This window comes from Meles meles, chromosome 10 (genome assembly GCF_922984935.1).
Source record: "Meles meles chromosome 10, mMelMel3.1 paternal haplotype, whole genome shotgun sequence".
NCBI lineage: Eukaryota > Metazoa > Chordata > Mammalia > Carnivora > Mustelidae > Meles > Meles meles.
Window position 1 is genome coordinate 79,686,246 of NC_060075.1, and position 288,358 is coordinate 79,974,603.

A 288,358-nucleotide genomic window follows, 5' to 3' on the forward strand; every position below is an offset into this window, starting at 1 on the left:
AGTTACTATGCTCATTTAATTAATAACCTCTTACTTACTCTCCTTGATTCTGTACTTGCTTCTTATTTGCTACATAGCTGTTAGAGTCATGGTTCACCTAAGGGAGGATTTCTCCTTCTGGGAAGGTGGATAGACTTGTTTTTTCCTATTCTTCCCAGTAAGTACAACTAAAATTCCTGGATTAAGACAAACTTAAGAAGACTCTTAAAAGTGGAGAGAAGAAGGCAAACCAGCTAGAGATCTTTCAGGACGCAAGAAACAATATATTGGGAAGGTCCTTGGGGTTTTCTTTTTGCTCTATATATTCCAGACTGCATCCTTGGGACATAAGAAACCCAGAAACACCAACTGGTACATAAAAACTAACCAGCCCAAGTAAAACCTGTTTTCTCTGGCCAGTAGACTAGGAAAGGGGCAAATAATAATGAATCTGCTCCATCAGACATCAAAAGAAAAAAAAAATCTATGGAATGAACCACAGCCATGCCAGCCAAAGCAACATAGGGATACCAAGATGTTATTGGAGAAGGGAAGAGTGGTATCAGAGGGCTAAGTGGAAAGCCATGGCTTTTACTGCTGCTATGAAGTAATGAACCCACTACCCTTCCCCCCCCCAACACACACACTCTATGATATCAGTGAATGCTATATGGGGAGTATAGGCTTTCACCACTACCCAGTGGTAATGAAGCATCCTCCCCACTTCTCACTGGAATGCTGTCAGAAGAGACCTAAAGGAGGATCAGGACACTGACCACCATTCAGCAGTAACAACCTTATTCCCCCCTCCCCAGTACACACACAAACACAGTGTCAGTGGAGAGCACTTGGAGAGCCAGAAATTTAACCCCTACCTAGCAGTAATGAGAATACTCTCCCCCACCTCAAATGTCAGTGGAGGCTGAATTTGGAACCTGAACTTTCGCCCTCATCTGGCAGTAATGAAGCAGCAACCCCCTTCACAGACCAGACTAGTTTTAGAGAGTACTAAAACACAAGATTTAAGTTTTCTAAGTCCAGAGTCTTTTAATACCTAAACTACCTCGATTCCAATAGAAAATCATTTGCATAACAGGAACCAGGAAGATCACAAACTGAATGAGAAAAGATGACAAATGCCACTGAGATGGGATACATGTTAGCATCACCTGACAAGGATTTTAAAATACTCATCATAAAAATGCTTAAATGAACAATTGCTAGCAGGCTTGAATTAAATGAAAATAAAATTAGAAAGTTCCAACAACAAAAAAAAAGGGGGGGGTATAAAGGCAAGCCAAATGTAAATTTTAGAACTGAAAAAAAAAAGGCAATAACCAATTAAAAAAATAAAAACAAAATACCTCAGTGGACGGGTTCAAAAGGAAAATGTATAGAAAAGAGAAGGGTGTCAGTGAACTTGAAAATAGAACAATAGAAATATCTTGATTTGAACAATAGAGGAAAAAGCAAACAGAAGCTCAGGGACATGTGAGATTATGATCGAATATCTAACATCTGTGTCACTTTTATCACTGAAATAAAGGATGCAATATATCAATGGTAAAGTATTTAAAGAAATAATAGCTGAAATTTCCAAAATTTTGCAAAAATCCTAAAGCTACAGATTCAGGAAGCCCTCGTGAATCGCAAACAGGATAAGCCAAGTGGAATGCATGTCAAGAAACACAATAAAGGGGCCCCTGGGTGGCTCAGTGGGTTAAAGCCTCTGCTTTCAGCTCAGGTCATGATCCCAGGATCCTGGGATCAAGCCCCGCATCAGGCTCTCTGCTTCGCAGGGAGCCTGCTTCCCTTCCTCTCTCTCTGCCTGCCTCTCTGCCTCCTACTTGTGATCTCTTTCTGTCAAGTAAATAAATAAAATCTTTAAAAAAAAAAAAAAAAAGAAACACACTAAATATCTGAAGACTGACCAAGAACTTGAAAGTGGCCAGAGAGAAATGAAACCTCACGTATAGTGGAAATACAATTGAAATGACAGTAAATTATCTCCTCAGAAACCACAGGAGACAGAGAGCGGTGGTACTGTATTTTTTACACACTGAAAGAAAATTTTCAACTCGAAATTATGTATCCAATGAAAATATTCTTCAGGAGTGAAGGGGAAATCAAGACATTATCATATAAAAGAAAACAAAGAATTTGCTTCTAGCAGAGCTATTCTAAAGAATAACTTAGGGAAGTTCTCCAGATAGAATTAAAATAATAAAAGAAGAAATCTGGAAAGATCAGGAAAGAAGGAAGGAAGGAAAAATACAGAGCAAATATCTAACTACATGTAATAAACAAAAACTCTTCTATTGAGCTTTCCAATTTGTGTTTGATGGCTGGAGCAATAATTATATCCATCTAATGTGGTTCTGATTGTATACTGAGAAAATATTTATGACAAATATAAGCAGAGGGGTATATATAGGGAGACAAGGATTCCAAACTTGAACTAGTAAAATGTGTCACTAATGATAGGGGAAAACTGTGCTCTAAGATGGCTGACCAAATCAGCAAGGGAATTCCAGTCCCTGTCTCAAAGCCCTTCCGGGTTCTTTCCTACCCTGTTTCCCATGCGCGCCAGATATATCAAGTTTGCGGAAGGGGGAAGGGTATAAATCCCCCTCCCTGCTTGTACTCGGGGCTCAGGCGTTTGGAGAACAACCCTGTCTGAGCCCACGGGTTTTAAATAAACCTCCAATCCTCCAAAGTCTCCGAGTGCTGCTTGGTTCTTCCACCAGAATCCAGTCCAGGTTCCACAACATTAATAGACTTCGATAAGTTATAGGTATAAACACTATAATAGCTAAAGCAACTACTTAAAAAACTTGCAAAGAGATACACCCCAAAACACTGTATATGCATTACCATGGACTTCTAAAATGTGTTCATGTGACCTACAGTAAAAAGGAAAAAAAAAAAAGAAACCAGAAATAAAAACAGAAGACAAAACCAAAACCAAAAAATGACAGAATTGAGTTTACACTTAGCTGTGTTACTTTGAATTTAAATAGTTTAAATATACCAAGTGAAAGATTAGTAGAGTGGATTAAAAAATCCTGATGAACTGTATGCTGTCTCTAAGAAATTCACTCCAAATATAATTATATACATGTTTGAAAGTAAAAAGCTGAAAAAGTAAACCAGAAAACCTTAATCAAAAGAAAACAAGAGTAGCTATGTTAATATCATATAAAGTTGATGTTAGAACAAATAATATCACCAGGATAGAAAGGAACATTACATAATGATAAAAGGATTAATTCACCCAAAGGCTATAACAATCCTAAGTGTTTGCACCGAACACCAGAGCTGGAAAATAGTGTGAAGCAATACTGATAGAACTGAAAACAAATGGACAAATTCACAATTTGTGACTTGAAATTCAAAATTCACATCTTGAAACTAAACATTTCTAGTTAATCCAAGATCAAAAATAAAGTCTTGGGGTGCTTGGGTGGCTCAGATGGTTAAGTGTCCAACTTTTGGTTTCATCTCAGGTCATGATCTCAGGGTTATAAGATCCAAGTCTGTGTTGGACTCAGGCTCAGTGCAGAATCTGCTTGAGATTCTCTCCCCCTCCCTCCTCCTTGCCCCTTCTCCAGTCATGTGTGTATGAGCATGTTCTCTCTCAAATAAAATCTTTTAAAAAAAAGTCTCAAGGGAAATTTCATATATTGAACATAAATTTGTCCAAACTCACCTAACGTACAACACCAAGAGTGAACCCTAAGGTAAATTATGGACTTTTGGTAACTGTAATGTGTCAGTGCAGGTTTAGCCATGATAAAATTAGCACTGTTCTGGGTTGGAGACTATGCATGAAATATATGGGAAATCTCTGTACCTTCCTTTCAATTTTGTTGTAAACCTGAAACTGAGACTGCCCCCCCACCACAAAGTCTTTAAAGAATATATTTAACAGAATAAAAATAAAAATCTATAGGATACAGCTCAAATAGTGCTCAAAAGAAAACTTATAGCATTAAATGCTAGAATAGAAGAGAAAAAGTCCCAGACAATAGTTTCACCTCCCAAGAAACTAGAAACTAGAAAAGAAGAGCAAATAAATCCAATGCAAGCAGAAGGAAGGAAATAATGGAGAACAGAAATTAATGAAATTGAACCCCTGCCCCAAAAAAGAATAGAAAAAAAGAATGAATCAAAAACCTGATTCACTAAAAAGATTGATACAATTGACAAAACACTACCATGATGAACAAAGGAAAAAGAGAGAAGTCATCATTACTCACCTCGGGAATAAAATAGGGGGTATCATTACAGACACACTACAGATAACAAAGGGTAAGTGAATACTCTGAACAGCTCTACACACATAAATTGAATAACTTACATGAAATGAACCAGTTCCTCAAAAGTATAAACTACCACAGCTTATCTAATATGAAATGGGTGGTTTGAATAGCCCTATAATTACTGAGAGAATTTAATTTGCATATAAAAATCACCTAGGAAATAAATCTTCAAGCCCAAGTAGTTTCATGAGAGAATTCTACTTAATATTTAAAAATTATACCATTCTGCTCTAAATCCTCCTTGATATCCCATTTCACTCAGAGTGAAAGACAAATTTTTTCTATGAGTACCAGAGCAAACATGATAAGGCCCCCAATTACCTCTGTGAACTCACCCCCCACCACTCCACTTTTTGTTCCCCGACATCTGAGCACACATCTAATCAAATGGGTCTCTTTGTTCCACAAACACGGGCACAGCAGGCCCATTCCCACCACAGGAATGATGTATTACACTGCAAGTTTTTTGTTTTTTTTTTTAAGATTTCATTTATTTGAAAGAGAATGTGAGAGAGAACACGAGAGGGGGTGAGGGGCAGAGGGAGAAGCAGGCTCCTCGATGAGTAGGGAGTCCGGTGCAGGACTGGATCCCTGCACTCCAAGATCCTGACCTGAGCCAAAGGCAGTTGCTAAACAAACTGAGCCACCCAGGCGCCCTTACACTGCAAGTTCTGGTTAGTATCTATATTGGTCAGCTCAGGCTGTCATAAAAAGTATCACAGATGGAATGGCTTAAGAAACAGATTTTTTTCTCAGTTTGGAGGTAGGGAAGTCCTTATATAATCAAGTTGCCAGTTGACTTAGTTCCTGGTGAGAGCACTCTTCCTGGCTTTCAGATGGTCACCTCCTCATTGTGTCCTCCATTGCAGAGAGAACAAGTAAGCTTTCTGATAATTCTTTTTTTCTTTTTAATTTTTAAATTCTTTTATTTTTAAAGATTTTTATTTATTTATTGGACAGACAGAGATCACAAGTAGGCAGAGAGGCAGGCAGAGAGAGGAAGGAAAGCAGGCTTCCCTGCTGAGCAGAGAGCCAGATGGAGGGATCCATCCCAGGACCTTGAGATCATGACCTGAGCCGAAGGCAGACGCTTTAACCCACTGAGCCACCCAGGCACTGCTCTGATACCTTTTCTTATATAAGCTCTGATTTAATGGGACCAAAGCCTCAACTCATAACTCCCATCTAATTTCCTCTCAAAGGCCTCATTTCCAAATACCATTACTTTGGGGTTTGAGGCTTTAACATATAAATTTGTGGGGTCACAAAATTTCAGTCCACAATAATATCCATTTAATTTATTTCTTCACTTTTAGGTCTTGAATCAAATGTCACCTTTCGGGCTTTGTCATATAACTCTTCAATACCCATGCCTCTCTCAATGCTTTATATTTCTCTCCTGTGCTTAACTTTTTCTTTTATACTTGTCACATCTTATAAACCATAGAGTTGACTTATTTTTCTTCTGTTTTGTCTGACTCCTTCATTATAACATAAGCTATAGGTGGTAAGATATTTTTAATGTGTTTTTACTTTTTTCAACACTATCCTTACTTCTGGCACATGTTAGGCACTTGATAAAAATGTGTTAAGTAAGTGAATATCATTAATAATCATATTTCCAGATTCACCACTTAATCAGCCTAATTATTACATTTGGAAGAACAGCATAAAGTTGAAAGTAGTTGAACTTAGATTTAATTTTTTTTTTTAAATCTGAGGAGATAATTGTTAACAATGAGCCTTTTTTTGTTGTTATTTTTATTTATTTATTTTTTTAGAGGAGAGAGAGAAAGGGAGTGGAGGGAAGGGGTAGAAGGAGAGGGAGAGAAAGAATCTCTTTTCCCCTTTTTTAAATAAGATTTATTCATTTGAGAAATAGTTGGGGCGGGAGACGAGGAGAGGCAGAAAGAGAGAGAGATAAACAGACTCCCCACTGAGGGAGTAGGGCTCTATCCCATGACCTTGAGATCATGACCTGAGCCAAAGCTAAGAAGTCAAAAGTAGGATGCTTAACCAACTGAGCTAACCAGGTGCTCCAAGAGAGAGAATCTTAAGCAGGATCCACACCTAGCATGGAGCCCCACATAGGGTTCAACCCAGTACCCTGAGATCATGACCTGGGTTGAAACCAAGAGTCAGATCCTTAACTTACTGAGCCACGCATGTGCCCCAGTTAAATTTAGATTTTAAAATTATAAACAGTTTCTGAAAACTCGCCCTGTGAAATTTAAATATGAGAACCTACTTATTTCCACCATACCTGTGGCTTTTTTTTTTTTTTTTTTTTTTTTTTTTAAAGATTTTATTTATTTATTTATTTGATAGCGAGAGAGAGAGATCACAGGCAGGCAGAGAGAGAGAGAGAGAGGGAAGCAGGCTCCCTGCCGAGCAGAGAGCCCGACGCGGGACTCGATCCCAGGACCCTGAGATCATGACCTGAGCCGAAGGCAGCGGCTTAACCCACTGAGCCACCCAGGCGCCCCATACCTGTGGCTTTGACTAGTTTTCTCTTTCTCATTTTTTTTCTCTTTATCACTTTATAGTTTAATTTCCATCTTGTAATACATCTAATTTTTCTTTATTTAATTGCCATTTTCTACTATTTTATAGAGTCCTCATAAACTAGTCATCTTAACACTTATTAACATTTAAATCTTTGATTAAGAAAATAGGGTATAAATCCATTTTAATTATATATTCAGTAATATAATTTATGAATATATTTGTGTTCTCATTAAGTTCAAAGTAGGTGAATTATGCTTGAAGTTTTAAAAATTATATAATAGATAAGTATAATTTTAAAATTTTAGAATATTCATAAGTGTATTAGATTCTTATATCACCTATCAATTGCCAGAGCCAACATATAAAATTAAAAAAAAAACCATAATATTCATTTCCTCACTGAAAAGATTATTTTAACCTAAGATAATGACTGGAAATATATACCTAGGCATATTGATATAAGAAGATCTCTGTATATAATATGTAATAAAACTTACATAAAAGCAATAACTATAATTTTTCTAGATCTGTGTGAATGAGCCTAGATTAAATCAATTCAAATAACTGTATGATATCTTTATGTTGAGAACAATAAAATCTGCCAGTTTAGTGGACACTTGTATCCTGATTATTCATACTTTTACATTCTCTTGGAATCATGTTTGTGGAATTTATAACTGTCAAAATTATAATTTTCTTATTTAGATTCATGTAGTAAAACAATTTGAAAGCTGCCAATTTTGCATATTATTAAACAGCATGCATGCCAAACTCTGATTTTTTTATTTTCCTGATTATTTCTACTTTGGGAATTCCATTATAACAGTCAGCCAGCAGTCATTTGGGGTCTATTTTAAACTGCATATGGTACCAGCTATAATTAGTATTTGGAAAAGATCATAAAATAGTTCCATAGGGCTTTTTTTCCTTTTTATGAATTTTCTGAATCTATTTTACTGATAGCAAAAGAGGCAAATTAATTTTATTGGATTTCCTTTCACGTTATTGAGTATTTAGTGTTAACACTTTGATATTATAATAATATATAATTGTTGATATTCTACTATATTGTTTCCATACTTAGAATGATGTACCTGTATAATATAAATTATATAAAACAACATATATCAGATAAATGTTAACCCCTATTAATTACAAATGTGAATACTGTATAAAGTCTCCGCAATCTGGTTTCATGGAACCAGAATGCCAAGTTTTCACCTGCAGTTAGTTGGGGGGGGGGGGGGGATTGTTTTATTTTTAACTCCTAGTTCTTGGGTAAAACAGAATTTAGGCCTGAGGCAAGCAGCATAAATTTCATGTTTTTGACTACAGTGATTGACTTAGGAAAGGGAATATGGAATAGGAATAGGAAAGGGAAAAATTGTATTTTCTTCAGTACCTGGGGGGTAAAATAATGTCCTTTTTATTGAATATGAATGAAGGGGAATCCAGGTTTACCCCTAGAGTTGCTTGCAGTCATTTTGTGATCATGAGGTTACCCTGAAAATGGTACCTACACAGAGCTAAGAGATCAGAGAGGCAAGGCTTGGACACATCTTTTGAGTCCTCAGTTAAGTTGAACCCAAAGCCACCCCTGGACTATTCATATGCATAAGATATCACATTCCCTTTCTTCTTTAAATTGACACTACTGTTGATGTCATTGTATATTTACAACTAAATGATTTATAAAATTATACACACTGGATTGTACCCACTGGATTAACTGGTTCTCAATCCTCACAGTTAATTAAAACCACATATGAGATTTTTAAATAATAATGATGTCCAAGTCCTGCTCAATCAGTTTAAACCAGGATTTCTGGGGTTGTGTTATGGGCATGAGTGTTTTGTATTCTGTTTTCTTTTGTTTTATAAGAGCACCTCAGATAAGTGTTAATATATAAGAGGGTTTCAGAACTGATTTTGATAGAAACTATGTGTTACTAAATCCAGGAAAAAAGAGGAATTGGAAACAAGACATCACTGTTTCAGAACTGAGAAGGGATAAAAGAAATATGAGTTAGTCTTATTTTAATAAAAGAATGGTTAAGATACCATAAATTAGAATTTTTACCTAGTCAAATAATAAATGTTTAGTCTTTATTGAAGTAATAATTTCTAAGATAGACTCCTGAAAAGCTGTATATGAAAGATGATTAAATGAGACATCCATCTTTATTATTTTTATTTTGTAATACTCTACCAAATATGCTCAAATCTTTCATCTTTTGTAATGGCTTTATTTTTCAATTTCAGGGAATATTTTTTATAGAGAGTGCCTGTATATCTTGATAAATTTGTTCATAATGTCCATGTCTTTATGATCAAGAATTGATGTCTTCAAAAGTACATCTGACTTTAGGTATAGGTTGAGGCGTTGTCCTCCAATACTATGTTGGTGAATCGCATTATTGTATATCCATGCTCTTTGTCATATTATAACATACCTGTCCTCTTACTAAAGGCAGAATGTATTTTTCTGCTTCTTGACTTTAGGCTCAGCCATGTATTTTGCTTTAGCCAATGGAAAGTGAATAGTCATGATGTGAGGGCTTAAAAATCCCTTGTACAGTAGGGCATGTTCTTTCTTATAATTCTGCAGTTATCTTGAGGAGAATATGCTCTGGCCAGCCAGCTGGTATGAGGAAGAGAATACGAGACAGGTCGAATAGAACCAACTCAAAGATACACAGTGTCAAGAACAGTGTCATTACTCTAGCCTGAAACAGAGATTCTCTGCTGAGGATTGGGCAGACCCCAACTGATAGACTCTCGGACCTGGCAGAATAAATGATTGAGGAGTCATCAAGTTTTTTCAGGGGGATATTATACAGAATTATGGCAATGGCAATAAATTTAGTCTGCAGAATAAATCTTTCTCAAACTTTTTTATTCTGGCAGTAAAAGGCAGGAATATATATATATATATATATATATATATATATATATATATACATACATACATACATATATATATACACACATACATATATATATATACACATACATATATATATATTTATTTATTATTTATTTTAAGGAGCGATAGAGAGCATGGGAGCACCAGCAGAAGAGGGAGAGGGAGAGGGAAGAGAATCTCAAGTAGACTCCCTGCTGAGTGGAACCCAGACCTGAGTTCACAACCTGAGCTGAAACCAAGAGTGAGAACACTTAACTGTGCCACCCAGCTGCCCAAGACACAATCTTCAATTATACATTTAAAGTAAAACTTAAAATGACTATACTTTGGGAAACATTTGGCTTAAATAGTCTCTATAAGATTCCTTTAGAACAAATACTTTATTTGGAAGAGAGACGCTGAGATTGGTGTTTTTCTATTGATGCCTCTATATTGAAAATATAGAAAAAGCATGATTGTATAATTTTGCACAGAAAAGTACTTAATGATTTTGAAGCGCTTTTATTCTAGGGTTTTTCACTGATAATTACTCACCAAGTACTTTGAGTGTTTTCAGTTTATTTTTTTTTTACATTTCCAGATATAAAACTATTAACTTTTCACAGATCAGTAAGATATGTAATAATTTAAATTATCTCATTATACACTTTTTACATAGTAATTGTTGAGTTTGAGGGTTTTAGAAAAAGCATTATATTTATGATGATGATTATAAGTAAGTTTCATGAAGTTGTAATTTATGGTTTGGAAGAGAAGGCCAAAATTCCAAATGTGTTTCATAAGGTGTTGACTTTGTGATGCATCATTAAGAAGATGACATTTGTTACTTAGCTTGATATTTTTTTATTTCTGAGAGAAAAAGTTATTGCATACTTTATACAGAAATCACAGAATGATGACATTTCAGTGGAAAAATATAAGAGGATATGAATTCTGAGAATTAACATAAAAAATAATTTATCACATCACTGTGCACATTCCAAAAATACGTGGAGGACACAGTGAAATGAGTCCTCTCATTTCAAACATATTGTTTCCATTTGCATATAGCAGTTCTTCAATCTGACAAAGATGGGCACTGTGATAGGAACTAACTCAGAAATAAAGTCATAGTATTTCAATACCGGATTTTAAAAATCAATTTTATAAAAACACAAAGGAGATTCTATTGATATGAAAGAGATAAGAAATCTTCATCTCATAGCACGTGCATTTAAAGGCATAATTTTTAATAAGCCTTTATAAATTTGAAAAGTAAACCTTAGCATAGGACATGAAATATAAATACTTTTTGTAATATGTATGATATTACATGTATAATATTACATATTAATGTGTCTTTCCCTTACAAAATTTAATACTTTTGCATTTAAATAAAGGATTTCTTGCCTTTTTGGAAAGATTCTAGGCAATGCTTTTCAATTGAGAAGAAAAATATTTCAATGAAATGCATATAACTAGGTCTCGGATATTCAGAGAGAATATTAGAGAATATCAGAGAGAATATCAGAGAGATATTAGAGAGAAAAACATAAAACCAGTATCAACCATTGCATCTGACACAACTCTTGTTATCTGTCGCTACTCTTATTAATCACTGCTATCCCTGTTTCTCTGTGCAGACAAATGACAATACAATACAATGCTTGTGGAAGTCTGCCATTTTAGTTAAGTCTGAGAATGCAGTATTGAACAGAACAAATTTTTCTGTTTTAAATAGAGCAAAATTTAAGAGTTTAGTAGTTGGGAGCACTAGTTCAAGAAAGGTCATACTTAGAACATTCTATTCATTGTTGGTTATATGCTATGTGGAATAGTCCAAATGCATTAAAGCCAAGTTTTCCATTTTTTTCCTGCAAGTAAAAATTTGAGTGAGAAGTCCATTTTCATAATATACATTCTTTATGTTTTTTCAATTTGCGGACACATAAAAAACATGTTAGACTTCCCTCCAGCTGCCAGCCGAATAAGTTTCAACCACTCACTCACTATAGAGTTGAGAATAAGCAGTGAAAAACAGAACAAAACAAAACAAAACAAAAGTTGTATCAGAAAATATAAGTTTTTTTATTAGATATGTGATTTGCCTCCAGCAAATTTTGTGAGTTAAGAGGATTTTTGCATTGAGATCCGCATAACTTTTCTTATATAATAATTTGTATTTCACTTACTGTAAACTGGAGAAATTATTTCCCCATTCTTTCATGAAACAATTTATGTAATGAAATATTTTAGTGTGCAAACACATTAGACAGTCAACTTCTTGAGTTTTGCTACATTTCAGTGTTGGAGGACTAAATCTCTTCAGCTCCCTTCATGTAAATGCCCTATTTCAAAATTTTGTTCCAGCAGATTGGTATTAGAAATATCTAATTCAATGTCTTTATTGGTGTTCCATGATAAGTGAACTTTAATGACAGCTTTTTTTTTTTTTTAAGATTTATTTATTTATTTATTTGACAGACAGAGATCACAAGTAGGGAGAGAAAGAGATGGGAAGCAAGCTCCCTGCTGAGCAGAGAGCCTGTTGCAGGGCTGGATCCCTGGACCCTGAGACCATGATCTGAGTCAAAGGCAGAGGCTTAACCCACTGAGCCACCCAGGCACCCCTAATAACAGCTTTTTAATGTTTAAATATCTGTGCTCTTTTCTTAATACTAATTATATTTACTGGAAAATAATTCTGCCGTTTCATTACTAGAAAACCAAAATACGGGAACAGGTTAAAAAAATTTCCATGTAAGGTTTTTTTTTGTGTTTTTTTTTTTAAGATTTTATTTATTTATTTGACAGACAGAGATCCCAAGTAGGCAGAGTTGCATGTTTTAATTTAGTGATTTCTAGCTTAAAGAGTAGAAACATAATGGGGTGCCTGGGTGACTCAGGCAGAGAGAGAGGGAAGTAGGCTCCCCACTGAGCAGAGAGCCTGACACGGGGCTCCATCTCAGGATCCTGAGACCATGATCTGAGCCGAAGGCAGAGGCTTTAACCCACTGAGCAACCCAGGGCCTTCTAAGTATTTCTTTACAGATCCTAGCAAACAAAATAGCAGGTATTGTTCAAATAATTAACAAATGACAGCACACGTTAATGGAAATTAGTCAAGGCAGTTTCTTCACCAAACAGGGGCCATGCTGAAATTCTATGAATCTGCTGATGTGGAAGCCTGAAAAGTGATTTAGTAGCTCCTTAATGAAGTCGTTTTGTGATATGTATTTGACAGTAACAAAGAGAACAGTTCATGTTGAAATGTAAAATGTGTTTATTTTCCCATTTAGATTGATGTTTTGTGTAACGAAACCTATGGGGAGCATAAACTGACAAATCTTGCATAGCAGGAGTTAGGGAATGTGTATTCACTGCTTAAATGCACAATTATTTCCTCTTTCTCAACAGCAGTTCTCTAGTGCCTCAGTATCCCTCTGTAATAGAAGCACTCCTAACTGCAGAATATTTTGAGGACACAGAAGTCCTTCTCACAGATGCTTTCCTCTTCCTTTTAGTAATGCTCTAAGGGGTCCATGGCAGCTACCCCCTGGAGTATCAGTAGAGCACTAAACCAATGAATTTCAAACGCTAACCGTGGTTAACTGGTCATGTTTTAACCAGCAATAAGATAAATGTCTCCAACTAACAGACCTGAAGACAGAGCTAAATGATTAGAAAATGTCACAAAGGCAACAAATAGAAAATTTTATATAATATTTTAATACACGTTTTACATTTATATATGTATACGTCAGAATACTTAATATGATTTACTGTAATAAATGTGACATATAACATATGATTTATTATTTCTTTGTGTGTTACATAAATTGGTTCTCATAATTGCAGACATGCACCTCCTGATTTTTTGTGCTTGGTTTTGTTTTTTTTTTTTTTTCAATTAAGACATAGTCACTCTTTCATCTTTCTTCATGGCATTCTGTGATATACCAAGATGATGTGATTTAGTTTATATTAATTTTTTTTCTAGATGGATTCCTACTGTGCTTTCTCAGCAGCTTCCTTCTGCTTCATTTCCCAAACAATTCTGCAGAATCGGTATGTAGGCAATAAAGTCAATTGGTCTTGAAATGGTTCTAGTATAGTTCTTTTTTTCTCCCCTCCCTAGGATAGAAGATTGATAATAACTACTAAAGCTTCCAGGCAAAAGTAAGGACAGTCTTTTAGGAATAGATATCCTATTTCAAGCTCAGTGATTCTTAAAATACATAAAGGGATACCATGAAAAATATATATATATACATATATACACACACACACAGTATATACATGTATGTATATATACACATACACATATATCATATGATCACTTTCTCAAAAATTGTCCAAACAATAATAACAAAAAGCAACATTTAAAAAACAATAGTTAAGCCAATTTTTAACTGGCTTAAGCCAGAACATTATTAATGGAATATTATCAACCCCATATATTTTGTTTACATTGTATCAGTATAGTGTAATTTAATCTCTTCCAAATAATGGAAACTTATGTTTTAGAGATATATATTTTGAGGGTATGAGGAATGTTTCCAACATAAAAATAGGAGTTATTACACATGGTTTTTAAAAATAAAACTGCATATGTTTTTGGATTTGGATTCATGAACAAATAATTGCATCCTATGTTACTGAGTATTGTCTTTATTCAAGTGTATGTAATATTTACATTTATTTTTCTCTTTTGTGGCTGACACTTCATTACTAGAAGTCTGTGCCTTTTTATTCCTTGCCTCATAATTCAGATTCCTAGCACATAATATTGAATTTTATGGCTAAAACTAAAGTAAATCATGCACAGCTGTCTCTATTTTAGGTGTTCTATATGCTTATTCTGGCAGTGTTACTATTGTATAACTCAGTGTTATATAATGTTAGTGAATTGTTGGGTTTCCACAATTCTGGGCTAATTATGCAGACTTGTAACCATTTTCAATTTTTAGTCACTTTCATGAATGTTCTCTGAATGTGGTTGAAATTTGCAGATGGTATTACTCAAATCTTGGTTCAAAACCACAGTGGTATTAATAGCAATATACTCTAAAAGCATTTAGGTCAAAGGTCAACCAACTACCAGCCATGAGCCAAATCCAGCATAACCTGTTTTGATATAGCTTCCAAGCCAAGAAAGGTTTTTAATGTTTGTAAATGTTTGTTAAGGAAGGGGAAAAATGATATGACAGAGACTGTAAGTGGCTTACAAAGCCTAAAATATTTAGTATCTTGCCCTTTACAGTAAAATTCTGATAACCTGTTTTTAGGTTATCTCACCATAGTTATTCATTATTTTATAGTATCTTGTTCATAGTAGCAATTCAACAAAATATATTGAATAGGAGTGTTATTCATTTTAGGGTTTTTGTTAACTTTTAGATTCTAACCCAAAAAATATTACTGGAAATGGGCAATTAGTAAATATTAAATATTTATTAATAATGCCTATAGTAAATAAAAACTAAATGATGCCTATAATATATGTGTGTATATATATATATATATATATGAATTGCTTGTTTGAAAATAAAAGAAATTATCCTCAATATTATCCTAAGTAAGAAAATTATTTTTAACAGATGATACTTGAACATTATTAAATACATTCTCAACTCTGAAGGAACAATTGAATACATATACTAAAAAGGCTTTGTGAATAAATTATTTAATGATATAGAACTTTTTCAATGTGAACAAGCAAGTTATTTTATTATGACATAACTAATATATTTTTGATGTGAAAGAAATGTTCATGTAATTAAAAGCTGCAAATATAATATAAATTTTAAAAAATTACATTGTAGAGTATATCAGAAGTTGCATGTTTTAATTTAGTGATTTCTAGCTTAAAGAATAGAAACATAATGGGGTGCCTGGGTGGCTCAGTCAATTGAGCATCCAGCTCTTGGTTTTAGCTCTGGTCTTGATCAGGGAGTTGTGATATGGGGTTTGTGATCTTGGGGTTATGGGGTTGGGGTCTTGTCTGTATGAGGCTCTGTGCTCAGTGAGGAGTCTGCCTTCCCCTTTCCCCGCCCCTCCTCCTGTTCACACACTCTCTGTCTCTAAAATAATTAAAATCTTTAAAGAATAGAAACACAAGATACAACCAATTACTATATTGAAAGATGTTTATTAATAAGAGTCAGAAGAAGTTTGAGAACTTAATTTTATAAAATTCCTTACATACTCTTCAGGAAATTTCCCACTTTATGTCTCTATGACTGAATCTCATTTATAAGCTGACTCCAGTGTCTCTTAGCCAAAGTCATCCCCATTTTAATTACCATATTTATTTAATTTCAGTTTAAGGCAGCAGCATGCATTTTTGTCTATAATTATTAAAACTCAAAAGATGTAACAATCAGAAATAACCTACTCATGGATTTTAGATAAAACTATTGAAAAGGTGATTTAAAAAAAAAAAAGATCGTATTTATTTATTTGAGAGAGATATAGAGAAAACAGGAGCAGGGGCAGAGGGAGAGGGAGAAGCAGACTCCCTGCCGAGCAGAGAGCCCTGACCTGACCTCTGTCCCAGGACTCTGAGATAATGACCTGAAGGCAGGTGCTTAACCAACTGAGTCACCCTGGTGCCCCCCACCTTTTTTTTAAAGAGGTGATGTCTTTTTTAACTAAAATGACACACCAACTTGAAGAGATGAAATATAATATAACAACTTTTATTTAAGTCCTTCCTATATACTTATTACCTTCGGACGTTATTTCATTCAATTTACATAATAATTGTAGGAAGCAAGTACTGTTATCAGCCTTTTCTTATAGACTCAAACTTGGAAGACCATATTCAAGGTCAAACAACTAATAAGTCTGAATTCAAATTTAAACTCCTAACAGTGGATGGCAGATTTTATATTTGAATAATTATGCACCACTTTCCAACTTACCCATGGTATCATCCAGGCATATATAACACAATCTGTAGTAGTAGGCCGAATTTGGGGATCTAAGAAACATGAAAAAGTTAAGAGAGAGAGAGACAGAGAGATTAAGAGAGAAGCCATAATTATATTATAAATATCTTTTATATTTATAAAAGTTAAAATACTTGTATTTTAACTTTTATTTTATTATTTATTTATTTTATTTATTATTATTTATTTATTAATAACTATAAAATTTTATACATTTCATAGAAAAACAGTATATGGGAGGTGGCCTAAGACTGACAATCTTCACATCCTTAAATTGTGCAGAATGCAGGCGGCTGCTTGCTACCACTTGACATGGACATTGCTGGATTTTTCTCATTGTCGATTATTTTCAAACGTGGCTGCACACTGGAATCACCTGGGGTGCATGAGAATTTCTAATGCCTTGAGTTCTGCACCCAGAGGTTTCAATTTAATTAGTACTGGATGGGGCCTGAGTAGTGCCTGGGATGTTCAGAAGCTTCTCAGGTAATATATTAGGATTCTTGAGAACAACTTTGCTTAAACTACTTGCTGCTGTGGACAGTCCTCACCCGTTCACATCCTGTAGAACAGTTGATAACTAGAGATCTGCCGAATGAAGGTTAAGGGCAGAGGCCAAGGTTTGATACTATACCTTTGAGTTTCTGAAGAGTATTTCACAAGCTATGGTCCCCATGAGCATCACTTGGAAACTGGTTAGACATGCAAAGTATGCCATCTTTTCAGTTGGGAGTTAAAAGTAAAACAAAAACAAACTATATTACATATTCATTTCATAATTCATATTTTAAAGGAATATATAATTTATGTCTTCACAGCACATGCCATTTCCTGCAGACTCAAATTCATGGTAAGTTTTGATCAGTTTGTTTAATTCATCAGTCATGTTAATACAGGAACCATATAGGGGCCATATATGTTTGTGTATATTTGTATATATACGTTTGTATGTATGTATTATAGTATAATTTCTTTCAAGTGTGCTTTGGGTATGCTGGTGTAAATATATGAAGTACTGGGCATTTATTTTGTAGCAGCAATGCTTGGATTTATATGCAACAAATAGGCATCTAGTATAATCTGAGAATTTAATCTATAGAGAAATGCATAGTTTCAAATCCATCTTTAAGCATGTCTATAAATAAGGTAAGTGTGTCTATAATTTATATATGCTTATCTTTATATGTGAATATATAATGTATGTTATACAAACATATTACATATTGTATTTATTTTTATTGGCAGTGAACTTTATATAGCAGAGAAATTTTATATGGATATATACGCTCATTCAGTTGGATTTTAGAGGCAGGATATTTTAAGTGTATGGGCCTGGAGTCCTCTAGACCCTTGTTCATATGCAGCATTACTCATACTTATTAACTGTCATTTGAGCAATTACTTAAGCACTTCAGTTTTGGTTAAATTTTATTTCCTTTACATTCATTTCTTCAAGCATGAGACAGAGATGATAATATCTATTTCTCAGGTCTGCCATGAAGTATATGAGATAACATATGTAAGGCCCTAAACTCAGTGGCTCTTAGGTAACACTGAACAAATAGTAGCCATTCTCCTTCCTATTATATGTACAAATATTCATTTGTAAAACAGTAAACATTTTTTAAAGAATATATGCTTTCAACTATTTTGAAGTTATATGAAAATAATCTTACTTTGCTTTTCTAATATGTTAATATTTTCAACATTTACAGTAAAAGTGTTGTGGTGGAAAGTTTCCAAGCTTACAGCACTACTATGAGATCTAATAAAAGGATCTATATAGTGGGCTATTGTTCTTGGTAAATGCAGTAAAACCTTGATAAAATATGACCTGCTACAGCATGAAATTTAGTATAATCCTATTGATTGGTGCTTGTAACTGAAAGAACCAGAAGGTTCTTGTTATACTGCTTTATCTATATCTCAGTTGTTTGGCAAAGACCCAAAGAATCATGTTCTAATGAAGTCCATCTTGGAGAGAATAATGGAACAAAATACGATTCTTCTTCTTTATTATAAAGACAAAAATTGGGGGGCGCCTGGGTGGCTCAGTGGATTAAGCCGCTGCCTTCGGCTCAGGTCATGATCTCAGGGTCCTGGGATCGAGCCCCGCATCGGGCTCTCTACTCCGCAGGGAGCCTGCTTCCTCCTCTCTCTCTACCTGCCTCTCTGCCTACTTGTGATCTCTGTCTGTCAAATAAATAAACTCTTTAAAAAAAAAAAAAGACAAAAATTGGGAAGTTTTTGTCTTGAAAGAATTGAGAATGTAACACATCTGATAAGATTTGAATTATTGAAGTTGTTTGAAGTTAAAGTAGTCTATTGTTTCTCAAGACGATATGTTGTCTATAAAAGGATATAGAGGTTAGCTTGATGATTTTATAATTTAAATAAAATTCAAAGATTTTAGTAATCTAAGTCTTTCATTTGTGTATATCGCAAATTATTTTTAAAATTTTCTTGTATATATGCAGGGTTATAGAATGAGAACCACTGGAGATTAGATGCTATGTTTTCTCTGATTTGCATTTCAGATGCTAGCTTAGTGCTTGTTGGAAAGTTGATATTCAGTAAATGGTTTCTGAATGAAGAGAAAGATTAGCATTGTTCATGCCTTGATCCATCACTATGTCTATGATTGACTGCTACTCATGTTGCTTTTATTTGAGGAATTACTAATTTCTAGTCCTGGTGTTTTGTTCCATTTGGAGGAATATCAAGTAGGATAACCTTTCTAACTTCTCTCTACCCTCTTTTGTGCCTCACTGCTGAGTTCAATAGTAGGAGCTGGGTTTGCTTTGCTAGCCCCATCTTACCACTTTTGGGATCCATCTCTTGGTGCAGAGCAGGTGCTCAGGTCTGCCACTGGCCATGTGGTAAGCTTGGAAGTAAAAGCCTGCGGGGCAGGAACGGTGGTTCTCTAGACCTGCCTATGACTGTTTGGATGAGTGTCTAATACCAGGGTGCAGATGAGGACACTAACACCTAAGTATTGAGATGGTGCACACATCAGCCAATATCTGTATCTGCTTCATCAGTAACACAAAGCCAATATGTTTATTTCTTTTTTTCTTTTTCTCTATCTTATTTGTTTCAAAACCCAGGTATGGAGAAGTGGATGTTGTGAATTGATTCTCTCGAACCATAACAGACTTGTACATACATAAATTTTATGTTGGAATTGTTAGGACACAAAGGGCTGGAAAGGGTGGGGATGGGAGTGGAGGACATGCAAGCAGGTAACTACCACTCACCCGGCCAGAGCTCGTATCAGCATACCTGGAAGAACTTGCTGCTACAAAGACCAGTGTCGCATACTTGACAACTCTTAAAACAAGAGATGTAGAAATATCATGGTGCCAGCAAATGCTATTGATGTGATATTCATCTCTAGTTCCATGGCTACTGTTCAGCTTTGTTTCCTGAGTATTGTCACACCATGTACTATCATACAGTATAATAAGAGCTTGTTTTTCTGTCTTCTCCAAAGTGATACATATTTCTTAGCCACAGATACTCTTAAACTTGGTCCTATATTGGCAAAAATATTCTTCCTCGTGCAACAGCTGTTTGTATACCACTATCACATTAAAATTGGGAAAAAAAACTCATGTAGAACATTTTCCTTTATAGCTCTTATATCCCATTTTTAGTTAGAAGTTCAACTTTTTATCTCACATTAATATATTACTTTTATAGCACTCTATATTTACATGACTAGCAGCCTACTCTTCACATCTTCAGAAAACATGAAATAGGGTAAACATAACATCATACATTTCTGGTTGATACCTGTCTAAGAAGTGGGTTTTATTATTCAAAGCAAGTGGAGCTCAGTTGTAAAAATCTGTTATTTGGTATGGGATTTGTCATCAGAAAATGAAAATGTGTCTCTCTCCAGCTATATATAATAGTTATAATAAATAAACTATAATAATAAATAATAAAATAAGCTACATAATAATACATTATAATAATATATAGCTATATGATACATGCTATATAGCTGTTTCATCTATCTAATATATAAACTTAAAATTGTCCCTGTAGTTTGATCCTCCTAAATCACAATGTAAATCTATTGACCTTTATCGTGTTGTTCTTCCTCTATCCTATATGCCTTTATTTCTTTGTGCTTCTGTCTCTCCCCTGATCCACTCTCCTCTGCTTCTGCCTAGATTAAATTCCTCAAAGCACATTTGCCTCTTAAAGTTAAAACTCTCAGAACCCTGCATGCCACATAGTAGGTACTCTACAAACAGTTGTTGGATAAATGGATGAACTGGCTAATTAATGAAAGTGCAGTGGCTAAGTGCAGAGGAGTTAAGCTGAAATCCTAGCTCGATCAGTTTAGAGCTGAATGACTTGGGTTATAGTTTTAATCTCTCTGAACATCAGTTTTCTCCTCTGTATTGTGGGGATAATAAGTTTTCCTTTTTCAGAGTTGTGAGGATGAGAAGTAAGGTGAGTTAAGTGTTTGGGATGTATAGGTGCCCAGCAAAATATAACTAGATTGTTAATAAAAGTTTTTACATTATGAATAATTGAACATAAATAATAATTAAGAATATTAATCATCGATGCCTATCACTGATACATTATTGGCAATTTGTAATTATAATTAATAGTTAATAATACTGCATAAAAATAATGATGTACTATATGTTGGCTAATTGATCATAATAAAAAATAATTAATATATTATGAAAAATGAGGCCACATAGAAAAAAGAACTCTAATGAGTCATACAGTATTTTAAAGGTTTGGGAGCAGGAGGGAATGCAGATACCATCATCATGTGGATAGCTTTTTCCAGCCTACATGCTTGGGACTCTCCTGAGTTTAAAACTTTCTTCCATTTTTGGTAAGAACCATTACCCAGAAAATAGGCCTGTGTGGGACCTGAGACAATGACCTTCCCAGTGGGGCATCGATCTTCATAACGGATATTTCTGACATGAAGTCCCATTTTGACCCTGGCAACGAGGTTCTATGGTATGGTATGCTTTTTTCACATGCAGCTTTCCACTGTCCCCTATAGTAATGATCTAAGAAGCCTCTGAGCATTGTGTGTTTGTTCTAGTGGCAAGGGAGAAGGTTGAAGATTGTACAGTATTTTAGGTCTAGTTGGGACAGCAGGTTTTTGTGTCTTGTTCTGAAACCCAACCACCAAGACATCATGAATAGTATAGCTTCTGTAAGGAAATGCCTTCTGAGTTCTAAATAAATGATTTACAAAGAAATTTTAGAAACAAACCTTCACAATTGCAAATGACCTATATTTCAAAAGTTTCAAATGGCTCAGCATACAATTTACGTCCACTTCAGAGTTTCTGTTCATCTTTATTTCATGAAACATAATGATCATTTCTCAGTGGACGACTTTGATTTGGAGATAACTGGGTGCACTATTACCTATTTAGTTTTTCCATGTATTTTTCCCACACATTTTTTCCCTTAATGTGTACCTTACCATTATTACCACAGTTCTCACATCACTGTTTAAAAGTCCACATTTGAAAAACATAATGCATTTATTAAAGGCTGATTTGTATTTGGCTTTATAGAAAAATAAACTTGGGAAAAACTTCACTGAAACCTGAATATTAACCCTCAATGGGCCTTGCATTCAAGTGCGTGTAACTTTGCACCACTTCTGAGAAGTTGAGATTGTGGAGTTCTTTAACCTCTGCGTCAGGCCTTGAGGGAGACACTCTGAAATAGAGTAAGCCCATCTCCACCTCTTTCTCTTTTCTTCATGATGGATAATACTACCGTGTCTTTCTTAAAACATTTTAAGTTTCTGAGATGAAAGATAATAACAGTAAAGAAGAAAGGTATTGCTTTGTGATTAAAATGAAAACAGATAAATTTTTACTGAGTAATGAATGGCATTATCTCTGGCAAGACTGCAGTAGAATTTTTAGAATGTCATGGGATTTAGTTTGATATAACAATCTCAATCTGAAGAGGGATCAAGGACTGTCTTAATTTCAAACCTATTGAAGTTTTCTTAGCGCATTCGTGGTTATGATAAGATAAGAAGTTATAGCCATTTAGGCTTATTTGAAGTTTATGTAATGTGACCTATTTTTAATGTTTTATATAAACAGATTATGTACTCTCACAGCAAAAAACAAATTAATTTAAGCAACAATTTAAATACTAGTGTGATAATCAGTCTCTTCCTGAGTGTAGCATTTAATTGTTAAAACTATGTCATACAATTACCTTATTAAATATCTCTATAAATCATTTTACTTTTAATGTTGAAATCTTTCACATAAATATTGAACATAATAATTGATAGACCATCTCTTACTAAGCAACTAAATTGAGCACAAATTAATATTTTTCATATTTGCCTCAGAAAATTTTCTCCAGATTTTTGTTTTGAAAATTTTAAAGCTACGGAGAAGTTGAAAAAGTATACAATGACTAACCCTTATACCCTTATACCTTCCCTTGTATTCACTAATTTAAACATGCCGACACCTTTGCTTTATCTCATTATACACACATACATGTACACACACACATGCTCATATTTAGGTCTATATGTACTTTAAGTTAATTTTGTGGTGGCATTAGGAAAGGGACACATTAATCCTTTATGGATATGTACTTGTGTTAATACCATTTGTTGGAGACCAAAATTGTTCACCCAGTTGAATTATCTTTACACTTTCATTCAAAACAAACTGGCCACATATGTGTGGGTTCATTTCTGGATTTTCTGTTTTGTTTCATTTCTCTGTTTATTTTTATGTTGATAACATGCTTACTCTCATTTTAGAGTGAATCTTCAAATGAAATACTGATAGTCCTCTATTCTATCGTCTCTATTCTTTTTTTTTTTTTTTAAAGATTTTTTATTTATTTATTTGACAGAGAGAGATCACAAGTTGGCAGAGAGGCAGGCAGAGAGAGGAGGGAAGCAGGCTCCCCGCTGAGCAGAGAGCCCGATGCGGGGCTCGATCCCAGGACCCTGAGATCATGACCTGAGCCGAAGGCAGCGGCTTAATCCACTGAGCCACCCAGGCGCCCCCGTCTCTATTCTTTGATAGTCCTCTATTTCAAGTTGTATTAGTTGTTCTATATCCTTTATTTTTCCATATAAATTTTAGAGTTATTTTGTCAATTTCTTTAAACACACATACGGAGATTATCTTTGGAATCATGCAGAATCTATTAAGTCAATTTAGAAAGATTTTGTGACCTAATAGAACTTGGTCTACCAGTCCTTGAATAGTGATGCATATCTTCAAATACTTAAGGCATCTTTAATTTTGCCTGAAGTGTTTTGTAATTTTCATAGCATAGATCTTAGACATATTGTTGTAATTCTTGTTGCTTTTCATGATTTCAATAATATTATAAATACTGTTGTTTTTAAATTTCATTTTCCAAATGTTCTTTCTCATACTATGTTGAAAGTGTATTAAGTTCATTTATCTTTAGTAGCTTTTTGTTGATCACTTAGCTTTTAGTATGTAAATAATCATATTATCTTACAAGTATAGCTTTATTTTTTCCTAATCTTTGTGCTTTTTTATATATATATACACATATATACAAATATGTGTATATATATATATGTATGTATTTCTTTTGCTTTATTGTACCTACTAGGCCTTATTGCAGCTGCTAGAAATCCAAGAAAATGTTGAAATATGTGATGAGGGTGGACTCCTTACCTGTTTCAGATCTCAGGCAAAAAGCATTCAGTTATTCACCATAAATTATAGTAGATGTAGTCTTTCATAAAGATGCCTTTTATCAGGTTAAGAGAGTCCCCTTCTATTCCTGTTTTTTAAAGGATTTTGTCATAAATGAGTATTTAAGTCTCTCAATTTTTTATAGCTATGAAGATAATTATATATTTATTTTGTATTCATTTTTTTTATTCTATCAATATGTAGAATTACATGGATTGATTTTCAAATGTTAAACCAATTTCTATTTTGGGATTAACCTACTTGGTCAAAGACATAGAGATTACTAGCTTCATTTTACTGATACTCTGTTACAAAGTTAGTTTTACCCAAAAGGTACATGTAGAGAAGAGTTGTAACTTTTTCAGGTGGACAGGATTTCCTTTATTTTTGTATTTGGATGTTGGTTTGTTTGTTTTTTCTATAAAATGATTATCTTGTTTTTATTAGTTTTACCTCACAGAATGTTTGGTTTTCTAACATGGTCAGTTAAATATTTCATGTGAAATAGAGAATAAAGTCTATCTCTTATTATTGCAGGTTAAAATTTATGGGTTTTTTACTTGATTGTGCCATTTAGGATTTCTGTGTACTTATCTACCTGTTAACCACGGGGTCTGAATTGGACTAAAAATGATGTGTTAAATATCTATTTTTAGTGTGCTTCTATTTCTTCCGTAATTCCTATGGTTTCTACTCTACAGAAGTTTTGGGTGTGTTATTTGATAGATAGAACCTCATCATTCTCAATCCTAATGTTCAGCGTTTGAAACTTTTGTTGTTATACTTAATGCTTTGGGGTGTGAATTATGCTTTATCTAATAAGGTTTTCATCCATGCTTTTGCTTTATTATTGTTTTCAATGAATGAGTTAAATCTACTTATACTGACTAGAGTACCGTTAAACTTATCATGTTATTTTCTTTAATTTTGGCTTTTAAATAATTTACAGTATTTCTTTCTGTGCATTTCCTTTGTTCTTCTTACTTTGTATTTTTCTTTAAGTCAACTGCTGAGAAGGCAGGGGTAAATAAAACAGACCCCCCCTCCATTACCCTAGAGGAGATGCCCCTTTTGCAAAGGAGATACTGGCCAGCAGATAGCAAATATGATATGGCTGAAGTCAATACTTCATATGTGCAAAGTGCCAGGGCAAATATAGGGGTCAAAAATCAATTCTAGTTCAGAGTGTTGAAATACCTATTTACCAATAATTATTTTTTTTAAATCTTAAACTGTAATGACAATATTAAAGATATTTTGAAAGTAGTTAAGAACACTAGGAACCTAGACTTTCTCAGAACAAAGTAGTTTGCCTCAAATCATCGAAGTTTGTTACATACCTATTAAAAGATTTTCTTATTATAATCAATTGATCAATGACATGCTTAATAACAAATCCTTGAGAATGAAGCTCATTTTGTAAAAATCATGGGAATTCAAGCTGCATGTATTTTAATCACACATTGACAAACTCCTAGTGTATTACTTTGTACCTAACTTCTCTGTTTCTTAACAGTTGAAGAGCTGCCTTAAATGTATGTCTTAAAGGTATAGATGTAGTTTTGGGGTTTTTTTTCCCCCTACAGCTAACAAAGCAAAACAATAACAGTTATTTTAGGTAATACTTTATCTGAGTCAGCCTGGAAGAACCTTGATTTATGCATGTTGATTTGCCATGATTATTAGTATCCTCGTTTGCCCCAAAGTGTCCTTATTTAAAATTGAAGTTTTCCTTGTTTTTTAACTTGATAATGGAATGGTTATTCCTTTATATTTAATGTGAATTCATTTCAGTGAAAAACATCAACCAAGTCGTTCCTTTTAAGATTTTACCTCTGAGAAATAAAAGAATTACTCTCCATGAAAAAGGAACTCTAGACATCCATAAGGAAATGAGGAGTGTACAAGGATCATTAAGCTGTGTTCTTAGTTTTCCAGGGTCAAGTTTTCTGGAGCTGCTAGGGGTAAAGGGAAGCTCATGCCCCTTCCTCATTTTCTGTTCTTGGCTCAGCTTCAAAGCTAAATCTTCCTTTTAATGACTTGACTTTATCTGTTCTGTCACTTCCCTGGCCTGGCACTTGTCATATGCTGCTCTTTAGATCTATTAAGGAATTTTTAATAGACTACATTGCTGGAAACTATTTTCTCTCCTGTTGCCTCTAGATGTTTAAGATTATAGGAATTCTGTTTTATTAACTGAAATATCCATAGTATTTAGAACAATGGTGGTTCAAACATATTACTGATGCATTTCTAATTTTTTATAGTGTTCAGTCCTGCGCTAGTGAATGTAAGGGGAACCGGGAACAAAAGATCTGGTCCCACTTATCAGAGGTCTTGTAGAGGACAAAAGAGGCAATCATAAAAAGACAATTGTACTAAGACTTAAATTAGGCAGTATATAGTGTATTACTGTCATCAAGTTTTAGGAAACGAAATGTGGAATCAGGAAAGTCATGGAGGAGATTTGCCTGACTTTGACCTTACTGGGTAGATAAATTTGCTTATTTAGAGAACAGAAAAAATATATATATATATTTATATATATATACACAAACTGAAAGGGAAAAATCAACAAATTCTTTCAGATGAGAAAGCAGGGGTTATTTTGTGATATGGTAAGTATCAAAGAATAAAACAAAATGCAATGTGAAAATCACTCATTTGACACTTCTTCTCAGTTGGATGGGAAACTGCATTTACCCAAACCTAAGTACAATCATTTGTAATATATTTTGTAGTAATAAATAAATAGATGGATACACTATTATGACTATATAGTACTGTGAATAGAGTCTTATACTTCGTAGTCTAAAGTTCATACTTTATTCTTTTTCTTTAACTTGACTTACCCATTCTTCTAGTGATGAACACTGATGTTTCCCCCAAATTCCTATTGATTCAAATAGTAGTTCAGCAACCATTTTGTACCTAATACTATATGGATCTTGTACAAATTTTCTGGAATATCTATTCAAATGTAAGATCACTGAATCATTGCTCATAACCCTATATTTAATTTCACCTAGAGCTTCTGGAAATAGAGCACTTTCTAGATTGACCCCAAGGTTTAAAATCCTACCCATAGTGCACTATAGTCCCCCCATTTTCTCATTCTAACAGTTGTATTATCCACCTTTTTAATTTTGCTTTCTAATGGATATAAATTTGTATCTCCTTGTTCAAAGTAAACATTTTTGAAAGGATATATAACGTTTACTGTAAAAAAACTTTATTTTATTAAACTATTAATTTTTTATTTGCTACTGCTTGACAGCACACCTGCATTACTTTTCCTTAATCACTGTTGTTTGTTTGTGTAAAATATGTAATGCAAATGTTTTAGTTATGAAGGCACTGTAGTAGCATTGGAAATAGTAAAGACAAAGCAATTTAATTGAGCTAAGAAAAAGAGGCAATTTGATATATCATTTTTTGTATAAACAGTGACATCTAGAGCTGCCATTAGAATTCCCTAATATGTGACTAGGTTAAAAGTTATCATCTGTTGCAGATTTAATGAATTGCATTAGAATTACAGCAAGTGACCCTTGTAGGTTCTTTAAACTTGATCGATCACAATGTAATTGTCAAGGTAGAATAGCAATTAATTTTCATTAATCTAGAAGGTAATTAATACTTTTTAGGGGAAATGGCTATTAAGTTGTGATTTAAGAGGTTTAATAGTTTTTTTCCAATTTAAAACCTTTGCTTAATTCACTGATTTCCTATGGGCAAGGGAGCTATTATAAAGCTATTGGTCTCTCTCTATGTAAATTGATATATGACATACAACTAAAGGTAAAAGTAAGTTTATATGTTCATGTGTTGTATGCATTTGTGTGTGTGTGATTGGTAGCTAAAATGTAGCCTGTACAAAAAATATTTTAGAGTTAAAAAGAAGACTGAATTGTTACAAATATTTGTTAGACTGTTTTCAATTGCAGGTTATGTGTTTACCACTTTTTAAAAATTCACTTTTCACTTTTAAAATATGTTAGTACATCTCTGAACTTCTTAAAAATGTAGTAAAAAAAATCTTACCTAAGTTTTAAAAATTAGCCTAAACATTCATGAACTTAATATTGTCACTATCACTCGTGTATTTAATTAGAAAGAAAAAAGTACAATATATACTATCTCCAAATCTATGATCTTCATTGCCTACAGCAGAGGCTTTCAAATAATAGTGAATGTAAAATACAGAAAATCTTGTTAAAATGAGATTTGGTGGGCTTCAGCGTAAAATTAATTATTTAGCAAGTGTAGGTCAAGATTTAGGGCTACATTTTGAATGAGAGTAGTGGCAGTTGATTCTATGGATGTGTTTTTGACTGCATCACTACCTTAGATTTATTCATTTATACATTTTGTGTAAATAAACATAGTACTTGATTTTGTTTAGTATAAAATAAGCAAAATAATCTTTTTGTGGTTTGTAAGTATCTTTAAATGCAAAGGGAAATCCCAAATTGTAAATAAAACTTCGGTTCTCTAAGAATCTAAGAGATTCTCTCTTCAAGAGAGCTGTAAATTGCTCCCTTTTTTCTTCCTTTTGTTATTTAGATGAGCTGAAGGGACAGCGTTCTTTACATTTCATTAGTAAAAGTGAAAGGGTTTGAAGGTCTGGAGGAAAAGTGAACTTTTTTCCCATCATTTTCCTTTTCCAATATTATGCCTATGTTACTTATTGTAATTTTATATTTGTAAAATATCTTTATGATTTCTGTATAATGCCCACTTTAAAAATGAATGAACAGAACAAAGATGTTTGATAATTGACATAGTTAAAATTTTCATGAGTCAGGGATTTACTTCTGTATAGCAAAGGAAACCAACAACATAATGGAGAGTCAACCTATAGAAAAGGAGAATATATTTGCAGTCACAGGTTCAGTGAGAGGTTAATATCCAGAATACACAGGGTACTTGTGCAACTCAATAGCAAAAACCAATAAAAACTTAATTGAAAAATGAGCAAAGAGTCTGAATAAATATATTTCCCCCCAAAGAAGATCTGCAATTGGCCAGTAGATACTGTGAAAAAATGTTCAATATCCGTAGCCATCAGGCAAATGCAAATCAAAATGTTAAGTGAGATACCACCTCACACCTGGGAATTATTAAACCTTAAAAAAGAAGAAATCCTATTTGCGATGACATGGATGAACCTGGAGGTGTTATGCTAAGTGAAATAAACAAGACAGAGAAAGACCAGTACTTTATGGTATCACTTTTATGTGAGATCTTGAAAGAAAAATCAAACACAGAAACAGTAGAATGGTGGTTGCTGGGTACTGGGAGTGTGGAAAATAGGGAGAGGAGGGTAAAAGGCTAAACATATTTTCAGTTACAAGACGAGTAAGGTCTGAGTGAAGTGGGAAACAAAAGCCAAAGAAAAATTAAATTTCCTGACTACTTACAGCCCATTGACAAGTCCTTAAAACAGGCAGAGTGACATTCCTCTAGGAACTCAGCTGCCTGAATGTTGACACTTTGCTAAGGGCAAAAGGAAATCTTAGCCTGAGCGCACCCCCCCCCCCCCCCCCCCCCCGCCAGGATCCTGTAAGTCTACTTTAACATTTAAAAATTCCTTTGGAAATATCCTTTATCTCTAAACCCCCCAAGATACATCTTGGCACTCATGCCCCAGGCATATAACCCACCGATATACATCTGAAGGGTGTCATGACTAAGGTTTTATTAGACAGTAATAAATGACTTTTTCCTAGCAATAGCCAGCCACTGCAAGGTCCTGGAAACCTTGTTTCCAAAACTCCTTAGAGACTTAACACTATTCCTAACACCCTTCCACCCCATTGTAGCTCTTCCTGCCCAGGGGTCCTGTCCATGCTTTAATGAAACCACCTTTTAGCACCAAAAATATCTTAAGAATTCTTTCTTGGCCATTGGCTTTGAACCCTAACATCTTTTGGATCTAATGTGGAATATGGTGGCTGCAGTTGATTATACTGTGTTACATAATTGACATTTTCTAAGAGAGTAGAATCCTCCCAAAAAAGGGGGTTTCCTAAATTATACTCCAATATGTTTTTGGTTTTTGTTTTTTCTGGAAGCTGTTTGACTGTGTGAATTCAGAAGAACTATAATGATTACACCTATATGTGAATCTGATCTGTGATAACAAGGTAACTTTGATATCTGGGACATTTAACTATGAGGTTAGTTTAAAAAGTTCTTTTAACTCCATCATTAAAAACTATAAAACAAGGTTGAAAGGTACCACTGTGAATGAATAGAAATGAAGAATTATACTTTAAGCAAATTCATTTCTATTCGTTCACAGTGGTACCTTTCAACCTTTTCAAGCTAAAAGCTTTATTTTATTTTATTTCTATTTTAACCTTTTCAAGCTAAAAACTATTTTATCTGATTTGCAAATTGTGTCTTATTGCATTTGTAATAATTAGAACCTGTCATTTTAACATGTGTATTTCATTTCAATATGTGTATGTTAAAATGAGCAATTTATAACATTTAAAATCAAAGTTATGAGTAAGTGTTTTAGAAATTGATTTATTTTCACTTGTGATGAGCGTTGGGTATTTTGTGGAAGTGTTGAATCACCATATCATACACCTGAAGTTAACATTGCATTATATGTCAACTAACTGGAATTCAAATGGAAACTTAAAAAAAAAAAGAAATCCATTTTTTTATGATTAAGAAATGATGTGATTTATCATATATATATGTATAATAATGCTATATAAAATATATGGGAAATGCATATGAAAAGGAACTTAAACCCTCTGTCACTGAGGCTAATAAATATCTTAGCTTGGGTTTGTGATTAAATTCTGTTTGCTGGGGGGCACCTGGGTGGCTCAGTGGGTTAAAGCCTCTGCCTTCGGCTCAGGTCATGATCCCAGCATCCTGGGATTGCAGGGAGTCTGCTTCCTCCCCTCTCTCTGCCTACTTGTGATCTCTGTCTATCAAATAAATAGAATCTTTAAAAAAAAAAATTCTGTTTGCTGGTAACTGATCTCTGGCAGAGAGTATAAATTTCTCATTATTAAATGAATTGAAGCATTGTGTCATTAAGTTAAATTTATTTAATGTAATAAATTAAATAAAATTTATTTAGCTTATAAACTCATTAAAGGAAGATTATATAATATATCTATTTGTTTATATACCATTCTCTTCTTCTTCTTTATTCCACGTGCCCTCTCCCTGCCAATTCTCTGGCTATTAATGCCTTACAGGTAAAAAATTAGCTTTATTTAGCTATTTTGTATCACTGGTGCCTAAATACTATCTGGTTCCTGCTGGACGTCCAGTAATTGTTAGTTTAAATAAATCAGGAATGCTTTCAAAGCACATACAAAACATCGTTTTGGGGACTATTTTCTATATTAACTTTCAGTAAAACCTGAGAATATAACACTAAAATGTGGATTGTTGAAGGTGTTTTATGTGGCAAAGAGAGTTAATGAGTTCCAGGTACACAGCTTTCTGGTCATGTAACCTGGTGGTGAAATAGAATTTAGCATGCCTAGACAAATGAGATGATAGTTGTTCCAAGACAATATTTTCTTTAGATATTAATTCTTTAAATTAGAGTTTAAAAAGAGTCCTGACAGAAGCTGTGCAACATTAATGTTGGTGATGAAAACGTAAAGTGCATTTTATTGGCCATACTGTTTATGATAATCCATATGCTTTGAATATGAAAAAGTGAAAACAAAACTAAATGTTTATGAAGAAAAGTAAAGAAGGCAGTAAAAATGAATAAAAGTGTTTTTGAGTAGAATCAAAATTATATTTATAAAAGAACTTCACATTAAACTCCTATAGTAAAAGAATTTTGCTTAAGGCCATAGAGTACAACAAAATGAGCATTGTAGAAATAATTTCTATCATAGTTCTAAGTGTGAAGCAGCTTCTAGAACTTATACTCATGAATTGGAGAATGGATCAAAGTAGATATGCAAAAAAGCTGGCAAGATGCCTCTTGCCTCAGAACCATTTCTATTTCCAGAAAAAGGAACTGTCCCAAGTCAGGGTCAAGTAGCCCAAACAAGGGGCATTAGGGATTCAAACATTGGTGGGATGTGAGGGAAGGATTTTAGGTTTGTTGGTAGAAGAGCATCTCTGTGATACTAAGGAGAAAAAAATGTAAGAAGAAACTCAACCCTGGGGATTGGACAACAATGTAAATTGTATTCAAGGTCCATTTAAGAATATGCAGTCATCTGGGGCTCATTAAATCCCAAGGAGAATTGCTATGGAAACATTTTACAAATTGTGGCAGGAACTGATGGATGTCAACAAGGCAGAGGTATTTGCCTTACATTTATTTCTTTCAGAGGCTCTAGGAAAAATTGGGAGGGCCTGAACCTCTTGCTAGGGACACGAAAGAATGTTGGTTCAAGAAGCCAGAGGCAAAGATACAAGATAAAAAATACATTGCCAATTTTATATTGAAAATGCAGGAAAGAGTTCCTTGTTGTCTCATTTGACTATAAGAGACACCATATAGTTTCTGTGGGTTAACTTATTTGATCTACATTCTTCCTAATGGGCCTGTTAGGATGAGGTTTTTGAAATGTATTCCCAGGTAACTAGGTGAACTGACTCACAGCATAGTGTATTGCCAGGTCAAGCTGTGATTTTTATTATGAAACTGCTGGTGGTGGTGATGGAATATTATATATTGACTCATAATCGCAAAATTATGTTCTAGTTATTTAAGGAAGATAATTGACTTCTTTAAAGAATGTAATATTTTAAAAAATAAGGCATTGGACTTAGGGTAGAAAACTTTTTAAAAATATGCAGTGGAGAAAAAAATACAGAGTGTTATCAGTTTTTCCTTTCTGTTCCGCCCAAGAATCAGAAGAAATCAAAATGAGAAAGCAAAATTATATTTTATTGGAAAAAAATTAATAGATGAGACTAAGGTGGAAAAGAGACATAAGTCAAAGGGAGGGATGAGGAGGGGGAAGACAGAACCTTTGCCGTGACTGGAAAAAGTGTCTTTATTTTATTTTGTTTTGTTTTTAAGTTGGGAAAATTTTAGTAGTAGATTCAAGAAATGTAGAATAAGAAAGAGACAGGTAAAAACTTGATTATATGGACTTTCGCTATAAGCTGTTACTTACATCTCTATTACTACTCAAGAGACTTTAGTTGAAATTTAAAATACTTTAAAAATACTATTAATTTTCTCTTGACTGCTACAGTGAAACACATGCAGAGACTTTCATTTTGGACTCACTTTATCAGTCTGTTAGCATTTGTAGTTCTTTCCATTTGCAAAGTCTATAGGTCATTTATCCGGATTACATAAACACTTGTCAAGATATTTTTATATATTTGAAAGGACAAGACAAGACTCCTCTTTTGCAACTTTTTTTTTTTTTAAGATTTTATTTATTTATTTGACAGATAGAGATCACAAGCAGGCAGAGAGGCAGAGAGAGAGAGAGAGAGGAGGAAGCAGGCTCCCTGCTGAGCAGAGAGCCCGATGCGGGGCTCGATCCCAGGACCCCGGGATCATGACCTGAGCCGAAAGCAGAGGCTTTAACCCACTGAGCCACCCAGGCGCCCCATCCTCTTTTGCAACTCTTAAAACTGAATTTGTGGCAGTTCAGAAATGTCGTTATTCTCTGATTTTTATATTCTTAAAAATACTTAGATTTGGGAGAACAAAGAATTTCACAAAACACTCAGTAAATTGGGTCAGTTATGGACAGCTTGACCAATTTACCTGTCATTAAAGATAAATCCGTTCTGGTTTCAGCTTCATAATGTAAAAAGCACAGAAGTATCACTTCAGGGTGCCTGGTGGCTCAGTTGGTTAAGCGTCTGCCTTTGGCTTAGGTCATGATCTTGGGGTCCTGGGAACAAGCCCCATATCAAGCTCCCTGGTCAGTGGGGAGTCTGCTCTTCCCTCTCCCTCTGCCCACTCCTCTGCTTGTGCTCTTTTGTTCTCTCTCAAATATATAAAACCTTAAAAAAAAAAGTCACCTTAATTCTTAGAACAGGAAAAAGCTAAACAAATTGAATATGAATGATTTTTCTTTGATCTGTCAGAGGATTAAATTTGCAGGGCAGACTGCCACCCTCAAATCTGAAGAGACTGGTGAACAGAGGAGACTTAACCAGGTTCTGATTACTTGAGTCACTGAATTTAAAGTTAGGTCAATAGGAATTTTCCAAAATGATATTGGAAGAGAAAAAAAATGAATGAAATACAAAAGCAGAACAGAACATCAAAGAACTATGTGACAGTTTCCAAATGTGTAACACAGATAATTGGAATATCAACAGAAGAAATAAAGAAGCAGAAGAAATATTTTTTAAAATTAATAGAAAATTTCCATACTTAATGACAGATACGAAACTCTGGATCCTAAAATCTAAGAAAGCATGAAGCAGGATAAATAGATAAAGAAATTTACACCTAGGCATATCATATCTAAACTGCAGAAAACCAAAACTGAAGAGAAAATCTTAAAGTCTGAGGAATAACACACGTTACCTATAGTAGAAAAAAGAATAAGAATTATAATGAACTTTTTTTTTTCAGAAACCATGCAAGTAAGAAAAGACTGAAGTATTTCTCCCTTAACTCAGTGTTGAAAGAAAAAAATAAAAAAGCCCACCAACCAGTATTCTATACCCAGTAACAGTATCCTTTTAACAAGTAAAGGAGAAGAAGGCATTCTTAGACAAACAAAAATTGAAGGAATTTCTCCTGAGCATGAAGCAAACATGAAAAGGAGTACTTCAAGAAAAGAAAAATGTTATAGGTCAGATCCACATCATGAAAGGAATGATCTTGAAGAAGTAATAAATGAAGGTAAAATATTTTTATTATTAATTAAAAGGTAACAGTTGAAAGTAATATAACATATTGAAGTATTACAAAATATGGATAAGCAAGGTTAATAAGGGAAAAGAGGAAGAAATTAGTAATACTTCGTTAAAAAGTACATGTACTACCCTTGAAGTGGTATAATATTTACTGAAAGAGGACTTAGAGTAGCTAAAAATATTGTTGACCTTTTCTTTTTTTTTTTTTTTTTAAAGATTTTATTTATTTATTTGACAGAGAGAGATCACAAGTAGAGAGGCAGGCAGAGAGAGAGGAGGAAGCAGGCTCCCTGATGAGCAGAGAGCCTGATGCGGGACTCGATCCCAGGACCCTGAGATCATGACCTGAGCCGAAGGCAGCGGCTTAACCCACTGAACCACCCAGGCGCCCTGTTGACCTTTTCTAAGGAAAGCACTGAATTTTTTGAAAAAGAAGTATAATTGTTATGCTAAGAGAAGAGGTAAAAATGGAATCACATGAATTACTCAAAGTAAAAACAGAAAATGAAAGCAAAGAAAAATAAAAATAAAAAATAGAAATGAATAGCAAATAGTTGCAAATATGACAAATATTAATCCAAGTGTGTTAGTACTTTTATGTGAATGGTTAATACCTGAATTCATTGAGAGAATTGTCAGAGTGAATTTTAGAAAAGCAAACTTGTTCCAACTATTTATTTTCTATAAGAAACCCACTCTAAATGAAGTCTTTGATAAATTAAAAATAAAAGGGTGGAGAAAGACATACCATGATAACACTAGTCAAAAGAAAGCTAGAGTAGTTATGTTAATTTCAGACAAAACCAACTTCTTATCAAACTAAAACAACCAGGAGAATCCCACTCCACACTTCTCATCCTAGACTAAAATCCAAAAATCTAACAATACAAATGCTAGAGAAGACAAAGAACAATAGGAATTCTCAATGCTGATGGGAATGCAAAATGACACAGTCACTTGGCAAGACAGTGTGGCAATTTCTTACACAGCTAACCCTACTTCTGCCATCTAATCCAGAAATTGCATTCCTTGGTATTTACCCATATGGATTGAAAACTTGCATACATCAAAAACTGGTACCTGAATGTTTATAGCAACATTATTTATCATCACGAAAATGTGGAAGTAACTAAGAAGACCTTTAGGAGTGTTCAAAATAAAAAGAGAGAGAGAGAAAGAGGCAAACCACAAAAGAGATTCTTAGTTATAGAGAACAAACTGAGGGTTGGTGGAGGAGGTGTGCTGGGAAGATGGGCTGGATGGGTGATGTTGATTAAGGAGGAACTGATTGTGATAAGCACTGGGTAGCATATGTAAGTGATCAATCACTAAATTCTCCACCTGCAATTAATATTACAGTGTATGTTAACTAACTGGAATTTAAATAAAAAAGTTGAAACTGAAAAAAAGTATTCAGTTGTCCCTTGAACAGCAGAAGTTTGAACTGTGTGGGTCTACTTATTTGTAGATTCTTTTTTAATATAGTACAGTACTGTAAGTGTATTTTCTCTTTATGAGTTTCTTAATAACATTTTCTTTCCTCTAGCTTATTTTAAGAATTCAGTATATAGTACATGTCATATAAAAATTCATGTTAATTGACTGTTTATGTTACTGGTAAGGCTTTCAGTCAACAGTAGGCTATTAGTAGGTACATATTAGAGAGTCAAAAATTACACATGAATTTTCTACTGTGTAAGGGTTGGCACCCCTAAATCACATGTTGTTCAAGGGTCAACTGTATATCCATGCCATAGAATATTATTTAGATGTGATGTTACACTCTTTATAGAGTGGAGTACTTAATTCTTTGGTATGCCTATTCTTTTATTTGCTGCCATATTAAAAACATTTTCCTCTCTATGTATTCCTCTGCTGTCCTCAGACTATTTCATAAATTGTCATACATATGGTGCACCCATATTAATAATGAATATCAAGGCTTAAAGTGATAGTGTGGCTTATATGAGCAAAGTGAGCATGTGACTGTTTTTAGGATGAAGATAGTTAAAAAATATATATGTGGTAAAGATGTTGCAATTAGGTTTAACAAAATACCAAGCCAAGAGCCACACAGCTGATGAGAGGTAGATTTTATGCTATTTACCTGACCCATCTGATTTAGATTGAAATGTACTATAATTATAATCCATTGTGTGAAATAATGGCAGCTCTGAGTTTAACCTTAAAATTAGTTTGTCTTACAATTAATTTTTTATCATTTCTTGCTGTGAGCGTTTATTGAAATAATTGTTTTTACTTCATGCACATCTATGTTATTTGAAAGTGTTCAGATTTATTATTTCATGCAGTTTGTACTTACTTTACTAATATGTTTGTTTACATATATTGTTTATGTTCTGTAAAGAAGTCCACTCAAATTTAACTTATTTTGTTGCTTTTGACCACTTTTACTGATAAATTTAGTGTTTTTGCACTACCTTAGTTTTTATATAATTCGCTTCATAATTTGTTTTCCTTTTAGTGCCTGTATTTACTGTAAGTAATGCCAGTAATTATTTATAATACTACAGATAAGAGGAGAATTCAGTTGTAAGCATGCTGTTCTTGGTATTTACATATATATACGTGTGTGTGTGTATACATACATATATACACACACATTAATGGTATTTTGCTTTTATGCATGTGATGTTATAATTTTGCTTAGGATTACTAGATAATATCACATATCTAGAAATTATTTCTTGCATAAGAAATAATATAGCATATAATTCATTAACATAAGAAAAAAATGTTTCACATTTTAAAAAAACGCTCAAAATTGCTTTCAGTAATTATGTGATGAAATAATTTTCCCCCACACTAAATTAGTTAAAAAATGGGATTCACTCATACTGTGAAATGTTCTACATGTAGGCAAATATGACAAATTATGGAATACATTCATTGGTACCAACAATGTATTTTTATTTAATTTATTATAACAGTTTTAGATTTCTGTCTATATAACTCTGGTGTATAGATGTACTACAGTATCTTGACCACTTTTTTTTATCCAATGTATTCACAGTACTATTTTTCCTAAGTTCAGTTGATTTAAATGCTCATAAACCTTTTAAAAAAGAGGATGAGAAGAATCATTAGCCTCCTATTGAAACAGATGACTGACAAATACTGGAATCAGGTTAATGTGAGGGTGACGGCAAACACATGATTCCTCTCTCTGCAGATTCCTGTGTTAGATACCCAGGTAGCCCTAGGAAATACAGTTAAGATGCGCTATTGATACCATTAGCTTTGTAAGTTTGCCTATTTCCAGACTTTGAGATAAATCACAACAGCAGATTTTCTATCAGTTCATACATTTTGACTCTAAATGTTTGTGGTTTCCAAATAAAAGTTAGAGGATGAAAGTTGACAGTTTCATGCCAACTTTATATGGTATCCATTATTTGTACGGTAGTATATCACTGTAATCAAAAGGAGCTGTACATACGGTTTTGACCAAAAAAATTTTCTATTAAAATAAATTATTTTTATTTTTGCAAGATGACCTACTGCCATAACTCATATTTTACACTAGAAGAGCAACATAAGGCTATAGTGTTTATTTTCTCACTGAAATATTTGCTAACTAATGTAGTTCTTCTATATTTTTCTCATTAATTTCACATATTTGATTTTTAGTTATTTTCCTACATATATTTAACTATCTACAGAAACTAAATCATATCATACATTTTAATTCTTTGTAAGAACAACTTTATTTTCTTAGAATTTTTTATGTGGGTACAAGGCATTCTATAGAAAATCTAAGGTACTTTCATTTTTGTGGATCTTCAAATTAGTGGTTTTCTTTGTAAAAGTTTCCACTGTACTGGTGGTGTCACATCATAACATTTAGGAATGAAAAGTTATAAAATTGCAAAGCAGAATATAATAATAAATTTAAATAACATACAACATGTTGCCTTAAAGACCTATATAGTTATATTTTGACTTAATTACCATTTTCTTCCAATTAATACATTCTTTGTAACTTTATTCTTACTAATGAAATAAGAAAATATATTAGTTCATATTATTTAAACTCATTCTTAGCTATTTATTATTATGTATTGGAAATCAGCAAACCTTTCTGTAAGGGTTAGATAGCACATATTTTAGATTTTTGTATGGTCTGTAGTCTCTGTTGCAATTACTAAATTCATTGTAGCACAGAAACAGTCCTGGACAGTGAACAAATGAATGTGGCTGTGTTCCAGTCAAACATTATTTATGGACATTGAAATTTAAATTTTATGTAATTTTCACATGTCATGAAATATTCTTTTTAATTTTTTTCTGTCATCTAAAAATATGAAAACCATTCTTAGCTCACAGCCTGTACAAAAACAAACAGAAGGCTGGATTTGAGCTGTTGTTTGTCGATTTTGTTATACATTAGTAATAAGTAATTTGAAACTAGACCTTTAAAGAAAAAAAATAAAAATTTTGATTCAATATTTATAAAGATAATTGTTACTGAATTTTAATTATGAGTAACTTTTAAAAATAGACAGTAGTTTCTGTAAGAGAAAACATTCTTGCAGATTCTTTTTAAAAGATTTGAAAGAAAGAATATTACAATGGAAGGAACGCAGTCATTGGAACAAGACACTCAGTTTATTTATTTTTTTAAGTAATGTGGGGCTTGAACTTAAAACCCCAAGATCAGGAGTTGGTTGTTCAGGGCACTGTGGCAGGGTGGAGGGCCTCAGTCAGTTAAACACTGGACTGACTCTTGGTTTCAGCTCAGACTGTGAGATTAAGGCCCTGTCGGCCTCTGTGCAGCATGGAGTCCGCTTGAGGTTCTCTCTCTCCTTCCTCCTCCCTTGCTCTCTCTCACTTCCTCTAAAATAATCAACTTTTCTTTTAAGGGTTTAAGAAAAAAGATTTGCATGCTCTTCCGACAGCCAGCAACATGCCCCCAAATCACTCAGTTTAAATGTAAACCTCGTTTCTTACTGAACTTTGAAAGTTATGCTACCTCTCTGATCCTCTGTTTTGTTACCTAAAATATCAGGAAAATGTAGCTAAAATGTAAGATAACTGTGAGGATTGAAAAAAAATCTGTAAAGTGATTCAGTAGTTCATAGCTATCATAACAATCATATTTAATTTACTTTATAGTAAAAATCTATTAGAAGGCAAATTTTTATAGACCTGTTTCATGAAAAATTACTGATCTATAGTTAGCTGAGGAAATAATTTTGATTTATCAACTTCTGTTTCATTTTTTTGAGTGTTCTTCATAGATAAAAATAATCTGGAGGAATATAATGTTTAACAACCTGAATATTAAAAAAAAATTAATAGCCCACTAGTAATATACCTGTACCATGGTAATCATTTGGATTACCAACCATGGTAATTATTTGGATATTGCAAATTTTTTCACCTTATAAATTGAATCAATTCGTGTATCAATTATATATCTAAAAGTTTATAGTTATATACTCATATACTTAATTATTATTAAATATTAAAGCTTATAACTCATTGTAACTTGAGCCTTCCATGAAATATTACAGTGATGACAAGGTACATCTCTTTGTGATAACTCACAAGGTAGCAAAGAGGAAAGGAGACCGGTTTGGCTAGAAAACATCAAACTTCAGAAATATATTAAAGTCCTCTTTAATTCTGGATATGTACTTTGATACCACAGTTTTGGTTGTCTTCCAGAGTTTGTTTGTAAAATATATATCTGATTCAATAACATTTACATTCCCTAGCTATGAGCTATTCAAGGAAGTTAAATAAAGTCTTTATGAGATATTCTATTCATTAGTTAACCTGAGTTCAGTCTCAATTAAAAAATAAGTGCAATTTCTAACTAAATTACTGTTTTTATCTCTAAATCTCTATAGGATCTGATAGCAACAATGTTTTTATGCCGATATTCATCAAAACTTACGTCTTGACAATGGATTTATCTGATCCAGGGATTGTTCATCTTCATAATGTTGCCTTTTAATTGAGCTAAATTTTCAGCATGGAGTTCCTATATCAGAGTCACATAGAAGGACATCTTAACATTTTTCTAGAGAGTAATGCAATTGATAAATATTTATTAATTGTTTAGCTTATAAATGTCAACATAAATGCTTGAGTGTGGAACATTGAAGCCTAGAACAACCAGAAAAGAATTTAGACAACTGTCCACTTAAGATTTTGTTTACCTTGGACACTATATCCTGTTTTTAAAATGAAAAGATCAAAACAATTTACTGGGCAATCAAGTATTTTTTTTTCCCCAAACAACTTTTTGATGAGTTAAGTGTAAATGAATCAGAACCATATGGAAAGACTTTTTCTTACAACACACACTGCTTTAATGGGAAGAGTGTTTATGAGAATGCATTTTGGTTTTTAAAAATTTGAGAAATATTTTGAGAAATAGTTTAGCAATTCCAAATGTGGTTTGTTCATCTGTTCCGGGTACAATGCACATCAAAAGAAAGTCTTGGAAACAATAATAGCTCTAGGGCATGGTTAATCAGGGTGATATCTCTAAATCTGATGTTTATCAAGGCCTCCTCAACTAGAATAGGGTAATGTGCAAGGCAGAGAAAGAATTGGTTCTGGCAGTTTGAAAAAATTAAATGAAAATAATTTGTGATCATCACATAAGCTTTCATTATCATCAAGTCAGAGCTCAGTCCCTTTTCCATCAAGCGAATCCATAATTAACTTGTTTCTTAGAGCCCTTGAGGGGGCCAATAAATATCTCCTCTTCCCCACCTAATTTCTGAAATAATTAAGGAAATTTTTTAAAAAGGATAAAGAGGTGGAAAACTAAATTGGCACTACTATTGCTGGGAAAACACATCTGGACATTAGAGAAAAAGAGGTTTTCCATAATCTACTTTCCAATGGGGCCCCTGAAACAACTCCCTTAAAGGAAGCTGAATCTGTTGAGAGGGAAAATTAATCTCTGCCTCTAAGTGATCAGGTAAAAAGGAAAGGCACAAGAGACCAGATACACTTTGTGCAGAACTTTGTATAGTTATTTTCCACTAAAATGAAACTAGGTCAAGTGTATCAGGTTGCTAATGCTGTGGTAAAAAATGTACTGCAAACTGGGTGGCTTAAACAACAGAATTTTTTTCCCACAGATCTAGAGGCTAGAAGTCCTAGTTCAAGGTGTTGGTAGAACTGGTTATTTCTAAGGACCTTGAGAGAAGGATTTGTTGTAGGCCTCTCTGTTTAGCTTATAGATGGTGCTTTTTCTGTTTGCGTTTTTACACTGTCTTCTCTCTTTACTTGTCTGTATCCAGATTTCCTCTTCTTAAAAAGACAATAGTCAGTATTGGATTTTTTCCACCTTCTTTTAACTTGATCACCTCTGTAAAGAGACTGTATAGTCACAGTCTGAGGTACTGGGAGTTAGGACTTCAATATATGAACTTGGAGTTGGAGGAGCACAATTCATCCCAAAACAGGCTGTAATCCACTAATCAGGGTCTCATTTCACCTACAATCAGAATGCAGTCTGGGCTGTCTCTGATTCCACCAAGTGCACTTCCTTCAGGAGCTCAGAACTCATGTTTAACTCCAAAACTCTTTTGAGCCTTATTTTTTTTTATTTTAAAGATTTTATTTATTTATTTGACAGAGAGAGAGAGATCACAAGTAGGCAGAGAGGCAGGCAGAGAGAGAGGAGGAAGCAGGTACAAGATTATCACAGCACTGGCCTTACCCCTACCAAGCTTAGAAAACAAGACAGTCATGCTCTGAATAGCAGTTAGAGCAACATATAATTATGTTCTGTTTCCAGAAGGGTTACCAAACACCGTAGAAGTGTTACATGATCTCTGAATGAAGAAGTGCAGATACAGAATATATTCTTGTGTTTAGTCTCACCAGGATGTGTGGTTGTTTATGATGGTTGTCCAAAATCCACACAGAACCTAGGCTGAGTTGAGAAAAACTTGGCACTCTTCATTTAACGTATCTGGTGAAAATATCCATTTATGGAAAATATTCATAAATCTTCAGTGCTCAGGGAACAGCATTCGTTGTTTTCTTATGCAGTTTAGCAATTTACGTTAGTGGCAGCCACAGGCAGAAGATCTTTGATTTCTTTCTCTACCTCCAAAATTTTCAAATATCTTAATTACCATTTCCCCTTTGTCATGAAAAATTTAAATCTGGACCCTCCTTAGGGCTGTGAAGTGAATATTGAATTCACTTGTCTTGCAAATTTAAAGGCAGCAAAGAATGTTTCTCCTGATAACACCTAAAGGACATTTACAAATAAACTCCTTTTTCTCTAAAATCAAATTCTTGCCTCAGCTGTATCTGCTTGTGGTCTTTCAGGATGTGTCCTGGCCTGCTGCTGGCACACGCATGCTAGAAGTATTTTTGAAGGTCAAGGTGTGCTATTCTGTACTCTGAGCTTGCCTGCACCTGCTGAAATCATGTGTAAGGGTTAAACAAGATGATTTAAACAAATTTTTTTTTCCACGACCCATACCCCTTTAGGAATGATTTTACTTGGAAGTAAATAACCTAATAAACCTCCCTTTGTACTAAAGAAAACTCCTTCTTCAATTGTTTACATTTTTCATTTAGAAATTTTAAATTGCTTTATAATAACTGCTTTAAGCTCATTTATTGGATAGTATCAGAAAATCTATTTCAAGAGCTCTGTGAATGATTGTGATTTATGGCCCGAGATTGGTTTGCAATAACTCTGTAAGTATTATGGATCACAGAATGTAGATTTATTATACATAAATCGTGTGGAAAAACTGTTATAAAATTAAAGAAGGGAAGTTTCTGGGAAGATGTTTTCTGGGACACATCTGTTGCTGTGCCACTACCCCTAACTCAGTCTGTGCTTCTCTAGAGACAAGCTTCTGCTGGACCTGGGAGGTAGTTGAGTGGGAATAAAACCTTCAGTGTTCTTGGGGTCCTGGTAGGCTGGTCAGGAATTTTAGACATAGCATTCCATAGTCCTGAAGTGAAATCAGAATGTCATAGATTCATGGATGTTCATGGGAAAGGTTTGCATAAGTCTCCTGTGAGAAAGAGTGGTTTCCCTGGTACCCCATAAGCTAAAAAGGACCCCAATGGCAGGCCATTTGTTCTCTACTTTTGAGAATTAGGAAGGGATAATGATACAAGAGCGAAAGGTTTCTTGATGCCTCTGCAGATCAGTGCCATCTATACCATTTATCCTTTGGAACAAAGATACTTCTATCTTTGTTATCTTCTAACATTCAAGATAACAGAACTCCAAAACCAGAATTAGACCCAACAGGCAGAGAAAACAAATTCTAAGGCAGCTTGGTAGCCTTGAATGACTATCAACAGGTAACACAGATCACCTTCTAAATCAGGGTGTTCCATTGAAGGGTTATAGCTGTGAAGGAATCCTGGCTTCAGTTTGCCCTCAAAGCAGCTCCTTGTTCTTCTCAAACTCTTCTCTGTATTTCTGGGATTGATCTCTACAAACCATTTCCAGGGGAATCAATTACTAAAATATTTACAGAAGTGTATTGCTGTATAAAAAAATGTGAAGATACAGTTTTGTTCCCTATACCACTATAGTATAATAGTCCTATGCTAAAAATATTGCTCAGTTAAATGCAGCATATAAAGATTACCAAAATCAGGCCGTGAATCAGATAAGCAAATGGATTAAACATGTGTTTCAAAGAATATTGGGATTAAAACATCAGCAGAATTAGATTTTATAGAGATTTGGAGATGGACACATAGCAATTTAATCCAAAAGTATACTTACTTTATATTTAACTGAAACTTAGCTCACTTTTACTAGTGAATGGAGTATGTTATTAAGAACCTTATTGAGTGGTTGCCTGGGTGGCTCAGTGGGTTAAAGCCTCTGCCTTCAGCTTGGGTCATGATCCCAGGACCCTGGGATCAGCCCCACATGCTGCTCTCTGCTCATTGGGGAGACTCCTCAGCGGGGAGCCTGCTTCCCTTTCTCTCTCTGTCTGCCTCACTGCCTACTTGTGATTTCTGTCAAATAAATAAATTAAAAAAATATATATATATATATAAAAGAAACTTACTTAGCTCCCTTGAGTGACTCATAACTTGGGCATGTACATGTTTTTGAATAAAAAATATGGGCCTTTAAGGTAACAAGATATATTTATTATATTGTGTACTGGCTCACAGTTTTAGAACTTTTGACCCTCAAACATTATTTTGTGACATCAACACTGAATAACCATCAAATGCAATTAAATAGAAAAATATAAAAAGATATTTTCATCCTTCATGTGTAGATTTTATGTCTGTAGATATTTACAAGAAACAATAATGTATCTGATTATAAATAAAACTTGAATTTTATAAAATGATTAAATTAAAAAATTAGAGGCCATATAGTTTAGTGAAATTCAAATACTAGAAATAATTGATCATAAATATTAATTTCATGGCAATTATAAATTTACTTTCCTAGGTGACTGTTGGATTTAAGAGGAAAATTTATCAAAATATGTTAACGGCAGTTAGTGGTATGGAGTCATTTTTACATTCTTCCTATGTCTACATTTTTTTTACTGCTATTTATAAGCAGTAGTAAATTTAAAATATTTTATACTCTTAATTGTTTTTTGCTGATCTATGAACAATCAACTGTAATGTGTCCCAATAAGAGTAAGTCGTTTCCTCTAAATAGAATAGAAATGGAGTAAAAGAGGAGTTGGGAGTAGGATGAAATAGGCAAAGATAAGGACAATTCCTACCCTTTACAGAAGCATTAGTTTGAAATTTTGGCCTCTTGTTTAATCAATCCATCAAACAGGGAGTTAGCAGATTTCTCAAGTGAAAACTTATTCACTACTCAGCCAAGTAGGACTAGTTACATCTTTTAAACCCAAAGTTCTGCTTTATACGTCTGTAGTTGTTTCAGCTGCCATGTACATTTGTGGGTTGGCTTCCCTGAGGTAGGATGGATCACATTTTGACAGTAGCTCCCTTATTTTGAGTGATTGATAGGTAAGATGTGAAATCATTCCTATATAGTAATAATCAATAAAAGTAAAAGGCTTGACCTTTCATTAAGATTATAATTTTGGGGTACCTGAGTGGCGCATGGGTTAAGTGTCTGCCTTGGGCTCAGGTCCTGATCTGGGCAACTTGGGATCAAGCCCCACATCTGTCTCCCTGGTGAACATGGAGTGTGCCTGCTTTTCCCCACTGTTCATGGTCTCTCTCTCTCAAGTAAATAGATAAAATCTTTTAAAAAATTATAATTTTGACTTTGCATCCAGAGTCTTACTTAAAGTAATTTTTTGAGAGTTTACCCTACCTGAGTAGCTAAAGACAAGTCATATTACAAGAAAATGTATAGCTCATTTCCCTTTAAGCTAAATGCAGCAACAATTTGATTCACTCTGTTCTAACTGATTTGACTTGCTTTAAAAATTGTCTGCTGAGCAGGTATTCCAGATCATTTTACAGCAGTGACATTTCACAGTTATTAAGGTATTATGATTTTATAGAAAATGCTAAATCTGGAAAAATTGCTCATTATTTGAGTAAAAACCTTAGCCTTTATTGTCATTATTGCTTGCCAAACTGATTAGAGATAATTTTTACTTGTAATAGGCAAAGAAGACAAAAAGGGAGGTGTCTATCTTGTTATTTGTATTTGTGTATGTTCTCTAGAAAATACTCAGTGTTTATATCAATTTACCATTTTATTTTTAAATACATAGATTTCATATTTTTAAATTCTCATCATAGTGTTATTTATTAATAATTATTTAATTATTATTTAATCATTAACCATTTTACATTCACTTTATTTTTTGATGAAATTATAAAACAAAAAAATAAGCCCTGAAATTAAGTAAACTCAATGTTTCTGAAGGTCCTTCTAAGCATAAAGGCTTAGATAAGGTGTAAAATGATTATACTGGGTTCAAGGACAGCTTTCAAATTTGGTTGAATGTTTCTTTGCAGTTGATCAATATTATGAAGTTTCAAATTCAAATTCTTAAAATTATGCATGTCTACAATATATATTGCTGTCTTCACCACAGGGTTAGATAAAGTTGGGTTCGATAAAGTTGAGTTCTTTTCTCCTAAGAATTTCTTTTTAATTTGGAAAAATGCAAGTTAGACATTAGTAAATTTTTATTTAGAGTTAACTATAAGCTCTTAAGTCTATAATTGAAGAGGGAAAGTGTATTTATTTTGTTTGGCCATAATTTTCTTAAGATCTGTTAACAAGTCTGGCAATCCATTAAAAACGGAACTAAAATTGATGTAGACATGTACTGTGGTGTTACTTAGATGAGTCTATAGACTTACTAAAAACATGTGGATAAAACCTAAAGTTGCTGAAAACCATTTTTATAGTAATCAGATTGAAATCCTTGAGAGAGAGCTGGAAGGCTTTTTCCTTATTAAACGTATGAGCTTGTCATAATGCAATACATTTGGCATTTTACTAAGGGAAAACAATAAATAAATATATAGAACAAAAGTACAGTTGCATAATCTTTTAAGTAAGAAAGGTACAGTTCCAAAACATGAAATTATCTAGTGTGTTTCCCATGGCTATTTAGCATGCTTTGGATGGCAGTTACTAGGAAGTAAATACCATCCCTTTCAGATTACAGGCATCTCAGTGCTCAAGTTAAATTGGAGTCTCATATTTAACATTGTCGCATAAAGTTTGACCTATTTCTTTATGGTGTTACCTCTGCCTAGCTGCTGTCATCACCTACAAGCAGTGTCTTGTCTCTCACCCCTCACTCTGGCTTTCTGTGACTGTCACTGTCTTGTTTGTTTGTTTGTTTGTTTTTGTTTTTATGACTGTCACTGTTAAAGCAAGTATATTTTCAGTGCAGCTCAGTCTTAGCTTTTCATCAGAGCTTGAGTAGTTATAAGGTATTCAGAATTTAGAAGGAACCTAAGTATAACCAAACTGTTAAATAATGAATGAAAAGATGTTATAGGTTTGGTATTTCTGAGGAATATATGATACCTCTTCCTCATGCAAAATCACCCTGAGGGTTTCTACCTCTCTCTGTCCCCATCATTGATTCCTCTCACTTTTTATTCCCTATGTAGCATATAAATCTTAAAAACATTAAGTATGGTAAGTAGTTAAAGGAAACCAGAAGTAAGACTCATCTCTGTTCTTTTAATTTTGTTAAACACTCATCAAAATCTAATAAGTAAAAAAGTACCATCAATGTGTAGCTTTCTGACTTTTCATTACTGAATATATCCATGTAATAAGCAACTAAATGTAGAGATTTGTTTTACCTATTCATGTACTTCAAACAAATGGGATCATACCATTTGCATCGTTTTGTATACCATCTTTTATTCAATAATGCATTGTAAGCTTTATCTATATCATCACATGTAGATACAGATGATTCATCCTTATTGCTATAATGTATTCTTTGTGAACTTATAAAGTTGCTAGAGTCAATATCAATATACAAAATAGAAAATGTAATGAATAAACAATGTACTTCACATGGCATAAAAAATAATTCATTTAGGAATAAATCTAACAAAATATGCAAAAAAAAAAACCCTTCTGTACTAGAAACTACAAAACACTCTATTAAGAGAATTTATAGACAACCTAAAATCTTCTATGAAAATCTATGCTAATAGATTGGAAGACTGAATATTATATGGGTGTTAATCCTTTCCAAATTATTCTATAGATACAATGTAATTCTAGCAAAAAAGCTCAGTAGGATATTGTTGCACAAATGAATAAGCAAATGCTAAAGTAAATACAGAAATTTAAAAGGTGATGAGTTAAAGAGGAATTTTTTAAGAAGACGAGATGACAGGGGCGCCTGGGTGGCTCAGTGGATTAAGCCACTGCCTTCGGCTCAGGTCATGATCTCAGAGTCCTGGGATCGAGCCCCGCATCGGGCTCTCTGCTCCACAGGGAGCCTGCTTCCTCCTCTCTCTCTGCCTCTTTCTCTGCCTACTTGTGATCTCTCTCTCTGTCAAATAAATAAATAAAATCTTTAAAAAAAAAAAAAAAAAGAAGACGAGATGACAAAACAAAACAAAACAAGAAAACACTTGCAGTAATGTAAGGAGAGATGATAAAGGTCTAAATTTAAGATGGTGGCCGAAAGGGGAGGAAAGGTTTCAAATGACAAAGATAGAAAGGAATTGACCAGACTTAGCAAATTGCTATATGAGAAATAAAGGAGAAGTCATTGTAGATGATGACTTCACTGTTTCTGACTAAGGAAGTTGAGTAGATTGCAGATGCCTTTCATCAAGTAGGAGATCCTAGCCTCAGAACCTGTGGAGACAATGCAGTGAATACATTTAGGAATGACACTGTTGATGGCTGTAAGGAAGAGAGGACAATTTAAAGGAGATAAGTCTTTGAGGTGCTATTAGGGTCATGGTTGAAAATTCTATTTGGTAGCTATAGGAAGAGGTCAAAGGTCTTGAGTGAGATCTTGGCTAATGATTTCTATTTGAGAATCTGCATGGTCTCTCTCTGTGTCACTGGTTATACTGTTCCTACTCTGGCTCAAACTTACCCAGGTATTTATTAGTCCACTTCCACTCTATCTCCTCTAAACTCCAGTTCACCCTTTGTGCTACCATCAGGTCTGTCTTTCATTCAGAAAAAATATGTCACTGCTTCATAAATCACTTACTGTTACTGGTTGTATTGAAAATTACATTCACATTTCCTTGTTGTTAAGCTTCTGGCATCAAGACCTACCCTATCTTTTACCCTTCTTTCCCACTAATCCTATGGTTCTTCTCTATATTCTGTAGCCAAATGTAATCACTCCATGTTTGCTAAACACAGCTTGAATTCAACAATCTCCATGCCTTTTTCCATGCTGTTTCCTTTTCTGGAAATGCCTTCTTTCTCCTTTTCTGTAGGTGTAATCCATCCCACCTACAGCACCACTTCCTTAGCAAACCAATGCACACCTGTGAAAATACGTCTCTAATCCTAACAAATGAATCGAGTCATCCTTTTTATTCTTTGAAACCCCATCAGCTTTCATTTTTGCAGCATTTTAAAATTTATATTTGGCTATACAGAAAGTATTCCATTGATTCCACATAAAATGCCCCATTTTATGATTCAGTAAACAAAAATTCAAAGACCTCAGCCAATTTTCTGATCACAAAGCTTGGACTTCACAGTGATCTGGCTCCAGATCTCTAGCCTTTCCTTCAGTCCTCTTATAACACCTACATTCACTGGATAATTTGGACCTATTCATGAGCCATCATTGATGGTTGGTGATCTCAAACTTGAGTGGCCCTATTTGTAGATCAGTAATATTTTGGTGACCTAGTATACCTGTATAGTCACTGATTAGTCCGTGATTTCTCCACATGGAGAGTAAATATGTATTATGCTAATACTTCATTCATCAATGCCCTACACTTCCAATATAAAAGCTACTTTAGCAAGGTAAAACTTCTCATGTGCGCGCAACCATTTTCTCCAAAGCATACCCGCTTCTGCCTGCCCTATTGTCTTATGCTGGTACCTCTCTTCCCCCAACTAGTCAGGGCCAGTCTTGGCTATTTTCCAGTCTCACATATTGCTGACTGATAATTAACCACCTCTTTTGCCTTCCTGGGTCAACGCTGAGAGCAGAGGGAGTTTTTCCATGTTTCCTACTCCCACAGAGCACTGTATTTCCACTCTTAGATGTGCTACTTTCCCCTTTCCCAGCCCCACCCAAGAAGAAAACTCGCCTTTAAAATTACTGCTGATAAGTCATATGTACTATTGGGAATTTCCCAGAATATGAAAAAATTTCATATTTACAAGAATATCAAAACACTAATTCAAAAGGATATATGCACCCCTATGTTCACAGCAGCATGATTTACAACAGCCAAATTATGGAAGTAGTCCAAACGTCCAGAGATGAATGGATAAAGAAGAGGTGGTATATAATGGAATTTTTCAGCCATATTATTCAGCCATTAAAAAAGCATGAAATCTTGCCATTTGCAACAATCTGGATGGATCTAGAGAGTATAATGCTAAGTGAACTGAGGCAGAGAAAGACAAATACCATATGATTTCACTCATCTGTGAAATTTAAGAAACAAAACAAATGAATAAAGAGGGTGATAATGGAGACAAACCACAAAACAGACTTAACAATAGAGAACAAACTGATGGTTACCAGAGGGGAGGTGGGTGAAGGGATGGGGGAAATAAGTGGAAGGGATTAAAAATACACTTATCTCCCAACGCCTGGGTGGCTCAGTGGGTTAAAGCCTCTGCCTTTGGCTCAAGTCATGATCCCAGGGTCCTGGGATCCAGCCTTGCATTGGGCTCTCTGCTCAGCAAGGAGCCTGCTTCCTCCTCTCTCTGCCTGCCTCTCCACCTACTTGAGATATCTGTCTGTCAAATAAATAAAATCTTTAAAAAAAAGTACACTTCTCTTGAGCTGGAAAAAAATTATTGCAATATTAAAGCCCTAAAAAGAATTATTTTGTAACTCAGAGCTTTGATTCCTTAATATGGAAAAAAGTCCTCTAAAAAAAAAAAAGGGAAAGAAGAAGACCTCTATAAAAATTTTAAATAACCTCATGAACATTAGGATCAAATAATAAAAATAATAGAAAAGATATAAGCAAAATATAAGTGTTGGAGTTATTTTAAAGTGCTACCCAACTAAGTAATAACAAATTTAAGGCTGGGGGGGAAAAGATGTAAGTTGCTACAAAGACTTTCTACTTCAATGCATATGGCACTTTACATTAACCCTGAGTAGGATTATGTTGGTATACCTCCTGCTTTTATTACTGTAAATAAAGAAGTGGTAAGAAGAGGTAAATCGAGCAACAGAGCTCATCTCTGTAGAATTCTTTCCCTGTCTCCTGACTATGCTCAATAGTTGAATTAGATGTTTTTCTAATTAGCTCAGTTTCTCTGTAGAATTGATAATGATGGCAGTGCTCATGGCCATCTATCTCCCTAAAATACACTGACATAGAAATAGCAACTTTAAATTATGAAGTACTTATAAAATACCTGAAAATGATTTGCAGTTTCTTAGTGGTCACCTGATTACTCAAAATTCCAAAGTACTTTGAATTTAGGATTATCACTCATGCAACATTCTTTAATTTTTGCCTTTTGTGGTAAAAATCAGGAGGTTCCATCAAGGAATTTCATTTCCATGATGACAAGAAACTAAAAAAAAAGTCATGATCAAAGATTAAAATGGTCATAAGAGCGTGCAGATTTGCAAAGATGTGATTTCAGATAATTTTCTCCACTTTTACCTTGTGATATCAAATATGTTTAATGCAACAAAGAGTATTATGTATGCCTTGTGATATTTGAAAATGGCTTTATCACTTTTAAACTGGAAGCAAACTAGAATATCTTTTTTCAGTGTAAATAATGAAAAGCAAATAATGAGCTATTTATTTGAGGTTTCATTATGTATGTATATGAATTTCCTGGTCCAAAACGAATCCTCATCTGGCATCTAGTCTTGATTTCTAATAACACACCTCAATAAGAGGAACCAGTCCTTCTTGAATGAATATTTGTTTTAAGGGGAAGAAATCTACAAGATGAGTTTCATAGTTACTGATCAATCTATCAATCAACTTATTGATCTATATAGACACATACCTATACATATATTCACATAATGTATTACAGAAGGACATGGAAACTACCTTTAAGAATTCTCAATGACCAAAGCTAAAATGATTTTATCAACAAAATAAAAAGGTAGTCCGTTTATAAAGCAATGTTTAAATTAATATCCACATGTCCATACTGATATAAATAAATGATTTAATAAAAGAATAAATATGTAAAAATCTCCCACATAGAAGAGTTCCAAATAATTTGGAATTATTCTAAGAGTAAAGGTGGACATTCTACCTTTAGTTGCTAGAGCATCACATGTTATTCCTTAGGTATGGGCTGCATATGACTTTTTTCCAAAGAGTACAATATGGAAATTGAAGAAAAAGGGTAATTTCCAGAACAGAAATCTGACAAACACCACCTTAGCCACATGATCAATGTCAAAATCAATGAAAAGTCATGTTGAGAATTTGTATCCTTAATATGATTTGACGAGAATGGTGATTTACCCCTGTAGTCTTCCTGTACAAACCTAAAACCCCAGTCTAATCATGAGAAGAACATTACACAAATCCCAATTGAGTATCATTCTACAAAATACCTAACCAGTATCCCTCAAAAATATCAAAGTCATCAAAATCAGGAAAGGTCTGAGAAAATGTGACAGCTACGAGGAGTCTAAGAAGACATGGTAACTAAACCTGATAGATGTGGTATTATTGATCAGAGATCCTAGAACAGAAAAAAGGTATTAGCTTAGAAACGGAAAGATCTGAATAAAGCAAGAACTTTAGCTGGTAATAATGTATTAATTTTGGCTCATTAATTACAATGTGTTCTGTGCCAGTTTAAGATGTAACTAACAGCGAGACGGCACATGGCATACAGAGGAACTCTCTGCATTATCTTTGTCATTTTTTCTGTAAATCTAAACTATTCTAAAATGGGAAGTTTATTAAAAGTAGAAGGAAAAATAGAAAAGTAAAAAAAAGTCCAGTATATTAGATCAGATTCTACTTGCATACATACTTTCTTTTGTTTGAATATGTTTGTGTGAATCTTTCCCTGTCTGAGATTTAGTGTTGGAACTTATCAGCATTGCAGGGAAAGCATAAGAAAGAGCTTCTTAGTAGCTTGTTTTATTTCAACCAATTACCATATAGTTCAGAATTTATTTGAAAAGAAATTAGTGCATTATACTTTCACACTAGAGATAGTTAAGGATAAGGAATGAGTTGGTATATTTGAATCTCAACACAGTGTGCTTTGGTGCTTAGGGGTTAAAAGTAGAGTTTAATCTGGATGGGGCAGGAATGCTCTCCAGATGCTCACTTTCATTTCCACCTTGCATTAAAAAAAAACAAAAAAAACCCTGTATGGTATAAGCAAATGGAGAGGCTAACTACATAGGTCAGAGTGTTATTATTATTTTACCTAGAGATAATCTTTAGTGATTAGTGCCTCATGGATTTTACTATGTAATGAAAGCAGCTATTAAACACTAAAGTCACTAAGCAGTACATAGTTTCAAGACACTTGCATGGTTCTTGTACCTCCTATTTCTCGGGCATATATCTGTATCTCTATCTACACACACATGTATGCATACCTATGCTGTAAGCAGTTTATTTGCCTATGTGTCCATTAACTTAATTGCACTTTTACACTTTAGAGACAGGATTACGAAGAATTCTTCTACCATTTTAAAGACTGGAGAAATTCCCATTGTTTTATGTTTCTTTTAAAAGACTCCATTTGAGCCAGTCATTTGCTATTTAAAAAAAAAAAAAAAAAAAAAAGATGCTAAAACAGAAGTCTCTCCTAAATCAATTCCTCTAGTAGCCCCAGCTCTAGTGAAAACATCAAAGTATCTAAATGAGGCGAGAGGCCTGGATTTCTAGTGACAGTGGAGAGAGAAAATAGTCTTTCCACCTTTAAGCATAAGATATGCTGTAAGTTGAAGGAAAAAATGTCTCAAGTGGTATCCCTACACAGTGTCCTGTAATTAAACTCAGATGTAAGTTCGACCCTTGCACTCTTACTTCTCTCTAGACACTTGAAAGGACAGTGGATTAAAGACATCTAAAGGTTTAACCTGTGTTTGTTGCTTTGGAGGATGTGCCTTTTTTTTACCCAGAGGTGCCTGTATCCGTCTTTTCAGAGGAAGTTGTTTTCTTAGACACCTCAGGTTATTGATAGCATTCCAAGTATTGGTAACCTCGTTTTGTGAATATGTGAACACTATCAATATGTGAATACAAATATGTAGGTTAAGTGATACTGACAAGAAACTGATGTGTGGAATTGCAAAGAAGGTGGTTTAAATGGCATGAGCCAATTTGGTCAAATCTATTTTTTCCAGTTCCTGGTTTGTTATGAACCCTCAGTGTTTTTGATAGATCTATATAATAAGTTCAAAGGAAGAATTAACAGAATGTTTAAAATGTGTGGGTTCAACAGCCCGTCACATCCTCCTTCATGCACGTGATCACTTGGTATTAAAGTGCATAGGTTGGTTCTGTCTTTGGCCTAAACTTCTGAATCCCCACTTGTGTGTGTCTGCAAACTCACACCTGAGTATATGGGCATATGCAAACACTTTCAAAGTTTCGAATCAAAGGAAGCAGATGCTTTTTATGCAAAGTCCTGATTTTCACATTATGGATCACTGGGATTGACACTAACAGGAGTCATGTGTCTAATTCTTTGCATCAGCATGAGCAAAAAATATTTTCCACAATAGTAAATTATCTTAACTTCTCTCAGGAAATACGAGTGGCTTCACCGTGAGGGAGTGGCTGTGTGAGTCAAAAGCATAAAAATGCCAACCATAAATAAAGGTGAAAAACCCTCATCCCCACTGGGATAAAATAACTTTACATTCCTGAGGTGCGGACTAGGGACAATTTCTTTAGAGATTTGTTTGGTCCAAGAGTGGACAGAAAATAACTTTTAATAATTTATTGTTGCATTGCCCCAAATCACAACCTTGAACATAAAGGGAGAAAATCTACTTTCAAATCAACTTTGCATTGACAAGTGGGGAACTAAAACTTTGACAGGAAAAGTTATCTTTGGTAAGGTTTGTATCTCTGAAGAAAAATGCATATTATATTTTGGAGGTGATATATTTATCATATACATATGTATTTGCTCATAAGTTTAGTGTTAAGAAAAACAAACCAGAAGTCTTTTAGAAAGATTGTTCTTCAACCCAGTATAAATGATGAATACCATAAGGTGGAGGTGTAGATCTCATTGTATTTGTCTAAATACCAACTAGGACTTTTTTTTTTTAAGACCTTATGTATTTATTTATTTGAGAGAGAGAGAGTACATGAGCATGTGCAGGGGGAGAGGCACAGGGGGAGGGAGAGGGGAAGAGGGAAATAACCCCAAGCAGACTGTGCTGAGTGCAGATCCCAACGTTGGAGCTTGATCTCACAACACTGAGACCTTGCCCTGAACCAAGAGTCAGATGCTTAAGTGACAGTGGAACCCAGGCACCCCCCCCCCACCAACTATTACCTTTTTCAGTGGGACTTAAAGAACTATAATGCTTGCTTATTGATATGTATTTCCACACATTTAATCTAAAAGCAGATAATATTACTTCTCAGGAATTATAACACTAAAAATTTAAAACTTCACTTTACGGCTAGTCTTATACTAAAGACTTATACTAAAGACTAAAGACTTAAACTAAAGATCATTAACATACAATTTGCTCCTAACTCTGACTATGGAAATGAAGAATAATTAAAAATAAAATAAATAAGGGCAGGTCAATTGTTTGGTTGTTTTTACAGCAGGGAAATTACAGTTCTAGTACTCAAAGGAACTCCAGACTGCTGCTGGCTATGAAAAGACCACTTTTGCATGACTACTGTTTTCTTATCTGTCAAACACATTTAATCACACTCACCTTGTTCTACTGTATGTTGTCTGGCTTAACAAATTAATGGCTCTAAAGTGCTTTGAAAATATAAATCTCTATATAAATAATAAAACATTATTACAGCCTGGGGATAAGTCCGAGAGGGGTTAGAGTAATGACTTGTCCTCTAGGATTGTAAAGGATTCAAAGACTGGAGTTTTTTAACTGACTGTTTCTTATGTTGATATAAAATCTTCTCTGGGCTGCCTTAAAACAGTTATGTTGGGTAATTTAAGACTACATAAGCAGTTGTGATTGAAATTTGATGTTAAAAAACTATCCTTTTTTCCAATAATATTGATATAATTAAAGCAACAGCGCACTACCCAATCACTTTTACTAGTTGTATACTCATTCATGTATTATTTTGTATATGTGCACATTTTCAAACTAAGGCATGTTTGATGATATGGGGAATATGGGGGAAAAAGAAAACAGCTTAATAAACTTGGTTTCTGGCCTCAAGAAGCTCTCAACCTTATAAGGGAACTAAATATAAACAAATTTCCTTAGTATATATTTGGATGTGCTAAGTAATCTTTGGGATATGAAAAAGGAATTATTTTGGAATTGCAGAAGAAGGTGAGATAACTTCTGACACTGACATGCTAAAGGAAGATAGGGGTGTAGGAGAGTATAGGATCTGGGATGTTTTCATTAATGACCCAGCACTAGATCTAAGCGTTGACGCAGGTTAGACTTCGGAAATGCATAGACATCTTGGAAGACATAGGAGGAATAGCAGGAGCAAAGATAGGTAAGCCGAAAAACACCAAGCATATTAAGAAAGTAAATGACTTAAGAGTTTGGGTTGTGTCAAACTGGATAGTAGGAGATAAAGCTCCAAAGATAGGTTGGCGCCAAGTTGTATAGGCTCTTGAATGACAGGTTAAAATGTGTGGGCTTTATTTAGTGGGAGATTGTAAGCTCTTTCTTAAAGTCAAATAAACATAAGAGTTGTTTTAAATTGTCAGAAAGGGAGACGTTTTATTCAAGATGAGGTTATATGATTCATTTAGAAATGTTTTCCTTGCCTGTGGTTAGAAAAATAAATAGTCAATTTGATACTAGATTTCTGACAACACAGTGATGATGATTTTTAGACTAAGGCTGCGTGGGTATAAAAGGGCAAATGATTAAACTTCAGAGTTTAATGGAAGATTATTTTTAACTGAACAAGGACTCATTACTATATTTATAAAACAATAGTTAGATTTGTGCAAATTTCAGTCTAATTGATGACCACCACAGGTGTCCCTATGGATCTTAAATTTTAGATCATTTCTGAACCTGAGAAATGTTAGTATTTATTCTATTCAGGAAGCAATAGAATTTTAAAAGCAAGGATCTCAATTCCATGATTCATTGTGTATTCTTAAACCAGTCATAGTGGTACCAACTTTCTCTTTGGGAAATCCCTTTGGAAACAGTATTAAAATGAGTTGGGAGGTAGTTTAGAAAGGATTTGGCCCAGACTTCTAACTTGTAGAAGAAAAAAAAAATTAAGAGCCAGATATACAAAATAACATGCCCAAAGCCACACAGAAAAAAAAAAATCCTGACTACCAAATGTAGATCATTTTGTCTCTTAATTCAGTGGCTTTTCAATTATAACATGATGTTTTCAAAAGATATTTTAGACAATATTTTGAAGTATCAACTTCGTGTTAGGTCAAGTCAAACTCAGTATTTTCCTTTAGTTTTTGATTGCTTTGAAAATTGTCTTTAATAATGTTACAAATATTATTCACTTGTACTTTTGTGATTTCTATCATACACCTTCTCTAAAATAAAGCAGCAATTACTTTCGCGGTTCCCAAGAAATTATCCTAAAATGTATTTTTATTTATTAAGTTAAATTTATACTAATGATTTACTAGTTTTCTAAATTTATAACAAAATCACACCATGGGTTTACAAATATGATAAACCACATTTAAAACACTTTCTAGACTAGTTAATTTTAATATTCCATTTGAATTAGGGATTTTATCAAAGGAAGGCTAATGAGGAATCATCGTTTATTGTTAACTGAAATGATTTCAGTCTGACTTAGGATTTCAGATATCAAGAATGTTTCATGAAATAGCAAGATGGAGTTGGCTGTGAAGCTGTTTAACCCAATGAGCCACCCAGGCACCCCATCTATGAAGCTGTTTGATGATCTCTTGTTGTGTAATGTATAGTTACACAAATTTAAGGTTTAGTTTTCCTATTGATTTTATTTAGTTGTGATTGATCATTTTTATATCTTTTTTATTGATTTAAATTTTCTAATTATTTTTCTAGGATAATATTTATATCTATCCATCTAGATATTTATATCTATCTATCTATTTATATCTATCCATTATATCTATCTATCTAGAATAAATCTACTTTATTATTATTCAGTATTTTTATTTTCAGTATTTTTATTCAGTATTTCTCCTGGTTTTTTGGAGCATTTTAACTACATTCTATAATTCTAATGTCCAATAAAGATAGATTTAATGTTGAGAAATACATTTCACTTTCTTAACCCCATAAGGTATAAAGTGACCATGACTAAGCTATCCTGATTACTGGCTACATAAATTCTGATATAAAAATTTGGGATGGGAGAAGATTACTGTACAGAAAATTTTCTGAATGTGTTACAATATCTTTGCCTTTCTTCTCCCCATGGGTCTGCTTTCTCCTCCTTCTCTAGCTCCTCCTCCTCTTTCTAATATTTGTTTGTTGTTGTAACATGTTATTGTTCTTGTCTCTTTATGTGAATAGAGTATTTAAAGAACTATAAACAATAAAGGCTACAGCCAGGATTGACTATGTAATTTGTAGGGCTCAGTACAAAATGAAAATACAGGACACCTTATTAAAAAATTGTTAAGGATTTTAAGATGTGACAGCAGAGCATTAAAATAAGCATGGGGCCTTTCTAAGCATGTGGCTCTGTATGTCTCCATAGTCATGTGCTTTATGAAGCCAGCCTTGGCTACAGCTTGTGAAGAGAGAAACACAAATTTCCTGCTTCATCTTTTTCTTCTGAATTTCTGATAATTTCTTCACTGGCAAACTTTATCATAGAAACCCAAGTAGTGTGGGTGGCTTCATTTTCTCTACTTAGCTTATGCGTAGGAACTACTGAACGGAATGATTACTGTTTGTACTGGTTTCTCTTGGCTTCTGTAATCCATTACCACAAACTTAGTGATTTAGGGCAACACAACTGTGTTATCTTACTATCCTAGAGATCAGAAATTTGAAATGAGTTTTACTAGGAATCAAGCTGTCAATAGGGCTTTAGGGAAAAGTCTGTTTCTTTGCCTTTTCTAGCTTCTATGGGCTGCCTGTATTCATTGCCTCATGAACTTTTTCTCCATCATCCAAACCAGCATCATATCATCTTCAAATCGACATCAGTCACCTCACTCTGACACTCTATTTTCATCATCACATATCCTTCTCTACCCCTTTCAAGAATCCCATGATTACATTGGGCCACCTAGATAATATAGACTAATAAACCCATCTCCTCATCCTTCACTTAGTTATATCTGCAAAATCCTTTTTGTCATAAAAAGTAACATACACATGGATCCAAAGATTAGGGTTGGGCACGTCTTTGGGCAGCTCTTAGTCTACCTATCACAACATTTCTTCTTGTACAATTCATGGCCAATGTTATATATTCATCTCAAAATTTCCTGACTTAAAAATCATCTAAATCATTATTTTGCCCTGCATTTCTAGTCAATTGGAGGCTAAGAGTTATACCAAAATTGGTTTAAAATAAGGAAGACATTTAATTGTTTTCTGTAGGCAAGAGTAGCATTTTATTATTAGATACCATCTGTGGTATGGATGAAATCATGAAATCATCTAGGAAAAACCTAAAAGCTAATGTTTATGAAGCATGTATTCACAATATGAACAATCACTCTCATTGCAGACACAGACACACGTACATACGTGTTCACATAAGTTCACATTTTGTTACCTTCCCAAACAATGTCAAATTTTCCCTACCAACTTCATTTATTCAATTGCTTTGTTTTTATAGATTCAAATTTTCTTATCCTTTAGTGAATTGTAAAACTCAGTGCTTCTCACAAATAAAAGGTTAATGAATATTTAAAAGACCTGGGCTCAGCTATGTGTTCAGTGTTTATTGCACACATACCCTAATAATAGGAATTATAGGGAATAAATTGTATACATTAAAAGTTTCTGGGTGAAACTATGCAGATACCCAAGCAGCAAACATAAATTCAATAAAACAAGATATGCATCAACTTATGAGCAGGGTGGTCTGCGGGTTTGGTGTTTGGAAGGGCTCCTCGGAAAACTTGTGTTCTGAGGAAAACATTAATGGAACCTGAGGATTTGACTGGGTAAACGAAAGGAAGTAGTCCTCATAGTAACAAAATGAGGTAGGCAAGAACTTCAGGACTGCACACAGAGAACTAATGGATGGAAAGCAAACATGTACACTCAGCCAGCCAGTGTAGCTACAAAATAGAGATTCCTTTTTAACAGCAAACACAAGGAGGATCCATAAATCAGTGTTTGAGCAATTGTGTTTAATCTTCAAAGTAACATGATTATTTAATATAAATCTAGTGACTTTTCCATATTTGAACTATGAATTAGCTATGAAAATTTGAATAGGAAATTGCATTATTGGAGCCCAGTAAGCAACTTGGGTGAAAAGATTCAAAACAAGTATTGGCGGTGGGTGGGGGAGGTGGACACATAACAGTGTAGGAGATTAGACTGCTACAGCATTGCAGTATAATAGAGTATAATAGAGCTTAGATTTAGTGGTGGAAGAGAGAAATAGGCAAATCATGTTAATATTATACACACTGTACTCAAAACACAGCTGCATGAGGTACGTTTCATAGGTGGTGGTGGATTGAAAGTCATATCAAATATCTAAACATATGTAGCGGTAGTAGTAATGCTAGTTAGCTTTTACTCAATATTTGTAACATTCCAGTCACTGTCCTTGGGGGTTTTTCATTACTTTAATCCCCACAATAACAGTTTGATATCTCATAATCCCCATTTAGATATGAGGAAGTTATAATGGCATTTAAGTGATTTGCTAAAGTGACCAATAAATAGATACTAGAATTTAACTACAAATTTTCGAACTCCAAAACCTACACTCTCCAGCTTACCAAACTAAAGATGCTGGCATTTGGCCTAAAACATTCCCGTGGTAGCCCCAAGCCTCATTTGATGTTAGAATTATTAAATCTCAGTATTAAAAAAAAAAAAATCAAAGCTCTCATTTAACCCCAAATCCCATTCAATGTAGGAATGACCATGCAACCACTGTAGAAAACGGGCCTGAGCACTTTCAGTAATGGAGACTTTATCAATTCTAACTTAATTTTTTGCATGGTCCAATGGCTAGGAAGTTTGTCCTTGTTTTGAGTTGAAATCTGCCCTGTAACCTTCACTCTCCTGCTGTGACTCTGCCTTCTGGAATTACACACAGAAAAAAAAATCATGTTTCGCTTCCATGCTTGAAAATAGCCATTGCAAGTCTATTCCAAGTGAAGCATCCACATTTGTCTAAATCATTGAACAAAGTGCCCCAATCCGTCACCATCTCCGTGCATTTTTTTAAATTTTATTTTTCATCTCAGTGTATTCTTTATGCTACTCAGCATGGTATAGATAAATCAGTGTTACTCATCTGTTTAAGACAATCTGCCATCATTTCCCTTACATTTTTCCTGTGTTCAGAAGATGATCTATAAAGCATTTTGATCAACTCTCCAATTTCTTTCCATTAGCACTAATCAACAAAACTACTTTAGTCAATACCTTACACTCTCCACAATTAAAATAGACACCTGACTTGTGATAAAATGAGGCCTTAGTTCCAGCTGCGATATGAACACCTGTGAGGCTGGAAATCTGAGAATCGTGCAGGCACTTAATCATCGTTTACACTTCACATCTTTAGTGCTTAGCTGTGAAGGCCCAGCTTGTGACCTGCTGACGGCTTTTCCAGTAAAACAGAGGAGACATAAACCAGGGCAAATCAGATATGCTTAACAAGAGCCTTCTCTCCAGCTGTCAATGAGGCCCGCAGCACTGGAGATGCCCAGTAGGAGGCTCTCCTATCACTGACTTTTGACTAGTTGAGTGTTTGGTTAAACATTTTGAAAAGTGATAGGTGAGTGGGGTCTTTAGTTGAAGTTATGGGTCAAATTCCAGGCTTGCAGTAGCACACAGCAGACAGACAAAAATAAATTATGGGGCTTTCAGGTATATGTAGACATAAAATATCTCATGGTATGATGGAAAGCTGAGCACTATTTTTAAGTTAACATAAGTAAGAAATATTGCTAAAGGAAAGTTTAAAACTAATATTTGTTGTCAGTAAAATACTGGCAAAAGAAAATGATGGAGAGGTGTGTATCAACAGCATATCAAAGATAAAGAAGGAAGTGAACTTGAGGGAAACACATTCCCCTCTTACCTTAACCTTAATGCTTTGGAGGATGATGACTTACTTAACTTTGTCATCCCAGCCTCTTACTCATGATATGTTAAAGTTATTCAAAAGAAGGTAAGACACTTAAGAAAAGAAACACGTTTATTTGAAACACATTTTAGGATGAAATTTTGTAGGGAAGATCTTATCATATATATATGTAATCATATGTACATTTATAAAAATGTTTCTTATTTAGAAAGTATTTTTTATCATGTAGATGTGACTTCTTGGTCCTACTTGTGTCTGTTAATTTAAAATGGACATTATACACAGAGATATGTTTATTTGAAGTTATAAATATATTTTATATATATGTAAATATATATAAAAATATGTATCTTTCATATATATTTACATATATATGGAATGGAGTGATAGTTATTTTCATGTATTTATGCAGTTGTGTATGTAATGTATGTAATTGCACAATCTAGGTAGCATACTGATTTATGTGTACTATTAATTTAAATCAATGATGAATAATTTCATAATGCCTTGTATATTTGTTTCATGGCATATTTTAGACATTAGTAAAATTACAAAAAATACCATTATTAACTAGAAATTTATGTTTTCCTGCATTTTATATTTTTCATATTCTGTATTTCCAGTTCTGTATTGAACTTTGCTACATAAATCGTTTATAATAAGTTGCTCCATTAATAAAATGTCTTATATTAATATAATTTAAATATTTAAATTTTTTCACAAATATCATGTAATTGATCCTCTCCCTAATATTTGACCTGCAGATGGCTTATGGTTATCATTTTCCCTACTTTAGACTTTAAGATAGTGAATTATATGGTGGCTATATTACTAGTAAGTGGTAGAGAAAATATCAAAATTCAGTTTCTCTGACTTTCTACCATGATTTTTTTCTACTTTATACACACTTATTTGTCAAAAAACAAAAGCAGAAAGCTACTTTCACATGTTCAATTATGTATAAAATGTGGTCTTGAATTTGCTGTTGGTAAGTTTTTCAATAAAACTGTAAAATTATGGGCGCCTGGGTGGCTCAGTGGGTTAAGCCGCTGCCTTCGGCTCAGGTCATGATCTCAGGGTCCTGGGATTGAGTCCCGTATCGGGCTCTCTGCTCAGCAGGGGGCCTGCTTCCCCTCTCTCTCTGTCTGCCTCTCTGCCTACTTGTGATCTCTTTCCGTCAAGTAAATAAATAAAATCTTTAAAAAAAAAACTGTAAAATTAAGAATTAACTCATATCTTTCCAAATATCTAAGAGTCTTTGCATTAGCTGTTTTATCTGACATTAAAAAAAATTTTTTTTATTAATATGAGAGAGAAGAGTGAGGAGAAGACACATGAGCAGGGGAGGGGCAAAGGGAGAAGCAGAATCCCTGGTGAACAGGGAATCCTATGGGGGAGCTCAGTCCCAGAACCCTAGGATCATGACCTGAGCTAAGGCAAGCACTTAACCAACTGAGCCCCCCAGGTGCCCCTTTCTCTGACATTTTTATCCAAATATATTTTGTGTAATCTTGTGAAAAACTTAGAGGATGAGAAAACAAGAGCTCTTCCTGGAGAGTTTTTATTTTGAAACAAAAGAATTTCCTTTTGTATTTTTTTTTCAAAGATTTCATCTATTTATTTGACAGAGATCACAAGTGGGCAGAGAGGCAGGCAGAGAGAGAGAGGAGGAAGCAGGCTCCCCGATGAGCAGAGAGCTCGACACTGGGCTCGATCCCAGGACCCCGAGATCATGACCTGAGCCAAAGGCAGAGGCTTTAACTAAGCCACTGAGCCACCCAGAGGCCCCCCTTTTGTATTTTAACCAAAACTTTTTTTCTTTCTAGATTATTCATAGACTGGTGAGGAAAATAGGCCTGGTTGTTTTTGTTCTTGTTTTTTTGGCTCATCTTAAGACTCAAGAGAAATGATTCAGAGACTGTAACACACTCCATGTTCTTGGCTTTTTGAAGTGTGCTTAGTACTCCATTTGGGATTCTTAATTTGTACTTCTTGATCTGATTTGGATAACATTCAGTTTCCCTTCAGCCAGCTGACCTGGTGCAAACACACAATGGATTAATTCCATAATAAATTATGAGGGCAATAAACCTTTCTAGACCAGTTTGCCTCTTAAGTAACAATCTTTTATGTTGCCTTATAAAAGTGAACTTATGTTTTATTTGTAAGTCATTCTGGGCATAATAAATTGTTTGAATTTGGGGCACTTAGTTTTGGATCTGAGCACATTCTTTCTTGATGCATTGTTTTATGATGGTTCTGGAGCTACTTATTAGCCAAAGCACCTGAAAGTTCCTGGAGGATACTAACATCTAGTCGAAATAACGTCACACCTAAAGGTGCATGAAAATATAGACTTTGTATAACTCTGAACTCCAGCTGTTTTTCATTTATTTCTATATCTCTTTATTTTATGTCTAAAGAAAGTCCACCATTTGCCATCTGATGTTGTAATAAGATCACTGTGCTTCAGTTTTGTGTGAAGTTATATTGCATAAAATATGCACTTAGGCCCTTTATGAGACTGCTGTTAGGGTGGGAAAGCTCTCTCAGGCAAATAAACAATGATGTGGATTATTTGATCATGTCTTGATGAACACTGGGTGGCAGAGATACCCAGAATAGTAATTCTTGCCCCTCTTGGATAAATTGTTTGTTGTACTTTTAAAAACCCTTCTTGTTACCTAAATACCAGTAATAGGATTATCTTAACCATCCAAGGGAATTTTATTTTGCTTCTTTTTGATTTTACTTGGGTGCCCAAACCAGAGTTAATAATCTCTATTCTGGAAATTTAGAAAAGCAAATCAGAGTAAAAATTTAATTCTTCTTCTCTTTATATATTGAGGGTGAATTCTTTTAAAAGAAAGTTGGAGATACTGTGCTTGAATAGCTTTCTTAATGTATCCAAATTGGTGGACCTTTTCAACTTACATTGAATCAGTAAATTTAAAAGAATTTTTTTAATTACTGAGAAGAAGCTAGGGTGTTTTTGGTCCTGGGGAACTCATGGTAGAAATAGACTATTCTTTCATGGAAGACCACTTTTACTCCTAAATGCACTGTGGGAAGATGACCATAAAAAGGAGAATGAGATGTAGTCATATGGGCAAATTTCAAAATCTGTATCTACCACCTTAGGCTTGGTTTCTCTAATTGTACTTCCGTTTGGGAAATGGAGACACATTCAAAATAAAGGAAACATTTTCTGGGTGCATAATAATGTTTTTCATTGAAAATAGGGAGAAATATAAAACAACACTCCCATCTTTAAGGAATACACAGTCTACTTTTTTTAATGGCTTCTGTCTAGATCGCCTCACATGGTTCTTACAAAGATCAAATGAAAATATGTATCAGAATGCCTCAAAATCTGTGAAGCACTATGTAAATGGGAAGAATAAGGATACTACAATATTAAAAACTTCAGGTCAATTCAGTTCATTTCATTTAGATTTTAAATAGTCACTAAATTTATGACACTACAAGAGTGTACTAGTGATGACCGTGAACAGAAACAATCTAATGGCCCATTCACCTTACATCATCTCTAAGGACAAGGCGAGCAGCTATGACTGGTAAAGCATATAATACTAGTAAGTCCTGTTGCATGAAGAGGGAGCCTTTATGGGGCAAAGCTTGTGGCTTTTAAACGTTCACACTTGATTCCATGGATTAGTCTTTCCAAACTATCAGAGTATGTATTGTTTCCCAGGGCTGCCATTACAAACTACCACAGACTGGTGGTGTGCAGCAACAGACTTTATTCTCTCAAATTCTAGAGCCTAGAAGTCCAGGAAAAGGTATCGGCAGGCTTTGCACCCTTTTAAGGTTCTAGTGAAGAATCTTTCAGTGCCGCTTCTGGCTTCCGGTGATTATAGCAGTTTTCTTTGGTTTATTGCCTTCTAACTCAAATCTCTGCCTTCATCTTCACCTAGCTGTCTTTCTTCTGTGTATTTCGTTTGCTTGTGTCCAAACTATTCTCTTTTTACAAGGATACCAGGTGATCCATGTGACCTCATCTTAATTTGATTACATTTGAGAAAAACTCTTTCCAGATAAGGTCACGTTCACAGGTACCATGGTTCAGGACTTTAAAATATCTTTTTGGGAGACACAATTCAACATGTAAGGATGTCATAAGATCCCAAATTTGAATGTATTTTTAGATGGAAGCAGCGATATAGTCTATATGAAGAATCTGATCCTAGAATTGCACTTGGAGTGCATCTAGTATGGATGATAAATTTAATTTTATACTTAATTTAATTTCAATTAAAATAGCCACATATGGCTACTGGTTACCATACGAGACATAGTTCTATCAGCTTTGCATAAAATTACAGGGACAAATAATCTACTGTTTAGATCTCCAGATGTGTTTAATGGAGTGATGTTTGCAAATTGAAAGAAAGAAAGAAAGAAAGAAAGAAAGAAGAATGAGAGAAAAGAAAAAGAAAATTAGAAAAAAAAAAAAAAACCAGTTCATTCACATCTGTGTTAAACTTCTTTCTTGAACTAACAAAGTCTTAAATTGAATGGAATAAGAGGAAAAATGATGAATAATTTTACTATATAAAAAAATCATTAAGGAAGAAAATTTGTTCTGGCACAATTACTATGTACTTTATAGCTCATTTAACTAACTGCTCATTATCCCATGAAGTGGAAAAGCATCTTGGCGCTCAATTCCATCTGGTTAACTAAAGGTCACTGAAGACGCCTTGCAAAGCCAAGTGAAACTGATTATTTCTTAACAGATAAATGCTTACACCTAAAATTCTATTCATATATAAAGTATCAATTGCCACCATTTTTGGCAAATTCAGCAGAGAAATATTTAAAAGAAAATTAGTCCTTCAAATGAGAATTGCTCCTCTCTAGCCATAATGGAATTCTTTTATTAGTCCTATTTTTTGATATACAGTCAAGAGTATAAAAAATTGGAAATTTCTTGTTTTATTCCTGCCAAACCATATTCTCTTTAAAGAGAGGGACTGCATGATATTCATTTTTTAGTAAATATGTGTTTGCAATTTAATTGGGACTTTATGCATTTAAAGAAAATATGGCTAAATGAATTAAGGATAATTGTTTCAATTTTCTTTGTTTTCACATACCACAACACAGTAATAGCTGTTTGTATATTTATCTATAAAACTTTTAAATGTGTATCTCTCCATAGTTCTACATTTTATAAAACCTGCTTAATTCAGGAGTTTGCAGTTTTCTGGTATTTCTTTGTGTTGTATTTGTCTCTTAGAATGACTTCTTTAGGGGCACCTGGGTGGCTCAGTGGGTTAAAGCGTCTGCCTTAGGCTCAGGTCATGATCCCAGGGTCCTGGAATTGAGCCCCACATCCGGCTTCTCTGCTTAGCAGGGAGCCTGCTTCCCTTCCTCTCTCTCTGCCTGCCTCTCTGCCTACTTGTGATCTCTGTCTGTCAAATAAATTAAAAAAAAGAAAAAAAAAATTTTTTTAAAAGAATGACTTCTTTAAACTGCTTTGCAGATAGTCCTCATACTTCCTCATTTTTTGGCATCAGAAGATATAGGGCAAAATGGTCAGATGCTTTATGTTTGAGGTCAAATGTTTACTAGATTGAAAAATATCTTTTCTATGTAAATAAAAAGTAAGAGGTTATTTAAAACTAGAAAGAGAGGTAGTGTGCTCTCAATTCTCTCATGTAATTTAACACTTTTATTTCTAAATTTACACCTACTTTAGGATAGGCCTAAATCCTTCCTGGTTTAAGATTTCTTATGAAACAGCAGTCCTTCAGAGGGAACTCAGTAGGTCAGCTTTCAGGAAAGAAGGAAAAGCAAAGTATCTAATTACTGAAAATTCCAAGGATAGAAAATGTCTTATGCCAAGTCTAAAATATTTAAATTTTTCTCAAATTAATTTATAGCTGGGAAAATATGCCTTTCTAGTTCTCAAAAATAAACTAAAAGGCTTAAAAAGCCTACTTGAATGGAAGCAACATTTTGATCAGTTAAGTGTAAATGAATCAGAAACATATGGGTTAAGTCTCCTTGAAGTACTTAGAGCCATATATAGAAGAGAAAATGAAATAGTTGGCAAAAATGTTCTTTGGGTTAGCTGTTCAGTAATCATTTGAAAATTACTTGAGTTGTTCACCATCAGTGAACAGGTCTGACTTAGCCCTCCAGAATTACTTTGAATGTGGTAAAAATATCTGTGGAAAGTAATAGAACCCACTGAAAGAAATTCTTATTTCCCTCTGTCTGGATGCCTAGCTAAGATGTCAAATGGCCATCAACATTTAACTGTGAATGAGCCTAACAGTTACTGAGAAGGAAGTTATATTACTTTCTCTTGGTTATTTGGGACACTTATTTTAGTAATCATTGAGTTTTGTCTATAAAAATGTTGGCTAAATAGCATTTGGAATATAGAAGATTAGGTCAACAAGATTGGGGGTATATGCAGATTCTTCTTAAGTATAGAATAAATAAATTATAATTTTAGAAGTAAACTCGACTTTTTTTACTGTTAAGTATTTTGTACAATAGTATAAAGAGTCAACACTTTGTATTTTATTCATCTGTAGTATATTTATATTATAGTAAATAATTGTCTTTATTTTATTGAATCTATTTACATTTGAATGTTTAATGAATCCAGCACAGCACAGAATTATAGAGTGGTAGATGCTTAAATATTAAAAATAAAAGCATTTTTTAATTGAACATATTTCATCTGACACTGGAAAAAAACAGTTTTTTGGATTAGTCTGCTTCATAAGTACGAGTAGTAATTTTTTAAGTTAGTGTGAGTAGTAGTTTTCACCAAGCATTTGAGTATAAAAAGAGGCATAAAGGCAACACAGAGCTGCTGTCAGGGTGCATTTCCCTTTCTTTTCCTCAATATATAAAGGGTACAAGTATCCAGGCATTTTTAGGACATTAATTGGAAAGAGTAATAATAATAACAATAATAATAATAATACCATTATTAGTCACCTGCTTTTGACCAGGCACTATGTTGTATGCTTTATGTTTTGTTTTGTTTTCTAACTTCTTACTTCATTTAACCAATCTAGTATTCCTTTGTACTGTGAAGATAGACTGACAACAAATCATAAACATTTTTAGATTTAAAATTTTCATACAAATTTTGAGTGTTTCTTTTTTTTTTTTTAGATTATTTATTTATTTATTTATTTGACAGAGAGAGAGAGATCACAAGTAGAGAGGCAGGCAGAGAGAGAGAGAGAGGGAAGCAGGCTCTCCGCTGAGCAGAGAGCCTGATGCGGGACTCGATCCCAGGACCCTGAGATCATGACCTGAGCCGAAGGCAGCGGCTTAACCCACTGAGCCACCCAGGCGCCCATTTTGAGTGTTTCTTATTCAGTGGTTTCTGTTTAAATCTTTTCATGACCAAATTCTTGAGTTCAGTGTGTTTCCTGTGTAAACTGGCACTAGTTCTTATGTATCTATCTTCACACAGCTGTACTTTGATTTAGGTACCCGGCATCATGGAGTTTTTGTGGAATTTATTTTTCTGAATTACAAAATTTAGAAAAGGACAGTAGGCAAATTATTGGGGAAAAATGTGAAGTCATAAGCCTCAGAAACACAGTGGTGGTTAATTTCAGAATGTTCAGAGTCAAATCTCTCTATACTCTACACTGTAATCTCAATATGTTTGAAAACAATAATTCTGTAGATGTTTTCAGATAAATTATCTCTTTCAGTAGGATGACTTATCAATGCAGTTAATACATTCTTGGAATTGTGCTAAATTAACAGTTAGGAGTGAAGGGGTTGATACCCATCCATCTGCCCTTTTTCCAGGGAAAATTGAAAGTTGCTGATTCAGTAGTATTAAAGACTTTTTAAATTCTGGGTTTTTTCCAACTTCTACTGATTCAACAGCTATTGTATTTTATAGTCTTTCAAGTAAATGTGTGAGTTGATTCTGTTTAAAGGATAATCCATTTATCTATCATTTGAATCTTACTTGCTAAATGAAAGAACTAAGAAAACAAAAAAAGAAATAAAAGTAAATGTATTTTAGTAACTTCAAAATCACATAAGTGCACATCTGATATGGGACTGTTATCCAAAATAAACAAAGAACTTTTAAAACTCAGTAATAAAAAAAAAAAAACAAAATAAACAACCCAATTAAAAAATGGGCTGAAGACCTGAACAGATATTTTACCAAAGAAACTATACACAGGCAAGTAAACATATGAAAAGATGATCCGTATCATATGTCGTCAGGGAGATGCAAGTTAGAACAACGAGATACCAGTTCACATCTATTAGAATGGCTTAGGTCCAGAACATAACACTAAATGCTGCTGAGGATTTGAATCAACAGGAACTCTCATTCATTGCTGGCAGTAATGCAAAATGGTACAGCTGCTTTGGAAGACAGTCTGGTAATTTCTTACAAAACTAAATATATTCTTAACATTATGATCCAGCAATCACAGTACTTGGTATATAGCCAAAGGAGTTGAAAAGTTATATCCACACAAAAGCCTGTGTGCGGATGTTTACTGCAGCTTTATTGATAACTGGCAAAACTATGAAGCAAGCAAAATGTCCTTCCTTAGGTGAATAGGTTAATGGACTGGTACATCCGGACAGTGGAATATTATTCAGTGCTAAAGAGAAATGAGATATCAAGCCGTGAAAAGACACAGAAGAAACTTAAATGCAATTACTAAGACAAAGAAGCCAGTCTGAAAAGACTGCATATTGTATGATTCCAACTTTCCTACATTTTGCAAAAGGCAAAAATTTTTTTTCTATGGAGAAAATAAGAAGATTAGTGGTGGTGATTGACAGAGGTGTATGGGAGCTGAGAAGTGAAGAGATGAATCATTTTTAAGGCAGGAAAATTACTCTTTGGTATTATAATAATGGGTACATGTCATTATGCATTTGTCCAAACCCATGGAATGCACTAACTGTAGACTTTGGGTGATATATCAGTATAGGTTGATCTTTGGTAAAAATGCATGTGTTCAAGGGGTATAAGGGAAATCTCTGCACTTTCTCCTCATTTTGATGTAAGCTTAAAATTGCCTTGAAAAATAAAATCTTCATGAAAAATAAATTTAAAAGTCATAATGTTATGTTGGACAAGTTAGAAGTTAAGTGACTAATGAAAATTAAGTATTTTAGGGGCAACTGGGTGGCTCAGCTAGGTAAACATCCGCCCACAGCTCAGGTCATGATCCCAGGGCCCTGGGATCCAGTTTCATATCAAGGCTTCTTGCTCTGTGGAGAGCCTGCTTCTCCCTCTGCCTGCTGCTCCCCAGCTTGTGCACTCTGTCGCTCGCTCGCTCTCTCTGTCTCTGACAAATACATAAAATCTTTAAAAAAATAATTTATTTAGTAGGGTACATTTTACTTAGCTTTTTATTACACATGGGTGTGAGACTAATCTATAAGTTAGTCTTAGAAAAGTTTGCTTGATTTTGATGAGCCTGTTTCTTAGGTTTACTGATTGATGACTGCTTATAAAAGGAAAGATTAATACTTATGTCCTTTGTAATTTTGCTTCGATAGCAAAGATTCTATGTTTCATCAGAATAATTTTGGGTGATTTCTGTTGATTCCATTGTTTTCTTGATTATTTTTCTAAAAGACAAATTTTCCTCATTTTTGAAATAGCTTAATTTCCTTAATCCCATTAACTTTTATGTTTCTTCTTAGATGTTTTATTGTCACTTTGATCAAGGAGGTAACCAAGCCCTGCTTCTCAAGTACTTGTGATCTTATCTTCATCAAGAGTCCAAATATCTAACAACTTTTTAATTATGTCCTCCTCAAATTAGGTCCTAAATAATGAAAAAGTAATGTAAAAATTTCACAGTATTTTTTATCTAAAACAGGAAAATCACAATTCTTTTGTCTTCTAGAAAGAGATACTAGAAATAGATTTGTTTAATATGTTACCGTTGTAAGAGATGCATGGAAAGAATTTTCAAATCTAAAGATAGCCTGCTCTGGGTAAATTTGTATAGGTTAAATATTGTTAATATATATATCTCAGAACTTGTATGTCTTATAAGAAATCTCTTGAGATACAAGAATGCCTACACTGACCTTTATATGTTTTTATTTTCAGAGAACACATTGCCCAAAACCCAAGTCTAAGAAATAGTCTGTTGTTTTCCTGTCTTTGTGAGTGCTGCCATATTTTCTTTGATGATATTAGAAATGATAATATAGAGTTCTCAGTCACAATTTCAATTATTATATAAGATATTTACTTGTCCATGACCTGACTGCTTTAATTTGAAAGTAGTATTTTCTAGACCACGAGCTTTCAATTGAGGATGCACATCAGATTTACCATGGAGTATTATAAAAGTACAGATGTCTGGGGATACTTCCGTCTTGCTGAATCTCTTTCTGATATACTTGGGAATTAAAATAAAATTCTTTCAGGACTATTGTATATCTCAATATATTTTCCTCCATCAAAATTATAACCATCCATTTTTATAAATCAAATATAAAGTTAAGTGATGTCTTTGAGATTAAACTAGATCATTATCCTTAGAGATAATTTGTCTATTTTTTAATCATTTTATATAATCTTTGTTATGCATGCCACAGAAACAATAAAATTTGTTAGTTAAATCTTTCTTATTATGATTCTTCATCAGACTTTGATTTTTAGAAAATTATCAGTAATAAATTAACTATAACCATTCAATTTTGTCATGTGCAGATAGTTTTAGTTTTATTCTGATGGTTAACCAGATGTTGTTATTTGCAATGTGACCAAATTTCTGTTGTTCACACACACACACACAAAACCAAAACAACAACAACAAAAAACTCAGAGGCTCATGGAAAAAGACCTTACAAGGTCCTTTAAACTACTGACACTTCAAAGAACATACCCTTGGACATAGACTTCACTGAGACTCTGAGGATACAGGTTTCTGAACTTGTATCTCTTAGACAGCTTTCAGACTCTAAAAGTGGACTGAATCAGGATTTCCAAGATACTTTCTATCTAGAAACAGATGGTTTCCTGAAAGCAAGCTATTGAACCAAGATGTATCAGAACAAGAGTTAATTACAGAATGTTGAATTAACTTGAGCAGAATTTTATTGTTATTTGTTAGGCATAATGTTGATGTTGTTTTAATGCTTTATTTTCTGCTTCTATGAAGATAACTTTTCTCTCTTCTTCTGACACTTTTCTTACCAATTTATAAACTCTGCTTTCATGGAATAAAAGAAAACATTTTAAAGTAATAACAGATTCTTACTAGTTTCCCCAGAATTCAGAAAATCTTCCTAATCACTTTTCAGCCATTTGCATAGGTTAGTAAGCATCTGTCTTCCTTTATATCAGGATTTTTCCAGCAAATTGATGAGAATTTTACATTTGGGAACAGTGCTTCTTTAAAAATGTATGGCATGCTATTTTTATGGAACAAAAGTTAGTTTTATTTACAGAGTCAACGCTTACACCATCCTCTCAGGAAAACTGGTCTGTTAGACTTACCAGATCCCGGTTATATGGGCAATAATAGGTTCCTTTCTGGTAGTTCAGGAACCTAAGTAAATTTGAGAACCTTGTGAAGGGAGGAATTTACTCAAATGTTTAGGTACTGTAGGTGGGATCTAGTTGGAGAAACTTTGGGGCTTATTTTCACCTAGCCTCTGCATAATAGGCTTTTCAAAGTCCAATCTGAAAATTTTCATCAAAATTTATCTATATGGGGGCGCCTGGGTGGCTCAGCGGGTTAAAGCCTCTGCCTTCAGCTCAGGTCATGATCCCAGGGTCCTGGATCGAGCCCCGCATCGGGCTCTCCGCTTGGCTGGGAGCCTGCTTCCTCCTCTCTCTCTCTCTGCCTGCCTCTCTGCCTACTTGTAATCTCTATCTGTCAAATAAATAAATCTCAAAAAAAAAAAATTTATCTATATGTTATTAATCCTGTGACCTCAGTCATTCTAGTGCTGTATATATATATCTAGATTTGCAAAGCAGGCTGCGGGAGAGCTATATAGTAAATTAATGTTCTTGCAGCATGTACATAAGTAATCAGGCCAAATGTAATGATCAGGCCAAATAAATTGTGCAATTAAGAATAATCAATACATAAATCTAATGCCCTACCACACCAAAAGTGTCAGCATTGCAGAAATTTTATTTAACTTGAAAATCTACTGGGATTTGATGTTGATTCCTTTGGATTCTCCTTATCTTCCTTTGCCTCGGGGTTTAGATATTGGAAAGTAAATCATTGGGTTACTGAGAAAGAATTGTTTTTTTTGTTTGTGGTTTGGTGACTCTTAAGTTTATGTACAGGACTATCTATCACAGCATTATCTAGAATTACAAAAACTGGGAACAACTGTACAGGGGAAATGGTCAAATACATCCACATGGGGAACACTTTCAGCCATTAAAATATGTTTAAAGAATGTTTTAGCAACAACTTACAAACTAGATATTGTGCATGATCACAATTATGTAAATATATATGTACACACAAACCCCCGTTCCACCACAAACCTCAGCTTGCTTGATCTCCTTCTAATACTGCTAATAATCTTCTATATTCCTGATACTTGTGTTCCCTTGACCTGTCCCGTTTCTCCTTTCCATCAGGCTTTTGCTGTATTCACTGCACTATCAAGCTTGGATTCACTTTGTTCAAATATCTACTAAGGCATAACTAAATCCCATTTCCCCAAAACATTTGTTTTCTCCATGCCATCAGAACACACCTGGGGAAACTGAATAACCATCAGACTACATTAATGTACCACTTCATTATCAATCTTAACAGAATCCTCAACACTTACAAGACATCTTAATATTTTTCTAGCCACTTCTGTCTTCCAATTTCTGAGATGGCCCATCTGCCTCTCTCTTTCTCAGCTGATGATCTTAAATCATGGAGGAAATATCACTCCTCCTACCAGAGGTCCTTTTTCCAAGATCCCTGGGCATCATATCCTTCCCAGTTTCTCATTCTGTTATCCCTTTTTTTTCTCCTGAATTTTCTATTTCTTCTCTTCCACTGAAATCTTTTCTAACACATAATATTCACTCTTCTTTCATCTCCTAGTCTCTTTTCAAACCACTCCAGCTGTACTCCTTCCCCAAGCCCCAAATTTTCCTTTAAAACTGATCTTGATATGCTTACCAGTAATTTTTAATTTAATCTGACTGTTACCTTACTTGCCTCTCAACTGCCTCCAACGCCATTGACTATTCCCTTCATCTTGGAACATTGTCCTCCTTGCCTTCTCATATACTAAACTCCAATAGTTTTATTTCTACCTTTTTAAAAGTTTCTTCTCATTCTCCTTTGCTTTCAAGAGTTAGATTATTTATGTACAACCTTGGGGTTTAAGCTTACACCCTCTATTAATCACTTTCACTCTTTCCTTGTGTGTTTTAATTCACTTCAGTGACTTTTTTTTTTCCCTTTTTATTTATTTTTTTTTTCAGCGTAACAGTATTCATTCTTTTTGCACAACACCCAGTGCTCCATGCAAAACGTGCCCTCCCCATCACCCACCACCTGTTCCCCCAACCTCCCACCCCTGACCCTTCAAAACCCTCAGGTTGTTTTTCAGAGTCCATAGTCTCTTATGGTTCGCCTCCCCTCCCCAATGTCCATAGCCCGGGGGAGCGGGCTATGCACTTCAGTGACTTTAGTTGTCATCTACATGTTGATCACTCCCAAGTTTCTATCATCAGCCCACTCTTCTGTTCTGAGTTTCAGACTGTATATGTAACTGCCTAGGAACATCTCTACTTGGATGGTGTCTCACAATTAATGTGTTCAGAATTAATTCATGATGTAACCATTCTAACTGGCTCCTTCTCTAAAGTTTTATCAGAAATCTTTGTATCTTATGTTACACCTCCCTCTACCTAACCCCTACATGCATCAACCACCAAGTACTTACTAAATAGGTAGAATATAATTTTTCATAACATATATGCAAACATATAGCAAAGCAATGTAATTTTATAAGCTTCACCATCATATCAGATTACCAGAACATTTTGGGAGAAATGGTAATGTCCCTTAAAGGCATTTACAGATTGAAATTTATCATATGCTATAATTAGTTACTTGGTGAGATGGTGAAATTTCTTCAGTTGGAACTCTTTTAAAACAAGGTAGATTGCTATACATCCAAACTTATTTAGAAGAAGTTCTACTTTAAGGCAGGAAAGTAAAATAAATTACCTTCCAGCCTTCTTCTGAAGGCTATAATTTTTCAGATTTCAAGAAGCTTTTAATAGGCATTTCTGTTTGCAGTCTCCAAATTTCAACAATGTTCTCTCTTGTATATTTTTTCTATGCTTCCTACTTCCTTAGTAATACAATTTTGATGAGTATTCTCTCCAATCATGTTTTGTTTGTGTGTATGTTTGTTTTAATCTATGCAACTTGGTTTAAATAAGTCAGTGAACATATTGAGGTTTCCAAAGTATGCATTGGAATGAAATTCAAGGTTTAGGGAACTAAAGAGAAAAGAAATGGATAGAGATAAAATAAAAAGCAGAATTAGTTCCTGTTTAAAGAACACAATTTTCTCATTACTCCTAAAACACATTGGGTTGTTGATTATATAATTATTTCTTTCTGAGAAATTGCATTTTAGGTCTTATTCACCTCCAATTTTAATAGTTTTGGGTTCTCAATTCTGCCAAATCGAAGGATAGTTCAAGACCTGCTTGATATAGTTGTAGAAAAACAGTTGATAGCCATCTTACTGTGCTTCTAGTAGCTGGTAGATATTACACTAAATGGCTTACAAACTTGTTTTTTCCTTTAATCTCATTTTTAATCATGATTATCTTGCAAGATGATGTTGTGAGAAACCAAAGTTAATAAATTTATCAAGATTTTACCACTAAAGAATTGCAGAGCAATACTTGGAACACATGTCCCTGACTTCTAAATGTGAACAAAATGATATGGAAGTCCCCAAACATTTAAATTTTGTGTTTTTACTTTCACTTATACTTTTTTCCCTATGTTTTGGGCTATATAATATCTACTTTCTTCAAAAAATAAAGATCCTCTGTGTAAGGGAGTGTGTAATATAGGCTTATTTTATCCTAATAATGTTGAATAATTTCCAAAAAATCAATTGCATTGAGGTTTTGAAATTCAGCTTAAACTTAATTTCCCTTTTTTTTTTTTTTTTTTTGCATTCCCTAATATTAGAGTGAAGATGTGGAATAAACCACCCATCATTTTGTAAAAGACTTTTCTGTTTCATTTTGGCCTTGGGCAAATTGTTGTGTCATCACTACACTAGAAATTAAGCTGTGTCTGTGATGACAATTACTTGTGCAATTTCCTGAAACCCCAGACCAGAGCTGAGACCATGCCCATGATTAAAGACAGCACAATAGAAACATAGAGCTTTGTGAAATATGGAATACATCTATTGCAAAAATGATAGGGCTTTTTGAACAGAATAAAGAATTCTTAGAGAAGAACTATTAAATTTAAGAATGCCCGCCTATTGCCTAGAGATTAAATATCTTATTTTTCATAGTTTTTCATGTGCTTGGGTTGTATATAAGACTTTATATTCAGTCCAAGATCTCCTCCAAATAAAATATTATACCTTTAACTGTATTTCAGTTCTGTGTGTCTTGATTAGATTTTCTTTTTCATCAAAGTCCCGATTTTCACATTCGAAATATTAAAGCACTTTCACACTTGTTTCTCATTTCTCAATTCAAACAGGTGAAGAGGAAAAAAAATCTTTACAAGCTTTTCCTTTAGTCTGGTGGGGCTAATTTGCAAGATCTTGAATCTCTGGAAAACAGTTTGGTTTAACTATAAAAAGAAAATGAATCTTAGATGTTTTCTGATAACCTACAGATCACTGCCCTGATCAGCACATCTTTTTTCTAGAAAGACCAGACAACATCTGAATTACACAGACTGAGAGACAATTAACCTGATTTTCATTTAGCTTTTTCAAACAGTAAATATCAAATCTGGGGTATCAAAGCTTTAGGATCCCTTGCTCAAACTTTGGTGGTAGTAGTGTAGTTACTGTAATGAAAAGTTGCTTTTTTTTTTTCCCCTCTTCCAAATACAAATGCTACCATCCAGGCTGTAAAATGATCCTAATCTATTTCATTTGAGTTATCTTTTTGAAGGCAGTGAGAATATGGAGCTCCATACGGAAACAATCTTTATTTTCCATTGGATGCATATGTTGCATGTCTAATGAAATGCATTTCACATATTTATTTTAAGTATGTGATAGAATTACAACATTGACAACTTTCATGATCTTCAAAAAATGTGATGCATTTTAAACATATGGTGATGCCTATCTCTGTCATAGAAATACTTAAATAAAGAATATATAGTTCTGTAAATATAAATACATGGAATTAAATACATTTTATTTTTATATCTGTATATTTATATAAATGCCAAATATATTTGGTATTTAATAAACAAGCATAGTTTTGAGATACTTAGAATTTTTTTTTTATTTTGCGCATAGCAATTTTTGTAAATACTATAATAAAATGTCCCTGAAATTCTGCAGGTGAGACCACAGTTGGTTTTCAGTTTGGATTTGTCTGACAAGCAGACTGGTTGTGAAAGCTTTCTCTAAATTAAATCAGTAACGCAGTAATTGCCACCTATAGTTTGCTACACTCAATGTTTTCTCTCTCTTACTTTCCCTAAATTCTTTGTCATTAATTTTATTTCATAAAACTTGCATTTGTTACTTATTTCAATGCAACATGTGGTGTCTTGAAATTATAGCAACAATAATAACTACTATTACACTAAGAAGTTAGAAATTATTCTATTTGATGACTAATCCATTCCTGAGTACCAATTTTGAGCAGAAATCAGACTGCTTAGAAAAAGTAAAACTAAAATTTTCTCTTCTTTGATATTTATTTTCTTTGCTACCGTGGCACTGAAGATACACTTATACTTAAAGTTTTTCATTTGAAAGAAAGGAGAATGTTTATACAGATCCTTACAAACATTTTATATTTTTCATGTGGTTTCTAAGTAGATTCAACTTTCTGTTGTTAAGGCCTTAATGTACTCTTAGGCAGTCTGGATAATTTCTCTTTCGGGTGAAATTTACCTATAAAATAAAGCCAAATACTTAAAATATTTCCTAAGGAGATGGAAAAAGAAGTTACTATCAATTCTTCTTAAAGCTTTCTCCTTTGAGATGTAAAATGTGCCTAAAACTTTTCTGCTTTTAGGTCAATTGTTTTATGATTTCCTTTACATTCTACATCACCTACTTTATGAAGCGGAGTTCAAGATTAAAATAAATGTGAAGCATATCTTAGTCTTTTACTGCTTTGAGGAGAGAACGGCGTATTTGGACAGGTGTTCTTAATTTGGGCTCCATTGACACCTAGGGGTTCTGGGGAAAGGATTCAGGGGGTTCATGAACTCCCTGAAATTGAATGCAGGGTATCGTGTGATTGTGCATATATAAGTTTTTATAGAAAGAAGATCCATGACCATCATACATTCACAAAAAGTTAGGAACCACTACACTGTAGGTGTAGATCTTCATTTCTTCAACATTTCTTTCTGGAAGTCCTCAAGTTTGGTCTACATGATATTCATCACTTAATACACAAATGCTGAATTACTTGGAAGCAATGAACAGCAACAGTCTCTGTCTGGCTTTAGCAAGATGAGAGTTTTTTGTAGATATGTGAAACAGCTCAAAAAACTTGAATGGATGATGAGAAACCAAATTTGGAAGGAGTTGGAACTGGGGCAGAGTACAGGTTCCAAGGGGTGGAAGAAAATTAGTAGTTTTATCAGGTGGTAATTGATGAGAACATCCAGTAACCAAACTTTTTCCTCCTTTATTGAATATTCTAAAGATACATAATTCGAGGAAATAGTCCAGTTGTCCCATCCCTTGGTTAGCAGAGGTATGGCATCTTGATTAAAGTCCAATATGACTTCACAAATTTAGAGCGAGGCAATTTCCCTAAAGTATATGAAGAGGATGGCCTTAAAAGGAAATAGGGGAGGCATACAAACTAATACCAACTGCATGAAATACATGGAATGTAGATAAAATCCACTATTAAAAGTAGTTATTTCAAACCCAAATTTAGTCTAAATGTTTCACCTTTCTTTGTGCCTACATACAATTACTTGCTAACTCATAGAACTTACCATAGTCTATTCTAAGTGCCAGTATCCATTCTGGGTTACCTGTTTTGCCTGGAGCATTACAATTACCTTTCAGCATGTCTCCCTACATTTATGTTTTGTTTCTTCCAAATTTTCTCTTAGTAGGCAGAGTAATCTTAAAATTTGAAATTAATGATGCCAATCCATGAACATCTTTCAAGGACTATGCCTTATTTTTAGGACAAAATCCAAAGTGTTTAACAAGGCCTGCATTTTTACCTGATCAGGCTCTTTGCTCTCTATCTCCATCTCAAGCCATTTCTTCTTTTATTCTCCAGTGAAACTAGTATTCATTTCTTTGGCGCACCATGCTTCTTCATAGGACTTGCACTTGTATCTTCTGTACTGTACTTCTAAAATTGTTTCTGCCATCTTCTTCACTTAGTTAATGCCTATTTATTTTACCCCAGAGCTCCCACTATAAATGTAATTTTTCAAGAAATTCTTTCCTAAACCCTAATACCAAATTCCCCACTTTGTAATCTGGGTTTGTATCTGAATTTTCTATTATAGTCTGAAAATTTTGTGTTTAATTTCTGTCCATGAGAAAAAGAACCCCTTTTCTCTTTTGTTCACTACCCTATTCCCAGAAGAGCTTGAAATAAAATGATAAATACACAATCAATGAAACTAATTCTGCTGCTAGAAATCCCACTAATCAGATAATATTTTATTTCCCATTTTTATTCCTATTGTATAATGCAGAGTCTAACATAATAGTAACATGAGAGATATTTGTTGAATGACTAAAATAATCACCCTATATTAACAAAGCATTTGCTATATGCCACAAAACATTGGGTACAGAACTTAAGTTTTCATAATCCCCATAATTATGGATGTCCTTTATTATCATCATTAAATTCAAAAACAAGTGAGTGGCATAAATTCAGTCTTTTCTGAGGTCTGTCAGATTCCAAAGCTGTATCAAGTTATATCATGCTGACTGAAACAATTGCTTTTATAATTTAATAGCTGACTTTCCCTGCAAGTACTCAGTATCCACTATAAAAGTGGTTAGAGTTTTTTTTTTTTTTTAAACTTTTTTTTTTTTTTAAAGATTTTATTTATTTATTTGACAGAGAGAGAGATCACAAGTAGGCAGAGAGGCAGGCAGAGAGAGAGGAGGAAGCAGGCTCCCCGCAGAGCAGAGAGCCTGATGCGGGGCTCGATCCCAGGACCCTGAGATCATGACCTGAGCCGAAGGCAGCGGCTTAATCCACTGAGCCACCCAGGCGCCCCTGGTTAGAGTTTTTAAATGTAATCGGGGCTTTAAAAAGTATGTACATGGTGAAATTAGGTATATTTTTAGTTTAGTTTCTGGAAACAGAAATAACGTGTACTTAATTTGCTTTATATTTGTTAACTTTACATGCTTTCTCCTGACATGGTAAACGAAAATTTAATACATGTTATTGATGATGATACAGTTTTTATATTTATCAAAAAGCTGGCATTCCAGAGAAAAATCATTTTAACAAAGGATAACTTATAAGCTGAATCTACTGTCTTGCTTTTTTGAAATGTTCTAGTTAGTAGGATTCTATGTGAATCCTGCTAAAGAAATATCATTAAAAACATTAATAAGAAGCTAGTGGTCTTGAGGTAGGAGTAGGGAAAATGTGCTCTGGGATTTAGAAGCCTTGCTTCCACTTTCATTTCCATTACTGATAAAATTTCCATGATTGGCCAGGATGTTTTGATATTTTCAGATCTTCCTTCAGTTGATAGAGGGACAAGTTAGCATTTAAAAGCTCTCTGATTTTTCTTCAGAACTCTGGACACCTCAGGAATTAAAAGCAAAGGGGCTTTCGAAGATGGATTGCTATAAATGTCAGAAATAAAGACTGGTTGAAAATTCGAACAATGAGGATATAGACATCCAAATCTCACCTGTTGCCCAGGTCAGCCACAAAACTGCCCTTCCCCAATAGTCTGGAAATTTTCATTTAGGGACATCTAATCAGAAGAATCAGTCAATGGTGAGGGAAAAGCTGAGATGATGGAGTGAAGATAGAGGGATTGTCTGTATATAGTAAAGATAAGTCTGTATTTTACCAGTCTGCTCTTAGAATGTTTGGGAAGTGCGGGGCACCTGGATGGCTCAGTGGGTTGAAGCCTCTGCCTTCTGCTCGGGTCATGATTCCAGGGTCCTAGGATAGAGCCCTGAGTCAGGCTCTCTGCTCGGCAGAGGGAGCCTGCTTCCTTGTCTCTCTCTGCCTGCTTGTGGTCTCTGTCTGTCAAATAAATAAATAAAATCTAAAAAAAAAAAAAAACCTCAATAGACAAAAAAATAAATAAGAGATAAAGATATCGAAGAGATTGAAACAAAATACTAGGTACTCTCCTATAGGAAAGCTTCTGGTCAGCAAGCCTTGTCCAGGCAAATAAATGGTCAACTTAATTTGCACTGCCTCACTAAAAACAGCTATGGATAACAGGACATTTTACAGATGATTTTAAGTTGAAACTCAGGGATAAAGTATAATAAACCAAAATAAATAAGAAAGAAAACCATAGAAAACAAAACAAAAGCTTGAAAGGAAGAAGGTCTTGAAAAAATATTTTGCAAAAGACATGAAGCAAGAATAGCATAGTGGTGGAGTATCCAGAGAACAAAAAATGAGTCCTTGAAAAGCTAAAAAAATGTGAAAAGGAGACAGAAAATTAAGTAAGAAAAATTGACAACTAAAAAGTTAAAAAGAAAAAAGGAAAGAAATAGGTGTTTCACTATTGTATTAATATGAAATCTACAAAGGACAGAGACTAGAGACAGAGATGAAGAAATAGTTCCCATTACTGAATGCCATGATTTCATCTGAAGAGTCTCGCTGAATATCTAACACAATAAGTGAAAATGAAATTAACAATAAAAAGCTTACAGGTCATAGTGAAATTCCATAACCCAGGAACAAAAAAAAAAAAAAAAAGAAAGAAAAAAAGAAAGAAATAAACAAACAGATAGGGGAGAGGTGATTCCAAGCAAAAAAAATTCAGAACCAAGGAACATTTAAAAAAAAAAAAAAAAAAGAAAGGAAAAGAAAGAAAGAATCAAAAAAGAAGGAAAGAAGAAAAACAGGTGGTGGAGAGGTGGTTGGGAATATCAGAAGAAATTATGATTCCAAGCAAAAGATCTGGAAGCCAGAGAACAATGAAAAAGTATCATCAAAATTCTTGGGAAATGTAATTTCAATTTATAAGGTAATTCATTAATTGAGTGTGGAGGTAGAATTCAGACATGGAAATTATTCAATGCAAAATGCTGTGCCTGAATTACCAAGTTTTTTTTTTTTTTTTAATTTATTTATTTGACAGATAGAGATGACGAGCAGGCAGAGAGACAGGCAGAGAGAGAGGGGGAAGCAGGCTCCCTGCCGAGCATGGAGCCTAATGTGGGGCTCCATCCCAGGATCCTGGGATTATGACCTGAGCTGAAGGCAGAGGCTTTAACCCACTGAGCCACCCAGGCGCCCCTGAATTACCAAGTTTTAATCAAAAGATTCATTATGACTTATCAAGTTACTCAAACTCTGGGTCTGTCCTTCCAGCTGTAAAATAAAGGAAGCAAAAACATGGATCTCTACTTTAGAGAAATAATGTAAGATAGGATGAACTAAGTAATACATATATAAATTGAAGCCTATGAGCAACACAGGTGCTTTTTATTTTACTTGAAATTAACCTTTCACACACAATAACAGTCACTTATTACCTTTTCTTAAATAATCCATATTGATTGTGTAGTTCCCATTCTCTTCACCAAATCTGATTTACATTGAGAATTTGACATAAGGCTTAGTGTAATGCACGATTCTCTTCAGATTCACACTCTCTTAGAATAAAACTCTCTTGGATAGACCAACCAAGCCCCCTAAGTTCTCCAACCTCAAATACCAAATTAATTTTTGGTCTATGTAATCACTTTGAAGTGCATTTATTTCCTAAATTGTTTTTAATCAAGTTTTAATGAGACAAAATAGGAGACAGATAGGAACTAGTATAGAATTGATAATCCTGTTTTAGCTTTTGAATTGAATCACATACAAAACTAAGGTGCCTGGAACTCTGTTTAATGTTTTATTACTTTTTCTCAGAATGAATCATGCAATAAGATCTTGTGCAGATATTTCCTTTTAGAAGAAGAGTAAGTTAAGAAATGTCACTTTTTGAGGATTTTTTGCTCAAAACTGTTTACAATTAAATATATCAATTAAACAAATAAGTAAATGAAAAATAGACATGTACAAATGTTTGTTGTCTTACTGCCTGATATTTCCTCCCTCTAGCTAGGCTTATAGTTTCTCAAAGGCAAGGGCTCTTTCTTATTTGACTTAGTCTCTTCCTACTCAGAAATGTATTTTGATTTGTAGGTGCTAAAAGAGACCTGTGGAATGAGTAAATAAAATGCAGGAAAATACTGTTATTGTTTACTCCCCAACCAATCCTTTGCTTCCCCTTGAGATTTTAAACATAGTTTTTAATTTTAAACCTATTAAAAAATTTCATATGAAAATTTCTTAAAAATGAATACCTGAAAACATTATTTATTGCTAACCTTGTAATATCTTTTTGTTCTAAGATTGTAGCATTTTTTTCCAATTTTTTAAAAGATTGAGATTACCTCAGTATAAAATTGATGTAAAATTTAAAATTTATTTAAATTTCTGGGAACTATTTAGGCTAATATTGCCAGGTTCTGTATTATTCCATTGACTATCTCATAGTCCTTTAGAATGTAATCCTGACCATTTTAGGTCATGTGGATGATATCGTTTGCATTCTTAAATTTAATATATCAGGTTATGACAGTATCAGTTTCTGAATGGAATTTTCAATAATTACTACTATTAACTTAAAGGAGTATACTAATTTATTAAGTCTGACCTTCTGTTTTAGTAAAAGAATTTCTTCACGTCATTTGTTCTTCATTTCTCACAGCAATATTTCATTCATTTTAAGGTGATATTTGTTGCTGCATTCAGAATATTTTTGATTCTAGTGGTAACCTGGAGTGAATGTTCATTTTTCCTTATAATACTCAATATAATATAAATAGTATCTAATAGATGATGTAATGCCTCATGGCAAAATTCCTTCCTGATTTTGGGTCTTGTTTTTAGTAATAAGAATCTCAAATCTTTAAAATTTGTATGCTTAATGTTTATTTTGGGTTGAATTACTCAGGAACACATTAAATGAAATGCAAAACAAATTGTAAATTCAGTATTTGACAGTATATCACTTGTTGCAGGAGCTCGAACCCCTCTTTTCAGAATCCAACTGGTGAAGTGATCAAGTACAGGTGCATAGTCAAATAAATAAGAACAGAATCCATATTTAGCTTGCCATAATTTAGTATAAAATGACAGATTCAGCAATGAAAAATGTTTTTATAAGCACTTTAAAATTATTTACAAATTATGCTTTTTTAAAAAAGATTTTATTTATTTATTTGACAGAGATCACAAGTAGGCAGAGAGGCAGGCAGAGAGAGGAAAAGAAGCAGGCCCTCTGCTGAGCAGAAAGCCTGATGGGGGCTCAATCCCAGAACCCTGGGATCATGACCTGAGATGAAGGCAGAGGCTTTAATCCACTGAGCCACCCAGGTGCCCCTACAAATTATACTTTTACTATTTGTTGATAACTGAATTTATACTTAGATTCTGGAATGACTTACTTTTCACATTTTCTAATACCAACTACAAATAAATTAAGAGGATCTCCCCAAACTTTTCTTTTTACTTAGCTTAATCCATTCCTTCTTCCATACTGATGTATCTTTTAACTCATAGACATGAAATAATATTTAAATGGAATAAATAATTCAGGCTTTCATCAGGATTGTGGTAGGTGGGAAGTGATTTTATAATTAGTGAAGCATGGTTATATACACTGTCATTTGCATGGATCTAGAGCAAACATTTGTCAGATGGCTTCTATGCACTAGGCTCTTTGCTACACACTGGAGATACACCAGTGAAAGAGAACAGAAAATATCTACCCTTTTGGAGCTTATGGTCGTGTGAGGAATACAGACAAGTAATAAGGAAATTATTAGATTGTGTATTGAGAAACAATCATGGGAAGCAGAGGGAGCTGTGGGAACACATGAGAGAATTTTTAAAGATTTTATTTATTTATTTGAGAGACAGAGAGAGAATATGACGGGAGGGAGGGACAGACGGTGAGGGAGAAGATGACCCTCTCCTGAATAGGGAGCTTGATGCAGGGCTGATTACTCTGAAATCATGACCTGAGCGGAAGGCAGACATTTAATCAACTGAGGCAGCCCAGGCACACCGACATAAGAGAATTTTTAAATTTAGAATTGTGGACTTGAGGATTGATGAAGCCTTCCAGAGGAAAGAAATCTATAAGCTGAAATCAGAAAGAGAAAGATTAAAATTGAGTAGAAATTATCCATGTGAGGGATGGGTGGGAAGAAAGATGGGGTGGGAATGGAGAAGCTGTTCTAGGTTAGGAGGCTTAATGTGGAAAGGTGAGCAGAAACCCAGGATTGTGATAGTTATTTAATATGAGTAAAATTTTGGAGTAGGAGGTTGGATTAAAGGATGGTGAAAAACATGAAGCTGGAAAGATTATGGGCAGCCAAATCAGGAATGTCAAGTATCTTTTACTGAAGAATTTTGATTTTATATATTGAATGATGGGAAACCAATAGAGTATTTTATGAATAGTATAATTAAATTTGAATTTGTGAAAAAGAATTCTTAGTTTGCTGCACAGATTATTGTGAAGATAAAATAAGACAAGAAAAGTTCGAGGGATTTAGAAATAATCTAGGTGAAAGACAATATATGAAATAGAGTAGTGCCAATGGGGTAGAGTTAAGGAATGAAGGGATTAGTGGGAGATATAATGCATGTATTTAGTGACTGATAAAGAATGAAGAGGTTGGCCTAACACTTGTAATGAATAGAATTGTATATAGAACAAATAAGAGGAAGCCTTGTTTATGACAGAGGACAATATGCCCAAATTTGGAGATGATGACTTGTAGAACCCCTAGGAAAAATGTTAAATATTTGGACATACTGAGCTCAGAACATCCTTTGGAATATAGGTGAAAATATCATACAATATGTGAGATTGCTCAATCAGTGCAGTGTAGGAAAGGAAGAAGGAACACTGATGTATACCAATCTTTAAAAGAAAGATTTAAAAAAAGAAACATGAGTAGCTGAAAGAGAAGTAATAGTGAGCTATAATAGTCAAATGGGAGAGTCGGGAGATGATCAAACATATCAAATGTTGTGAGCTCAAGTAAAATAGGAATATTTTTAGAAATCCAATTGGTATAGCAATATCAATCTTATTAAAAACCATTGACTGGAATGGTGGAGGCAGAGAGAATTTTTGTTTTGAAGATGTCAAGTGAATGGAAGAAGAGGAAATAAAGACATAAGTTTGAAGTCTGGTTATGAAAAGCAGGCAAGAGAAGGCAGTGGCGGAGGGAGAATGTGGAGTTGGGAAGATATGTGTCTTTTCCCATTTTTTTTAACTTGAATTTTATTTCGTAATTTGATTTGTTAATTTCTTGGCTGTTTTTAGGAAGGAAGTATTTGAGATTATTTGAAAAGGAAATTGAAAATGTGAGAGGCATTCTGATTAATGAAACACAGAAACATGGTAAAACAATATGGGGGACCCAGTTGAGACTCCTACTTCCCTGTTACTTTTGGAGATTTTTGTAGGAAGTAGTAGTCAAGCTTAGTCCACTGCAATATTGAAACATCAGAGAAAGTTCTGCTGCTGAGTTGGTTCTCACAGTTCTTTTGTTAACAAGTTAACTATAGAGGTTTGAACTCCGGGGGTGCCTGGGTGGCTCAGTCAGTTGAGTGGCTGCCTCTTGCTTTTGGCTCAGATCATGATCTCAGGGTCATGAAATCAAACCCAGCTGTGGGCTTTGCACTCAGTGGGAATCCGCATAAGAATCTTCTCCTCTTCCTCTCATTCTGCCCTTCACCCTGCTCGTGCTCACTCTCTCTCAAATAAATATTTTTTAAAAATTTGAATCTAATATCTTGAGATCATGCCCATTGAGATCATATTTAGATGAGAAAAGTGATTTTCAGACTATAATCTGGTACACACCTACCTATTGCTACCATTTATTAATAACACTCACCTCAAATTAGCCTAACACTTTCATATATTTCATTTTCATTCTCTAAGGGAAACTAGAAATTCAGCTATTTCTGTGTCAGAAAACAATCCCATGTAGTGATCACATGTTCTTCAGAAGACAAAATACCTTGAGGTGAAAGAGGAAAAGAATCCAAGTAATCTGCCCATAAACCCGATTCTCTGAAAACACACAAATACACAGACATCATATTAAAGCATCATCTTTACAGACGATTTAGGAATAAAGACAAATTACATAAAAATTATCTCATGCTATACTTTATGTCTTTAGATTTTCTTCCAGAAATGCCAAATAAGAAGCCCCTTTGGGATGAAAGGTGCAGTATAGGGAATATAGTCAGTGGTACTGTAGGTGCACTTGTGGTGAGCATAGCAGAATATATAAACTTGTTGAATTATTGTCTTGTGCACCTGAAACTTATGTAACACTGTGTGTCAAACTACGCGCGCACGCACACACACACACACACACACACACACACACACACACACACACATATATACATATACATATATATATATATAGGATCCTATTCTTGATTCCGTCATTTTTTCACCTTGGCCAAGTCACTTAAACTTTCTGAATCTTGGTAGCTTCATCTGTATGAAATCTCTTCTAAGTAATTCTACATATATAAATACAACTAATTATATATAATAACTAATTATATATAATCCAACATAATTTAAACTTACATGAAAACTGTAGTTGAATAAATAATCCAACAACTTAATATATTAAATATTCCTAGAGGAAAGTTGTGTTACTGCATATAATATATGCTTAAGAAAGTCTGCTTCACTTAATTATGATGCTATTTGGAATTATTAGATAAAAAAATGGCTACAATAAATCCTTTATTTCATAGGAGCATATGTTTTGATATGCTTTAGAAGGAAAATGTTTTGTTAACTCAGTCTCAACTTTTACGGCTTTATAAAATATAAAACAATTGAACTTTTTTCTAATTAGATAGTTTCGAAGTAGGGTTTTTTTCTTTCCTTCTTTGTAGAACTTTATCACCAGAACACATCTAGCAGTTCCACACTGGGATCTGGTAAGTAGAAAGGATTTACAAATGCATTTCCTATTCCTTTAAATGGGAGCTATAACTGTTCATTGAGAGAACAAATGTCTCTGTAATATATATTCTTGATTTGATACAGATGCAGTTGTATAACATTTTCCAGTTTTGCCATTGGGTCATGCAAAAGATTCCACTGTTATTTAATCAAGGCTAAATGTTTATTAGCATCTTAATCACCCACTTTTTTGTATTACTGCTCCATTTTCATAAAAATATATTAGCTATAAGATATTTAAATTTCAATCACTTTATAATAATTGTACAAAAAAAAGAAATGATTCCAGACACTTGTTAAGATAGGAGCATTTAGACAAACTATAAAGACATTTGGTTTTTATCATAATTAATGCACTAACTCTCATAAGTAATAATACTTGGGACATTTTGAAATGTTGATAGTTTTATGTGATAAGCTTATTTACAATGAAACTAGTATACATAGATCTATAGACTATGGCCTACAAGTTTTCTTTTTATAATGAGATATGGAAATCTATTACTTTCTCTAGTTTTGCAGCCTATGTACATGGTCTATTTATAGAAATATGGAGACAAAAAGTACGGCAAACTCATCAGCATCAAATATATTGTACAATAACATTATTATAGTGATTCTCAACCATTGACAATTATAATTTTAATAGCCATTAATGCATATTGAATCCTTATTCTGTATTTATTTATTAATCTTTGTGTGTTCCTATAATTCGATACTACTTTTACCCAATTAACACTTAAGGAAGCTAACATTATTGGGGTGCCTGGGTGGCTCAGTCATTAAGCGTCTGCCTTCAGCTCAAGTCATGATCCCAGGGTCTTGGGATTGAAATCCCCGTCGGGCTCCCTGCTCAGTGGGAAGCCTGCTTCTCCCTCTCCCAGCCCCCCTGCTTGGGTTCCCTCTCTAGCTCTCTCTCTCTGTCAATTAAATAAATAAAATCTTAAAAAAAAAAAAAGGAAGCTAATATTATGAGAGCTCATGATCCCATAACTAACACGTGGCAAAGCCATAAATTAAGTTCAAAGACTAACCATTGTGCTGTCCTTTCTCTCAGTATCTGTAGGATAAACAATGGAGAGCTTCAGAATTGTGTCCTTTTAAGGTCCTGATGCATTCATTCTCTTTTATCATCTCTTGTTATGTTTGTAGTGACCTACCTTCCTTACAGGTTTCAGTATTACCAACTTTTGAATACACCTCTCTCTTCTATTCCTCATCCGTTGTTGCGCTCCAAGCCAGATCTCACATGTTAGTTTCAGACCCAGATGGCCAGATTAGTCCTGAAAGTTTCCACTCAATGATCATTAATACCTCAAAACTGAATTTTTCGGATTCATTTTCGGATCGGCCATTCCTGCCCACAACAGCTCAGTAAAAGGCCTTGATGTGTTCCCCTTCACTCGTCATACCCAATTACCAATTCTGACAACTTCATTTCCTGAATATTTTCTTAATTTATCTTCCTCTTTCTGTCATGACTTTATTTGCACTTCTGCCCAGACTCTTGTACTTTTATGGTGGATTATAGATAAAGCTACCTTACTTGTCTTCTTTTGATCTTGTCTTGTGCCTGTACAGTCCCTTGTCCCCTGAACTGTTAGAATGGTCCTTAATAAGTACACATCTTCTTCATTGTTTTTCTTCAGCATTTAATGTCTTTTAAGAGCTTCCAGTCATTTTAAGATTCATCCTGTATTCATCAGCATTCTTTCAGAGCAGCCAATAGGAAAGATACAGAATACAAAATTTATTACAGGGATTGGCTCTTAGACAATTGTGTGGGCTGCTTAAAGAGTTTATGTGTAGTTGTTGCATCTTTGTCAGGTCCTGAGTCTGAAGTCAGCATAGTAGGCAGCGTAAAACATATTACTGTCATGAAACTTCTGATAGTGTTATTAACTCTATGTCATCTTCATATGGGAGAATGAGGACTGCGTTTTAATCTTTGACTACTTGCCTTAGTGGATCAGGTGTATGGGTATATCATACGGTTTCAAGTTTGGGGTAGATGAAAATGGCTTTAGCTACAGTCAGTCCACTATTCACTTACTTCCTTCATATTGGTGAGAACATTGGGTTTTCATTTTTTAATGATAAAAAATTCCATCACTTCTGTCTTCTTTCCTGACAATCTTATACACAATGGCTGAATTGATTTTAACCTTGGCTGAATATAGCATCTTTGCATAGTTTAAATGATAAAGCGGAATTTTATGCATTTTTTTTTTACTCAATCAACTAGTCAGTGGCATCATTTTTCAACTTGTCTTAGTATTTATTACAATATCACAATTTTGTATATAAAACCAACACATGCTTAATTATTAAGCTCTTCCTAAACATCTTTATTGTTCCTTAATGAAATATCAATGTCAGAACTTACTTTCTATAAATATTCCCTGAAAGAAGATGCTAATGTTTCAGTAAATAAGGGATTAACCAATTAACCAATTAACTTTAGTAAGGTACATGAAAAAATTTTCTTGTTCCCTATGAAAGTAATAAATATTTGGAAATCATTGGCCAAACTGTTGGAATGTACAGTTCACCAAAAAGATAAGAAAGAAAAAAATAGTCTAGCAATGTTTTATGTTGAAGAATTTAAGTGTGTTACTTATTCATTCATTGACTGTAAAATATCTGTTATGAATGAAAAACAAATAAGTTATTAAGATCACAGGACTAGGTGTTGGGATAGAAGAGAAGAAGTGATAACAAGAGTAGCAGAATTAGATGTCAGAAAACCTAGTCCAGGTCTCAATTCTACAACTTGTGTACATGATCTTCTTTTTAATTATAAAATTAAGGCATGGGTCACATGATCCCTGAGGATTCTTTGAGAACACTAGTAGCACTCAAACTGAAATTCCTTAAATTGATAATGGTTTAATAGTTCTTATTAGATATGGAGAGAATAAGCAAAGATATAAGATATTTTAAATAAAAACTTGCCTGGGAGACAAAATAAATTAACATTTTAAAAAATGTTTCATTTAACTATAAGAAACTGTGCACCATGGAGAACTTAGTTTTGTGACAGGTCATCACACGGCACTGTTCTCTTGCCCCATGCTGGGTAATTGGTCCAGAACTGACTCAGAGGAAAGATCACCACCTACTCTATCACCCATATCACTTCCTGTAGCACCTGGGTTTTTCTTGGAATGTTTCCATCCACATGTAGATCATATCTGACCCTGATCTGTTTGCAGTGGCTGATAAGATCATAGCTGGAGGCACAGTGGCAGAGGGCCATGAAGATATAAAAGCATGTTGTTATTTTTTTCTGATAATTACATAAAGGGTGTTTTAATCACCAGACTAGTCACTAACATATACTCAAATGGGATTTCTTGAAACACAGAGTTTCCTTCATGGTTTCCTGGTTGTAAATGAACTCATCAGTTTCCCATTAGGATTGACTTTTGTCACAAGCCTTAACACTCAAGATCCTCATAAATTATTTCTTTAAATGTGCTGTGAAAAAGTGGAAAATTTACAAATTGCCCAAATTCTGTGTACAGGAAGTACCAGTAAAGGAAAGAAAAATGATGTCTAAGGCATAGGAAGTACATTAAACAGAATTCCGTAAGCTGTGCTATTCCTGTAATATTGCTGATGTTTTGAGAGGAAGAAGTGCAGATCTTGGAAAGAAACCTATAATTTTATGGAAGGTACTTTTAACATTGCATGTGTGTTTTAACTGTTTATATACTTAGCAATATTTTCTTTAGGCTTGACAAGATAAAGAGGCATATGCGTATTTTGTTGAGCGAAATTAACCAACATTTGACACACAACCTTCTTTAGAAAGATGTATTTAAATTGATTTGATATTTTAAATAAGTTTGAAGAGTTTTAATTATTTGTGTAAAATATACAAACTGTGTATAGTTTTTAAATATTCAGCATTCTCTTTTTACAGAAGAGTAAATTAAAAACTAAAAAGAAAAAAAATACTTATTTCCCAGTTTATCCTCTTAAATCAGGGTGCAGGATATCCTTCCCTTCGTTTTGATTACATGAGAGAACTCAAGCAAGACAGGACAGTCTCAACACCCATCAGTGCAAGACCACCAGGAACACAGCTATATAATTAGACACATTGAGTTTGTCACTCATTGCAACAGGGAGAATATCATGAGACAAAGTTCACACACATTACAAAGGGTACCTGTTTTGTTCAAAGTCTACTGATGTAAGTATTAATAATATCTTTTAAAAATATCTTTACAGTAATATCTGTAGAGTGGTGTTTGGCCAAACAACTGGGTACCTAGTCAAGTTGACATGTAAATTTAACCTTCAGAATGGGTAATCATGAGGTGTCTTAGGTGATATCAGAATCTTTTATAGAAATTTCGGGGCTTTTTGGGTGATTGGGGCAAGGGTTTAAGGAGGCACCATTGTCAAGGGTGTCCTATAAATTAGATGTTGGAAGAAAAGTGGGACAATTTTATTATTGGTAATTTAATATATTTTATTTGTAGGAAGAAGAAACTAGCATGAGAATGAAGCTATGATTGATAAAGAGTGAATAGTCACTCATTTTAGCTAAAAGTCGCTCATTTAACCATTTTAGTTACTCATTTGGCATTTTGTGATTGGCACGATGACCTCGTTTTTGTCTGAGCTTAGACACAGTAATAAAATGGCTTTGTTTTGTCCTACTTTATTATGGACTCAGAGTAACTTTGTCTGATATTGGTATTCTATGAGATTGTTCTTGGTCAGTAGGTGGATGGCATGACTTAGTGATAAGTGATAGGCCGTATTTTAGAGGTAAGAAGGCTGCCCCCCCTTTTTTTCTTTCTGAATGATAATTTGACTTTCTGCTTATTTCATGTTGCTAGGAGAAATTATTTTCTTTCCTTTTATTATTTTTTAAAGATTTTATTTATTTATTTGACAGACAGAGATCACAAGTAGACAGAGAGGCAGGCAGAGAGAGAGGGGGAAGCAGGCTCCTTGCTGAGCAGAGAGCCTGATGTGGGGCTCAAGCCCAGGACCCTGGCATCATGACCTGAGCCCAAAGCAGAGGCTTTAACCCACTGAGCCACCCAAGCACCCCTCTTTTTTTCTTTTTTTTTTTTTTTTCAGAGTTCAGTTTTTTATTGAGCAGCATATAAGAAATTGGTTTTTGTTGGTTTGATTTGGTATGGTTTGATTTTGATATACTATCAAAATTGACATTTAAAAGTGGGAACACTTTATGTGTTATGTGGAATCTGATATATGAGGGACATGTTTATAATCTCACCTTCACTCAGCTTTACTTAGTCTATCACTGCCCTCTAGGTGTATCCTGTCTTTGTGTATTCCCACCAATACCATTCCAAATAAATCCATAACCATAGGACCCAATTGAATAGATACAATTTTTTGTATCTATTATGGATTGTCTGTTGCTGACTCAGTTTCTAACATGCTTTTTAAGTTTCCCTTTGTCCTCAGGTAAGAATCCGTTTCCCTCTGTGGTCCTTAGCTGAAGTTAACCAATCAGTGGAGCACTGGTGCAAGGCCGAAGAGAATGATGCTAGAGAGTTATACTCTGGAGGTGGCTGCACATTCACAGAATATCCCCAGAATGTACTTGAGAACCACCTACTTCACTGCAGCACAATAAGAATTAGTGGGTTCTTTTCAGATCTTCTTGAGAATTAAAACAGTTTTTCTATAAGACTTTAAGAACTACCTACTTTTTTGCTTCAAGCTGAGATCTTCAGTGTCTTCTTTGCTGTCTTATCAGCTGCTATTACTGAACTTTTGCTCCCCTGGTTCTTCTAAAATTTCTTTGAACCCCAATTCCTAGGTTATATTTTCTGCTTTTCCAAATCCTCCAAGTGGTTCTGTTTTCTTGACTGAATCCAAGTTAGTACAATACCTACTGCATTCTTACTCTACTTTCAGATAGATTCATCATTCTGCCCTAATTTATGCAGTTCCCTCTACATAGTTTAGTATGTCGTGTATGGGCTGCTCGTACAGTATGTAAGTCATAGAATGGAGATATTTTCTAGTAACATCCAACCAAAGATGAACCAAAAATTGTCTTTCAGTTGTTAGTAAATGTATTGTCAATATTATTATGATTTTGACACCTTCAAGGATTAAAAATATGATAGAATATATAGTTTGACTCTGAAATGTTTACCACAAAATGGATAGCTGTAAAATATCAGGTAGTGTTGATTTGAATATACAAATTAATTTAGCTCTCTCATAAAATCCCTCTAACATGACATAAAGGTATAAATCCAGAAGGATAGAATGAGCATAAGACAGAATTATTTTATTTTCAAAAACTGGTATAACAGACTCTAGAAAGCTGAATCTTGAAGCAGCAGTGAGCAAGAAGAGGTGAAACCCAATCTGAACTGCAAAATCCCCCAAAGTTAGTTACTCTTCCTAGGATTTCTGGAACTGAGTCAGAGAGAGGGCATAGTCAGAGGAAAGATTGGTTAAAAGTCTATTATAAGGCATATAATTCCTCAAACATTTTATCCTACTATAAGTAGTCAAGTTGTAGTTCGATCCTGACAAAGAATAGAGGCATTTTCTATTGAACTGGTATATACCAGGTATAATAGAGTGTGAGGCTTTCACTAAATGTATGTATATTTATATAAAAGGCTGAGACAACCGCCCCCCCCCGCCCCCCCCAGCTGTCTTCCTTCCCTTAGTTCTCAGAACATTGGCTCCAGGCAGAAGACTGAAGGGTCTGCAGAACTGACTACATTGAAAGGCAAAACAATAAAGATCCTGACACAGGGATTTTCCAATGAAAATGGCCCAGCCAGGTCACTCTTTAGTGAAACCCATAGTTGACATCCACACCCACATGTTCGAAACAGCTGAATCCCCTCCTCTTGAATATAAGTAAACAACCAATGATGAACAGAAAAAATTCTTCAATATGGAATTTAGTGAACAGAGGAATCAAAGTACAAAGGGAAAAAATAACCTTCAAAAATTAAGTCACTATCATTTTAAAAAAGATTTTGTCTCATCATTCACTGAGGGGCCAAACTGTCTAGGCAAGTTTAATTGGCAGATGAGTGCCATGCAGGGAGGAGACCAGTGCAGGATTCCAGTTCGCTAAGAACAGATGCCATGCGCACTAGGTACAAGTGGTACAGAGAGGGAGTACGCAACATTTAGCTCTTTACAGAACATCAGTGCCCCAGGGCCAGCTTTTCTACTATGCAGGTGAGACAGGTGGCATAGCCATGTACAACCCACTTTGTGTTACAGCAGAAGTACTTAAACCTCTCCTCCATGGAGTCAGAAATACAGAAAACTGGGGATGTCTATGAGGGCCATGGTCATATGTGCTTAAGCAGAAGGGATGGATACATACTAAGTCTGAAACAGGGAAATATTTTCCCATACAAGGCAGTAAGCCCACCATAGGCTCTGAAGGCCCTTTTATTTCTGGGTAAGGGAGTGTTCCAGGCCCGGTGCCCATTCTTACATGACCAAGTGAAGGTCGAAAGACTGCATACTCAAGATTGCCTTTCCCAACAGGTATAAAAGACTGTGTAATAAAAAAGAGTACTGTCTAAAAGGAGTATTCAGTTAGGAAAAGAAATTAAGAGGAACATTCTAAAAATTCCAGCATCCAAGTAATGGGAGTTTGATAAGAAAAGAACAGATAAGAACAGAGAAAAAGTATTATCACATAAATCTTTGAAGAAAATATCCATTTTTGGGGGGTAGATATCCAATAGTGGAATTATCAGATCATATAGTATTTCTGCTTGTCAAATCACTATATTGTATACCTGAAACTAATGTAACATTGTGTGTCGACTATACTTCAATTTAAAAAAAAAAAAGGAGAAAAGGAAACTTCAATGGCTGAAGGATGTCCTTATCAAATCCTGAACAGTAAATGAAAATAGATGTCCACCACTGCAGATCATGGAAAAATTTTGGAGCAGCAGGGAACAAAGATTTATTTCTATATACCTCCAAAGAGGGAAAAATTGACACATCTACAAAGAATTGGGTATTGTGTGGCTTCTGACTTCTCAGCAGCAGCACTGGAAGCTGCTAGACTATGGAATAATATATTTAATATTCTAAAGGAAACTTTGTATATATATAATATTGTTTAGGCATAGAGCATTATATATTTATTTATATCGTATAAAGGTGCATAACTGTGTATTTAATGAAATATACAACACAGAACATTTAAAGAGCTGTCCAAACAACCAAATTCCAAAATCCTATATATATTTTACTTATTTATTTATTTATTTATTTATATTTTAAAAGATATTTTATTTATTTATTTGAGAGCAAGACACACAGAGGAAGAAAGGGAACACAAGTAGAGGAAGTGGAAGAGGGAGAATCAGGCTTCCCGCTGAACAGGGAGCCCGATAAGGGGCTCCATCCCAGGACCCTGGGATAATGACCTGAGCTGAAGGCAGACGCTTAATTACTGAGCCCCCCCAGGCACCCCCTATATATGTTTATTTTACATTGATGCCATTTTCAAATAAAATGACAATGTATGGAACTTTTGAGCACAACATAGAAAATACAATGGAGGCTGATATTTTCTAGGGAAATCATCCCGTGTTCTGTATCCACTTTATAGAAAAAGATTATAATACTTTTCTGTATGGTCTTAAAACCCTGTAGTTGGCCCAAAATTTTGATCAAGGAAAGAATTCTGATTACGTGGTTAATATTAGCATTGCTTAAAATAGAAACGATTTGTTCAAATTCCTTAAAATTATTTTTTAGAACAACTCTCCCCCAAACTGTTTTACACTCTTCTGTAGTTGAACAAGCTATTCCTCCCAGATGATACACATATGCATTGGAGGTTGCTTGAAGATGTATCCTAGTATTTCACATGTAGTAAAATCCTTACATGATGTCAGGCAGAAGGATTATCACTCAACAATGGTGGCTATTACTGTTAATAACTTGTAAACTGCTTCAAGTCAGTTTAGAAATGTATGAATTTTGGGAAAAGCAAGGATAAGGAAGAAACATTAACCTGAGTACTCCTTTAATGAGTAATTTCTTTTTTTTTTCCCCAGTGATTTCCTATAGTTAAATTTGCCCTAGCTCACTCAAAAGGAGGATTGTGTAGATTCTAAGTTATGATCAAATTCAGGATATTACAGTTACAATTTTTACAAACAACCTCTGTTGGGTTTGCTATTTTTTTTTGGCACTTGACTTATTTAATTTTCTTTTCATTACATTTCCATCCATGGTTCATTTTGTCCAAAAATTATCTTTACTTTTAAGACTTACATTTAATAAACCAAATGCCCAGAGCAAGCCATAAAAAAATCACTGCAGATATCAAGAAAAAATATATTTCCATATACTTCCTGCTCTAGGTTGTTCTTTTTCGATTCAGACACAGACCTTGTGAATCCTAACACTGGAAATTCCTGTATTTTTTGCAAGCAGGTCTTTTTCAAGGTGAATCTGAATTTTGAGCAGGGAAGCATTTGGCAGAAAATGTATAACAGCTTTCTTCTCCCTTTCCTTTGTGCTGAGCAAGTGCTCTAAAAAAACCTGAAATCCAAATACCTATTTACATTGTGTGGTATATAGCAAATAACGCACACAAGGAAGTGCACACACAGAGAGAGGGAAAGAAACTACTGGCATCAACAGCAGAAGCTCCTAAAGGCACTGATGGGACTGTGTGAGCAAGTGATGTGAGGGCAATGTAAAGAGTCCTGTATTTTCCTTAGCTCTGCAAGTTTTAGTGTGACAGGTGTACTATCAAGGCTGGCCTTAGGCAAATATTGAAGTAGGTCACTTGTGTTTTCTCCTTGATTCTGTGCACATTCTTCTCAAGGTACAGTTTCTCTCCTTATAAACTGTGATTCCACCATTGCTTTTGGACTTCTCAGGGGCTCCCTTATTCTTGATGCTGGACCCTTGGTAATTCTTCACAGCCTACGATAGAAAAAGGCATTAAGAAAAAAAAAATTTTTTTAAGATTTTATTTATTTATTTGACAGAGAGAGAGAATGAGAAAGGGAACACAAGTAGGGGGAGTGGGAGAGGGAGGAGCAGGCTTCCCGCTGAGCAGGGAACCTGATGTGGGGCTTGATCCCAGGACCCTGTGGCCATGACCTGAGCCAAAGGCAGATGCTCAATGGCTGAGCCACCCAGGCTCCCGAAAAAAGACATTTTTGATTCTAAGATGGGAATTCTCTGTAGTCCCTACCCAAACTTACCTGTTATCCTTTCAGGATCTTTTTTAGTTTCAACTTTACTGGCAAACATGTATAGGTTTGAACAAGTCATGCAATGATTTTCTGTATTATCCCCTTGGAAACCCTTGAGTCCAAAGAACAAAAGCCACAAACCAAAGGAATATATCATATTCTTCTCTATACTAGAATAATGCCACCTCACAGATTTTCAGCTTTCTAATGTCAGATATACCACATTTATCCTTGTATACCCTTTGTTATCTCTAACAGGAAATAGCAGACACTCAACTAGATAGATGTGGAATTAATATAAATTTAAAATGATGAAATGATATTCCCACACAGCTTTCAGAAAAAATGGACGATCTTTTGACATCTGTCATTTGGATACATTGTGATAATTTTTAAACTGTTTTTTGGCTGCTTTATTGGTCAATTTCAGACTATCAGACCAGACAAATATGGTACATGGTCTGCTTTGGTGATTGATTCATAGACACTTCCAGATGCCCCTCAGTCCTCTTGTAACATTTCGCCCCTCTGTGTCCTCCAGCCCTGTTTTTCTCCTTGACCTCATCCTGTTTCCTTTTTCCTTCCTATGAAGTACATGAACTGCCTTCTGTACTCATCCTTTGTGGTATTGCATTTATTTGCTGCTGGGAAACTCTGTGTTCATTTGGCATCGACAGAAAAAAAAAAAAGAAATTGAACACAATGAGGCAGACCACATGATAGATAGTTGTGCAGTTAATGACATGTCTTACGTGAAGCGTTGGACATTATATTATATTGTTTGCAAGGACGCAATCCCTAGGGAAATTGCTACTCTGTTTGAAGGGCGGTTAATAAATATGGATATAATGTGGTTTTCTGCCACAAAACTACCATTTCTTCGGGGTATCTGTTAACAAATTCACTTTTAGAGGACACAGTGAAGCACTGTGAAGGGAATCTTTGCTTAATCCTTGTTTTCCCTGGGAAAGAAGGATTTCCAGGAAGTTTGATAAGATTGCCATTTCCTATTGCACTGTCATGACGAACTTAGGGAGATACCATCCCGGATGCAGGTGTCCAGGTCAAAGGAAATAAAAGGGAAGTTCAAAAGCACTCCTCCCAAGGTTGCTGATCTTATATCTCTATTACTGTGTCATGGAAAGTTTCTGCGCGGGCACATGCTGAGAATCAGACAAATCTAAACTGCGTGTCACACAAATGAAACAGGTTAAAAAAAATAAAAAATGTTTCTCGGAAAGGAGTATTTATATTTAAGAATACTGTAATATTCACTTTAAAAAATGTGATAAATGGATAGGTCTCATGTTAAGTGTTCTTAACACACACACACACACACACACACACACAAAGTGGGGCCAGGAAGTGGTGGAGGTAATGAATACTTTTACTACCTTTGTTGTGATACTGTTTTCATGGGTCTGTGTATATATATATATATATATATATATATATATATATATATATATGTCCAAACTCATCGAATTGTATACATTAAATATGTGCAGGTTTTTTTAACATTTTAAATTAACATATAATGTATTATTTGTTTCAGGGGTACAGGTCTGTGATTCATCAGTCTTAGACAGTTCACAGCACTTACCATAGCACATGCCCTCCCCAGTGTCCATCACCCAGAAGCCCCATCCCTCCCACCACCCTCCCCTCCAGCAACCCTCAGTTTGCTTCCTGAGATTGAGAGTCTCTTACGGTTTGTCTCCCTCTCTGGTTTCGTCTTGTTTCATTCCCTATTCCTCTTCCCCTGTGATCCTCTGTCTTCTTTCTCAAATTTCTCATATCAGAGAGTTCATTGATAATTGTCTTTCTCTGATTGACTTATTTTACTTAATGTATACCTACTGGTTCCATCTATGTTGTTGCAAATGACAAGATTTCAAATTTTGATAGCTGCATAGTATTCCTTATGTATTCTATATATATATATATATACACACACACACCCCATCTTCTTTATCCATTCATCTGTTGATGGACATCTAGGTTCTTTCCATAGTAGGCTATTGTGGACATTGCTGCTATAAACATTTGGATGCACGTGCCCCTTCAGATCACTACATTTGTATCTTTAGGGTAAATACCCAGTAGTGTGATTGCTGGGTCGTAGGATGGCTCTATTTTCAACTTTTTGAGGAACCTCCGAGCTGTTTTCCAGAGTGGCTATGTGCAGCTTTTTTATTGATGTTACTTCAATAAAGTTATTTTTAAAGCATTTAGAAATATAGAATATGCTTTTTCCTTTTTAAAACTGGTTTTATTTTGAAATAACTCAAGCTTACTAAAAAGTAGCAAGAATAATGCAAAGAATATTCATCCACAGAACCTTTTAAAGTTTCACTTCAAATGTGTTCTTTATAATAAAAGCATCCACTCCAGGATCATAATGTACCCAACTGTCCTATCTTTCTATCCCGCTTCATTCAAGAACCTTCCTCAATCTTTTTCTGATTTTATGACCTTTATATACTTTAAGCAGGGCTTTTATTTTGTAGAATATTTCTTAATTTGGGTTTATCTAATGTTTTCTCATGAAGAAAGTCCTGTTATACATTTTCTTGGGAGAAATATCACAGAAATGATACTGCGTTTTTGGGGATTTTTTGTTTGTTTCCTATCATGTTAACAGAAGATTTTTGTTGTTGTTGTTCCAGTTCTTGTATTTGTTCATAAAATTAGAACAAATCATGGTAGTCAAGTTTTTCCACTCTTTTTCCTTTGTAGTTAATAGGAATTTTGTGTGGAGGTAATGAATCTATGTAAACTAATTCTTTAACCCACTGTCACCACTAGTTTTAGCAGTTATCGATGTTTATTGCTTCTATGAATTTTGGCTAGGATGGTGTCAAATTATGATTTTCCATTAATTTTACTTGTATTCCTTTCCATTTATTTATTAGTTTACTTATTTATGTCAGTGTTCATTCATCAATTCCTCTTTTATTCAGTAAGCTATCACCTGTTAGTATCATTATCTAAATAAGACAATCTAGTCTTCTATTTAGCCAGTGGGAAGCCCTTCATACTGACTTCTGAATCCTTCTGCTATATTCCAGCTTTTTTTGAGTCCTTCTTTACTGTCAGAGCATGATGTTTCTAGATCATATTATACTTTTTCTGGCCCACCCTGTATTCAGTTATTTTTTAACCATCTCTTCCTTTCTGTGGAGAATGGTGTGTGGAAGTTGAGAAGTCCAGTGAACACTAGGTGTGTTCATGATTAAGGTAGTAAACCAATGCCCAAATCTTTTCATGTTTATACCTTCATTCTTTGTCACTGAGAAATGTGGATCCCATCATCCTTAATATATTCACATATTTGTTAAATCCCTTATGTGTGGCTAATCTCTCAAGACTGCCAGGCTATTCTCACCACGTGGCTCTGATACATAAACCTTGGGGCTGCCATTAATGGCCCCCTTTTGCCCATGCTGATTGTCTCACTCCATGTAAACCCTATGCCTGTCTTCATTACTAAACCTGTCTTATGTCTTTTGGAGGAGAAAAGAGAAGATAAGACAGGAAAGGAAAGGAGAAGAGAAAGAATGTTCATATTTTAAACTCTATTACATTTTAGAATGGATTGAAATATTCTAGACTGTGTGAGCTTTCAATAATAAGAATAGGTATTTTATAATTATTATGCTCTACATTATGCTAATTGAAACACTGCCATAACAAAATGCCTAAAATATAAAAAGTATTGTCTTGTTTTGACTATATGGAACAAATTGAGGGTGTCTGAAGGGGAGGTGGGTGTGAGGGTGGGGTAAATTGGTGATGGGCATTAAGGAGGGCACTTGTAATGAGCACTGCATATTATATGCAAGTGATGAATCACTAAATTCTACTCCTAAAACTAATACTACACTATATGTTTACTAACTTGAATTTAAGTGAAATCTTGAAAAAAAAAAGTATTTTCTGAAGTGGATTTGTTTATTGAACATCTTTGAAAAGAACAAAGTGGACTTACATAAGATATACCTAATATCCTATGCTAAATTTAAGTATAGAATTGTATACATAGAATAAAAAATTGTAAAACTTTCTCTGACTCTTAACTTGTCTAAGAAACACGTATTATCAAAACCCCAACATTTCTCTGTAAATACAGCTTTCCATGATTCCATTATCTACCACTGGCAAGGTCTTAGAAATAATGACACATTCACTAGTCTTTAATAGACACATGATGAGCACAAGCTCCAGTCTGATCAGTCAGTGAACTAAATATAAAAGGAATGCTTTATAAAGTGCCATTTAGATTCCAGTGTAATAGAGATGTAATGCATATGTCAAGTTATTGAGTTGTCAACTTAAATAGAAGCCAGTATGTCATCCAGTAATTATTGCTATTTAGGCCTAAGGCATTAGTGCTAATATTAGCATGTGAGTGTTAAGTATGCAGAGTACAAAAGGGAAAAGAAGAGATTATATGAAGTAACCCTAAAGAACTCATTATGTTACTAAAGACCATAATCTATCCTTTAGATATAGGCAGACATTTTAAAATCAGGAAAATTTTTAGAATATACCACCCATCTGGGGGGAAAAAAGACACCCAGGTGCAAACATTTACCTGTAATTGTAGGAAAATTTCAGTATATTATCATCATTCTACATAGGTAAATTGCTTATGAAAATCATCAGAAGTCTACTTGAAATTTGGTGGCTCCGTTTCCAGCTGCAGTGATTTATTGACTGGCGTTTGTGACTGCAGCTTTCTTTAAAATCCCTGGAATAGAGTATCATATTTTACTAGTATTTAAAAACCTAAACTTTAGGGACGCCTGGGTGCCTCAGTCGGTTGGGCATCTGCCTTCGGCTCGGGTCATTATCCCAGGGTCCTGGAATCAAGTCCCACATCGGGCTCCTTGCTCAGCAAGAAGGCTACTTCTCCCTCTGCCCGCCCTGCCTGTTCTGCCTGCTGCTCTCCATGCTTCTGCTCTCTCTGACAAATAAATAAATATATGCTCTTTTTTAAAAAAACACTATAAAACAAAAAACCTAAACTTCAGCCCTGTAGAACTCTCTTGCAGCTCTCCACCTGCAAATTAGGTTCATGTTTTATGTACAGTAAGCTGTTATATACCACCTCTACCTACTAGCTCTCTGTTAGGGAAAATCACTTTCATTATGTCAGAAATCTATCAAGACTAAGTAATAAACGAGGCTTTTGAGATCTCACCTATAGTGGTTTGGAGATTAAACACCCACACATGCACACACATGCACACACACACATACACATTAGGTCCTTCTTACAAGTAGTATAGCTAATTTAAAAGCACAGTTTATTTTTAAAGCCAGTCTTTCAAAGCGGTAGATTAAAACCTGCTGTTTGTAAGTGTATCGTACATGTGAGCAGTCGAAAAAAAAAGAAGAAGAAGAAAAACACACACTCTGGCATCCCTTTCTGGCCCATTCCCGAAGAACGTTAAGTAATAAAAGGATCCATGTGAAGATTAAGATAAAATCTAGCAGGACCAACACTGTCTTTCCTAATTCGCTATGCAGACAACAGAGTCAGCAAAAAAAAGGATTGGACTATTTCCAAATCCTTTTAGAAGCACATACTCTCTAAAGCAGAAGGCATCTTTATGTGAACAGACACCCGTGCACACGTTACCTCTACCCTGGCCTGAATTTTATACTAATGGATTAAAACCACACAGTGCAGAACCACATTCTTTAAAAGGAAGTATTCTATGTATTTAACATCAAGCAATACAAAGCAAAGTACAAGAAGGCAGACCCAGCCTGTAAACAGGCAGATGCTATTGGACTTCCTCTTTGGACTCTGTCCATGTCGTAATGCATGCTCTCTGCTGGCTCAAGTGTTCCCCTCCTTCGGTTCAGCTCCATTCAGTTGTATTTGCCACAGAAAACCTTCCCTTTCTGCACCTCACAACATGGCCCTAAGCACCCTTGTTTTGTCCTTCTGTGGCATTTTGGGCATGTGCTTCTATGGAAACACCTACCACTTCTGCTCAATGTATATCTCCTTCACTAGCCTTTAAAATTTCTCCAGTGCAGAGCCAGTACCTTCTGTTTGCCTTCCCAAGGCCTACCACAAGGACAATGTTACTCTGCAGATTTAAGGCTTTAGCTTTTCTCTGATCTTTGATGAGAAAAGGCCTCTACATTCCTAAACAGGTTTACCTGGTTTCTCCCCCTTAGAGAAGTGGGTGGAAGGGGGGGAGAGGGGACTAAAATCAATCTTCATTTTTATTGCCTTCCCTCCTATTCTTTAATATACCAAAGACTAAATCACATAAAAAGGACTAAAGAAATTGTAACTACAAGTCTCACCTTAATTGGGGAGTGTAATTTGGAGGTTTTTTGTTTTTTTTTTTTTTAAAGAAAAAATGAAAAGTTTCCCTCAAGTGATCTCTCCTACTGGTTTCCTGGCATTTGAAAATATTGTTGTAGCAATAGACATCCCTGTTCATTCCACACCATTAAAGAGATGTTCAAGATACAAAAGATTAAAATGCAAATAGCTTTGGATAAATAGCCAAGTATTTCGTGACAGTATTTTCCTTCCATGTTTAATTGACCGGTAGTATATGAGTTCTAGATTTGAGAGGGAAGATGAGGTTAAAGTAGATTCTGGGTGATTAAAGGAAGAAATATTTCCAAAAAAAAAACCAGGGTAGTTCAGAGACACTTTTGCCTACTCATGTTTGATCTGAACTGAGTAAAGACAAACAAACAGGATGGTTAGAAAGAAATATTCCTGATTTTTTAGTAGCTTTCAGTACCACAGTTCCTGAGGCCTAGAGAAAGGGTATTTAAGAGTGTTTAGAATGCCACTGATTTTTATCTTAATTTTTTCTAACCATATTTTATCCCATTGTTATGCAGCATTTCCTTTCATTGTAAACTCCAAATACAAGTTAAGTCATTGATGGACAGCCTTTGTTTCAGAATGGATTTGATAAGTTTTCTCTGTCTTTAACACTTTCTTTGATGGGAAAATATTTTTGTTGCTTCACAACTTTATACTGGTGAACAAACATCTTAGATTTTCACATATATATTCCTTAACTTGATCTATAACCACCTTGAAATCATGCTGATGTTATGAAATAAAATTAAGAATGTTTTCTAGGCCTCGGAAAGTTTTAATAACATTGGAATTGTCTGGTTTTTTGTTTTTTAAACAGGTATGCCTTTTTTTTTTTTAAATAATAGTGCTTTGACTGATTCCCCATTTCTTCTTTGGTAATTGCTAAATTGAAGTTTGTTTTACTTCCTCTCCTTCCTCTTGGGACAATTGTGGCCATTTCTACTCAGCTACGAAGTCATATGTTTCCCTGTGTTTCACGTCCCTTATCTTAGTAGCATGTAGTGCTCTAACTTTTTAAACACTCGTCTTGGTCTATATTCAGGATATTTTTTATTCTGTATACATTTTGGCTCTCTTTTGCCTTCATGAGACCTCAAAGAGGATTATCTGCATCTGTCTTACTGGTGCTTTTGAAGAACAAGCTTTTTAATTTTATTATTATTTCTATTTTTATCTCATTAATTTTATCTTTGTAAACTCTTCTCTGGTTTTTTTTTTTTTTTAATTTGACAGAGAGAGAGAGATCATAGGTAGGCAGAGAGGCAGGCAGAGAGAGAGGAGGAAGCAGGCTCCCTGCTGAGCAGAGAGCCCGATGCGGGGCTCGATCCCAGGACCCTGAGATCATGACCTGAGCCCACTGAGCCACCCAGGCGCCCCTCTTCTCTGGTTTTTAACAATGAAACTTGAAGGAATTTTATTAAGAATATTTAGAGGCAAATTAGTTATTAATTTCTGTTTTTTTCTATGGAATGTGATACATATTTCAGGGTTTAGGTTGCATCTAAGGTTGCAAAGTCATCTTTTATGTAATTTATAGAGTTAATAACATGTATATCAGGTATTCTGTGTCATTGAGTAATAACAAATGTCAAATAGGCATAAACCTTTATATGTTGGTAAGTTTTAAAAAATACTCATCTTCAGTATGGCATAACAGTGGTTTTTTTTCTTTAAATAATGCTGATACACATATGCTCAAATAATGTTCTCATCTTGATTGACTTATTTGTCAGGAACAAGTTCAAATCTGTTGGGCGCCTTTATTTGAAAATATAACGTGACATCCCTTGACCTGCACTTGGCTTCTTGCATAACAAGAATGTGTGAAAGATGGCAGCAGAAAAAGGAGGGGAAGGTGGAAGTGGGGACGGATAGAAAAGCATTTTGCAATTCATTATAATCTCAGTTCCATCATCTAATAAGATCCCCTTCCCACTATTCCACCATAAAAACACCATTTTGTTTCTCCTTTCCCCCCAAATCATCTGATATAAATTATCTGCTTTGAAATAAATGCAATTCTTATTTGCATAATATTCTTTCTTTTAGGTCATTGTAATTAAAAATTAAACCGGCATTTGGCAAATTTATTTGGGTATAATTTACATACCATAAAATGTATCCCTTGAAAGTGACAATTTCATAATTTTTAATTTATGGAATTGTGCATCACTGCATCCAATTTTAGAACATATCATCACACCAAAAATTCCTTCAAGCCTTTTTGCAGTCAATCCTTTTCCTATCTGCATTCTTAGAGTACATCTGAATTTTCTTGGTATATTCCCAGAAGTGGAATATATCGGTTAACATAGGTCATATATTTAAGCTTATATTTAACTGTGAAGGAACTACTAAACTGTTTCTCCTAATCGGTTCTACCTTACTACATCTTCACCAATGCTTGTCAATGTCTGGCTTTAAATTATAGCCATTCAGGTTAGTTTTAGTGGTTTTAATTTTCACTTTGGTAATGACTAATGATGCTGTGCACTTTTTGTTGCTTATTAGTCGTTAATGTGTCTTCTTTGGTGAAATATCTCTTCTACCAATTTCTAAAAATTTAGTTGTCTTCAGAACTGTCAATTCCATTTTATTGGTCTATATGCCTATCATTAGGCCAATAGTCCATTTTTTTAAGTGTAAACCATATTTTATTTTAGAGAAAGAAATGTGTCACAGAGAGAGAATATCTGTATATTGTCTTACTACACCTTGATTCTAAAGTACAATTAAGAGAAATATTAGACAATTATATAGATTCCTATAGAGTTTCAGTCATAATCTAGTAATCAGGAATAAACCAGTCATGTTTGGATTTGGTTAACTAGAATTTAATCACAGACATTCATTTGTTTTTATTTATTTACATATTTGGCAAATATCCAGGGAGTAACTGTTATGTACCAAGCACCTTGTAAGGTCTCAAGAATTCACTATTTTGATTTTTATGTTTTCATAGTAAGTTTTGAAATCTGATAGTATAAGTCCATTCCAACTTTATTTTTTCTTTTTCAAATTCATTTTGGCTACTCTCAGCCCTCTGAATTTCCATATAAATTTTAAGATAATTTTGCCAATGCCATCCAAAAAGAAAGAAAAAGACCTGTTTGGATGTTGATATGTATTATACTGAACATACAGTATACTGATCTTTAGGAAGGGGAAACATACTCGTAAACAAATTTTACATTTTGTTGTTTTGTTCTTAAAGATATTCCATTGAAAACAAAAATTTATCTTGCAAATCTAAAGAAAACATAATTATGAACAACCAATTAAGAAATGCTCAGTGGTATTATCCTTTTGATTTGTAAGACTTCCCAACAACAAATATTGTCTGTGTGGCCACCTTTACCTGGAAATGGAACACAATGCCATTCAAAAAACACTGATCCGAATAAAGTACTAACCTCAGTTCTGCTATTCTTCTTCTACAGTTTGAGCTAAGACAATTAATTTTTCTGGGCCTTAGTTTTAGCATTTAAAACAAGGTCTTAATATTTTAAGAGAAAATAATATCATACTAAATTTTATTCGGAGCTGTTCTATAATTTCTTGTGAGTGTTATTTAAGAACATAATAAGCCACATTGAGCCAATTGCTGTCATTTTTTTTGCATAACTAGAGAAATCAACATTTTATTGAGAGTCTAGCTGCATTTCGTATGGCAGGAATTACTTGTTTCATCAACAGAATTGAAGGAAATACATCTCTTGAGATAAAGGAGAAGATGAAGGAAGAGGAGGAGGGCAATGGGAAAGAAGGAAAAGAAGCAGCAGCAGCAGCTTTGATTCATTGAAACATTTTTTTTACCTATATTTTCTTATTTTATTTTTTTAAAATTATTTATTTATTTATTTGAGAGAGAGAGAGAGAGAGAGAGAGAGAACAAGATCAATCACTAGCATGAGGGAAAGGCAGAGGGTGAAGCAGATTTCCTGCTAAGCAGGGAGCCTATTGCAGGACTCTGTTCCAGGACCATGGCATCATGACCTGAGCTGAAGGCAAAACCTTAACCGACTGAGCCATCCAGGCTCATTTTATCTGTGTTTTCACTTTATAGATGATTTAACTGCTTCACTTCTACTTTGTCTTTATTTTGAACGAGTATTTACTTTTAATTGCTTCTTACGCTAGCTTGAAAAAAATTAGCACATAATGGAAATCTAAAATTTAATTTAGTTCTATGTGATAACATTAGCAAATTAACAAGAAGAACATGACTTAATCTATTTTTATCTCATAACATCTAGCATACCCAAAACAGCATGATATGATATAATACAAAGAGCAATGCTGGATCCTTTGGCTCAACTCTTGTATTTGCTACTTACTAGACTTACGACCTTAGATAAGAAAGTTAGCTTCTCAGAAACTTGGCTTCCTTATTTGTAGTTTGCTGTGGTAATTCCAGTTCTGTATGTGTAATAGGATTGCTGTAAGAATAAAATTAGAAACCATGGGAAAGCAATTTCTAAACTTGTAAGAATACTGTGTCATTTATTATTCAAATGATTTTGGGCAAATTACTTAATAACTCTGAGCCTCTGTTTCCTAATCTGAGCATGAGAATAATAATAGACATTATCTCAGAATCTGATCCCCAGAAAGAGCCCAGCAAATGGTCCAGCATATAGCAAATACTCAATAAGTATTACCTACTTCTACTAAAAGTAATGATAATAGATATAAAAATTGTAATAATGTTGATTGGGAATAATACTGGACTATGTGGGATATTGTAGGTTCTTTTAAAATTAGTTGATGAATTTGATGCTTTAACATTTTAGGACTGAGTATAATCATGTGTAAGATGAGGATAATAAACAAAAGGATCTCAGGTATTCCTTCTTGCTCTGAAACTCAAATACATTATTTTACAGGGAAAAATGTAAATGAATATTAATTGCCTCTTACTCTGAGCTTTCTCTCAGTTTTTCCATTATTGCTAATTTCATTTAATTATATACATACATATGTCCATATACACATACACATATACATATGAAACAGTTATTCTTCAAAAAAAGATGAATCTAGGTAATTGTACGTAAAATTATTTCTTTGCTTTTGGTTACTTTACTTTTCTTATCTGTTGAAAGAATCTTACCTGTTCAAAGTAAATATAACCTCATTTTAAGACGCCACCTTGGCATTCTGGTAACCTGAATAATTCAAAAGAAAAAATTCCTGGGGCGCCTGGGTGGCTCAGTGGGTTAAGCCGCTGCCTTCGGCTCAGGTCATGATCTCAGGGTCCTGGGATCGAGTCCCACATAGGACTTTCTGCTCAGCAGGGAGCCTGCTTCCCCCTCCTCTCTGCCTGCCTCTCTGCCTACTTGTGATCTCTCTCTCTCTCTCTGTCAAAAAATAAATAAAATCTCTAAAAAAAAAAAAAAAGAAAAAGCTTCTAAATTCTCCATTCTTAAAGGTACCACTCCAGTTTCAACATTCCAACTTTTCTTTAATAAAGCTTCAAATTTGAGCAAAACTTTCATTCTTATAGATGAGCAAATTTACATACAAAAGTATTTATCACCTTCACAGTTTTTTTCTTTATAAGCTGCAGAAAGAGGAATAAAAATTATTGATTACTTAAATGCCCCAGTCTGGAAGTGAGAAAGACTGCAGAGAAGTTACTGGTAACAATGGAATGTGCCAAGTGTGACAACTGCAATGAATCCAATAATTACAGTATCACCTGCGTGAGGAAACAACTACGTGAGCTGTCATGTACAGACCAACAATAAAACTAAGGCTTGTAATATTTATTATTTTATTTCTTAAAAAAATAAAGACAGGTGTCACTGGCAGCTTGAAACAACGTTCATGCCTGTGCAACTGCATTCTAATCACATTTAACAAATGACAAAAGTAGTCATTACCTGGAGTTTTTCCCTTGATGGCTCTATACCTTCTGGGGACAGGAGATAAATGAAGGAAAGCTGACACCTTCAGATGTTGTCTTGATTAGTGTTGACATTTTTCCTTGGGGCTTGACAGCTGCTAATGAATTTAATTTAAACATTGAAACAGAGGATCAAAAATATCTTTTAAACAAAATTTTACTAAAAGGTATATTGAGGCACAGTAAATCTAATTTGCAGTTTCTCAAATCACTACTATCAGCCCAGTCATGTAATTTTACTGTAATTTTTAGGTACAACTGCTTGACTTCAGAGATTATAGAAAGTACACTAAATTAAATTGGAATATTTCCCATACAGACACTTCATTCAAAGGGCCTTCCTATTTGGCATTTCTGGAAGAAAATCTAAAGACATAAAGTACAGCACGAGATAATTTTTATGTAATTTGTCTTTATTCCTAAATCGTCTGTAAAGATGATGCTTTAATATGATGTGTGTGTATTTGTGTGTTTTCAGAGAATCGGGTTTATGGGCAGATTACTTGGATTCTTTTCCTCTTTCACCTCAAGGTATTTTGTCTTCTGAAGAACATGTGATCACTACATGGGGTTGTTTTCTGACACAGAAATGGCTGAATTTCTAGTTTTCCCTACAGAATGAAAATGAAATATATGAAAGTGTTATGCTAATTTGAGGTGAATGCTAGTAATAAATGGTAGCAACAGGTAGGTGTGTGCCAGATTATAGTCTGAAAATCACTTTTCTCATCTAAATATGAGCTCAGTGGGCAAGATGAAATATTCCCAGAGAAGTGCAAGACAGGGTCATCTGATAAGAGCATGAGAGAGAGGGCAGGGAGCGCTGGAGATTTGAGAAGGAAGTTGAGAAGCAGCTAGGGGTGGAGGTGCCAATCAATAAAGGTTACAGGGGAAGACTGATGGGCAGAGTGCCTCTCCTTCTAAAATAAAGAAGTTCAAACTTGTAGGGAGCCAACAAGTGTTGAAGATTAAGAGGATGTGGCAGGAAACAGCAGGAGATAAAGGAGTTTCTGGTTACCAATATGTACATTTAACTCTTGCTTTCTTCAGAGCCCAGAAACAAATGGAATTCAGTCTGAGTACCTGACAGGGATGGGAAAATGCCCTATTATTTTTTTAACACTGTGATAATAATGTGAGTCACTGATGCTTTTGCTTGTCCAGAATGCATGAATGTCAGAGATCAGTCTGCAGCTATTTCAGTCTCTCTTATTATATCATAAGACTTTATGTGTTTCCCCCCACTTTGGAATGTGGAGGTATACCAGTAAGAGTAAAAGAAAAGAAGCCACATCTGAGAAAAGGATGATTTATGAAAACCAAACTGTTAACCAGTCAGCCTAGACACCATGAAGAATGGGATACATTCTGGAAAAACATGGGTGCTATAGGAAAAAAATGTCCACATGGACCAGTCTTAGTGTGATTGCTGAATTTGCAAATGAGTATGGGGAACTTTATTCAAACAGAGGAAAGGGCTGTTAAGGAAAGACATGCCATTTAGAAGAGAAGTAAGCACCGTTAGGCTCCAGTAGGCAGTGCTTCAAAAGAGCTTCAACAAATGAGATAGAGTTTCCCCTGGCTTTTTAGCAACGTTGAACTCTCTCTGCTTTGCTTCTTTCTGGAAAATAAAGGCCATATTCAACAAGGTATAATTGCAGATGACTAAAGTTGTGGTGTTGAGAGGTAACACTGTGTTCCAGACATTTGTTACTTTTGTTGGTCTTGTTGGAATCATCACATTTTTACAACATGGCAGTTACTAATGCTAAGTACTTGATGTACTTTAGTTCATTTAACTCTCAGGACGATGTTATGAGGTGGGTATCGCTGCAGTTCTTAATGGCAGGGAGATTAAGCAGCTTTTTGGATCATATAGCTAATAAATAATGGAACCGAAGTTTGACCTTAGGCAGACTTACTCCAAAATTAATGTTCTTATGCCTCACAGTATAATCAGTATTTGAATATAATTTGCAATCATTTGACACTAATGTATTTTACTCTTTGTAAATGGAATTCACACAAAATCATAACAGAGATTGTTCATGTATTATTCAATTATTCTAATTTTGGAAGGAGCTGAAACCATGCCCTTTATATGTATAGTATGTGTGTGTGTCTGTGTTTCTATGTCTATATGTATTTTGTATTATCATTCATATATAGCCCTAGCCATTGGATTTTTGCTATCACTCTAATACCTTCATTCTCAACAAGAAGAAACTGGTGAAAACCCTAGAAATTTAAGGTAAAGGAAATATCTCTGCCCCTATTCTTGTCTAGAACCTTCTTGGTTGTAGCCTGCTTTTGCATCCATTCATCCCATTATGTGACCTGCTTGGTCCATGTGGTAGTTATTAATGCTGTAAAATAAATACTTCTGTCTCTCTGCCTTTCAGACAATCACTAGGGTGTTTGTACCCTGTTGTTGGGTAGGGATCTGTAACTGGCTCCAGCTGATGAAATATTAATTAAAATGATGTGTATGACTTTCAAGTGAAGCTTTAAGAGCTTGCTTTGCTATGCTCATTTTGTCATATTCTCCAGAAAGTTTTTTTCTTTTTCCTTTTTTTCTTTTTTTTCTGTTGGGGAGGACAGTGATGATCCAGAAATGAATCTCCCAACAGTCATGGGGGAGGAAGGCATGGTATGAACCAGAGATCAATGTTGTTTTGAGACTTTGAAATTTAGGCATTGTTTGTCAATTTACCATAACTCAGAATACACTGAGTGATACAATCCACATATTACATAGCTACATCAGATTTTTTTAAAGGTTTTTATTTATTTGGGGGGTGGGGGGAGAAAGCATGAGCAGGGAGGAGGGACAGAGGGAGAGGGAGAAGCAGACTCCCTCCTGAGCAAGGAGTGCGACATGGGGCTCGACTTGGGTCTCCATTCCAGGATCCTGAGATCATGACCCGAGCTGAAGGCAGATGCTTAATTGACTGAGCCGTACAGGTGCCCCTCACATCAGGGTTTTTTTAAAGTATTAATTGCAGGAATTTCTCAGTTTCTTTCTGCAGTGTTCATAGTTTCAGTGTTAAGAACTCCACAGATTCACTGATGATTCCTTTCTTCCTAGTCACAATTTCACAGGTCCCTATGGTGACAGAACCTTAGGAGGGCCATGCTTGCATTTTAAACTGTCCCAAATCGACTACTAAGTTGTTTGAGTAGGCCTATCCTATCTGTGTCATAATGAGAAGAAGGCCGTTGTAATGGATTTTAAATGCTGTCCCTATTATTTAAAAGAGATTTTATTATTTTTCTCTACAGTAGCAAAGTGGTCAATATAGCCTAAGTGTCCTGCATGATATTGGTATTGCATTCCACAAAAGAGGTTTCGTGAACATGTCATTTTGGGTAAGCAAAGTGAAAGCACATTTTTAATGTGTAAGTGTTAAACATTTGATAATGTGAAGTCTGTGTCTCCAAAGGGTCAAATGGAAAACTCAGTCCCTCCCCTTTTCTTTTCTTCCCTCCCTCCCTAAAATTATGGGCTTCAATAAGCATTTCTAATTATTCATGTAACACTTTATGAGATACTCTCTTTTGCTGTAACTGGCAAAATTTTTTTGTTAACTGCCATTGTTTTTTAAATCATTTTAGGCACACTTATAAGGCACACTTATAAGGAGGCCACATTTATTGCAATTGGACTTTCCATTTTCCTGGGCATAGTTGTCTCTTACAACATCTAGTGCATTATTTTGCATGTGATAGGCAATGATTAAGGTATTTGTTGAAATTTCTACAATTCCACTATTTATTAACACTTTGAGGGAAGTTGAATGATTTCCTGTTTTCAGACTCTGAACTTTGAATCTTGCATTTCCAGATAAAGTAGTATTGTGTTAAGTTGTTTTAAGGCCTTAGGACATAAGTAAGTGGAATAATTGCAATATTAGTATAATAGCTGTTTTAACAAATGGACCCACATACCCGGTGGTTCAGCCTGGTAGGAATTGTGTTAACTCTCAAGCACAAATCCAGTCCTGGTCTTCCTGTTTTGGTGGAGAGAGAGGATATTCTCTTTCATGCTGTCTGTCATTCTGAGCTCCAGTTTGATAATCTTCCACACATGACTTTCAGTCTTGCCTGGCAGGCAAAAAGGGAAAAACATGGATGGCTGCATGGGCAAAGTCTTTGAAGCTTGGCCCCTAAATATAACACTGCTTCTGCAGGCAGCCGCTCAGTCACATGACCATGAGTAATCGTAATGAAGACCAGGAGATGTAACCCAGGAAGAAGTTATCCAATCTTTGCCACAGTATTTAAGGAGTTACTGTTACTTTGATCATTACTATATTTCATCAAAGCCAGGATTTATATATTTTTTTCTCTTTTGCTATCTTTGGAATATGACTGCACTCTAACGTTGATGTTATAGACTTCCATTACGGTTTACTCAGCAACATCTTTTTCTTTCTTAATAGTACACCAAAGCATAATGAATTTTACAATTGATAATGTGATATTTTTCAGTAAAATATTGTAATAGTTCAGCATCTTCTTTCCTAAGAAAAATTAAATTTTTAGGTAGTGGTGGCAAATATATGATAAATACTAAGGTGCTATTAAATGTAACAGTTTGAAAAGCTTAATTACACTAAGTGAGACCATAGGTATTGTTTATGCTTTTTCTACGATTTTTCAAAGGACTTGATCATTAACAATAAATGCTAAAAAGCAGTAAGTTACTCCACTGAAAAATTGAATTAGGAAAATACTGAGTAATTCTAAAGAATAATGCAGTCAGAGGAGAGGGAGTTGAGGGAAACTGGAAGGGTAGATGAACCATGAGAGACTATGGACTCTGAAAAACAACCAGAGGGTTTTGAAGGGGCGGGGGGGGTGGGAGGTTGAGGAACAAGGTGGTGGGTAATAGGGAGGGCACGTACTGCATGGAGCACTGGGTGTGATGCCAAAACAATGAACACTGTTATGCTGTAAATAAACAAATTAAAAAAAAAAAAAGAATGCAGTCAGATATATTCATAAATCCAAATTGGTAAAGAAGAAGTCAAACTATCCCTCTTCGCAGATGATATGATACTATATGTGGAAAACCCAAAAGACTCCACTCCAAAACGGCTAGAACTTGTACAGGAATTCAGTAAAGTGTCAGGATATAAAATCAATGCACAGAAATCAGTTGCATTTCTGTACACCAACAACAAGACTGAAGAAAGAGAAATTAAGGAGTCAATCCCATTCACAATTGTACCCAAAAATATAAGATACCTAGGAATAAACCTAACCAAAGAGACTAAGAATCTATACACAGAAAATTATAAAGTACTCATGAAAGAAATTGAGGAAGACACAAAAAAATGGAAAAATGTTCCATGCTCCTGGATTGGAAGAATAAATATTGTGAAAATGTCTATGCTACCTAAAGCAATCTACACATTTAATGCAATCCCTATCAAAATACCATCCATTTTTTTCAAAGAAGTGGAACAAATAATCCTAAAATTTATATGGAACCAGAAAAGACCTCGAATAGCCAAAGGAATATTGAAGAACAAAGTCAAAGTTGGTGGCATCACAATTCCGGACTTCAAGCTCTATTACAAAGCTGTCATCATCAAGACAGCATGGTACTGGCACAAAAACAGACACATAGACCAGTGGAACAGAATAGAGAGCCCAGAAATCGACCCTCAACTCTATGGTCAACTAATCTTCGACAAAGCAGGAAAGAATGTCCAATGGAAAAAAGACAGCCTCTTCAATAAATGGTGCTGGGAAAATTGGACAGCCACATGCAGAAAAATGAAATTGGACCACTTCCTTACACCACACACGAAAATAGACTCCAAATGGATGAAGGACCTCAATGTGAGAAAGGAATCCATCAAAATCCTTGAGGAGAACGCAGGCAGCAACCTCTTCGACCTCAGCCGCAGCAACATCTTCCTAGGAACAACGGCAAAGGCAAGGGAAGCAAGGGCGAAAATGAACTATTGGGATTTCATCAAGATCAAAAGCTTTTGCACAGCAAAGGAAACAGTTAACAAAACCAAAAGACAGCTGACAGAATGGGAGAAGATATTTGCAAACGACATATCAGATAAAGGGCTAGTATCCAAAATCTATAAGGAACTTAGCAAACTCAACACCCAAAGAACAAACAATCCAATCAAGAAATGGGCAGAGGACATGAACAGACATTTCTGCAAAGAAGACATCCAGATGGCCAACAGACACATGAAAAAGTGCTCCACGTCACTCGGCATCAGGGAAATACAAATCAAAACCACAATGAGATATCACCTCACACCAGTCAGAATGGCTAAAATTAACAAGTCAGGAAATGACAGATGCTGGAGAGGATGTGGAGAAAGGGGAACCCTCCTCCACTGTTGGTGGGAATGCAAGCTGGTGCAACCACTCTGGAAAACAGCATGGAGGTTCCTCAAAATGTTGAAAATAGAACTACCCTATGACCCAGCAATTGCACTACTGGGTATTTACCCTAAAGATACAAACATAGTGATCCGAAGGGGCACGTGTACCCGAATGTTTATAGCAGCAATGTCTACAATAGCCAGACTATGGAAAGAACCTAGATGTCCATCAACAGATGAATGGATCAAGAAGATGTGGTATATATACACAATGGAATACTATGCAGCCATCAAAAGAAATGAAATCTTGCCATTTGCGACGACGTGGATGGAACTAGAGCGTATCATGCTTAGTGAAATAAGTCAATCGGAGAAAGACAACTATCATATGATCTCCCTGATATGAGGACATGGAGAAGCAACATGGGGGGGTAGGGGGATAGGAGAAGAATAAATGAAACAAGATGGGATTGGGAGGGAGACAAACCATAAATGACTCTTAATCTCACAAAACAAACTGGAGGTTGCTGGGGGGAGGTGGGATTGGGAGAGGGGGAGCGGGCTATGGACATTGGGGAGGGGAGGCGAACCATAAGAGACTATGGACTCTGAAAAACAACCTGAGGGTTTTGAAGGGTCAGGGGTGGGAGGTTGGGGGAACAGGTGGTGGGTGATGGGGAGGGCACGTTTCGCATGGAGCACTGGGTGTTGTGCAAAAAGAATGAATACTGTTACGCTGAAAAAAAAAATAAATATTATTAGTATATTAAAAAAAAAAAAGTGCTGCACTTTAAAAAATATATTTGATTGACCAACATTTCTTGATAAAAATAATAGTGCAGCTTATTAAAAATCAATCAAGTAATGTGACTAGGAGGATAGTTAACTCATATCTCATAAAGGATCTTGTTACAAAGGAGTCATCCCAAGAAACTTAAAATCTGACCATATTAGTTATGTGGTTTGGAAGATTTCAAAACAGTGAGGAAGCAAGGCACTACATGTCCAAAATAATAATGCATTTTTGTCCATTTCCATTTTAGCTTATGGTTTTTGTTTTCACCAAAATCCAAAGATTTTTGAAAAACAGTTCTAAAAAAATCTAATGAGAGTAGAAATGTATGTTGACATTAACTATTCTATTAAGATGAGAAAAGGGGTATATTTAATGGAGTGGAGAGATAATACTCGAGCTCATTTCTTGATAATTTTTATTCTAATTTCAAACATTATGGATCATGTTTGCTAAGGAAATCCTCCAAAGTTTTAATTCTTGAAACAATGACAAAAGAAAAACACTTTTTATTAATGTTTAGAACTTTTTTCTCCAGTGTGGTTCATTAAATACATTTTTGTCTTGAATTGCATTAGGTCTAATTTATTCTACTTTATGTAAAAATGCTTAGAAGAACCTAAGCAATGCCATTTATATGCCATCTTTATGTATTAGAAACAAGTGCCAATATAAATATCAATAAAGATATCAAGTTTACATTAGGTTTTGCTTTTCCACTCCTTGAAAAAAGCCATCCAGATTTCTAGTTGAAATGAATATGACTGATTCAAACTTCAGAAAAAGTCCTGTTTCTGTCTCCTCTCCAAACCTGTGTAAACATCACTTATCTTTATTTTTTGTGAGCAGTTGTTACAAAATGTGTTCATCTTCAAGGTATTTATCCACAAAAATATAGACAGTTACAAAATTAGTTTACATGTTTAAAAAATTGTCACCGTTATGTGAACAAATTTCAGATTTTTTCCGACATTCTATTGATCCTGGAAATGGATAATTGAATATAAATTAGTTCACTTTTCTTCTCACTGGTAGTCCAGATTCCAGAATCTACTGATTTAAAAAGGCATTTACCCTCTGAATAAATCAGAGACTAATTGCCCATCATCTGAGCTCTAACCTAGAGCCAGCGACCTAAGCAAACCTCTAATTTAGCATTTTACATTATTGAAATTTTCTATTTTGTTGTCAGTCTCTCTCACTAGACTCTAAGTTCATTGAAAGTGTTTCTGATGCTTGGCATAAAATAGTCACTCAAATGTTTATTGAACTGAATATAAGCTAAGTGAGTAGAATTGTAATTAGAATGTTGAATGAGCTGTTTGGGGACACATCACATGCTTTTGTTTATGGATGACAACTTTTGTTTTAGAAACTGAGCTAAAATCTGGTGTGTTAAGTATGTCGTACATGGACTGATTTCACTTGACATATAATCATTCATGATGCAGGAAACAAACTACTTTACAATTTAAAAGATCTCACACTGAACATGTTCTGATCTTCTTCATTTGTATGTTAACATTGGAGAGCTCCAGGGCTTAGACCAGTTTGCAAAATCGAAGTTCCTGTATCAAAAGATATTTTAAGGGTTATAGAGCATGTTTTCAGCCATATCAAGCAAAATTAAATCTCTGATCTAATTTTTGCACATAGTATCATAGAAAAGCCAACACTCCTGACATGCCTCTGGGTGATTTTAGACAAGTTATTTAAACTTTCAGTTTCCTTGTTTTAATATTAGAGAAATATAATCTGTCATGCAAGTGGAGTAAGATAATAAATTTAAGACATTAGTTGTAGAAGTACCAAATTAAAAAAAGAATTATAAGCATTAATTAACCATATAAAAACTTTAGCTAAAATTCACCAGATGTAAATTCGATTCCTCCAAGAAAGCTATTTTTCAGTATCTTTTGTAACACATAGCTTTCATATTTCTGAGCTAGTTCCTATTACTAATAATTTGAGGGTTGATGAGAAACAAAAATACTTCTGGAACATCCATATGGAAGGTCAAATTCTGAGTTTTTAAGAGAAGTGGTATGTAAAATCATTATACTTCAAAATAATCATATCCAAATGTGGCCTTGTTTAAAATTTTTCCCATCTTAAAAAGTTTATTTAAAACCTAAGCTATTTCCGTAATAGAAATGTACATATATTTTCATGTATTTCTAGATGCTATCAACCAAGAATAGAATTAATGCCTGATAGAACACAAAGGAAGAAAATAATCTCACTGGTGCTCAGTTTGAGCAGTTTCATCAAAGGCAGTATAGCTAATACTTTTGGGTGACAATAAAATATTAAATGTATGTATTTTTAGTGTGTTCAGTGGACACAAATATTGTCAGACAATTGTAAGACAGAAATATTGTTAATAAGTAATCCTCCATGACTTAAGTATTATTAATGGGATTTGGAGACCTTGAAGACAAGTATAATTCTGTATTTGAGATCTGTTCTTTTCAGCTACTCAGGTTGGATTCCCTATGTGTGTTTTGGCATTCTGTGCCGGAAGACATGTCACAGATTTCAGTTCCAGCTCATCTCTACTTATTATCACTAGACTTGTCAACCATATGAAATGACCCCCTAATGCGTACCATGTAACACAAGAGAGGAATGTATGGGGGAGGCTCAAAAGCTACCACCTCAAAGAGCTGGTTTCTATTTCTACTCAACTTTTTCTGCTACAAGCCTACATTAAACCTTCTCTGAGGCTATTGCCTTAACGTACACAGTACATGATCCATTTCTGTTTCTCACGGGTCATTTGGAGGGATGTGTTCTATTGTGGAATATGCCTTTCATTCTTTAGTTAGCTAGCTGTCAACACTTCAATCCTCTTCCTGCTGTCTTACACACAGTAGGAAGCAAGGGGAGTTTTAAAGTTGAATTAATGCACAGAATTCTAAATGCAGTTTTATATCATTCTTACATTTCTCTTCTTTTGCTAAGTGTTTACATTTTACTTTAAGGTTAAGAAATTACAGATTCAATACAACATTCCCTATTTTATTCCTAGTCTTATTTTTACCTTATGTTAAGGAGAGAAGTTCTTTGCTTGTTAAAACAAAACATAGAACCTCTAAGATTTAAAGGAGTGGAACCTTCAGGTATGGTGAGGTAGCTAATCAAACAGCTAAATACTTGATTTGTTGCTTCACCAAATCTGCAGGGTTCCTTTCTTTCTCCAAAATCTTGAGGATTCTATATTTTGTTTTAATGAAACTGACTTTTGTTATAGATTCAATAGCAAATCTACAGGCCCAACCTTTAAAACATATCTACTAAATATAGTCTGCATGAAATGCCTGTCAGATAGTAGATGATCAATAAGTATTTGTAACCAGGTTGAGTGACTGAATATACCAAATGCAACCCTAGACATCTCCTCCACCATTTTGTTCTGGCTAAACTGCTGCATTTTCCTCCTACTTTGTGTCTCTGCTTCTGATATTCCCCTAAATTCTGTTCTCAAAACAGTGGCCATAGAGTTTCTTTGGAAGTGTCATTGGATCCTGTCATTCTTTTGTCTAGAAGCCTCCTGTAACTTCTCATTTCAGAGTAAATGCCAAACTCCATACAATCAACAAAGTGTGGTATGCATTCTAGTCTCTTATTACCTATCTAACTTCTTTTATACTCTGCTTAGCAATCACCCTGTTCTAACTCTTGGCTACTTTGATGCTGTGATCTCAATTTATTGTTCAGTGTTCCCATGGTTAGAAAATTCTCTTCCTCTAATATTGATTGCTACTTTAGCTTCATCAGATCCTTGTTTAAACGGGATATTTGGAGGGAGGATTTATATGGCAGATTACAGTTTAGAAATATTTGCTCCCTTTCCTCAACCCATTCGCATAAAAGATGTGTACTTTTCCTATTCCTCCTCCTTGACTTTTGGCCTTTGTCGTGCAAATTGCTGATGGAATATTACACAGATCTTTCTTGCTTAAATATCATCAGGCTGGTCCATTGACCCTATGAGAATAAAACATACGGAGTAGAGACAAGCCCTGCCTAGCCCAGACTAGAGCACCATGCCGTAGCTGGCCCCCAGATTTGTGAGCTAAAGAATATTTATGGTTGTATGTCACTGAGACTTTTGTGTTGTTTTTACTTAGCACCCTGTGTCAATAGCTAACTGATACACCTTCTTGTATAAAATCGTGCACAAGATATAAAACCCAAAGTGAACAGATGTTTTTGCATCACGTCATCTAAAAAATTCTCTTTAATTTATTGGCCTTTTAAAAATTTAGTGCATTACTTTTTTTTTTTTTTTTTTTTTTTTGGCAAAAATGCACCCTTCTTGCATGATTTTCCATGACAGTTGAGAATGCTTGCATGGCTTGCTCATGCCTTTGTGACCAATCAGAGCAATACAGAGAGCAGATGCTTTGGATATAATTTCCCATTCATCTTAGTTTTCTCTTCACAACACTTGATTCTTGCAGTTGCCTGAATGATTTCCAGAATGAGATTCATTTTATAAGCTCTGCGTCAGGAATTTTAGCATTTTGGAATAAGCAAATGCACACAGATTGTTCCTGCAGAATAGCCTTTGGACCCAGAAGTTAGAGTAGTCTAACCATTCTCTTGCCATTTTTAGTTATTTCAGAGCATAATGAAATAAGCTTTTTCCAGGCATTCCATGCATTTCTTCATCCCTAGTTCACCAGGCTTTGTCCACAGTTCTCTTGGGTATTCTTTTTAGAACTTAATATTTAAACATGGATATAAAAAGAATTTGCAACATGAGATTTAGCTGTGTGTGTAGCATTTTATTTATTTATTTTTTACATATGGTTGAGAGAGTTCATAGCTTTTTATTGATAGCCTGTTACTGCCCTAAGTGAATCATTCAGGAAGTTCAGATCTTATATTTCACTCATGTGGTTCTCTAATTTTTACTTCTTGTATCCTGGATAATTTAAATTAAAAGGTTTCATATTGTGGCTTCAATGACCTGATATATTTTCACAGATTTTTTTTTAATAACCTTCATTGTAAGAAATGTTCCGTTATTACATTCAAATGTTTCTTTGATTAAGAAGGAAATGCTTTACGTGTATTTAAGGCTTTAAATTCACCACTACCAAATCTAACATGGTTCATTTTTTTTTTATTTTCAGTCTCTTACTCTAAGTTAAACTGAAATTTCTTCAATTTACATGCACAAGTGTACAGACAATTCTCCATACAGATTCATATCATAGACACTAGTGAACAATCTACTACACAGTATCATTTAGTCAACAGCTGATTAAATATATTTTCCTGAAAATACAAAAACAGAAAAATTAAGACATGGTTAAAAAAAATCACTACAACTTGTTTCAAATTATCAGTAAAATTAAATTTTATATTAAATCATATATTATTATTTATTGGATGACCTAAAAGAGAAATTTGTGTTGTATTGTCTCTGAAAAATCTTCAGTTATTTTCTTAGGCCAATATTGAAATTTTATTGTGTGATTATTGTTTATGAATATACTAATCCATTTTCATGTCATTCGTGCAGACAATAGTTAACATTTTGTTGTACTTCTTTTCTGCTAGTTCTTTTCAACTCTTTTCAGTTTTCCAGTTAGCTAAAATGTACCAATGGACAAATGTGCTTTGTGCTGTCTACTAACTTGGAAATGGATAATGCTCCTCACTCCCTTTGAATCTATAGGTATTGTCTTTAGTGAAAGGCAGCATGCTGCTTAATAAATCATCATATCAGCAGCTTCACTGCATGTACCACACTGAGGGACTGCTCAAGAGCTGATGTTTCTCTCCTCCAAGCTACTAACCTTACTAACTAGGTCATGCTGTCTACCTCAATTTTGGAACCCTAGTAAGACACACACACAGACGCAAAAAGCACATTTCTCTATCTCTCCCATACCTTTTTATCTCTGTGGTGCATGTGTGAGTGTGTGTGTGTGTGTGTGTGTGTGTGTGTGTGTTTAAACATGATATATTCATTTAAATGCAGTTAATCACATTTAAACATAAAAAATAGCAATAAAATTAAACATTTTGAGGTGTGTAATATTTTTAATTGATGATCTATAACATAACATTTAGACTGAATCTTATGTGAAAATGTAGAGGACAAGTGGTTAATGATTATGAAGAGATAGCAAGTAAAATGGGCTGAACTAACATTTGTAACAGCACAGGACAGCTAAGACACACAGCAGCTCATCATCTTTTACCTGTATACAGGTACACATTTTGAACTTTTGTATGCCCCAGTTTCTTTCCTGTACAATTGAATATCAGCACCTTAGAAGATCATGGTGATGATTACCTGGAATAATGTATAAAAGCAGTAAGTGTAATGCAAAGGGTATAATAAGTGTTGAACGTCTGTGAACAAAACTGGATAATTAGCTTTACCTTTAGATGAACAAGAACTAGTGGTATGCCTCAGAATATGTATTTGTTGAGAATCTTTCTAAAGAACAAGATTTCATCTTCTTCCACGTCAGAAACAACACATCCATCAAAATACTTGAATGTTAGCTATAGGAATGTGTATCTTCGTTATTTGAGAATTCCTAATATTAATGTTTATAATTTGAGGAGTTCGGTGAGACCAAGCAGTACTTTATCATATGAGGTATGGGCTCCCGGTACTCCAGAAGAACAATAGTAGAAGACCTAAGAATTGTTATGTTGATAAATCATTCAATATTTCTAGTTAGAACAGTCTGATAGTTTAACTTGTAAAATACTATTTCTCAAAGTGTGCAGTTTGTTGTCACATACCTCAGGATGGATTAGGTTATAAATCAAGTAACCCCAAATATCAGTGGATTAATTCAAACTGCTTGCTTAGGTTATATGATCAATGAGTATTACAGGAGAGCCTAGGACCTCATTGGAACCCACAGCAAGGGAGTCCCCATGTGGACACATGCTTCCATAATCTTCAAATAAAGGAAAGGTAGCAATTCATTCACGTGTTCTTAAAGTTTCTGCCCCAGAATAAAACATGTTGCTTATGCTTACCATGTTTTGGATAAAGTAAGTTGCATTGTTAGAAAGGGTGGAGAAATGCCCTACTAGATGTTTAAAAAGTAAGAGAAACAAAGTATTTCTCAAGAGCCTTAATAACCACCACAGTAACCATTTAGGATTTATATTCCTGATTATTTTATTGTTGTTTTTTAAATCAATGGGAATTAAAATATGTAACTATAATTATGTAAGCATTTGCAAAATAATCTTCAAAACTTTCTTTTTTTCAGAAGGTGTTAGTGAGGCTTAAGCATTCTTTACAAGCATAAACAGTAAATGCTCCAATGTGTCCAACAGAAAATCATGGTGTTGGATTAAAAATTGTGGTCCAAGTGTACTACTCAGCTTGTGACTCTAGAGTCTTGTATTTTTCAGTGATTCAGAATGATCAGACTCAAAAACTCTGGCTCAGAATAACCAAATTTATTGCAGTTGAGTCATAAACCATGCTAGTTCTTTAATTAACAGCTATTCATCAGGACAGATGTAATTTTTCTGAAAAGTACATTCTATATTGTTAGGCAAAATACATAAAATAGCAAATTATGATTTAAAGTGTTGTTTAGTGAATATGGAATCAAGACATGTAGATTAGCCTGTATCTGTAGCTAAAAAAAATTAATATATGTGTCTCTGTTACATGTTATGATAGATGCATTTGTCAACACCATACAAATATTTCTGTAGTACAGACAATATAATTAGGGTCATGGATCAGGATGTCCTCTCCATTAGAGCTTTAGTATCTATCTATCTATCTATCCATCCATTTATTTATTTATACTTTTTAGAGCTTTTGTCTTTAGAAGTGTGATATAGATAATGGGCTAATCAATTATCAGTTATTGATTTTATCTTGACCCATAAATTGGTTTTAATCTGACTCATAATTTTCCGAGGTCATTTCTAGTCACCTGGAGTTAACGTTTACATAATTTTTCTCTCACATGTGCCAGAAGTTGTTTCTAACTTGAAGATATTACTATTACCACCACTGTTAACACCTACCATTTACTAGATATGTACTGGGGGCTTTATGTGTTTCATATCATTAATCTCCCCCACCTCTCAGTGATACAGGGATTGTTATTTTTAGAGATGAAAGAGATAATTCGCTTTACTACTTACTCATCCAATGAGAATTCGGCAAAGTAGCAGAAATTTTAATAAGGATCTATGTGGTGCCAAACCATACTCACTCTAGTATATTTCACTGGCACAATTCCGTTTTAACTATTATGAATTTCATTAAGAAATGAACTAAACTTAAAAAAAAAAGAACTAAACTTTACTATTATCACAATCCACATACCTCTGTTACACTCCACAACGAATGAGCAAAAATACAAATAGATGGCTGAGATGACAATGTGATAGTAGTCCATTTTAAGGTATAGCTAAAAGTTAGAACATTAAGATTTGTATATTTCATCCCTCATTCCTTTGGTTTTGTCTTGTACAATGAGTTTTCTTCCTTTGAGAATTGTTACAGTTGTTTGAAGGTTCTCATGTTCTTCAGAATTTCTTTCTTTCTTTTATTTTTTAAGTTTTATTAATTTGAGAGAGTGAGAGAAAGAGTCGATGGGCAAGGGGAGGGGCAGAGGGAAAGGGTGACAAGCAGACTCCCTGCTGATTGAGGAGCCCATGTCAGGCCTAGGTCTCAGGAACCTGATATCATGACATGAGCCAAATCAAGAGTTAGTTGCTAAACTGACTGAGCCATCCACATGCCCCTAGAAACTCTGGTCTACACTGAGCGTCTCAGGTACACACAGATCAAGGTTTCTTCATTGTTCGAAGCTTAACTGTGGTAATCACTTCTCAATTCTCAAAGAGAAAACCAAGTCCCCTTTGATCTTGGCTAAACCTACTTACTATGAAAGAGATCCTATCTACTAAAAAGCTGAAGAAGAAAGTCATTGCCCCCATCTTTCACTTCTATCCTATTTCAGAAAATCCAAACTCAGTCAAGGAATAAAGAAAATGCATATGCAGTCAAATCCCTAGTATATGGAAGGGTATGGATGATGGCCATATATGGAAGGAAAAAAAAAAATCTGTTTCATCAAGAACTCTAGAGTGCTCATTTTCTGAACAGAATTAGTGATTTTTTTTCTTATTGATTATTTGATTAACATTTATGAATAATCTGTGTTGTTACAACATATGACCCACTTTTTAAGATAGCATTCTTATAATCAATCGGATTCAATATATGATTAGCCATTTAAATGAATGGTAGTTAGATTTAGTCTTCAGGCAAATTGAAGTTCATTAGAATTTATTGTAAAATTGCATGCCTCCCCAGGACAGGTAAAGAAAATGATTCTATTTACATGATAATCAACTATGCTCAAGATCAACATTTGTATATTTAAAAAAAAGATAAAGCAGAGTAAATGGTATAACAATTGCTAGAGAAGATGCAACTTGATTGACAATTTTAAATATATATGGTCTGTGTGTCCTCAATAACAAATATTCCCAAGACACTGTAAACTTTGAACAGCTGTTAAACCGCCCAAGGCTAAATTAGAATTTAACACTAAATCTCCAAAGAAAGATTCTGGGGGATTATTTCTTTTTCTGGCTGAGTTATCTATCATTGACTATCCAAACTACAGTTACAACAAACTGACAAAGCCCTTATATTCTGTACATTTACCACTGTTTGATGAATTTCTGATACACACAAAAATGGGAGGAAATTTTGATAGAATAATTTTGAAAGTTGCATTTCTTAAGCATCTCATCCCTTTCTAATTCTAAAATTAATAGGGAATATATCATCACACATAAAAGTTATTTTTATAGTCATGAAGAAAACGGAAATACATATCACCATTTTTTTTTCAGAGCTTGCTAATATTCTTAAGCATATTATATCTGTGTTCAGTAATTATTCATATATTAATAAAAAAGTGCTGATAAATTTAAAAAGGGAAAAAAATCAAAGAATAATTCAGTTTGCATTTCCTTGGGCCACTTTTTATTGTGTGGCCTTATTCCTGTTTAATGTTAATAACAGATGTGGCTTTCACCTCTCCCATCATAGCAGGAATTTCCTTTCATGTGTCATTTTGTTTTCAAGTTTTCATCACCATTATCTTCTTCAGTATTCCCCGCAGATGGGTAGGAATCAAATCCTTGAGAAGCATCCAATCTGATTGTTTAGATATAGACAAATTTTTAACATTTTAATTTCAAAGTGAATTATGTTGACAGATTTGCTGTATGCCTGCTGGGTGAGTTAGGGTGTGTCACAAAATTTCTTTATGTTTCAGGATCTGGTGCTATAAAGTAGTCATTGGTATCGATTTGTTCTTGGGAAATGTGATACATCTGTGTAAAATATTATTCAATTGATTTGTTACATGAAAAGGTATATTGCTACATAAAAAAAAAAAAATACTTCCTCTAGGAAACGTTGGCTTCCATGGCTGTGAGCTATTTTCTTAGCACTGCCTTAAATACCCCTTTCAAATATGTGTATTCTCATTTTCATTACTTGAAGTGAATGTTTTGTAAATATTATGGTGAAATATAAAACATTTGCTATTCTGTTTACTAAGAAGAATTCAAGAAAATAAACAAATGAAAGCAAGACATGATTCTAATTCTCAAGATAATCATAACAGAGGAGATAAAATTAAATGTGGATAAGAAATAAGAAAGTGCTGAATATTTTTTATTGGATTGATTGTAGTACAATGTGTAGTCTGGCTCACTAAATTTATTTAAGGTGGTTAATGCAAATATATAGTGCTACTTGATGATATAGGTAAAGGGGGTGTAATTATGGGGAAATAAGGGAACAGAATAATACACTGAAGCCAGGAATAGAGAGGTATATATGATAAATCATAAGTTTGTCATCAAGCTTCCCAGGAGTCAAAACCAGGAAGTGAGTATGATTGGCAATAAAGAAAATTTGAAAAACAGTAAAGTAGTGATATAATGCTAATATAAAACAAACGTGTTAAATATTTTATCGCACTCACTACAAGAGGAAACAATATATTAAGGTCAGTTCAAAGAGCCAAGGGGTTTTGAGAAGTGTGTGTGTGTATAGTATTCTGTGTGTGTGTGTGTGTGTTATAATAAGTTTTAAAAATTCAGATATTTATGTAAATAATTAAATATTATAAGACTTTTGGGTCAGAAGCAAAACTGGTTGATGTCTTCTAGGGCAAGGCATTAAAATTTGGAATTGTCTGTGCTATCATACAGACAAAATTTCTGTCTCTACTGGACAAAAATCTGCAAATTTTATTAAATATGCTATCTTTAATACATTTTATTTTTAAAAAAGATTTTATTTTTTTATTTGACAGAGGGAGACCATGAGCAGGGGGGAGGAGCAAGGTAAGAGGGAAAGGTAGGGTCCCTACTGAGCCCGATGCAGGACTTGATCCTAGGACCCTGGGATCATGACCTGAGCCAAAGTAGACACTTAACTGACTGAGCCACCCAGGCATCCACTTTAATACAATTTAAACAAATATTTTACATAAATATATTCTCTTAGAAAATTCTTTGGCGATTTCAGTACCATGTAACATTGAAAATATGTATATGGCTCATGGTTTGGTCTTATTTCAGCTTTGTTAATTTTTTTATACTGTTAATTAACATTATGAAAAGATTATATTTATTTGGTCCTGTGTGTTTAGCATTTTGTTCATTTATTTACATGTATTAATTCACTTTTTAAAATCTTTTACAATGCAGATCCCATTATTATTCATATCTTATTTTTATTTTATAGCTCTATTGAGGTATAACTGACAAATAACAATTGTATGTATTTAAGGTGTACAAAATGATGGCTTAATACATGTATATACTGTAAAATGTTTACCTCAATCAAGTTAATTAACATATCCATCACCTCACATAGTTATTTTTTACTTTTTGTGGTGAGTACATATAAGATTTACTGTCTTAGCACATTTCAAGTATATCACTATTATTATTATTAACTATATTATTAACTATAGTCACCCTTCTGTACATCAGGTCCCCAGAAGTTACTTACTCTATAACTGGAAGTTTGTACATTTTGACCAGTCTTTCCCAATTTTCTCCATCCCCTGTTCCTGGTAACTACTGTTCTATTATCTTGTTCTGAATTCAACTTTTTAGATTCTACATGTAATTGAGATCATATAGTATATGTTTTCTCTCTAGCTTAGTATAGTATACTCAGATTCCTCCATGTTGCTGCACATGGTAGAATTCTTTCTTTTCTGTGGTTAAATAATGTTCCTCTGGGTGTGTGCACGTGTGTGTATGTATGTGTGTGTGTGTGTGTATCACACTTTTTTGGTCCATTCACCCATCTGCAGACATAGATTGTTTCTTCATCTTGACTATTGTGACTAATGTTGCAAAGAACATGGGAATAGAGATAACTCTTCAAGATCCTGATTTCATTTTCTTTGGTTATATGCAGTAGAAGGATTGTTGGACTGTGTTGTAGCTCTATTTTTAATTTTTTGAGGAAACCCCATACTGTTTTCCATAATGGCTCTAACAGTTTACGTTACTACCGGCAGTGTACAAGAGTTCTCTTTACTCCACGTTCTTATCAATACTTACTTTTTGTCTCTTTGATATTAACTATACCAATAGTTGTGACATGATATGTCATGGTTTTGATTTGTATTTCTGTGATAATTAGTGTTCTTGAGTACCTTTTAGTGTAATTGTTGGTGTATGTTTCTTTGGAAAAATGACTATTTGGGTCTTTTGCCCATTTTTTTTTAAAGATTGTATTTGTTTATTTGAGAGAGAGAGTGAGGGAGAGAGAGCACAAGCCAGGGAAAGAGCAGAGCGGAAGGGAGGAGCATAGACCTCCCTGAGCAGGGAGCCTATTGTGGGACTTGATCCCAGGACACTGGCATGACCCAAGCTGAAGGCAGACAGTTAACCTCCTGAGCCACCCAGGTACCCCTTTTGCCCATTTTTAAACAGTGCTACTCATTTTTTGTTGTTTTTATTTTTATTTTACTAAGTTTTTTGTTACTGTGTTGTATAAGTTCCTTATATTTTATGGATATTAACCTCTTATCAGATAAATGGTTTGCAGATATCTTCTCCCATTCAGTAGTTTGCTTATTCTTTTCTTTTCTTTTTTCTTTTCTTTTTTTTTTTTTACTGTAGCCTTTACTGTGTGGACACGTTTCAGTTTGATGTATTCCCACATATTTTTTATTTTGTTTCCTGTACTTTTAGTGTCATATCCAAAAAAATCACTGATAAGACCAATGTCAAGCAGTTTTTTCTTTATTTGTTTTGGTTTTATGGTTTCAGGTCTTACTTTTAAGTTTTTTAATGCATTTTAATGCACTTAATGCATTTTAATGCATTTGTTGGGTTTTAGGTTTTTTTCTTTTGTTTTGTTTTGTTTTGTATATGTCACAAGATAATGGTCCAGTTTTATGGTTATGTTAATATCTAGTTTTCCAAACACCATTTACTTAAGAGACAATGCTTTCCTCCATTGTGTACTCTTGGCACCCTTGTAGATTAGTTGACTGCAGTCTATATATCTATATCTGTATCTATATCTGTGGTTTTATTTCCTGGCTCTCCACCATTCTCTTCCATGGATTCATGTGTTTGTTTTTAGGTCAGTACCATACTGTTTCATTACTCTATCTTATACTGTAGTTTGAAATAATAAACTGTGATGCCTCTGCTTTGTTCTTCCTTCTCAGGATTGTTTTGGCTATTCATGTCTCTTCTTGTTGCATACACATTTTAGCATTTTTTTTTCCATTTCACTGAAAAATGCCATTGAAATTTTGGAAGGGATTGCATTGAATTTGTCGATTGTTTTGGATAGTATGGACACTTTAACAATATTTATTCATCCAACCCGAGAACATGGATATCTTTCCATCTTCTGTGTGTCTTATTCAATTTCTGTCATCATTATAATAAAGGCTTTCAGTACATGAATCTTTGACTACCTTGCTTGAATTTATTCCTAAGTACTTTGTTGTTTTTATCCTATTGGACGTGGAATTGTTTTCTGATTTCTTTGTCAGATATTTTATTGTTAGTATATAGAAACACAACTGGCTTTTGTACATTGATTTTGTTTATTAGTTCTAATATTTTTTTTGCTGGAGCTTTTAGAAGTTTTTACATATAGTGTCATGTCATTTGCAAATAGTTAAAGTTTTACTTCTTCTTTTCTGATTTGGCTGCTTTTTATATCTTTTTCTTACCTAATTGCTCTTGGTTATGACTTACAATAATACAATGTTGGAAAGTGATGTAGTGAGCACACTTGTCTTGTTCCTGGTCTTAGAGAAAAAGCTTTCAACTTTTCACCAGTGAGTGTTACGTTAGCTGTTAGCTTATGTAACCTTTATTATGTTGAGGTATATTCCTTTTACACCGAATTTGCTGAGAGTTTTTATCATGAAAGGAGGTTAAATTTTGTCCACTGCTTTTTTCTGCATATACTGAAGTGTTCATATAATTTGTATACTTCATTTTGTTAATGTGCTGTATCACAATGATTGATTTGTAGATATTGAACCATTCTTATATTCCTGAAATAAATTCTACTTGGTCATAGTGATGATTTTTTTTAATATGCTGTGGAATTAAGTTTCTAATGTTTTGTTGAGGATGTTTGCATCCAATCCATGCATAAGGGTATTGGCCTGAAATTTCCTTTTCTTGTACTGTCATTACCTGGCATTGTTACAAGGATGCTGGCTTTGTAAAATGTGTTCAGAAGCTTTCCCTTCTCTCCTATCTTTTGGAAGAGTTTGAAAAGAATTGGCATTAATTTTTTTTTCATATTTGATGAAAATGCACCCATGAAACCATCCTATCGTGGTCTTTTATTTGTTGGGAGGTTTTGGATTACTGATTAAACCTCTACTTATTGGGCTGTTTAGATTTTCTGTTTCTTTATGACTTAGTATTGCTAGGTTCTATGTTTTTGGGAATTTATCCTGGAACATTTTCACAGCATTTATTATCAATATATCAACAAACATAAAACATGTCACATACGTAAAATGTCTAATGTTAGCAATTTAACTTTTTCTTTTTCTTTCTTTTCTTAAAAGATTTTATTTATTTATTTGATATGGGGGAGAGAGAGAGAGCTCACGCAGGGGGAGAAGCAGGCAGAGGGAGAGGAAGAAACAGGTTTCCCGATGAATAGGGAGCCTGATTTGGGGGATCATGACCTGAGCTGAAGGCAGACGCTTAACTGACTGAGCCACCCAGGTGCCCCAGAAATTCAACTTCTAAGATAAACTAATTTCAGCATGTACCATCAGATAATAAAAACACAAACAATAAAATCAGAAGAGCAAAGTATATCTGCTCCATTGGACTGTTTGATATAAACCATGTTGAAAACTTACACCATGAATGGCTACTTGTATTTAAATATTTCCTTTTGGACAGTTTACATTTGTATTGCTCAAATAGACCAATAGCCTATAAAGACATTTATTTACAAAACAGGGATGATATTTACTACACTGGGTTTGTTAAGGATTGAATTAGATTCATTATATAAAGTAACAATTAGTATGTACTGAATTAAGGTATTTTCCTAACTCCTTGCTAACTACTCAGCTAGATTCCATTGAGCATGCGTCATCAGAGGTTGCTTCAGAAGCCAAATATCTTTTCCAGTTTTTTTCTCCTGTTGTTCCGAGTTCTTGTCTAGTCTCTGCCCCATTGGCTTATCTTGCCGTATGGCTGGCTCCTTAGCACTCGATAATGCATGTGCTTTGATTTCTGGGATGTTTCCTTAATCCTCACTCCTCCAATTTCATCTAGAATCAAGTTTCTGAAAACATCCCTCTTACATATGAGGTGATAGTAAAACATGAGTGAGTTAACCAGGAGTATATTTTTAAAAACATATCAATGTACTGAGTATGTGGCTAAAAAATACATGAGAAAAGATTGAGACACATATATAGCACTCATTGTTTCAAGAATCAGAGTGTTGTAATACGAAGCTATGAACACATTATAGGTAAAGTTGCAGGACAGGCACTTTAAAGGACAAAGATATCTGGGTAGTTGAACAGAAATCAAACAATTATGTAATATAAAGGCCACCTATAATGACATAGTGTGTAAATAATGTGGTACATACCATGATGTCGTAGGGGTTCAGGAAGGAAAGACTAACCCAAAGTAGAACAAGATGAAAAAATTTTTGGATAAATATTTGATTTGGAGAGTGAAAGTAAAATATTGGCTATGTAGTAAAGGTGAAATATTTGGTATTCCAGAGCTGAAGCATCTTGAACAAGAAAATTAAGATTAGAATAAATGTCGTCAGTTTATGAGCAGTGTTTGATAATTTGATTTTACTCATTTTTTTCTTTCATTCTTTTATTCATTCAGTCAAATATTTATTTAGTGACTACCCCACAAGACACTGTTCTAAGTACTAGTTACTCATCAGGAAAAACAAACCCCTGTTTTAGTGCAAATGAGGATTAAAAAGATAATGGCAACTAGTGAGAAATGTTGCTCCATTTACACCATTAGGGATTTAAAGCCAAGCAAGTAAACCTGGCCTTTCTCTGGTTCCTTTGCTTATGCTGTTCCCTCTACTTAAAATGCGGCCTTTTTTTATCATCACTGCTTACCTTGCTACTCATTTTTAAAATCCCGCTCAAGGAAACCTTTTTTAACTCCCCAAATTTAGTGAGATTTTCTTGCTGTCACAACACTGTGTGATTGTCTTTCTTAATACTTAATATTTGCTATTTTACATAGTGTTATATGAACTTTTTAAAATATATCTCCCTTCCTGTGAATTTCATGAGGGTAATGACAATCTTTGCCCCCTGATTCCTAATGCAAGAGATCTTTCAGTTAACTTGTATAAGTTTTTAGATGCTCACACCTTAAATAATCAGCAGAGAAGAGCTAGTATGGACTCTTCAATTGAAAGTATTCAGTCTTTGAAATCCAGGCAAATATTTTAGACCAAAATTAGTTATAGTTACATTAGTAATATAACCAGTAAATGCAAGTAGTAAAATGTAATTGGTAAAATGTATTTTTCCCCAGAATTTAAATAAATAGAAAATATAGCAGAAGTAGTAAGCATCTCAATTTTAAAAGTAAGGAAATGATTCGAGTTCAAAAATATCTAAGCCACCTTTAAAGGCTTTACTGGGTTCCTGAGCATATGGTTTAGGTGTGCTTAGGAATGTAGGCAATGCTAGAAACCAGCATGAATTCACTAGGAACAAGTCATATCAAACAAGCCTCATTTCCTTTTTTTGACTGTGTTGTTAGGGTCTTAGATCCAAATGATTGCTGAAGACATAGGCCAAAGTAGTTGTCAAAAATCTCTCACGATATGCTAATGGATAAAGGAGACAAATGTGTCTGGATTATAGAAGACTCAAGTGGTTGAATAAGCTGGAGAATGTATATGAGTAGATTCCAAACTGGATGAAGTTTTGTTGTTGTTTAAATATTATTTATTTATTTTAGAAAGAAAGAGCATGAATGGGGGAGGGAATGAGAGAAAGAGAGGTAAAGCAGGAGACTCCCTGTTGAGTGTGGAGCCTAATGTGAGGCTCCAGCTCAGGACCCTGAGATCATGACCTGAGCCAAAATCTTGATTTGGATGTTCAACTAACTGAGCCACCCAGGCACCCTTGGATGAAGTTTTTAAATGAAATCAGTGTTTAGTTTTCTATGGCTCAACATTTCTATCAAAAGAGAAGGGAAAAAAAGAAGGCAATTTAATTGCATTTGCAAATGAAAAACTGATAATGATAGTTTATGTAGTGGGTAACAAAATCAAGATGCACCAAATGTACATTCAGTAACAGGAAATGCAAAGATCTATATTTACGATGAATTACAAATATATTCTATTTTATACCAATATAGGTTAAATATTTTGATTTGAGATCACTTCACATATTAAAGACTTGTTGATTTTAATTTGCCATAGGTTCATGGTGCACCTGCAGAAAAATCAAGTGGCAAGAAATCAGCAAAGGGAGTGATTAAAAGTCTGGGTCTCAGAATAAACTGAGTTAAGCCTTAATTAGACTTCTCCTCTCAGCCATGATGGAGTAACAAGGACCTCATGTAACCTTTTGTTATAAACAACTAGAACATGTGACAAAATATATGAGATAACTCTTTTAAGACTTTGTATAAGAGGAAGCACAAATCTGATCTCTGTAAGAAAGGAAACAAAGTAGGTGAGTTGTATAACCTCCCTAGCTTTCTTCCAAGAACCAGTTTCTGAATATTAGGTGTACAGTAGGGGAGTTTAAACAGCCCAGCAGTATCACTGAATTGAGGAGGTAGAGTAGTTGAGAGCATCTGATATGGCTGTAAATTGCAAGGTAGATTTTCAGAAAGAAGGAATATATGCAGAAAAAAAAAGCGTTTTAAAATCTGCTGTTGGACCACTTAAGCTTTGGCTGACTTCTTTTTTTTTTTTTTTTTTTTTTTTTAAGATTTTGTTTATTTGAGAGACAATGAGAAAGGGAACACAAGCAGAGGGAGCAGGAGAGGGAGAAGCAGGCTTCCTGCTGAGCAAGGAGCCTGATGTGGGGCTTGATCCCAGAACCAGGATCATGACCTGAGCCAAAGGCAGATGCTTAATGACTGAGCCACCCAGGTGCCCCAACAGTATGTTTGTTTATGAAAAAATAATTCCAAAATTAAAAAAAAAATGTTGTTTGGGTTAATATCATATTAGGTGCTGTAAAAGAAAAGTATCAATGGTCCCAAAGACATAGGACTGGAAACTCTCTAAAATGAAGCACAGAGAATAAAAAAGACACTGTAATGGCAAATGGGATAATACTAAGCTACATAACAAATATGTAATTGCATTACACAAAGTTAAGAAATCAGCACAGAATAAAATGTTTGTAGAAATAGTTTTTTTTTTAATTGATGACAATTATAAATTTAAAATCCAAGAATCACAATAAATTCCAAAGAGTTATAAACACATACAGGGACACCTGGGTGGCACAGTCAGTTGAGCGGCCGACTCCTGGTTTTGGCTCAGGTCATGACCTTTAGGTCCTTAGATGGAGCACTGTTCAGGGCTTCATGCTCAGCATGGACTTGGCTTGGAATTCTCTGTTCCTGTCTCTCTGCTCCTCCCCTATGCTCTCTCTCTCTTTCAAATAAGTAAATAAATCATAAAAAAGGAAAAAAAAATACATGCAAACACACAAACACAATAAGCTGCATCATAATCAAATTGCTGAAAATCAGTATAGGGAAGAAAAGCAGCATAAGAAAAAGCACACTTTTTGAACAATAGAATAAAGACAAGAATTTTAGCTGACTTCTGTAAGAAATTATGCAAGCCGTGAAGGCAATACATTATTAAAGGGCTAAAAGATAAATTAAAAAGATCATTGTGGTATTCTGTATCCAGAGAAGTTATTTAAAAATGAAACCATATAAAACCATTTTTTAAACAAACAAATGCTGAATGAATTACTTTTCTGAGAACTATAGTACATGTTAAAGAAGTTTTAGGCAGAAAGAAAGAGATATCAGATGGAAACTTGGGTTTATAGAATGGAATGAAGAACATCAGAAATGGCAAATGTATGGATAAACAAATGACTTGTTTTTTTTCTATTTTTGTTTTATGGAAAGTTAGTATTATAAAAGCAAAAATTATAAACTATTAAAAGAGTTATATAATGAGTATAGAAGTAAAGTATGTAACAATAATAATACAGGGAATGGGAGCAGGGAAATGGGAACATAATGTTTAAGAAGTCTTATATTTTAATTGAAGTGATACAATATTTCTGAAAGGTAAATAGTGATAAAGGTGAATATTTCAAAACTCAAGCAAATATATAAAATAATTAGGAGATACAATGTAATACTTGAAAATAATCCAAGCAAATTAAGGGAAATAGAAACAAATGAATAAAGAACAGATTCTATAAATAGAAAACGAATAAAAAGATGGTAAGAATTAAATCTCAATGTACCAATAATTACCTTCTATATAAATGGTCTGAGAAAACTCAACACACACAAATATGCTGTCTATAAGAAATTCACTTTAAATACACACCCATCAAATATTAAAAGAAAAAGATGGAAAAGGCACTATGCGAAAAACACAAAACAAAACAATCAACAAACAACCAAAAAACAGCACAAAACCTTGGACTGGCTAAACTAATATCAGAAAAAGAAGATTTAAGAAAAAGAGATATTATCAATGATACTGAGGGATAATTAATAATGGTAAAGGATTAAGTCATCAGGAAAACATAGTAATCCAATAACAAAAAGAATACATGAAATAAAAACCGATAGAATTGAAAGGAGAACAACATAATTTACTAATATTTGGGGACTTCTACACTCTTTTCTGAATAATGAGTGTAACAGTAAGACAGAAAACCAGGAAGGATACAGAATACAAGAATTACATTATCAGCTAAGATGATGTTCCTGATATTTACAGATCTGCTCCCAAGAACAGAAGAATAGACACAATTTGAAAGTATACATGTAACATTAATCCAGATAGATTATCTTATGGGCCAGAAAAAACAAATTTGACAAGATTGGAATCATAGAGTTATATTCTCTGACAATAAAAAATTTAACTATGATTCAATATTGGAAAGATACATCAAAAATTTCCTAACTAAAGAATTGAACACACACACACACACACACACACACACATTTCTAGTTGACCTAATGTTCACTAGAAATTTTTTTTTAAATAAAAAGATTATCATTATACCGTGGTGGTTTATGTGTCAACCTAGCTCTGCCAGGGTGTTAGATATTTGTTCAAGCTTTATTCTAGATATTTATGTGACGGTATTGTTTTGATGGGATTAAAATTTAGGTGGATAGCTTTTGAGTAAATCAGATTTCCCTCCATTATGTGGGTGAGACTATTCAATTAACTGAAGGTCTTATTAGAAGACTGATTACCCTTTTGAAAAGGGAACTCTGCCAGGAGACCGCCTCAGGACTCACACTGCAGAACTGGCTCTTTACTGGGTCTCCATCCTGCAGGCCTACACTTGAAGGTTTGGACTTGCCCAGACTCCACGATTGCATGACCCAGTGAATCTCTTAAATCTCTCTCATATGTGATATCTCTATGTGTGCATTCATGTACATGTGTGCATGTATATGTCCCATTGGTTTTGTTTCCTTGGAGAGCCCTGACTAGTACACATAGCATGTTAAAATTCATGAGGTATAGGTAAGGTTGTGCTAGAAAGAAATTTGCAGTATTAAATTCTTATAAAGAACAGTGTAAAACTAAAAAAACAAAACAAAACAAAAAACAAACCCCACAAAGCTCCTAGTTTAAAAAGATAAAACAAAACAAAACAAAATAAATAAATAAATAAAAATAAAAAGATAAAACAAAAGGCAAATTAAGCCATAAATAAATAGAAGAAATAAATAAAATAGAGAATTGATGAACAATAGAAGAAAAAAGTCACAAGATAGATCTTTTAAAAAATGAATAAAATTTAAAAACTTCTTTTTTTAAAAAAAGATTAATTAATTTATTTATTTGACAGACAGAGATCACAGGAAGGCAGAGAGGCAAGCAGAGAGAGAGGGGAAGCAGTCTCCCCGCTGAGCAGAGAGTCTGATGTGGGGCTCCATTCCAGGACCCTGAGATCATGATCTGAGCCGAAGGCAGAGGCTTAACCCACTGAGCCACCCAGGTGCCCCAAAATTTACAAAATTCTAACAAAACTAATCAGACAAATTCAAGAGAGAAAATGCAAATTACTGATACTAGGAACCAAGAATGGAACGTTATTAGAGATCTTGTAGTCATTAAAAGGATAAAAAGGAAACAGTATGAATATGGTTATTCCAATATATTCAATTTAAATGAAATGGAGAAATTAATTGAAAGAAAAAATATGACAAAGCTGGCTAAAGAGGATTAAAATCTGAGTAGCTCTATAACTATTGCAGAAATTGATGAACTGATTAAAATCCTTCACATGAAGAAAATTCCAGGGCCAAATGTCTTTACTGGTAAATTATATTATACATTTAAGAAAGAAATAATAACAATTCTTAACACACATCTTCTAAAAATATAGAATTAGGAAATCTTCTCAACTCATATTCTAAAGCCAAAATTACTCTAGTGAAATAAAGGTATAACTAGAAAATCAAACTACTGTTAAATGTCTTTTATAAACATTAGAACTAAAATCTTTACTAAAATATAAGCAAGTAGTATCTAACAATATATAAAAAGGATAATTCCTCCAAATTTTATCTCAACAATGCAAGCTTGATTTAATATTCCAAAATCAATCAGTATAATTCACCATATCAACAGAATTAGAAAGAAAAATAATACTATTAATAGCTGCAGAAAAGAATTTGATAAGTGTCACTCAGCAGAAACTCAGCAAAAAAAAAGAATCAAAGAGAATGTCTCCATCCTCATAAAGGCCATTCTCAAAAAGAAAAAATAAATACAGCTAAACATGATGTTTAGTAGTAAAAGACTGAATGCTTAAGAATTAGTATAGGGAGCAAGGCAAGTTTGGCCCCTGTCAATATTTCTATTTATCATTTTTCTAGAGCTTGTAGCCCAATGTAAGAAGGCAATGAAAATAAACACAATGCATATAAAATATAAAGAAAGAAGGAACACTATATTTACAGAAAAAATAATCAGGTCTATAGAAAATCCTAAGGATTAGTAAAAAGCCAAACCAAACTAAACTCAAAAAAACCTAACTGCTATATCAAAAACAAGTTTAGCAATATCACAATATATAATATGAATATACAAAAATATATAATTACATTTCTATATACTATGTGAACAGTTGGCAATTGTAATTAATAAAACAATATCATTTACTATAGTATCATAAAACAGGAAATATTTAGGTATACATTTTACAAAATATGTGCAAGATCCATTTAGTGAGACCAAAAAGTATTGTTCAGGGAAATTAAAGATTTTTAAGTGAGAAACTTAATAGTGAAGACATTTTAATTCTTTCCAGAGCTATTCTGTATATTAAATTTAGTATCAAATAAAATTTCAGTAGGCTTTTTTTTTTTAATTTTGTTTTTTGAGAGGTTCCATGAATTCACAAACTGGTAGAAAATATTAGTAGAATATACATACATATACATATATATGTATATATTATATATACACATATAAATATTATATATAATATTTTATATTTTATATAAATATTTATAAATATATAATGGAATTACATCCCCAAGACATACAAAACCTCTGCAATTCAAAGATGATAAACTACCCAATTAAAATTTTGGCAAAAATTTTTTTTTGAACACACACTTCACTAATGAAGACATACCATACAAATGATCAATAGGTATATGAAAAGATGTTCGGGGCGCCTGGGTGGCTCAGTGGGTTAAAGCCTCTGCCTTCGGCTCAGGTCATGATCCCAGGGTCCTGGGATTGAGCCCTGCATCGGGCTGTCTGCTTGGCAGGGAGCCTGTTTTCCTCCTCTCTCTCTACCTGCCTCTCTGCCTAGTTGTGATTTCTCTCTGTCAAATAAATAAAATATTAAAAAAAAAAAAAGATGTTCAACGTAATTGGTCATTAGGAAAATAAGAATTAAAACTTATTTTATATAAACACTTCTGTGCCCTATACAGTTAAAAATACAATTATCAGGGCGCCTGGGTGGCTCAGTGGGTTAAGCCGCTGCCTTCAGCTCAGGTCATGATCTCAGGGTCCTGGGATCGAGTCCCACATCGGGCTCTCTGCTCAGCGGAGAGCCTGCTTCCCTTCCTTTCTCTCTGCCTGCCTCTCTTGTGATTTCTCTCTGTCAAATAAATAAATAAAATCTTTAAAAAAAAATACAATTATCATATGACCAAGCAGTTTTAGTTCTGAGCATTTATTTGAGAAAAAAATACATGTAGATTTATATTTATCCACATAAAGGCTTGACACAAATATTCATAGCAGCTTTATTCAGAATAGCTAAGACCTGGTAACAACCCAAAGTTTCATCAACAGATGAATAAGTATACATATTTTAGTGTATAGATATAACAGAGGAGTACTTACCAATTAAAATAAATTATGCTGATTCATACAGGAGTTGATATAAACAATACAAATAGCATACACTGATAAACCCAAGAGCAGGGATGAATGTTAAAAATAGGGTGAGGTATAGAAGGTTGTCAAAAAATTTTCCACAGTGCGGGATTCTGTTTATTAAGCCATATATTAAACCATAAAATACAAAATTATGATAAAAAGTAGGTCGAAGGCTTTGGGGGTTGGGAAGGGATGACAGTTGATTGAAAAGGTGTACTAGATGGAGCGCTTGGATGATCTCATCTCAGGTCATCACCTCAGGGTTGCGGGATGGAACTTTGTATCAGGCTTCCCACTCAGCAGGGAATCTGCTTGTCTCCCTCTCCCTCTGTCCCTCTCCCTGCTAGCTCTGTCTCTCTCAAATAAATAAGTAATCTTTAAAAAAAAGAAAGAAAGAAAAGAGTACAAGATGATTCCTTGGAATGATGGAAATGTTTTGTATCAATTTAATTCATGATGGTGGTGACATACGCATATACTGTTGTCAAAACACATCAAGAAGTACTTTTTAATGAGCATCTTTATTTTTGTATCAATTGTACCTCCAACAAAGTTTTTCTAAATCCGAAACAATGATATTTTTATAAAGACCTCATCTAGAACTCTGGAATCCTACAGATCAGAGTTTGAATCTCAGCTCTGCCGTCAACTTCACACAAGTGTTATTCTCTCTGGACTTCATTTTTCCTCCTATTTAAGGCAGATATGATCATGAACCTTAACTTTTAGAATAAGGAGAGGAAAAAATGAAGCCCTGCATGTAAAATACATAGCATAATGATCAGTATATATGGTATATAGTTCAATATATGCTAGCTTATATATTGAACTATATTTGGAGGGACTTAGACTCATCCCTAAACTACCTTCCAACAAAGTTACAGTAAGTGGAGCATCTCAAGTTCATGGTTGAATAAAACTCTACTCTACAGTTTATTTGTATGCATTCTGAGACACTTAATATTATTCAAGAGAGTATCTCAGATATCCTAGGGAGACCGTCTCAGCAGATCCACAGAGCTGCAAATTACTTTTGTGCACAAACAAGAGCATGACTGTGATGAGAGAGGAAACGCTTGCCCAGTCACAGCAGAGTTAGCCACAGAGGTCAATAACGCTCTCTGCTAAGAAGCTGTAGTTGTAGGATAGAAGAAAACTATAGTAAGTGTTATCAAAGAGCCTGCCTTGAAAAATCAAGGCTATAATAATATATATGTAATTATATATAATTGGGTAGACTATTGTGAATTCAAAATCAATAAATGATTTGATAAATTCTTACTCAGAATAAACTAGAAATGATGCAGCCCAGTATGTGTGCCTAACACACATACAAAGAAATTTGTACAATGGACTGTGATCCATTTTCCTCTTTTTCTCATGTTTAATTTATCCTCAGTCATTTAAAAAAATACTAATTTTACCCACGTGGAGGAAAAAATTAGATAGGTAGTTCTGTTATGACACTGTTTGAATTGACATTTAAGTTTGGCCTGCCCTTTGTTTATGTATATTTGCTTCCAACATTCATTGGATTTTATGGTTGAGAAGTGGGCTTTCTTCTCTCTTTATTTTTGTGCTATTTTTAGGTTATTGATTATTGAATAAATGTTGAATCTAATTTTATCATTATTTAAAGTGACAATCATGTAAAAATTAAAGATTATGCTTCTAGAAACAGAAATAAATGGGGGTGCCTGGGTGGCTCAGTCTATTAAGTGTCTGCCTTCGGCTCAATTCATGATCTCAGGGTCCTGGGATGGAGCCTCACGTTGGGCTCTCTGTTCAGTGGGGAGTCTGCTTCTCCCTTTCCCTGTCCCTCTCCCAGCTTGTGCTCTCTGTCTAAAATAAGTAAATAAAATCTTAAAAAAAATATATAAATAGATTAGATTATATTTTGATGTGATTATTTATTAAAGGTTCTTAAATTCTCAAAGGAAAACCGGAAGAATGTTTTTTCTTTAATGGAAGGAAAATACTTATAATTCTGAGGAGTTTTTGACTTCTTATATTAAGTCAGTGAACTTCTGAAAGGTAGGATAGATATTTCTGGATTTTCCATTATATGAAATGATTGAATTCTGTTTATTCAATGAGACTAAAAGATTTTGGGTTCTCCATGTTATAGTGAATGTATCTAATGTTTTCATAAAATACAGGTTTGTAAAAAGATGTGTATATATTGTGCTGTTGATTATTTTTTAACTAAATACATGAGAGGTTGATCAATAAGTAATAATCTGCTGCTGATTAAAAACACAGTAAAAAAAGTGTCATGACTTAATAAGGGGTACATAGCAAATAAACTTTTAAGTGTGTCGTCTCTTTGCTTGCTTTAAAATGAATTTTACATGTATTATTTGTTTCTCATAAGCGTCATTTTATTTTAGTTTTCTATTTTTTTCATAAATATCATTTAATTTTTTTTTTTAGTAATATGCTTCTACCTAAATGTAAGACAGGAATAAAATATTTTTGTTTTTTTATAATTCTAAAACATAATATTAAATATATTATTTACAAATAGAATACCTCTTTAAAAGCCATTGAGTTATATGCATGAAAACACATTGTTAACATGTAAAAAGTTGTTAGAAATTAAAGAATTGTCATAACAAAAATGAGTGTCAAAGATCAAGGAAACTGGGAAAAGTAAAGACATGCTAGAATGAATGTCTGATACCTGAGAGTAATTAGACTCTATTTTATGACCTCCTTTAGATTTAATATGGGATATTTGGTTCACTTGTTTTCTTGAGACCTTGACATCACTTATATAATTCATTATGCAATACATAAGTCTTTCTGTAAACTATATATATATCTATGTTTTTTTGCACTGAATGCATAATTTTGTGCTCCTCTCCCCGGCAGAAAAGATCACTGCTCTTTTTCTTCTGACCTAGAATTTCTATAGTGTTATTTTTCCTTAGATTCAAATGTAATAAAGTCTTCAAAGTGAGACTAAAAATTTATTTACATTAGAGTTTGAACATTTAAAAGATTTATGTCGCTGAGTCTAAAGTTGGTAACCATTTATTCATTCATCAAATACCTAGGAAGTCACAAGTATGCAGCAGATACTGTGTTAGGCAGTGAGAATACCATGTTGAGGAACCAAAGAATCACTTATACAAAACATCTTCTTTAGCAGTCTATCAGGAATTTTAATATATGCGTGTTAAAGGGATTTTCTTTCCTGCAAAAATTTACATAACAAGCTGAGTCATAATTTTACAACACTTTGGTTTGGATCAAATAGTTGATGGAAATGTTAAGCTGTTGTGACCAAAAATAAAGAAAAATAATTTTACAAAAATCTGATTAACATTATTCCAATTCCAGAGTAATAAATGATTCTGATAATAGTGTAAGATTTTGCAGTGATAATGCATAAAAACCTTAATTTTTATTCCATATTAAGTCATTATTATAGCTGTTCTTTCAGAAAATTCTCTTATAAAAATATACCATGACAACTTAAAATATCAGTTGGCATTGAGTTTTTAATTATTTATTTTCAGGAAAGTTGGTACTTTATATAGAATACTGCATATTATTTTCCTCTCTCTTACAATGATTTTTTTTTTTTTCCTGAGAAATCTTGGATGCTTTCATCACAACTTTTGGTCTTGCAACCCTTTTCAGACATATAAAATAAGAGAACACACTTGGGGAAAAAAGGAATTTCTCAAAACTCCCTAATGTTTCACATATTGGGTTACAGTGTGTGTATTTGCGCTCTTTAACTTCCTTTTCTGGGAAACAAGGTATGAAGTAAGTAGGATGATTTTCCTCTGAATTTATGCTACAAGAATCTAATCATCATGGTAAATTGTTAATGACTAATAGCCCTCTAACTTGCTTTATGTCTATACAGCCACAGGATCAGGTTAAGTTCACTGAAAATTTCATGGCTTTAGCATTTAATATTAAAGTTGGCAGTGAAATAGGAATATTTTGAGTGCCACTTCTGTATTGAAGAAAACACACATCATAAGAAACCTCTTGTCTTTAATTTCTAACTCATTCCACATCACCAGAACATATCCATTTTTAATGTTTCTCAAATATTTTCAGCTGGGAGAAGAAACAGTGGGGTTAAAATTTAATGTAAAGATCCTTTCTGGTGAAATAGTGTGCTTGAAGGAAATCACTAGAGATTAGCTGGATGAGTCTGACTCATGACAAGGGGCGATCTTGACAGGAAAACGATGACCTACCCTCCCAAAACATCTTTAATAAGAAAAACGTGTGCTTAATATCTAGGGAGAGAATAGAGCACTAGAACAGAAGTTATAAATTCAAGGGAATCTGCTAACTCTTTTTCTCCCTGGGACAAACTTAAGACATCTTAAACACTATAAGTTCTGAAACATCCTAAGGTACAGATACACAGACTTATCTGTAGCAAGAGCTCTAAATACAGAATTGCATTTTACAATGATTATAACGATGGATTTAAGTGTAAATTCATATTCCTTGAAATCTAGAAAATTCTTCTTCTGGCATTTCTGTTTGTTATTTGGATTTAATGGGTCTGACCTATGCAGAAAAGGATTTCAGGGGATTGAATATCTGTTTAGGGAGAGCAGCCTGGCTTAGTAAACTAAGAATTGGAAATTGTGACTACCAGTTTCATAGTGATTTGATTTATAGCAGAGTTCCCTGCAAGAAAGAGTATATAAATTTTTTATTAATTCTTAGAAGACATGTTAGTGTAGTACAGAGTTTCCCACAAAACTGATTGCCCTGTGGAATGTAAGAAATTCTGTAATTTTATAATTTTTTATGCCGGCAAGTTCAAATAATTATTTGAGTGTTCAATTAATACAAACTTTTATATCTTTGTGAGTCCGCGGTTTCTTTGTTGAAGAAAGACATGTCATTTGTTTAATCTGATATCTGCTTTGCTGGCCAAACACTGTGGCTATTTATTTGTTTATTTATTTAAAAGCCATTATTCAGACAGATTCCTTTGTGAGTACTCTTTATTTTTGCTTGAGTACTGAATTCCATTAAGATAATCTGTCTAAATAAACACTATTGCAGCGAGTTGAATGTGATCCAGTTTGCATGTTGAGTGCAAAGATGAAGTTGCTTTGAATCAGGAGAAGACTTTTACAAGTTGCAAATGTTCTTCTGATTTCTTTCTGACTCATGAAAACTTTTATAAATCTACGCAAATGTTTCTTACCCAAAGGGGCAATCAGTGATTACAGAAAGATGACAGAAGGCAACTGGTTGAACTCTGTTGTCTTAGGAGAGATCTATAAAGTCATTTCTTAGTCTTTCAGTAAAAGTCTCTTTGATTATCATCCACTTTTCTTAATAACCAACACCTATTCTTTAACACATACACACACTTGTACATAGGAGACAGATGATTATATAGCATTAATTTTTGCATCAATCATTTTGTTAGATTGCAACTTCTAAAAGATCTTAAAATCACTAACAGTCCAGGCAATTTTCATTGAATTATAAACTTTGGCAAATCTATTTGTTTATCAGTTGCACAGAGAATTTCTCAAAATAATAAAAATTCCTTATCAGGAAATTTTCTGGCAATTATGCAAAGAATAAAGCTTTTTTGGTTTCTTATTAAATTTTTGAAGACTATATTGTAAATCTCAAGGGACTGAATATAATAAATGCAGTAGTTGTTCTAATTGCTAGTTGCCTCTACCAGAGCAATAAAACAGCCACAAATACAATCAATGGGGTTGTTAATTATGGAACTAATCTCACAAGTACAGTTCAATAATCTAGAAAATATATAATATGAAGTGATTAAATTAAAATATGGAAGGTCTTGAATAACCACATTAGTTTAATAAACCAAACATTCATAGACAACACTCTCTCCTAAAAAATTAAATTAAATATATGGAAATGTTGTATTATATATGTAGTCTTCCATGCCACAGAGTGGAAACTTAGTAGCACAGAGAGCTGAGTTTGAAAAAATATGTATGTATATCTTAGTCTAGATATAGAAACTTAGAAACACCTAATCAAGAATAAAGTTTGCTGTTGTTTCTCTGTGGCCTTGATGCTGTTGACCCATGACCATGAGGACATGCTCTAAATTGTTTTGTTTTGTTTTAATACAAGTGATGAATCCCTTTGCAAAGAAATATATTTTCCTGGCCAGAATAAGGTATCTGTGGACCAGAAATAACTGCCCTGTTTTCAACTGAGTTAACAATAACAGAAACAAAACATGTAAAATTTTGACAGTTACTAAATTTCTTACTTAAAAGTTAAACCTTCATTAGCATTGATGGATGGGGATGGGAAACTTGTTGCAATCAAAATTTAAATTTAGATGTCTTAGCCAACAACATTATTAGTACTTATTCCTGAGATTTTCAGCCTTTTTCTGTAACAAGCTGTGATGTTTCCAGTAATGCCAGATATCAAGAAGTTTTCAAATCTGGTAATATTTAACTGCGTGGATTAAAATTTCACATAGCTTTATTAGTATTAGGTAGAGAAATTAAGAATAAAATCATGAAAAACATGGAACCAGGGAGTCGTGGTAGAAAACTTATCTCCAGGAAATAAAGTATTAATTATGTTTCCACAATACAAGAGATTAAAATCTATTTTAATAGTAAATGAAACACACATGAAAATACTAAGATGGCACATGTCTTGGTATATGTCTCTAGAGATAGGAGTAGAAATGGTAAAGAATGAACAATTTTTTTTTTTTTTTTTTTGACAGAAATCACAACTAGGCAGAGAGGCAGGCAGAGAGAGGAGGAAGCAGGCTCCCTGCAGAGCAGAGAGCCCGATGCGGGGCTTGATCCCAGGACCCCGGGATCATGACCTGAGCCGAAGGCAGAGGCTTTAACCCACTGAGCCACCCAGGCGCCCCAAGAATTAACAAATTTAAGCGTTATTTTACTTCACTTCACTCTTCACTGTCTTCATCAGCGCATCATTTATACATTCATTACTTCCATTAAACATTTGCTGAATCTTGGATTCATGCCAGGCCACAGTGTGCTTATGTAGGATACCTTGATGTCAAGACACAATCTCTGACCATAAGAAGTACATAGTTAAGTGGTACCTGGGTGGCTCAGTCATTAAGCATCTATCTTTGGCTCAGGTCATGATCCCAGGGTCCTGGGATAGAGCCCCGCATTGGACTCCCTGCTCAGTGGGAAACCTGCTTCTCCCTCTCCCAACCCCCTGCTTGTGTTTCCTCCTTCACTGTATCTCTCTCTTTCAAATAAATTAAATATTTTTTAAAAAGTACATAGTCAAAGAAGAACTAGACAAGCAAACCCTAAAGTTGCAGTAGAGAATGAACAATACAACTGTAGAATCATATATAGAAATAGAGAAATAGAAGAAACCAAGGGATTGGTGATTCTATTGGATGGGTCAGGAAAAGATATTTATGGTTCCACATTGCTAGAACAAACCTGTATGTTGAGGAATCTGAAGGCTTAAAAACTTTAAGAAATACTGATTAATAGAAGAAAGAATTCTTAAAATTGTATTATTGGAGTTAAAGAGGACGTTCACAGAAAAAAGAGGCTTGTAGTAGTTTTTTTTTTATTTTTTTATTTTATTGATTTGACAGACAGAAATCACAAGCAGGCAGAGAGGCAGGCAGAGAGGCAGGCAGAGAGAGAGGAGGAAGCAGGCTCCCTGCGGAGCAGAGAGCCCGATGCGGGGCTCGATCCCAGGACCCTGAGATCATGACCCGAGCCGAAGGCAGAGGCTTTAACCCACTGAGCCACCCAGGCGCCCCTTAAAAATATAAATATCAATGAAAATGCTAGGATGAATCACAAAAAGATGGTGGATAAAGAAGCTTCATAGTCTTTCATTTCTGTATTTTTATATTAAAAAAAAAAACTATGCAAACTTTAGTGACTTAAAATAACTGTAGACCTAATTATTGTTGATGATGCTACGGATTGGAAGTCCAGGCATTTTTTCTGCTGATGTCATCTAGGATCACTCACACAGCTGTGATTATCGGAAAGCTTGAATGGGTTGGAGGGTTGAACATGATCTCAGTGCTAGCAGGTGGTTGGCTGTCAGATGGGTTGCCTCAGTTCTCTTCCACGTGGACCATTATCCTTTAGTAGTCTGAGCTTTTTCACAGCATGACAGTTTCAGTGTTCCAAAGGATCAAGAATGGAATCTGTAATGTCCCTCTTTTTTTTAAGACCTTACTCTCTTTAAGTAGTTTCTACACCCAATGTGGGGCTCAAACTTACAATCCAAGATCAAGAGTCACATTGCTCTGTGGACCTATCCAGCCAGGTGCCCTTGTAACACCTCTTACATATAGGATCTGAAATTTCAGCAGTGTTAATTCTGCTGCACCCTATGACACAAAGACAGCTTTAATTCAGGAGGGAAGAAAAGTAGACAAATGAGAAATAATTTAGGTCAACATTATATAGAAACCCTCCAGTAAGTCAGAATTTTAAGTTAGGAGTGGTAGACCATTGGGTATAGAGTTGAAATCAAGAAAAGGACAAGTTCTAAGTCATGGGCATGGGGACACTGACACTGGCAGCAAAGGAGCCGTAATGTAGCCAGAAGGCAGCTAATGGAATGAGTAAGATGGTGGATGACAAAAAAGTGGAAGATACAGTCTGTCAAGAATGAAGTTGACTAACCTGTAAGAATTGAAGAGAACTCACAAGCATTAGTTTGGTGTTTGATTTTGAGTTGCCTGAGATAGAAAGTTCACATTCCTTGTTTTACCAGTTTTCTGATGGCAGCCGTCTTGGACTAAAATGAGTATATTGTGAAATTTAAATTGATGGCAGAAATTTGTCTCCCTTAATATTTACTCTATCACATTATGATTGGAGTATAAGGTGTCTCTTCAATATCAACAAATTGTTTAGCGAATTTAGTCTAGGATTTAGATTAGTAACATACACAGCAACATTCAAAGAACGATTAATTAATTTTAAGAAACTATTTAGTACAGTAAAATATTAGCAAACCAAATCTACCAACATACAAAATTTATACATTATGACCATGTAGGATCTATTCCAGGATTGTAAGATTGGTTTAACATGCAGGAATCAATTAAAGTAGTAAATTGTATTGGTAGACTAAAGGACAGAAATTGTGTAATTATACCAATAGATGCAGAAAAAATATTGACAAAAAACGGAGCTCATTTATAATAAAAAAATCTCATAAACATAATCTGATAAAGGTCACATATAAAAGACCTATAACTGCGGTATCTGTGTGGCTCAGTGGGTTAGGCATCTGCCTTTGGCTCAGATCATGATCTCAGGGTCCTGGGATAAAGCCCTACATCAGGTTTCTTGCTCAGTGGAGGAGTCTGCTTCCCCCTCTCTCTCTGCCTGCTGCTCCTTCTGCTTGTGCTCTCTCTTTCTCTCTCAAATAAATAAATAAATTCTTTAAAAAAATAAAAGATGTACAGTTAACATCATAATTACAAAAAAGACTGAATGCTTTCCTGGTAAGATCAGAGAAAAGGCAAAGATCCCACTTGCGCCACTTTTTTTTTTTTTTTTTTTTTTTTTTTAAGTAGGCTTCAGGCATAGTGTGGAGCCCAAGGCAGGGCCTACACTCAGGACCCTGAGATTAAGAACTGACCTGCAACAGAGTCAGACACTTAACCGACTGAGCTACCGAGGCATCCCCCCACTTATGCCACTTCTATTTGACATTGTCCTGGAGGTTCTAGAGAGTGAAATCAGGCAAGAAAAAGAAATATAGGCATCTGTACTGGAAAGAAAGAAGTAAGATTTCTTTATTCATGATAAGATGGGTGTGTATAGGGGTGCCTGGGTGGCTCAGTGGGTTAAAGCCTCTGCCTTCGGCTCAGGTCATGATCCCGGGGTTCCGGGATCGAGCCCCGCATGGGGCTCTCTGCTCAGCGGGGAGCCTGCTTCCTCCTCTCTCTCTGCCTGCCTCTCTGCCTACTTGTCATGTCTCTGTCAAATAAATAAATAAAATCTTGAAAAAAAAAAGATGGATCTGTATATAAAATTCCTAAGGAATCCTTCCACCAATCTATCTAGAACTAACAAGCAGTTCAGAAAGTTTGTGTTACAAGATCAGTATATATTAAAATCAACTGCATTTCAACATGCAAGTGGCGAACAATCCAGTAATAAAAATAGGAATACAGTTCCTTTCAGAGTGCTTTCAAAAATAATAAAATATCTAGGAATAAATTTAACAAAAGAATTGCAAAAACAGTTCTTTGAAAGTTACAAAACAACACTGAAATAACTTACGGTCTTAAATCGGTAGAAACATCCTCTGCTTATGAATTGGAAGATTTAATATTGTTAGGATGGTAATTCTCTCCGTTACTCAATAGATTTATTTTAATCCTTACTGAAGTTACAACAGGCTTTTTTATCTTTGCAGAAATTGGTAAGCCGATCTTAAAAAAAAAAAAATTAAAAATTTAAAAAACCTTTGAAAAGCACAGATCTGATAAACTCCTCGTATTTAAAATAAACAAAGAATAAACCACTCAATAATAAGATTTAAAAACTCCAATGAAAAGTTAGGCAACATATTTGAATAGTCACCAAAGAGAATATATAAATATATATCCAACATCATTAGTTATTAGAGAAATTAAAATCACAATGAGATGCCATTTCTATCCAGTGTTACAGCTAAAGTAAAAAGAAGAAAAAGAAAACAGATGATAGCAAATGTAGTTGAAGATCAGAGAAACAGGAACTTTCATACGGTGTTGATGGGAAGGTAAAATTGTACGGCCAACCTGGAAAGCAGTTTGCCAGATTTTGTTCAAAGTTAAACATGAATTCACCATACGACACAGCATATTCAGCTCCTAGGTATCTAAGAGAAATAAAAACATATGCCCACACAAAAGACTTGCTTTTAAATGTTCGCAGAAGCATTACTCATAATAGTTACAATTGGAAATGACCTAAATGTCCATCAACTAATGATGACATAGACAAAATGTTGTATATCCATGCAATGGAATATGAGTTGCAATAAAAAGGAATGGATTGCTGATCAATGCTACAACATGGATGAAATTCAAAATCATTTTGCTCAGTGAATTTTCAGTCATAATAAACCAGATACTATATGATTCCATTTATATGAATGAAAACTCAATTACGGTACTGTTTACATAACTCAACAAATTTACTAAACAGCAACTTAATTGTATTCTTGAAGTTAAAAAAAAAATACAAATGAAACAAAGCCATTTTATTGAACACCCAACTCTGAGTTGGACCCCAAAGAAAAATAAGACTGACAACCAGTGGAAAGTTCTCTAGACTGGATGTCAAAATATGAGATTCTTGGTGCCAGCTTCTCCTTGCCAATAAAAATGTTGTGTTTGCAAGTACCTTAACATTTCTGAACTTTAGTGGCTCCATCTATTATAAAAGTAAGTTGGGATAGGTGATTCCTTAAATCCCTCATTACTTTTAAAGTTCTATGAGTCAACTCATTTCTTAAAAATTATAGGAAGCAACAAAAAATTATAAGAAGCATCCATAAAAATCATAGGGTGCAGTGTTAAACTCTGAAGAAATAATTAGTATAACTTCACCAATTCTCTTTCTTTAGCAGTTTTATGTTTTTACAATGCACTTGGGTGTGTAATTTCTAATTCTTTGGACCAATCATATTTCATTGAGTACCCACTATATGTATAAAGTATGAATGCTTTGGAAAAAATTAAAATATATAATACCACCTCAAAAGAATCTTTCATTCTCAAAATAGATGCCATAACGATGATATATAACTTGCAGAAGAATGTTAGATGTGATGGCTCACCTGAGAGGTACAATAAAACACTAGAATATTACAGGGTCAGAAAAGATTGCTTAAAACTGGAGGATAAGATAAGCATTTGTGGGGGTAAATATAATTTGAAATGAACGTTGAAGAATAGATAAGATTCATATATGTGAAAATGTGAAGAAATTATATCCATTTGGAAAAATTACATGAGTAAATATAGGAAAATTCAGAGAAAATACCACAGTTTGGCTGTATAGGAATGAAAAAGTGAAGTAAAAAGGTATAAAGTTGGATAGTTAGTTTGAACTGAACTGTGGAAGATTTTGAATGTTAGGAGGCTTTTCATTGATCCTTTTTTTTTTTTTAAGATTTTATTTATTTATTTGACAGAGAGATCACAAGTAGGCAGAGAGGCAGGCAGAGAGAGAGGGGGAAGCAGGTTCCCCGCTGAGCAGAGACCTAATGCAGGGCTCGATCTCAGGACCCTGAGATCATGACCTGAGCTGAAGGCAGAGGCTTAACCCACTGAACAACACAAGCACCCTTCATTGATTCTTGATAGGTAAATTTCACCAACTCTTTTTTTTTTTAATTAAGACTTTATATTTTTAGGACAATTTTAGATTCAAAGCAAAACTGAGAGATGCATGCACATGCATAGACTCCCTCATTGTCAAAATCACTCAGAAATACAGTATTTTTTTTTAAGGATGAACCTACATTGATATATCATAATAAACCAAAGGCAATGGTTTATATTAGGGTTTACTCTTAGTGTTATACGTTATGTGGATTTGGACAAATGTATAGTAGCATACAGGGTAATTTCACTGCCCTAAAAGTCCTCTATGCCTCTCTTATTCATCTCTGCCCCTCTTCAGCTTTGCCAACCAATGATTTTGTTTTTACTGGATCCATAGTCTAGACTTTTCCAAAATGTCATATCAACAGAGATAGCCTTTCAGATTGGCTTCTTTCACTTAGTAGTATACATTTTAGTTTCCTTATTAACTTTTCATGACTTGATAGTTCATGTCTTTTTTTCTCTTTTAAAGATTTTATTTATTTATTTGACAGAGAGAGATCACAACTAGGCAAAGAGGCAGGCAGAGAGAGTGAGAGGGAAGCAGGCTCCCTGCTGAGCAGAGAGCCCGATGCGGGACTCGATCCCAGGACCCCGAGATCATGACCTGAGCCGAAGGCAGCGGCCTAAACCACTTAGCCACCCAGGTGCCCGATAGTTCATATCTTTTTAACACTGAATCATATTCCACTATCTGGATGTACCACAATTTATTTATTTACCTCCTGAAGGATGCCTTAGTTGCTTCCAAGTTTTGGCAACTATGAATAAAGCTACTATAAATATCCATGTGTAGATTTTTGTGTGGCTGTAAGTTTTCAGTTCTTTTGGTTATACTAAGGAGTGCAACTGCTGAGCCATATGCAAGATTATGTTTAATTTTGTAAGAAACCACCAGACTGTCTTCCAAAGTGGCTATACCATTTTTGCATTCTCAACAGTGACTAGAGTTCCATTTCTCCACATCTTCACCAGCATTTGCTGTTATAGTCCCAGATTTCAACCATTCTAACAGGTGTTGTTTTAATTTGCATATCCCTGATGACATAACACGTGAAGCATCTTTTTATATGCTTATATTTCCATCTGTATTTCTTCTCTGGTGAAATGTCTGTTAAGATCTTTGGACCATTTTTTAATTGGGTTGTTTTCTTGCTGTTAAGTATTAAGAGTTCTTTGTACATTTTGGATAACAGTCCATTATTAGATGTGTCTCTTGCAAATATTTTCTCCCAGTCTGTGGCCTGTCTTCTAATTATCTTGACATTGACTTTCACAGAGCAGGAGTTTTAAATTTTATTGAAGTCCAGTTTAGCATTTACTTTTCTCATGGATTATAACTTTGGTGTTATAACAAGTCATTGCCATACCCAAGGTCATCTAAATTTTCTTTGATGTTGTCTTCGGAGAGTTTTATAGTTTTGTGTTTTATATATGGATCTGTGATCCATTTGAGTTAGTTTTTGTGCAGGGTATAAAGTCTGCATTTAGATACACTTTTTGCATGTGGATATTCAGTTGCTCAAGAACCATTTGTTGAAAAGATCATCTTTGCTCCATTGTATTGCTTTTATATCTCTGTCAAAGATCAGTGGACTGAATATATGGGAGTCTATTTCTGGTCTCTATTCTGTCACATTGATCTCTTTGTCTCTTCTTTCCCCCATTCCACACTTGATTACCATGGTTTGAAGTTGAGTAGTGTCAGTTCTCAACTTTGTTCTTCTTCAATATTGTGTTGGCTATTTTCCATCTTTGCCTTTTCATGTAAGCTTTGTTGGTATCTATAAAATCAAATTGTTGGGATTTTGATTGCAATCGTAATGAATCTATAGATCAATTTGGAAAGGACTGACATTTTGACAATATTTAATTTTCCTATTCATGAACATGGAATATATCTCCATTTATTTAGTTAGTTCATCAGATTTTTATAGTTTTCCTCATTTAGATCTTGTGAATATTTTGATCTGCTAACTTTTGAGTAGCAGAGTAAGTTTGTAAGAGGTTTGCTTTAAGAAAATTTATCTAATTGTCTTGAAAAAAGGAGGAACTGGAAGTTATAAGGCTGGTTGGAATGCAAGACAATAAAGATGTGAAGTTGATTAGTTGTAGTGAAAACAAAGAGTGTGACATGGAGGTAACTGATGTTGCCAAGGTAGACTTAATAGAATTTGTTATTACTTATATAAGACCAAAAGATGCCAAGTTAATAATGAACAATAGTTTAAATTCTTTAACTGTTCTCTCATTCAGATCTCCAAAGCATTGAATAGAAGTAAGAGCTATTATCCTCATTTTATAGATTGGAAAACAGCAGAGAAAATATCCAAGGGTCATGTCTGTAACAGATCGTGGTGGGTTTTGTTGAAATCTAATAGCTGAAGCCTGCTCTGAGTCCTCTCCACAAACTGTGACTTGAACCTTAGTTACTGGAAATATTGAGGTACACCATATGAGCAAAATTCACTTAAGATGGAATAAGAAAATGGTTTTGGATAGCTTGTTTTTCTTCCCTTAACATGTATATGTGTATGTCTTGGTTTGTGAGCTCAGTGCTCATAAAGCATTGGAAAAAATGGATTTCATACAGAAGCTAAGAATTTTTAATTTATTTTTATTATTTTTTAAGATTTTATTTATTTATTTGAGAGAAAGAGACAGTGCATGATCAGTGGGGAGAAGGCAGAGGAAGATGGAGAAGAAAACCCCCCACTGAGCAGGGAGCCCGGCATGAGACTCTATCCTCTGAGATCATGACCTGGGCCAAAGGCAGACGCCTAACTAACTGAGCCACCCAGGGGCCCCAGAAGCTAAGATTTTTGGAATAAAAATCCCTATTGAAATTCTCGGATTATATATTAGCTAACTAAACATAATTTAAAAAGTTTAAAAAAAATAAAGAAATTTTCAGACTATAGAGCAAGTAAGTGACATGGATCATTATCATCATCTTCTTCATAGTAGAGCTTTTTAATAAGAAATTCCATCCTCCTATAAATGGGCAGTGCCTTCTATACTTTTCAAGTTGTATATGCTGTATATATCATTAAAATCATGTTAAAAAAGTGATAATGTGGAAAATGTCTTATAATTTTTATGAAAAGAAGATTAAATAAATATAAACTACATGTGCATATGTGCACATATGTGTAAATCTAAAAAAAAAAGGAAAAAATACACAAAATTTTAACTTCAGTTATCTCCTTGTAGTGAGGTTATAATTTTTTTTCTCCATTTTGGGCTTTCTTGGATTTTCTAATGATCTGACATTTATTACGCTCATTTTTTTAAAAGGGCTTTAAAGACTTCATTCTATCCAAAATAATTGATGAACTGTTGACAAACTATATAATTCAATTATTGAAGTTCTGTGCTGCTTCTAGTTACTTTGTTCCTAAGTAGAATTGTCGTCTTTCAAAGTTATACCTCTTGCCTCTTGCTTTCCTGTGTTACCTCATTTTATAGAATTAATTCTTGTATTAATTGTATTTTGCTGATTTTGATTTTTACCACTGTAGCTAGGACTGCTTGTTACCTATCCAATATCCATTCTCTACTTTTTCCTTAAAAATAGAACTTTGATTTTGTTGGAAATGGCACAGCACCCAGTTAAAAATCAAACAGAAAAATTGAACAAAACAACAACACAACCTATGCATCCATACCTGCCTTGAAGATAAACACGTGTGCATTCTGGTCCATATGCTGTATTTGGGAGTAGTTGGTGGGAACTTGTCATAAGCTACTTAAAGAGGATTCAGACTCAGCAGACACATGTCCTAAATTATGCCTTTGTATTTCCTTTTTATTTCAATATGAAATTCAGACATGATGGCTGGTGATGCAATAAGCATCTTACTTCATTTACTTTGAAAAGTACTCTTAGAACTTAATCTATTTTCATGTTATATTCTAATTTAATGTAATTATACTTCTAGGGGTTATACTTCTATTAGGCCATAATCACCTGCCTCCTGTTGGATACCCCAGGATTAATTACTCACAAAATATACTCCATGTGATGGAATAATTGAACACTTAGGTGGAGTTTTTATCCTTTACATTCAGGCTACAGAGGGAAAACAGCAGGAATTTTACTTGGGCACAGTTGATGCTGAGATGTTCTTTTGAGTAAGAATTAAGCATCTGCTTTAATTTTTTCACAAGGACATTTTGATTCATAATGGTAACTGTATAATTATGAGAAAGAATGATAATAAAAACAATAATAATAACTATAGTTTATTATAGTAGTTGAGTACTCTAAGTTGGACACATTAAGTCCATCATACTATTTATTCTTTTTTTTTTAAATTTTTTTTTTATTTATTTGACAGAGAGAGAGATCACAAGTAGGCAGAGAGGTAGGCAGAGAGAGGAGGAAGCAGGCTCCCTGCGGCGCAGAGAGCCCGACGCGGGGCTCGATCCCAGGACCCTGAGATCATGACCTGAGCCGAAGGCAGCGGCTTAATCCACTGAGCCACCCAGGTGCCCCATACTATTTATTCTTATACCAATTGCTATTAAGTAGTCATATTTATTTGCACATTTCATTAAGAAACAGAGGCACATATATACTAAGCAACTTGGCAAAAGTCACACAACTAGGAAATGTTAAAAGCAGGAACTTGGTCAAAGTTACATTTGAATTTTAAAGATTTGCTAAGGTATGAACCCCAGTGCTATTCTCCTACCATGTTTCCATTTTCTTTTATCAAAGTATATTCTTCCAGTTGATCTAAAATGGTGTCAAACTGGGGAGCCTGGGTGGCTCAGTCAGTTAAACGTCTTCCTTTGGCTCAGGTCATGAGCCCAAAATCTTGGGATAGAGCGCGGCACTTCGGTGGAGGGAGGGAAGGTGGTGGGGAGGGTGGTGGCACCCTCCATGCTCAGTGAGGAGCCTGCTTCTCCCTTTCCTCTAGCCCTTCGCCCCCCACCAACCCAGCTAATGATCTCTCTCGCTATCTTTCTCTCTCTCAAATAAATAAAATGTTGATTTTTTTAAAACTGTGACAAATTATCTGCATATAATTTAAAACAAAGGGAATCTTTTTTTTTTTTTTTAACAAAGGGAATCTTAACTTTCACTCATTGTCATAGCATTTTGACCATTAAGGGATCATCACTGCTCTAGGCCTAATTGAGGGCCTTAGCCTAAAGAAAAGATTTGCGTTCTTCCTCCTCAGATACTTGTATCCAGTGATAGTATTTACAGCCTAAAGTGGTATAGGGAAATATGGGCAGTGTGAATTCTATATATGTAAAATAAAATTGTTTTGCAGTGTATCAGTTGAACTGTGATCTTTTGATTTCCGAAATATACTAGGTTGGTGGCTGTTCATACTGTCAGCACCTCATGTCTTTCTGGCTTTTCTTATCAATGGTTAAAGAATCTTGAGCCTGCATTGGCAGTCAGTACTCTAAATTCCCTCAACAGACATGCATTCCGTAAAAATTGGATAATAATGTAATAATAAGGAAGAGTATATACAGTTTATTTGGAGATAGCTGCATGATTATCTTTTTAATCAGAGCCTGATTTACATTAGTTCCACCTTGCTATGTTATGAGACACTAGGCAAACGATGACTGACTTTCCTGAACCTCGGAGAAAACTAAAGGATTTGTATAATCAATAACAGTGAAATTAAATTTCTTGAACATACGGTGCAGTTATAGAAAACGTATAATTATAGCTGCTGTAATAAGGGATCTAGTAGAATCATGAAACTTTTTGAATTATTTTCTGTCCCATCTTAGCACTTTGTTTTCTACCTAAATTCAAACATTCACTTGCTTTTCATAAATGCTGTTTTTGCAGAATTTCATGCTCACAGCCTCGTGTTCCACATCTGTGTGGAAAAGCCTACCCAGGGAGTTGCTTTAGCATTAGACACACGATTAGACACTGATAGACACATGGCATTTAGTAATACCATTAACATACTCTGCACCACACAATGGCAACAGATGTCTTAAGTTCTAACAACTAATCAAAAAGTAAATCAGCCAACATAAAAAACATCTGGAATCCTAGAAATGGAAGAATTTAGTCAGAGATCATTCAATATTCTATCAAATTTGTGTTAATTTGTGAAAAGCTGTGCTGGATGTTTTTATGCAAATGAGGCCAAATATACATTTTACTCTGTGATCTCCAAAACCATTTACTATAGAAAGCACTTTGTCAGGTTCCAAAGCACTTCTTCCGAGGCCTGAGATAACTCAAGCTTTCAGAAATAATTCTCTTATTAAAGCAATATGTTCAAAGTGAGCAATGTAAGTCCACAGGGAACGCTGCTGAGAAAGTAATGGTCTGCTGGTGAGTTGATGGACTGCATTAGTGGTCCCAGCCAATCCGGAAGGAGGACTGACAGCAGCTCAATTTGTAATGTATTTCATATGGAGAACATACTCAGCAAAGAGCCCTAAATATTAGAACTGTGCATTGGCTAATTAAACTCTTTGCAAATCATGGCGTTGCACCCGTGAATTATACTTGGGCCATTGCTCTCTGATCTTTGGGAACATTCTTATCCACATATGAACAATAATCATAAAGGCAGATAGATTTACAGAGAATGTATTTTCAGTTTAATTTTTACTTACAATATTAACTTAATTTGTTGTCCCAGAAATTCATTTCCTGAGAAGGGGGAGACTTTGTAACGTTGTTGTTGTTGCTGTTAACTATTAAAAAAGAGTTAGGAATTTGAAAGTCTCTCAGGTGATTCTTAATGTTCCAAAAAAATTGTTATGGTGCCTTCAGAAATTAGTAAAATGCTACATTCCAATAAAAATCATAATTATTCCAAATGAGGACTTCGGTACTGCAATATAGATTTTAGACAAGGTTGCAGTCCTTAAAAATTTTAGTATTTAAAAGGACATTATTTTTTTCCCATTTTATTTATTTTTTTCAGCATAACAGTATTCATTGTTTTTGCACAACACCCAGTGCTCCATGCAAAACGTGCCCTCCCTATTACCCACCACCTGTTCCCCCAACCTCCCACCCCTGACCCTTCAAAACCCTCAGGTTGTTTTTCAGAGTAAAAGGACATTATTTTTTAATCTTTTGGGCAGCTTTGCCTGAAAATGGTGGTTAGGTTTATAGTATTTATCAATAGGTAAATAAAGAAGAATAAATAAAGATGAATGTTGCCTGTCTTTGGAATTTTCTTTTGTAAATGTGATGAATATTTAGCTGTGCTAAGTTGCTTCCCTGCATATTGGTGGCATAATGACATAATTCATTAACATAGCAAATATAACAAGAAAGCTGTAGTTATTAGCACACAATTTGCAAGTTGTTTTTTATCTTGAGTTATCTTAAGGCACATGTTAAACTGTGAACTCAAATTTAACACTGCATTACTGCCGTGGTTTTATATTTTGAATATAATGTAGCAGAAAAGAATTTTCAGGCTGCTCCATAACAAAACATGCCAGTGAGTTGTTATGCTTGTGTGATGTCCAGGGTTCTCCCTTACAGCGCTATTTAATGTTTACTTAGATGGGAAAGGTAGATTGCAATTATTTCCCTCTTAGCATGCCATTTTCTGCTTTACATATTTTTATTTATATATTTTATTCCACCTCTGTTCTCCAGAGCATATAAATGTTAAGAGTCTTCTAGAAGTACCAAGAAATGCTTAATGGTACAAATCTCAAATGTACACAAACACGAGTCTAAATAAAATACACTGTCAGAACATGAAAATTAGCTCAGAAAACTGATGCCCATGAAATGCTTCCATTAGATGACAGATTTTATTTTTCCTAAAGAATAATCGATGATTAAAGTGTATCTCCAAATACAGAAAAATTGCATCAAAGAAAGAATGCTTCCTTGGGAGAAGATATATGGGGGAGTATAACTAATACTCTAAATGGTCATCTTTTTAAGCATACTTTTAGGAGAAAAAAAAAAAAAGAAACTGAGATAATCCCAAACTATTAGACATGGGAACTTTATATTTATAGTCTTTGCACAATCATAGAAGCTGTAATGATCCCGATAGTATTAATTCCTCTTACAGTTTTTATAAACTTGTCAAGTCCTGCATTTTGCTTCTCGTACAGCATTGACATTGAAGCTGAATGATGCTCAGATTTTTATCTCATGGCATGAATAAAAAACTGTGTCACAAGGGTACATAATAAAAACGAATGTGAGGTTTACTAGAGATAGGGGACTTTTTGGATCAAAGCATATCCATTTATGAATGTTATAAACTTTTGATAAAACAAGTTGTCATGTGATGGCATGTTTATTTTGGAAGTATGGATGAAAAGATAATATTTTTAATTAAAAATAATAAGAAATTTCTTCCAGCAGGCAGACAATAGTGCTGGGGCATGTGGCTAACAGCTGGACATTATTAAATATATATGAATTTGAGCATCTCATTGGTGATACTTTAATAAAGTTATCTTTTTTTTCTTTTATTGCTAGTGAGGAAGGGTCACACATTTGTACTCAAGAGGACAAAACAGATGTTGATTTTATTTTTTTTCTCTAATTGTTGTAATCTTTCTCACAAACCACCTACTTTTTAGTTAATGGAGATCCATAAACTTGTCAATAAGATTATCTTAGTCATTCCTAGTTAAGCTGTCAGTGAGTGTAAGGTTCTGGTCCCTGAGGGATTGTTTCTCTTCTTCCCTTCTCCTTCCAAGACGCATAGCTGTGAGGGGAACTTTTTCCAGTTCTTAGGGGGAAGGTACAGTTCATCTCTGATTGGTTCTATCCTCATCTCTGCTGTCTGGTCTGACTAAATGTAAAAGCTGACCATGTACTCTGTTACTCTTTCCATTCCTGCTGTAATAGCAAAAGTGCTCTCCAAGGCAAATTATGCAACTAAAATGATATTATCCTCATCCTACTTGATCATTCCAAGCAGTATGCTGTTGTTGCCAACTAAGTTTTTCACTTTTATTTCCAAACCACACTAGAAAAATTTGGGCATCATATGAATCAGTACAGCACAGTTCCAAGAGGCCAAAACTGAAAACGATTTAAACAAACAAGATGAATTTTTCAAGTCACAGGGACAATCGTTGAGTAGGGCAGAAGGTCTCATTGATGACTGCATTAAGGACCTGAGAGTTTAAGGACACTCTTCGTCTCTTTTCTGTCTCTGCTACAAGTGTGTTGATTTCATTCTGAAAACTTCTCTAAAGGGTCAGCAATCTCTCCCCTGGTTAGCTGTGAAGATGTGGTATTCTTAATAAACTTGTGTACAGGACCAGTTTGAAAAATATCTGGGAAGCCCTTCAGTTCCTTTACCTAAGGCCATTCATCTATCATTTAGCAAGTACGCAGTTTCCAATGCAGGTCGTACAAGAATCACCTTCTTTGAAGAAGCATTTCACAGGGGAAAGAGTAGGAGAAAGTGTTGAAATAGACATCAGGATTATACATGCCCCTAAGTGTAAATAATTAATCATTGCATTGCCAGTATTTTTATTAGAATGTATCCATTTTCCTTAATTTCGTCTAGAATCTTTGACTTGTAACAGTCTTATGCCTTAGACCATGTACCCTTTCTTAGTTTTTAGTGAAATGTAACAAGATTGGCTTTCTTCAGTCTTAAAATGAACATGAGTTGGCCCTGCTTTCTCCTCCAGCCTCATCTCTACAGCTTTTGTAGATCCTTTTTCTTGTTTCTGAAAACATACTGACCTCTTTCTTGTCTGAAGTCTTTTGACCATACTTTTTACTCTTCCTGGCATGTTTTCCCCATTGGTTATCTCCTTCTCAGCTTTCGTTTCTAAGCTAAAGTATTATCCCAGAGAGACCAACCCTTATCGCCTTAAGTGTAATCTTCATTTACCTGTTGATTCACTCTTTTTTTTTTATCTCTTTAAAAAGGTTTTTTAAATTTATCTCTTATTTATTATTTATCTTTTATTATTTATCTCTTCCAGTGGACAGTAAGATCTACAAATACGAGGACTGTGCTTCTGATCTACCATTCTATCCTCAGAGGTTTGCCTTAAGCCAAGCATATGGCAAGCTCTAAAAGCCATTTGTCAACTCAGTTGTTAAATGTTAAATTTGACACTTGCCAACTTTTACCTTAATCTGTTGCAGCATTTCTTCTTTGGCTTCTGTATTAATAATCTGTCCTGCCTTCTCTCGGTATTTTTGGTTCTAATTCCTTTCATTTTTTTCCTCTTCCTCACAAAACATTAATCTTCTGGCAATCATTTTCTTCTCACACTATGTACTTTAACAAATCTGATTCTTTTTTTATGGTTTTAACTACTGTTCATATGCTTAGTGTTCAGCAATACTTGTTTTTAGTTCTCCCGATCATCAGAATCATTCTCTGTTTTGCTGATTGACTCTTTTGAGTATTATTAAATGGAATTCAGCATTCTCCACTCTCTTCAACAACCTCACCCTATTTTCCAAAATGAAGAGGCCAGTTACCCAAGCCAGAAACCAAGAAGTTTCATCCAGTGTTCTTACTCTATTCCATCATTTGCTAGTTATGCCTGTATTCACGTATCCTGTCACCAGTATTCATTAAGTTGTCTTAATTTTGCCTTCTCTATAATTCTAAAATGTGTCCTCTCTTCTGTAACAGTCCCTAACTCATCTCCTTGCCTCATAGTATTGCCCATGATGAGCAATTCTGGCTACTGCCACCAGAGTGGATTTTCTGATCATAAATTTGCTCTCAGGATTTAAATATTTCAGGTGTTTCCTCTTGTCTTCAGAATATTTCTCAGTAAGCTATGTAAATTCTTTCTAACCTAATTTCCAGATAGTTACTAACAAACCTGGTGTTAAATATATACCAAATCCTACTAATATCTTAAATATTTTAAGTTTTCTCATGTTTCTATACCTTTTGGAGTCAGTTGGCTAATCTAAATATTATCAGTCCAGACTCAGTTATGGGACACCTTAAAACCATAAAACCATTTCCTGGTTGTGGTATCTCAAGATGACTTTGTGTCTCCTCTTTACTATCATAGGATTCCATGTGTCTTCCTAGTAAGGCAATTTATCACCCGTAACTAAATCATTAATTTGAATTCATGTATCCTCTTCAGTAATGAGCGTTTAGTTAAAATCAGAACTTTGTTACAACTCTAAGTGACTGCTCACATTCTGCATTGAACTGGACTTGCCCAATGTAGAAGAGCAGAACTCATGCAGAGAAATTAAAATGTAAAAAAGAGGCTTAATATTATATAGTCTCAGGAATCTTATCTCTTCAAATTCTGGAAAACTTACATCAAACCCCTCACTTCCAACACCAGAGTAAGTCCAGGCTGTCCCCCAAGGATTTTTTTGTAGGAAATTACCATATCAATGCAAACTTGAAAACCCACCTTTTCTCCATTGTGCCCCTACTCTGGACACATATAGAAATACATACACAATCTCTCTCACACGAAACTTCACAAGTCTATTGGATAGTAGTAAAGTACCAGGGGAGAGGCTATATTTCATGCAGAAGAAATTTATAATCTCTATTTGAAATTTCTATTATAACAGTCCACCCTTATCCATGGCTTCACTTTCTGTAGTTTCTGTAGTTCACTTACCTGCAGTCAACTGTGGTCCAAAAGCAGATGATTCTCCTTCTCACATGTCATCAGAGAGTCAGTAGTGGCCTAACACTACATCACAGCGCCTGCTTCATTCATTTCATTCATCTCATCACGTAGGCAATTCATCATTTCACATCATCACAAGAAGACGGGTGAGTACAGTAAGGATATGATATTTTGAGAGAGAGTACAGAGTCAAGTAACTGTTATTATGGTATATGGTTATAATCATATTATTTTGTTATTAGTTATTGTTAATTTCTTATTGTGCCTAATTTATAAGTTAAACTTTATCAGATTATGTATAGGAGAAAAAATGTAGGGATTTATGGGGTTCTGTACTATCTGCGCTTTCAGGCATCCACTGGGGGTCTTGGAACATATTCCTTTTGGATAAGGGAGGAGATCCTGTACTGAAAATCTCTTTAAACCTCTCCTCCACCACCAGGAATATCTTTCTTTGTCCTGTTTGCTTTCCTGCAGCTTTTAACGTCTTCTTACTCCTCTCTCTTGACTATGTCTTTTTCATTGGGTTTTCTCAGGAGCTCCAAATTTCTCTTCTATTAATCAGAACAAGTGAGTTAAATCCAGCTTGCATTTTTAAACTTGCATCCCCAAACCTGAGAAGCTGTTTTACGCATTTTGCCAAAGATTAGTTCCTACCTCCTCCATGATATAGAGAGTAACTTGGGCTAGTTACTTAAACTTTCAGTATTTGGTTTCCTTGTCTATGTAATAGAAATAATAGTATTAATCCCTTTATGTGTTTATCTTCCTGATTAAATTACTTAATACATGTAAACTTAAACAATGCTAGCAGTTATGTGCTTATTCAGTGTTTATCATTGCAATTGCTGTGATTGTTTATTCTCCTTGGAAACCTCTATGGTCATACAAATTTTTTTCTTGCTATTATTATATCCTTCTCTTTATCCTTTCCCTTTCTCCCCCAACCTCCCTTCCCCTGGCCCTTTTTTGCTGTTGAATAAAACTAGTATGGAATCTCACAGAAAATTACAGCTTGAAAACCTGGGTCACATGAGAACAAGAAAACAGCAAGCGATGTGTTTTTTTTTTTTTCTTTCTGCTCTCATAATGAGTTTGATCTCTGCTTCTCTCTCTCTCTCTCTCTCTCTCTCTTTTTGTATGCTTTAGTAATCTTTTGGCACATAACACAATATAATGTCACTCCAAGTTGGTGGTTTAGAATTCCAAATCTGTATATCCTTATCTACTCTGGGAGAGAAAGTCTAATTGGCCCATGTTATGTCAAAGGTCTACCCTTACTCCAATTACCCTGTTTTGAGATGAGTAAATACTTTAAACAAAAACAGAACCATTGGTTTCTTTTAAAAACACTCCTTGTACGTACTTAAGCACCTCACCTTTAGAAAATGTCTCTTGTTTATCTTTTATCCCTAACATTACGCGCAGTCTTGGCTTATAGATGATAGTCAGTAAATGTTTATTGGGAGAATCAGGTATTTGCTTTGTGCTGAATTTCACTCACTAGCAAATTTTGTTAAAGTAACATTTTAAGGTTTTTAATAAACTGAGTTATTCTTACATGTTTAAGTGATTTTAATAAAAAAGAATAGGTGTGGTTGATGGGGAAGATTGAAAAAGCCATCAAGGATGAAGTGAATTAATAGAGAATGAGAAGAAAATAAAGGAAAAGATAGAATATTCCAACAGAAGGGGTGCCTGGCTGGCTCAGTCAGTTGAGCATCCAACTCCTGATTTCAGCTCAGGTCTGATCTCAGGGTCATGGGATTGAGTCCTGTGTAGGAATTAGCCCTGGGCATGGAACCTGGAAGAGTCTCTCTCTCTCTCTGTCTCCCTCTGTCACTGAATGGGTTTTCTCTCTCCCTTTCTCAAATAACAGTAGCTCCATCAATTGTTCTCAGTTATCCAAAGAGTTATGAGAATGAGAGTTATAAAAATTTCTTTTTTTATATGTAATAAGTCTTAAAAGTAATTTTTATGTAGTCCTCAAAATATACATAATTCTTTCTCTTACCCATATCCAAGTTTCTAGGAGCGTGTTTCATTTTACCTATTTTTCTAAATATATTAGAAATTTTATTTTTCTAAGATTTTATAAATTTCATTTCATCTCGAAGCAATCCATGCAACATGACCAGTATTAATTTAGAAAAATTCATTTATAAGGTCTAAAGCTAAACACATTTTGTTGCAATTCAAGGTACTTAATTTTACAATCGTCTGAATGGTGAGTAGAATATAACCAGAAGAAACAGGCACAAGAGAATCTTGAAATACACACATAAATAATTATTTAAATTTTTAGTCCTGATTCTTAGTCACACTTGTTACCAACAGAGGTCAAGCCGTATCTTCATTATTAATGTATTGGTAAGGAAAAAAACAAACAAACTATAAAATAAACTAAATAGGAGCCATGGAATAGGAAAAAAAGTGATAGCAGCTTCTAGGGGAACAAAACTTTCACTACAGGAAATGAATGCCATTCCATTTCGATTTTACAAACAAATAGCTTAATTGAAAAAATTCTTAGTCTGTTGTAAAACCTTATCTCCCATTATATATTTCTTGTTCCATATATCATTCCTAAAATATTTATTGATCCAAACCTGATTAATAATACTAAAACTAATCTGCCTTCAGAAATGCTTACAGATTTTCAGATAAGTGGCTTAAATATTAGTTTTTAAGTGAATGAAGTTTGTGTGCATATGTATTCTTATACATACACACTTGTTATATCTATTAGCTTTGTTAAAATAAAGTCAATTATTGCATTTTAATCACTAGCATATATATAATATAAATGTCTTCCTAAACATTTTAGATTGTTGAAACCCCTCTCTATTTTGTCTCACAACTTAGAGACCTACTCCAAGATGATAAGAATACAATATAAACAAATACTTTTGCTCTTCCACATTTTTCTTTTCCTAAGGGATTCCTGGAAATTGCCCAGGGAAATTATCACTTGTTATGGTGAAAACCAAGAACTAGTTAACTTTTGTCTAATAACTTTTTTTGTCTAATAACTTTTAATTAAAATTTATGTGATACATAAGTTATGTAGCATAACATAAAACTGTCCATAGACAAGTGTTGTGATAAGCAAGTTTGCAAAGCAAGTTACATTTGTCTTGCAGTCGTCAAAATACTTGTTTGTTCTTCTATCCCTCTGATGTCGGAATCCAAAATTTCCTAGAGTTCACATGAAGGAGTTTCTGATAAATGCCCCACAGTTGACACCTCATCTCTAACACATTCTTTTCATCAATACATCTTACCAGTTTCTTGATGCCATGTTTTCTGCATTCGGAGATTATTTTCTGGTTAAAATATTCTGCTTTTACATTTCTAAACAAAAAAGAGATAAAGATAGGTTAGCCATAGAGTGGTGCATAATGCAGAATCACTATTTGGTCACCCAAAAGAAATACAAAGCAATTCCATGCTTTGTTTAGGACACTTGAAAGGTGTGGCAGCCAATCCAGCATCATTTATGGCAATAACTTATAACATCTTATTTTTCTCTCCTAACTTTTCCCTCTTCCACCTCTGATAGGTGAGCTTTCTTCTTTGGCCACTCCTCCCCATTCATACTGTTATCACTTCCCTCTCTCTTAATATTTAATTGATGATTCTCCTTTCCTTCCCTATTTTGTTTTTCTTTCTCCCCCATGGATGCTTTTTCTAAAAGACTACTCTCAATCTCTTATCTCAATCAAAATCTCCATTTGCCTACAATTCTATTTAGATAACCATATAATCTTTCTCTCTGGACTGGCGTTTGACACTATATTCTATACTCTGCATTTTAAGGGCATACTTTGGTTGGCTCTTGTATCTATTCATAAAGTGTCCGGGCTATCTTAGTTTAATTATCATTTGGCTTTGTTAGTTAAATTATCATTTTCCAAACACCTGTACTTTGAATTCTTCACTAAAAATGACTTGCTAATTTCTATAGATATAGCTTACTAAAGTTTGCATTTGCTCTGTCTCTTCATTGATATATATATATACCAATTTATTAAAAGTTTTAATGACTGCCACCTACATGTTTATAGTTCCTTCTTAACCCCTCTGTCAGTTGTCACACTCTACCTCTTCAAGTAGGACTCTGAGTGTCTCAGATAGATATTATTAAGAACATAGTATTAGCCCACTGAAAACAGTGAGGGACAGAGAGAGGATTTGTTCATAATAGCAAAATAAATTTGAATGATACCAAAATCTTCAGAATATCATTCACTCCTCCTATACCAATAATCTTTAATCTGTCAAGACATACACTCCCAAATTTGTCTTTGCTTATAATATTGATATGATCTAGAATGCTCTCCTTATCTTGGTCTTGTAAAATCCTATCCATTAGTTTAAAATGATTTGAATTGGCAATTGCATTATGGAGCTTTTTTTTTTTAATTCTACCTATTTAGAAAACTTTGTCCCCAAAGCATTTTTCATTCTTTTTTTTTTTTTACTTTATGCAATGCATTTAAATTTTATTCCATGACTGCCTCTATGGTTATTAAAATAAATAATGCCATTACCAATGTAAAATCTCACTTGGTTCAGTATATTTTTTCTCATTATTATCTCTAAAGAGGTGAATGGGAGAAAGAGATATGAGTATTGAACTGATGAGAACTGTCTGATAACTTTATTCCAGTTTTCCCAAATTTCAAAATTGTATTTCCTGTAATGTTAACAGTTTATTTTACATAAATACAGTACCTAAAACACCTCAACTTATTTGTTTTAATATTTTGAAACTAAGTATTTAGCTTATGACTTTGGCCAATATTTCCACATGGATTTTTTATATAATACATCATAAATTTAATTGGAAACAGTACATAAAATCTACAAAATATTTTCCCAGGTAATATTTAGCTGAAAATATTATTTCTTGGTTGGTGCTTTTAGTCTCCAAGAATCCATAACTGTAAAATGAGAAAGGACCAATGCTTATTTTGTTGCTTGATAAGATCAAAATACTGTCAGTTTATATATACTAGTTCACTGATTTTGCACAGTTGGGATGTAATGATCTTCGGTTCTATACTAGAAGAACTTGAGTGTGAGAGATTAAGTAACTTTTGCAGTATTACATGGCTTCTAAGAATCCCAAGTGACATCTCCAAGTCTGTGATTTTCGCTGTACTGTTGTCTTATTTAGACAGGGACACTATACATTTTGAAGGCGAACACCTAGTAACAGAAAGTCAAAGCTTTTGTTGTGTGTGGTTGTTATTTCTTCTTTCTTACACTGTATTTATGTAAAATTAATTATGGAATTTGGGTAGTTAAAATATCAAGATTCCCATCCACTTATAATGATTAGTTATTTTGTGGATACTTCCATGTTAGTGGACATGAACTTCTATTGATTTTTCACTTGGTGTGTTGTGGTCAGAAAACGCACTCGGTATGATTTTAGTAAATTTAAATTATTGAGATGTGTCTTATGGTTCAGGATATAGTCTGTATCAGTATATGTTTTGTGGGTGCTTGGAAAGTATGGGTATTCTGCTGCTGTTGGATGAATTGTTGTACAGAAGTCAGTTACGTGCTGTCGTATAATGGTATTGCTGAATTCTTCTATCCCTGCTGATCTTCTGTTTAGTTGTTCTATTGATTATTGATTATTAAACTGTATTTGTTGATTTGTCTATTTCTCCTCTCAGTTCTATCAGTTTTGCCTCATATATTTTGAACCTTTTTGTTTGATACATACATATTTATGATTACTATAGCTTCTCTATGGATTGGCCCTTTTATCATTATGTAATGTCTCTCATTTTCTCTGGTAATTTTTTTCACCCTTAAGTCTCATTCATCAGATACTAATATGCTGTTTTTACTGTTCTTAAAACTGTACAGTGTCAGAGAAGGACAAGTACCAGATTATTTCACTCATATGTGGAATTTGAGAAACAAGACAGATGACATAAGGGAAGGAAAGGAAAAATAAAACAAGATGAAAACAGAGAGAGAGGCAAACCATAAGAGATTCTTAACTATAGAAAACAAACAGGGCTGCTGGAGGGGAGGTGGTAGGGGGATGGGGTAACTGGGTGATGGATATTATGGAGGGAATTTGATGTGATAACCACTGGGTGTTGTATGCAACTGATGAATCACTAAATTCTACATCTGAAACTAATAATACACTGTATGTTAACTAAATTGAATTTAAATTAAAAATTTGTTTAAAAATAAAAAACTGTACAGTGTAATAGTTTTTCTTATAGAGTATGTATCTATTGCCATAATTAATTATTAATATTAATATAAATATTAATATGGAATAGATGCTATACTGATTATAATAATAAAATAAATCATCCTTCTTCTTCTTCTTCTTCTTCTTCTTGTAATTAAGATGGCATCTCTGTATTTCTATCAGTATTACTTAGTTAGGTGTGGCTGACTCATTAGTCTTTGCTTCTGTACACTGTGCTGCTGTCACCAGAAAACTGTACTGTCTAGACACCCAAGAGTATTATGGATTGTATTCATGGAGACCATTAGTCTAATGTCTAATTTTAAGAGGATAAGGGAATGAATACCTTATCCCGCACCTCCCAAAACATCAGCCGAGTGACTTAGTTACTCAATGTCCAACTTCTCAGTCAATATGCTTGAGCCTTGTTACACGCCACATTGTGTCAACATGTGAAGGGACTAATACTTCTGCAAGGGGGCTGGAAGTCCCAAGGATAGGCTACTATAGCTCTCTTGAAAGCAAACCTGGATCCCTCCAAGATGGACTGGGAAGCCTTAGAAGGAGATGGTCGATTATGAGTCAAGACCTGGAGACTTCTTGCCCCGTTTCCCTGTAGCCACCCAGAGTCATGCTAAGAATTATTGGAAGATGAAAAGTATGAAGTGAGAATAGTGGCTAGAATCCCAAAACAGGGAAGGAAAAAGGGAGATTGTTAGGAAAAGACTGGCCAGCCTGGAGGGAAAGGCAAAGACCTGTCAGAGGGAAATTCAGAGCTGTGTTTTAGGGTGGTTTCAATCTGAGCATCTCTGGGTTGTGGGCCCAGTGCTCTTTCACTGCACCACACTGTTAACTTATTGATTTGTTTCAACAAAAGCCTAATACTTGAGGTTATAGGGGAAAACACCTGTCGTACCCTTATGGCACAGCAAAGGGACTAATTCAAATAATTCAAACCTATCTTACGCCTGGTTTGGAGGCAATAAAACACACAGCAGTTGTCAGGGAACAATTCCCTAACCCTGACAGTATTGACTTGAAAATTCTAGGGGGGAAAAAATGTATCAATACGATTAATGTGAAAAGCCACCGCCTCTCTTCAAGTATAACCAGTGTGCCGCCCTCCCCCAGGAATTAAAGAACCCCGGTAGCAGGAGGAACATATTAGAACAAAACGAAACAAAACAAAAATTATCTGTATATGTGTGTGTATATGTAGCTCAGCCCGGTATACAACAGAGCCACAAAAGCATGACCCACATCACTTCAGTGGGCATCACTTGGGAAGGATACCCTAATTCTACAGTCTAGATGATATCTTCCACCCCTGGTACAGAAGCTCACTACAGGAGAGAAATTTACCCTGGTCACTGAGACCACTGCCTTAACAATGCTCAAAGGCTGCTTCTCCTAAGACTCTGAAATTTTGGACATCAGGCATTTGTTTGCTTCCTTTGATGTTAGCTAACTCTTTCCTTAGCCATGATAGCTGCACTCTGTCAAACATACTATGCTCCCATGTCTGAAAGAAAATCTTACAGTGGTAACTGCTATCTGTGCCATTCTAAAAATTAATGGAGATTATTGCTCTCCTCAGGAGCAAACTGCCTCGTATGGGTCCAGGCCTTGACCCAAGATGACCTCTCACTTCCCAGAGCCCTCTTTCTCTCCCCACCTCAGCTTTTCACACCACAGCTTCTGGCACTGCATCTCTGACTATGACCACCACAACTGTCCCTTTCCTCTTGGCTACACCCACATTTTACATAGACTTTACTGCACTATCAGTTCGTACTCTTCAAAAATCTAACAACTGGACCTGACTCTCTGCCTCAAGGAATACACCAAGATCTTGTCACCATGGGAATATAACTCCGGCTTTTAACACATTTAATAATGCCATCAAGACATTGTTAGAAACCTCAAACATTTCAGATCTGGTTTTCATGACTAATGCCATATAAATGGGGAACTTGGTTATGGGCTGAACTACAAGGATTCCTTATGCTTCTACTTATTATCTTCCTTTTTACTCTTATAATAAAATATTTTCTAGAAGGATAAGGGCAACTTATGCCCTACTTTCTGGAATCTCTTTTACTATTTGGGCCCCTCAAACAACCCAATAATTACACTCAGAACTGATGGCAAGTCATCAAAGAGTCAATTGAAATATCATTTTGTTTTGTTTTGTTTTAGGGAACTTGGCTAGGGACTGGATCAGTTCCTCTTCTTGAGCAACTGTTTATGTCCACATCCCTAACTCTTCAGTTATTAGGCTGTCATAATTTCAGTCCACTGTCCATTGGCCACCCTAATTTACAGGACTTGGATACCAGGTAGCTGTGTACAGATCCTATTCCCTAGAACTTGTGAAATCATTCATATTAGATAATCCACAAAGAGCTCACAAAACTCCATCCCACTTACCACACATGAACTGCCATCTAGAACTCCAGTGTGCTGCTTACAATGATTCCAGGTCCAACCCCGTGTGTGGTAGCCTTCTCTTGTTTGGAAATACAAGTACCAGAGAGTTTTGCCTTTCATCAGTGTTGTGTACTACTCTCAAAAAGTCCTTAAATCTTGTAAAACATTTGTGTATACCTCAAGTCTGATATACTATGTTATTAATTTTTACTATCTTTTATTAAAATAATAAAAATAAATTAATAAAAGGTAACTTCTGTGAAAATTAGAAAATTCCTTATTTTGTTTACCAATATTATTCTTGTCACAAAAATTACATGTTTATAAAATCTTTAAAAAATTAAATCTTTAACAAAAATTGCATGTTTAAATTTCTTCAGTTAGAATAGATTACATATTTTCGCACATTTACTGCAGAAAGTATCAATGGTATCTGCATTAATATAACAATTAGAACATTGAGAAATTATGTTTCAGAAATTGAATGTTTCAGATCATATTTTTCTTTTTCTATAATATTTCCACCTAGTCATTAAACAATTATATATAGCCTAAAATAATTATCTATCTGTAATTACCACCTAAAAATATGACTTTAATTATGAAAAATTATGAAAGTCCACAGATCAGAATTTAACTCACAAATGTTAGTAAAAGAATAAATTTGGCATTGAAATTTTTCTTAATTGTTTACAAATTAAACAAAATAATTAACAAAAAGTACTCTGTTTATATAGTATATTGTCCCATATGAGAACTAGTAGAATGAGCAAGAGAGAAAGAATATATAAAACTAAAAATATGAAACTATGGAATTATATTATCATGCATTTCACTGTCTTAAATAATCAAATAAATTAAACTTTTACTTTTTTTTAAGATTTTATTTATTTATTTGACAGAGAGAGATCACATAGGCAGAGAGGCAGGCAGAGAGAGAGAAGCAGGCTTCCCACTGAGCAGAGAGCCCGATGCAGGACTTGATCCCAGGACCCTGAGATCATGAACTGAGCTGAAGGCAGAGGCCTAACCCACTGAGCCACCCAGGCGCCCCAAACTTTTACATTTTTTTAAGTTGACCCTTAAAAAGAGTTTTGCTTCCATTTTTAGAGAAGCAGAAAGATGAGAGAAAACAGCTTAAATCCACGGAGAAAGTCTCACCCTGTAAATATACACCACAAAACCACTGCAAAGCCCTGAAAATTATAGAGCTTTGGAGGGGTCCAGTATTCTGTGTAGTGGGGTTTTAATAGACACCAGTGAAGCATTCTGGCAGAATGACAATTCCATCAGAATAGTGGCTAAAAAGCCCTCTACTTCCAGTAACATTTTATTTGTAAACTCCTGTCTTTTAGAGTTAAGCAGATGCTGTTTTGTTTAAATTTGACAATAATAAGCCAAAACTGAAATAGAGAAATGTAGATTTTAACATGTACTATGTTACTTTCTTACAAGAAACTTATATATATATATATATATATATATATATATATATAGTCATTACAGAATATATTTAAAAATAAAGTTGGATACTTGAGAGGGAAAATTTAAAAGAAGTAAGCAAAGAAAGCATCAACTATTGCATCTGTATGTTGATTTAGAGTGTTCTAGTTATGTGCAAAACAGTTTCCCTCATGTCAGTATGATTTATTCTGTTACATCAGTATCTTACTAATTTTTCTCTTGAAATATCTCTTTCCCTTCATTTGCTACATATGCCAGATATTTCTCAGTAACATGTACCTTTAGGTAAATGAATAAAAGTGATCTAGACCAGAGAAGCAAGCAAACTACAGCCCTCATGCCAAATCTAACCTGCTGCCTATTTTTGTAAATCAAGTTTATTGGAACACAGTCATCCCCGTTCACTTATGAAATGTCTATAGCTGCTTTCCTACTGTAAAAGTAGAGCTGTGTAGTTGCAACAGAGACTGGCCAGAAAGACCAAAATATTTACTCTCTGGTCCATTACAGAAAAAGTTTGCCAATCCCTGATCTAGACCAAGTCTCTTCAATAGAAGGTTCTGTGATGATAGAAATTTTGTATCTGCGCTGATAAAAAGATAGCTACTGGCCACGTGTAGTTAATGAGCAAACTAAGCGAATATGGCTACAGTGATTTAGGAGTTAGTGTTTTTGATACATTTTTAATGCCCACATTTTATTTTGGCAAAACAACTCTAGTGACTTTGAGATGTTTCTACCAGTATAAACTTGTGCAAATAAATAACTTTCAGCACTCATACTGAAATGATTATTGGTGTTGTGATTGAAAGCATGTAGTAATTGTAACTCTTACTGTTAATATTAAATTTATCTATTGAATATTCTTTATTTCCTCTTCTGAAGACTAATTTATACCTTTCTCTTTCCTCAGACCTCCAAATTGCCATTCCTTCCTTCACCATATCTCAACTTCTGAACTCACCTTTTAATTCATTGGAAAAAAAAAAAAAAGGTTGAAAGCACCACCATCTTCCACTATCAAATCTGCAAAACAAGTCTTCCTTTTGCACTCAAATTTTTATATTCCTTCCTGTTACACTCTCTATCCATTCACATAATTTGTTCATTCATTTTAGTCTCTCCAGAACATTCTTTTTTTTTTTAAGATTTTATTTATTTATTTGACAGATAGAGATCACAAGTAGGCAAGAGAAGCAGGCAGAGAAAGAGGAGGGAGCAGGTTCCCCGCTTGAGCAGAGAGCCCAATGCGGGGCTCCATCCCAGGACCCTGAGATCATGACTTGAGCCAAAGGCAGAGGCTTTAACCCACTGAGCCACCTCTCCAGGCGCCCCTCTCCAGAACACTCTTAAAACAATATCACAGTTTATCTGTTTTGCTGCTAATATGCATAAAATTTTTTTCTTACAAAGCTGTGTACATCTAGGTAGCTGACAAGAGTTATTTTAAGTTAACATTCCTAGAAATGAGATTTCTGCATTGTAGGATTTAGACGCTTTTAAATTACTTAATATTGCCAAAGTGGTCTCCAAAATGATTGTGCCTATTTACATTTCTCCTACCAGTAAATGAGACGTTTTCCCAAACCCTGGCCAAACTTGATATTGTGGCATTTTTAAACCAATTTCTAGGAATGAAATGCTATCTTAGTGTTGTCATTTGCATTTTTAAAAAACTCATTAGTAAAATCAAATGTCTTCCCATCTGTATAGCGCTAGTTCTTCTAGCATATCACTTTGCTACGTGAAAAAAAATCTACATACTTACTGATAACATTATTCTCTTTCTAATAGTGCATTATTACAACACTGCTCTAGTGAAAATACAGAAATATCTTGTTATCTGTACTCTCACTATCCAAGTATTTGGTATAACTTGCAAAACTTTCTATTCCAAAGTCATTTTTTTAGGGGTGGGCATGCAGAAGGGAGAAAATCTCAAGCAGACTCCCTGATATGCTCAGAGCGTTACACAGGCTCATTCTCATCACACCAAGATCATGACCTGAGGAGAAATCAAGAGCCAGACACTTAACTACCTAAGCCACCCAGGCATCCCTATTTCAAAATCATTATTGAATCAAGAACCTGCATCTGAGTCTGGCATATAGAATGCATCACAAATATACCTCAGTTGTTCATTAGGTAGGATCAGGGTTATGCCTTATGAGTGTTGTTTAAAATATCATGAATCAACACTCATCTTCTCAGGACTTTTTTAGAGGGTATAGCCTTTCCTAGGCCCTAGCATGAACCTTTCAGTTTCCTGAACTACTTCACACCTTCTCTTCCCTCTTCAAATTGTCAACAACTTTGTCCAGACTGCAGTCTCAGTAATGACCTTCCTTATTATACCACTGATTTAAAAAAAAAAAAAAAAAAGGAAATCTACAAAACCACTTGCATCTATACTGACATATTAGGTCTTTCTTTTCCTGTCCCTGGGTACAAAAAAATCACTATTGATATTGAAGACAAATCCCTCCACAACCTTGCTAGATCTTGTCATTGAACTCCCCAGAGCTTTGTTTCCTGAAACGTCCAATTTGTTTCTACTACGTAATCAAATTTTCACTCTTTCCTGGATTATTTCTATCAGCATATAGCCATATTTTAGAAAGCGTTCTTGGAACCCATATTATTTAGTTACAACCCTATTATTGTACTTCTCTATAGCAACACTCTTGGAAGAAGTTCTCAATTTTTTTGGTCTATTTCCTCAGCTTTCACTATTTTATCTTAATAACTGCACTAAAAATCACCAAATTACCAAGTTATCTGTCCTTATCTTAACTTCTCAGTAACTATTAATTTCCTTTCAAGCACCTTGAACTTCTTTCTCCAATTGGCCCCTAAATTGCATTCCTACTTCATTAGCTAATTTTTCCATGATCTTTGTAACTGACTCTATCCCACATGTCTAAATTATCAGGTGCCTCAGAGCTCACCCTTGGCCGTTCCTTCTGTAATTTCACACACTCCCTACAAAACTTTATCCAGTCTCATGACTTTAGATACCATCTGTTTATTTTTGACTTCCAAATGTATATCTCCAGGCTTAACTACTTTCTTGATTATGAAAACCACTAAATAATACATAGAATTATAAAATTATTATATTGTGCACCTGAAACAAATATAACACTGTATGTTAGTTATACTTGAATTAAAAAAAAAAGCCACAAAGTAGAACTTTTTCCCCACATATCACCCCAGTCTGCTTTTTCTCCCCCTCAGTGAATGGCATCACAATTCTCTTATTGTGTTAGATCAAAGGGCTAAAAGCCATAATTAACTTCTCTTTTCTTCATATCCTATATGTCAACAACCATTTTTAAAACTGTTTGATATGTACAGGGTGGTAGAAACTTTGTCTATCTGCAAAAGCAAGAGTGGTTTACATTGTAGGTGCTCGTCAAATATCTGTTGAACAATGAATGAATGCAGCAATAAAATTATTTTTAGGTAAAATATGTAAATCTTTTCTTAAACCACAGTGAGCTTCAGAACAAAGGGAATGAGGTGTAGCATTACTTTTATATGCTTATGTAAAAAAAATGCTCTAGAAATAGTCATTCGAGATTGTGATTATTTATGGTTTAAATTGATATTCCACTGGCATAATGGTTACGTTCTCTACTTTTTCAGGTGTGTTGTTTTTGGCTTCCCTTCCTGGGTGGATTTCCTGATATTTTATGCCATTTCCACATCTTTCAATCTAAATATATAATTTAAGAAAAATTAGCCATTTATGGAGTAAAGATAGTCCCTGGTGACATTCCCGGGTATCTAGCAAAAGAAAGAGGCACACATAATTATCCAAGATGGATGTATAGTACTTCTGACAGCACAGCTTAAACAAAGAGTTGACAAATTCAAAACAGAGCAATTCCAATTCTTCATTAGAACTCTTGAGTTCTGGTGATGAAATATACAGTAGTAGTTAATTATTCTGATTTAGACTAGTAGGAAGGAAAGGACACTATATGTTGTTATGTGAATAAAAAACATACTTTGCTGGGTCACAGAATCTTTCAAATACTGAAGTTTGAGCCTTTTAGCTAATATACACTGGAGTAGTGTAGTGAATATCTGTTATTCTTATCTTGCTGGCATTCTTTGCTTCTTTTCCTTTAAGAAGGGCAGCTACTTCTTTCTCTGGGTGGAATCTATAATCACCTGGCTTCACTTCCTCAATATCATTGTACATATGAAGAAAAATGTCCAATTTCCTTTTTAAATATTGATAAAAATCTTGGGAAAGGGATGCTATGTACTTTCCTTTGGCATTGCTAAGTGTAAGTATAACCCAAACTATATCTGGTGATGGCAAGGACACAAACTACCTGAGCATGAAACCATCACAGAGTAAGATTGAGCATGGAGAGGGCACAGAACAGAGGCCTATTTTACAATATTTGGTTGCACTGCTACATTATCTGGCTATGACTAAACGATCCCTAAATTTTTATGTTTCTGGGCCAATATATTCTAGTACTTATTGATTTTTTTGTCTTTTGTAATCAAAGTGTCCTTATAAGCATAAGTAAAGATAAGGTTTCTATGTAAATATTTATGTGATTTTTAAAATAATTTGTAATTAAAATTCATTAAAGTAATTTTCAAAGTATTCAGTATCACTGGAAACAGAAGATACAGCATTTAGAACATTTGGGTTTTATTTGAAATGACAACATAGCAAATTGTTTCCAAAAAATCAACTAATAACACACAGCCTAAATGTAATTCTCACATTGTGAATATACTAAGAAGAAAAGAACTATATTAAGTGATTGGATTATTAAATGCATGATTTTCTTTATTCTGTCATTGTTACCTCTTAGTCTTCTTTCTGCATCTCCTTGTTTCTCAATTGCTTTTATTACTCTTTAAACTCTGTTATTTCATCCACCTATATGATTTCACCCCTAACATGCTGACTTCCAAATTTGTATCTTCTCCCTGATTTTCAAGTTTCTGTATTCCACTGTTGCTGACATTCTTTCTTACAAAAATGTATAATTTATTTCTGTTATCTCTTAGTCTCATGTGAAATCATTATTAGTATTACTGGGTAGATATCAAGAGAGAGGAAATCTGAGAAAGTAACAGCTTTAAAATCCGTTAGTGTACAAAATGATATAGCTAAATAACAAGTCAGAAGAGGCTGGGCATGCTCATTAACTCCTCTCCTGGCTCCCTTGCTGATCTGCTTATGCTGGATAATTAAATCTAACATTAATGGAACAGGTATGTCCAACTCATGAGTTGGGTGGCATGCCCAACTCATTTCCTATCTTCTCTTCTCAAAACTTTTCTTTTTTTTTTTTTTTTACTATTTTTTTCCCCATTTTATTTATTTTTTCAGTGTAACAGTATTCATTGTTTTTGCACAACACCCAGTGCTCCATGCAAAACGTGCCCTCCCCATTACCCACCACCTGTTCCCCCATCAAAACTTTTCTAATCATGTAGGGGCTGTCTAAATTAACAGCCACCATATTCAGATCCTGGGGGTGGTTATTGATTTGTCGCTTCCCCAAGTCCTGACAGCTAATCAAAGAATTTTCCCCTTCAGTGTTTCTCCAGTCATTTCTCCACTCTTTAGCCTAGATCCTACTGTCCTCATATTTTGTCTAAGAACTGCAGCAACAACAACAAAAAATAAAATAAAAATAAAAACTGCAGCAACCTCACATGGATCAAATAAGTTTCTCACTGATGTTTTCATGGAATCCTCCTTGGAGTAGGTTAGGAACCCCTTCTATATACTTTCCCAATTACCTGTATATTTGTATTATTACATTTAGCACATATCACTTTATGTGCCTGTCTATTCCTCTAGGTGAGGAGAAATTTCCCTTATTATTATTATTGTTCAGTGGGGAAGATGTAAGGGATCTTGAGTCCTTTCAAAATATGGCAAATGGCATTTACCAGGTTTTATTTCCATTTTTATTTAAAGGTAAACTTTTCTGGTAACTGACCAATGAAAAATCTAGGGAACTTATCTAAGTTATTAATTTTTTTGTGTATTTTCAGCATTATATCTAGAGTTAATAATTTGCTTCATGATCCTTAGCCTTTTATACACATATTCTTCAACTAAGGGCTATGTGATAGTATTCCTCAGATTCTGTGATTTTGGAACATGCTCAAAGTCATGTTTAATCCTCTGGATTATGAGATCTATAATAAACCTAAATGAAATTCCTATCCAAGGTCATCTTCTTTTCCTCATTTCACTCTTTACTCAAATATCACATCTTCAAAAAGTTCCTCCTAGGGGGCGCCTGGGTGGCTCAGTGGATTGGGCCGCTGCCTTCGGCTCAGGTCATGGTCTCAGGGTCCTGGGATCGAGCCCCGTATCGGGCTCTCTGCTCAGCAGGGAGCCTGCTTCCTCCTCCTCTCTCTCTGCCTGCCTCTCTGCCTACTTGTGATCTCTCTCTCTGTCAAATAAATAAATAAAATCTTTAAGAAAAAAAAAAAAAAAGGTCCTCCTAAACCATAGTTGCAAAATAGTTGCCAGGCCGCTGGGTGGTTCAGTCTGTTAAGCATCAACTCTTGGTTTCAGCTCAAGTCATGATCTCAGGGCCCTGGGATTAGCTCCATTGATGGGCCCTGTTCAGTGCAGTCTGCTTGTCCCTCTCCCTTCCACTCTACTCTTCCTCCTGCCCATGCTGTCTCTCATAAAGAAAGAAGGAAACTAAGAAAGAAACAAATAAACAAACACTAGCTTCCTGTGTTCTCTGTGCTGAAAATTTTCTGCAAATTGTTTTGTGTCTTCTTACCTTATTGCATGTTCGTCAAAGTATTAATTGTTAACTGACATAATGTGATTTTCAATTTGTTTGTTTGCTTATTGCCTTTCTTACTAGAAGCCACTGTGATCACAAATTTTATTCTCCATTTTATTTCCAAAGTCTGGAACACAATATAGCATATAATAGGGCTACCATGGCTATTTTTTTTTTAAATAAAGAACAACTGGAATATCAATTTGTATTTGTTTCATTTTCCACTCTATATTGTTCAGTAAGGTATTATATTTTTCGTTTGCATTATTAATCAGTGGAGTTATTTCTCCTTTCCAATTTCAACTGTATTATTGAGGTTATCATTTGTCCATTTAATCTAAACATAATATAAACATTATCATTTTGCCTTTTGCCTTACCATTTTGTTTTCCGTGTTTTTATCTCAGCATCTAGTGATATCCTTTCCTTCCAGTACATTAATTAAGTATTGTTCTTTTACTTATTTTTGATGCATTTAATTTTGATAGATCTTTATTAAATTATCTCTTTTATTATTTTATTTCTTGGCAAAATTGCAGAGGATGTGAAAAAACTATTTCCTGGTTAGTTGTAAGAGAACATTTGTATTTGGGAAAACTGTTCTCTCTTGGTTTCATCTTCTAAATTTAGTCGTATGGGGCAAAAAGGAAAAAGATAAACCATCAGTTTCACATGTTAAATTACACTGTCTAAGAATGACAAGTAAAAATACAGCAAAGGATTTGTATAATGGCTGTGGAATGACACCCAAAGTCCATTCATTCCTAAACAAAAGCAAACTCTGTATAGTGACTCGAATTGAGCAGGGTACTTTCAAATTATTGGTTAACCACATTAAAAGTGATGAACTGTAAAAAGGCAGTCACCAATATATCACAGTTTACAGTGCATAGACAATGCATTCATCAGTCACTCTTTATGACTGTTGTCACGCTTCCATTTTCTAAATCTCATGGGAGCTTGAGGTATAGGTGTTGGAAAAACAACAAGTAAACTCAGGAAACGTTTTCTGCTCTTGGGTACCTGTCACACTTCTGTACTTTGATTCATGTCAGGATTCAAAGGTAACTCTTAAAATCTGCCAGCTATTAAATCTTTCTTGAACTATGGTTTTTGGTCTTTGGGTTCAGCTATTTCCTAAGTAGTAGAAAAATACATATAGCCATTTTAGCCTTTTGGAGGAAAATATGAAGGTGCTATGGTATTTGGAATGGATATTTTCCAAATTAGAATTTGATTCTAATTTGACCGGTTTAACATTCTCTCTGTCTCTCTCTGGATTTAGAATGAAGCTTTCTTCAAAATTAAGTATTTTTGAGTATGTGAAGTTGGTTAAGGACATGGATTCTAGAAAAAATTGTCTGTATAAAAATCCTTTCTTTGTTCTACTGCCTGTGATGATTCTACTGCATGTGATTACATGACAACAAGTTATGTTTTCTCATTCTTTTTAACTATAAAGATTTTACTATTTGTACTTAAATAATAGTGTTGTGGAAGGACTTAAATATGTTAAGAGGTGAGAGTAGGAATGACATATTAGGTGTAATGTATTTGGTGTTATAATTACTTTTCAGATTTACATTAAAGATTATTAGGTGTTATTTAGAAAAAAAAATCAAAATGTAGGTGTTATTTAGGGAAAAAATAGAAGCAAATCAAAACATGCATAAAAGAAAATTAAATCACCCATTTAATATGGTCAATAATCGGATGGGTAAAGAAGTTTTTTTTGTTTTTAATATTTTATTTTTTTACCTGACAGACAGAGATCTCAAGTAGGCAGAGAGGCAGGCAGAGAGAGAGAGGAGGAAGCAGGCTCCCCGAGGAGCAGAGAGCCCGATGTGGGGCTTGATCCCAGGACCCTGGGATCATGACCTGAGCTGAAGGCAGAGGATTTAACCCACTGAGCCACCCAGGCGCCCCGGTAAGGAAGTTTTTAAACTTTTATTACTTGGATGCCAAAATGAGTTATAGGATGTTAGACCTACTTATGGAATATGAATTTTTATACAGTTCATATCATTTAAAATATTCTATATAGTTTAAAATAATTATTCTATAGAAAAGAGGATAATTATTATTGACATATTTTCATATTCCTATTTCTCTGCAATTTGGAAGTTTGTCTAAAGTAGTTGTGAATATGCCAATTTGTAAAAATATGATCAAGTAGAACAAAGGATGTCGGCTGACTTGAACTCTTTAAAAGAGATTAGTGGCTCCCTATCTTGTAAATAAATTCACGGTAATATTTGGTTTTGATAGAGGAGGAAATTTCTTATCTTAATGTTAATTTGTTAAATCAAATATTGATAATAATACTCAGCAACTGAAATTAAATTTTTAAAAGTGTTTTTATTTAAAATACTGAAATTGCTTTTTTGGGTACCTCGGTGGCTCAGGGAGTTGAGCCTCTGCCTTCGGCTCAGGTCATGATCCCAGGGTCTTGGGATTGAGCCCCACATTGGGTTTTCTGCTCAGCAAGGAGCCTGCTTCCCCCTCTCTCTCTGCCTGCTTCTCTGCCTACTTGTGAGCTCTGTCTGTCAAATAAATAAAATCTTTAAAAAAAAATACTGTGAAATTGCTTTTTAGAAAAAGCATTGATATCTAATATCTCTGGGTACTCTGAAATACTTTTCTCAAATATGTATCTTAAACTTAGTGCCTGTTGATTTAATTGGGTAAATCTATTAAAAAATGTGTAGTAAATCTTAGAGGATATACCTGGGTCTCAAGAGACGTTTGTTCTAGGGACACAGTGGAAGATATTTTGACTGTAGAAATGCCTGGCAAATCTTGGGAGATTTTAAATATTTCCTTCAATAGTATTACTTTCAACAGAGGAGGGGATCCAAGTTTTGTGGAGCCGGAAGCCTAAACAGCCTTGAGAATCTTCTTTAAGGGGAAAAACAAACAAATGAAAAAGCAAAGATAAAATTACAACTACAACATTGGTACTAATGGATATCTTGAAGAGAAAAAAAAATACAACAAAATATAAATACTTAAAAGCTTCAAGTCTATAGGATCACATTCATCATCAATAGAATTCGTCATAGTCGGTTATAATTTTTGTCATTAAAATAGGGATATTTATTTCAGTTCACAGTATTTTTATTCAATGATGAGATAGTGATGATTGTTTAGAGGTGTTTTATGAATTTAATAGTATCTTCATCAATGTATTTTATATCTAATAGCCAATAGAAATATTTTTCAGGTATTTTCATGTATTTCACTCCTCTTCATTAGATTATCAAAAATCAAGTAGCATATTTATTAGTTTCTTTTGAAATGAGTATCTTCTAAAAGAATTACTACATCTAGTATTATCTTTTAAAAAGTACTTTTATCATTCATCTTTACTACCTTTATATCTCATTAATATTTCATCTGCATTTTTCTCAGTTCTTCAATCAATACATTTTAAAATGACAAAGAAGACAAACTACAAGAAAAAAATGTGATGTGAGTGACTAAGTGTTAAAGTTAAACTGGATCCATTAAGCCTTCAGAAAAACACTAATACTATGTGAATTATGAAACCAGTGATATAGTCTCAAACTGATCCTTATTTTTTAGGATCTAAGTTTAAATGTTACTCACTCATGAAGGTTAGAGTAAGAGCTTTTCATTCTGTGGATTTATATGGCTTAGATGATACAATAGTCAATATACACAACTATGTCATACCCAAAATTCCTTCATTTTGTAAATGTTACTGACATAAAAATATAATAAAACTCAGGTCAAAAAGTAATGCTGCAATGAAATAAATATTTAACCAGTGAGTAAATCTCATATAACAACTTCAGGAAAACATAACAAAATGGTTACCTTGAAAAAAAAAAAGTATTATCTTCACTAAATCATAAGAATATGTTCATTCTCAAAATGAATAGTGAAGAATATTAGCATAACACTGCATCCTCTTTAGTACTGTTTATAACCTAGGGAAACATTAAACAATTGATCTAATCTGAACAGGGAAATGTTATTTTGAAAGGAAGGTGAACATGTTGATAATCCCATTAAACTCAAATGATGTAATTAACTTAAATTCAGAAAATTAAAAAGGTTTGTTGGCTCAGGGAGTTGGTTTTTAAAAATCAGACCTTTCACCTCTAGGTTACCATTTTGAATCCAAACCAGATAAATAGAGACTGAAAATTGCTAACATATGATGTTAAGTGATGGCTTATAGGAAATGGGTTGGTGGTCTCAAGTTAATCCCATGGACAGGTATCCACATCATTAAAAAGACCATCAGAGTTTGCAGTAATTTATCTCTTTACATACAGGCTTAAAAGAAACAAAGGAATTACTTGTAAAAAAATCTCTCAAGGGCAAAAAATCAATTGGTTAAAATAGATTCAGAAAAAAAAATGTTTCAAAGTAAAACATATTTTTACAAATGATATCAGAACCATAAAAACTCTAAGATTATTAGTTCAATTATTTTGATAAATATACATTTCAAAGCAGAAAATGATCCTTTGGATTTGTCAGTATTGGAGGATAATGAAGAAAAACAGAACAAAAGATATTTGAGCAGAATTAACACAAAATTCACTGTGTGTGTGTGTGTGCCTGAGAATGAGTAGATTTTCATAAAATACATTTAAATGTTATCAAAATATCCAGTGTAGAATTAAATATACTCATAGATCCCTTAAATATAATGTTTTAAATTCAAGAGAACTACTTTATAATGTTCGTCTGTGTGATGAAAACATTTCACATTCAGTAAACTGAAGTTTGTTCCTATAAATTAAAATAGTCCTGAAATTCAATATAATATGCACTTGAACTAGGATTTACTTTAAGTCAATTCAATGAAACTCAAACCACAGAAGCTGAAAATCTCGAACTAGAAACATCTTTCACTGTTTCCTCATGCAACTTTCCCTTTTTCCCATTTGACATTTGAATTTCCTTCTTTAATTTGTGGTCATTTTTTTTTTTCTCTACTTCAGTACATTTAGGGACGGAGAAATTATTTTTCATAAAACATTAAGTTCTATTCTGACATTGCTTGAGTGAATGTTCTTAAATGTCTTGCATTGAAAATGTATATCCCAGTCATATCCATGAGGGGGTCCTAATTCTGCCTTCTTTGGTGACATCTAAAATGTATTTTGTCTTTTCCCAAAAATAGTATTTCAAATTGATCTTACCTTTCAGGCATTCTCAGTTACTGCCTAAAACTACATAGCTAACAGTTAAAGCAGCAATAGAAGCTTTGGCTTGCCACCTTCACCAAGTCCTGTGCTTTTAACCAAGATGCTATCCTGTCTTCACCCTGCTGATGAGGAGGAGAACAATGATTTCATGAATGAGAAAGAAATAAGCACATGTTGCATAAATGCCACTCTGAAGGCATTTGATAAGGTTTTAGAGGGACAAGGCTTGGACAAATGGCTGGTTACAAAACTACAGAATATTGGGCAGGACCAGGCACGAGTAATTTACAAATTGCATGACTTGTTAGGTATTTCAGGGTCTGGGAGGAAGAGGAAGTAAACAAACTCCAAAATTCTACTTTATTATCTTAAGAGATATGGCACAATCAGCTGAATTAAGTTCCCAAGAGAAAGTACAGATTGCCTAACTTGGTGGAGATGAGTTTTCCTTTTAGTCTTATGTTACCTAAGATTGGGGGAAGAGGGGGCTTCTTTTTTTCAGCTTTATTGAGGTGTGCCTGACCAAGAAAATTGTAAGATATTTAGAGAGTACAGAGTGATAATTGATAAAATGTACAGTGTGAAAGAGTGCGCCTCATTGACTTCATTAACACATTCATCAACTTACATATCTACTCCCTACCTTTTGTTTCTTCTTTTTTTGTTGAGAACATTTAAGTAGAACATGTTCTACTTAAGCTTGGTGAATTTCAATAATATAATACAGTGTTACCAGTTATAGTCATCATGTTATACATTAAACCCTCAGACCTTATTCATTTTATAACTGAAAGTTTGTACCAGTTTACCAACCTCTCCTTATCTTCCCCCAGCTATTGCCAACCACTTTTCTACTCTTTCTGTGTTTGACTTTTTCTTCTTTTTTTTTAGACTCACATATAATTGAGGTATCAGACAGCTACATTGCATTTTAATAAATCTGAATTTTTAGATAATTGAAATAAGGATTCTAACATGAAATTCCAAATGAAATTGAGTATATTCTGGTGAACATGTATTTTTTAAAAAATAATATTCCATTTGTGAACAATAGTGGATTCAGTAATTTTCAGTTCTTTCACAAAATCATTCTACTGTAAATATTTGAGTTGTGGCCAGGAATTGCTAATGTGTTAATTATGGAGACTCAAGTTTTTAAACACCTTAGTGGATCTTTAGAGATGTTATGGAGCTTTAAGATAATGTAAAAATTTAAGAAATTGAGGTCCACAAAGATTGATTCATCCACACATAATAGTTAATAAATAGAAACACTAGAATTTAAATTCAGAAAGGTAAGTGGATCAAATCTGAAACATTTCATTCCAATGGTTTTATGCCAGTAAGTCACAGACTGCAGATGCTTGAGGTTTCCATATAAAACCGCATGTCTGTCAGAGGACTCTCACCCTGCTTTCCTTTGTAATAAATACCCTTAAAAAGATCAAAGCACTTTTGGTACCAAACAACATAATGTAATTGATGGTTTTCTTTATTGAACAAAAAGCCTATATCCATAGGGTCAAAGTTCTGCACTTTAGGAAAGCCTACAACCTGGGACATATGTAACTACTGAGCAGGTCAGTTCATGTGCAAGTTATACTTGACAGTAAGCAGGATTCTGCTATGCAAGAACTTCTCTTCAGTAGGATGTAGGATTTAGAGCTTAAAATCATTTGCATGACATATCGAGATCATATCATGCTTATTGCAGGTTATTTAAATGCATATAGGAGCCAGCAATGATCTCAGATGAATGAAATGAGCTTGGTAGGTAATAGGGAGTGGTGAGAACTATGGCAAACTAAAGAAACCACATCACAGCTCAATTCCAGTCATGTGAGAAAGGAAACATAATGTTGCCAGATCTTTTGGTTTTCATTCAAGATCATTTGGAAAATCATGGTTTTTGGTTTTGGTTTTGTTTTAGATGGAGGGAGGTGAGATAGAAAATACACTGGCTTTTCATCTTTTTTTTTTTTTTTTAATTTATTTTTTCAGCGTAACAGTATTCATTCTTTTTGCACAACACCCAGTGCTCCATGCAAAACGTGCCCTCCCCATCACCCACCACCTGTTCCCCCAACCTCCCACCCCTGACCCTTCAAAACCCTCAGGTTGTTTTTCAGAGTCCATAGTCTCTCATGGTTCGCCTCCCCTCCCCAATGTCCATAGCCCGCTCCCCCTCTCCCAATCCCACCTCCCCCCAGCAACCCCCAGTTTGTTTTGTGAGATTAAGAGTCATTTATGGTTTGTCTCCCTCCCAATCCCATCTTGTTTCATTTATTCTTCTCCTATCCCCCTACCCCCCCATGTTGCTTCTCCATGTCCTCATATCAGGGAGATCATATGATAGTTGTCTTTCTCTGATTGACTTATTTCACTAAGCATGATACGCTCTAGTTCCATCCACGTCGTCGCAAATGGCAAGATTTCATTTCTTTTGATGGCTGCATAGTATTCCATTGTGTATATATACCACATCTTCTTGATCCATTCATCTGTTGATGGACATCTAGGTTCTATAAGGAACTTAGCAAACTCAACACCCAAAGAACAAACAATCCAATCAAGAAATGGGCAGAGGACATGAACAGACATTTCTGCAAAGAAGACATCCAGATGGCCAACAGACACATGAAAAAGTGCTCCACGTCACTTGGCATCAGGGAAATACAAATCAAAACCACAATGAGATATCACCTCACACCAGTCAGAATGGCTAAAATTAACAAGTCAGGAAATGACAGATGCTGGAGAGGATGTGGAGAAAGGGGAACCCTCCTCCACTGTTGGTGGGAATGCAAGCTGGTCCAACCACTCTGGAAAACAGCATGGAGGTTCCTCAAAATGTTGAAAATAGAACTACCCTATGACCCAGCAATTGTACTACTGGGTATTTACCCTAAAGATACAAACATAGTGATCCGAAGGGGCACGTGTACCCGAATGTTTATAGCAGCAATGTCTACAATAGCCAGACTGGCTTTTCATCTTAACAACAAATATACTTTAAAAACATTTTATCAAGCCAACAAAATACAATCTAAATTGCATTTAATCTAGAGTTCTTTAATTTTCTATCTCTATTGTAGCTATATCAAATATTTTTGAAATGAAGGAAAATAATGACAGTGAAAGCAACATATGCAGATTTTTTTCTCAGTTATCTTAAATCCTATGGGAAATTATGAAAAAACACTAAGCATCTACAAGAAATAGTTTCTATACAGGGAAGGCATATTCAGGTCTACTCTATGAATATAACCAGTATATGTTATCAACTAATGAGATTGAAAAATATTGTGATTATAAATGCTTTATTTCCATCCATTTGGTTGATACACAATAACCTGCCAATAGTAGTTTATGTCAATAGCATAGCTACTTGGGGGAATGCATCTTCCTGGATGAAATGTGAGGCCTGGGCACAGAGAGCAGGTATTTGCACTTCCACACTGCTGGTGAGCTGCTATGTCTTGGATAACTGGAGGAAGGTTAAGATCTGGAGACAGAAAAATAAAACTGAATTATCTGTCAGGGACAGGAGACAAGATACCAGGCAATGCTTGGAAACACAGAAATCAGGTTTATATTGTAAAACAGATGCAACAAAATGAAAGTGAGACTGAACCCTAGTAGCTTATGTCAGATTGCACAAGGCAGATGAAATACAGGGGAGGTCAGAGGGAGGAGGAGGTGCAGGAGAAACTTGGGCTGAGGCTCAGAGACTGAAAGAATTTATAGGCAGATCATCAAAAGACAGCAGAGTATCTGGAAGGCTTGAATACCTGGCAGGATATTGTGGTGAATCCCCCACCAAGTCTGGTTCACATTAAGATGTGTGTTTCAACTTGTGTACCTCCATTCTTGGCCGGGCAGGACAACCTGGACCTAGAATAGAGGTGAACACATGGCAATATTTTTATACTTTCTCTTAATACTAGGTTCTGAAAAACAGACAACAAATCTACAAATAGCAGTCAAGGTCAGAGACCAGGGACTGTTTTTTGTCTTTTCACTTTAACTGCTCAGTCAACTTTATCATCAGTATATTTGATCTCTAAGGGCCCTTTTACAGACACCACATCTCTTGGTTTTAGTTATGGCATTGAGAAAAGATACGGTTGTAGTCTAAACCATTGAACTGTTTCTTGTGTCTTGGTTAAGGACTAATAACTACTTTGAATGAAAACTTTTATTTAACAGAACGATCTGGTTAACATTCTACAATATTGTGGCAAATCTAGTTTCATCATTTTTGAAGACATTTTATGAACATGTACTATGTGTCCTGTATCATTATTGCATTGTGAAATGAAGAAGTGATACACAGTCCTAGCCCTCTGAGATTTCAGGTTTAAGAAAGAAACATATCTACAGACAAATGATCATAATAGCATGATAAAGCACTGTTACCATAGATATTAACAAATGCTATGGGGATAGTGAGGAGCAAGCTGATACTATCTAAAAATTAGGGAAGTCTTTATACTTCACTTTAAAAGTAATAATCCTTCAAAATCTTCCTATAAACTTCTCTTTTCTCTCCCTACCTGATTATTTGATATTGATGAAGTAATTATTGATTAATACTGAATTTTATTACAGCAATTCGTTGGGAAGGTCATAATGTGGTATTACAAGCTGAGTGGCTTCAACTCTGTAAATTGCTTTTCATTGTCTCACAGTTCTGGAGGCTAGATATCTGAGATCAGGGTTTTCCCACAGGACCATGTTCCCTCTGAAGGTGCTAGGGAAAGATCTGTTCCAGGCCTCTTTGCTAGATTTTGGTGGTTTCTTGGTTTGTGACAGCATAACTCCAGTCTTTGTGTGGTGCTTTCCCTGTATATTCAATTCTATGTCCGAATTTCTCCTTTTTATAAAGATAACAGTTATGTTGGATTAGGGTCCCACCATACTCTAGTATGACCTCATCTTAACTAATTACATCTGCCAAATGCTATTTCCAAATAAGCTACATTTTGAAGTAATAGACATTATAATTCCTGAATTTGGAAGGGTCAGTTCTTCCAATAACATTTATCTAAACCGGCGCCTGGGTGGCTCAGTGGGTTAAAGCCTCTGCCTTCGGCTCAGGTCATGATCCCAGGCTCTTGGGACTGAGCCCCGCATCAGGCTCTATGCTCGGCAGGGAGCCTGCTTCCCTTCCTCTCTCTCTGGGGTTGAGCATATTCTGGTGAACCCCCTCTGCCTGCTTGTGATCTCTGTCTATCAAATGAATAAAAAAAATCTTAAAAAAAACAACATTTATCTAAACCTTGTTTATTTGAAAAAAGGCCTGAGTTCCCTGCAAATGTAGGATGCTTCAAATCTGAATTTAGATGCTAACATTACCAGATGCATACAGACCCAGGTGTGCTTTCTGTACACTGTGGGTACTTGGGAAATATTGATAATAATAAGGTCTGCAAGTGAACTGGGGATTTGAAGGATTTGTGTAAGACACATAGATGATTACAAGGTGATCTAAGATCTAACTTTAGAAAAAATTTCTGTACTAACAGCAAAGTTTGTATTGGATTTATAATTTTTTTTGTAAAGTCGCTTACAGGTTTTGCTGAAAGATTTGTATGTTTTTCAGTTATACTAAGAATTGAGTTGTTCTTCCAGGATTTCTTGCAAAAGAAAATCTGTGGTAATACAAAACTATTTGGTTAGATGTATTCATCTGGAAGGAGTAAGAATAGGTTCACCACGGCTCAGTTTGGTTTGTCTGCCAGGAGGCGTTATATTGAAATGGTTAGAAAAGTGAGAAAGACAGATTGTTTTATTTATATAAAGAAGGATAAACTATGGTTACTCTATATAAGTGTTGGTAGATTACCAAAGAGTGATTGGCATATGCTAATAAGAAACCTATGTTTCATTGTGATTGATTTATCATATTGAAATATAGGACATAAGCTTTGCATTATAGCAGAGGCCTGTTATACAGAACCTAGGAGGGATCAGGGTTGATAGACAGGAAACTTATAATTCTCACCACTTGGACACAAGTGACACATTTTAAGAGGTGGCATAACCAATACTGAGACATTATAATTCCTGAATTTGGAGGGGTCAAATTGTTAAAAAATTTAAGTCATGAAGTTTGTCTCACTGTTGGATAATGAAATTTGTTATTATTTTGTAAAAACAGTATTTGAGTAATTAGTGTTGATATAGCTTCTGTCATTTCTGAATCATTGGTCTGAGAGTAAAAGATGAGAAATTTAAAATTAGCAGTAGCGATGACATAATCAAGTTTGACGTTTTCATAGAGAACATTACATCAAAAGAACACCTGTGGATACTCAAATCTTTAAAAAAAAAAAAAAGAGAGACAGAGAGAGAGAGAGAGAGAGAGAGAGTGAGAGAGAGACTGATTAGCCAGAAGAGAAGAGGTGTAAGAAATTCAGATCCAGAGAAACAGCATAGAACCTGCTTAAGGATACACTATTAGGGATTCATGAACACTTGAGAAAAGTAACTGAAAATGAAAGTGAGATGTTAGGGTTTTGGAAGGATGAAAGACAAGTGATAAAAGCCTACAAAAATGACTTTTAAGGATAATGTTTGAAACAAAAAAAAATTTTTTTAAACCAAGGTGATCCCCAAATGCATAATAAAACAACTCCTTTCAGATCAGCATATCAGAAATGCAAAATCGACTGGAGACTGATTTGATCTATTAGACCACTTTGTTGGGGCTGAAGTGATCCGAAGAGACTGCAAAGAATGCAAAGGAATTGAATGGGTGCTTTGTGCCTGGCCTTTCCTCCAGAATGATAAAGAAGCGTCTACCCTGGAGTTACTTTGTACAGAGAAGGAAGGTGAAGAACTGTCAGAGAAATCAAAACAAAGACCTGATTGAAAAAATATGAGAAATTAAGTGGCCATAAATCACTAAGTTCAAATGGTCTTCATCTAAAACTTCTGAAGAAGTTAAAGAACAATGTAGCTAAGCTACCACCAAAAATGTATCAACACCTTCCATCAAAGAGGAGGGTGATGAATGCACATCCATCCCTGAGAATAGTCCAGCGTCACTTGGAAGGTTAGGTTTTAATAAAAACATGGTGTTGTCTAGAATTATTCATGCCTTAACAAAAAGAGTTTACTTTTTCCCCTGTGGAAAATATATATTTAAACAATTAGCTTAGTGTTTTGGGAGGACGTTTCTCCATACATAGGCTTTCTTCCATTTTTGTTTTGTTTGTGTTGGTGGTGGTTGTTTATTTCTGACTATGTTTCTGTACAAGTTTACAACCTTGAACATTATTGAGCATTACTTACCACAACACACTGATGGGTTTCCAAGGCGAGGATTGTAATCCAGCCTGAAATAACTCATGGCAACATTTGTTGGTTGTCAACTTGGTCTGGTTGATAAGCAATAACTTCATTGTTACAACATGTGGTGGGGTTTTAGATACTAAGCACCATGCTGAGAAGAGTACAATAAAACCTGCTTGGAAACTTGATTACCCAAAGTAATGCATGCATCTGCTTTGCTTGAGAGTTTTCTCACATTTTGGGAGAATTGTTATATTTAAGTTAGAGCAATTCCATAATGCCCAAATTAACTCAAATTAATAAATGGCTTGTGAGCATGTCAGAGTTTCTGGTGACAAATTTAGGGCCTCCCTTTAAAGACCAGGCATTGATTGAACAAGAGACTGCAGCTCTCTGTTTAATTCTTAGCAGGTGGGCACAGGCCATGCCTTCCCATCTTGCATCGCCAGTGAACCTCGAACATGACCTCTCGAAGGGAAAGAGAGGAATTCATTCTCCATGTTTACTTTATACTGAAACTCTTTTTAGATAAAGGCTCCTAACTGTGCAGAATTGTTCTTAGTTAAGAGTGTGAGATGCGTGGCATGACTGGTGTTTTTGACAGTCTCAGGAACAACTCCAGAGCCTGATCACCAAACCTAAGGAGTAGGTTCATATGATATACCCATGGAATCAAATGAGCTTCTTAATGGACTTTTCTAAAGGATGTGACATTTAAAAGCCAATTCATTTTGTTTTGCTAAAGCTAATGAGGGAAGAGATTCAACACAAACTCTCTTTACTGCCCCATTCTTGGAATTGCCAATATAAGCCAGGACTACCTCTGTTTCAAAATTATTGCATGGTTCCTTAAAATATATGTCTATCCTCCATAAATGAAGCAAGATGGGATTGGGAGGGAGACAAACCATAAGTGACTCTTAATTTCACAAAACAAACAGGGTTGCTGGGGGGAGGGGGGTTGGGAGAGGGGGAGGGGGGTTAAGGACATTGGGGAGGGTATGTGCTATGGTGAGTGCTGTGAAGTGTGTAAACCTGGCGATTCACAGACCTGTACCCCTGGGGATAAAAATACATTATATGTTTATAAAAAATAAGAAATAAATAAAAAATTAAATATATATATATATGTCTATCCTCCAAAATAAAAAAAAAAGAAAGAAAAACTTAACAAGGATAGGATATTGCATTATGTGATGGAAAGGAGCCCTGGTTCAGAGACTAGTCACATTTAAAGACAGCATTGGATCTCAGTCTTTTTTAAATCACTGACAACTTTGTGAGTTTAACAACAACAAAAATATGGATACATTCATCAGAAAAATGTACATGGTATACATTTAGCAATGCATTTTCCATTGGCTTATAAACCTGCCATGGCTGTGTTCAGATTAAGGACCATGGACTGGTTGATACATTGAGTACAATAAACTACTACTTAAAACTGTCATTCTGTACAGTACCCCTATAATCCTCCTCTTTGCTTCAGGGATGTTACCTAGCCACACTGAAACATGTTGCCTACTTTTTCATCAAATGAAAGTAGAAGATGGTCTACGTGCATGAAATGTAGTGGAACCATCGTTACGTTGATCATTAGGAAAACTAAATCTAACTCCTATTCTAACTGTAATTACTGGAATGTACAGTTTTCTTAATTCTCTGAGCAATACCTTATCAATAAATTTAAGAGATTGGACTAGGTTTTCTCTAAGGTCTATTCCTGCTTAGAAATTATATGACTACCTATATTTTTCAGGAAGAATTTCCTACTCTTATTGACTCTTCACTTAATAATAACAGAAGTCTTCTCTCAGTTGAGAAAAATTCAGAAATGGTAGAATTATATGAAACTGGACATCTGGGCATTTAAAGAAAATTTTTAAGTTGTTTTTGAATCTATATTTTCACAAGTTTATGTTAAGTTTAACATAAACTGTTAAGTTTAGGTCTCTGTTTATGTCTGCCATTGGATTTTGTCTCTTTTTATTTCATGTACAAAATCACTACAGCATCTATGTATTTGAGGGTGTGTGTATATATGTATATATACATATATACATTTTTGTAATATATAATATCTATAATTTTATATAAAATGTATATTTTGGTGGCTATTATATGCTTAGTAGCAGCATAGAAAATATATCAGTAAATTTGTAAAATTTTATAATTTGATCTTTATGATTTTTTAAAAGATTCTATTTATTTATTTGACAGAGAAAGAGAGATCACAAGTAGGCAGAGAAGCAGGCAGAAAGAGGGGGAAAGCAGGCTCCCCATTGAGCAGAGAGCCTGATGCGGGCCTCAATCCCAGGACCCTGAGATCATGACCCAAGCCAAAGGCAGAGGCTTAACCCACTGAGCCACCCAGATGCCCTGATCTTTATGATTTTTAAGAAAAAACGAATGTACTTCTTTTAAATTTATATTTAATTAAGGAGGCAGAACATCCTGGACAGGAAGAGCCAAGCATTGATTTAAGCTGCCTAGCTCAAATGCTGATTCTGTCCTCACTAACTCTATGACCTTGAGCCTTTTCCCTGTAAACTGGCACAGGTAGTAATAGTGCCTACGTTGTAGGGTGTTGGCAGAATTAGATGAGAGACATACATCTAGGTAAAATCTTAGCTCGCCAAATGTGGTGTATAAATGTTAACTGTTAAACAAAAAAGTCACAATAAATGAATGAATGAATAAATAAATGTTAGATGTATTCTGCTTGATTTTTTTTTGCTATTTACAAAAGATATTTTAAAATGGGGGGTGTAAAACTAAAATTGTATTCACTTTGATTTTTTGGTTCCAAATAATAGAAAAACTTCAATATATACATTTACTTATTCCTCCAATAGAGAAAGTCCAAAATAGCTAATCCAAGGATAGTGCGATCTTCTGGGGGTCAGGAATCCAGGCCCCCTCTATGTTTTTCTCTAGTATTTCAGCTTACAGTTTTTATTGCATTGTCCAGGGATACTGCTCTAGCTCTGACCACCATGTCTGTATTTTTGCCACATCAGAGGAGGAAAGAACAGAGAAGGATATCTTGCTGTTGTTTAAGGACATTTCTCCTGCTTGTATCCTATGGGCCACAACCTAATCACAGGCCAGTCTTAGCTGCAAGTTTTATGCTAGGTGTTGTGTGCCTGTCTAGAAATTAGAGTTCCAGGACATTTGAGTGGCTCAGTCAGTTCAGCGTCCGACCCTTGGTTTCAGCTCAAGTCATGATCTCAAGGTTGTAAGATTGAGCCCCACGTCACCCTCCCCACTTGGCACAGAGTGTTCTTGGGATTCGTTCCCTCTTCCTCTCTCTCCTGCTTTGTCCTTCCCCTTATTCCTCTCCTTGTTCACATGCTCTCTCTCCAAAATATATAAATGAAATCTTAAAAAATAAACACATAAATAAAATTGGAGTTCCATTAATAAGGAAAAAGACATTGTATATTGGGAAACAATTTAGTTTTTGCCACAAAAAAACCCTAAATACATTATTTTTAATAACCAAGATTGAACTAAATCCACATAAAATACAATATAGATACTTCGTGGGGGTGCCTGGGTGGCTCAGTCATTAAGCGTCTGCCTTTGGCTCAGGTCCTGATCCCAGGGTCCTGGGATCGAGCCCCATATCAGGCTCCCCGCTCTGCGGCAAGCCTGCTTCTCCTTCTCCCACTCCCCTGCTGTGTTCCCTCTCTTGCTGTGTCTCTCTCTGTCAAATAAATAAATAAAAATCTTAAAATATATATGTGTGTGTGTGTGTGTGTGTGTGTGTGTGTGTGTATAGTTACTTCATGGTTTAATGATAAGTAAGAGCAGTCCTTAGTTTCCTCAGCAGTCATTAATCCCTCTAATTATTTAATAACATTGTGAACTTTTTTATTACTCTTTCCCCATTATTCCCTGCACTTATTGTATAAACTAAAATATTTCATCTCTTCAGGAAAATTTTCTTAAATCTTTTATCTTCTTCAGATATTTCTTCTCTGTAATTCAATATCTTCCACATCATGCTCTAATCTTAGCACTTACGATGCTATAATCATGAGTTACATGCCTATATCCCTTATTAGAATATTCCTTGAGGGCAAACACTACATCTGACATGTTTTTGTAACCTCAGGCCCCAGCACATTCCTGAAACATGGTACATTCAGTCACTGCCTGTTGAAAAAAATGAGTGGAATATGTGATGTAATTCATGTGTGGTCACATGTAGAACACTAGTAATTGTTTGATACGTGCAAACTAGAAATCAACTATTAGGTATGCCACATATGTTTGCTTAAACTACACTAGTGATGTAATGGACCTTTGAATTATTGCTGTTTTGTAATGTAACCAAAAAGATAAGCAGATTAAAAATATCTCCTTTCCCTCCCTCCTCCTCAGCCCATTGATCAGGAAGTGAGGAAAGGGAGAATCCAGAGCAATGATTTCAATTTTGTGTGTGTGAAGACTAATGTCAAAATTCTGGCCCTATCTTTTGTAGCTGAAAGAGTGGACAAACAACTTTTCCGTTTTCAGCTTCTTTTTCTTTCTGGATAGACCTGAGAGGTCCAGAAATCATTGGTAAAGGAAAGGTACTGACACTCTTTCGACCTAACTGCCAGAATGAAGTACTGTCCCAGAAGGAGCAGTTAAGAAAATATTTCTTACTCTTCTGGCTTCAGTCTGTACTATCTCTGAGAATGAATGCTTGTCTTTGGAAAAAATTGTGTGTGTGTGTGTGTGTGTGTGTGTGTGTGTGCGCGTGTGTCTTGGCTCTATCATTAGTCTTCAGGCAAGCCTTTCCCTGGGTGCTTGACATGAATTAGCCGTAATGTGCAAGAGAACTGAGTTGTGACAGCGCCTGCACATCTAGGTCAACTCACTATGAACACATGACATTGACCGTCTAGTCTCAGGAAAGTACATGCGCAGAATGGTCTGATGGGAGCTCATGCCGTGAACACACTTTTCTCTGCCCATTTACCTTTTTCTTTCTGTTCTTTTGGAGACCTTGAGGTCACATTACAAGACTGTCCCTCTAACCTATCCCCGGTTTCCAGCTCTGGGTCAGTCCTTAGCAATCCTCACTTAACCCTTCCTTCAATCTCCCCTAGATGTCAATGCTCACATTACACTGCCTTTGTACTCCTTCCCCACACTACTACAGCCTCGGAAAGCCCCAGCCCTCTCACTGCCCTGGCTGCCACACTCTTTTTTTTTTTAGATATTTTCCTTCCTCTCAAAGCCATGGATCCTTCCGGTGCTGCAGCCCCGCCATACCCACAATCCCTCATCCTCGTATTCCTAGTTCAGTTTTTGATGGCCTAACTGCGGTCCAACTTTCCATCAGTGATGGAGTCTCTCCTTTCAGGTGGGGTGATGGACATCTTATGTCCCTTCACGCTTCTTGTTGTCAGATTTCTACAATCTGGGTTCCAGGCCCAGACCTGCTGTGGAACTTCTAGTCTGCACAAGCTCATAATGGCTCTGATGCTTTTATCTTAGAATCTTTCGTGTTCCTTTGTTAGTCTCCTTCCACCACCAGATTTATTTTAAAAGCAAACCTCTTCACATCACATATTCATTGGCACTCAGTCCTGTTCTGCCCTTCTAACCTTTTCCTGTACCAGAGAGAAGGAAAGCTGGGAATTCTATTTCTCCGCCTCCTTTGTCTGCGTGTTTCTGGTTCAGCTCCAAGAATGAGAAGCACTCATACAAAATGTGGAAGGTGAAGAAGGAAAAACTTTGTCCTCTGATGGCATTAGTAGACTGGGTCATAGAAATAAGTTTATAGCCAACTAGGGATTTGTCAAAGACTTTTTTTTTTTAAAGATTTTATTTATTTATTTGAGAGAGAGAGAGAAACAGCGAGAGAGGGAACACAAGCCGGTGGGCGGGGCGTGGGAGAGGGAGAAGCAGGCTTCCTACTGAGCAGGGAGCCGAACATGGGGCTTGATCCCAGGACACTGGGATCATGACCTGAGCCAAAGGCTGACACTTAACTGACTGAGCCACCCAGGTGCCCCTTGCCAAAGACTTTTTGGGAATCTCCCACCATAGGCGCTCCAGTCATTCGTTCTAGCTTTCTTGTGACTCTTGTACGCCCTGATTTCTTGGAAGGTGTCTTCATGACCTTCATTACTCCAGTCCTTCCCACTTGTATAAGTCTCAATTTTGCCTCCATGAAGCTTGTTCTTTAAAAATTGCCTAAAATGTCCTTGATGTTCCTGAAAAAAAAGCCTTGATCAGCTCCTTGCTTAATGTAAGAAATGTACAAGTGCTACTTGGACATATCAGAAATGCAGACGGTAGTACATAGTTTACTAACATTTGGGAAATGTCATTTTGGAAATAAGAAAAATAAACAGGCAAAATTACTTTGGCTGGTGGGTAGATTTCAATGTGGCTTAGGCTTGAAGATTTCATTACAATCATGGACTGTTTGGGGTTTCAACCATCTGATGGCACCTGGAGCATTTCTCTAACAAAAGTCAAAAACTCAAACACTTCCAGGGAACAGCAAGTAGTGAAAATGAATAAAACCCCCAGAATATAACCAGTGGAGAATAGCAGTTCTATGACAGTCTGTGACAGTCTAGAGATTGCACACTTCTCTTCTTCTGAGGGATGCAGCCACTCCATGATATCTAATTGTTTCCGTGTAGAAATACAGATCCTGGGTTTCTAACTTCTTCAGTTTATTAGAATACAAGAATCTAACTTTTTTACAAAATCTCCAAAATTTAATTATTTGGCAGTAAATTAAAAAAACATCTCTGACCATTGCTTTTGGCCCCAAATTGCAGTTTGCAAGCCGTTTCCATAGGCTGATATTTTCTGGCTCCTTGTCTGGACTTAATTCAAATATGGAGAAACACACCACTGGAGGATGGGGAAAGGTCCTTAGTCAAAATCAGTTTCTATTAAAAAGGATTAAATAATTCAATGATGGGTAGAGATTTAAAACATGGAAATATGAAGGAAGGTATCTTTTACAGTCTGGTGCACAACTTGAGACCAGGGAAGGTAGGTTAGAAATTGGGTATAATCATAAGAGACCAGGTTCCTCTATGGCTGTAATTACTAGATTAATATCCACCTCAACTATAGGAACAAACATTTTACATCAGTTGCACATTTTGTATCTAAGTTATTATTCCTTTGAGTTGCCTAAAGCCTAATCCTGTGGACCTGAGAGGTTGTGTGGAGAATGAATGGGCAGGACAGTAAGGAGAAACATGGACTTACCCATCCTGATACCATGCTCTCACTGTGCGGATCAAGAAAACATGGGAAGAGGTACAGTACAGTGCAAGGTGAGCAGTGAAGCGTTCCTGCCAGAACCTGAGCACCAGAGGCAAGCAAAATGTGTTTCCTGTGGGTTAAATAGGGGGGACATGAAGTAAACCACTCCCAACAGTACCCTGGAAGAAACTGAACCTTGTAAAGAAGGAGGGGGTTATAGACAGCTGAAACTAAATTAGTAAATTTAAAATTTTATTAGTATGATACACTATGTTTATTTCAACATAGCTTTGATTAACGTACCAGAGAAATAAAGTATTTCCTTCTACATGGTTTTCAACATACTGAAAGAGGTAATATTAGCCCCCTCTCAGTTTGGAAAAATTAATAAATGTAAACTAGTTCAAATGAAGGCCATATATTTTGAGTAAAATAAGAAATTTTAGAGCCTGTTGAGACAAATTCTACCTTGTTTACATTGTCTTATGTTAAAGATAACCTATATGAAGCAACAAATTATTCTTAATTCTTAGTAGGTTATTCTCATAATTATTAAATTGCTTTTCTCCACATTTGTATGAAGTAAGATATTACATATCTCTGTCTCGCTCTTTGAGTCTGGCATCCAGCACAACATATGGCACAGAGCAGAAGAGAAGTCAACAAATAACTGTGGAATGAAGGAAAAAATAAGTGAATTATTAGAAAATTGTTCTGATTTTTCTTAGGTGAGGAAAATCTATTATACAAAGGAGTCCACATTTCAGAGTTTCCACTAGTGATTAGAAACATGATTTTTGAAAACAAATGTAGATCCAAATACTGTTCAGGACTGGAGTTGTGTAAGTGTGGACAGATCACTCAGATCCTCAGAATTTCATTTTAGTCATCTTTATGCCCAGAATGATACCAATGTCAAAAAGTTGCTTTGAGATTAAAATGACTGCTCTTAGTTAAAGTGCCAATAGATGGTTAAGCACAAAGTAGGCCAGAAAATGCTAACATTATTTAATGTCTATCAACATTTGATGACTACAGGATCCTGGATTCTGCTTACTGTAAAAAGCCTAGTTCTTGACGTCTAATGTTAAAGTCTATTTATCTTTTTCCTTATTTATCTCATTATTTAGTTTTTTCATATTCATTCTACTGCATGCTACTGAAATGAAGATACTTTTCTTTGTATGGTCAGAAAAAAAGGATGACTGCTTTTCAAGATACTGCTTTTGGTATTTGCTCAATTCCGATAAAATTCCATGAGCAACCTATATTACTTAATGATGCTAAGTTGCATTACTTTCCTTTGTTTAGTTTGCCAGAGCTTTACTAGACATTACATTATTATTGTCAAATTGTACCTAGGTCACTTGCTAATGAATTAAATAATGCATGGCATTGTACACATTTATTAAAGACCAACTCTAAGTATCATGACCAGAACAGATACAGCCACTGCCTTCCCTGAGTTTATAATTTAGTCAAAGTGAACTATGTTAAAAACAAAAATAAAATGCAGCTCTGGGAAAATGATATTGCAAATACCATGCTTTGAAGCTCACCCCATCCCACTTCAAATGTCTAACCATGGCAGATAAAATATGAAAAAGCAAATATTAAAGAAATTCACTCTCAAAAAATAATGAAAAAAGATAAATATCTCCAGGTTCAAGAAGTTGCAAAGAATTGAATAAAATAATCAGAATTGAATCTGATGGCCTGTTGGATTCTAGATCTGGAAGCAGTCAGAAGCTGGTAGGAGTCTAATTTCTGTGGAGCAGGAAAGACTGAATGTATTTGGGGTAAATACTAGGAAAAGGGCCAAACTCTGCTGGAAACCAGTTGCCAGAGTGGGGCTTTCCATCCTGCACATAAAGGAGGGAAAAAATTTCTGGTACTGGGGCTCTGCCTAGCATGAAGCAATTTGCTTGTGGAGGCAAGAGGATATAGAGCCAACCTCCCAACCAGAAACTGAGACAAACTCTCCGTGCTTGGATTCCTGGATCTTGGAACTATTCCCATGGTGTAAGTCCCTCAAACTTCTAAAATAAGACCTGATTATAGACCAGAGTCCTGGACCAGGTAGAAGCAATCCCAAAACCACTAGAAAAGGAGAGAGAGAGAAACAGATAGAAGCAGAGTGTGTGTGAGCGTGCACTTGGAGCTTAAAATACCAAAACACATGCATAAATATAATTCTACAAAAAAACCCCTAAAAACAGCAGTAATCACAATATTTCAGAAGAGATTAAAATAACATAATGGTCTAAACTTATTGGACACCACTACTCTTGGAATCCTCAGAAAATATAACCCAAAGAAAAATAGTCTAGAAATATATTTGAAACAAAATGAAGCAAATAAAGCAAATGTAGGTGAGCATAAACAATTTAGAAAATTTGGAAATAAAATAGTAGTTGTTGAAAGAAAAAGAAATCATAATATATAAATTCTATGAGGACTCCAAAGGGGCATAGCAAACTGTAAGTAAATCATGCTGAAGAAGTAACACAAAATGAAACATAAAACAGATAAAAAGTATTAAAGAGTCATAAAAACAGAGAGAGATTAAGATGCCTCAACATAAATTTAAAAAGCAATTTAAGAAAAACAAATACAGGGGGCGCCTGGGTGGCTATGTCATTAACCATCTGCCTTCAGCTCTGGTCGTGATCCCAGGGTCCTGGGATGGAGCCCTGCATCGGGCTCCCTGCTCATTGGGAAGCCCACTTCTCCCTCTCCCACTCCCTCTGCTTGTACTCATTCTCTTGCCGAGTCTCTCTCTGTCAAATGAATAAATTAAAAAAAAAAATATCTTGGGGCACCTGAGTGGCTCAGTGGGTTAAGCCTCTGCCTTCAGCTCAGGTCATGCTCCCAGGGTCCTGGAATCAAGCCCCGCATTGGGCTCTCTGCTCAGCAGGGAGCCTGCTTCCCTTCCTCTCTCTCTGCCTGCCTCTCTGCCTACTTGTGATCTCTGTCAGTCAAATAAATAAGAAATAAAATCTTAAAAAATAAAAATAAAAAATAAACTCAGAAAATTATACAGAACAAATACTTAATAAGGCAGTGGCTGAGAAGTTTCCAAAACTAAATATAACATAAACCCATTAGATTAAAAATGATACCAGGTATTGCTCAAGATAAATAAAAACAAATCCACTCCTAGAAAAACAAAATAGCAGGGTGCCTAGGTGGCCCAGTTTGTTAAGTGTCTGCCTTCTGCTCAGGTCATGATCTCAGGGTCCTGGGTTCAGGTCCTACATCTGGCTCCCCGGTCAGTGAGGAGTCTGCTTTTCCCTCTGCCCCTGCTCATGTTCTCTCTCTCTCTCAAATAATTAAATAAAATCCTCAAAAAATAGAAAAAGAAAAAGAAAATAGCATCAAGGATAAAGGATAAATATGAAAGAAACCTTCAGTTGCACCATAAGTAAAAGACAGTTTTCCTCAGTGGTCTTATAGCAGACTTCTTACCCACAGTAATGGCCAGACACAATGGAATAATATATTAAAGATCCTACGAGAAAGATAACTGCCAATAAAAATTTTTGTATGCTGCTGAACAATTACCCAAATACAAATGACAAAATAAAACCATTTCTAGACAATCAAGGAATAGGAGATGTTACTATCTTCAAGTCATAAGGTATAAGTCAGAGGGAAAGTAAAATGAGAAGAAATCAATGGGATGCAAAAGCAGTGGTAAGCCCAAAATATTTTAACATGTATTGACCTATTTCATTAACTGCTTCTGCATATAAAATAATACAAAATTTTATTTTTAAGAATATAGAACTAAGTTCTAGACAGGAAGTCTAGTCAAGGAAGATGGAAGAAATTTAGTGTGCTGGTTAATTAAGATGTAATCAAGCCTTATTTTGTATAGAGAGGTTGGTAGAGATATTGAATGGTCTAAGATATTGTAAGAAAGACCTATAGTGAGAGACTGAATAGATCAACAAATGTTAACTGGGACATATATTATACAACGGTGCAGACCTACATTTTTACAACACCCAGCCTGAGTACCAATGCACATCACGGCCCAGAATTGCCGTGACTTAATCAATGACTATCAGTTTCCTATATTTTGCCCACCAACTCAGGGATCCACCAGGAAAAGCCAAATATGCCTTCCAAACCGTTCACATAACTTGTTTCTAGTCAGATTTTCTTCTAGCTTCCCCATGCCGGCAACCTCTAATCAGAGCATATGTGAAACTTTCCCCCTTTTTATTATAAAGCTTTTTCTCTCCACTGCTTGGCTTTAAATCTTGGCCGAAAATAAATGATGGTGGCAATTCCCTTGCTAATACATGTTCTCAGTAAATAGCCTCATTTTTAAAAATCATTTGCATTGTTTTGTTTATTTTCCCAAAAGCTAAATATGCGTGGCTAACATCATTAAGGATAACCATTAAAATAATAGACATAAGTGGTAAATTAACGAATTAAAAAAGAAAAAGAAGGGGGAGAGCATAGACATCTTTGTCAAATTAACAAATGTCAAGAAAAGATAAGTCAGGCCAAAAGAAAAGAAACATTTAAAAACGAGCGCCAAATAATATCTTCAACAAGTCAATCTAAATATAAAAAATTTTTAAATTTAAAAAATTTTTTAAAAAGCACCAAATAAAATCTTTAACAAGTCAATCTAAATATATCAATACTAGGAGGATTAAATTCATCAATTAAAAGAACACTATATTCTATAAAATTGTATCCATGTAAAATGCTATACGCAATATAGAGACACAAATAATAAAGCTATCTATAAAGTTTGAAATGAATGTGAAAACAGATAATATTAGTCTTTTCACAGAATTAAAAATAATTAAAAACATCAATTAGAATAGAGACAAGAGTTGCCCAATACAAAAGAAAAATCTGCCATCAAAATAGAAGACTTATGACTGTCCATGGCTTAAATAAAATAACCGGAATATACAATGAACAATTGATAGAAATCTAAAGAAAAATTAACAAAGTTCCTATCATAGTTAGCTATTTAAATTACAGGGGGGTAATACAATATACAATTAGAAATGAATGCATAAAACAGAAAAAACGTTTTGGGTAACTAAAGAAATGGAGTATTTGAACAAAACAACTAAAAGGCTTGATGTAAAATATATAAAGCAATTAAATTATAATACAAATATTATATATATGATGTAACAATTTAACATAAAATAAAATTAACAAATTCAATTCATTTAAAAACTTGAATCAAATAGACAGTGTTCTAAAATATATATTTACTACCAAAATTGTCTCCTGGTGAAAAATAAAATGTGCTTAAGCCAGTGAGCTTTTTAAAAGTTCAGTAATTAGGTGAATGTCTACCCTTCAAAAAGTATCTTAGACACAGATGATTTTAAAGAATTATTTTTAAATGAAAAAATAAAGAATGGCTAACTTCAAGAGGCCATTTCAGATAATAGAAAAATAAGGAAATCTATTCTGAAAATTTCATTTAAATGGAATCATACACTATTTGCTTGTTTGTGTCTGGCTTCTTTCACATAGCCTTTTTTAAAGACTCACCCATGCTAATCATGTAGCAGAACTTAATTTGTTTTCATGTCTCTGTAATATTTAATTGTATGGATATACTACATTTTGTTTATCCGTTCATCAGTTGATGGATGTTTAGGTTGTTTCCGCGTTTGGACAGCCCAAGACATTTATTAAGGCATTTACAAAGGTTATATAAGAAAATGATATTATATACCTATCTCACTTATAACTATAAATAAAAAATCTTAATAAAGGAGTTTCAAATGAGATTCAGTTAGGTAATAAAAATGTATCTTGATTAGGTAGAATTTAATTCTAAGAATATATGCATATACAGCTACATGCCCCCTAATAATACTATACACTGCATTAGAAGGAAAAGATGGTAATCTCAACAAAGCCTATTCAGTTCAGTCCTTTTAGCAAAGAAGTAAATGAAACAAATGCTTTAGACTTGCTAAAGGGTGCCTGCTAATAACATACAATGAACTTGATACTTTTTATGAAAATATATAAATATCTCTATTAAATCATGCTCCCGATTTAATCTTATCCTGAAGGTCTTACACAATGCAGTATAATGAGGAAATAAGAAGTATGAAAATTGGAAAGAATAAATACATTTGGTGTTTCTGTGCACATATTATTTTCTACAAATAAAAATGGGAAAAAGTTTCCTAAGAAACTAACAGTAAGAACAGGTGCAAGTAGGAGACTCCATACGCATCAGACTCCCCAGGGCTAAGGAGGAGCAGGAGAATGGAATAGCCTCATGCACTGTTAGATGGTGTGAAGACAGGCACACTTCTAGGAAGGGAGACATTGGTAATATCCTTCTACTCTCACAACATATTCAAGAAAATTGTGCAGAATATTCTAGTCAATACCTAGTGTCAATAGACTGTTGTGTACTTTTTTTTTAAGATTTTATTTATTTATTTGACAGACAGAGATCCCAAGTAGTCAGAGAGGCAGGCAGAGAGAGCAGAGGAAGCAGACTCCCTGCCGAGCAGAGAGCCCGATGTGGGGCTCGATCCCAGGACCCTGAGATCATGACCTGAACCGAAGGCAGAGGCTTAACCCACTGAGCCATCCAGGCGCCCCTGTTGTGTACTTTCTTATTTCTTGTATTTTTCTGTTTGTTTTTGTTTCTGTTTTTTACCAGTATCATTGTAAAATAAAGAAAAAAGAAAAACAAAGCAATAAGTGCAAAAAAGAAAAAGAAAATAAGTCTCCAGGACAGAGTTACAGAAAAGATATCATTTACATTGTTTGGTTAGGATGAGTCAAGAGGACTTGCTTGTAAAACTGGGGTTTAATAATTTAAACTGATTTCCTGAGGCAAGGTTGGGAGAGAGCCTACCATATGCAGAAAAGGGTGGATATTAAAGCTCTGAGAAAAGAGGGAGTTAGGAAAGTTCTAGGGAAGGAAAGAAAGCCAAGTTGACTTGAGTCAAGTAGATGATGAAATGGACCTCATTGAAAGTGATCCTGGCAAGACTGTTGAGTTCTTTAAGAGCAGAAGGGAACGAAGAGAATGATGGTTAGCAAAGGTCTCATGCCGTCAGTTCTGTTTTACGATTTTGTTCTGTTGTGAGAAAACTAGATCAAAAGCATCAAGAAGAAACCAGGAAATACTAAATTGAAGATTGTTTCTGCTGTCCAGACAAGAAGGGATGGTAGTGAAGACTGAGGAAAGTGGAACAATTTTAGAAATAGTGTAAACTAGAATCGGCACACTTTGTGATAGACAGCCCGTGGGAGTGGGGGAAGGAAAAGGATTTTTTGAACTATGGCTTTCAGACTAGCTTGGGCCAATACTGTTTAGACTACAAAAAGAGCAAAAAATTGGAAAAGGAAAAGGTTAGAGAAGGTAGGAGAATAAAGAGAGATCAAGAATTCAGACACCAAAATGGAGATTTTTAAATGCCCACAGAGATATAAAACCAAGCAAGGATCAACCTATATCTGTTGGTCCAATAGAATGTAATGCTGACTTCTTTTTAGTGCTCTTTAAACTGGGCATGTTTACTTCTTACTTTTCAAAATTGCCTCTTCTTTTTCCAAATCATCCTCTTAAAATATTTGAGTGCTTTTATGTATGGATTTTCAAATATATTTGATTTTCTATTGAGTTGTAATTTTTAAAATCCATTTATAGAAATTCTAACAATATATATGTTACTGATTGAAAATCCTATAAGCTATTGTGAATTTGATTCTTTTGGACAATATTAATAATTTGTTACTTATGATAATATACATCTTCATAGGGCCCTTTAGCATGTTTTTATATAGAGAAAAGAGAAAGGTTTGCATTTATATGTGTGGCAGCCAAAAGGAAAAATATCATGATGTTTAAAGACATTTAATCATATTTCATAACACTTCCATGTGACAATTGATTGGTTCTTTTTAATGGATGGCAAGGACATTGAGCCCTAACAAAATGGGTAAAAACAGTAACAGTCTTAAAATTAGCTAACACTTCTTGAGGACTTGCCATGTACATGCCAGACATTGTACAAAGCAATTTATAACCCTCCCAATAATCCATATGCTAAGTATTATTATTCCCTTTTAGCAGATGGGGAAATAGAAGCAAAGCAGAAACAATAATAAAAACTAAACATCCCTATTAGGATAAGATTATCTGCTTGTAGTTCTATATAACAAACAGCCAGATATTTAATGAACTTCAAATTTGGAAGAAAGTGTCAACTGAGGCAAGCTTCCATACCTGAATTAAGAAGTGATTATTATCTGGCTACACGTTATTATAATGGAAATTACATTTTATCCCCTATGCTTATTGGTTGAATAGTGTCTTTTGATTCAGGGAAGAATGTCTACTTAAGTGTCGTCTGAGTTTAACGTAATCATATTTTTATTTCCAAAACTCAGACCATTGGTCTTAACTGAAGAGGATATTAACCATATTAAAATAGTTTAATATTATTTCAGAAATCTTGCAAAAGAAAATGTGGGGTGAAATATTTAACATGCCCTTTCTCTAAAAGAGGGTTGGTTTGTATTTATAGAAGATGCCCAACTTTCAGAGCAGTATTTAATTGCCAAACTATACATTTTTAGCTAATACCAAACTGGATATGTCCTATTGAATAAGTCTGTCTCTACTCTATTCATGTTTGATACTGACAAAAATATCCAGAAGGAAAAAATGGTGGTGCTAATATGAATAGTTAAAAACAAAAGAAAAATTAAATGGTATATTATTAATACTTTGGCAAATTACCAAGTCTATTTCCATGGGCTTTTTAATAAAAGAATACTGCACTTCTTTATCATGGTAAAAGATTACAAGGTTTCGTTTTCCTTGGGAGATCACAACCTTCTTATTTCAAAGTTTAACCTATAGATGACTGATTATGTACTTCCACTTCACTAAAATCTCAGTACACAGAGCACTATACACAAAGAAGTCAGCATTTTTATCTTTTCTGTGTAAGACTCACTTCAGAATCTAAGTACAATTTTTTTTCTGTCAAAGAAAGATGGGCTTCTCAATATAAATATTTAAGTTTGATTTTCTAATTACTTCAGGGTGCATGGAGTCCTAAATTCACCATAGTTGTTGCGTTTTTGTTTTTAGTCTAAGCTGTATTTTTAAATAAGAAACTACTGACTTACCGCATATTCAGCAATGCCTAGGTGATATAAATATTTGTTGTTGTCTTGTTGTTTGGCAACACTCACAAGCCTGATCATCTTAAATGCGTTGTTGCATCATTATGTGTATAAGACTGTCCTAAGACTTATGGTGCTAGGAACAAAATCGGTATTTTTCCAAAGGTAGAAATTCAAACCTCTTCCACCAATAACATGAATTGAAACCTTTGGTTATCTTCAAACAAATCCTCTGAATTCCTTTTTAGTGGTATGATGTTTCTACTGGTTTTCTTCCAGGTCTCTTTCAGTCTTCATTTTACCTGTTAGAATCCTGAAAGGTTTGGGATTTTTTTCTCTCTTTGGTTTTCTTTTGATAGTTTTTACATCTAAATAATTTTTTTCATTTGCACAAGAAGGGTCTAGAGACCACACAGAGCTAGCATATTTTTCTGCATTGGTATTCCTTTTCATCTTTACCTTGTAGCTCATATCAAAGCTGTAATTGTTTGCTAGCCAGCAAAATCTAATGGCTCCCTCTGGTCAAAAGCTGTCAACAGCAATCTATCCAGCAGTGGGGGCATTGCCTGAAATAGAAAAGTATCGCATATGGTCCTATTCCTTGGTGAGCCTCAAACAAGACAGGGCTTAACATTTTCAAATACAAAACCATTACTAACTCTATGTAGTAAGACCAGGGTCCAAACATCATTAATAGAGTCTAGCATATCATTACTAGAGAATATTACCTCTTGATTCATTAATGTCCTATAGGCGAAAGATAAACCAGTCATTTACTCTACCTTTTTTTTTCACTTTGATTTAGCAATGTGGCAATAAGTCTGTTTCTTAGATGTTAGATCATGATTTATTAGGTGTCCAAAAGTAAACCCGCACTCCACAATGGATAAAGAAAACAGGCCTCAAATGATCAGTCCAGATTTCCTGCTAAGTATAAAGACTGCTAAATTCATTAGGGAATCCAACAAAGAAAAAAACACTACAATATTAAAAAAGAAAAAGAAAGAAAGGAAGAAAAAAAAATTCTCTCTAAAAGCTATAAAGCACTGTTTAGGAAATTCTGAGATGGGTGATTTGTTTAACATTTGTGTTATCACAATGGTATTGTGTAATCCTACTGACACAGTCCAGTATAATGACTCTAAACATCAAACCAACTATTTAGCCTCATGCTGAGTTTCCCATCCAGGCTAATTAGAATTCTTGTCTTCTTAAAACATTTACACTCATGGCTTTCCAATGGTTTTTCCACTTGTGGTCCAGCCTTTTTGATATTTCTAAATCAGAATGCATTGCATGCTGCTAGCTTTAGTTGCCTCTTTATTCCTTCTGTCCTCTCACTGGATTGCCAGAATTCTGTTAGTAATTCCTCCGGAGAACCCCAAGAAAGAGTTTCTATTATCTCAGTTTAGAGGCATCCAGATTTAAGCAGAATAAAAGCAAAATATTCTCAAGTAATTTTCATATGTTCTGGAGTCCCCTCTAGCTTTGTATCGTGTATAATGTATGATGGAGTGTGTGGATTGTTCTCGAGGTAAAAGTAAAAACCCTCATATACACATAAGCTATATAGGGTTTAATGTACTGTTTGAAATATATGTCTCATCTTAATTCTTCTGAAAGAATGACTATCAAGGTATAGGCTATAGGTAATAAATTGAAGGAGAAAATAGTCTCTGGATAAGTAAAAGAGGAATTATTACTCAGGTGTTCACGTTTAATACCATGAACAACAAGGTACTACGTAAAAGCAGGAGAGCTCACAGCCATATCATCCATTACAAGGAATGTATTAGTCAGGTTCAGTTATAGATAGATGTTATACACACACACACACACACACACACACACACACACACATATGTGTATATGGTGTGTGTTTTTACTAATTTCTTTCTAATTAAGAAACTTCCATGAATCACTGGTAAGAAATTCAACCCACACTGTAAATTTTAGACAACTCATTAAATGCTACCTTGTCCTTTTATGGAAATCTTCAAAAAATACTTCAGAGATCATTATAAGCAACTGACGGCAAGTCCTACTGGAACCTGACAGTGGTTTAATCGCAGTAATACAGCCTACAGCTGAACTAAAACATGGAAGAAGCCTTCAGTCTAAATTCGAACACATGAGAATGGCTTTGGTTTAGTGAAAGCATGACAACATATTTGGTATTTTGTCTACTTTCCTGACACATAACTCCAAGGTTCAGTGAACTGGTAGTATGTTTTGTTCATTATAACATCCTCAGGCATTTCTAAGATGTCTGGGGTTTGGCAAGCTCCAAAATTAACTTGCCAAGAACATTTTCCATTAGTATTTACACCCATACGTATTTTCAAGGAAACAGTCTGAGTGTTTCTGATTTAATAAGAGCTACTAAATGTACAAATGACCCTTCAATACAGTATGATAAATAAAACTTATTTTTAAGGGAAAAGTGAAAAATGAAAAGGAATTCACATTTGCCAATGAGCCTCAATTTTAAAAGATTTGAATTTTGTCCTAGCCTTAAAAGAAAATATTCAATTCTAGAACTGCATTAAAAAACCTTTTTGCCATGCATAACATCTATGCAATTTTCTTTTCATTTTTCCATCTCTGTTTATCCTACCTCACCCAACACAAAAACATTTTAAATACTTTGACATGGGTATGTCAGTTTACTACCAGTGCATTCTGGATTGCCTTTTATTTTAAGTAATCTAAGTTGGTATTAATAGTAGTTGTTCACAGAGAAGGGCATAATTCAACTTGCTAAAACAAATAACAAAATTAGGTGGGGGTGCCTGGGTGGCTCAGTGGGTTAAAGCCTCTGTCTTCAGCTCAGGTCATGATCCCAGGGTCCTGGGATCGAGCCCCACATCGGGCTCTCTGCTCAGCAAGCAGCCTGCTTTCCTCTCTCTCTGCCTGCCTCTCTGCCTACTTGTGATCTCTCTCTGTCGAATAAACATTAAAAAAAAAAAAAATTAGGTGGAACCATATTCAGTCTTTCCCTAAGCACTAACATATAACATGTTAAATAATAGATTAAATACAATGTGTAACAATGTATAAGAATGCATAAACATGTTACTGTATTTTGAACACTGTAATAAGGAATTAATATCGACTATATTAAGGCACTAATACCTACTATAATTATACTGAAGACAATATTTACTAAACTTTGTGTCATCTATCTCCTGCTGCCTGAGGGCTACTTGTCACTGTTGTAATAAGCTAAATGCCAGATCTCTGAAGTTTCTAACCCTTTAAACTTGAGAATATTTTCCTGTGGAAGGGCTGCTATTTGGATTAAACTGTGTTCATCTGAGGAACAGCAGATTTCAGCCCACTCAATTTAGAGTATTCTCAGGAAAGAGAGCCATACAGGTTTCCAGAAGATCAAGGAGAGAAGTGAAGATAGACATTGTTGACATGTTAGCTGCTAAATTAGTTTCTTGAGACTTTTTAGCATCTCTTCTATCAATACTTCTTTCTTTTTACTTTGAGAAGCACTGTACATGACACTTTTTTGTGACTTGTGACTGTGCTCTTCAAACTGAGAGGTATTACCCCTGAAAAACATATTTTCTGAGGGAGAAGCAGGTATGAACATTGTTAAGGAAGTCACTTTCCTGCTCTACTTCTCAACTTTCATGAATACTCTTTGCTAAAATATGTGTGTCTGAGAACATACTTGCAGTCAAGATATTATGCCATCCCCCTTTTACTTTAATTGAAGTATGGTTGACATCTGATATTATATTAGTTGTACAACATAGTGATTCAATAATTATATATATTATGAAATGCTCACATAAGTGTCGTTACTTTCTGTCACCAAAGGTACTGCAATATTATTGACTATATATTCCCTATGTGGTACTTTACATGCCAATGACTAATTTATTTTATAACTGGAAGTCTTTACCTCTTAATCCTCTTCACTCATTTTACCCACCCCCCCACACTGTCCCCTTTAGCAACCACCAGTTTGTTTTCTATGATTCTATTTCTCTTTTTGTTTGTTTGTTCATTTGTTATGTTTTTTAGACTCTACATGTAAGTGAAATCATACGGTATTTGTCTTTCTTCTGTCTGACTCATTTCACTTAGCATAATAGTCTCTAGGTCTGCGCATCTTGTCACAAGTGGCAAGATTTCATTATTTTTTATGGCTGAGTAATATTCCATAGTCTGTGTGCTATTACAGGGTTTATATCTTGTGTGTGTATGTGTTTGTTATATGTGTGGTTATGTGTTGCTATATGAGTGATGTGTGTGTGTGATATGGATGATGTATGTAGTATATACATCCTGTGTGAGCTGTATATGTGTAATGTATGTGTTTGGTGTATGTGATATGTGTGGTATAAGCTTGGTATATGTGTGCTATGTGTGGTATGTGTGTCTTAGTGAGTGTGACTTATCTGTGATGTGTACATATGTGTGATGTGTATGGTGTGTGCCTAGTGTATGTGTGTTATATATGATGCATATGTGTTGTTTAGAGATATAGGTGAGTTGTTTTTGTGGTGTATGTGCAGGGTGGGTGTTAAGAAACATCTTTCTTTCATTATTTATAAATGATTTTGAATTTATGGGTACAAGTACTTGGGAAAAGCCATATGCTTTCATCCATGAAACTACACTGTGCTTAGAATATCCCTCAAATAACATCTTCCTTTCATTATAATAAAATTATTTTTAAATTATGTGTGTAAGCACTAGGAAAAATTATGTGCTTAACTCCTTGAAATTATACTGTCCTTAAATTACATTGTTTTCTTTTTCCATTCATCTATTGATGGGCACTTTTGTTGCCTTCATATCTTGGCTATCGTAAATAACGTTGCAATAAACATAGAGTTGTGTATATCTTTGCAATATGTGTTTTGATATTCTTTGTGTAAATACCCACTAATGGTGTTATTGGATCGTATGGTATTTCTACTACTTTTCATAGTGGGAGCACCAGTTTACATTCCCACCTATAGTGCAGAAAGGTTCTCTTTCCTCTACATCCTTACTAACCCTTGATATTCTTTATATTTCTAATATTAGTTGTTTTGACTGGTGTGAATCGATATTTCACTGTAATTTTGATTTGCATTTCCCTGATGATTAGTGATATTGATCATCTTTTCATGTGTCTGTTGACCATCCGCAAATTCTTTGGAACTAGAAAAGACTCCAAATGTCAAAGAAGTCCTGAGAAAGAAGAACAAAGCTGGAGGTATTTTAAGCCCAGATTTCAAACTATATTACAAAGCTATAGTAATTGAAATAATGATACGGGCACAAAAAATAGGCATATAGTTCAGTGAAACAGAATAGGGATCCCAGAAGTTAACCCATGCTTATATGATCAATTAATCTATGACAAATAAAACAAGGATATACAATGGAGAATAAACCGTCTCTTCAATAAATGGTGCTAGTAAAACTGGACAGCTACATGCAAAAAAAGAGATTGGACCACCTAGTACACCATACATAAAAGTAAACTCAAAATGGATTAAAGACCTAAATGTAAGATCTGAAACCATAAAACTCCTAAAAGAAAACTCATGTACATCAACCTCAGCAACAGTTTTCTGGATCTGTCTCAGGGAAGTAAAACAAAAGCAAAAATAAACAATTGAGACTACTACTAGTTTGATAGGTAAAAAGCTTTTGCACAGTGAAGGAAACTATCAACAAAACAAAAGGCAGCCTACTGAATGGGAGAAGATATTTGCAAATGACATACCTGATAAGGAGTTAATATAAAAAATATATAAAGAACTCATAAAACTCAACACCATAAAACAAATAATCCAATTTTAAAATGGACAGAGGACTGGGATAGACATTTTCCGCAAATGTTATGTCAGTTCTCTTTTCTAACCCCATCTCCCTCTTCCATTTATTCTCACATATCTTGGATCTCGTCATGGTATATTTGGTATTCTATGTAAAAATCCCCAGTGTGCCAAATAAAGAAACAGTGAAAAAAAAAATTGCCTAAGAAACCTCCTTTAACTTCAGACACATGTATGAAAAGTAGGAAACTTGATATGCCTTGGTATAGCCTGTTTTTAAACTTCCCAAAAGTTGAAGATGTACATGACTTTGATGACTGGGTAACAAATGCCTTTACAATTCGAGTGGTTTCCAGTGTTTGCTTTCAACAAAATTAAAGGAGGACCTAATTGAGTTGTCAGCTAATAAATCATTAAAAGTAATTTGGTTAAAATATCACAATATAATTTTGGCATGCAACATAGAAAGAGTTTAAATAATTGAGTGATATATCTCTGCTAGAATAATTTTCATTTCCATTTATTTATTTTTTAAAATATGAAATATGTTGCTTAATGCTGGCATTTATAACCATGAAAGAGAGGAGTAAATCTGAGGCTGAATCATGGATGATTCTAGAAATAAGATATTAATCCATGTCTGCATAAAGTAATTAGAGTAAAAACCCATTCATCTCATTAAAAATGAATAAAATTTGTTTAATAATTACCTTTCAAATCATGCTTATTTTTACTTTGATTGATTGTGTATTAGTAATAATTCTATAAAACTGAAAACAGTGCTTGCTTTGGAAGCATGTATGCTAAAATTGGAACGATACAGGGATTAATAGAGACTGCAAAGAGGGCATGCAAATTCATGAAAAACAAATTCATAAAAAAACAGTCAAGTAAAAAAATTGAAAATAAATAATAAATACATTTTTAAATAAGAATTTATACTCATAAATTTTTTTTAAATTATTGAATATAGATCTATTCTTCCATTTCCTTTGCATGAAATAAGGGAATAAGTGAAAACAGAAAATGTTTGAATGATAAGTATATCATTAAAGTATCTACTGATGAGGGGTGCCTGGGTGGCTCAGTTAGTAGAATGTCTGACTCTTGATTTGGGCTCAGGTCATGATCTCTGGGTCCTGAGATCTAGCCTCTTTATGGGCTCTATGCTGGGTGTTGAGACTGTTTAAGATTCTCTCTTTCGAGGCACCTGGGTGGCTCAGTGGGTTAAGCCTCTGCCTTCGGCTCGGGTCATGATCTGAGGGCCTTGAGATTGAGCCCCGCATTGGGTAGCCCCGCATCTCTGCTCAGCGGGGAGCTTGCTTCTCCCTCTCTCTCTCTGCCTACTTCGGATCTCTGTCTGTCAAATAAATAAATAAAATCTTAAAAAAAAAATTCTCTTTCCCTCTCCCTCTGCCCCAGTCCCTTAGCGTGCACTCTCTCTAAAAACTAAACAAAACAAAATGACAACAACAACAACAAAAACCCCACAACCAATTAGAATATCTACTGATGATATGATTTGGGTGAGATAGTTTAGATCCTTGTTTTAATAATGATATAAATAAGGTTTTAAAAGTAGAAGTACATGAAAATACACCATTAAGGATAATTTTGAAAAGAAAATACTTAAAACTCTAGCAAACTCAACAAACACATTTTCAGTTATTTTTGTCCTCTAGTCTGTGTATTATTTTTATAAAATATATCAATCTATTTTAAAGAAACTTAATCCTAATTTTTGTTATTAGAAATATCTCAAGGGAAGAATGTTGAACAGTGAGATCATTTATGTTGACAAATGTGGTGGATAATTTTAGCATCATTGAGGGTAGGTCAACCAGATATTATGTAATTTATCCTGTGATATAATATGAGGTATATAATTTCACCAATGATTATTCTAGTCAAAAGTGTCTCATTTGAATCCATCAAGCTTTTGGATTTAGCTTATAGTTTACTAAAAATATGCAGAAAGAGCAATAAGCTAAAGAACGTTAAGAGGAAGCAAGCAGACAAAATCAGAAGGTAGGATATTCTTTTGGAGAACTGTTCCGTTCATGTCAAAAAATCAGTGTTAATTAAAAACATACCTCATTAATGAAAATCTGGAAATATTCCATATTGAGGATGTAATGTTGGTGTAAGATAAAAATGGCATCCCAAATCAAGGAGGAAAAGTTACAACTTTGTAGTATGTAAGTTTGTGTAATGAGAGCTATGTAGAGAAAATGAATTTGGGTCCAGTCCTTCCATCATATGCAAGATAACTTCTAAATGGGTTAGAGATTTAAAAAAAAAAAAATCTTATAAGTACTAGAAGAGAACATAGGTGGTAGGTTTCACTAAAAATCCAGAGTGGAGAAAATTGTCCACATTAGGACACAATTTGTAAAAAAAAAAAAAAATGGACAATGTCAGTAAATTGATAAATTCACCACTGAAAAATGGGAAATGACAAACTGAAAAAAAGTAATTTGTACAATAGATAAGGTAATCTGTTAAATATATTAACATATAAAAACAAACAAAAGTCCCAGTGCTATAGAAAAATGAAACAAATATTCAGGTAGCTCAAAGAGAACAGGAATGCAAATGCTTTGAAAAAAAAAATGGAAAGATGTTCTGCTTTGCTCATAATAAGAAATTGCAAATTAAAACAACCCTGAGATCCCATTTCTCACATATTGTATTGGCTAACATCCAAAAGTTTGGCAATACTCTCTGTGGATGAAAATGAATAAAACATTCATTGTATTGGTAATGGAAATGCAAAATGTTAAAACCACTTTGGAAGGAAATTTAGTAATTACCAGAAACATTTTTGCATCTGTTTTGTGACCCAGTCAGTAATACCACTTCTAAGAATGTGTCCCAAAGATACACAGAGAAAAATACGAAAAATAAAATGATGTGTAAAAAGTTATTTATGGTAGCAATACCTAAAAAATAAAGCCTGGGAAAAAACCCAAATGTACATCAATAATGGACATGGGTTGGTTAAATGCACACAGTAAAGTAAACCAATAGAGTTCTAGGCAATACTAATCCTTAGATGACAAAAGGAATATGTGTATAAACTACTAAAGATTTTTCTCCGGTATATATTGTTAAATGAAGAAAGCTGGATGGAGAGAGTGGGTGTAATGTGCTGTTGTGTACAGGGGACGGTATATGCAACCTGTTAAGTATAATAGGAATACATTAAATATAAGCAAACAGGGGTGCCTGGGCAGTGCACTGGTTAAGCATCCGACTCTTGGTTTAGGCTCAAGTTGTGATCTGAGAGTCAGGAGATCGAACCCCACGTAGGGCTCCGTTCAGTGCGAAGTCTGCTTAAGATTCTCTCTCCCTGGGACACCTGGGTGGCTCAGTTGGTTAAGCAGCTGCCTTTGGCTCAGGTCATGATCCCAGCATCCTGGGATCGAGTCCCAAATCGGGCTCCTTGCTCGGCAGAGAGCCTGCTTCTCCCTCTGCTTCTGCCCACCTCTCTGCCTACTTGTGATCTTTCTCTCTCTGTCTCTCTCTCCCTGACAAATAAATAAATAAATAAATACAAAGATTCTCTCTCCCTCTGCCCCTGCCTCTCTCTTTTTCTCTCTTTCAAATAAATAAATAATTTTTTAAATATAAAAAACATACTGTTAATATATATATGTATATAGCTTACTGTAAGAACTAGAAAAATAATTTTAAAATTAGAAAACATGGATACTTTTGGAAATAAGAGAGAAAAGGATGAAGCGGACAGAAAAAAAAGCTAGACTTCTTCGAATATGCTGTATCATAGTTTTTTTTTCTTTCCTAGAACCATGTAAATATTCTGCATAATTATGAAACAAAACATATTTAAAAGGGGAAAAGATAACATTCCCAAAACCTGAAAGCAAACTGAAACAAATGAAACTATGTATTGAATTGATGTTACAAACATCGAATTAGTCCGAATTAACTGGACACCCCTATGCATATACAGCAAGGACAAAAACATTTTTAAAAATAGAACTGTTTTCAGTTATGTTTTGTTAATAATTAAGGATACTATTAGTCTGATACAAAAATAGACACAATTATCCTCTTTTCCTGTTTCATAAGGGATAGATGTTTGGTCATAAAAGGTTTTGATCAAAACAGGTGGAGACAAAGGCAAATATGATACATGAAGTTTTCAAGAACATCAAATTGGGGTGCCTGGGTGGCTGAGTTTGTTAAGCGTCTGCTTTGCCTCAGGTCACGATCCAAGGGTTCTGGGATCAAGTCCAACATCAGGTTCCCTTGCTTCTCCCTCTATGCCCCCCTCTGTGTCTTTCATGAATAAATAAAGTCTTTTAAAAATTTCAAATAAAAATGAAAAGAAATTTTAGGGACATCAAAGCTCACAGCAATTATTTATCTTGAATAAGGTACTGATTGGAACAACTTAGGTTTAATGAAGATAATTTAAATATAATCTGTGCATTCAAGAGTCAAAAAGTGCAATGGAAATAAAAGAAATGGAGACAAAGGTACAATACAGAAATGGGAAAATGAAGACAAATGATGACAAACAGAGATCACAAAAGACTATGTACCATAAGTCACACTTCAGGGAAAAAAAAAAAAAGGTCTTTATACTTAGAAAAAGATCTGGAAGTCAGTAGTCAAGTATGTTTGGGATTGGGAGAATGTTCATATTGTTCTTGCTCCCTTCATTTTTCTAATTTTTTACACTGGATACTTACTGCCTCAATAAGAATAGGTTATTTTATATAAGAAATAAAGCATACATTTATTTTTTTCTACCCTCAGGCCATGATCTCTGGGTCCTGGGATTGAGCCCTGCATGGGGAATCCCTGCTCATTGGGGAGTCTGCTTCTTCCTCTCCCTCTGTGTGCTTATGCTCTCTCTCTCTCTCAAATAAATAAATAAATAAATAAAATCTGAATATAAAACAGGATTACAATGTATTAAATTATTCCCCATTTCATTTGTTATATTTGAGAACGTTAATATTCTGTATGTTTTAAAAGAGTCATTTAAAGGGAACAATGCAAATCTAACAGAATTAAAACTGAAGTCTTTATCATTTATTCCTTTACATATTGAAAGATCTAAGATTTCTCAAACCACTCCTCATTCAAAGAGTGGTTTTCCCACAGTTTAGTTCTTCTACCACTTGTCACTTAAAAGTTATACTTGATTTTGGTCATGCAATTAATTGCTCATAAGGTACACACCTAGTGATTAAAACAGATTTTATTTCTGCCTGTACTTTTCTTTACCAGATAGAAAATACTTTTTTTTTATCTTTTATGTCATTACTGAAAAGAACCTCATCATTGATAATCGATTTTTTTAAGTATTTTTATGCAGTTGTTACTGTGAAGACATATTTAGTGATCCAGACTGTGCATTACCTTACTAGCCCACACAGTTTGTTACCATACTTTGTACTATACGTTGTAAGATAAATGACAAAGTAAGCAAGTAATTGGTGGGACTTTTACATGGTCCAGTGATGTAAATATCAAAAAAGGCAGAGAGAGGGTATACTTTTCTTTTCTATAATCCCTTCTTTCAATATTTTAAAATTAATATTATTTACTAATTTGCTTTATGCATTTTACCCCTCTTTAATAGCCTGCTTCTTGAATCTTCCCTTCAAATTACAGTCAAAATTGAAAAAAAATAGATATACTTATTAAAGGTGATAGTTACTCATGTCCCCAGAAGTATAATTTTTAGAAGAAATTTAACTACCATTCCTTTGGCAGATTGACAATATATCTTTAGTCAAATAGTGTAATAATCCTTTCTTATCCCATTTCTCACCCTGGTAAACAATAGCTCTTGGTTTCTTGAGGACTGGCAGCAGTCATGGTCAGCAGTTGTAACTTTAGCATATGTTACTGGAATGTCATTCTGTTCAGGGCTTCTGCATGTTTGGGAAACTATTAGGTTTGGGTATTGTGATTAAGCTGAAGGTCAGTTTGACCATAACTTTTTTATGGAGACTTTGAGAGTCCAGGTTTACTACTTACTAAACTGTTCTAAAATGAAGTGTGTATCCTTTATAAGAATCACATCTTAGAACAAAAGTGTGATCCTTATAAAAATGATGCAAGTGATTTTAATAAAGGGACTACAAAAAAGGGAAGCTATAACCTGCTCCCCCTTTTCACTCTGGCCCCATCTGTTGTAAATGAATAAAGGCACAAATTGGGTTTTATGCTGAACACTTTAAAGTCAGTAGTGGTTTAAGGTTATAAACAAATGAAAACCAGAAGGAGACTTGGAAGTACCTCGAACCTATGTGCTTAAAGATACAAGTTCCTACCAGGTAACTACAGTGAGAAAAATGACGAGGACAAAGCCGGCAAGTTTGAGAAAGGATACTCCCATATTCCCAATCACCTTGTACTCTGGAGTCAGTCTGTGAAAAATATCTTTTTGAGTCTGGGCCAAATTAAAACTAAAAGATGTTAGAAAAAAATGTATAAAGCTAAATTATTCTACCTAATGACTTCATTCTTTGCTTAAGAAACCTTTCTGTAATTTTCGGTGTTAAAATGCCCTTTCTTTTGTGAAATGACGATACTTAGAGGTCTTATTGCTGTTGTTTTTATTTTTTTCTTTAACTCCTTATCTATCCAAAATACATAAGTTAGTAACTATAGACAGATTAATGGTTATTTTTGAAATTGTACTAACAAGTGAAATGGAAAGGCAAAAGAACCACAGAATTGGTCCAGTTTACTCTTATAAAAGTGCTTTACCCAACATGACATCATGTTCTGACCTTTCTAACATAGCTGGTTGAGGAGGTAGACTAAGATATGAAATATAAGGCATGAAGGATTGAATAGTTTAGCATTAAGAAATTCAAGAACAGTAAAGGAAATGCATTTAAGGGTACTATTCCCTCAGCCTGGAAGCCTCTACTTTATAAGTCCCCACACTTTTGAAAGGCCTTACTCATTTAATATTTGTCTCCTTTGTTAAGTCTTCTGGGCTACCCCCTTTTAGGCTAAGATCTGCCTCTCTCTTTCACCAGAATATCTCCATAGGGAGTACATGCTCTTTAAAAACTGCCTGGCTCAAAATGGACATTTATCAACTCAAATGTTAGCTGAGCTGGACTGAGTTTATCTTACTTATTCTGCTTATTTGGCTTTTGATTACAATTACCATAGGTTTTTCCTATGTCTCATCTCATTTGGGAAGAAGAAGTTGGTGCCATGTAGTAATTCTGGGCTTTCTTTGTTTGGCCTGTCTGCCAAGATAGAAACGGAGCCTCCAAGTTCAGAAGGTGAACTAGGATCGGGTTACTAAATTCTGACCTAATGCTTTTTTCCTACTGACTTAGGATAATGAAAAAAAATGCACTCGCTTTGTATTGTGAAGATTCATGGAGCATCCCAGCTCTTAAAGAGGCTCCTATCAAATACATTAAATGATTTTAACAACTAGAGAGAGAGAGAGTGAGAGAGAGAGAGAGTGCTACAGGACAGAAAAAACTATTCCTTTAAGAACCGACTGGTAGATTCCTATGAGAATGTGTTCTTACTGTTTAGCAAATTTCCCCAGGGTGTGGAGAGAGAAGGAACATCTACAGAAATACTTCCATTTATAATGAGTTTGCACCCCAATAAAATAATTTTTGCCAAACCTTTATTACTGGTAGATCAAGTAATAAACTGGTTAAGCTCTAAATAAGGCATTGTTGTGGTCCTTTTGGATTGTTGGTATCTTCTTCCTCTGTAGGTCTTGGCCCTCAAGCCATGTTTGGTGGCCAGGACTTTCCCTGCAACCTTCTTTGATGCTTTCTCTTGTCTACGTCTAACTACAAGACCTCTTGGAAGGTACGGAGGCTGAAGGCAACATGGTAGTTTCCTCCTTTTTTTTTTTTTTTTTTTTAAGAAGTTGATTTTAGCTGTGATAATCCAGCTCTGATAGGGTGAGACCTTACATTTTTATAATTACTAGGGAGACTTGGTAATTTTGTAAGTACATAAATTAATCAAGGAATTTATATATTAATAAATTTAAAGAAAGAAATTTACCAAGTGTAATGAGAATCTATGTGGTATATTGGGAAGATTTTCTGATCGAGATCAATTTTGGATTAGCATCAGAGGAATGTTGATACAGAATGGTATAGTCCAGAGCTGTGAGGGGTCAGAGGAACACTAGGACATGTCATCTGCACCAGGAATGGAGTAGGCAATTATGAAGAGCGATTGGGAACATGGTAGAGTCCATGTAATTCTTCTCAGCATTCTTCAAATACAATGGCACATAGAAAATAATTCCCTTTGTTTGTGTTACAACTGGGGTAAATAGAAGAGGACTGTTATGATGGTAGACCTTCCTTGGACATCTAAGGACTCCATTCAACAGCTCCCAGACCCAAAGGATGAATGTTTGGATAATCTAAAACCAATTTTTGGTGTATGAGTTGGAAAATAGTGGATAAACTCCTTTGAACAGTTTTAATAGATTCTCAAGGTTGACACATCTAGGATTTCATATCCCGGAGAAACCACATTTCTACATGCAGTATATCCTTGGATTCCTATGTTTGGTCCTTAAGAAATGCCTTTACCCAACAGCAAAGACCCACACTAATAACTGATGTTTAAAATCAGGCAGAATGGGGCGCCTGGGTGGCTCAGTGGGTTAAAGCCTCTGCCTTTGGCTCAGGTCATGATCCCAGGGTCCTGGGATTGAGCCCCGCATTGGGCTCTCTGCTCAGCAGGTAGCCTACTTCCCTTCCTCTCTCTCTGCCTACTTGCAATCTCTGTCAAATAAATAAATAAAATCTTTAAGAAAAAATAAAATAAAATCAGGACAGAAAGAATGCCCTTCTTTAAAAAAAGTTATTGATTTTTAAGTTGAAATTTTAAGCTAAATTATTAACTTATTAACACAAGTTAAATTATCTCAACCCTATGAAGACAGAAGCCCTGCTTTTGTGGTGCTGACAAACTATACATAGAGTCATTTCTGAGGATGCCAAATCCTTGGAAAAAAATAAAGCAGAGCAAGGCATTCAATTGTGCTTGGAGTTTGAAAGTTGCTTCCAATTGGAACATCATGACAAGCCCACCTCAAGGTTATCTGAGTCCCACAGTATGTGAAGAGCCATGGGTCTCTCTGGGAAGTTAGTTATATTCCAGCTCAGGACACAGCAAGTGCTGAAAGCGGAGACAAGTTCAGAATACTTGATGGACATAAAGAATGATAGTGTGACTAGCTAGCACTTCCTGAAATGAGGAGTAAGAGGCCTTTAATAGACAAGGGGAGAATCGCAGCTGGAGGCATATCACCTACAAGCATGGTAAAATTTCGAGTTTTATCCCTTTTTGAAGATTTGAAATTGGTAAACCAGCATGATAGGGTTTACATTTTTTGTTGGTTTGTTGTTTGTTTTTTAAGTTTTTATTTAAATTCCACTTAGTTCACATACAGTGTAATATTAGTGTCAGGTGTACAATGTAGTTATACAACACTTCCACATGTCACCCAGTGCTCATTTCAGCAAGTGCCCTCCTTAATCCCCATCACCTATCTCACCCACATCCTCCCACCCACCCACCTTTCCTCTGGTAACCCTCAGTATGTTCTCTATAGCTAAGAGTGTTTCTTGGTTTGCCTCTCTCTCTTTCTCCTCTGCTCATTTGTTTTGTTTCTTGTTACACATACGAATGAAATCGTATGGTATTTGTCTTTCTCTGATTGACTTGTTTGGCCTAGCAGAATGCTTTCTAGCGATACCCATGTCATTGCAAACCGCAAGATTTCATTCTTTTTTATGGCTAATATTAATATATATACATATATAAAATTTTCTGTTTACACACACCGCTGCTTCTTTATCCATGCATCAGTAGAGGAATGTTTGGACTTTTCTATAATTTGGCTATTGTAGATAGTCCTGCTATACACATTGTAGTGCACATATCCCCTTGAATTGGTCTTTTTGTATTCTTCAGGTAAATACCTAGTAGTGCAATTGCTGGATTGTAGGGTAGTTTTGTTTTTAACTTTTTGAAGACCTCCATACCATTTTCCACAGTGGCTACACCAGTTTACAATCCCATCAACAGTGCATGAAAGTTCCTTTTCATTCACATCTATCCTAGTACTTGTTATTTCTAGTATTTTTTAAAAGATTTATTTATTTTAGAGACAGAAAGAGTGGGACAGGAGGGGCTGAGGGAGAGGGGCAGAGAGAGAGAATCTCAAGTAGACTCCCTGCTGAGCATGGAGGCTGACCCAGGGCTCAATTACACAACCCTGAGATCATGACCTGAAGCAAAATCAAGACTCAGACACTTAACCCTCTGAGCCACCCAGGCACCCCAACTTGCATTTTTTATTTTAGCCATTCTAACAGGTATGCGATGTCTCATTATACCTTTGATTTGCATTTCCCTGACGATGAGTGATGTTAAACTTCTTTTCAAGTGTCTGTTGGCCACCTGAATGTCTTCTTTGGAGAAGGTCTGTTCATGTCTTCTGCCCATTTTTAATTGGATTATTTTGGGAGGTATTGAATTGTTTCAGTTATTTTTATATTTTGGATACTAATAGAAGATATTTGCAAATATCTTCTCCCATTCAATAGGTTCCCTTTTAGTTTTGTGGATAGTTTCCTTTGCTGTGCAGAAACTTTTATTTTGATGTAATCCCAATAGATTATATTTGCTTTTATTTCCCTTGTCTCAGGAGACATATCTAGAAAAATGTTGCCACAGCCAGAGAGATTACTGCCTATGCCCTCTTCAAGGATTTTTATGGTCTCAGGTCTTACATTTATGTCTCTAATCCATTTTACGTTTATTTTTGTGTATGGTGAAAAAAGTGGTCCAGTTTCATTCTTTTGCATGTGGCTGTCCAGTTTTCCCAATACCATTTGGTGAAGAGACTCTCTTTTTTTCATTGAACATTCTGTTCTGCTTTGTCCAAAATGGGGAAGTGTATTGCAGAGAAGCAAAAGTGGAATCTTAGAGATTGATTGGAAGACTCTTGTGGCAAATTGGGCAAAAAAAAAAAATGATAGCTTAAAGTAGAGTAGTAGTAGTGGAAATGAAACAGATTGGCTAAATTCTAGTTATAATTTGGAGAAAGCATCTAGAATCAGAAATTCAAAAATTTTAGAGTCCCAGAAATTATTACATTAACTTACTTATTTCAGAAGAAACTGATATATAAAATCAGACTGCTACATTTTTAAGAAAGAAGATAGCCTAAATCTAACCTGTCAAAATAGTTTGCCTTTGTGTGGGGTGGGGGGGAAACTTGGGAAGCAAAAAATATTTACTTGGGTTGAGTGAAAGGCATATTAGTCCTGCATAGACTTTGCCAGTATTGTCCTTTGATTTTTTTAAAATGATTTAAAGACATGCAAGTCCATTTTGGTGGTTGTAAAATATACAGTCTGGTCACAATAGTCATCTGTTCATTTGGGAATCATTCTTTCTCTGTTGGAGAACATGTTTCTCTCTGACCCATTTATGGTATGAGTCATGATGCCCCAGTAATAGCTTAACTTTCAGAATATAATATTTTCATTATAGACGTACCCTAAAGAACATATTCCTGGTTAATATATCCCAGTAGAATTCTCCTTGTTTTTAATAAACAAACATCTATCTCTTATTTAATATTTTCACCTGAAAATAAAAATTGGGAAAAGTAGTTTTCATGCTCCCCAGTAAAACATGGTAAGCAACAACATTAACAAAAAGGTACTTGGAAAAACGCTTTGGTTATGTTTCCTTTTTTTTTTTTTTTTTTTTAGGTTTATTTAATTGAGAGAGAGAGAGAGAACATGAGTGGGAGGGGCGGGGGAGAGGGAGACTCTGTGCTGACTACATGCTGAGCACAGAGCCCAGTGTAGGGTTCAGTCTCACAACCCTGAGATCACCTGAGCCAGAACCAAGAGTTGGAGGTTTAACTGACTGGACTCCCCAGGTGCCTCTCTTCAGTTACATCTTAAATACAATGGGTAGAATTCAGAATCTCATGTCTATGTCTTAAAGACTGCTCTAAATGTCAGTACAGAGAATGTTGCTGAAACCAGGAGTGACCATGTTAATGGAATGTAAAGCAACTATTTTTTAATAACTATATAAGTTCTTAGTGATCAGGAAGTCATGTTTTAGGTTTATATGCTAACATGGTAGTATACTTCCTAGACAAATCCATTTTACTGTGTTGCACTTAGAAGATATTGGATGCAAATTTTAGTTTATCGTGTAGTTCATTATGGTTTTTCCAATTTAAATAATAGAAAATGCATCCTATGATAGGCAGAATAATATCCCCTAAATATACAAAGTTCTAATAGCTAGAACCTGAAACCTGTAAATGCTACCTTATTTGTTCAAAAAAAAAAAAAAAAGGATCTTTGCAAATGTGATTAAGTTAAAGATTTTGAGATGAAGAGATTATTCTGGATAATTTGGTGGGTCCTAAGTGAAATCACATGTATCCTTATAAAAAGAATACAGAAGGAAGTTAGACACACGAGAGAGAAAAAGGCTATGAATAAGGCTATGAATGCTGACAGCCCTCAGAAGATGGAAGAAGCAAGAAACAGATTCTCCCCTAGAGCCTCTGGTGAGATTCGGACTCTGCCAACACCTTGTTTTAGGCCCAGAAATACTGATTCAGGCTTCTGGCCTCCAGAACTGTGAGACAACAAATTCTTTTGTTTCAAGCCACTCAGTTGGTGGTAATTTGTTATAGCAGCCACAGGAAACTAATACAGGTCCCCAGTCAATATTTTATAAAGAATCTCTGAATTTTCAGAAATAGATTTCTGATGTTAAATAAATGATGTGATGTGTGCATTTCCCAGTTTCTTGGATGAAAGCCTACTTTTGAAACATATATGCCTTTTATATACCCTTTATTGTGACAAATTTTAACCACAGTTGCTTGCTCCGCATTCAAAAATGAACTAACTCTCCTGTTGTGACCACTTACTTAAACATTTGATCCAGTGTTTCTCCAGGCTTCTGTTTCTGCTCCTGTCCCAGTATCATCTACTACCTAAAACTACCTGGTGGCGGGTGGAGGACATTGTATATCAAAAGTCAGAGTTTGAAGCTATTTTGAAAAAGAAGTCTAGTCACAAATCACCCAATGCCTTGAGAATAAGCACCTATATTATTGATTATGTTTTGTAATACCAAAGCATCGGTGACCAAGAATAGTCCCATTTTGATGAAATATAGAGGAAAAGTATAATTTTCACAAAGTTAAAAACATGATTGTCATACAAATATAGGATGGATGCATATCAAAAATGTTATCTGAGTTGTGCCCAGGTGACTCCATCTGGTAAGCGTCCAATTCTTGATTTCAGCTCAGACCCATGACCTCAGGGTCATGGGATTTAGCCCAGAATAGGGCTCCATGCTCTGCATGGAGTCCGCTTCTCTCCCTCTGCCTTTACCCCTCCCCTCCAAACTCTTCCCACTTCTCTGTCTCTGCCTCTGTCACGTAAATAAGTCTTTTTAAAAAATGTTATTTGAGTTATTTGAGTCTCAGTGTTTTCCCCATCAGCTCTTGGCTTTTGCTGATTTGGAGTAGTTTGAAACTCACCTGTCTCCCATCTGGTTTTGGTCTGTCCACACGTAACCTCTGGTATTGGCTCCTCTCATTGTTGTCATAACTCACAGAAATCTTGCTACATTTGAAGTTATATTTTCTACCTGGTAAAGATCAGCTGTATCTCAAATAAATAAATTAATTTGTGTTACTGTGGATAGGATTCATTTGCATTGCTTTTAGGTAAGTATCTTCTACAGCGTTATCAGTGTTCTTCTGGTTAACCTCACCTCTACAGAGCCGTAAATAGTCCAATAAATAGAAAGGCACTCCCCTATAGGATTAAATAATCTCTTCAAGGTCAATTAGACAATACCCATGACTTGATGGAAAGAATACTCAGTAATCTCTCTGGTAAATAGTCTCAAGCAGTATTGATTTATTGTGCTGCCATCTCTGATTAAATATTGATTTTGGGTATTACCACTCATTCTTATCATCACTCCTGGTCTATTTGTTTCTGGCTAATTATGCTTAGTACCCCCATTTTTGGAAGAGATCCAGGACTTTCCTACCTCAAAGTGTGAGCCCAGCCAGAGTATATCTGGATCCAGACAGAGTATATCTCTTCTCACCTCAAACCAGAGATCTATGGCATTCCTGACATAATGAACCTCTTCCCAAGATAACAGACAGTAGGCAAATCCCAACCCCCCGCATTACGGTATGGTCTTTCCCCAGGGACCTGACAAGGCAATAAGCATTAGCATGGTATTCCGAGTAGCATCAGCAGGACAACATGGCAGTATGCACAAGGCAGCCCCTCTCTGGGGTGTTTGCACATGACGCAGTGGCTGTAGAACACTCCATTATTAAGGGAGCCCTTCTGAGCTCCATCTTCATTAAGAAGTGACAGAGAAAGCCAAGGTTGATATTTTGGATGACAGGAGAGCAGCAGCCAACTTTCCTCAGGTCAGGCAGAATACTACACTGAAGTACTATAGATTAAAAGAAAAAAAAAGATAATTTTGTTTCACTGTCAAAGTCTAATGAGGGCCAGGATCTATATATATATATGGATTATACACTAATAGGAATAAATATATTTAATAATAGTTCCCAAAAGAGATTGCTTTTGCCAGTCAAGTGAATGGGTCCCCTAACTAAATCAGAGAATAAAAAAGAAAAAAAATTGGTTTATATATCTTAATGAGTAACAATATTAATATCCAAATTGACATGACCACTTACTTGCTAGGTGATATTGGGCAAGTTTTGTAATCTTTCTAAGCTTCATTTGCTTTATCTTTAATGGGCATGAATCACAGGATTAGGTGGTACACAGAAAGTGGATAGAACAGACTCTAGAGGACTGTAAACAAATATTGTTAGTCACTGCTGCTATTACTTCTCTTCCTCCTCCTCCTACTTCAACAGATACTGTTTTATTTTCCCATGGTGTTTAGTATTAGTCACACTTATTGAAATAACAGAATTACTTGAAGAATGAAACCTACTTAAGCCAAGCCAAACAATTAAAGCATATTTATCTTACCAAAAATAAGGTGTCACATGGGGCTCCTATGTGGTCCTATCAGTTAAGCCTCTGACTCTTGGTTTGGGCTCAGGTCATGACTTCAGGTTTGTGAGATCCAGCCCCGCATGGGGCTCCACACTCAGTGCAGAGTCTACTTAAGACTCCACTCCCTCTTCCTCACCTCTCCCTGCCACTCTCTAAAATAAATAAATCTGTTGAAAAAAAATAAAGTGTCAGAGCTATTAAAAATGGTAAGACTTCATTATACCATAAACAAATGACAAAATTGAAATTTCAATTAGAATAATGGAGCTGCCAAATAATTCATGCTTTGGAGGTACCTCTATTTGTACTTAAACAAACAGTAATGTTAAGAAGTCTGTTGAAAACCATACTTGATTTTCTTCTACCATAAGCACTTATAAAGAAAGCACTTCTCGTGCCTCAGGCACAATACATAATAGGTAGTTTGTAAAATTAGTTATCTAAATTTCTAGAATACCACAGAAAGAATGATTATTAAAGAAAAAATATTTCATTTGTTTTTGATTTTTAAAAAATATCTTCAATCTATGTTACAGTACTGTTATGCAAGGCAGAAAAAATGTGTCAAGAAAATAGATGTAAAAATTATTAAAGTAATTAGACCATTTAATAGTTTCAATTAATAATATGTAGTATTTGAGATAATTCATCTTCTGGTTTCTAACCCATTAGTAATGACCTAGTTTTGTTCGTCCCTCTTGCCCTTCTGTTTCATTCAGTTTTTTCCTCACATGGGCTTATGCTTTACAACACTGGCAAAGTAACTTCTTTTCATAATTTTCATGCTACCTACATGGGAAATTATCTGAATTTGAACACTCATATTTGCCATGTTTTGACATTAAGTACAAAGTTACACCATTTAATTTTTTAAGGATTTTTTTCTTTTTCTTTTTTTTTTTGTTAACCTTTTGAAACTTTTCTGAGCTCCCACAACTGCCTCTGACTCGCACATGTGTCACTGATTCATCATAGTAGTTTCAGAATTTTAATTTCTACCTAAATCATTGGGATAAGTAAAAACCCAGAATGCACACGCAAATGTGATATGATTTCTTATGCTAATGCAACTTTTTAGATTCAATTTGAACTTGAATTTCAGTTGTGCTAACTACTTGCCATTTAAAATGATCCAGACTTACTTTTTTCCTTTTACCAAATTCCTGGCGATAAGTAATATTAAGTATGTACCACAACCAAATTATACCATTCAGAGCTTAGATAGAACAGATAATCATTGCTTTCTGGAAGAGATTTTCTGGTGGCCTACCCACTAAAGGGGTCTAATTTGTAGTATTCATAATGCTAGGAACTTTATATACGTTATTTCTTTCAATTTTCAAAGTAATTCTCTAAATTATATAACTATGCTTATTTTAGAAATAAGTAATTCCATTGCTATGGCAAAATCTGAACTTAGAGTCTGCATTGGTTTCCCTCCATCAAGATACTCCCCCGTCGTGCAATGAGGAGTAAGGAAGGAAGTGCAAATAGGTCAAATAGAACATCTGTCAAAAGGCAAATTGTTAGGAATATGTGGATCCAGCAAAATTCCTACTGGATAAGGACTAGTACTATAATTGAGTGGTAATGATCCAGCAATTTGAATAAAATGTAAACTTAAATAGAATGCCAGATCCCACCAATAATTCCTGCCATGTCTAACCAAAACAGTACCAAGGACAAATATGTTATTTAAATCAAATGGTACAAAAACAGTTACATGTTTGATTTATTTCTTTCTTCATTATTTACTCAAACTTTCAATCTTCTCTATGAAAACATCACAATTATAAGCCTTAAAAACCAGGTAAACTGGGAGATCCAAATTTTCTTGAAAATCTCAAAAGGATTCAAGACACACACACACACACACACACACACACACACACACACACTTTCTCTTTCTCTCTCCCTCTCTCTCTCAATTATCCCTGATACTAAGGTTATCCCTGAGTATTTGAAACCTCATCCTTTTGCACATGCTGTCAATATCCCCTCTTCCTGAGAAAAGTCAGGGCATCAGTTCATTGAAGTCTCAACTTCAGTGTTATTGAATTAATTGTCTTTGTATGTACTTGGTTACTATGAGTCAATAATACTACACGGTGGGGTGCCTGGGTGGTTCAGTGGGCTAAAGCATCTGCCTTCAGCTCGGGTCATGATCCCAGAATCCTGGGATCAAGCCCCACATTGGGCTCTCTGCTCAACGGGAAGCCGCCTTCTCCCTCTCCCATTACCCTTGCTTCCTCCTCTCTATCTCTCTGCCTGCCTCTCTGCCTACTTGTGATTGCTGCCAAATAAATAATAAATGAAATCTTTAAAAAATAGTAATAATACTACATGGTGATCTGAAAAACTGTTTCCAAACTGCTGTACCGAGAAGCAGAATTTCATTTTGCTTTTGAGCAGTCTGCTCTTTTCAACTATTTCTGCATTTGTTTGGAGCTTTTCATAAGCTCATGCATTCATTAGATGTGTACATTTATTATATCTTTATTACACGCAAATCATTTATTGTTTTAATGGTCTAGGTGCTGATAAAGTGTTAAATATAAATTCTGTTTCTCTAACTTACACAAAGAATATGTCTCTTTTTTTAACTTCTTAGAAAATTTTATTTAATTTCAGTTTAGTTTAACATATAGTCTGTCATTTGTTTCAGGGGTAGAATTCAATGATTCATCAGTTGCATACAATACCCAGTGCTCATTGCATCAAGTGCCCTCCTTAATGCCCATCACCCAGTTACCCCATCCCCCACAACTTCCACTCCAACAACCCTGAGTTTGTTCTGTATAGTTAAGAGTCTCTTAAGGAATATATTTCTTAAGATGCTTTTAGTCTATATGTAAAATCACCTCAATCAAACAGAAGAAGAGGGCTTGAGTGCATACCTCATATGCAGTCACATGGGAAGAAAGCTGCCAGACAACAGGCTTTGGGTCATGTCTTTGGATAATGTCAGATTGTGCGGTGGTGAATGTAATAAAAAGTACAGTAGAAATTGCATATCTAGGCAGACATCATGGCAAGGTAGAAATATTTATATGCAGTTGCTTCATTTTGTTTTTTGTTTTTTTTTTTTTTTTAATTTGTATATTGTCCTGAGAGAAACTGGTAGATATTTTATGGGCAAGGTTTCCTCAATGATGTTCATGCGGGTATTTTCTAAATCTTCAAAGAATATGATTTAAATAATTTGATCATATTGCAAGAAGTTTACAGCATCTGGTTTAAACTCAACTACCCTGTATAGTAACATGAATAAATGGAGACATTCATCACTATGCACACAACAGAAATTGTGTTCTTCTATTGATATAATTAAATACTCATAGAAGCCTAAATGCATAATAGTTTCCAGACCCTTTGTTTAATGCCAAAAATCAATGGCTCCGCTTCCAATGAACTCGATAGGCATATGTTCCTAGTCAGAACCATTGTGAACCCTCTCCAGTTTCTAAACATTTATTGCTGGTACTGTAATAATAAACATCTTGCATTTATAAAATGTAATGTTGCCTAGAATTTTTCATTTTTCAAGAATGCTGAGCACACTATCTAATGGCTCTCATATGTCCAGTGTGCCCACGAACAATTTGTCTTCCGAGTGCAGTGTTAATCTGACACCTCAAGGACAGACCTGTTTTCAGAGGGACTCAAAGAAAAGCTAGAAACATTCATAGGCTTAATAACTACTGAAAATCCTAGTGAACTGTGTCTGGGATTACTCAGATTTCTGGATTGCATTACTTCTTCATGCCATATTTTGCTTAAATAAGAGTTACTAAAAATGCTAGGAGATTATTTTTTGACTTATTGCCAAATATGTACACTAAACACACATTTAATATATGGGCATATATATAAAATCAAGTTAATGATGACATTTATGGTTCAGTTGTTTTGTTTCTCATCTGACTCAGAAATGGGTGTGTAACACTAACGTGCTTTCCATTTGTTTCAGCCAGTTGCGAGTGATAACCCCACAGCAGTGATGAAGGAAGCAAATATATTCTTTGGTCATAAACAGTGTGGGGCAGCAGAGAAAATCCCTCGTTTAAAATCAAATTCAAGATTTTGATCTCAGGTCAAGGGTAGCACAGTAAACATGAAGCTTTTCTGTGTTTTGGGGTTTGTTTTTGTTTTGCGTTTTGTTTTGGTTTTTTTTGCTTTTTGTTTGTTTGTTTGTTTATCTATTTCCCTCTAAAAAAAGAAAATGCAAAAAATGGGTATTTCTTAATAGTGCTATTCTGCTTGGAGTCAAAAATTAGAAACTCACATCACCATAAAATAATGGAATAAAAATTGTTTCCCGTAAAAAAAAATAACAATTGACAGAGAAGAAAAATACTGAACTAAAGCTAGAAAAATAAGGCAAAGATATTCACACCTGGATCCATAATGTTTGTTTCTCTTATTTGACATGCATTATTAATCTTAACATTCCCCAGTGGCTTGACTGAGACTTGAATACTCACACACCAATACCTTGAGTTCAGAATGATGTTTTATACAGGTGTGAAGGTGGAATCAAATGAAAATGATATCCATCAGGCTCACATACAAATTTTGCTCACTTCTTTGTCATGCTTTCCATTTTAGAATAAGGTGTTTCCCCACCAAAATTGTCAACTTTGTGCCTTCACGGTGATTTAATGCCCTCCATATTTCTTATTCCAAGGAAATACTTAACTCAAAGCTTTGAAATAACAACAACAGCTCAAATGGAAAAAGCAACCATGTCCTCAGATATGTCAGTGATAACTGTTTCCCTTACTGATCTCCTAGGTTATTTTTTGTTCTACCCACAAGCATATAAGGAACACTTATGGCCTGTATTTGATATTTAGAGGGCCAAAAGAATGTTTAAAGAATGCTTAAGGTAAAAACCATTTTTCATTTGAGTTTAGTATTTTAGACCATTGGACTTTTTTACTTAGATTTTAACTACCAGTATTTCCACTTGGGCTAAAATGATTCACCTAACTTCCAAAGTTCACCTCTCTGTTCAAACTCTAATATTGAGAGTTCAGTGTTCATACTCTATAGGCTGGGAATATCTCTAGAACAGAGTTCTGGAGTTTGGCATAAGTTCTGTGGTCCCATAATGAGAACAACAATCCTGTCTCCTTCCTCCTTTTTAAAAAATTTCATTGAACAGAATTTTATTGAGATGTGATTCACATAGAACATGATACTGGTTTCAGATGTATGACATAATGATTCAGTATTTGTATATTGCAAAATGATCACAGCAGTAAGTCTAGTTAACACGTATCACCACACATAGATACAAATATTTTTCTTGTGATGAGGACCTTTAAGGATTACTCTCTTAGTAACTTTCAGATACACAGTATTAACAACTGTAGTCACCATGCTGTACATTAGATTCCATGACTTACTTGTTTTACGACCGGAAGTATGTATCTTTTGATCATCTTCACCCGTTGCACACTGCCACCACCCACCCTGCCCTTGGCAACCACCAGTCTGTTCTCTGTACCTGTGATTTCGGTTGTTGCTTGTTTGTTTTCTAGATTCCACATATAAGTGAGGTCATACAGTATTTGTTTTTCTCTAACTTATTTCACTTGGCAAAATGCAGTTAAGGGCCATCCATGTTGTTGCAAACGGCAGATTTTCTTTCTTTCCTTTTTATTTTTTTTTCATAATCTGCATGTTCAATCACTTTAAAACAATTAATATTATCTCGTGTCAATTAAATATAACCAACAGCGCTGGGTCTGTTTAAAATACAAGGGGAGAAAAAAGCACTGTGCACCAACCCAGTATGATACACAACCAGCCAGCTGGCTGGCCACTGGGATGAAGGGGTAGGAGAGGAGGGGGGATCTCCTGGACAGGTGGCTGGGTGCTAGAAGGGGCGCTGAGAGAGAGAGAGAAAGGAGAATAGGAGGGGAATGATGGTCTTAATGGAAGAGTACAAAAGGCAGGTCAGGAGAAGGGGTTTGGGAATCAGGGCGGATCCAGGATCTCCCCACCAGGACACAGTGCTGGAGGTGCTTGGTGCCACTGCCTTTCCCAGGACCTGCCTAGACTAACTCCCTCTTCAGGACTTGGGATTCAGATACTTCTCACTCTACACAAGAGAGGGCGGGATCTTCAAGGGTTCATTTCCAGTTTTTTAAATCTTTCAAAAATCATCCCCCCGCAAACTAAATTTGATTGGCAAGACAAAATTGAAGGCAACTCCAAGCACAACTTCCTGTGTTTAAAAAGGAAACCATGATTAATGGAGCAAAACTGAGAAAGAGGTATTCTTTGAGCTAAATATAGCTTCAACATTCTTCTCATAGTTTTTTGGTTTCTTTTTTCTTTTTTTTTTTTGAATCTTGGCGAAGAGTTTCCTAATCAAATGAACAAATCCACAGTGAAGTACAAGAGCACAACATATGAGTAGATGTTTATTCTGAAGAAGTTTTCAGTGCTGTGCATGACCTTTTTGCTGAGTTTCTGATTTTATTTATTGCTCTTTACATGCCAAGAACTGCTTACTTAAAGATACATTTATCTGCAATCTTTCTCCTGGCGTCATGCAATCTTTTCCGTTAGTGGAGTGATAAAGGCTGTGGCTCGTGAGCACATATAAATGTTTTGTTAATTCAACCTTAAAACTCAGTAGAAATTGAAACACTTTGTGTTTAACTACCAGTCTTCCTCTTCCAAAAAAAAAAAAAAAGAATTTAGAAAAAAGATGAAACACTTATACAATACCCTCTATTTACATTTTATAACTGAGGTGTTATCTCTAATACAGATGGCTGATTATTGCTTCTTTAAGTAACAGGGCTTATATCTTTCTAAATTTCCTATATTCATGTATATTTTATAAAAAGAATGACAAATACCCCACATTCTATTTTACATTGTCTTATTTGCCTGATATCACAAGAACATCTTTGCATGTAAATAAATACATACAACATCATTTTAGTGACCAAATAATGCTTTACTGATTGTTTGATAGTTGTTCACAATCAGGCTGTGTCCAACTTTTTCCTGTCAAGAATAATACTGTGATAAAATACTTACAGCTATTGCTTTGAATTTCTACCCACTCACTTCACTCACATGTTTCTTTATATTCAGTTTCTTTATATTCAGTCCTAGGTGTGAAAATTCTGGGTCAAAGGGAAATATACATTTTGCCAATGTCCCTGGTAAATAGCATACCAAGTCATGTAAATATTGGCAGTGTAATTCAATTTTTTGGAGGGGTGGTTGTTCATAGTGTTGGAAAAGCTAAGAGGAATATTTAAAATTTTCTTACCATAGGGGCATCTGGGTGGCTCAGTCTGTTAGGCTTCTGCTTTCACCTCAAGTCATGGTCCCAGGATCCTAGAATCAAGCCCTGCATCTGACTCCCTGCGAGCCAGGAGTCCGCTTGTCCCCCTCCCCCTTCCCCTGATGCATGCTGTTTCTCGCTCTTTCTCAAATTAATAAAGTCTTAAAAAAATTTATTGTGATAAATTAAAATTCATAATAGCTGCTAGTATTGAATTAAGTCTGCAGTTACTTTTTATATATTAAAAAACATTTAAATATTTATTTTTGTCTAGGTGTTCTTTCTCCATCTTCAGACTTAGGTCATAAGCATTTATATTTAGAAAAGGATGAAATAACTTAAGTGAATTGAAACATTAAACAAGAAATGTAGTCCTTTGAGAAGAGGTTTGGTACCATCTATTCAGCCATCTGTATGAAAGTGGCACCTCATTCTCTAACCACTCAGACTGAATTTCCACATCTGAACCTCTACAAAGACTGTAAAGCTTACCCTAATTATGGGTCCTTTAAAAAACCTGTGATGCTTCTTTTCCAGAGCTAATATATGACATCTAAGATTAACTCCTAAAAATTGAATAATTCTAATTTAAGACAATGCCTCAAAAGTAATGCCAAGGATTCCTAATCTGTTTTTATAGCAAACTACTTTATAGAATTCTTTTCTACATTTTTTCCTTTGCAGCTATTTTGTGTAAAGGAAACATTTTAAAAAGTGAGTAAATTTAAAGTGGAACTGTGTCTCTCTTCCCCAAGAAAAATCATTCTTGCAAGTTGCGTTGGAGTACATCCAAGGGCAGTGTATATTGCTGAATATGCATTCCCTATGAATGGGGGAAAATCTGTAGAATGAATACCCTAACAATGATTATAACCATTCAGTAGGATAATGATGTCAGCCATTCTACTCTGGTGTTTTCCTATGGCTGTAGAAATTAAATAGTAACAGAACATAAATAGTAGTGAAGCAATATGCAAAGCATATTACTTAAAGTACATAATGTTATTCATGGCTTATAGAGAGCAACAGGAAATAAGGATGTTATATAAGTAGAGTAAATGACAAGAATGCCATAGTTCCTGATTCTTACGTTACATAGGCATTGCTTTGCATCACCTATATGTTAATGAGGAATTATCATCTCAAATTCCACACAGACTTCCTCAAAGAGAGTCCCATCCATTGCTGTAGACTTTAAATGGCATGAGACCATGATTCAAGGACAAAATATCTATGATTGTAGTAGGTAATGTACAGATTTTCCATTAACTTTAGCAAGAATTGCTAGCATAGCTTCAAGTGCTGAAAATTACTTCAGAAAAATGAATGTCCCTCCTCTTCGTTTTTTGTTTGTTTGTTTGGTTGGTTGGTTGGTTGGTTGGTTTAGGTTTTGCTTTGCTAGAAAGGAGGGAGATGGATTGCTGGAAAGAATTCTTGGAATGTGAATGTTTGAATGTTTGGCAAACTGTCTAGTTCTGTCTTGTCTGTTTCTTTTCTAATATTGTTGATTTGTTTTTTAAGACATCACTATGTGTTCTGCCATTTGATTCAACAAGATGCCAAAACAGATATTGAAAATGACTCAGCAAAATAGCGAGTTTGCTCTGTTATTATGTTCATATAAGTCATTAATATTATTAATAACCCCACATGTAGTACCTGCTGACATAGCAAAAGAACTCCTCAGAATTATTGTTTATTTATTTATAGTTACACACAATATGCTAGGTAGTGTTTGAATTATATAAACATGTTTCTAAATGTGGCCCTAAAACAAGTAAAAAAAAGAAAAAACATAAGCCACTAATAAAGTCAGTATTTTGGGGACAAATACACATTATTCAGTTTATTTTTCAAACTGTGTTCACTTAATAAGTGACTTAACCACATAAAAAGTAACAAAAAATATGGTCCTGTTCTATCCAGGTAGTAATTACTAATACCAGTGGAAAACTACTTTCTAAAAAATAACAAAGAAACTAAGAACAATATTGGATTTTTTTTTCACTGCACATTCAATGGTCCATGAAATGTCATTATTTTTAATGATGTTGTTAAGCTGGTTTATTTGTAAATATACTTTTCATTCCATTATATTTGCATTCAAAGCCTGTGGTTGCCGATTATACCATTTATGTTGCCTAAATAGAAATCGCTTGATGCCTATTCAGTTTATTTGGAATGATGGTATACTTCAAGTAGCTTATTTTTTTTTAAAATACTATGTTGAGAAAGGGAGAATTTAAAAATTAATTATACTTATATAATGTTGTTCACAATTAATTTTGTTTTAGTTCTCTGATGATGAACCATTATAAAGTAATTTAAAATAACACAATATGTGGTGATTATTAGGACTCACACTTAGTATTTTTGTACCTCGTGCTTTAACTAGTAAGGGAAAAAAAAAATCTTAAGTACCTCAAAGTGACTTCAGGATAAATTAGTGTCACGATGAGTTCTTGAAAACCATTAGCATCTTTATTTCCAAGAGAGAAAAAAAAGGAAAAACTTTAAAATTATGCATTTTCATTTTAATGCCTGAGATGAATTTGATTATCTTTTTCCTTATGGTAATTTTATAGATGAAACCCTACAAATATGTTAGCAGGGAATCCTGGCAGAAAAACAAAAGTTCTCAACTCCATCTAATAGTCACCTGTTATGAACCTGCCATGTGCCTACAACATGTAAGGCGGAATGGACCGATGTAAAACGTACATGATGTGGCCCTGTTTTCAGTTTTATGGTTTCTGTGTGAGGGAAGACCTTCACACAAAACAAGTGTAAAATAAAATAAAAAGTAATGACAGAAAGTTTAGCCACCATACCATATGTTTAATATTCTCAGGGAAGTAGCCAAAAAGGAAATGTAAAAGCATTTAGTGTATGTGGAGGAGGTTATACACAAATTAAAATTTCTACATTCTTAATTCTTGAAAAGACTGAATTTGTTTAATTCTTGCCTTGAAAAATCAAAACATTTACAAGCTGAAATTTGCACAAAGATTCCAATATATTAACTTGCTTCTGTAATCGGCAGGATAGGCTCTGCTGCAGTCACAACCAGTTTCTCAAATGATTAATGACACAAACACAGTGGTTTATTTTTTGTTACATTATGATCTGAGAAAGGCATTCCTGATTGGAAGGCTGTCTTTCGTGTGGTGATTCAGTGACTCAGGCTCTGCCTTTTCCTAGGACCTTGTCACCCGCCACCTCAGCCAGCCAAAAGGGAAAATCAGAGTGAAGGAGGCACATCTGTCCTTATTAGAAATGGACTTATGTGCTGCTGGAAGAACTTAGTAATGTGGCTACATCTACCTAGAAAGAGACTGGGAAAGGTCTTGCCTGGCTCTCATTCTTTTACGATGGAAGGGAACAAATAGAATATTTTGGACAACTAATGGTATTTTTAGCTCTCATTAAAATGTTTGATAGATAAAAACAAGAAAAGTACTGATTTTCTTGACATTAAGCCTCTGATATTACTGGCATAATTTTGTATTTTCTTTTCATTCTATCTATAATGAAGCCAGTACCTCTTTTTAAGAACATTTTAGTGAATGTAGCAAGGACTATATGTTTAATAAAGTGAATAAAGCTGTTATATATAGTCCATAAGTTAGCATTTGAATTATTTGTTCACAAACACTTTGTTAATGAAAATTATGTATAAATTATACTGCAAGTCCTCTCTCCAGTTAACACTTTTCTGATATAGCACTACCTAGTTTTTAGTATCAAATTCCTTAAAATGTGACTATATTTCAATGACATATTTTCTGCTGATGTCTATTGAGAAAAAAGTTACGTGTATATACTTTACACACATAATACACATATAATGTTAAGTATCATATATGCCATATATATATATCATATATACATCTCAAAACTTAAAGATTTTTATAAAATTATATGGAAGGAGAGTTTCATGTTACATTCCAATTACAACTGTAGTTTAGCAAAATCACAAGTCGATACATGTTTAGAAGTATTTGAGTGCTAATACAGGGGATATGACCATACACGTGGCTAGCATCAAGAGGATCATCGCAGGATCGTACTTAGTGCCTGTGGTCTCTCCTTGTGTACATATCCTGAACTTGTTTCCTTGATGTCTATCTTAGACTTAGCCTTTGTTTTCATCTCATGTTATAAATGGTCTTTAAAAGTCTGAGAAAGCTTTAAAGAAAAATGTGGGGACGTAAATAAACATATGAGAAGAGGGTGTACAAGAGCAGAGAAAATAAAGGTTATCTTGTTTGGTAACACAGAGCCACCAGAGACTTCAAGAGCATCTTGTGTACTCCAGTCAGTGCTTTGTGTGCTGTAATAACAAGTAGTGACAAAAAAGAAAGGCAGAAAGTCAGGGAGCATTCTGGGACTAATTTATATAGCTGGACAAAATATACACCAATTTATTTTGGGAAAGCTTTGGATAAGCCTGGAAAAGGGGATATTAAGCCAGAGTAATCAAGACACTCCTCCTTTCTGGATTTTGTTGATTTAGGACAAAGTGAATGACACATTTGGGAAGGAAAGCGATGATGAAGAATGGTGAGCTATTAAAGGAGCCAACTTTGAATTTTTCTACATATTCAAGCCATATTCCTTATTATAAAAACAGTAGGAAAGGAGCTGCAGCTGACAGTGAGGGAGATGCCATATTTCTGTTTCATTTACCAAAAAAGTATTAATAAGGAGACTATACCACTGAGCAATTGTTCAGTGTAAAAAAAAAAAAAAAAAAAAAAAAAGTTTTGTTTCGGAGTGCATGCTTTCCTCAGCATTTATCTTGCTTATAGTAAAAGAAGAAAGTATCTGATAATAAGCCTTTGGAGGGGGCTGAGGTTTAAATTCAAGCCCATTTTAGTTTTTATTCTATAACCCTCAAGAAATGCTCAGAAGAATATCACCAGCTGTCTAATTTCCACATCCACACTGCCTGGTGAGAAGGTTTTCGTAAGTTATATACAATTCTAGTTGATGTGCTTCGCAAAGAAGAGAATAATGGCCAAAGAAAATTCCACAAAGACGGCTTCATGTATTGGTGATGCTCCTGCACATCCACGGTGTCCTAACATGGTGACAACATTGAAGGGGTTTTCCTCCTTCTAACTTTGACTGTTTCAACCCATGGACTAAGTGTTATTGCATCTTTTATGGCCAATGGTATTCATTTGCCTATACAATGTGTAGACTACGGTATGACTGCCAACCAAGCTTCACCAATAGACCTTAGAAAAAACTTTTACATAAAAAGGCTTTAAAATTTATTGGCAAGTGACAGCAGCGAGTTTCTCTACAAATGGCAAATGGTATATGGAAGAGATAAATTCTGGAGCTTGTGGCCAATTTCAAAAACTTAGAAAACATAGTTAATGTTAGGGATGGAATTGTATTTGCAACAGCAATTGGCTTTGAGGTCAATGAAAAAGAGACCAAGATCCTTTAGATTTCACTCAGGGAAATAAGTAGCGATAGTATGGAAAGAAGACCACAATGATGAAAACTTGAAAGAGCAGCCAGTGGAAAAAAAATGAGACATCAACTTAAAGAAATATGGGTTGTGCAACAGTAGGCATCATAATTGAATGTATCATGAGTAGCTTTTCTTTGAAAGGGTCTGATGTCTCTTATAACACCATTCAAATATGTTCAGACATAAAAACAAAACAAAAACCAGGAGTGTGAGCAAAGTTCCATTTTGTATTTATTTCAAAATTCAAAAGCCTCTGTTAAATCCCAAGTGTTTCAAAACCTTCTTGCTCCGTAATGCCAACAGCAGCACAAAAATCATGAAAAATGGTTTATATCCTCTGAGTCTAATAGTTCACCTGAAATTGTCCCTCTATCATTCCACTCATCCACACCAACATTTTCCACTCCCAGTGAAAATTACTGTTTTAGCCCTCTTTCCCAACTGGAATAATAGTTTATTCCAGGAAATTGCTGTGGAAGAAACTCTGTCTGATAACAAATACCTTAGAATGTAAATATGTTCTCTCTTGCAATTACCTAATTCTGCCCTCATAAAATAGGGAAAGAATCAAGGACAATATGTAAATTAATGGGTGTGGCCACGTTAAAATAAAGCTTTCCTTAAGAACTTAGGTAATGAGATGGGTTTTACCTAAAAGATAAAGATTTGCCAAATTCTGTGTTTGATAATATCCAAATATGGTCAGTATTAATTACTTCTCTTTCTGTAATGTGTATACTGCACCTGAGACGAAAAAGTAGATTCTAATCCCCCTCCTTTAATTGGAGTTGGTTTTAGTAATTCGCTTGTAGGTAAGACAATACAACGGACATAATGTGTCCAGATTTCTGAGGCTGAATTATAAAAAGCCTCACAGCTGTTTCTTGGGCCTTTTAGCATTCTTTTTCTTTTTTTTTCCTTTTAGCGTTCTTGTTCTTGTAATATTTCGTATCTAACATGAGCGCTATGCCATGAGAAGTCCATGGAGAGACCACACATAGGTGTTCTAGTACACAGCTCCTTCACTTCCTAGCCAACAGTAGCATTAACTGCCATCTATGTGCATAAGCAATCTGGAAATCCAGGCCAGCTTTACCTTTTGATAATTACCATGACAGCTGTCATTTAACTGCAGTAATATGAGAAACCCCAAGCTAAAACTACCCAGTTGAACCCAATCAGCTAACAGTATTGTGAATGATAATACCATTATTGTTTTAAGCCACTTATTAGGCTATTAGAAATAACCAAAATAACCATCTAATTTCTTTTTTTTTTTAATTGAGGTGTAGTTAACACACGTTACTTTAGATTCAGACGTATAACATAGTGATTCCGCAACCCTGTATCTCATGTTATGTTATGCTCATCACAAGCTTAGCTGCAATCTGTCACCATACAGTGCTGTTATGTTACCATGGACTATATTCCGTATGCTGTACCTTTCATTTCATATTCATTCCATAACTGGAAACCTATATACCCCACTCCCCTTCACTCATTTTGCGCATCCCCCAAACCGCTGTCCTTCTGGAACCCAACAGTTTGTACTCTCTATTTATAGCTCTGTTTCTCTCTCTTTTTTTTCCTGTCTGTTCTTTTGTTTTTATTTTTCAAATTCCACATATAAGTGAAATCATATAATATGTGTCCTTCTCTGTCTGACTTCACATAGCATAATATACTCTAGGTCCAGCCCTATTGTCACAAATGGGAAGATCTCATTCTTTTTTAGGACAGAGTAATAGTCCATTATATATATATATATACCTATATAAAATATACATCTATATATATGTATTATACATATAATATGTGTATTATACATATACGCACACATACATACATATATACATATATATACACATACATACACACACACACCCCACTTCTTTATCCATTCTCTTCTGATAGCCTTATGGTATTTCCCTTGTAAGTAACTGTTTTGTTGTCTCTTGCTGTTTGAAAATTCTCTTTAAATGTTTGGAAGAATGCATCTGTGAAGACTTCTGGGCCTGGACTTTAGTTTGTTGGGAGGTTTTTTGATTACTGATTCAATTTCATTGTTGGTAATCAGTCTGTTCAGATTTACTATTTCGTCTTGATTCGGTATTGATAGGTTATATGTTTCTAGGAATTTATTCAATTTTCTAGGTTGTCTAATTTGTTGCTATATAATTTTTCATAATATTCTCTAATAATCCTTTGCATTTCTGTGGTGTTGGTGGTTTCCCCTCTTGTGTGTCTGATTTTATCTGATTCCTCTCTCTCTCTTTCTCTTAGGAATCTGGCCAGAGTTTGTTTTTTTGTTTGTTTTTTCTTAAGTAAGTGCCATACTGAGCATGGAGCCCGACATAGTGCTTGAACTCACAACCCTGAGATCAAGTCCTGAGCTGAAATCAAGAGTTGGCTGCTTGGCTGCCTAAGCCACTCGGGTACCCCAAAAGTTCATTAATTTTGTTGATCTTTTCAAAGAACAGCTCCTGGTTTCATTGATATTTTCTGTTGTTTCTTTTTCATACTGATTTCATATATTTCTGCTCTGATCTTTGGTATTTCCTTCCTTCTACTGGTTTTGGATTTTGTCTGTTCTCTTGTAAGATTAGCTTATTTGAGCTTTTTCTTGCTGCTTGAGGTAGGCCTCTCTTGCTACAGTATTCCATCTTAGAACAGCTTCTGCTGCATCCCAAAGATTTTGGACTGTTGAGTTTTCATTTTCATTTGTCTCCGTGTATTTTTTTATTTCCTTCTTGATCTCTTGGTTGATCCATTCAGTTTTTAGGAGTATGTGATTTAAGTTCCATATATTTGTGTTCCTTCTAGATTTTTTCTTGCTTGATTTCTAGTTTCATAATGTTATAGTCAAAAAAGATTGTGGTATGACTTAAATCTTTTTGAATTTGTTGAGGCTTGTTTTATAGCCTTGTATGAGAGCTATTCTAGAGAATGCCCCATGTGCACTTGAGAAGAGCGTATATTCTGCTGTTTTAGGATGGAATGTTCTGAATATATCTGATGTTAAATCCATCTGATCTAGTGTGCCATTCAAAGCCACCATTTCCTTGTTGATTTTGTTTGTATGATGTGTCCATTGATGTAAGTAGGGTGTTAAAGTCCCCTACTATTATAGTATTCTTATCTATTACTTCCTTTATGTTTGTTACTAGTTGCTTCACGTATTTGAGTGCTCCCATGCGGGGTTCATAAATGTTTACAATTGTTATATCTTCCTCTTGGATTGTTCCCTTTATGATTATATTGTGTCCTTCTTTGTTCCTTGTTAAAGTCTTTGTTTTAAAGCCTATTCTGTCCAATGTAAGTATTGCCATCCTGGCTTTCTTTTCACTTCCATTTGCAAGATAAATGCTTTTTTATCCCTCACTTTCAATCTGCACGTGTTTTAAGTCTGAAAGGGATCTCTTGTAGGCAGCATATAAATGCGTCTTGCTTTTTTATTCATTCGGCCACCCTATATCTTTTGATTTAAGTCTTTATCCATTTACAATCAAAGTAATTATTAATAGGTATGTATTCATTGTGATTTTGTTGCTTGTTTTGTAGTTCTCTGTTTCTTTCACTCTTGCTCTGACCTTTTATGATTTGCTGTCTTTCTTTAGTGATAAAGTTAGATTTTTTTTTTCTCTTTATTCTTTGCATATCTATTACTTTTTGATTTCTGGTTACCATCAGTTGTATACCTAACATCTTATAAAAATAACAATCTATATTAAGTTGATGGTTGCTTAAGTTTGAACCTATTATTTATTCCTCTCCCCCAATGTTTTAGATATATGGTGTCATATTTTACATCTTTTTATTTTGTGAATTCCTTGACTAATTTTTATAGTATCTTTAATTTTACTGCTTTTGTGGTTCCTACTTTTCTTACCCCTACTTATGATCTTTCCTTTCCACTTAAAGAGTTCCCATTAACAGTTCTTGTAGGGCTGGTTTAGTTGTAATGAATTTCTTTACCTCTTGTTTGTCTAGGAAATTCTTTATCTTTCCTTCTATTCTGAATGATAGCCTTACTGTTTAGCATCTTCTTGGAAGGAGGGTTTTTTGTTTGTTTTTCTCCTGGCACTTTGAATATAGCATGCCACTCCTTTCTTGCCTATAAAGTTTCTGCTAAAAAATCAGCTGATAACCTTATGAAATTTCCCTTGTAAGTAACTGTTTTGTTGTCCCTTGCTGCTTTTAAAATTCTCTTTTTATCATTACTCTTTGCCATTTTAATTACTGTGTGTCTTGGCATAGACCTCCTTGGGTTGATTTTGTTGGAGGCGCTCTTTGCCTCCTGGATCTAGATTTCTGTCTCATTCCCCAGATTTGGGAATTTTTCAGCTATTATTTCTTCAAATACTTTCCTTCCCCTTTCCTATCTCTTCTCCTTCCAGGATCCCTATACTGTGATTATTATTATTCTTGATGGTGTCACTGAGTTCCCCAAATCTATTTTTATTTTTTATTCTTATTTTTTTCTCTCTCCTGTTCATTTTGATTGCTTTCCATTACACGGTCCTCCAGGTTGCCGATCAGTCCTTTTACTTTCTCTGGTCTACTATTTATTCTATCTAGTGTATTTTTAATTTCAGTAATTGTTCTTCATTTCTAATTTTTTTTATGTTTTTTCTTTGTTGAGGGTCTTACTGAGAGTCTCTCTTTTCTCAAGTCCAGTGAGTACCTGTATGCCCATTACTTTAAATTCTCCATCAAGCATATTACTTATCTCCATTTTGTTTAGCTCTCTTGCTGTACTTTTGTTCTGTTTTATCATTCGGGACATAGTCCTGCGTTTCCTCATTTTGTCTAACTCTCTGTGTCTGTTTCTATACATTAAGAAAGTAAGCTACATCTCCTACTCTTGGAAGTAGTGGCTTTACGAGGAGGAGGACCTCTAGTACCCTGTGGTGCAATGTCCCCTCTTCACCAGAACTTGGTGCTTCAGGGGTGTCATTTGCAATGGCTCTCTTTGTCTATTGTGGGCAAGGTTCAGTCTTTGAGTTGTTAGTAGGCCAGTCTGGGACCGCCTTGAATTTGAGTTGAGTCAGGCCAGGCATTTGCAGAGCTTCAGAGCACTGAACTTCTGGGTGCTTTCCCTGTGTTGTCCCCTCAGACATTTTTGTTGATGGGTGGGCCCTACAGTCAAATCAGATGTCTTCCCCCAGCCCACTGAGCTGAATTGGTGTGTGTGGTTAACTTCCCTTCTCCTCAGGGCAGCAGTCAGTTTGGAGTGGTGCTGGACCCTATTGATGTTGCTTGCATGCTGCCAGACTTGTGGCACTGCTTTGGATGAACTCCTGCCAAGGACAAGTTAGAGCATGGGGATTTAAAGGAGAATGTAGGGGCGGGGCAAGTATGCCTCCAAGGTCTATTCTTGTCTGCTGGGGGAGGGAACCTACAGCTGTCAGAGAAAACTCCTGTTGGGAGTGTCTTGGCGAGGTCCAAGGAAAGGGGCAGGGGCAAGGTGTGCTGTTAGAAACCTAGGTGGAAAGTGTTGTTTCCCTCAGGTGTCCTTGTTAAATTTAGTCTGTAGGGCAGGGGAAGGAAATGGGGCCTGCAAGCTATTTTGTTCTTGGAGAAGTCTCCCAAAAATCCCTGCCCCTCTAGCACATGCTCTGAGATTGATAAAAACAACAAACAAACAAACAAAAAACAAACAAAAAAACTCCTTCCTATATACCTGAAGCATTTTCAAACTGCTGTTTCTATTCTGTCCCCCAGCAGGATGTTTGTTGTGCTATCTCTTTAAGGGCAGGGTTTCAGTTTCCTATTGCCCTGTGGCTTTCTGAGAACTGAGTGAGCTCACTGATTTTTAAAGTTTCAGGTGTTAAGCCCCAGTGATTATAAGAATTCATGGTTAGGCTAAATGTTGTGGGGATTCATCTTCCCTATGTGGTTCCCCCATGCCTCGGATGCCTGGCATGGGGTCTTCTCCCCTCCTCTGTGCGAAAAGCATCCCTTCCTCCTGTGGGTAGTATCATGAGTCAGATTGGCTCCCAACGACATCTCTTCCTTCCTACCCTCTTCAATGTGGCCTCTTCTCTGTGTCTGTTTCTATACATTAAGAAAGTAAGCTACATCTCCTACTCTTGAAAGTAGTGGCTTTACGAGGAGGAGGACCTGTAGTACCCTGTGGTGCAATGTCCCCTCTTCACCAGAACTTGGTGCTTCAGGGGTGTCATTTGCAATGGCTCTCTTTGTCTATTGTCTCTGTGTCTATTGTGGGCAAGGTTTGGTCTACATTTAGCTGTGGAGAATCTATTGTGCCAGTATTTGGGTTGTTTTCTATGTTATTTACACTGATTTAGGTGTATTTGTGGGACAAAGTGAGCCAGGATCCTCCTATTCCACTATTTTCCCTGGAAGTCTATCTCTTGACTTTTTGATACTAGCTCTTTTAACAGATGTGAGGTGATATCTTATTGTGCTTTTGATTTGCATTTCCCTGATGATTAGGAATGTTGATCATCTTTTCATGTGCCTGTTAACCATCTGATTTTCTTCTTTAGAAAAATGTCTATTCAGGTCCTCTACCCAATTTTAGATTTTGGTGTAAAGTTGTGTAAGTTCTTGAGATATTAACACCTTATCGATAATATCATTTGCAAATATCTTCTCCCAAATGGTAGGTTGCTTATTTCATTTTGTTGGTATTTCCCTTCATTGTGCTAAATCTTTTTATTTTGATGTCTTTCTGTAGTTTATTTTTCCTTTTGTTTCCCTCTCTTCTGGAGATATATCTAGAAAAATGTTAAGTCCATTGTCAATGAGATTGCTACCTACATTTTCTTCTAGGATTCTTATAGTTTCAGGTTTTACATGTAGGTCTTTAATCCATTTCAGTTTATTTTTGTGTATGGAGTAATAAAGTAGTCCAGTTTCATTGTTTTATATGTAGATGTCCATTTTTCTCAGCATCATTTATTGAAAAGATTGTTTTTATCCATTGTATATTCTTGCCTCCTTTGTCATGTAGTTTCTTTTTGTGTAATAATATCTGCATTTTTTTCTAAATATATTTAGTACATTTGATAGGCTGAGTCATAACCGAATGCTTATAAGCTGTGTAAACAATATAGTGTATTGCATTTACTGCTTAATTTTTAAACAATCCATATCATTCTTTTGTTTATCAGAAACTAATGTTTTAAAACATATCACATTCCTAACATGGTGTTTTGTTACTTATATATAGTCATTTTAGAAAATCTGTTGAAGATTTGAGGTCACTGTGCAAAACATCATAATTTATCCTTTGAAATGATAGGAAATGGGCTCCAGTAATCATTATACACAGAACCTCTGATTTTCAGAGATAAATTGGTGACATTAATAGGGACTGCCTCTGTAACATGTTTTAGGCTGTAACTGTGAGTGAGGCAAAAAATATTGAATTTAATATGATTCAGTCTAAAGATAGCTTTGTTTAAATTCCATATTATTTGATCTATATGAATAATTGTGTGAATAACTTCTGGTATGTTTCTGATGAAATTACATCCAATATATTTGAACTAAAAATATTTGTTTCTATTAGATTTGTGTTGACAAGCTATTTGTGTTATGAATATGAGCAAAATCTTTGTATCTAGTTTCTTTAGGCTTTTCATACTTAGTGACAAATTTGGGAAATATTATTTCCTGAAGTGATTATTCACCTGTTTCAAGCTTAGAGATAAACTGAAGATATTATCTGTCTATCTATAATAGATAAAAATCAATCTATAGTAGCTTTTCCTAAAAATTTATCTGGTTTTCTTCCTATAATTTCCTTCTGATTGCACACCAGTAAAATGAGAAATAAAACAAAACAAACAAAAAAAAATTGTACATCATTTGCCTTTTAATGGGGGTTACATTGACCTAGGTTGCTCCCATGTTCACAGTTATTCAGATATAAAGAGAAAGACAAATACATGATTTACTAGTAGTAATAATCAACAGCCTGATCAAGAACAACACAAAATAAAACCTTGATATCGACCCTAGAGCATCAGGTGTAATACAGATTTAGTGAACACACTTTCTCTTCCCCTGAGCATTGCTTTGACCTAAATATGAACAACTTTCCTTACTCCATTCCATAGTTCTGAAAAAAACATATGTCAAGGCCTGGCTTGTAAAATCAGCGGACACCTCTCTATGCTAAGGCCAAAAATCCCTGAAACAGATCCAGGGAAAGCAACAGTTCTGATGGGAGATTACAATATGTTTGACATTTTATATTTCGCTGTGTATAGAAAGCATTCATCTTACAAAAAGAAAAAAAGTGTACCTGTGTTTGAAAAAGTTCAAACACCTAACAGAACAGATGCCATGTGTATTTGATACACTATAAACAAAAGAAAATACCCCAACATGGTAAAGACGTAATTTAACATTATCACTAAAAAGTAAACAGACATTTACTATCACATGAAATTTTAAGCCTAATCATCAAATAAAGTGACAAAAACGATAACATATATTTAAATTGGCATTGTATAAAACATGGAGAAAAATTAAGCTACCTATCAGTTCAAAATATTGAAACTGTTCTATTCTCAGATTCTATAATCACTGAACTTCACCGAGTGTATTTTGGCAGCATTATTGGATTGATGTCCCAAGGGCTGAATTAAAACAAGACTTGCACCATATGTAGACATACAAAATCTTACTTGTTGGATACTGCCATAAACAATATGCTACGAGCCATCTCAATCTCTTGCTTCTTTCTCTGGGACTCCCAATGGTAGAACAAGTATTTTTCATAAAATAGATTTTCTTCCTAAGTGGCAAGGCATAGGGAAGAAATAAAAGGAACTGTGACAGAAGCAGATACCAAATCCTGGATATCAGAAACAATAAGAATGATGGTGTGCCCACAGTACTGAGGCAATATGTAATTGGGGGAAACTTTATAGGCAACAGGGAAAAATTCTTTAAGGCTGTAACTATGTCTTATGGAATTTCCCTGAACAATATGATTGTAGGTGAATTCCTACTTCATACTTCATTGGTTCTGTTTTTTTATAGGAAAATAGATAAACTGCAAAATTCTAAAATGACCATTTGACAAACCTTAAATAATAAACCCAGAAGTCTTTTCACAGAAAAATATAAATTTAAGAAACAATTAGCTATCTGTTTGTATTGTCATATAATGAAAAACATCTGGATTAGTTTAATTGCTAGTACAATTGATGATTGAATTGTCAGAATTAATTAACTAGTATGCTATAAGATTTAGTGTGCTGTAAGGAATGAAATTTGCTAGAATTTATCTGGGCCTTATTTATTCTATCAAATATGTTCTTTTTTTTTTTCAGTATTTAAATTTATTTTTTCAGCGTAACAGTATTCATTGTTTTTGCACAACACCCAGTGCTCCATGCAATACGTGCCCTCCCTACTACCCACCACCTGTTCCCCCAATCTCCCACCCCCGACCTTTCAAATATGTTCTTAAGCAGGAAACAGAAAGAAGAAATTAAAAACAATCCTTCAATACTGCATATTATCCCCCTGAAATTTGTGTTTGACCACTAACTATTATATCCTAAGTAAGAGGAAGAGCACAATAACACTGTTATTTTATTGCTCACAAAACAGATTGTATCACACAGGCTAACTTCTTCATTTGAGGTCAGCGGGTATTTGTGGTGGTATTTTCAAGATTCTGAATAAGCTTTCTTTAATGTTACTAGAAAGCATTTCACCCGGTTCTGTTAGTTAATTTTCTCTTTATAAGGCATATGTCAGATATAGAAACACATGAACATTCTAGATCAGATTATATAATTTTGGGTGACTCAGTCAGTTAAGCGTCTGCCCTTGGCTCAGGTCATGATCGCAGGGTCCTGGGATCTAGCCTTGTGTCGGGCTCCCTGCTCGCGAGGAGCCTGCTTCTCCCTCTCCCTCTGCCTGCCATTCTCCTTCCTTGTGCCCTCTCTCTCTGTCAAATGAATAAGTAAAATTTTTTAAAAATCCAGATTACATCATTTTTACAAGTTTCCAGATTCTGAGAATATATTAACTAGAATTCCTGGTATCATATCCCCTCCCCATTTTTCCATTTAAAAATTGGTTAATTGATGTTTTATTTATTTTAGACAGATAAATATATAATTGAAAGGTTTTATATTTTTAAATGACTTTAAAAATCTTAAATTAATTTAGCCCAATTTGCAATGATTTTTCATTTTAAAATACAAAAAATAAAATATATTAGAATTTTGAAGGTACATTGACAAAAAATATGTATTTTTTTCTTTTAATGGGAAAGATGTACCAATGATATATTGTCAGTTGAAGTTCACTTTTGAGGAGTTTCAAATAGCTTGTGTATACTTACATGTGGAAAGCTATAGCAACAGGGCAGTAAAATGTTAGTGCTGATCACCTGAGATTTAGCAAGAACCTTTTATAATATTAGGTAACCTCCTGGAAATGTGATTCTATCCTACCTTCACTGAATCTGAGATATACTGCAAAGATTCAAATCCCTGGAGATCCATGGGCTGCCATAAACAAAAACCACAATTGTTTTTTTGAAGCTTGTTCCATCATTCTTGAAGTAAGAAAGATCCATCCTCTCTATATATATATTCTCCCTCTCTCTCCATATTCTCATATATATGGATATTTTCTCTCTCCCTCTCTCTCTCTATATATATATAAAATCTTCACATGGCTCATTCTTTCACATTCGTTAGATCTTCTCTCAGATACCCTTTCCCACAAGCCTTCCCTAAATAACATTTTTAAATTTGCAACCTTCCAAACCCAAACCCACCTGTCCTTCTTATCCTCCTTCCTTTTCTGATTTTTCCCTGCAACTCTGATCCTTTAAGATAACATGAACTGACTTCTTATTTACTGTCTGTCTTCACACCTAGTTGTAAACTCTATGAGGGCAGAGTTTTTTTGTCCACTGTTTGCTCACTATTACAGTCCCGTTGTCTAAGACGAAGTATGTAGCATCGTAAGTAAGCCATAAATATTTCTGGATCTTGATCTAGTGAGGGAAGAGCCACCTGAAGAAGTGATATTTAAGCAGAGAGATAAATAATGACTAGGAGTAACAAACTCTAGGGGAAGGTATTTAAAGAGCGGGGCATTGGGAATAGACAACTTCTGAATCCAACAGAATCTGGGTCTAGGGAGGAACTGAAAAAAGCCTTTAGTGGCTACAGATTAGGGGAGAGTGGAACAGCTAGCCCGCACACAGACTTCTTCCACTTAGTACAGAATTTTCTCGCTTCCTTCCTTCCCTCCTCCCTTCCCTCCTTCCTTCCCTTTCTCTTCTCCTCCCTCTCCTCTTTCTTTCTTTACCTTCCTTTCAAAGCAAACAACTAACTTAAAATTTGGAAGAAAAGAAAAAAAAACATAAAAATTTTTTTTTTAGCTAATTGAAACAAAAGCAAGTGGAGAAGCAGAGGGTTGGGGGGAGGAAGAATGGAGGTGGAAATAAACACTTGTGAGCTCAAGTTTTAAAGGGTACATTCCTAAAATAATGGACACCATGATGGAAAAGCAGGGGGTAAAGAGCAGGAAATAAAGAGAAATAAAGAAAAAGCAAGAAATGAGAATCAGAGAAATGGAGAAAGAATGAAATCAATATTCTGTGCTTAAATTTCCGTTTCCATTCTGTCACTATGACTTCCTTTCCATTTCTTCCGTCACTATGACTGCTTTTTTTTTTTTCACATTTTTTAAATTGCTTTCACCCATTGCAATTTGCTAACTTTCTCTAATGTTGACTTGATGCAGCCTTTCTCTTATTTCCTTTCCTTCATGGTACCATCATAAACACAGGTCCCCTGCTCTGTCACTCCCAGTACTCCTCACCGACAGTTCTAACAACTTCTAGAACTCCCCAACTTTTAGCTCCAACGTCTCTCTCTTTGACCCTAATGTCAGTTACCACCTGCCTGGTTCCTTCTCAGGATACACTAGCCTAGAACACCCCTCAGTCCCTCATACCTTTGCCTAACTCTGATTGTAAAACTAAGTGGCCGCTGCTTCACTTAGTTTTAACTAAGTTTAACTAAATCCATATATATATATTTTTTTTTAAGATTTATTTAGTTATTTATTTGACAGACAGAGATCACAAGTAGGCAGAGAGGTAGGCAGAGAGAGAGTGGGGAGGGGGGAAGAAGGCTCCCTGCTGAGCAGAGAGCCCAATGTGGGGCTCGATCCCAGGACCCTGGGATCATGACCGGAGCTGAAGGCAGAGAGTCTTTAACCCACTGAGCCACCCAGGTGCCCCCATATTTTATATTTTTGTTTACAAAATATGTCTTGGTAGCATGAGCATATAATTTATTATACTAGCTAAAGGCCACTAACAGAATGGGACAGTGGCTGGAGCAACAGGCATGGGCAGAGAATGTCCAGCATCACAGTTAATTTTAGGGAACATATCCTGGTTAATCTGCTTGATGTTGCTATCTCTGTTCCTTGAGAGTATCGTCTCAGGGTTGAAACAGGGCATTTCTAAACAGGGTACTTGGAACAGCAGCAGCAACAGCAGCAGCAGTGGCTAATACTTATTGGAGTAAAGATTATTTGTCATACGCTGTGCTAAGCACTTGCCTTCAGTCTCACACATGCACATAAATGCATTTGTTGATTTCAAGGGTACAGTAGAAAGAGCCAATTGAAATTTCACTTTATGTTTTCTGTAATGGCAAATAAAATAAACCAACTGCTATATACAATGTATAGGCAACAGCTTCTCAATTACTGGTTGAAATGTGTATATACACATACACATACATGTACACGTAGATATACATACACATACACACACACGCGCGCGCACACATACACACACACACACACACACACACACTCCCCATTTGAAAAAGAAATTACTTTTTCTTTTCCTGAGGAAGTTCTGCCAATGTTTTATACAACCATAGGAAAAGCTTCCTTATAATAAACAAAACTGTTCCATAATGTAATTCACTGCAAGTCTTTTTGAGACATACAATCAATTCTCATTATCCATAGTAGTTATGTTTGATAAAGTCAATGCAAATACTGAATTAATGAATACTGAACCTAGGGGAAATACAGGATTAGGTGCCTATGAGCTCCTGGCCACAAAATTGTCATCAACTGATCAATTCATGATCTTGTTTTAGGTACATTTCTGTTAAAGACACCTTATATTATATATTTTATTGATTCATTGACATGGAACTCATAGCAAATAGCACTCTAACTTCCTGAACAGAGCTTAACTAATACATGTATTTTCCTCATAAGGCACACCACAGCCTTTTTGAGTTTAGGATCACTAGACGATACTTTGGCATTATGCTTGGGAGCCATTTTAAACAGCAAACTCAACAGCAAAATGGACAAAAATATGAAAAGTGTGACACTGAAGAGACCACAAAAACAACACTTATAGTACGAGAGCTGAAACAAGAAGGTAGAGTATCGCCTTGTTCAACCTCAACTGGGAACATGAACATCTCAGGTTCAAATTTTTACTGCTTTGTGCATGTCTGCAGGGACCATGAACATACCATTATATTGAGTTGGCAGTTACATTACAGTGAGCAGGCAAATCTACAAATACGGAATCCACAAATAATGAGGAAGCTACGAGTGATGAGCCTGATTGTGATTTGAATGATGACACTCCCCTGATTAAAGATCATGCTTTGTATTACATTTGGAATAACACAGCCTGCTTAACATGGGCTGCAAGACCCCTGCTTCTTGTCCCTCTATCTACCTTTCTAATTTCCTCCTGTCCTCTACACCCCAAAACACTGGTTTTATACATGTTAATGACTCCCTCTGAAATCTATTCTTCCGGGTCTAGCTTCTTCCTTGGCTCGGATCTGAGTTAGAATTCATGTATCCAACTCTGTATTGGAAATCTTTATTCAGATTCCTAAGGAGAAACTTAAACCTAACATAACCACAGCAGAACTCATGACACTTCCTCTCACTTCTGCTCCTCCCTCATCACAATTAGTGTCTCCATCATTTAAGAGAGGCTTGCTTCTACTTCCGAGACTTGGCATTGTTTTGTCCTAGGATAGACTCTGCTCCTTCTGATGTTTCCAAGGCTGTCTCCTTCTTTACAGTCAGATCAAATGCTGCATATTCACTGACCCAGTCCATGACTACTCTTCCCTCCACATCATTCCATCATATCAACTTGGTTCATTTTCTTCATAACACTTCTCACTCTCTGGAATTCTTTTATATGTATAAAATAAACTGCCTCATTGGAATGGAATATATTACCCTGTAAGGCAGTGCATTCTTTCTCCTTTACCATCTCATTTCTCTCACTTAGAACAGGCCAAGTACACAGAAGGCCCTCTGGTATGTGTTGCTGCCTGGTCTTTTTCTAGGACATTGCTTGCATAAACACTTTTCTACCCCAGAGCCATTGCTGTCACTCTTACCTAGGTGTGGACAGGCCAACCGTGAGTCATTCTTCAGATCTCATCTGAAATTTCACTTTCTCCATGACACTTCCCCATACAACCCATTCTAAAGTAGTCTTCTTGGGGAAAGGGGGAAAAAAGGAGAGAGAAAGAGAGAGGGATGCAAAACATAAGACATTCTTAAATATAGAGGCAAAACTAATGGTTGCTGGAAGAGATGTGGGCAGGGGATGGGTATGAAGGAGGGCACTTGTGATGAGCATGGGGTGGTATATGTAAGTGAGGAATCACTAACTTCTGCTCCTGAAGCCAATACTACACTCTGTGTTAACTAACAGGAATTGAAATTAAAACTTGAAACAAAAAAATAAGAAAAAAGGAAGGATGGAAGAAAGGAAGAAGAAAGGGAGGGAGGAAGGGAGTCTTCTTGCTCCTGGATGTTGTGTTCCTTGACGTCTTATTTGTATCTATATCATATTTTTACTTATTTAACATCTATGTTATCCATTAGCATAAGGGTTGGCAAACTATGGCCCATGGTTCAGCCTGCTGCTTGTTTTGTAAATAACCTTTATGGGAACATATGTCCATCTGTTTGTGTTAGCTATGGCTGCTGTTGTGCTACAATGGCAGAGTTAAGTCACTGCAACACAGACCATAGGATATTTAAGATCATAGGATATTTAAAGCCTACACTATTTAGTATCTGGACCTTTATAGAAAGTTTGCTGACCCCTGCCTTATTATTACAGGTTTCTTGAGGTCAGTCAGTGATTCTCTTTTAGACACTACTGTATTCTAGATACCTAACATAGTACCATGCATTGTTGGTACTTAGCTATTATTTCTTCAATAAATTGAATGATTCAGTATTAGAAATAATGTGATTTAAAACTTTTTTCATATTAAAAAATAAACAAAATCTTCCTTTTTAAAGATTTATTTATTTGAGAGAGTGCACATGTATGCGTACAAGCTGGGGGAAGGGCGGAGGGAGAGAGAGACAAGCAGACTTTCCATTTCCACTAGGCAGGGAACCGCTACAGGGCTCATCCCAGGACCCTGAGATCATGACTTGAGCTGAAATCAAGAATCAGACATTCAACAGACTGAACCACCCGGGCGCCCCTAAACATAGTCTTTTTTGTGAGGGCAGTTGTTTTTTTCCTTCTAAATTGCTTGATTTTAATTGAGTTAGACTTATTTCCCATTATTTCCATTTGTTTTGCAAATTTAAAGCAACACAGAGAATTGTATCTAGTAAATCTCTTAACTATTGCTGAAGTAATAAATAACAAATAGTTTTGCGTATTTTGAGGCCCCTTGATTAAATTCACAGAAAATCCTAGAATGTGGTGAGTTTAGTTCTTGTGTTTCCTGCTAGCATACAGGATCGCTCCCCACTCTTTCTTAACATGGCACTACTGTAGAGAGTATTTGCAATACTATTCCAAATCACCTTTCCCCCCATTGTTATAGATACAGTATTGTGTATCCTTTGAAGTTGGGTCTCCATCTTCTGTTGTCCTACCTTGAATGTGATCCATTTGAACTCCGTTCAGTTCATTTTTCACTGCTTTTCTAATTTGCCAAGTTCATTTTGAATACTGAATCTATCTTCCGTGAGTAGCCCTGTCTTTATTCTCTTCAGAAGATTGAATTCATCTACAAATTTGATGAGCCTATTCTAGATTCCATTTTCCAGGTCATTGAAAAAACACTTAACCGTCCCTGGAAACAAAGGTGACCCCTTCAAAACATCACTTGTTATGTCTCCCCAAGTTGACACTTAAACATCAGTAATCTTTCTCTGGACTTGGAGGGCCATTCAGTCCATTGACTCTTGTTGGCACAGAGCAACAGAGCAGCAAAAAGTGTTCAGGAAAAATATTTTACTATCAGCTTCACTAACATCATGCAGAAGAGTAGATGATGATGTTTCGAAGTTGAATCTCTTTTGTACGTGGAGAATTATATTTTTTGTTTGTATAGTGAACTCTGCAATGTGGCCTTTCATAAACACTGTGGTTAGAGAGTTAGCTTTGTTACAGAAGTCTTTTTTTTTTTTTTTCTTTTTCTAGTCTCCTTTCTATGTGTATTCTCTGTTCTTTGTGTTTGAGTAATTACCAAGTCCTGTTCATCATACTGTTTCTGGAATTATCCTTTGCTGTGTTGTTTCGATCAGCTCAAGTCATCACTACCTCTAACCAACTTGTTGGGAAAAAATTCTTAACTGATAATAATCTTACTTCTAAGCTCTTGTTATGCTCTCAGGGGGAAATATCTTGTCAAAGATTTTGCTCTTTCATGCTTCGCATTCTAAGGAATTGTAAGTGGCTTCTAACTGTCCCTCAAAATAAAATAAACCTCCTGATAGGGCATTCAGGACCTTCTTAGCTTTTGCTTTTCAGTACTTAAAGCTCAATTCATGCTTAGTGTCCTGATAAGCAAGCAATGCAATTACCAACATTATTTTATAATAACATTTGCTAGTAACACAATATGCTTTTTTTAGCAGCATTTTTATTTTAAAAATCTGCTCATCTTTACCAATGTAATATTCTCATTTACTACTTTTAAAAAGTATTCCTAGGAAGAGCAATCTTATTGGCACTTGTAACTGGCTATATACATTCTTTATAATATTTTAATCATCTCTTGATCTTTACTACTGATGAATTGTGTGTTTGTCTGTGATATCTTATTAGCTTCTTTGGACTCTTTGGCACAACTCATTAAGCCAAAATCAGAGCCTTGAATACAACATACAATTATACATAAGCTTTACTTACTAAAAATAAAAAGGTAATACTACTATTAACATCATTAATAATCAGTACCACTAAGGGAAAAAGAAAGGACACTTAAAGATATCACCTAATATACTTACAAATTCAGAAAACCAATTAACTAAAGGACAATTTTAAAAAAAAAACTACCAATAATTTAAGGGCAATTTGATTGTCTTTTAAGAATCACATTAATAATGTTCAACTTACATTTATCCCACTGCACATAGTAGACTTGACTATAGTAGATACTCAATTAAAAAATTGTTAACTGGAGAACCATTTATCAGTATAAGTATATAAAGATATGCATTTCTAACTCCACTTTGTTATATTATATGTGTGTGCAGAGAACTGAGTGAGGAGAGAGAATAAGGGAAACTTACAACAATGCTGTATTTACATAGCACCCATTAAATACCGAACTTTGGGAGTACCTGGGTGGCTCAGTGGGTTAAAGCCTCTGCCTTCAGCTCAGGTCATGATCCCAGGTCCTGGGATCAAGCCCCACATCAGGCTTTCTGCTCAGCAGGGAGCCTGCTTCCCTTCCTCTCTCTCTCTCTGCCTGCCTCTCTGCCTAGTTGTGATCTCTGTCTGTCAAATAAATAAATAAAATCTAAAAAAATAAAAATAAAAAAAAATACTGAACTTTGGTCACAGTGATAATTTAGTTAGTAATTTAATAATAATAATTAACAATAATAATTTAGTTAATAATAATAATTGTTAGTACCAAGATTGATTAATGAGGGAAAGTAGGATACATAAAAGTATGTATAGTGATTTCTAAATTTATAGAACCACTTTGTTGGAAAAAATTACTTTTCATTTCCTAAGCAACAACAAAATGCAAGACAAAATTTACATGGACACCAATGCTAAAATATTTAGTGTATACTTGATATTCAGTCAGTGTTTTAGGTGATGAAAATTATAAGAAATGGAATTATGAGGAAAGACTGAAGAAGAAAATGAAAAAGACAAAAACTCATAATTATAGGTAATCAAAGGTGTTGACAATCAGTTTTTTAATAAACATTACTGGTAAAATACAGACATGAGGAAACAGATGGATTTCCTAAAAATCTATTAGAAAGACTTGACTAATTTATGATTAGATCAAAATACATATTATAATAGAAGTTTCATTTTTGATTATTGCTCTACAGAAATCTGGATTTACTAAGTAGGTTATACAGCCTGTACTTTTCCATCACATAAATAAAACGACATATGTAACATGCCACTGTGAAATGTTAAAGTATTATAGAATTATTATTTGAACAATGAAAACCAGCTTTCACTCTTCTGATACTTCCTGCCTAAAGGATCGTTAGCATTTGCTTTATTTTTTTTTTTCGGATTCCTTCAGTGTTCTTTAAAAAGCAGTGTCTAAATATGTATAATCAAAATGTGCTGTAGTAAACTTCCACTCAATTATGTGACAAGTTTTAAATCTTGGTGACAGAAAAAGTTCTTTTATATAAGCTTGTGGAAATATTTCTGCATTATGGCCACCTTTTTCTAATATGAATAAGGTAAAAAAGGAAAGAGCAATCATTCTTGGTAGTCATCACTGGCAAGTCAAGCTAGGATGCATTTGAATGTGTATAATCACTAAATTAATGTATAATCACTAAATTAACCCAGATTAGGAGGCAGTGTACCATGTTTCTAATGACTTAGAATGTTACCATCTATCTCTATCACCTACCATATCTGGGACTCTTGGTAAATTACTTAATATCTTGTAGCCTCAGTTTCCTCATTTACAAGATAGAATAAGAGTAGTAACTAATTCATAGAGTTGTTATAAAGAATAATGAGTTAATACTTGTAATGTATTCATTTCCTAGGGCTGTTATAATAAATTATAATGTAAAAAACCAGAAATTTTTTCACAGCTATGAGAAATTATACATTTTTTTCACAATTTTGGCCAGAAATCTGAAATTAAGGTGTCTGTAGGATTGGTTCCTTTTGGAGGCTCTGAAGGAGAATCTGTTCCATACCTTTCTCCTAGGTTCTGGTGGTTTCCAGCAATCCTTGGTATCCTTGGGCATGTAAAAACATCACCATTTGTGGCCTCTGTCTTTACATGGCATTCTCCTCTGGGTCTATCTCTATCCTTTTCTTCTTCTTATAAGAATAACAGTTATTAGATTTAAGGATGACCCTAAATCCAGTATGATCTCATTTCAAGATCCTTAGATTAATTATACCTGCAAAGGCCCTACATCCAAATAAATTCACATTCTGAGGTTCCTGGTGAGCATAAATTTGAGGGAGACCCTATTCAACCCATCACAAGTACTAAGAACAGAGCTGGCACAGAATAAGTACTCTGTCAGCTTATAAGAATGAAAAATTGGAATAAGTAAAATAAAAGCTAGTAAGAAAATGAATATATAAATGATGTGAGTCACATAGTAACCTTTGTAACAGTGATTAAATAATGAACTCAGTCTCTTTGTACTAACATAAATAAATCTGGAAAGTATAATGTTGAGTTTTAACAAGTAATCCTCAAAACTCAAGGCATATTATTAGTGCAAATTAATATGATTGCATTTTAAAGATCTATGTACCAAATTCTTAATAACCATTAATTTTGATGACAGAGGACTAGTATAGGACTGGGGAAAGGAGAACATCAGAGTCTTCAACAACTTCTGTAAATTACTCTTAAAAATATTTTTTCAATTTAATTTATAAGAACATCAAAATAACAAAATACTTGAGAATACAATTAAGCAAGAAGACAAAAGATTTTTCTTCACTTCTTTTTCAGTCGTCTCATGGACATAACATCCTAACACACCATTCATTCATTCATTCATTCATCTTTAAAGTTAATGCTTTACAGAATCCTCCTTAAATGTTTTTTCCCAAGTATTCCTGCTTCTTCAAAGTATCATAATTTAATTCAAGGCATTCACCTTTTTCAGTAATAAACGTCTCATTTATATTCTAGGTGGTTAAAATGACTACGTCAATCTTCCTTACATCTGTGAAGCCAGTACATAAGCAAGAATTGCTAGGTAAACCCCTTTAGATTTACCCTTTAAGAGGGGCTCAACAACTGGTATCAGCCCCTTCTACCCTTCCAATTTCCAGCAGTAATTTTGGACCTTAAAAATGATATCTATTATTAGCCAAGAATGGCACAGCAGAAAGATGCTAGATCCCTTTTTGAAAAATGATTCCATACAATACTTGGAAAGCTATTTGTGGATTTCTCTTAGTTGAACAAAGAAGAAACACTGAATAAATATTGATGTTGCTTGATCCTCTTGTAGAATTGATTTTCACTCAACCTCTTCATTCATCTCTAATTAGTTATGAAGTTTTGTTGCTTCTAACTTTAGAATTTCTTTTGAATCCAAATTTTTTCTTGTTTCTTTGTTCGTTTAGTACTATTATCATTAGTTAAAATCCATCTGACCATTCTTAAGAATTAAGTTCAGGAAGTTTTCTGTGTTTCTGATAGATACTTCGAGCAATATTAAGATATATAAACGTTTAAAAATATTCATGACATCTGTACTAGACTACGATTGTGGGGTTAGATAGCAAGGATACAGAGAAGGACAATGATTATCCAATCATAAGCTAATAATCATTCCATTGTATAAAGTTCCAGTTCAGCAATCTCATCACATGTAAACTTCACAAATACGGATTGGAATCCCATTTTTTAAAATTGAGGTTTGGGGAAGTTCAATTACTGTGAAGTGATGGAATAAGGATTTAAATCAAAGACTTTTTAAATCTCACATTTTCCACTGAACCACAAGCACATGGCATGAACATAGGGGTAGAAATGGGAATGAAGTGTAAGGAGGACTTAGGGTATGGAAGTCTGTGAGGATAGTCCTAAGCAGAGCAAAACTGATGATCAAATGAAGAATGTAGGTCAGTGCCTTGAGTTATTGTAGCAGACTCAAAGGCTGTCTTGCCTTTTTGTAATCCCCTCCAATTAATCTTTCCAAAATATATTTATCATGTCAGACACTTACCAGAAAACTTCAGTGTTTCTTTGTCCTGTATAATCTTGCCTCTCCCAAACTTTCTCCATGATTCCCCAATTCAAACCCCTTAATTTGATAGAGTCTGTTTTTGTCATCATTCCTGAACCACACGATGTCTTGCATACTTCTGAATTCATGCAACCCACACTGATCTCTCATTTTTCTGACCTCTTATTAAATTTATTATCTGTATCATTCTTTCTGATCATAAAATCTCATTTAATTTATCATGTGTGTATATTTTCATCTCAAGTAGTTTGTAAAATCTCTTGGGGTCAGACGCTAGGTCTTGCTTTGCTTCTTTATGAAGTCTACATCGGTGATAACTTATAAGTAGCTATTATTAGTTAAACTGAATTAAAAATTGCCTGACATATCTTGAAGGATGGTAAAAATATGTATTTTTTATTTTATATTTTTAGCATTTGGATTAATTTGCTCACAAATATTCTCCAGTTAATTTGTATTGGCCTAAGTAAAATTCTAAAGTTGGTAGAACTATTTTTTAGATCTCTTTCATTTAAATGCCCCTGTATCCCTTACCTCTCACCTTCACCTAAATTTTCCCTCACATAGATCTATCTTTTTCCAGGCATACAATTCCCTGACTTCACCTCATTATGGGGATTTATGGTATTAAGACTCCTAACCAACCTGGAGACTTTTTGGTGGTGCATGTTCCATTTTTGACACCCCAAGCTATTTGCAATCCATAAAAAACTCTTCTGTAATACAACTGGCCCTTTGAAAGGTATATTATGCTAGTCTTCCAGGGACCATTAGCTAATGTCTTAAGCTAATTCAGAAGATAAAGAACAACATAAGAAAATATTCTAAGTAGCAACTTTTATCCTTCTCCTAGGTCACTAACATTTTTACTACAGTAAAAATTTTGGTAAGAATGTTCTTGACGTTCAACAGAAGGGCATTTTCAAGAAAATATTTAAGATCTACTAGAGTAAGAAGTTGACTAGGATTAGTAATATTTTGTGTCATAGAATTCTATCATGCCTACTATCATAAAAAATATTGCCCCTAAGTATTTGTTGAATTCTTGATTTTTCACTCAGTTGACAAAACTTTGTATAATTTTTTTCAGATCTGCTTATAGAAATATTTCCTTTGCTCTAATTCTATGCATCCTGTCTTATTGCTATTTTATCCTGTACTATTAAATAATATGGTCAAGTTAATGGAATACTAATGGCTTGGGATATACACTTTTTTTTTCTGCCAGTGCATGATGTATTTTAGAACTGATGAGTCAACAACAACCAAACAATAACACTTTTCCCATCTTGTAGAACTGGTGAATCAGCAGAAACACATCTTTCCGTCCCATCTTCACCTTACATACAATTGTACCCACCTAAATCACGCTAGCTAAAAACACTTCTGTGTAGAAGAGAAAATTGATCCCATGCTTTAATGAGCTCTATGTGTTTTATTTATTACATTAATAAGGTCCAATATTGAAATCATGGGGCAGAGAAATAAAAGGATATGGAGTATTTTTGAAGATATTCATATAAAGGTATTTACATTTAAGAGTTGAAGCAGTTTTTTTTGTTTGTTTATTTTGTTTTGTTTTTAGAAATGCTGCCTTGCTACCAGAGATCAGCAGCACAAAGGCCTTTTATTGCCTTAAACTCAAAAATAAGCAGTTTGGAGCTCAAATTATTCACCATTTGGACTTTAAAATCTTGGCCCAAGTGAGACACATGTTTTTTTAAAAAAGAATCAAATCTTGAACGAGATAACTTAAAACCATCAATTTTGGTTTCAATTATGTAATATCTTCGTTATTTAAACAAATACATAAGACAAATATGTGTACATTGTTTTTAGCAAAATATTTTGATAATGAACTGGAAATGGCAGATCACATTTGGAATTTATTGAAACAATCTGATTAATAACACATCACATCCATATACCATAGCAACAATGACCATAGTCACTATCAGTAAAACTAATGGGGATATTGTGTGTAGATAGGATTGTGATAAACCCAATGAAAAGGAGTAGAAATCAGTGACAAAGTGGTTTGTTTTGGGGAAAATTCTGATTCCTACCTTCCTAAAGGAAAAAAAAAACAAAAACAAAAACAAAAACAGCAAGCATTAGATCATTAGTCCATAAACTAGGTAACATTTGATATAAAAAAGACTCTTGAGAATAGGAGTATATGATTGGTTGTGAATAAACCTAGAAATAAATCATAGTAAAGTCCGTTTCTGCAAATCTTACCCAAACTTGGTATATAAGTTACACTGGAAACTCCCCAGGATATTGTTTCTTGGGATGTTTCCAATATATCCCATCTTAGCCAAGATTTTTTTAAAAATCACAATGAAAGTATTCATGGCATTTTATGTAAAACCAGGAAAATGTAAAAGTTTTTTTTTTTTCAAATGAAAATTTTCGAAATCTGAAAATGCTAAATTTTGGCTGAAGTTCACAAAAGAGATTTCAGATAATCGCAGATAAACTTTAACTTACTTAAATCCAATTAAAGAAAATTAAGTTACTTACTCTCCTGTACAGTATTTTACAGGTACATCTGTATTCTCTCATTAGCATATTTTCTATAAATTGAATAGCAATGTATGCTTATAATGTCTTTAGGATATCCAAACCCTCACGCATAAACACACACTCTAAAATAACTATTGTTTAAAAAGGCCCTCTCCTTAATTGTGACTATGTACAAAAAGTGGTTGTTAACCATTTAGGTCTCTTCAAGTTGCATTGAACTCTTGGGTTGCATTTTTTTTTTTTTTTAAGATTTTATTTATTTATTTGACAGAGATCACAAGTAGGCAGAGAGGCAGGCAGGGAGAGAGAAGAAGCGCTTGATCCCAGGACCCTGGGATCATGACCTGAGCTGAAGGTAGAGGCTTTAACCCACTGAGCCACCCAGGCGCCCCCTTTGAGTTGCATTTAAATCACAACCTGCTTTTTCTGTTTCTTGTTTCTGTCTTTTTCTTGGTACTCTATCCCTATTTTTGATACCATATATTTCTCCTTCATCACCTTTTAATACTTTCCTTAGATGTGTTCTTTGCATGTTAAAGCATATTTATTCTCATTCTCTTATTTTGGGTAGGAAATATAGAGAGAATATCTTTGCTAATATTTAGCATGATTATTATAAACACCCAAAGCCAGAGGACTATAAATACGTATGTCAGTGTACTCCGGCATATTGCATAAAACCATGCTGTAATTCAAGACCAGGATTTTATTTTGTTTATCTCTGGCAAAACTTTTAAATAAATGAAAGTCTCATTATTTAAATAAAATTTTCATGGAAGCATAACTTACTTTATTTGCAGATTTATTTTCTCTGTCTTTTTGTCTCTAGAAATAAAATGAGAGGATTTTTCTTTCTTTTTCTTTTTTTTAATATAGTAGTATGATTTTACTACTGAATAAAAATAAACTTCTGTTAGAGGAAGTAAAACATTTATTCATAGGAAAATGGTAAAATATAAAAAGGGGAAAAAGAAATTATTACTCAATAGATTTGGACTTGTTTAGGGAAAGATGTAAAATGAATTAAAAATTCAGATTTTATTTATTAATTGAAATCCTCAGTTTTTGGAGCACCTGAGTGGCTCAGTGGGTTAAGGGTCTGCCTTCAGTTCAGGTCATGATCCCAGTAACCTGGGATTGAACCCCAAGTCAGGTCCCTGCTCAGTGGAGAACCTGCTTCTTCCTCTCCATCCTGCTTGTGCTTTCTGTCACTATCACTATCTCTCTCTCAAATAAATAAAAAATATCTTTAAAAAACAAAAAAGAAGAAATCCTTAGTTTTCAATCCTATTCTTTCTTCTCCCATTGCTTTGCTGCAAGCCAGTTAGAGATAATAAAAAATATTTGCTGAAGTTATTTAATTATAAAATATTGTGCCAATTAATTATTTTTAAAATATATGTCCTTTGGCAATTCTTACCCTTACCCTTATTGGAGCTCTTAGTGGAACTTTTATCAGTGGGCTGGACAATATTTCTACTACCTGTTTGAATCCACAAAGCTTGAGTATTTAATTCTAAATTATAACTACCCAGGGATGCCCGGGGGCTCAGTCAGTTAAGTGTCTGCCTTCAGCTCAGGTCATGATCCCAAGGTCTTGGGATCAAGTCCCACATCAGGTTCCATGCTCAGCAAGGAGCCTGCTTCTCCCTCTCCCTCTGGGCTACTCCTCCCGCTTGTGTGTTCTCGCTCTCTCTTGCTCTCTCTCTCTGACAAATAAATAAAATCTTAAAAAAAATAAATTATAACTACCCAGAGAAATAAGAGAAGAGATCATTTTTAATTTTTCTATAAAAGAAATCAATGATAATCATTTTATCTTGTGCAGGACAAAAATTATTTTGCATAGAGACTGTATAATATGTTGAAGAGTGAAGATTCTCGAGTCAGATCCAATGGAATTGTGCTTCCAAATCATAACAAATATGTGACCAATTCCAGCTTTCCCTAGATGGAAAAAAAAGTGATAATAATAATAATAATAATATTGACCTTATAGTGTCCATGTAGGACTCAAAAGAGATCACACATATAGGACTGTTTGCATAGTGTCTGGCATGTAGCAACTGTTCAGTTATCATCATTATTAGTAATAGGAGGTGCACCCTCTTTAACAAAGGAAAATAGCTCTCAACAATGTAGAAAACTAGATCGAACAGTTCCGATTTGTGAAAGTTAAATATATTCTGTCTGATTACTTATATATTTTTGATTGTCAGAGCAGTGACGTAGAAAGCCGTGAAGTTTCTGTGGGTCAGGGTGCTTGAGATCGTATATGATATGCAGAAATACCCACAAGAGGATTTTTTTAAACAATTGGCCTCAACCACATTTTTTAAAAAATGTCCAAATGCAGAATGTCAATCTCCCTGACAGTGTAAATCTCCTTAAAGCAATTTAATTCAGATTAAAAAGATAACTGTGGCTTATATAGCAGAATGAGGGATCTGTTTCAAATCCATCACATTAACACTATCAATAACCCATGATGACCCGTGATTGAGTAGTTTTAATTAAGTTCAGTTGGAGTATTGGGGGGAAAGGTGCTTCATTTAATCCTTCATTAATAGTTAAAGTGAATATTGTAGAGATCTCTATAACTTTTGTAGCTTGAACATCTTTCTTTTTTATTGAATTTATTGTTTTTCTTTCTATAGAGTAGTACCATTTGGGGAACTCTGATTCCCAGGAGCTTTAATGCTACCCCACTTCCAGCACTATAAAACAGAGGCCTGCTGTTTTAATCACGCCTCTCTCTCTCTCAATGTTGTTTGCGCCCTGGTACAACCCATCTGCCTTGAATCTAGTGCTCCGCTGGGGCTGCACACATCTGCCAGCCAGACTACCTTCGTACACAATTACTCAATCCACCGTAAGGCTCTTTAATAGGAAACAAGTGTGACAACGGCAAGCCTCTTTTTTTTTTTTTTTTCCTCCTCCCTCTTAAACCACAGAGTCAAATAGCTCTAATAGAGATGAAGCTTGATAGATCCGCCCAGGTGTAGGTGAAATGGTAGAGCCTCGGGGGTAATAGATGCTGTGCTCTCATGCTGAAGTTTAGCACTTTGTCCTGACCGGCTCTCTAGCAGCAGGGCGATGGGCTGCTCCTTGTACAGTTAACAAAGTCAACACGCTTCTTGCCGTTCACATTGATGCCTAATCCGGAGGTCAACCTGGAGCTAGGTAAGAACTGCAGAACAGCCCTTTGACTTCAACGTGTGGACAAAGGACAGCAAATGCAGTAAGTGGAAAATTTCTTCTTCCTTCTTTACTTGGGAATTAATTAGGGATGTTTACTCTCAGGGAATCCTCTAAAGACTGCAAAAGTGAACTAGCAAAAAGCCTGTGTTCATAACCCTGTGGATTTCCTCCGGTTTCGTTTTGCACAGTGCCTTGGCACTGTCACTGAAGCTTAAATACTCTGCAAGGGACTTCCTCATTCAGAAGGTCTTGGATCTAAAATGTGGTGCTAATAATATTGCTAATTCGATCCTGCAGCCTGGCGTATCATTCACGATTTCTGAGTGAAGCGTCCTTTCTTGCTGTCAGAAATGATGGTAGCAAGTGTTCGGTCACAGTTCTGAGAATTAAAAAAATACGTAAGCACATACTTTTCCTGAAAATAGACTTCAATTTTTATGCATGACTGTATTGTATCACCATTCATTAATGTGCGGAATTCGCTTGCTGTTTTTGCTTAACAGATCCATACTACAGCGCAATCTCTTACGGAAGAAAGGATGCTGAAAACTAAAAGCAGTATTAAGTTGTAGCAGTAATGACAATGATAATGAATTTTTAAACAAACAAAAGAAAACAAAAGGTCATTTGTTTAATAGCATAGGAAAAGATATTAAAGCCAGATGTAGGAAATCTCAACTTTGACTTTTTGGTCTTTCATGCTTGGTTTAAAGCAGCCTTCACTGTGCGTTTACTTTGCATTTACAACTTTAGATTCACCATTAAACTATATTTGAACTTCAAGTTCAGATTTGATCTAAATACAGCCCTGTTCCTTGAGCCCCCTACTCTGATTTTTACTTGGCTATGGGGAATCTTTTTACTACTACACCATATATCCTGAATTGTGTTAACAAGCTAACTGTGGTGGACTTTTTCAGGTGGAATGTCAGCCAATGTGAAAGAATGTGTTTGGTGTTCAAATGTATGATGTTCCATGTAAGAAATAAACACATGGGACATATGCCCTGACAAAGAATCCAGTTATGGGTTCCTAAATTCAGTCCATCAGATATTGCCAAAAGATAATCATCTTAAAAAGGATGTGGTTAAAAATTATCAGCACGTCATAATATCTGTTTATATTCATTTGAGGATTTTTTTTAATTTTTAAATTTTTAATTTTTTAAAATTAGTCTGGAAGGCTCTGTTATCTCAAAAGACAATGCACATATATAGGGTACATAGACAGGTGAAAGTAGATAAAACACTGTTGCATTGTTTAACTAATTCCCTACTGGCCGATGTTTTGTTTTTGTTTTCTAACTATTATAGATGGACATCATTGAAATTGATGGGTTAAAAGCCATGACGGTAGAATCCTGATGACTCCTTTGTGTATATTCAGACATGATTTAGCTTGGATAAAGTTGCTGCTATGAGAGGTTTAATTAATTACCGCTGGTTAAATATATTTCTTTAAGAATTGCATTTGACATTACTGATGGTGAAGTAAATGCAGTTTAAAAGTCATTCTTCATGAAATACTTCAACCGACAATTGTTGGCATTGAATAGCGGTCAATGTCTACCCCCTACAGGGAGAGAATCTAATTTCACTATGCCTTCCCCAGTACATGAATACCACGGAGTACAGTTCACACATATGAATGCTGTAACCCTGTCAATGACTCCGGCAAGTGCCCCTTAATGAAAAGGTCAGGTCTGTGATTAATAGGAAGTCTTTTTCAAAGGCTGGACTTCACTTCAGCACTGCCATTAGATTTGTTTCTTCTTGATTTACTTCACTTGCCTTTCAAAATATAATAAAAATCAAGTGGTGCTATGCTGTACTTTTTAAATACTTCGTGGTTAATTTTATGTGATGATAGCATATTGGTTAGTATATTTGGTTCAGTAAAAAAATAAGTGAAAAAAATCATTCAAGCCAATTATTGAGGGCACAGGATGATGAATGAGAGTATTACGCTTTATCCAAATGGTTAGAATAAATGTAGCCTTTGCTTAAATTTCAGTTAACTTAATAAACTTTAAGAGGCACTGTGGGGTAGAGATGGAGTGACAGAGGAAGGGTTTGATATTTTGTATAAGATTTATTATGCTTAAATGGTAGCTATATGCCAGCAAGTAAATATACACAAGTGACTCAAGCAAATAATGATTTTTCACTAATGGTGAATTTCATTTAAGGTTATATTGGTAAGTGGAGATAAAGGCAGTAATTATATCTAGTGATATCCTCAAAGAAGCAATTTGGTCACCTATAAGGATAATATAATAGTGGTTTTATTATAAACATCCCAGTTAAAACTCATGCTGGAAGCATTAAGGTTAAGTCCAACTTAAAACTTAAAAAAAAAATACTTTTCAACTGGAATTATATTTTGCTAATAAATATCATGTTGAAATTTAAGCAACTTACAAATTTTCATGGTCCTTAAATAAATTCTTTTGTCTTTTCATTCATCTAAGTGTCCTATGTCTCTGTGGCTTTATCTATATATATTTTCAATCTTATTAGATTGCAATAGGAGTGAATAATACAAATAATGTAACTAAATGTAAAATATATGTGCTGTATTTGGGTATATTTCTACAACCAATATCCCAATTCTCATGTGCTTGGAGGAAGTTCTGCAAAATTCTCCCTGTAAATTCTCATGTGCTTGGAGGAAGTTCTTTTAGACATCACAGCATATATCGACTTATTTTAAGGGATACTCTCTCTTAAATAATTTATAATTTTTAAACTTGATCAACATTTATAGGATTTAATAATTCCGTTTTCACTTATAGCAAAGAAACTATGTTATATGTCAAGTTAGCAAGTATGGGTACAAATACAGTTGCATTTGAATGACCACCCAAGGAGGAAACAGTGTAGTCAACTGTACAGTGGGCACAGTGTATCCCAGAGGTGCTCTCTCCTTGTCAGTGCCCAACAGCTATGTTTTCCTGGTACTCTTCTATTCAGGGTTCCATTTTTGCTCTGAATTGGAAGCAAACAACTTCCAGGTAGGGTGCTTATGAGTAACAACCCCAGTTGGGCTCTTGCAAGGAACCAAACTGCCCTGAGCATTTTGTACCCATGATTTATTTAGTCCTCAGAGCCCAGTGAAGTAGGTGCTGTTTCTAGTCCCATTTATAAATGTACAAACAGTGTGGTTGAGGAACTTGACCAATGTTGCATAGTTAATAAGTAGTGAAACTTGGATTCAAATTAACTTGGCCTAAAAACAGATAAATCTTCCAAATGCTGGAAGTACTGCTTCCCTAACAGTTGACTTCACTATCAGTGCAAAGTTGACTTTATTTCTATCACCTTATCAGAACTACTTGAATTCTGAAAGAGATTCATAAGTAGAAATAGATAGAACACCCAGTCAAATGAAGCATAAATAGTTAAATGCCAATGACTATGAGCACACTTCAAGTTATATCATCATTCAGTGCCCCTACTACTTTTCAGAAGTTTTACTACTGGTACAGAAGGAGTTACAGTTAAATTGCAGACATTTGGAGAACTGGTCCTTCTGCCCTCGCTCAGTTGCTAATTCTCCATTCCTATTAAGTCTCTGAGAAGAGTTTGTCATCTGAGGGTATTTCCAACCTACCCAGTGTTGAAGTTAACAGGGGTGACTCTAATCGCGATGGCTTCTCAATGAGCGTCACCTCCACACATTCCCACCACTAAGGCAGTGAAGAAAATGAGCTGTCAGTTATTCACTCTGAAAGATTTTCAGGCCTCAGGAGGACCATCTGGATTTTTTAAATAGAATCCTAATTGAATTTTGCCTTTGTCTGTGGATATTTTTGTCTTGTAGGCATAGCCTGGAAAACACCTACTTGAAATATTGCATTTCAAATACACATTTTCCTAGAAATTGTTATCTATGGTATGTCTGCCAGAACACTTTCTCCCCAAGACAGGCATTTATCCATATAATTGAGAATGTTCTTTGTAGAGAAGTCAAAAACAAAATATTTATGATTAAAAAAAAAAACCTTTGATTTCCTAATAGAACTTTTATCATAATGGGCTTGTGTATCCTATCCTAGACAAAGACAGAATATTCAGTTTAAAGGGAGTTTTTTTTTTTAATTTCTAAAAGCGTATCATCATTGTTAAGCCAAGACATCCAGTTGCTTTTATACAAATAAGCAGGTTTATGCATGGCAAATGTAATGAACATGTGGAAATTACTTCAAATTTTCAGCAACCCAACCCACTTTCTTTAAAGTGGGTAAATGTAAATGTTACCTTAATTCTCATATAACCTTTAGTGTTGATAAAAGATACCTAATGAAGATATTTAAATGTGTTTGGCATTTATAAAACCAGAGACTGTTTTTATACCAAAGAAGAGAAGAAAACAAGTAATTTTTTCAAAGTAATCTCAAGATCCTGCAAGAGTTAATCTATAGTGACAGGATCTGAAAGCTCTAACTACCTTGAGGATTGATGATTACTTAAAAAACTTTGGTGAAAGACTTCCTCTATCACTACCATTACTCAAAGAGATCAACAGGCTAGCTTCTTGAAGTTAATCTTATCCTCATAAATCCTTTTTGAATTATCCAGAAAATACTTCATTTTCATTTGTAGGTTCATCTTCAGTGGGAGAGTCTCCTCATCCCCTCCCCCTCCCTTTTTCACCTGATTCATTCCAAACCTTCCACCAGGGCTGCAGTCTACAGTTAATTCTGATGTTGGCTCATACCGGCTTCCTTACTACTGGCTCATGTTCCAGGGAAATATTGAGAACACTGTAGGCTTAGCTATTGTGCTGATGGACAGTTCCATTCATTTCTGGTGGTCAGAACTTCCACAGTTTCATACATCCGGAAACCCAAACCAGCAGTCAGCCACAACTCAACTCATGGTCCTTCCTTTGTATGGAGGGCTCTCGGTCCCAGGTTCCCTACACAAATCAGACTTCTAGCTACCTTGGGTATATTTCTACAACCAATATCCAAAAGCTCTTCTTTTCTATCCTTGCTTAATATTAAGTCTTCTCTTCATTTTAGGCTTATTGACACCTATAGTGTATTTTGAGCACTATATGAATTTTAATTTTGTAGTGAAGTACACTTTATCATTGCTGTGTGTTCAGAGTTAAAGTTGCAGGTGCCACAAATTCAAAGTTTCAGAGAGGCATCTAATTAGCAGTCAACTTCATTTTGTTTTATTCCTTAATATTAGCACATTCAAATTTGGATGAAAAGCAGAGAAGGATGATCAGTGTTCTGTTTGTACTTGCATTAAAAGTTTGAGGTTTTGACCTCGTTTTTTTTTTAAATATTTTATTTATTTACTTGACACAGAGAGAGAGAGATCACAAGCAGGCAGAGAGGCAGGAGAGCAGAGCTGAGCAGGAGCCCGATGCTGGGCTCGATCCCAGGACTCTGAGACCATGACCTGAGCCGAAGGCAAAGGTTTAACCCACTGAGCCACCCAGGCACCCCTTGACCTTGTTTTTGGCCAGATGTGCTGATGAGCATGAATTCCACATGCTACATGATCATTTTCCTCATAATTTTATTTTCATTTACTCTAGAATTTATTTTCCCCTAGAGAAACCATATACTATCAATTACGCACATACCTATGAGCATTATGCTTATATTTGACTGAATTACAAATCTAAAATTCTCCATAAGTAGAGCACTGAACACGAGGTAAAACACTGAGGTTCAGTCCTCTTTTGACAGTTATTAGCTCATTTTCATAATGTACTCTCATTTTTTTCACTTCTAAAATAATGTTAGAAGCATGTTTTAACATGATCAGCTTTGTGACCAAATATTTAATTTATGCAAGATGAAAATTTGAGCAAGAGTAGCTTATGTTCAAGCCTTTTCATTTCCTTTAAAATACAAAATCAAGTGTATGTGGGTGAATATACAGAAGAAACATGAAGTAACTACTATATGTCCTGAGGTCACATTATCTTATTTAATTTTCATATTGATAGGCAAAAGAGATTTGTCATTTCCATTTGATAGGTGAGCAGTGTGTTTTACTTTCTCAATTTTATGAATAACATTGAACTAAAAAATATTTTCAATTGATATATTCAATATGATATTTGAAAACAGCAAATGTGCACAAACATGCCAAGATGCTCAATATATAGTGTAGGTTGGGACAGAAACTGTTTTTTATTATTTAATTAACTTACAATGTATTATTGGTTTCAGAGGTAGAGGTCAGTGATTCATCAGTCTGTATAACATCCAGTGATCATTACATCACATGCCCTCCTTGATGCCCATCGCACAGTTACTCCATCCTTCCTCCCCTCCTGCAACCCTCAGTTTGTTTCCTATGATTAAGAGTCTCCTACATTTTGTCTCCCTTCTGATTTCATCTTTTCCTGTCTTCCTCTGTGGTCCTGTGTTTTGAGAAACTGTTTTTATTACAGTTCCAGTCCATTGGTCTGGAATTTAGAGATTCAAACTATTTCAATACATTATGAACCTCAGAGATGCACATGTACACTGTATATATAGTAAGAGTCATACCTGATAATCATCTTGCTATTGCCATCATATTTTGATTCAAGAAAATATAAAAAAGGAGTATGATATCGATGCCACATCTTTCAAGAAGGCATTTTACTTTGGTACCTTTAGGAGAATACAAGTGTTATAGATGATTTTATCATGTAGAAAATGATGTATATTGGGGGCGTCTGGGTGGCTCAGTGGGTTAAAGCCTCTGCCTTTGGCTCAGGTCATGATCTCAGGGTCCTGGGATTGAGCCCCGCATTGGGCTCTCTGCTCAGCATGGAGCCTGCTTCCCCTCTCCCTCTCTCTGCCTGCCTCTCTGCCTACTTGTGATCTCTGTCAAATAAATAAATAAAAACTTAAAAAAAAAAACAAAAGAAAGAAAGATCAAACTGTCGTGACAGAGGAGCAAGTATGTTGTAGTTCTCTATCCACAGGCAGTTGACATAAGTTTGAGAAGATTCATTTGGAGGGCTGGTGTGGCGTGTTTCCATTCTGTCTACAAAATTGGACTGTACTTGCATATAATTGTACTTACTGCCCAGAGAGCTACTGTCATTTGTTGCTTTGACATTTTAAGCATATCTGCCCCTCTGTGAGCTCTATAAACTATATATACCTACAGATCAACATTCTGAAGGGCTGAAAAAGATCTAGATCCATTAATTAAAATTCCCCAGGGAATTTTGTATCCTTTATATGAGATTAGACTAAGGAAGGTTCAGACTGTGTTTTCTAGGACTAAATCTCAGAATCAATTATGTTAACTGCTTAAATGAATAAGACTTTCCATAAGATAAGCCTGGAATTGCTTCCAAAGCTCAGGATACTAGTTCCAGAAGACCACCTTTGACATGGTAACAGGCTAATAAGACCCATCCATGGGATATCAGATGTGGCTACAGTAATAATATTATGTGTCAGCATGTCTTTGGGGAAGAAAATGAATGTGGCAGGAACTCTGGCTTTTCTGGAGGGAAGCAGTGTTGTGGGCAGATGATACTTTGGGAGTCCCTACAACTGTGACCACCCAAGTTTAAGGATTGACTCGAGCTATTTTTTCAGAAAGTTCTAAGGATTGAGCAGCTTAAAAGCATTTTGAGTGCATTTACTCTTGTGGCTGCCAATTCTAACTTTGGGATTTTTGAAAAGCATTGCTAAGGATTTATAATAGTGATAATTAAATAGGTGAACACTATCAGACTATATGCAATTCAGGTCGAATCTACTAATTTACTGTCTAGGAATAGGTATCAGCTATACAATAATCATACAATATATGTGCATTTATATACATAGTCTTATAATGTATAGACTAAAATGTCAAAGATTGTACTTGCATAAGGTCAAAATTAGTTGTATGACCATGGACAGGTCATTTATTAACATTGCTCAATATTTTTACCTGAGAACTTTAAATAGATAATGTATATAGTTTCTTTTACTTCTAATTTAAAATATGGATATGCATATTATTTCATTTGTGATAATATTAATGAACAGCAGTACCTAAAACAGAATTTAAAAATAAACTTTGGGTAAGAAAACAGTGATGTATCATTCTTATAAAGGTGTGTGCTAATATTTTAAAGAATTTTATTTTTTATGATATATTTAAATCACTAAAAGCCAATCTTGACTGAATTAATAAACTCCTGAGTAATTAAATATCCTCAAGTTATTTGAATATTGAAAAATGAGGACATTGATTCTTTCAGTTAATTTTGCTGGCTTCTGTTAAGTGCTTATCCTGAATTAAAGAATTAAAAAGCATTTCTTGCACTTTAAATAGATAACAATTTGCCTTTTTTCTATTCTAGATAATTTTTTATTCTGTCAAACTACAGACACCATAATGAAATGGAGATGGTGCAATGTAATTAGCTGAAAATAGTGAACTTAATTTATCTTAAATTATGTGTAATAATAGAAAAAATATGAAACCATATTAAGAATGGTATTACTTAAAGAAATAGAAAAACATATTTCAATTATTTCATATTCTGTCTTGAAATTAGAGCTATGAATCTTTGGAAAATTTGCCAGAGATATATGAAGTTTCTATTAGATTTTTTTTGTTGCTGTTATACACAGTGTTTCTTATTTAATAGATAATGAGTTTTAACATCAGCTGTAGCTGGCTCTCTTAATTTGGATGAACAATACACTTAAAGCATTTTTTAAAATTTATTTCTTTTAACAAAGACATGTCAAAGTGATAAGATCTTTGAAATAATGTGTATGGTTTAGATTTGATCTCACCCTGTGCTGCGAAAGCCATTAATAATTAAGACATATGCAAAAGAAGGTAGAGTTAATGAGTTTTTGAAAGACAGGTGGATCACTGTGGATTTAGACTGACTCCTAGCATGTTTTCATTGACTGAACCCCACGGTGAAAGGGCGCACCTTTCTCTACTTAGAAGCCTAAGGGACTAGGAAATGCGGAGAACAGGACTGACCGTTAGCAAATTTTGAGTGTTACAAACTTTATCTTTGACACTCTTCCATTCTCTTCACAACTTTCTCAATTCAGGGAGCCATTTCTCTTTCCTTCTCTCAGCAGTTGATTCATCCTCATGCTCGTAGTCATCATCCTGACTTCCGATTACCCCCAAACTTGAATTTCTGCCAACAGTGGCCGTGTTGTCAGTTTAGAAAGCTCCATGCTCTTAAACAGTCTTTATTCTTTGGCACTGTCACCCTCTTCCCCAGTAATTCCTAAGTCAAAACACTCATTCTTTGGGTGTAGTAATTACTGCTAGTTCCTGGACGGGAAGCCAATTCAGCAAAGACACAGCATGTTGAAAAATACAGTTTGATGAGTATCTTTTAATTATTAAACTTTAACCCTTTGGGGGATGTTTATATTTTAGTAAGGGCAATCTTTGATTCAAAAGGTATTTCTAATGGCATAAGCTTCCAAAAAAAAAATTAAGGAGTTGAGTTTCAGGCCAAGGGCTGAGCTTGCTTCCTTTCCACCTCCGAGCTGAGATCTGTCTGTGGCTAGCTCTGACCCAGGAAGCTGCTCCCTGGCCACCAGTCTCAGTCAGGAGATGAGGATCTATTACAACTCAGTGTCAATTTCTGCTGTCCAGTCACTTTTGCCTGTTTTATTCTCGTGCACGAAACATTTTGAAACCAGCCACTGGAAGAACCTTACTGAATGAAAATAATCTCTAAGAGAAGTTGTGAAATTTACTTTTAATGATTATGTGTTACAAGTCCATTTTTCACCTTCTGTACCATTCCAGGTGTTCCTCCTTAGCCCCTAACTCCCACATCTTCCATCCCTAGCATACCTTCCTTCTGAAATCAGTCAGAAATTCAGAGGGAGTGAAAAAAGGAAAAATAGAAATACAAAAAGCCCTGCCTGAATGTTGCTAATTGAGGCAAAGTGAAGCCGCTCCGTGTATGAAGTATTGTTCCCAGTGGCTGCTGCCGAGATGAACATTAATCTTGTTTTAGTAAATTTCATTTATATAATTAATCACGTTGTCATTGGGGGTTAGTGATGCCGTTTGCCTTGGATAACTGCCGGATACCTCAGACCCTGACACTAGCCTAAACTTTCCTGACTTGCCTAATCTAAGTAAGTTTACACTGAATTCAAAGTTAGTGTGCTAATGTCATTTTGCTCTAGCTGTTTTTGTTGTTATCATTGTCCTTGTTTTAAATTGACCTTGAGATTTTACATGTGAAAAAGAAGAACAATTGAATATTCCTAACCCTTGAACTTCTTCGTAATATGATTGATAAACCGTGGGTGTAGTTTTAGTGCTTAAACTACAGCAGAACATTGTGGATAGCACACAGTGTCGTTGGCATGGGTTCACACTGCTTGAAGTTGTACACTTTTTTAAAGAATGAAATATAGCTCTTTGAAAACCATTAATTTTATGGCGTCATTTAAATATCCTTCCCTAGTCTATAAAATCTTGAGTGAGGCAGAATCTTCTCCTGCTCTGAATTCTGTAACCTGTATTACCTGTGTCATTTATTTGATAGTTGCCTGTCCCGAGGCTCTTTTCCCTGCTAGAGGCTAAGGTTCTTGAACTCAGAGACCAGGGCTTCCGCTGTCTGTGTGCAACACAGCTGTGACAAAGTAGATGTTCAGTAAATACTTCTTGATTGAGAATTGACAGTCCCACCTGTATATGCAGATTGAGGGGTCTTTAACTTCTGCCTCTATGCCCCATTTGCTATTTAATTGGCTATTAGCTGGAGCTGACTGATAGACATGAACACTTTTTTTTTTTTAAGAGAATTGGCAGCTATGTAAATATAGCACTTAACCTTAAGCACTGAGCCATTAACCTTAATCACTGTCCATTAACCTTAAAGCACCCCAGGTTTCTCCCCTTACAGTCCCCCAAAGCAGACCCTAGGAATGCATTCTTCACCATGAAAAAGAATCTTAGCGGAATGTTTTTATTGTTCTGTGAGTTGCTATAAAAAAATGTATTTTGGAAGGGAACATTTGATTCTATTTCTTTAGGTAGATACTAATTAATTTTCCAGGTGTTCAAAGTAAGATGCAAAATTAGAAAAATTATTTTGAAGAGCATGTTAGGATATATTTGGTAAGGAAAAAAATGAACAATACTTCTTTAAAGTACAACTTATAAGGTTGATAATCACGAGTCTATTACATAACACTTTATAATTAAATCTGTAAATATATGAAAAATAAATAAGCTTTTCTTAGCTGCTACTAGTCATATTTAATATTAACTCCAGACATGCAGGAAGAACCACTTACTTTTAAGAACAGTGACTTCCTGGGGCGCCTGGGTGGCTCAGTGGGTTAAGCTGCTGCCTTTGGCTCAGGTCATGATCTCAGGGTCCTGGGATCGAGTCCCGCATCGGGCTCTCTGCTCGGCAGCGAGCCTGCTTCCCTCTCTCTCTCTCTGCCTGCCTCTCTGTCTGCTTGTGATCTGTCAAATAAATAAATAAAATCTTTAAAAAAAAAAAAAAGGAACAGTGACTTCCTGAAGTATTTTCTGTCCAATGTTGGAAAATCACAAAGAAAAGGATGAAAGAAATGTCCTCTTTAAACGTAACACTTTAGACTTACTCTTTAAGTATCCTCACCCATAGATATAACCCATTTTATTTAAATAATAACACTTAGTTTCATAATCCTTTGTAGTCTACAAAATCTATATTTTCTATTTGGGGGTTTCACCAAAACTACATAGCAATTAATATTGATGGAAAGATACAAAATATCAACTGTTAGTTAATGCATTCCCATTTCTTGTGTGTGTTTTATCGTCTAGTCTTTTTTTTTTTTTTAACCAAGATCTGCATTCACAACGTAGAGTTGCAGTAAAATGATGTTACAAAGTTACAAAAGGTTTTGTATGTAAGTTTATATGCAATTATGTTTTACAACCTCAATGTTTGGGGGGAGAGCAGTAAGTCAATGAAGTTCCCATTGTATTTTAAACATAATACTTTTTAGGGGGAGGTGAAAAAGAATGTGGGAAGATGGCTGGCGTTGGGGAGGCAGAAGGAGCACCTTTCTGTATTCAGGAAAGCAACTTGATACTAATGGACTGATTGTTTTTAGATTTGCCAAAGTGCACCGTTTTGTTCCAAATCCCAGAAGGAACTGACACTAAAAGGTGTGAGCAACTGAGGGGAGGGGAGGGTCTCCCTTACAACTGCATTTCAAGGTATATTTTAACAAATGTGAAATCTCAATGGAAAAACAAACCAGTGTAACATGATGACTTCAACTGCAGAAAGATGTTACCTCAACGCTGGCTGGTTAGCTGTTCCCTTGAAATTTTCAGTTACCTGACTGAGGAAGAAGGTGATAATGAGAGGGGGACTTGACAAAAGAGAGTTCGGACAGAATAAGCTCCACGAAGGCATCAAATCCAATACTGAGCTTTTGTTTGGAGAATTAATCAATAGCTTTCACAGCAATTACTCTCCATGTGCTTAGTTGACACTCTAAGCACTTCTGTCATTCCTTCATTCGTGGCCTCAAGGATGCTCTTGAAGGTACCAGGATACTAAGACTATACTAATTAACTGTTTGACTTTTTATTTAGTGATCCCATATCCTCACATCACTCTATATACAGATAAATAGTTTAAACATGACCATAGACACTGACATTCTTTTCACACAAGGTGAGGAAAAATAAAGGTAGACTTAACTCAGAATTTGAGTAAATAAATGGAAATAAATTTCTGTCATTTATCTTTGTAGAATGTCTTCTGCAATACATACATTTATTTGTTTGAGTAATGTTGCTTAAGGAACTATGTCACATCAAGAATACTTTAGGTCATTGCTGTTAGTGAAACACTGATGTAAACATAAAAAGGATGTATTTTGATTTATATTTTCTTCTAAAAAATGTGGCGGATACTCTTCTATCATGCTTTTTACTTGCAAAGGAACAACTAGGAATAAGGCAAGTTTTTTGTTTGTTTGTGTGATTGGTTTTATTCCCTCCTATAGATATGACTGTTAAGTGCTAATAGAAACCAGGTAATGGAAAGCTGATTTAAATATTATCCTATTTTTTTACAGAACTTGGCTAGAAATAATTAGTAATTGTTGCCATGTCTTTAACTTACAAGAGATGCTTACTTAATAATAACACAATCAAGAGCAAATTAAACCATATTGATATTGTACAAGTTCATGTCTTAGATTCTTGAGGCAATTTGAAGAGTTTGGACAACATAAAATTCATTTCTAATGTTTTTTCCATTTTTACTCTATCATTTTTGTGGTCATTTACCAGTTTGAATGTTGATACCTGAAAAACACAAGATTCTTGTAATTTATTAAATACTTACATAGCAAAACAATTTACTCAATATTGGTAAAAGAGAATTTTTATTTTTGTTC